We start from the raw sequence: 281,403 nt of genomic DNA, 5'->3' as shown, positions 1-281,403 counted from the left end.
AGTGTTTAGTGGGCTATAAAAGATTGAAAATGATACAATTTTGAATTTATTTTTTCTTCAATATTTACCTTTGTGAGAATGTCAAGGAGCAGATTTGAATTGTAATCTCCATAACTAATTTCATCAGTAGCTACAGCATGTCTTCCTAACCCAGTTCATAACACGAAAATTTGCCAGGTGGTGTGAAATGAGCATTTGTACAAAACAAATCAATTTTAATGTGTGTTTTCGAGATGGTTCCACTTCTATCAGTGACTGTTGTATTTTAAAGCTAATCACATTTGCAAATAACTCTCTTACAAAGTTGTGCTATGTGATAACCCTTAGTTGTGCTAACCTTAGACTATGTCCCTCGAATAAAATCCTTACCCTTTTAATTAGAAACTTGGATCTAGTTGAGTACTTGTTTTTAATTTTCAGAAGTTAAGAGATGTGCTGGAAAAGACTGAGTTTATATCCAGCTATTTTTGGATATAGTAAAAAATATATAAAAGTACCCATATTACTTGGAATGACGTTATTACTGAAAAGTAGCGTTATTATCCTTTTCATTGTTAGAGATGACTGGGATTTCTGAAAGATTATGATGCATAAAATTTTATGGCAGTTTCACTTAGCTTTGTGGGTAGAAAATACATATGGATTTTTTAAACCATGCCACAAAGAAAGGATATGAAATGAGTATATTTTTATGGTAGACTAGTGCAAAGGGGACCTCCAGAAGTGCTCTAAAAGGTTATTTAACTTGCCTACAAGGATGTAATGTATAATTATTAGTAGTAGTTTCCACGAATTTTTTGAAAATGGAATGCTATTACCCATTTGTACTTTTGTTTGAATGTATTCACCTAAGAGGATTTTAAAAAGTAAATCACTCAACTATTTTCCCAATATATTTTTCACGTGTTTGCCTCATCTTAAGATTCCTTGCTATAAGTAATTTCATAGCATATTATAGATTCATGAATGTCATGTAAAAAATTTTGAGAGCTTCCTGATATGAGGTCTGCATTTTCCAAAGTGTGATTTTTTAAAGAAGATCTGCTCTTTTAAATATAATTTCAAGCCTTCTCTCCTAATTTTTTATGTTAAAATTAGATTTCTAATTCAATTAAAATTGTTTCATTTGTGATCCATTTAATCTTTCATGTTAAAATATTTATAAAAAATTCTTATCATGGCATAGGTCGTTATTAATTCATATTATAATTATGTCAATATTTTGTGCTCTGAGAAGATACAAAAATATAGAGATATATACTTACACAATTTAGTGAGTTTAGTTATATTCAAGAAGAGTAAAAGTTACACTTCACTTGAGAGAACTTATTTCTCCTGCTGATGTCTAATATTTCAGTTTTTGACAATCCATGAATCAATCATAATATAAGAACTTGGATAGGTGAAAATGTCCTGATTCTTTTCAAAGCCAAGTAAAATTCATTGCTTTCTGCAAAAGGCATATTAAAGCTCAGTGTGCTGCAAATAATAATAATAATAATAACAACAGTAAAAGTGAGTTAACTTCCAATAAAAAAGTTATTTTCACTTTTTAGCGCTCAATCTAGTTGGTATTTTAACCTGACTTCCAAGTGTACATGTAAATATATACATAGCTGACTCCCAGTATTGTAATTGGTTTTTAGGTACTATTTTTTAATCTATTACTTAGCATATAATTACATTTTTTCATACAACTATTCAAGGCAATGATTTGATTAACATAACTGGACAGGTTTAATACTTATCATCTATTCTGTCAATGTGAAGTCCAGGGCTTTTTTCAGATTAAAATTAGTATATATTTTTTCTCTTGAAAATTATGTTTACAATAATTTTATTGCTTAAATTTATCAAGAATTGATTAGAAGCTTGCATCACAAAGACATTCAAAGAGTTTAAAAAAAAAATTCCTGCTGTCAAAATGCTCATTACTTATTATGCCTGAGCTCAGTCTGATTAAAGATTTTCCCATGTGAATGACTCAGTTTGTGTCCTAGGAATCCAATAAGAACTGAATAATGATATGGAGATTAACAGTGTGGTGTATTTTGACATATGCATGGGTTTAATTGCATATTCAAGGTCATATGAATTACCAATTTGACTAATTTCTTTTACAGATTGTGGGCAAACCTATGCATCAACTGCATATGGATAATGGTGTTGTTTAGAATTATATCTTCAAGCTCTTAAGTCACACCTGTATCCATGAAAACAAACTATGAAACATTGAAAAAACCAAGAGAATAAGAGTCTTTGTCCAAATCAGTTTGAACCATTTTTATATAGAATATATTTCTGCATAAAGTGAAATGTATGTATAACGAAAAACAAAAGTGTTATAATTTGACTTGATAATTCAAATTATATTTTTAATTAAACTCATCCTTTCCTATTCCTCACTAGGTGGAGAGCTAAGTTCAAGTGAGGGGCTTTCTCCCTTGGATCAAATGCAAGAAATGTCGAGAAAATATCGCAAATATCCAGAAAGAAAAATCAAAGTCAAAAGCAGATGAAGACAGTGATGTTATTGTATAGTTTGAGGCAAAACTGTATCAGGAAAAATATCAATGTGATAAATTAGGAATTACCAATAGGAGAGCCTCATAACCAAAGGAGTTATTTGGTTATGGTTTGGTTTGTTAATAGGAGTAATTCAATAAATGAAAATAAATTTCACTTATAAATAAGATTGCAAAAACATTCTAAGAATATTTAAGCAATATTTCAAGGTATTAAAATATAATTAATCATGTTCAAATGGTTTATTCCAAAAAAGTAAGGATGATATAACTTCATAAAAATAAATTCATAAAATCCATCTTATTTTGACAAAAGAAGAAAAGCACATAGAAATTAAATGTAGAGGCATCAGGACCTTTTTTGACTGTCTACAGTTATGTACAATAAAGTCTCTTAAAATAACAGAGTTAGGCAAGAAATCTTTTAGCCTGTAAAAATTATTTTACAAAAACATGTAGCAAATAAATGCTTAATTTAATTCTAAATTGTTGAAGCATTTCTTTAATATTAGAACAAAGACAAGTATCCACCATATGTGCTGCTACTCAACTTTGAATTAAAGCTCTGGCTAAGGAGATTACCCAGGAAGAAATAAGTAAAATGCATAGAAATAATAAGTAAATTAACACAAAGTAGAAAGATGGCCAGATATAAGATCAATAAGAACAAACAATGATATATAATCAAATATAAAATATAATAGACAAGCAGATGCCATTAGGTGAGATTTATAATCATCATAAAAAATAATAAGTATGTAGGAATTAATAACCACATAATACGCTTTTATATGCATAGAAGCTCATGTTGATAATTTCAAAATGTTTTTATAAGGCATAAAAGGATGTATATAAATGGCATATATGATTTATCAACTGATTGAAAATTTAAAGACTATTAATATGTGATTTTTGTGCAAATTTATAAATTTATGTATTCTGTTAAAAATTTTCAGCATGAGTTTTAAAGATTTAGATGAAAAATTCTATTTCATATACAATATATTTTGTATACAAGTATATGTAAGTCCTCTGATAGCTAAGATTACCTTAAAATACTAAAAACAAAAAGAACTCTGATAAGCTTCTGTGGTAGATATAGACCCAAGAAGAGATACACTCTTGGAACAGAGAACAGAACCTGGGATAGAAACACAATGGGAGGCGATAACAGAAATAGTATCAAAAATCAGAGGGGAAAAATGAATCATCTAATAAAAGGGAGTGGAAAATTGGCTCTTGCTATGAGAAAAAGTAAAATTCTATCTTATGCACAAAAATAAACTACAGATGGGTTAAAGAAATCAGTAGGAAAGGCGAGTTTATAAAACTGGGGGAGAAAAATATGGAAAATGTATTACAGTCTTGTGTAGGAACATAGTTCTGAGAAAAACAAAAAAATAGAAAGGATGGAAAGAAGAGATAAATACAAACAAGGGGAAAGGAGGGAAGGAGAGAGAAGAAGAAAGGAAGTGAGAAAAGAGTCAAAAGAATCTCAAAGCCACATGTGAACATTTTGTCAGTTTTCACTACAGCAATATAAAAGGTTTTCAGTTCAACAAAAGAAGAAAGTTAATGATATATATAAAAGTTAAATATATATACATTCTTTTTTCACATGATGACAAATGTTTTGGACATCAACAACAAAAAGCAGAAACACAATTGAGAAATAATGTGACTAGGAAATTTATTCAGGCAAATGGATACTTTAAAAGGTAACAAGCATGCAAAAGGATTCTCAGCATCATTTTAAGCAAACAAGTAAAAATTAAAAATAAATGTATTTATGTCCATCATCAAAAAGGCAAAATTTAATAAATTAAAGTAAATAATTACCAGGAGCTGATAAGAAAGCAAGGACAAGGGTAGCCCCTAGGCACTGCTGATGGCAATGGAAACCAGTCAAGCCATCTGAAGTAGCTTGGAAGCATGACTTGGATACGAACAAACACTAGATACAGCCCAGAAATTCCACTTCTGCATTGTACTTTAAAAGATTTCTCTCTGCATTGAAGTATCCATAGGGAGGGTAAAGTTCGGTGTATCACTTTAGTAACAACATTTTGAATTTCTTGCTAAGTTTATGTCTAAATGTTTTATCTCCAGTAAACAAAGAGTTGAAAATGATAGAGAAGTATTTAAATAAATGTGGATAAATAATGTGGATAATTTGAATAATATAAATAAATTATGAATACTTTTGAATAATTTAATCATGTAAGACAACAAAAAGTGAATTGTATCTATTCACCAATCTGGAGGAATTTGAAAACCATACTAATGAAGAATGCAACCAGAGAATAATTACCACTTATATAAAAATAAGCAAGATTTGGAAACGTAGGGCAAGGTAATGAGACTGGGGAGAGGCAAACTAAAAAAATCAAAAGTAAAGTGAAAACACAAAAGAAATAGGGGCAGCGCCTGTGGCTCAAAGGAGTAGAGTGCCAGCCCCATATACTGGAGGTAGCGGGTTCAAACCCGACCCTGGCCAAAAACTGCAAAAAAAAACCTCAAAAGGAATAATCCATGCATTAATAGTGTGCACAACCTAAACTATTTCTCATTAAACTTTCTAGTAATACACTGCTCATGTACCAGTACATTGTATGTACTTTTTAACAAAAGGTATATAGTTTTATATAATTTTCTGTCCATTGCTTTTTTTTAATATATTATGGATAGCTTTCTCTATCAAACATGGAGAATGCTGTTACTTTCTATGGAGCTGAATTGTATTCCACTACATAGATAAAGCAAAATGTATTTAATAACTTACCTAATAGTGGACATTTAAATTGCTTTGAACTTACTACTCTTCAAAACATAGCTATGATAAATATTTTCTGGCATTTTTATAAATACGTAAAATGTAATATAACTGTCTTTTGCTTTCTTCATGACTATAATGATAGAATAAACGTCTCAAGTTTGAATTGCTTTGTTGAAGATTATATAAATTTTGATTTTGAAAAAATGTATCAAATTCTACCCTAATTTCTATATCAAATTCAGAAAAACCTATTTGAAATTTTTGGACAAAATTTTTCTATTTCTTTAATATGTTTATGGTTTCTTTTTTATATTCAAATCTCTGAGCCAAACAAAATTTATTTTATTTCAAAAAAGAAGTAGATACATAGTTTTACTGGGTTACCAGAGGCCCAATGCAACTACATAAAACTTTTTTACATTTACTGTCTGCCACATCTTTCTGTATATTTTAGTCTCTCATTGATTACGCTTCCCTTGACAAAACTTAATATGACAGCTTTATGTTGTGTTTTTAAATGTAGCTGTTCTAGTCTTCCCTCATAAATAAGACTTTGTGTAGTTTCCCTTAATATATTTCCATGGTTGTTTTTCCAAAATAATATAATTTTACCACATTTGAGAGAAATTGTGTTAGTATTTTTATGTGAAACACATTTCATGTATTGGTTACTACTATATACGAAAAATTAAATTAAAATTGAGTATTTTTGTACAAAAACAAGATATGCATTTAATTCTGTGGATTGTCTTCTTTCATATGCAGAAACTACTCTTAAATATCTTCACGTGAAAATTTTAAATTTCTTGCTAAGCTTATCTCTAGATGTTTTATATCTTAATTGCTTTAGTGAACAACACTGTTCTATTGTATTTCTAACTGGTTATTTTAAAATAGAAAAATTAATAAGTTTTGTATCTTAATTTTGAGAACAGCTCATGTATCAGATATTTATCACTTTTCTTGAATTTTCCAGTCATATGATCATAATAAAAGCAATAATTATTTCTCATTTTCATTTCAATATTTATTAAATCTTTCTCTTGACAGTTGGCATTACTGAGCATTTTTAAAGCTATGCCAAACAATAATTGACATGGTTTAAATTGTTCAATTATGTCCCAATTATTCATTGCTGCATGATAAGCCACCTAAAACAATCACCATTTCTCGCTCAGCGCCATAGCACAGTGGTTACGGTGTCAGCCACATACACCGAGGGTAGTGGGTTCGAACTCGGCCAGGGCCAACTGCAACCAAAGAATAGCCAGACCTTGTGGTGGGCACCTGTAGTCCCAGCTATCGGGAGGTTGAGGCAAGAGAATTGCTTAAGTCCAGGAGTTGGAGGCTGCTGTGAGGTATGATGCCACAGCACTCTACTGAGGGCAATATAGTGAGACTCTGTCTCAAAAAAAAAAAAAAATTAAATAAATAAATAAAAATCACCATTTCCTTTCTCTTCATCGTTGTATAGGTTCACTTGGCTTTACCAGTCTTACCCAGTGTTGCTCGTGGAGTTGTCCTCAAATTGCTGCTGGAGCTGGAGTCATCTGGGGACAGTGTAACAGCAGGCTTCTCAGTTGCCGTATATTGGTAAGGCCTTTTCACTGTTCAGGTCCTGTCAACGTATTATCTCGTACAGTTCAGTGAGACTTCTTACATGCAAAGTCAAAGCTCTCCAAAGTGCAAAACTGAAAGTAGCCAAGTCCTCTGAAATCTTCAGCCTGGAGCTGGCTCAGAATTACCTCAGCCACCTTCCACTGGGGAAGCAGTCACAGAGCTAACCTGGATTCAGGGACAGGAAAATCAACTTTACCTCTCATGGAGAAACGAAGGCTCATCATCTAGTAGAGTGAGTCTGATAAGAGCGTCTTAAACCACTCTGAGGCACTAAAAAAGAGTCTTCTATCTGCAAGCTTCGTATCTGAATTTACTTTTTTCCCTTAGCAGTGCCATGTATTTGATCTTTATCCTAAACATATTTCCTTAGTTGCAAAATATCTGATAGTCTTTTGATGTCTGAAGAACCTGAGGATAAGAAACAGTTTTAAATTCCAAAGAGCATGCCCCATGTTGGAAATATTTTCTCTGGGTTCTGCTTGGATACTGTATTGCCTTTCCCATACCCACACATGTGAAATCAGTTAGCACTACTCACATTCTATCTGGAGATCTTATCCATATCCACAAGTATGTATGTTTGCATGGTTGTTTATCTTTATGCGAGGTAATCATGTTATATAAACTCCCTATGAACTCTGAATTAGTTAAATTCTACATCATTACACCTAGAAGAAACACGGGGTTAGATTCCTGTGAACCTCTGATAACAGGATTCCATTTATTAATTAATATATAACCTTGTTTTATATGAATTTTTGTTTAAAGACACTTTAATAGGTATCATTGATTTATTAACATTGAATTCACAATGAACAGCCCTATGTTCGTGCCTGAGCAAAGCTCACCTAACGCGTGCCTTCTCCATGAGACGACAACTCTGCTTTCTTTCACTGAGGAACACGAGGCAGCTCTTCAGCACTATGCTCTGGAGAAATTGTTAGATGGTGAATTTACCAACACAAACAAAAATGTGAAAACCATGGCGCTACGTAGACTGCCAAGAGATCACTCGTTTACAGCAGGAGAGTTGAAACAAACGAGCATCACATTGTTCAGCCCCAGCTGGACTGTGTGCGTCAGGTGACTACATGTCAGGCACATGTCCACAAATGGCTGGACCACGGGTATGGATGTGAGGATTACAAATAAGTTTTACTGTGTCGGCAAATTCACCAATACAGTATCCATGAGTAATGAAGATGAATTACACATAGATATCTTTCACATGATCCCGCAGGGGATCCCGAGGCCAAATTCTGAGACACATTATCATAGCGTTGGTTGACTTTTTCTAGCCTCCAATAATAATTGTTGCTCTGTCCTTCTAGCCTTCACTAACAGTCACCTTGGGGTCCTCTGGCTTCTGCTCACTACCAGATCTGCAAGGCAATGCATTATCTGCTGCTTTTTGTAACAGGAGCAAATTCCAAGTACCAATTATTTTTCAGCTATTTTTTACCCTGTAACAATGTACTCAAAATCATCTATATTTTATAGATTTCTCAGTTGCTTTGGTTCCACAAGGAATTTGTCTGCTAGTCTTAAGTTCTCTCCTGCATCTGCAGATGGATGGCAACAGTATACTTGGCAAATATTCTTCATAGCTTAGGACCTGAGGTTATAGATATTTCCTTGTTTTAGTTAAGACTCTATTATTCACTCTGTTGCCTCTTTTTTTTTGTTTTCTGTTTTTTCTTGAGTTTTAGATGACAAAATTTGAATTAAAATTTATACTTCCTGGCACTTACTCATAAGTCAAGTTTCTTACACAATTTATTTTTATGTACTTAAAGAGTAGCTAGCATTTTATTTATCAGAAAATATTATATATTAACAGACCAAATCTATCGAATTGTATTAAACCAATTATTGTCATGAATTTTCTAATAGCTTTTGTATTTCAAAATATTAATTAAGGGGATACAAATGTTTTTGTTGCATAGATACCCTGTATAATGCTTAAGTCAAAATAGTATTCATTTCACTCATAGGTATGTTTGTAAAAGAAGTTTCAGTTTGCATTTGCCTGATGATTAGTGATGTTAAGCATTTTTTCATACGTCTGTTGGTTACTTTTCTATCTTCTTTTCCAAAACTTCTATTCATGTCTTTTGCCTGTGTATCTTAATTGGGTTGTCATATTTTCCTGCTGATTTCCTTGAGTTCTTTGTATTTCATTTTAAATTTGTTTCAAGGAAGCTTTTTAGTTCCATCTTAATTGTATCACTGACCCAAGGATCATTCAGCAGGAGATTGTTTAATTTGCATGACTTTGTGTAGTTTTCTATGTTACTCTTGGGATTTGTTTTCTAGTTTTATCCCACTATCATCTGGGAAGATACATGGTATGATTTCACTTTGGGGGAATTTGCTGAGACTTGCTTTGTTGCCTAAGCTATGATTGATCTTGTAAAATGCCCATGTACTTATTAGAAAAAAATGTATATTTAGTAGTTTTGGGGTAGGATGTTCTGTAAATGTCTAGTAATTCCATTAGTTCTAGAGTCTTGGTTATATCCAGTGTTTGTACATTTTCTGTTTTGATTATTTGTTCTGGAATATTGACGTTCCTGGCAAATAACATGCTACTGTTAATTTCTTTGCTTAAATCTAGAAGAATTTGTCTAGTAAAACTGTGCTAGGTGCTTATATATTTAGGATTGTTTTGTCTTCTTTTTAATTGCTCCATTTCCAATTCTGTAGAAACCATCATTGTCTTTTTCTACCATTATTGTTTTAAAATCTATTTTATTGATATGAGAATGAATATACTTGCTCACTTTTGATTTCCATTTGCATGGAATATTTTTTCCATCTTTTTGAGTCTGTGTGAGTCCTTTTAGTGTAATCGTGAATCTTGGAAGCAGTGAATATTTGGGTTGTGTTTTTTTTTTTTTCCACCCAGCTAATCTGTGCCTTCTGAGTGGGGCATTCAGACCATTCACATTGAGTGATAATATTGATATGAGGAATGTTGTTCTGGTCATGTTGTTTTGTTTGCTCTCTTGTGCTATCATTTTATAAGAGCTATGAGCTATAATTTGGGGTGCTTTTACACTGGTGAGTGTCTGTTGTGCTGTTGCATGCACGTCTGAGCCTGTGGCTGGTGGGTCTGTGTGGAAGATCTGAACCACAGTCATAGCATCATGTGGTGTTGTGGGGTATGTCCTGCCAGTAGGTGTGCAGGTCTGGGAGATTTATTGTACTGGTTGGTGGCTGGCATACAGAACAAAGACTTGTGGCCTATGGCATAGTATGCAGGTCTGTGGGGATAAGGCACAACATGGGTCGGGGAGAATGGCCTGGGAGGTGGTGCAGAAGACCCAGGGGCATGGCTGCTCCTTCCTTTGCCCAGCAAGAGGCAGTGTTGGGGCAGCTGCAGTGAAGTCAATCCCTATGATAGCCATAGAGCTCCAGACCCAAGAGTTCAGAGTGATGTCAGAGGTAGCAACCTAGAAACCAGGACCAGCAGGACCCTGCCACACCTGCTGTCCTATGCAACTTCAGTATACAGTATGCAGTCAGCTCTCCTATCAGCCTGGAGACCATGCAGTGGGGGTGGGGGCCTTGATATCTCTTATCACAGTGTCTGAGTGGGGGGTATGGAGCCTTGGGACTGCCCTTTATCACTCCCCCATGTGTAAGCCGCTCACCTGTGTATCTTCCAATCTCGATGAGTGGAAGTCCTCATCGCTGTCTCCTTCACACTGTCTCCTATCAGTTTCTCTATAATCGACAATGCACACTCCTAAAGGGTCCATATATAGATAAACATCTACTTGCAGTTTTTAATTCTCTCCCCAAAAGCGACACGTGCAGGCTGCCTTAGTCTGCCATCCTGGCCCTCTTCATCTCTAGCTGCTCTGTTACATTTGGCTTTTAAGTTCAACTTATGTCAACTTCAGAATATTTACAATTTAATAAAATGTTGACTTTTTAAATTGTATTTGTATATTAAAATTCTCTCTGAAAGTAATAAGGCATTTTTATCTTTACTATTATTTCGAAAATATTAATATGTAACAATATTTCATATTTAGTGAATAGTTCCAAAAAATTAGGAAAATTTAACTACATTAAATAAGAATAATATGGGCAACCTGGAGTTCAAATATGTACATCTGCTCTCAAGTCTATAATTATACCAAAATCTATTGCTGATTTTATTTAAATCACTCTTCCTTCTGTCATATGTATTCACTATAACTTAGTTCCCCAATTAATTTCTATATTTACTCATGTGTATAGTGAGAAAGGGATATGATTATAGAAGAAAAGGATTCTTTAAAATATTTCTCAAAATATATTCATTTTTTTCATTTAGCATTTTTCATTATTCTCTTGCAATACTTGTATTTTTTCATTGATTTAGCTCTTTATGTATAAATAAGAACATAGTTTGTGCCAAAATCTATGCTCATTTGCTGGAGTTACGATGTTGAGCAAGATGAATATGTTCCGTCCTTACATGAAACTTACAATACAGTAAAAAAGTTGTAAGAAACTTAACTTAAAACTATATCGCTTGAAAAAGTCTACAATAGAGGGCGGCGCCTGTGGCTCAGTCGGTAAGGCGCCGGCCCCATATACCAAGGGTGGCGGGTTCAAGCCCGGCCCCGGCCAAACTGCAACAAAAAATAGCCGGGCGTTGTGGCGGGCGCCTGTAGTCCCAGCTACTCAGGAGGCTGAGGCAAGAGAATCGCTTAAGCCCCAGGAGTTGGAGGTTGCTGTGAGCTGTGTGAGGCCACGGTACTCTACCGAGGGCCATAAAGTGAGACTCTGTCTCTACAAAAAAAAAAAAAAGAAAAAGTCTACAATAGAGAAAGTGTAGTTCCTGGGATATGATATAGGAAAAGCTTCTAAACCAGAATTACAGAATCAGAGACAACAACAAAAAGCAGAGTTTATGTAATTTCTTGTCTTTGCATAGAAGCCATGTTAATTTTCTCTGCATAGTTCTGACTATAGTAGAATCTCTGACCTACCTCGGCAGAGTTTCAGCTTCATTTCTGTGATCCGATGAATTGTGAATCTCATACGCAGAAAATTCTGTTCCTATTTCTTTTCATCATTTCATCATTTTTGTGCATCAACACAATTATTTCCTCACAAAAGGATCTTAATGTGATGAGATAAAATATTGGGATCAGCCAAAGTTGAATCAAGAAAACCACATTATTAAAATAATAAAATTAATGTTTCCTGGAATGCAATCCCAGTTTAAAAGTCCCTAGATTAACTCTTGGACTCTACCAGCTTTTTTAGACATTAAAAAGTAAAAAGAACACCTGATATATTTTTCAACAGCATAGCTTTATAGTATAACTCCAACATCAAATTTCTGGCTTTCCGTTTCTAGAACTTCTTTTGCAAAGCCCATTTTTGATGTTTTGATTAACAGAAAAGGAGAAAATCAACTAATTCAAACACAGTTTTAAATTTAAGGAGAAGTCATTTCAAAATATAAGGTCTATGTAACAAAATGATAAATGGAGTCATGAACAACAATTCTTAATCTATTATCTATTCCAGTTTAACAATCAGATTAACATTCTCAAAGTTTCTTTGACTAGAAACAACAACTAATAATAATCTCTGTGAACAGATATTAGAAATGCCCTGTAAACATAATATCTTCTATTTTGAAAGATATGTCCTTTTTGTAGTTATCCATTTCCCTAAACAATTTAAAGCCAAGTTATTTACCTTGTGCATGTATGCTGAACTAATTTCACTGGGGTTTTTGTATTAAATATTTTCTAGATAATCTATCAACAGGCAAATAATTCCTCTCATTATTTACTGTTGTTACTAAGTAAACAATTTTGATTATGAATTATAGAAATAAAAGACAATAGCATATTTTCATTAACATGCTTACCATATCTCACATCATCTCAAAAGACTATGATATTAGTCAATGATGAAGACACATTTTCTGTAAAAGATTTTGATACATGACATTAGCTTCATCAGCATAAAAGTCTACTCAGGCCAGATAAGTAGCCAAATCTCATTTAACCTTGACTTTTTTTTTTTTCTTTTCAGTTTGGCCAGGGCTGGGTTCGAACCTGCCACCCTCAGTATATGGGGCTGGCACCTCAACCTTGATATTATTTATTTCTATGCACCTACTTCTCAGGATTGTTTTGAAGACCAAATGAGAATACGCATATGACAGTGCTTTTTTTTTTTTTTTCTTTGAGACAGAGTTTATGCCACCCTCGGTAGAGTGGATGGCATAAACTCATAGCTCATAGCAACCTCAAACTCTTGGGGCTCAAGCGATTCTCTTGCCTCAGCCTCTAAAGCAGTTAGGAATACAGGCGCCCGCCACAATGCTTGGCTGGTTTTTGGTTGCAGTTGTCATTGTTGTTTGGCGGGCCCTGGCTGGGCTCAAACCTGCCAGCCTTGGTGTATGTGGCCCGCGCCCTACTCACTGAGCTTCGGGCACCGAGCCACGACAGTGCTTTTTAAAGTGAAAAGTATGTGATGATGTAACTGAGTTTAAGTTTAAACTCAAAATAGTATATTAAAATTGATTTTAGTAATAGATTTTCAGCTATGATTACTGAATATATTTTTCTCCTTTGCATTCCCTTGGGAATTATCTGCAATATTTATAATTCTTATACTTACTAAAATTTTAGTCCTATTAGAAATTTCAATGTTCATCACAATTTCAGGTTTTCAATGATCCACCTTGTTTTGATAGGAATGAAGTGATCATGGTATCACTAAGATACACACCTATATTCTTTCTTTTAATAACTACTTCCCAAGGAGACAGGGTTATTTTTTTCACCTCCTATGTTTGTCATTGCGGATTCTCTAACTCTGACTTGCTCATCAATAACCTCTGTGAATGTCAGGCATCAAAAAGCTGGTGACTGTCTCATTTCTGAGTATATGGAAAAACCCTGAGACCTACCTCATGGATTCAACAACTTCTACCTGTTTAGTTCTGTAGTAGCTAATAGGCTTCCTTTACCTACCAGGTAGCACTCTCAAGTAGAGTATATTTATGGGGGCTTAAATTTGGGTATTTTGGTTGCATTCCCAAGTCACGTGCTGGCCTCAGGGATGGTGAGAATGTACACTGCTCTGCTCAATGTCTTTGTCTTCCCTGTTACCCTCTCTCTAATTCTTTTTCCTTCCTGCTCACATAACACAGAGTCTGATCTGATAGGCCATTGCCTAAGCAGATACACAACAGAGAAATTAATGCAAGTCTATATTTTTAAAGGTAATCCTATCCCCCTTAGCATTTCTCTTGGTAAAACAAAGATTCATTGGCAAAACAAAGATTCACACTGACAAAAATACATGTATATGAGTCTGATCATTGAAATCATAGAAGTACATCCTTTCTCCCAAAGGCAGTTAATCAATTCTTCATTGGGAAGATACTAATCAGGTATCACTAAGAGCCAGTCGAAATAAGTAAATTAGATATAATTACTATCTTAAAAATCAATAGTCTGGGGGTTAGTGGATGGCAGATATTGATCAAATCATAAAATAGAATCAAAATTATACTTAGGTTATTTTGCTTCTTCCAATGATGAGTTACTGAACAACATTATAAAATAACATAATATTGTTCTAACAACATAAGTGAATCTAATCAAAATAATTTTGAGGATAGGATGTGAAAACAGGGAAAATTAATCTATGGTACTAAGAATAGGATTGTGGTTTCCTTTGTAGAGAATGGTGGGAAGATTGAGAATTAGCCCAAGGAAGTACCTGAGATGCTAATAATATCCTAATTTTTGGCAAGGTATTGGTTATATGGACGTGTTCCCTTTATAAAATTATGTCAAATTACCCTTAGCTTTGTGTGTTATTCCAAATGCATACCTGCGTATGAAAAAATGCTATGTACTAAATTATACACATATTCCCTCTCCTAACTTCACATGTTGAAGCTCTACCCTCTCAATGTGACTGTATTTGGGACAGGGTCTATAAGGACATAAGTAAAATGAGATCATAAATGTAGGGCCCTACTATGAAAGGACATTTGACCTTATTCCTTGTACTGAGGAAAGTTTTATGCACACAGAGATGGCAGCCACTTACAAGCCAAAAGAAGAGGTCTCAAAATCAACCTACTTTCCTAGCATCTTGATCTTGGATAATCTAGCTTCTAGAACTATGAGAAATAATTACTTTAAATGTAAATGGATAAAACTGCCAAATCCAAAGGCATGGAATGGCTCAATGGATTCAGAGAAAACAAAAATGAGATCCAGGGAGATGTTGTCTACAAGACAACACATCTTTAGAACACATACAAGCTTAAAGTGAATGATGGAAAAAAATATCCTATGTACATGCTAACCACAAGAATGCAGAAATGGCTATAGTTATGTGAGATAAATAGACTTAAAAATTTTCTAGAGACAAAGAAGATGATAAAAGTGTCTATTCAATATGGATATAAAATAATTATAAATATATGCACACCAAACATCAGAGCACTTAAATATATAAAACAAGTACTGATAGATGTGAAGGGAAAAATTGTCAGCAATTAGTTAATAGTAGGAGATTCAATATTCCACTTTAAATAAAGTATATAATATTTAGGTAGAAAATCAACAAAGAAATAACTCAAACAAAAAAATGGACCAATTCAAAGTAACAGACATAGTTAACATTTTCTACTCAACAAAGAATACACATTCTTCTAAATGCATACAGAACATTACAAAGCAAGACTTTAATTTATGAATATCAAAATCATTTCAAGTATCTTTTTCTTTTCTTTTTTTTTTTTTTTTTTGCAATTTCTGGGTGGGGCTGGGTTTGAACCCGCCACCTCCGGCTGTGGGGCTGGCACCCTGCTCCTTTGAGCCCCAGGTGCCACCCTCAAGTATCTTTTTCAACCACAGTGGAATAAAACTAGAAATAAATAACAGTAAGAAAACAAGAAAATTCATAAATATATGGAAACTAGACAAACACTTTTGGGCAACCATTAGGTCAAAGAGGAAATCCACAAGGAATTTTTTGAAAATCTCAATACAAATGAAAATGAACACAAAACACTGAAAGTTATAAGATGCAGCAAAAGCAATTCTAAGAGGGAAGTTTAACATTAACATATGCCTACATTAAAAGGAAGAAAGATCTCAGATAAACAACCTAACTTCACACCTCAAGGAATTTTAAAAAAGCAAAACAAAGTTCAAATTTGGGAGAAAAGACCAGCAGGGTTGACTGATGCCTATAATCCCAGGGCTTTGGGAGGCCCAAGTAGAGAGACTATTTGAGATCAGGAATTTAAGATCACAGAGAGCTATGATTATGCCACTGTACTCTAGCCTGGGAAACAGAGCAAAACCCTGTCTTGAAAATTAAAAAAGAAAAAAAGTAAATAAAATAAAAATGTTAACAGATACAAGTACATAATAAAAATTAGAGAAGAAATAAATCAAATATAGAACATAAAAACATAAAAAATCAACAAAATAAGAGTTAGGTTTTTTTTAAATATAAGACAAAGTTAACAAACCCTTAGCTAGAATAACTATGAAAAAAGACTGAAATACAAAAATCAGAAAGTAAAGAGGAAACATTACACTAGATGCTTCTGAAATAAAAACAGTCATAAGAAACTATCTTGAAGAATTATACATCAGCCAAGTGGATATCAGAAGAAAAGGATAAATTACTAAAAACATACAACAGATCAATTTGTTTATTTTTCTTCATAAATCATGAAGAAATAGAAAGCCTGAAAAAAAATAGTAAGTAAGGATATGGAATAAAAACATTCCAACAAATAAAGACCCAGTACCCTATGGCTTCACAGGTCTATTTTAACCATCATTCAGAGGAAAATTAATACCATTCCTTCTTAAAATATTAACAAAAATAAATAAAATGAAATGATGAGTAATAAAATAAAATAGAAGGGTAACACTTTCAAACTCATTTTGAGACCAGCATCACTCAGATACTAAATCCAAATAAAGGCACTACAAAAACAGAAAGGAAGGAAGGAAGGAGGACTATATTACTAATTTCTAATATACCTAGTAAACAAAGATACAAAAGTCCTCAACAAATACTACCAGACAAATGTCAAGAGCACATTTAATAAATGACCAGGACCAGTGGAATTTATCCTTGCAATGCAGCAGAGGTTTAATATATGAAAAATCAGTCAGTGTGGCACACCATGTTCTCAGAAAGATGAGATCTACATGATCATAGCAATAGAAGCAGAAAATGACTTTGACAAAATTAACATACATTCATAATAAAAAATCTCAACAAAGAAAAGGAGAGAAGGAACTTACTGCAACACAATAAACGTCATGAAAAACCACAGCTAATGTCATAATAAATGGAAAGAAACTTTTCCTTTTCCTTTGTGATCTCATAAAAGGCCACCATGGTGCTTAACCTTAGCACTTCTGTTCAACAGTGTATGGGAATTCCTTGTCAAAGAAATTAGAGAAGAAAAGAAATTAAAATACCCAAATTAGAAAAGAAAAGTTAAATTCCCTCTATTTGCAGATGATATCCAAGTATATATAAAAAATTCTACAGACCCAACAACAACAAAAATTCACAAATTGAAGCCAGCTGTAGTAGCTGCCACCTATATACAATCTTAGCAGTCTGGGAGGCCAACACAGGAGGATGGTTGAGGTCAGTAGTGTGAAAATAGACTAAACAAAGCAAGTCTCTCTCTACTAAAAATAGCAAAATTATCCAGTAATTTTGTCAGGCACTTCTAGTCCCAGCTAATCAGGAGGCTGACGCAGGAGAATCACTTGAGCCCAGGAGTTTGAAGATGCTGTGGGCTAGGCTGAGGCCATGACATTCTAGCCTGTGTGACCGAGCGAGACGCTATCTCAAAAAAAAAAAGAAAAAAATCCACAAATTGAGGTGAGTTTGCTAGTTATGAAGCTGTAACCCTAGGGGGCCACTTAAAGGATTTCTACAGTGGGACAATAGAGTAGAGGAGAGGGTACATGAGGTACAATTGTTAGAACTAAGAAACAAATTTAGCAAAGCTCCAATATACAAAGTTAACAATAAAAATCAGTAGTATCTCTATACATACAAAACATGTACTATCCTAAAAGGAAATTAAGAAAACAATCCTGGTCTCTCTCACCTTTTCTCCTCCATGGGAAGGACCCACTTCCAACTCTCTTTGAAAGTGCTCTAAACTATCTCTATGTTCTTCCAAAAGAAAAATCTCTCTTTGTTATCCTGAACCAATGACTAATATAAAGAGGCAATCAATGACCAAAAGAAAAGTCAAGACTGCCATTTCAAACCAAGAAAGTATTTATACCCCTGCAGGCCTTTGCTCTTTCTCATCTTTTTCCTCCATGAGAGGGACCCACCTCCAGCTCCCTTTGAAAGTGCTCTAAGCTTTCTCTTTTTATTTTCTAAATGAAATGCCTTTGTTACCCTGGGGGGCGGGGGAGATGGAGAAAACAACTCTATTTATAATAGCAAAAATAATAAAATACTTAAGAATAAACTTAACCAAAGAGGTGCAAAACTTATTCACTGAAATTTATAAAACATTGATGAAGGAAATTAAAGAAAATATAAATGAAAAGACACATTGTGTTTATGGATTGGAAGAATTAAAATTGGCAAAATTTCCATACTATCCAGAGTAATCTGGAAAGTCAAAGCAATCCCTATGAAAAACCCCATGTGCTCCTCGCAGTAAAAGAAAAAGCAATCTTAAAATTTATATGAACTACAAGAGACCCTGAATAACATAAACACCTTGAGCAAGAAGAACAAAGCTGAAAGCATCACACTTCCTTATTTCAAAGCTCTGGAGACAGAAAGGTCAGGAACTACACGTGTGACTAATAAACCACTTGAGTGTTGAATTGACCCAAGAAAATGGCAGCACTTCTGTTCTTAAGGAGGGTCTGTTGAATATATGTCAAAATCTTTGAAAGATTAAATTATCTTAAAGCCATTAAACAGCAAGAACAAGTTGGGATTAGGTAATACATAAATGAAGGTCTTAATCAGGTTTTTTTTTTTTTTTTTTTTTAGAGAGAGTCTCACTTTGTTGCCTTTGGTAAAGTGCTGTGGGGTCACAGCTCATAGCAACCTCAAACTCCTGGACTTACAAAATTCTCTTGCCTCAGCCTCCCTAGTAGCTGGGACTACAGGCGCCCACCACAAGGCCCGGCTATTTTTTTGTTGCAGTTCGGCAGGGCCAGGTTTGAACCCCCCACCCTTGGTATATGGGGCTGGCGCCCTACTCACTGAGCCACAGGCTCTACCCCAGGTTTTCGTTTTTAGTTTTACAAAAGACTGACTAACAATGACCTTCATGTACCAACGAGAGGTAGGAATACTATCATTCTTACCAGGTGTCCCTAAGATTTAGAAAAAGCAGCACTTGAAAATAGCCTAACAGATACATTTTTCCTTCCTTCCTTCCTTCCTTTCTTCCTCCCTCCCTCCCTCCTTTCCTTCCTTCTTCTTCTTCTTCTTTTTTTTTTTTAGGCAGAGTCTCACCCTGGTAGCAACCTCAAACTCCTGTACTCATGCCTCAGCCTCCGGAGTAGCTATGACTACAGGCGTCCACCATGACGCCTGCTAGTTTTTCTATTTTTAGTGGAGACGAGGTCTCGCTATTGCTCAGGCTTGTCTCAAACTCCTGAGCTCAGGGGATCCACCTGCCTCCGCCTCCCAGAGTTAGAATTACAGGTGTGAGCCACTGCACTCAGCCAACAGATAAATTTTCACATCAAAGAGGGAGCTTCACTTAAGGTAAGGACATTAAGAAAACATTCCTATGGCTCGGCCCCCGTAGCTCAGTGGTTAGGCGCCGCGGAGTTCAAACCCGGCCAGGGCCTCCTGAACAACAAAGACAACAACAACAATAAATATCTGGGCGTTGTGGTGGGCTGAGGCAAGAGAATTGCTTAAGCCCAAGGTTGTGAGCTGTGATGCCACTGGCCCTCTACCAAGAGCGACATAGTGAGACTCTGTCTCAAAAAAAAAAGAAAGAAAAGAAAACACTCCTAGACACGTTTACAAATTGAGGAGGGTTTGCTAGTTACGCAGCTGTGATGGATTCTAGTGGGCACCATGAAAGGATTTCTGCAGTGGGGCAACAGAATGTGGAAGGGAATTGCATCAGATATGATAAAGAACTAAGGTGATACCGTTTTGAAGAATCCATGAGGCAGGGGTTACATGTTTTTGCTGACTGCTGAAAACAGAAATAGGAAAAATGCATTAATTTAACCTGAAAATTTGCTTGGAAGAAAGTGGACGTTAAGCTTAAAATCTGGTTCATTTGTGCCTGTTGGCTGAAGTGATGGTGAACACAGGGTCCTGTATTTCTCCTGGCAGATGCTCACTGTAAGAGTACCCAGATTCATGTTCTGAGTAGTTGGCATTGTTATTGAATTATAGATTCAAACATTATCAGTAGCATCAGTCTCAAAAGCACAGTGCATACTCTGCACCAGAGTAACATCTTAAATGTTTTTAAATATTAACTTACCTCACTCTGCAAGTCCAGGAGGCACTACCTACCATTACATGGGGAAGGAAACTGAAGAGATTAAGTTACTTCTGAGGTCCTCAAGCTAAAGTGGTAAACGTGGGGTTTGAATTCTGGAAGTCTGGTTATATTTATTCTGTTTTAAGATAGAAGATTCAATATATTTAAATATTGGTGATAGGAAGTTATCATCAAAGGGGAGGTGGTTGAAACAACAGGGAAAATGACATATACAGAGCAAGCACGGCTAGTGGCAACCAAGGTCCCTTTTTTATTCTTTAAAATAACTCAAATTTTATTCCACATGGAGATGCACTGTTAAAATGTTTCGTTTCCCAGCCTTCTTTGTATGCGGCATGATGATATCACTGTGTTCTCTCTAAGAGTAGAGTGCAGAGTAATAAAATGAAAGGTTGAAAGAGTGACTCTGTTAGAAAGAAAGTCACTTTTGCCTTGACATCTGTCTCCTTCTGGCCTTCAGTGTAAACAATAGAGCTGAAGCTCCAGCAGCCACATTAGACTAAGGGTACACTGAGGGATGCCACAGAAAAAAAGGATCCTGGATCAGTGACACCTTGGGCCTAACTTCCTAACTATAGAACTATTTTATAGGAGAACAAAATACACATTTTTAAAGTCATTATTTTAGTATTTTCCCTTAAATGCAGCTAATCATTATGTAAAGCCAAAAGATATGGTGTTCAGAAGCCAGCGAAAGAGACTGTTTTAAATTTGAGTGAAATGTTACATACTTTATTAGAGATGAAGTCAGTCAATGACTGAAAGGTGTTTCTTGTATTAAGCAAAAGGAGGCCATTGGTGACTTTAGCTAAAGAAGTTTGCTAAAGAAGGAGTAACAGAGTGTAAAGACAATAGTAGATTATAGCAGAAGAAAATAATAGCAAATTGTAGAAAATAGAAAGTAAGAAAATAAAGAAAATTTGAGTATGAGGAGTAAAGAGACAGAGGTGGGAAATAGAAGTTTAGGATATAAAATGGTGTATGTTTTTGGTTTGTTAGTTTTGTTTTATATTAAGAGTAATAAACTAGTACACACTTCCCACATTAAAATCCCACTTATTTTATTATTGACAAGGAGGAAAATTTAGATGCATATAATGTGATGATGGATGGATAGATAGATAGAAGAGACAGAAACAAAAGCCGAGAGAGGGTAAAGAAGAGAGAGAGACAAAGAGACAGAGAAAGAGGCAGAGAGAGGCATTTTCATATGTGTGCATTTCTATCTATGTATTATAATGTAGGAAAAATTTCCAAATCAAATAAAATCAACTCAAGGCTCTCAAAATAAACCTACAATTAAAGAGGTAAGTGGTAAGAGCCATCCCTTATAGCACAGGATATAAAAGAAGTTTGCATTTGCAGGGCCTTAATTTATAAACTTTTGCTAGTGATTGCTAATTAGAACAATATATTTTTAATCAATTATATTTAACCTTGTGATCAGACTCTAAAATTTCACTTGACTTCCAACTTCTAAATAAGAGTTATCCTGGGAGAATATTTTAATAGTGAAATATCTGAAATTGAAACAAAATTTCCTGGTGGATTTGAAAAGGAAGATTTGAGAAAGATTTCTATAGCAAATTGTTTGTGTGCCAGTAAATTTTCTTTTCTTTCTTTCTTTTTTTTTTTTTTTTTTTGTAGAGACACAGTCTTACTTTTTCACCCTGTAAAATTTCACTTGACTTCCAACTTCTAAGAGTTATCCTGGGAGAATATTTTAATAGTGAAATATCTAAAATTGAAACAAAATTTCCTGGTGGATTTGAAAAGGAAGATTTGAGAAAGATTTCTATAGCAAATTGTTTGTGTGCCAGTAAATTTTCTTTTCTTTCTTTCTTTTTTTTTTTTTTTTTTTGTAGAGACACAGTCTTACTTTTTCACCCTGTAAAATTTCACTTGACTTCCAACTTCTAAGAGTTATCCTGGGAGAATATTTTAATAGTGAAATATCTGAAATTGAAACAAAATTTCCTGGTGGATTTGAAAAGGAAGATTTGAGAAAGATTTCTATAGCAAATTGTTTGTGTGCCAGTAAATTTTCTTTTCTTTCTTTCTTTTTTTTTTTTTTTTTTTGTAGAGACACAGTCTTACTTTTTCACCCTGTAAAATTTCACTTGACTTCCAACTTCTAAGAGTTATCCTGGGAGAATATTTTAATAGTGAAATATCTGAAATTGAAACAAAATTTCCTGGTGGATTTGAAAAGGAAGATTTGAGAAAGATTTCTATAGCAAATTGTTTGTGTGCCAGTAAATTTTCTTTTCTTTTTTTTTTTTTTTTGTAGAGACAGAGTCTTACTTTATCACCCTCGGTAGAGTGCTGTGGCATCACACAGCTCACAGCAACCTCCAGCTCTTGGGCTTAGGCGATTCTCTTGCCTCAGCATCCCAAGTAGCTGGGATTACAGGTGCCCGCCACAACTCCGGGCTATTTTTTTGTTGTTGTTGTTGCAGTTTGGCCGAGGCTGGGTTTGAACCCACCACCCTCAGTATATGGGGCTGGTGCCCTACTCACTGAGTCACAGGTGCCGCCGCCAGTAAATTTTCTAATAGATACTTCACCAATCTGCTAAAGTTTCATTCAAGTAAAATAATATAATGAATGAATATATTTTATGTTTCACCTCAAAAAATAGTTATATATATTTTTAAAGACCTACAAATTTTTAACAAGTGCTTCTCAGAAAATCTTTCTCCTTGAGACTTAGAAAAATATTAGGCTTTGTTGAAAAGAGACAAGCAATCTAAACATGAAGCTCTTTGCAGAATTAAGTGAATACAGCTATATTATGAAATTACATAGAAAATAAATTATATATTGAGGCCCTAATGATAGCATCATCGATGTTATAATAAACAATAACATTTCATGAAATGTCTTAGAGTATAAAATAATTTTAGAGAAAATAAAATCACTTTCTCGTTGGTTCTATCAACTTCTAACAACAGATCCTTCAGTAAAGTTTCTAGAAGACGTCCCTAAACATCGTATTTTTACATTCAGAAATGAAGGGACTGTAACTCCGGTTATGTCCTACTCATGCTCATTTGTCTGTCTCATTAAACTCATTACAATAAAAATGGACACTGATAATGTATCCAATGAGGTCCAAAATTGAATATCATTTCAATTTTTTAGATATGCGACATTCTACACCTTCCCGTTTCCAAACAAGAATTGTCCCCAAGATAACATTTAAAAATGAAAAAATATTTTATGTTAAATTGTATCAATGGATTTTTCAAAAGACATTTTCCTGTATACTCCAAACAATTATGTGAAAGTAATTCATTGCCAACATGTAAGTACTGAGGAAACACAGGAACATAAGACTTCTCTCTCTGTATTTATTTATATAGTTATTTCAGAAGGTAATATACACAATGTGGTTTCCAAAAAGTATAAATGATACAAATGGGAATACAAGAAAAAAATCTGTTTCTCACATCCTAGTCCTTCATTTCCCTGAGGCAACCATAGTGGACACTTGATTACTTATTATTCCAGAGATAATTTATGAAAATATAAATATACCAGTATACATACAAATATAGAAACTTTTAAACAAATGAAAAATAGCTTCCATTCATCTTTTCGTGAATGTATCCCTAACAGGCATCCTGCCATACTTAACCAAACCTTGTCCCAAAACTTAAGAGAAAACATCCTTCTCCACAGTGCCCAATATCCACTGCTGGCCACTTTGCATTTAACTGTGTTATCGTTTCTACAGTAATTCTCAGTATCTGAGATTATCTTTTAAAATTAATTGACTTGTTTATATTTTTGTTTCCTGTCTTGCACTATTAAAAAATAAGCTACTGGAGGAAAGGAACTCTGTTCCACTCGCTGTTTGAAATCTCTAGTATGTACAGCAGGCTTAACAGGTATTAAGCATTGATACTTTTCTCATCAGCTTTCTTCACTTAATAATATGTATCAAATATCATTCAGTTTCATAGAAAATACTTTTACTTGTCCACATGACATTTCACTCTCTGAATGTGCCTTATAGACAGCTAGGTCATTCTATTATTTTGCTAAGACAAATAATGCTGCAATAAATAACACTGGCATATGTATACTTTTGGATAAATTCCTAAAGTAGAATCTCTGAATTGAAGGGTAATTTTATGTTGATATATTTTGTCAAACTATTCTCTTAAGAGATTGTTCCAATTTAAGTTCTTACACAATGTATGAAAATGAGGGATTCCAATGATTCTTATCAATACAGTGTAGGTAAAATAGTGTTGTTTTAATTTGTATTTTCATTCTTATGATTGAATTTGAGCATATTTTTACACATTTAAAAATCAATGTATATATTGCTGTCGAATAGTTCTATACAAATAATTTTATCAGTAGATTATTGATTTATGAGCTTTTAATAAGTGAATAAAATATATCATGTGTTCTCTTTTGAGGTTTTACTCTTTTTCTATACACTTACAATTTTAATTTTTTACACATCCGATCTCTCACTTTTGTTCCATTTGTTAAGTGTGTTTACAGAGACTATCCTGTTTCAAGACCATAAAAAGTATCATATGCTTTCTATTATTTATTTTTATGGCTTCAATTTTTCATAATAATTGTGAGTCATCTGAAATTTATCTCCTTGTAAGAAATGAGGTTGGAATATAAAGATTTTTTTCCATATGGCTAGCCAGTAATCCCAGTTCTATTTATTGAATCATACTTCTTTTCCAACCAACGTGGAATTTCATCTTCATTATGAACTAAATAATTAGGTTCCGTTTCTGGATTCCCAATTTTGTTTTATTTCTTTGTTGTCTACATATGCTATGATATATTGATATTTTTCAATTTCTCATGGAGTTGGTACCTTCTCAGTGCACTTTTTTACAGTTTCTTCAACTATATTTCTTCAACAATTTTGAACATAAGAAAAATTAGGCTAAATCCAAGAAAATCCATATATTTTATTTGAATACATTTAATCGTATATGTTAATTTATATATAATTAACATTATTATAGCATATTTGTAAGAATAAAGTATGCTATCCCATGAATTACTTTTTTCTCTCAATGTAAGCCTTTTTTTAATTTTATACTTTTCTTAAGTTTATTTTCAAATCTTATAATTTTCTTTTGCTAATGTGAGATAAGTAATTCCATTATACTTGTGAATTCTTCTCATTTATATTTAGAGAGGCTACCGATTTATATATATATTAATTTTTATTAAACAAACTTACTATTTTTTTTTTTTACTTCATCAGACTTTTGGTGATTCACATATTTTGTTTTACTTATTTTTATCTTGATCTTTTAAAAGATATATTGCATTTTGTTCCACTTGTGGTGTATATAGAGAAGTTATTTCAATCTTTTGTCTCTTTTTGAAAATCTATTCATGTTCATTTGCAGCTTATTTAATGCCTATTAATTTCAAACATTATTTCTCAAAATACTGCATTCACACATTATGACAGGATTAATAAATCACAAATTTATGAGTTAATTAGAAAATTTCAAATATTTGAGTGTTGATCTCAAATTTAATTAATTGTACTTCTTACAAGTCTAATATATATATGCAGTCATGCCTTGATTACTGATGATGATACATCCTCAGAAATGCATCATTAGTCTACAAACATCACAGAGTGTATTTACACAAACCTAGATGGCGTATGCAACCTGCTGCACACCTAGGCTATAAGATATGGCCTAGTGCTCCGAGCCTACGCATCTGTACAGCATGTTACTGTAAACAGTTGAGAATCTAAACATTTCTAAAAAAAAAAAGATGATGCATTATACTGTGACATGACAATGGCTATGTCACTAAGCTAGAGGACTTCTGCAGGTCCATTACAGTCTCAGGAGACCACTGCCATATATGAAATCCATCACTGGTTGAAATATTGCTATACAACAAATGACTATAATACTTTTAATGTTTCAAACACTTTAAAATGTAAATAAAGTCATTATGGACTATTATAATGATCACAAACAAATGGTTACAAAATTGCTAATGCCATTGCATTAAATTAATTAGTTTTCTCTGTTCTTATAATTACTTTTTTATTCATTTTTTTTTTGCAGTTAAAATATTATGTGCCTAACCTAAAATATTAGTGTTATCAGTGTGCTGAAATAGCACATAAAAAGTGATAACAGACAGTAGATGACCAGGAACACAAGATTTGTTTGTGCCTTTATACTCTAGCTTGATATCAATAATCAATATCAGTAGGTTTTCTCAATAACCTAAAAACTTCAAATATTTGAATTTATTAACCAAATAGCCATTTGTTTTTGTGAATTCAATCTTATTTCTAACTTGGATTTGATCTGGAGCTATAAGATTTTTATCAATTTTTTTCACCCAAGTGAGATTTTTTTTAACCTCCGATCAACCAAAAAATATACTATATTGCCAATGTTAATAGTTTTGATTTTTGGTGACTTATTCAAGAAATACTATAATAGTCTATGCTTATAAAAATAATAGGCATAATAAGTTCTTCCAAAATTCATGTTAAACATCCTGATTTTTATATTTTGTTCTTTAATAACAGCTGAATTATTTTGTATATTTATAAGACAAGAATATAATTTTTCTTTTCCATCTGGAGATTATCCAGCAACATTTACTGAAGTGCTTATTATTTAACAACTATTGTGTTTTGGCATTTATTTTATTTGCCAAGTTTCTACATATGTATTGATCTGTTCTACCTCTCTCTGTATCAATACCACAATGCCTTAGCAATTATACTTTAAAACAAATATTGGTGTTTTATAAGTGATACCCCTAAAGTAGCTTATTATTTAAAAAATTGTTTGGTTATTGTCAGTCAAAATTCTTCCATACAAGTTTGATAAATTGGTCAAGTCCAAATTGAATGTATAGATCTATCTCTTCAAAGTTTATAACTGTATGAAGTACTTTTTAAAAGTTTTGTCATTCAGTATGATGTTTTCTGCAGATTTCTCTTAGGTATCATTGATGAAATTAAAAAAAGTTCCTCTGTACTCATAGTTACCTAAGGCTTTATATCTCAAATTTTCCCCACAGTTTTTAGCTGTGTTTTTTTTTCTTTAAACCCACTGGTTTTATCTTAGTTGTATATCTTTTATTTTATGGATTATTATTATATTTTATGGATCTTATCTCACAATAATACTTGGTATTCTAAATACAGATTTTATAAAGATTTTTTCAGATTGCCCTTTTTTATCTCTTCTAGAGTTAATTAATTTTTGATTATTGGGCTTTATTTCTTCTTGCATTAAGATTTTTTTATATGATTTAGAATTATGTTGTCATATTCATCTCAAGTAGTATGATTTTGGCTTTTATCTGACCTAATTAAAATTACATTTTTCTGTTAGTAAAAAGAAAGCAGCAGTTTTAACAAATGCGATCAGGTGGGTTTTATTCTATTTTTTTGTTTATCTGTTATTTCCTTGCCTATCAAGATGTACAGAGTCAAGAAGTCATGGCAGACTGCTGTAATTGTTGGAGGATGACATCAAGAATGGGGGTTCGCTCTGTCTTCATGCTGTCATCTGTAATGTGGGACTTTATCCTTGCAGTCTCAGTATGTCAGCTGTACCTCCTTCATGTTACTTTTTCAGGCAGAAATAATAGGACTACCCCAAGGATTCTCTTCTAACAAGATTATGTTTACACTGAGAAGCCCTCACCCAAAACTAATACTGTCATCTCAATGACTAGAAAGGGATCACAATCTAGTTCTCAAGGAAGATGAAAAATAAAGTATTTTTATTTACATAACCTGTAGCAAAGAAAGCTAAGGGGGAATATCTACAGTGACTGTTCAGTAATCGGCCTGTACTTGGTTCCTTTGTCTCCCTTCTCTCTAGTTCTTTGTTTTCCTAAGACTGTCTTCATCGCCTTATCTCATGTAAAACATTATTAAACTGCTTTCCATAGCCCTGTTTCAGCCACCTGGGCCTATTTATCTCTAGATGCAGAGTGCACACCTTTTAACCTTTTTTTTTTTCTGTTATAGTTCTGATCCATAAGGAGATTTTTTTGTGTGATGAAAAGGACGACAAAACAAGTCCTGAAAATATTCTCTTGACTAGAAGCACACATCATTTTACATTTTTATTTTAAGATAACTTAGACTTACATAGTACTTTCAAAAACTATACATGGCACATATATCTCTTACACAGCTTTCCCTTATATTAACTGTCACATGGAACTATAGAACAAATATCAGATAAGAAGTTAACCTTGAAGCAATACCCTTAAACTAGACAATTTATTTCGAATCTACCTTTTTCCACTGCATCCTTTTTCTGTTCCAAAATGCAATTCGGGAACCCCTATTACATTGTATATCTCATTGGTCTCCTCCAAATAATTCTTTATTTTTTCCTTGTCTTTGACAATGATAATTTGTCAGTTATTTTGTATCTGAAAATGTATTTGTTTAATATTTTCCAGTTTACAGTCAGTGTAATGTGCTATGGGAAAGAATGCCACGGAGGTGACGTGCTCTCCTCGGTGCGTCCTTTCAGAACCTTAGTCACACGGCATCTTAATCACAGTGGCTCCTGCCAGGATTCTCCACTGTAAAGTTATTTTTCCCCTTAGTAATTACTAAGTGTTTGGAAAAAGCTACCTTGAGTCTATGCAAATGTACTGTTTATGTTTAACTTTCACCCCAGATTTTAGCATCTGTCAGAGTATCTTTCCCTGAAGCAATTACTACTATGATGATTTTCTATTTTGCTTATTCCATCTAAATTTATTAATTGAAATTCTCTGGTAGGAAATAGTCATCCCAACTTCCCACTTATTCAGTTATTTATATCTGTATGGATTCATTCCAATTCTTAAATTTTGAATTATCATTCAATACCATCGTCATTTCATCTGTTGCTCAAGCTGTTTCAGTTGTGGCCGTTGGGAGCTTTTCCATAGGGGTTCTTTTCTTTTCTCTTTTTGTTTTTTTCTTTATCTTTTTTTAGCACTCCCTTATTTTATGGAATGACAAAATATTTCAGCTTCATCGACATAGTCCAGTTTCATCCAGTTCCATTCAGTAATTCCTTGTCTGAGTCCTGGATTAACTTGGTCTCCAAGAAGCCTTGTGGACTTTCATTGGGAAAAGGTATTTAGAAACCATGCTCTGGGTGCTGGAGGCAGTAACTGCAGCTCAAATGTCTCAGCTTTTACTCCTTTTTAGTGACTCGAGCTAGAAAATACATCTTCTCAGGAATTGAAAAAAAAATATCCAATGTACTCAGTACTACTGTGAAACCAATTTATAATCACTCACACTTGCATATGAAAAATGAAACACACCTATAGCCTAGGATGAAGGATGAAAGGGGAATGAGAGGGGAAGGGAGGGGGTGGGTCGATAGAGGGAGGGTTAGTAGGGGGACCACACCTATGGAGCAGAGTGCAAGTACAAGTTGGATCTATCAGGTGTAGAACACAAATGTCTTAATGCTGTAATTGGGTAAATGAGGTGAAGGCTATGTTGATTAGTAGGAGGTAAGCACTCCAATTTGTACAAACAATCAACACATTGAATCCCATAATGGCATAAATGTATTCAAGATCTGTGTACAAATGACTTAATAAAAAAAAATACGTCTGTGGACTAACCCATGTGGATATACATGCACACATACATACACACCTGTACTTACCTCTTATCTCTCTACCTATATTTATAATTTTTTGAAGTCCATATTGATAACCCTGACTTGAATATAGCACCACATAGTTTATTTTTTCCTGATCTGTGTCTTCTTTCTCAGGTCATGAAAAACCTGGCTCTCATCTAATTATTAGCTTAATTCTAGTATTTAACTAAAGGGTTACTAACACATATCCCTGTGAGAAAAAAAAAAAAAAAAAAAAGAACAGAACAGCATGTGTGTGGTGTTTAGTAGTCTTATAATATCCTACAATACAGTATCTTACCAAGTTGCTTATCGTACTAAGTGATTACCAAGTTCCTTAAGTCAGATCCTTTTCCTGCGTCCCCTTCAGTGTGATTGATCAGCTTGTAACACAGATTCATTTATCACAATGAGCATTCCACTTGGCACTGCCTACTTTCATACCCAGGTTTGTTCTTTTTTAATGTATTCAGCATAATTCCCTCTTTATGATGTACAATTCCATGGAGTTTTGACAAAGGCATAAAACTGAACATCTAAACAGAACAGTGCCAACACATCCACGACTTCCCTCTACAGTCCCTTTGTAGGAAACCACTGCCTTGAACCCACAGCCCTGGCAACCTTTTGTCTGTTTTCCATCTGTGAGATCTCACTTCTTTTAGAGTGTTAGATAGAGGAAATCACAATGTAGGCAGCTTATTGTGTCTGGGAAAGTACCTTTAAGATTTATTTGTATGAATCAATAGGTTTTGTTTTCTTATAGCCAAGCGGCATTTCATGGATGGATGGACTGCAATTTGCTTACCCATACAATCTGTAAGTGGCACCTGGGTTATTACAAAGCTTTAGAGAACAGGAGTATGTTATAAACATTTATATATCTACACATAAATCTGTGTAAATATAGTTATCATTTCTCTTATTGATATGGGGTTGTTAGATATATGATAGATGTATGTTTAAATATTTAAGAACTACCAGCCATTTTCCTAAAATAACTGTTTCCAGCGTTCTTTGAAAGTGCCACATGGCTATTCGTACTGCCAGTTTGTGGATTTGTTTTTGTCATTGTTGTTTTTAGTTTTAGCAATGTTAGCAGGTGTATAGTGATTTAGCATTGAGTTAGAACTTTTGTCTACTCACTAGCTTTATGACTTAGAGCAAGTTATGTAAGCTTTTTGCTTCAGTCTTCTAAACCGACAAAAAGAGTTAATAAAAGTACCTACCTACTAGACTTTTGAGAATCAAATGAGACAATGAGCAGTCTTTAATATTGTCTAATACATATTCCTCAAAAAATACTAGTTTCTAATTATGTTTTTATTTTTAAAAATATTTACTTGTGGTCTCAAATTACAAAAAAATAATTTAAGCTTATTATAACAAATGAAACAATGCAAAAAAGGGTATGCACAGGCAGATATGAGAACCTTTTCCATGTCCCCACCCCCCAGCCTTCCTATAAACACAGACAAGCAGGTCAACACACACACACAGTGTTGGTCTGTTGCTTGTACAGACCAAAATAGCTTCATTCCACATGTATTATTTCATAATTTTTATTTGTCACTTGATAGCTGACACTATACCTTAGACATTCCTATAAGTCAGTGGGTATCGACCTAACAACATATGTTGCTTATTTTCTTATGCACATTTTATAAAATTTTATGTGAATGAGATCATAGCATGCATTCCATACTTATTTAGTGCAGTCTTTTTTTTTTTTTTTTTTGGCTACTTTCTCTCCTCCCTAATTTGTATAAGTTACTGCACTGCATATAACAAAGTGGAGGCTGGCTACCCCAACCCTCAGCCACTTCTACCTGCAGGGGTGGCCCACGTTATGGGTGTACACCCTCCTACATTTTCATCCATTTCTAAATGAATATATAAAGACATGCAAAGGGATACACAATTAGCTATGTGTTAATATATTACAATTATTCAAATTAAAATTTTAGATATTTTGAAAAACATTGAATATAAATCTTTATGAAAATATATACATTATTTAAAACTTTGAAAATAAATATTTTACAATATTTAAAAATGAAGAAACTAAAACTCTGGTACAAGATCAAGGGACTAAGAACTAGAGGTGCTGTTACATGGCACCAGCACTGTCAGATTCCAAAGCCCACACTCTTCCCTCAATCCCGAGCCATGGCACTGTCTTGCCAGGCTCCCTCTTGGTGACAGTCCTGAAGCTCCTTGCAGAGGACGGTCACACATTCTGATTGCTCATGAAAGTGAACACTTGGATAGGTCAGTCTGCTCTTCCAAACCCTGTGCTCACTGCTTTAAAGCCCTTTATGAGGCTACCTACTCAACTTTGCCAGTTAGCTTTCTTTTTTTAATTTTTTTATTTCAATATTACAAAGGTATAAATGTTTTGGTTACATGCATTTCTTTCACAGTTTGAGTCCAGTGGTAAGTGTGTCAATCATCTTTATAGTGTGCAGGGTGTGAACCTGTTGGATGTGAACTTACCCATGCCCTACAGCCCCCTCCCACTCGCTTGCTTTCCCTTGAGTTTTACGACCATATGTGCACACAGATGTTGCTCGATTAGTTCCAATTTAACAGTGAGTACATGTGTTTGCTTTTCCATTCTTTAGGTTCTTCACTTAGAGTAATGGTCTCTGGTTCCATGCAGGTTGTTACACAAGGTATTAGATCCTCGTTCTTTTATGGTTGTGTAGTGCTCCGTGTTCTACGTATACCACATTTTATTAATCCACTCATGTATTGATGGGCGCTTGGGTTGAGTCCATATCTTTGCAATTGTGTATTGTGCTGATATAAACATTAGAGTACACGTTTCTTTTGGATAAAATGACTTTTTTTTCCTTTGGTAAATGCCCTGTAGTGGGATTTCTGGATAAAATGGTAGGTCTACTTTTAGTTTTTTGAGGTATCTCCATACAACTTTCTTTTTTTTTTTTTTTTTTTTTTTGCAGTTTTTGGCCAGGGCTGGGCTTGAACCCACCACCTCCGGCATATGGGACCAGCGCCTTACTCCTCTGAGCTACAGGCGCCGCCCTCCATACAACTTTCTACAGATGTACTAGTTTGCAGTCCCACTGACAGTGTGTAAGTGTTCCTTTCTCTCTGCATCCACACCAGCGTCTGCTATTTTGGGACTTTTTGATAAAAGTCATTCTCGCTGGAGTTAGGTGATATCTCATTATGATTTTGATTTGCATTTCCCTGATAATTAATGATTTTGAGCATTTATTTTTTCATGTTTATTAGCCATTAACCTATCTTTTTTTTCTGGGGGGGGAAGCTACTTTTAGTATCTTTTGCCCACTTTTTGATGGGGTTGTTTGATGTTTTCTTGCTGATTTGCCTGAGTTCTTTACAGATTCTGGATATCAAACCTTTATCAGATGTACAGCATGCAAATATTTTCTCCCATTCTGTAGGCTGTCTATTCATTCTATTGTTTCCCTGTCTGTGCAGAAACTTTTTAATCTAAGTAAATCCCATATGTGAGGTTTTGTTGCTGCTGAGATTGTCTTTGTGGTCTTTTTCATAAATTTTTGTCTAGGTCTATATCTAGAAGTGTTTTTTCAAAATTTATTGACTTCAGTCTCTGTTTCCCCATGTATATTGTTGTGCTTTGTCAAAGATCAGTTGGCTGTATGTGGATGGTTTATATCTAGGTTCTCTGTTGTGTTCCACTGGTCTATGTCTCTTTTTTGTGTGCCAATATCATGCTATTTTGGTTATCATAGGCTTGTAGTATAGTTTGAAATCTGATAATGTGATGCCACCAGATTTGTTCCTATTGCTTAATATTCTTTTGGCTACTCAGGCTCTTTTCCATTTTCAAATGAAAACTGGAATTATTTTTTCTAGATCTGTGAATTATGAAGTTAGTATTTCAATGGTTAGAGTTAGATTGCATTGATTCTGTAAATCCCTCTGGGGTAGTATGAACATTTTGACTCCTTCCCCAGTTTCTAATTCTTCACCCTCTTTCTCCTCTTAACAGCTTTGGATTTACCTCCTAAGGAATTAAGTTTGCTAAAAACATATTCTAGGACTCTTAGTTTTTGTACTCTTTACATCATTTGAAATTGTTGGTTTTTTCTTTCTTAACTTTAATATCTTCGATACCATTTCTGTGGCCTTCCAAAAGTCATATCCTGTTTACCTTTGATTCAATTCCATCCAAGTCCAGCTTAAACTCTACCTTTCCTATTGCAGACATTCCTCAAGCCATCTAAGATTATGTCTTTCTCCAAAATACATTTCTATTTACTCTTAAAACTAAATAGAAAAATGGGCAGGAGCGGAATTATTTTGATAACTTTTTAGTTATGTTTACTCCTAATTACTAGATGTACTCTCTTGTGATTAGTATAAATATTTTGAGAAAGTAACCTATGTGATTCAAATGCACCTTCTCTTTTAACTAGCTCACAAACTTTGATTTAGTAAGTATGTGACTAACTTGATAAACAGTACCTATCTTAATTATTTACGTATCTAAACATAAGCTGTAATGGCATTTCTTATTCTCAAAACTTGTTTATGCTAGTCTTAGCAAATCTGAGAGAGGAGATATAGTTTCAAGTTATTTTCAAAACTCCCAGGTTACCTGGAAATTATCTTATGATTTTTCATTTGAAATCGAATTGTTTGAATAGATGTTCCTTAGTGTTTGGGGAAGTACTCCGATTGATCTTACACTGAGTAAATGTTTGGGGAAGTACTCTAATTGATCTTACACTGACAAAGTATCTCTTTAGGGATAGCGCTAAAAAGAAATAATATGTTTAGCATCTTCTTCAGGACACAGAGCAATAGGAGGACTTAAATTCTGATTTTTTTTTTTAAATAAAAATGTATTTAAGAACAAATAAGAGATTGGCTCCCTATATTGAATAATTTTTCTGAGAAACCTGAATCCCTTAATTTATTCAACAGCACTGTGTCTCAATTATCAGCACAAAATAATAATAATTTTGAATGAAATTTTTAAAATATAAACAATTACCTTTCATGATTACAAAATGAACAATACTAGGAATATTCTTTAAGGAACTCATGCTTCTTGATTTAAAAGTAAAATCATAGAGCTGACAATTCTTTGCAAGTTAGTTTGGAAGAGCAGAATTGGTCTTTATTGAGATGGGGAAGACTTAAGAAGGAGCAAAGTTTGGGGACTGGGTAGTGATGTGAGAACAGAGATAAGGAGCTGGGTTTGCATTCTGTGGAGTTTAAGATGACTAATAGCATGGGAGACACTGGGGAAGTAGTTTGGAATTTTAATATCTGGACTGAGGGTTCATGGTTAGGAATCAATAGTCACTAGGTAGTATTCATAGCCATTCTGTGGAAATAAGTATAGATAGTAAAGAGATTCAGGGACTGGGTCATGGGACACAATAGAATATTTAGACATCCAGTGATGAGGAGGAAAGTGACAGATGAGACTGAAAAGAATGAAAGTAAACCAGAAGCACGTGGTGTGGTACTATGAAGCCAAGCAAGCAAGAAGTCAGGGAGGACAGATTCATAAACTTATGATGAAATCCTGTTGAAAATTCAGCTAAGATGATGATTGAGAATTGTATTTAGCAATGTGAAAGGTTTCTAGGACCTTCGAAAAGTGGTTGTGTTGTAGTGGTGTGGGAGAAATGCTAATTGAAATGAGTGCATAAAAGTATTTAGAACAAGTGTAACAACTTTTCTGAGGGACTAATAGGCGAGAAAAATGTGCAGAAACAGGAACTGGAGAAAAATGAATTTCCTTTTTACAGGATGACAAAAAATACATACTTTTTTTGTTTCCCAAAGGAATAAATTAAGAAAGGGGGAGAATGATCATATAGGAAAAAATTGGCAGATAATTTTCCTTGAGTAGTTCAAAGGAGATGAGGTCAGGATTACAAAGGGAGAGGTTCTTAGTCTCAGACCCTTGCTTGGAGAATTAAAAAACAGTGCATTTTTGGAGAGTGAAAATGATTAAGAAGGTTTTGAAGTTTTAAGAAGAGGAAAATATATGGAGTATTTATTTAGGAAAGTATAAAAGATGATGAATTTAGGCAAATTTGGTCTTGAAAGCAGGACAGTATTAAAAGTTCATGTGAAACTTCAAGTGAGACATGCCAACATCACAGCTTTGCTCCAGCCACATTCACCTACAGGGATTGCAAGGTTGAAATAGGCAGAGAAATTAACTAGAATTGTGGTCTGTCCAGAGAATTACCAGAAAATAAGAATGTGGCAAGCTATCTGAATTTCTATGCCATAGAGTTTTTAAAATGATGGATTAAGATAAGCTGCCATAAGGAAGCCATGGAGGAGACAAAGGACACAGAATAGGTGTTCGTAAATTCAGTGTATAGTGGCCCCTAGTAGGGCCAGTACGTTGGCAGGGTGATAGCTTTAAATCAAGATTTCAAAGAATTTGCTAGCGTAAATATCTGGATTATGATCACAATTTCAAGACCGAGAGAGGCAGATAGGATGAAGAAATTAAGAAAATAAGAACTCAGAATGTGAGAAGGCTCTTAAATGTTTCGACAGGAGTGGTAGATGAAAGTAAGCCAGGAGCCAAATGACTGACAACAAGTTCAGAAAATATCATAAAGAAATAAATAAAATAGCTGGGGGTATAGTACAGCCTGATGGCGTGACACCTAAACCTGGGGGAAGAAAAAAGGGAGTAGAGACAGCAAAAGATTTAGAATGCCCGTGAGAAACAAAGGGGGGAAACGCCCCCTACAACTTCAGGGTTGCAATGTTCTCAGATAAATCCTAGTTAACAACCAGTTAACTTACTGAGAAGGGAAAGGTTAAAAAAGAGCTGAGCATGCAGTTTAAGAAATATTGTTAAAGATGGGCCATGCCATAAGGCTTAGAGGAAGAGTTGTAGTATTTGAGAGGGGATTAAGCGGTAAGGGCTTAAAAAGGCAATGTAAGGGCGGAGACTGCTGGCTGAGAGTGATGAGGATGAGTCATGGATTTTCTCGCTGGCTGACTGAAGGAGCAAATGAGATTAACCCTGCAGAATCAACAGACTTAAGACAATAGGCCCATTATGTGTATTAATGTGATCCTACCTAATTTTCAAAACAAGAACAATGTTGCATTTGCAAATAAAGACAACACATGGTAAGATTTAAAATCTCAAAACAATGTCTTAGGGAAACAATGTTAGATTTCTATGAGATACATTTGGTAATTGCTGGAATTCTTATAAGCAAGCACTATTTCTATCATCTAAATTTATAAAAGTATAATATGGGCAGAAAATATCAAAGACTTTATATAATGATGCCAGTTATGTTTTAAAAAATTCTAGAAAGAGAATGATAACTGTGACCAATTCAAAATGTGCCAAGTTATTAATAGTAAGTAGTTCCCTCTCTAGAGTGACATCACAAAACAGATATTAAACTTTCTTACTGTGAATTTTTCATGACAATCATGTTTTATGAGAAATGAGTGGAGAGAATGCGAGGGAGGGAACAAATGAGCAGAGAGACAGAGAGAAAGAGAGGAAGGGAGTGGGTCTTCTGCTTAAATATCACATCATTTTCTTTAGAAAGAGAGCTAAACATGTAGTTGTTTTCACTCAAACGTATTTAACTAACAACTTCTCATGGATGTTTCTAATAGGCCAAGTCTATTTCTCTCAAGAATAGGAAAACAGTAATTTTCAAGACAGTCAACATCCCTGCCTTCTGGGAGCTTATTTTCTGGACTGGCATTGTCCAATAGAAACTTAAGTGAACCACACTGGTAATTTAAATTTTTCTTGAAGCCATACTAAAAAAGTGAAATTGGTAAAATTAGCATTAGTGATATATTTTATTCAACCCCATGTATCTAAAATATTATCATTCCAATATGTAATCATCCACCCCAAATATTAATTGGACTGCGTATATCACATAAGCCATGGTCCATCTAAAGCTAAAGAAAAAGATAACGTTACAAATTTTCAAATATTAAATAAGTAATTTTTATATTGATAGAAATGTTATGTATTTGAATTCATAGTTTTGTGGCTTACTTGACAATTATTTCATTTTAGGATGTGTAGTTTTTAGTCTTTCCTCATAATTTTATAACAAAGTTCCCATACCTGAAATAACACTTTCTGTCTCTCCATATAAAAATGGTTGTCTTTATTGGGAGAGAACCCACGTCATTTTGTAATCTGATGAAATTTAAAATGTTTGTCAGACATTTAATTCTGATTTAAGGTAACTAATAATATTGACTCTTTTGACTGTTGATAGAAATGAAATTCCTTATATATTTCCTAATGTTATCTACTATGCTATATCTAATTTTTAGCACAATGAAAAAATAATTTTTTGTTGTTGATCTGATGCAACACATTGTAATTGCAATCCATCATAAATTTTGACAAACCTTTTACTTTTTTTATATTCCCTTAGTTTACATCTCCATTCCATTCTGCACAGTAGTATGTTTTCATTTTTAATCTAATAATGTGCCAATACTTACTTCTAAGCTAAAAATATAATTATAACTATAGCTATCATAGTTATTTCAGTGTAATTACCAATTACAAGTTACATAAGTGTTACTGTAACTCATGCTGTCCATGAAAAATATTTATTTATTTTTAGTTTTTCTTGGTGGCACCTATGGCTTAAGAGTAGGGTGCTGGCCCCATATACCGGAGGTGATGAGTTCAAACCTGGCCGTGGCCCCTGACCCCCGAAAAAACTGCAAAAATAAATAAATAAATAAATAAATAATAATATATATTTTTTTATTGTTTTTTTTTCTGACACAAAGTCTCACTTTGTCATTCCCAGTAGAGTGCTGTGGAATCATAGCTCGCAGCAACCAAACTTTGAGCTGAAGTGATCTTCTTGCCTCAGCCTCCCAAGTAGCTGGGACTACAAGTACCTGCCTCAATGCCTAGCTATTTTTAGAAATGAGGTCTCACTCTTGCTCAGATTGGTCACAAACTCCTGAGCCCAGGCATCCGCCTGCCTAGGCTTCCCAGAGTGCTGGGGTTAAAGGCATGAGCCACCATGCCTGGCCCCATCCACATAAAATATTTAAATTAGCATGTTGCAGTATTCCATGCATCTAAAAAAGACTCTTCAAATACAATGAATTGATGAGTATCACGTAGATCTGTGATGTGCTTTGCACAATGCTAGAAATTCACACTGAGATAAAACAGTGTCTTAAAATGGTGCAATACCTAAAGAAAATATCATCCCACCAAAATAATAGCTGTGTTTATTGGGAAATTGTTTACACTGCTTCAGTTTTTAAATTTGAAAATATGGCATTCAACACATTAAAATAGCCATGTGTGGCTAGTTGCCACTGCATTAAAGAGTGCATGTCTGGATTTTTAATGTAAATTTTCTTTCACCATTGTGTAATCTACATAGTACAATTGGGATCATACTATGCTGCAAAATCTAAGAATATTGTACTGTTCTAGGGGCAATGGCACATTAGAGATGATAACCATAATAATGCCATTTATCTTTTTTTTTTTTTTCCAGTTTTTGGCCAGGGCTGGGTTTGAACCCACCACCTCTGGCATATGGGGCTGGCGCCTTACTCCTTTGAGCCACAGGTGCCACCCATGCTATTTATCTTTTTAAGTCTCTGAACAATCTCTTAAAATTCTTGGGATAATGTTTTAGATCCAAATTATTGGTGCGATCTACTAAGAATTATGTGGGACCAAATTTGAAAATGCAAAATAAAATCCCCAGTGAAGATTTTTTCTCCCCCAAACATGTGGTTTTGTACTTGTTCTAATTATTATTGAAAAAAATAAATTTTTTCTGTAATCAACAATCTAAGGAAATTGCAACTGAAGAGAGATAAAGGCTAATTTAAAGTTTGGTTATAAATAAGAGTAACCACACACAAACTGTGACACCACCTCACATGACAGATTTCAATAGTTTTCTATCATACCCAATATGATGTTGTCTCAATCTTGTAGCAACACCATTTCTAACTTAATATATATCTATTATATTTTTTGACAAACAAGTGTGTGGTTGATTTTGCTATAGTTAATTTTTATATTCTAAAGTGCTGCCATTAACACTTCTTTAGTGAAAGATTACAACACACTCCAGTTGTGTTCCCTTTTCAAACACTTCTCACTTAGTGGTGAAAGCCTGTTACAAATCCCAGAATGTGATTCTGACACACAATTTCCTTGCTATAGGAACTAATGTAAACTTTAGGAAAGACATTTTCTTCAAGCAAAAAAAATGGTTCCTAGCCCCTTCCCCAATATTTACTAGCTAGAACCAACACATATTCACTTAAATAGATATTGGCAAGGTATTTGCTGAAGGCAAGACACCTTATAGGCAGGTGTCCAACCTGAGGCTCCTGGGGCCGCAGCAGATTATTTGAAAACTATTTTGTTTATCCATGGTGTCAGGTCTTGTGAAAAGTATACATAGGTCTTTTTATGTTTGTTCCTCATCAACTTTCATTAGTGTTTGTGTATTTAACATGTGACCCAAAACAACTCTTCTTCTTTCAATGCGTGGCAGACAAGAAAACAGTTTGGCTACCTCTGCAAGTAAGGAGTGAAGAAAATATGCTGAAAATGTTCCTGGACTTTAAGGGCCTTCAATATCAGGGGTGGAGAGGGTATTATAAATACATTGAAAAGGTTCTATGGGTAAATATAATCAAAGAAACCTAAGCCAAATGCATAGAATTCAAAGCAAAACGAATTGAAAGTCTAAGGTGATAGGCAAAAGCATTACTACCTTGTTAACAGAGCTAAGCTGAAGTTACGGGTAGGATGTGGAAGCAGCTGGACGTGGATTCTGGGTGTTCTGAATTGGACAAAGCAGCATGAGCAAGGCCTGAGAAGCATAAAACAGTTGGGAATATCTGAGAAATCTCAAGAGGCAAAGATTAAAGGTGGAACTTGAAGAGCATTATGGACATAGAACATATGAAAATAGTAGATATTGCAGGAGAGTTTAATATGGACAAGATTATGTGGCAGGCTGGTGAGTCTCGACTTTGCTCGTTGAGCGATAAGCAGACTTGACCTGGGCGGCAATGGTATAAATGGAATATCAATTTAATAGTCAGAAGTGAAACTGCTAAGGAATATTGTTCCTGATGTTTTAAGTTGGGTCTCAGGTCATTATTATACTAAATCATCAAGAAAATAGCTAAGTGATGCTACCAAAATGTAATTTTTTAAGCAGGATGGGCCAAGAAATATTTTTAAAAATCTACACAGTAGTATTAAAGGTAGCAATGATATAATTTATTTCAGGATTATTCTGTGCCAAATGCTCAACATATATTATCCCTCTTTCTTGAGGGAACAGATTTTCATAGCAATTAAGTAACTTCCCAAAGCTCTGCAGTAAGTGGCAGAGCCAGATTCTGAGTCTGTGTGAGCCTGAGAGTGCAGAGCACGCAGTCACTATCTCTGAATGTTAAAATGATCTTTTATGTTTTCAACCTGAAAGAAAAACAATTATGGAGACTTGAGAGATAATGTAACTCCTATGGCCTGAACATTTGTGTGACCCCAAAATGTATATGCCGAAACTTAATCCCCTCATGTGATATTAGGAGGTAGATTAAGTGATTTAGTCATGAAGGTAGAGCTTCATGAATGGGTTTACTATCTTTATACAGGGCTGAAGAGAACAAAGCTCTCCTTTTGCCATGTAAGCACACAGGAAGAAGATGCCTCCATAGCCCAGGAAGTCACTTCCAACAGCCCCTGAATGTGTTAGCTCTTGTTTAGCCTCTAGAACTGTGAGAAATAAATTTGTTGTTCATAAGCCACTACTTTATGGCACCATTTTATACCAGCCCAATGGACCAAGGCAATAATTCAGGTCCATTTATTTTTCTCTGGGAAGAGTTTAAGGCAAAAAATTTCACAAATGACTTTCTGGCGATTACAGAGTTTCCTTTGAAAGTCATGTATATAATATGGGCAATTTATGTTATATAAATGAAGAAATAGAGGAATAAGCCTGTCCTATTTTCATTTGTATTTTTAAGTGTTAGCACCTCCCATGTTTCATGAAATAAAATCATGCTTAAAGTAAGTGGTGGTTTACATGTCTCCTATTAAGTGAACATAGGATCAATTAATATGACCTATTAGTAGCCAAATACTTATTACATGTATTTATAATGCTGTAGACAGAAACATAAAGGAAAAAGTCCCATACTATGTGATTAAGTAGGGGCAGTTTGATTTAGCTGTAATTTTGGATTGCAAGAGAGTATATGCAAAAGAATGAAAACAATTCTACAAAATATATACTTTAACCCTTTTGCCTTATAAAGGTATAAATCAGCTTTTAAAAGGTTAAGTTCCTTGTCAATGTAAAAACCAGATCCAGTGTCTCATATATGACATGCACCAATTCGCTGCTTCAGTGAGTGGTGGGGAGAGTGGTGGCAAGAAGGGACTGAAGTTTTGGAGGAGGGGCTGGAAAAGTAGATGCAGTTTGGCATTGAGTTATAACAGAAAAAGAATTTACAAAATTTCCCAAATAAAGGAAGAAATCAATAAAAATGGCTTAAGCAGAGGTTTTCTTCCTGCCCCCCCGAAGTAGCTATTTGACAAATAATTTATAGAGATTGCTCCAGATTAGACAAAAATTGAGGAGGAGGAGGAGGAGGAGGAGGAGGAGGATGGTAGACCAAAAGCAAATTGAGAAGGAAAGGAAAAGGAAGAGAAAAATAGCACTTCACTGCAATAAAATTCAGCAACTTGCAAATTGGCTTTCAGGAAAGAAAGCCAATCCATCTGGCAGAGAAGAAAAAATTAGTAGAAAGCCTGAAGAGGGAAAGAGAGGCAGACCAAGGATTTAGTCTGTCAGCCTGTCCCAAACTTGATTCCACTCTCATGAAATTCCCTCCTTTGCCTTTTTATCCAATCCTCCAAGCACCCAACTCTCCATCTTTTCCCTTAGTGATTCATTTTTCTTTGTCTATATTAAACTAAAAATTGGCAAAATAGCTTAAAATTTAATGAAAGGAATTGCATAATCAAGTTTAAAAGCAACATTCTTAAGGAAAAAAAAATCCTGTTTAACTTCCTCTATTTAATCTTCTCAAATTTTCATTAAAGCTATTGATGATTAGGAGGCGGAGCAAGATGGCAGCCGAGTAACAGCTTCCTTGCATCTGGGCACCGTGAGTCTGGAGAGATAGGACTCCAGGCATCTCTGGCTGGTGGGAACTGCCTATCATCACTCCTATGAGCATACAGGGAGTCAGCGAGAGACTTCTGGACCCCAAGAGGAGGACTAAAACCGTGGAAAACCGGCACGTGGTCACGTGTGTTCAATCCGTCTAAACCCGCCCACAACTGTAAGTTCAGTAGCAGCGAGACTGCAAACCAGAAAGGCCTTACCTGTGAACTGTTTTGATGTCCTTGGACGTGGCACTGAGTTGAACTACCTTGGGGAAGGCCTGAGCAGGAGTGCGGAGAACTTTGGCCGTTGTCTAGGGCCCCAGTCTGAGCCGCTGAGCCAGACGGAGCTAATAGTGTTTGGCGGTGGGTCACACAGATCCATTATCAGTGATCTGCCCCAGCAAGCTCCGCCCTCAGGGTCACAGAGCTAGAAATGGGTGGGAGCTGGTAACCCAGCAACCAAGTAGCCTAAGGGTGGGGTCTGAGCCGCCTTGCAGCCCTAACCCTCAGGGGCAGAGTAAGACCGGTTTTGGCACACTGGGTAAGTGGATAGCCACTTCAGCAGCGATTCCAGCGAGAAAGCTGGGAAAGCTTCTGCTCAGCAAGTTTACAAGTTCAAAGTGCCTTTTAAATAGGCTGAAGAGAGATTTAGGGTGTCTACCTGCTGGGGTTTGAGAAATCAGCAGCCTCCAGTCGTATCAGAACTGTGACTAACATCTCATACCCCAGAAGACCACGTGTTGCCCAGACAATATTAAATAACATATACAAACTGCTTTGTTTTTGGTTGTGTATTTTTTTCTTTTTTTTTTTTTTGTTTGGTTGTTTTTTTTGTTTGTTTATTTTGACGTTGCTGATGTTCTTTTGTTTTTTTAATTTCAATCTTTTCCACACAGATCCCTTTTTCTTTCTCAATTTTCCTAGTTTAATTATAATTTCCCATTGCTGCCTTTTTTAATAATTTCAACTTCATTTTTGCTAGTGTTTCTACCGATATAATTTGGTTTTTCACCCAATTTTATCCCTGTAAAGTTTTCTGTTTGCTTGTTTTGGTTTGATTTATAGCATTTTTGTCTTTCCTCTCTACTTGGTGGAGGTGGGGTACTGTGTCTGATCAGGTTAGCAAAGAGCTGCTGACCTCAAGGGAACCACGCAACTGGGCACCCCCAGAAGGTGGGGTTTTTTAAGGTTGTGTCAAAGTACCCTACTGTACACCTATATTGCCCTGTCTCCCTCTTTCTGTGCCTCTCTTCTTTTTGTCAATATTCCTTATACCCACCCCCTCTCCTTTCTCTATCTTTCTTTTTTTCTTATCACTCGGTCCTCCTTTCTTTCATCCCCTTTTTTTTGCTCTTCAACCTTCTCACCCTTCTGGTCCCGTAACCCTTAGTCCACAGGCACAAGAACTTAAAGAGCAAGAGGAAGTGAAAGGAAAATTAGGGCAAGGAAACAGATAAAAGAAATCACTCATGAGGAAGAATCAGCAGAAAACTCCAGGCAACATGAAGAACCAGTCTAGAACAACCCCACCAAGGGAACATGAGGTAGCTACTGCAGAGGATTTCACCAGTATAGAAATGTTAGGAATGACAGAAAGGGAATTTAGAATACACATGTTGAAAACAATGAAAGAAATGATGGAAACAATGAAGGAAATTGCTAATAAAGTGGAAAATAACCAAAAGGAATCCAAAATCAGAATCAAATAAGAGATGAACGATATGAAGAATATAAAAAAGATATAGCAGACCTGAAGGAACTGAAAAAGTCAATTAGGGAACTTAAAGATGCAATGGAAAGTATCAGCAACAGGTTAGACCATGCAGAAGAAAGAATTTCAGAGGTAGAAGACAAAGTTCTTGAGATAATTCAGACAGTAAAAGAGGCAGAAAAGAAGAGAGAGAAAGCAAAACGTTCACTGTCAGAATTATGGGACTTTATGAAGCGTTCCAACATACGAGTTATAGGAATTCCAGAAGGGGAAGAAGAATGCCCCAGAGGAATGGAAGCCATACTAGAGAATATGATAAAAGAAAATTTCCCAAACATCACCAAAGATTCTGACACACTGCTTTCAGAGGGATATCGGACCCCAGGTCGCCTCAACTCTAACCGAGCTTCTCCAAGACACATTGTGATGAACCTGTCCAAAGTCAAGACAAAAGAAAAGATTCTGCAAGCTGCCAAGAGTAAGCGCCAGTTGACCTACAGGGGCAAATCCATCAGAGTTACCGCAGACTTCTCTAATGAAACTTTCCAAGCAAGAAGACAATGGTCATCTACCTTTAATCTACTTAAACAGAACAATTTTCAGCCCAGAATTCTGTACCCTGCTAAGCTAAGCTTCAAAATTGATGGAGAAATCAAATCATTTACGGATATACAAACATTGAGGAAATTCGCCACAACAAGACCAGCTCTACAGGAAATACTTCAACCTGTTCTGCACACTGACCACCACAATGGATCAGCAGCAAAGTAAGAACTCAGAAATCAAAGGACAGAACCTAACCTCCACACTGATGCAAAAGATAAAACTAAGCCATGGACTCTCACCAAATAAGACGAATAGAATACTACCACACATATCAATTATCTCAATAAATGTTTTTTTTTTTTTTGGCCGGGGCTGGGTCTGAACGTGCCACCTCCAGCATATGGGACCGGCGCCCTTCCCCTTGAGCCACAGGCGCCGCCCTATCTCAATAAATGTTAATGGCTTGAATTCCCCACTGAAGAGACATAGATTGGCTGACTGGATTAAAAAAACACAAGCCATCCATTTGCTGTCTGCAAGAAACACACCTGGCTTCAAAAGACAAATTAAAGCTCCGAGTCAAGGGTTGGAAGACAATTTTTCAGGCAAATGGAATTCAGAAGAAAAGAGGAGTTGCAATCTTATTTTCAGATACATGTGGATTTAAAGCAACTAAAGTCAAAAAAGACAAATATGGTCACTTTATATTGGTCAAGGGAAAACTACAACAAGAAGACATTTCAATTCTAAATATTTCTGCACCCAATTTAAATGCTCCCAGATTCTTGAAGCAGACCTTACTCAGTCTGAGCAATATGATATCTGATAATACCATCATAACAGGGGACTTTAACACACCTCTTACAGAGCTGGACAGATCCTCTAAACAGAAATAAAACAAAGATGTAAGAGATTTAAATGAGACCCTAGAACAACTATGCTTGATAGACATATATAGAACACTCCACCCCAAAGATAAAGAATATACATTCTTCTCATCACCCCATGGAACATTCTCCAAAATTGATCATATCCTGGGACACAAAACAAATATCAACAGAATCAAAAGAATTGAAATTTTACCTTGTATCTTTTCAGACCATAAGGCACTAAAGATGGAACTCAACTCTAACAAAAATGCTCAACCCCACCCAAAGGCATGGAAATTAAACAATCTTCTGTTGAATAACAGATGGGTGAAGGAAGAAATAAAACAGGAAATCATTAACTTCCTTGAGCATAACAACAATGAAGACACAAGCTACCAAAACCTGTGGGATACTGCAAAAGCAGTTTTGAGAGGAAAATTCATCACTTTAGATGCCTACATTCGAAAAACAGAAAGAGAGCACATCAACAATCTCACAAGAGATCTTATGGAATTGGAAAAAAAAGAACAATCTAAGCCTAAACTCAGTAGAAGAAAAGAAATCTCCAAAATCAAATCAGAGATCAATGAAATTGAAAACAAAAGAATCATTCAGAAAATTAATGAAACAAGGAGTTGGTTTTTTGAAAAAATAAATAAAATAGATAAACTATTGGCCAGACTAACTAGAAATAGAAAAGTAAAATCTCTAATAACCTCAATCAGAAACGATAAAGGGGAAATAACAACTGATCCCACAGAGATACAAGAGATCATCTCTGAATACTACCAGAAACTCTATGCCCAGAAATTTGACAATGTGAAGGAAATGGATCAATATTTGGAATCACACCCTCTCCCTAGACTTAGCCAGGAAGAAATAGACCTCCTGAACAGACCAATTTCAAGCACGGAGATCAAAGAAACAATAAAAAAGCTTCCAACTAAAAAATGCCCTGGTCCAGATGGCTTCACTCCGGAATTCTATCAAACCTTCAAGGAAGAGCTTATTCCTGTACTGCAGAAATTATTCCAAAAAACTGAGGAAGAAGGAATCTTCCCCAACACATTCTATGAAGCAAACATCACCCTGATACCAAAACCAGGAAAAGACCCAAGCAAAAAGGAGAATTTCAGACCAATCTCACTCATGAATATAGATGGAAAAATTCTCAACAAAATCCTAGCCAATAGATTACAGCTTATCATCAAAAAAGTCATTCATCATGATCAAGTAGGCTTCATCCCAGGGATGCAAGGCTGGTTTAACATACGCAAGTCCATAAACGTTATCCACCATATTAACAGAGGCAAAAATAAAGATCATATGATCCTCTCAATAGATGCAGAAAAAGCATTTGATAAAATCCAGCATCCTTTTCTAATTAGAACACTGAAGAGTATAGGCATAGGTGGCACATTTCTAAAACTGATTGAAGCTATCTATGACAAACCCACAGCCAATATTTTACTGAATGGAGTAAAACTGAAAGCTTTTCCTCTTAGAACTGGAACCAGACAAGGTTGTCCTCTGTCCCCTTTACTATTCAACATAGTACTGGAAGTTCTAGCCAACACAATTAGGCAAGACAAGGAAATAAAGGGAATCCAAATGGGAGCAGAGGAGGTCAAACTCTCCCTCTTTGCTGACGACATGATCTTATACTTAGAGAACCCCAAAGACTCAACCACAAGACTCCTAGAAGTCATCAAAAAATACAGTAATGTTTCAGGATATAAAATCAATGTCCACAAGTCAGTAGCCTTTGTATACACCAATAACAGTCAAGATGAGAAGCTAATTAAGGACACAACTCCGTTCACCATAGTTTCAAAGAAAATGAAATACCTAGGAATATACCTAACGAAGGAGGTGAAGGACCTTTATAAGGAAAACTATGAACTCCTCAGAAAGGAAATAGCAGAGGATATTAACAAATGGAAGAACATACCATGCTCATGGATGGGAAGAATTAACATTGTTAAAATGTCTATACTTCCCAAAGCAATCTACCTATTCAATGCCATTCCTATCAAAGTACCTACATCGTACTTTCAAGATTTGGAAAAAATGATTCTGCGTTTTGTATGGAACCGGAAAAAACCCCGTATAGCTAAGGCAGTTCTTAGTAACAAAAATAAAGCTGGGGGCATCAGCATACCAGATTTTAGTCTGTACTACAAAGCCATAGTGGTCAAGACAGCATGGTACTGGCACAAAAACAGAGACATAGACACTTGGAATCGAATTGAACACCAAGAAATGAAACTAACTTCTTACAACCACCTAATCTTTGATAAACCAAACAAGAACTTACCTTGGGGGAAAGACTCCCTATTCAATAAATGGTGTTGGGAGAACTGGATGTCTACATGTAAAAGACTGAAACTGGACCCACACCTTTCCCCACTCACAAAAATTGATTCAAGATGGATAAAGGACTTAAATTTAAGGATGAAACAATAAAAATCCTCAAAGAAAGCATAGGAAAAACACTGGAAGATATTGGCCTGGGGGAAGACTTCATGAAGAAGACTGCCATGGCAATTGCAACAACAACAAAAATAAACAAATGGGACTTCATTAAACTGAAAAGCTTCTGTACAGCTAAGGAGACAATAACCAAAGCAAAGAGACAACCTACACAATGGGAAAGGATATTTGCATATTTTCAATCAGACAAAAGCTTGATAACCAGGATCTATAGAGAACTCAAATTAATCCACATGAAAAAAGCCAACAATCCCTTATATCAATGGGGAAGAGACATGAATAGAACTTTCTCTAAAGACCACAGATGAATGGCTAACAAACACATGAAAAAATATTCATGATCTCTATATATTAGAGAAATGCAAATCAAAACAACCCTGAGATATCATCTAACCCCAGTGAGAATGGCCCACATCACAAAATCTCAAAACTGCAGATGCTGGTGTGGATGTGGAGAGAAGGGAACACTTTTACACTGCTGGTGGGACTGCAAACTAGTACAACCTTTCTGGAAGGAAATATGGAGAAACCTCAAAGCACTCAAGCTAGACCTCCCATTCGATCCTGCAATCCCATTACTGGGCATCTACCCAGAAGGAAAAAAATCCTTTTATCATAAGGACACTTGTACTAGACTGTTTATTGCAGCTCAATTTACTGTTGCCAAAATGTGGAAACAGCCTAAATGCCCACCAACCCAGGAATGGATTAACAAGCTGTGGTATATGTATACCATGGAATACTATTCAGCCATTAAAAAAAGTGGAGACTTTACATCCTTCGTATTAACCTGGATGGAAGTGGAAGACATTATTCTTAGTAAAGCATCACAAAAATGGAGAAGCATGAATCCTGTGTACTCAATCTTGATATGAGGACAATTAATGACAATTAAGGTTATGGGGGGGGAAGCAGAAAGAGGGATGGAGGGAGGAGGGTGGGGCCTTAGTGTGTGTCACATTTTATGGGGGCAAGACATGATTGCAAGAGGGACTTTACCTAACAATTGCAATCAGTGTAACTGGCTTATTGTACCCTCAATGAATCCCCAACAATAAAAAAATAAAAAAATAAAAAAAAAAGCTATTGATGATTAAATCAACACTCAGAACTATGGATGAACATATATTACCACTTTAAATGATGAGTAGAAAATCTATTAATGATTTTCTTTATGACATACAGAGTCTTTACTTCTTTAGAGACAAAAGTTACTACTCAGAGAAGTTTTCCTCAAACCATATTGTCAAAAACAGAAGCAAGTAAGCTATAGACCAGAAGCCAATCTGATCTACTACACAATTTTGTAAATAAAGCTTTATTGAAACTCATCTGTTTACATATTGCTTATGGCTGATCTTATGCTACAACAGCAGAGTTGAGCAGCTGCAACACAGACTGTATGGTCTGTAAAGCTTAAAGTAGTTGTTCTCTAGACTTTTATAGAAAAACGTTTGCTGACTTCAAATCTAGAACCTAGAACAGCACCCAATCCATTGTTGGCTGTTCCTTTACGCTGATTTTTTCCCTTCATTTTCCTTTTCACATTTGATATAATGTATATTTGCCTATGTGTTGTCAGTCCTTTTCCAATAAATTCCAAAGCCCACAAGTGTAAGAATTTAGGTGTGTTGCATCAGCTCTGTTCCAAACACCAGATTAGAGCCTGGCAGAAAACAGGCACTCGGGTTCACGGAAAGGAACAGATTGTCACATCAGATTCAAACTATCCAAGATCTTACTTGGTACCAAGATTTCCCTAAGTATTTAAAGAATGCAGGTTCTCAAAGATATGCAAGTGATGTTTTGTAAGGTATTTTAAATGCAAAAAGTTGTATGTCTTTTTTTTTTTTTTTTTTTTTTTTGCCCTTGGTACAGTGGTGTCACAGATCACAGCAACCTGCAGCTCCTGAGCTTAGGCGATTCTCTTGTCTCAGCCTCCCTAGTAGCTGGGACTACAGGCACTGGCCACAAGGCCAGCTATTTTTTTTGTTGCAGTTTGGCCGGGATGGGTTCGAACCTGCCACCCTCAGTATATGGGGCCAGCGCCTTACTCACTGAGCCACAGGCACCGCCCAGAAAGTTGTATGCCTTATTTGTAATGAGCCATAGATTATAAATTCATAGATGCTAGGATTACTAAATGATTAACCAGAGATATTTTGCTGAGAGGATTCAACAAATAAGGACTGCTGCACAGAAAATGTTGTTGATCTGTTTAAAAGAAAATCTACCTGATAAGGAGATTAGACAAAGTTACTTGTCTTTTTATCTCAGGATAGGGAGAGGGGTGAGAATATGGAGTTTTTTTCCCTCAAAAGAAATAAATAGATCATAAATTCCCAAGCAACCTACTTTAAATCTTTTTCTTCAATACTTCCAGGGAAAATTTAGTGAATACATGCCTAAAATAAGGGTAAGTGGACTCCTTAAAAACAACCCCCTCCAAACATGTCCCAACTCTGAGACCCAAAGAATCTATCAACTATAAAAACAGCCATTCCACAAATGTATTTGGCCATAATTTTGCTTGACTAGAGAATTTCTGCTACCAAATACACATGTGCAGAAAGCTACTGTTGGAAGGAAAGAAATAGTAAAAAGAGAAGAAAGGAAAAGGGAACTGAAAAAAACAACAGCACAGGGCATGTGTAGCGTACTGATCCTGAGACATTAGTTCCCCCAAGACAGGGTACAGAGAAAGGAAGAGCTGTGCCTGGTAGGATAGTAGTTTTTAAGTATTTTGATTTTATGTCATATTAAATAACCACAAATCTGATCAGTGTTCCATGTCCAAAAGTATAAGGATATTTTTAAATGGTTTTATAAATCTTCTGTAAAACACATGAAAGAAACAAAAATCAACCTAAAAACTCAGAGCAATATCCATATATCTTGGTGAAAGTAACAAAATAAAGCTAAAAGATACAGGAGCATAGTTAAACCTCCACCTGGGAGTAGTTTGAAACAAATGAGAAAACAGAACTGCTGATGTGAGAAACTACTTGAGATAATTTCCCAGAATTCAGAGAAAAGGGACAAGGAGGCAGAGATTGAGAATGCATGACTAACTAATGTTCACAAAAAGGATGCCAGGATATAGTAAATAAAGTAGCTTTGAAAGTTGTGAAAAAAAAATATGAAAATTTAAAATTACTGTGCACATATTGACAAGCTTACTGCATTTCAAAGGCAGCATGTATAAATGTTAAAATGACAAGGAAAAAACATTATGAATTTAGACAGATATAGAGATAGGCTTTGTCCAAAAAAGAGGACAAAAAAGGGAGGGGAGACAAGATGGCGGACTGAAGCCAGCTTTCAACAAAGGCTCCCATCCAGAAGGAGAGTTAAGGGACAGGAATTTAGTAAGTATCCTGGTGGACTTGAGCCTCACCAAGAGAGAAGGCTGAAGAACGCACATCAACACCGCTGAGGCAAGTTGTGATCACAAGGACGCAAACAAAAGGTACAAAATCCACCACCAAGCGGACGGGAGTCCCCCTCCCCCATGAGACCGGCTCTGGAGCCCCACAATTGAACAAGCGGGCAGAAATTAAAGGCCCTCCCACTACACTCCACGGGAGAGACCTTCTAAAAACTGGACCTACCTCCCCTACTGGGGTGCCGTGGCGTTCTCCTGCCGGACATAGGGCTGAATAAAACTTTGGGAATCTTTTGCCGGCAACCCTGAATCCCCGGCGCTCCCCTCCCGCCCACTGAGGTCTGGAGGCCTGTCCCCCAGGACTTCGGATCCTTGGGTGATTTCTCAAGGGGAGTGGACAGTCCCCGAGTTGCGACTGGTCAGCATTGACTCTGAGGCGCGCGAGTGAGGAGAGGGCACCGGGCTGAGGGGGAGTCACGCCTCGCGGCACTTCCCTGCGGTGCAGTGCACCAACCCTCCCCGGGCATAGGGGGCCCAAGACTGAATCAGACTCTGGCCTCCCCGCTGAGAGCTGAGAACCCCTACTCTCACTCGGGGTCTGAGGGCCTATCCCCCAGGAGTTCGGCTCCTTGGGTGATTTCTCGAGGGGAGTGCACAGTGCCTGAGCTGCGTCAGGTCAGCGCTGACTCTGGGATACGTGAGCGAGGAGAGGGCACTCTGCTGAGGGGAAATCAAGCCTTGGCGGCACTTCCCTGCGGTGCAGTGCAGCAACCCTCCCCGGGCATACGGGGCCCAAGACTGAATCAGACTCTGGCCTCCCCGCTGAGAGCTGAGAGCCCCTACTCTCACTCGGGGTCTGAGGGCCTATCCCCCAGGAGTTCGGCTCCTTGGGTGATTTCTCGAGGGGAGTGCACAGTGCCTGAGCTGCGTCAGGTCAGCGCTGACTCTGGGACACGTGAGCGAGGAGAGGGCACTCTGCTGAGGGGAAATCAAGCCTTGGCGGCACTTCCCTGCGGTGCAGTGCAGGAGCCCTCCCCGGACCGTAGTATTGCGTGAAACTGAATGAAACTCTAGCTTCCCCCCGCCCCACTCCCAATCGGGGTCTGGGGGCCCATCCCCCAAGAGTTCTGATTCTTGGGGGATCTCTTAAGGGGTGTGGACCCAGCACAAACTGCGGCCGCTCAATGCTGACTCTGGGGCGCGGGACAGAGGAGAAAAGGGTCGCCTGAGTGCCCACACCAGAGCAGCAGTTCCCTGGAGGTAGATCAACAGCCGTTTTTTCTTTAACGGCAGAACGCTCACTTCTGGATATTCTGAGGCCACACCCCCTGTCTCCCTGGGCAACCAGAGGAGGCCACCTGTGACGCGGCTCACAAACCCGGAAGCCTCCAGGGCGGGCCGACCCAGAGAGGTGTTCAGACGCAATTCTCCACAGCAAAGACGTTTGAACTCAAAACAGCCCGTCTCCTGTAGGCGACGACAGGAACAGAGACAGAACCTCACAAAGTTGTCTGTTCTGTTCTGTTCTGTTAGCAGCATCCATCAGGGACGGGGCTAAGCCTGAGTGAACACCTCCTTCCCATCACCTGCATCAAACACTCAAAGATGTCAGGCCCCATCTCCTCCTGCTAGATAGCGGCAGTCTGCGGGGGCCTGGCAGACTTCCTCGCGATTCAGGCAGGTGCAAACCCCTGGAGTGTCTGTTCACTGCAGGCAACTGGGTTAGCCATCTGCAGAGATACCAGTGACTGGGTCCGACGGAGGGGCAAAGTGGGGAAGGAGACGTCAACCTTCCCAGACTGCTCTGTTTGCAGGGTGGCTCCTCCTGACTCCACGCTGCATTGGGGTGAGCTGTCTCAGAGGAGTCACCAGGCCCCTGTGATCCAGTTTCCAGAGACCTCTTGAACCCTTCCACCCGAGACAAGTGCCGATTGAGACAGTTGATTCGGACCTTTTGAACTGGGCTAATAGACTGAGGACTTTTCAGGTGGTGCCCTGGGTGTGCGATTGTAGGAAGGTTTGATTCTCCTTTTCCAACTGGGGCCAGAGGTGGGCAGGCGGGGTGACTTAATTGCTGATTTTTCCACACAGCTGAGACTTCAAGCCAGAGTAGAAGTTGCAATAGGATCGAACAGAAACCAGCTGAAAACAAGACAGAACCACTTTGCTCCACCACACCAGACAGGGCCCCAGTTTCTCAGGCCACAACACTGTACGGGCCCTCGATAAAACCCCAGGGGAAAAACCAAAGGGAGTAAACCATGGGGCGGAATCAGCGGAAAAACTCTGGTAACATGAATAACCAGAATAGATCAACCCCCCCAAGAAAAGATACGGCAGATGTGATTGAAGATCCCATTCATAAACAACTGGCTGAGATGTCAGAAGTCGAATTCAGAATTTGGTTTGCAGACAAGATTAATAAAATGGAATTAGGAATTCGAGGAGAAATTCAAAAACTGTCTCAAGAATTTAACGAATTTAAAGACAAAACCACCAAAGACTTAGACACACTGAAACAAGAACTTACAGCCCTCAAAGATATGAAAAATACAGTAGAATCCCTCAGTAACAGAATGGAGCAAGCAGAAGAAAGGATTTCTGACATTGAAGATAAAGTCTTCGAACGCTCCCAATCTCTCAAAGAGGAAGAGAAATGGAGAGCAAAAACGGATCACTCACTCAGAGAGCTCTCAGATAATTCGAAAAAAAATAACATAAGAGTTATAGGAATTTCGGAGACTGATGAAGTGGCAGCCAAGGGCACAGAGGCCCTTCTACATGAAATTATGAAAGAAAATTTTCCAGACATGCCTAGAGAATCTGAAATTCAGATAGCAGACAGCTTCAGAACCCCAGCACGATTCAACCCCAATAAGCCATCTCCCAGACATATCATAATTAGCTTCACTAAAGTTAACATGAAAGAGAAGATTCTCAAAGCAGCCCGGCGAAAGAAAACTATAACGTACAAAGGTAAGAATATTAGAATAACTGCAGATCTCTCTGCTGAAACTTTTCAAGCAAGAAGAGGCTGGTCATCAACTTTTAATCTCCTAAAGCAAAAAAACTTTCAACCCAGGATCTTGTATCCAGCTAAACTGAGTTTCATCTATGATGGAGAAATTAAATACTTCAATGACATTCATATGTTGAAAAAATTTGCCATAAGTAAACCAGCTCTTCAGGATGTTCTCAGACCTATCCTCCACAATGACCAACCCAATCCTATACCACAAAAGTAAACTCAATCAGAAACTTCGGATCAAACTCCAACTTCCACACTGGCGAAAGGATTAAAAATGTCCACTGGACCTTTGAAAAACTCGATACCCAAAATTCCACCAGACTTATCCTTACTCTCCATCAATGTGAATGGCTTAAACTGTCCTCTAAAGAGGCATAGGTTAGCTGACTGGATACAAAAACTTAAGCCAGATATTTGTTGCATACAAGAGTCACATCTCAACTTAAAAGACAAATACAGACTCAGGGTGAAAGGATGGTCATCCATATTTCAGGCAAATGGTAATCAGAAAAAAGCAGGTGTTGCAATTTTATTTGCAGATACAGTAGGCTTTAAACCATCAAAAGTAAGGAAGGACAAGAATGGTCACTTCATATTTGTTAAGGGTAATACTCAATATGATGAGATCTCAATTATTAATATCTATGCACCCAACCAGAATGCACCTCAATTTATAAGAGAAACTCTAACAGACATGAGTAACTTGATTTCCTCCAGCTCCATAATCGTTGGAGATTTCAACACTCCCTTGGCAGTGTTGGATCGATCCTCCAGAAAGAAGCTGAGCAAAGAAATCTTAGATTTAAACCTAACCATCCAATATTTAGATTTAGCAGACATCTACAGAACATTTCATCCCAACAAAACTGAATACACATACTTCTCATCAGCCCACGGAACTTACTCCAAAATTGATCACATTTTAGGTCACAAGTCTAACCTCAGTAAATTTAAAGGAATAGAAATTATTCCATGCATCTTCTCGGACCATCATGGAATAAAACTTGAATTGAGTAACAACAGGAATCTGCATACCCATACAAAAACATGGAAGTTAAATAACCTTATGCTGAATGATAGCTGGGTCAGAGATGAGATTAAGAAAGAAATCACCAATTTTTTGGAACAAAATGACAATGAAGACACAAGCTATCAGAACCTCTGGGACACTGCAAAGGCAGTTCTAAGAGGGAAATTTATAGCACTGCAAGCCTTCCTCAAGAGAACGGAAAGAGAGGAAGTTAACAACTTAATGGGACATCTCACGCAACTGGAAAAGGAAGAACATTCCAACCCCAAACCCAGTAGAAGAAAAGAAATAACCAAAATTAGAGCAGAATTAAATGAAATTGAAAACAAAAGAATAATACAACAGATCAATAAATCAAAAAGCTGGTTTTTTGAAAAGGTCAATAAAATAGATAAACCTCTGGCCAACCTAATCAGGAAAAAAAGAGTAAAATCTCTAATATCATCAATCAGAAACAACAAAGACAAAATAACCACAGACTCATCAGAAATCCAAAAAATCCTTAATGAATATTACAAGAAACTTTATTCTCAGAAATATGAAAATCTGAAGGAAATAGACCGATACTTGGAAGCACGCCACCTTCCAAGACTTAACCAGAATCAAGTGGAAATGTTGAACAGACCCATATCAAGTTCAGAAATAGCATCAACTATACAAAACCTCCCTAAAAAGAAAAGCCCGGGACCAGATGGTTTCACGTCAGAATTCTACCAAACCTTTAAAGAGGAATTAGTACCTATATTACTCAACCTGTTCCAAAATGTAGAAAAAGAAGGAAGACTACCCAACACGTTCTATGAAGCAAATATCACCCTGATCCCCAAACCAGGAAAAGACCCAACAAGAAAAGAAAATTATAGACCAATATCACTAATGAATATAGATGCAAAAATATTCAACAAGATCCTAACAAACAGAATCCAGAAACACATCAAACAAATTATACATCATGACCAAGTTGGTTTTATCCCAGGGTCTCAAGGCTGGTTCAATATACGTAAATCTATAAATGTAATTCAGCACATAAACAAATTAAAAAACAAAGACCATATGATTCTCTCAATTGATGCAGAAAAAGCTTTTGATAATATCCAGCATCCCTTCATGATCAGAACACTCAAGAAAATTGGTCTAGAAGGGACTTTTCTTAAACTGATAGAGGCTATCTACAGCAAACCCACAGCCAATATCATATTGAATGGAGTTAAATTGGAATCATTTCCACTCAGATCAGGAACCAGACAAGGCTGCCCATTGTCTCCATTGCTTTTCAACATTGTAATGGAAGTTTTAGCCACCGCAATTAGGGAAGAAAAGGTGATCAAGGGTATCCATATAGGGTCAGAAGAGATCAAACTCTCGCTCTTCGCAGATGATATGATTGTGTATCTGGAAAACACTAGGGACTCTACTACAAAACTCCTAGAAGTGATCAAGGAATACAGCAGCGTCTCAGGTTACAAAATCAACATTCATAAATCGGTAGCCTTTATATACACCAACAACAGTCAAACTGAAAAAGCAGTTAAGGACTCTATCCCATTCACAGTAGTGCCAAAGAAGATGAAATATTTGGGAATTTACCTAACAAAAGACGTGAAAGATCTCTGTAAAGAGAACTATGAAACTCTAAGAAAAGAAATAGCTGAAAATGTTAACAAATGGAAAAACATACCATGCTCATGGCTAGGAAGAATCAACATTATCAAAATGTCCATACTACCCAAAGCAATATATAATTTCAACGCACTCCCTATTAAAGCTCCACTGTCATATTTTAAAGATCTTGAAAAAACATTACTTCGTTTTGTATGGAATCAGAAAAAACCTCGAATAGCCAAGACATTACTCAGAAATAAAAACAAAACAGGAGGAATCACACTACCAGACCTCAGACTTTACTACAAATCGATAGTGATCAAAACAGCATGGTATTGGCACAAAAACAGAGAAGTAGATATCTGGAATAGAATAGAGAACCAAGAGATGAATCCAGCTACTTACCGCTATTTGATTTTTGACAAGCCAATTAAAAACATTCAGTGGGGAAAAGATTCCCTATTTAACAAATGGTGCTGGGTGAACTGGCTGGCAACCTGCAGAAGACTGAAATTGGACCCACACCTTTCACCATTAACTAAGATAGACTCTCATTGGATTAAAGATTTAAACTTAAGACATGAAACTATAAAAATACTAGAGGAGAATGCAGGGAAAACCCTTGAAGAAATTGGTCTGGGTGAGTATTTCATGAGGAGAACCCCCCGGGCAATTGAAGCAGCTTCAAAAATACACTACTGGGACTTGATCAAACTAAAAAGCTTCTGCACAGCTAAGAACACAGTAAGCAGAGCAAGCAGACAGCCCTCAGAATGGGAGAAGATATTTGCAGGGTATAACTCTGACAAAGGTTTAATAACCAGAATCCACAGAGAACTCAAACGCATCAGCAAGAAAAAAACAAGGGATCCCATCGCAGGCTGGGCAAGGGATTTGAAGAGAAACTTCTCTGAAGAAGACAGGCGCACGGCCTTCAGACATATGAAAAAATGCTCATCATCTTTAATCATCAGAGAAATGCAAATCAAAACTACTTTGAGATATCATCTAACTCCAATGAGACTAGCCTATATCACAAAATCTCTAGACCAGAGATGTTGGCGTGGATGCGGAGAAAAGGGGACACTTCTGCACTGCTGGTGGGAATGCAAATTAATACATTCCTTTTGGAAAGATATATGGAGAACACTCAGAGATCTAAAAATAGATCTGCCATTCAATCCTGTAATTCCTCTGCTGGGCATATACCCAGAAGACCAAAAATCACAACATAACAAAGATATTTGTACCAGAATGTTTATTGCAGCCCAATTCATAATTGCTAAGTCATGGAAAAAGCCGAAGTGCCCATCGATCCACGAATGGATTAATAAATTGTGGTATATGTATACCATGGAATACTATGCAGCCTTAAAGAAAGATGGAGACTTTACCTCTTTCATGTTTACATGGATGGAGCTGGAACATATTCTTCTTAGTAAAGTATCCCAAGAATGGAAGAAAAAATACCCAATGTACACAGCCCTACTATGAAACTAATTTGGGACTCTCACATGAAAGCTATAACCCAGCTACAACTTAACAACAGGGGGAAGTGGGAAAGGGGGGGGTGGGTAGAGGGAGGGGAATCGGTGGGATCACACCTGTGGTGCATATTACAGGGGTATTTGCGAAACTTGGTAAATGTAGAATATAAATGTTTTGGCACAGTAACTGAGATAACGCCGGAAAGGCTATGTTAACCACTGTGATAAAAATGTGTCAAATGGTTTATGAAGTGAGTGTATGATGCCCCATAATCATATCATTGTATACAGTTATGATTTAATAAAAAAATTAAAAAAAAAAAAAAAAAGGACAAAAAAGGAATTTAGGCAAAGAAAAAATTGTCTATTATAGTAATCTAAATTACTGATTGCCAGGATAAACTTTATCTAGAGATTTCTAAAAATATTAAAAGAATCAAGCAAAAAATTACTACCTATCAAAACCTGGGGTCTAAAGTTAAGAGAGTAAAACATATAAAAATGACTTACTTATGATTATATATAACACTGTCAATGATAATGTTAGGAGAGTATACAAGGTTGGACAATTAAGTTTATGAGCTCATTCTAGAAAAAGTGCCACATGCCTCATTGCTGAATATCATCATGGTTACTAGATGGCCCAGAGGGGTACTTAAAAGGTGACTGTAGTGATATTCAGCACTGAGGTATGTAGCATTTTTCTAGTGTGAGCACAGGAACTTAATTGTCCGACCTCACAGACATATCATACTGAAAGACCGAACACACAGACAATGGCCAGACCGTATGCAAAAATAGAACTCTGATCCATAACATGCAATGACCAACCCAGGAAAACAACCCATTATTCCATTATTTTCAGTAACCAATCAAGAAAGTCAGCTGCTATGTGTAAGTCAGACTTGTAGGAAGCCAGACCTGTATCTCCAGTAATAATCAAAGAATCTAAACAATAACCCCTAGTAACAATTGACCCCAAAAGCCTATGACTTGATTAATAATTAACAATTTCCATGATTTTTGTCCCTTCATCTGACTTAGGACCAGTGAGAGAAGGCCAAATACGAATGTGCATTCCTAACCAATTATATAAAATGTCTTACTTCTTGTTAGCCCAGTAATATCTTCCCAAGGCAACAGCTAGCATATTTTTTTTTCCATTGTAAGGCTTTCTCATTCTTCTCCTTGCCTTTGAGTTTCTGCTAAACACAAATGATGATGGCTGACTCCCTTGCTATAGCAAGCTCTGAATAAATATCCTTTGCTTTTTTTATTTGATTGGGCTTTGTTTATTTCCACAATACTTTTGAACATGGGTGCTTAATTCTACGTCGATTTCATATAACAGTAAGCAAAGTCTAAGAAGGGCAAGTCATAGAAGAGGAAACCCATAGGCCAAAAACACACGAAAAGATCTTATAAAATTCATTATGATTCAGTACATTTGAGGCGGAGTGAGATTCTGTATTTCTAGCAATATCTTAGGTGGTACTGGTGCTTCCAAACCATGGATCTAATGTTACACAGGATAATAATTCTTGAAAACTTCCCATATGTGTATAAAATAGAATATAAAAATGAATGTCAATCCAACACTACATGTCATAATAAAAACATATAATAAACACTTTTTAACCAAAAATGAATATGTAATAATAAATTCATACCATACAATTATATAATACATGTATGCATATATTGGTATGTATATATATATGATAAAAATGAAATTTTTTTCTTATAAGAATAAATATCAAAAACATACTCCAGATTAAAAAATCACAGATTTCAAAATATCCATTCAATATATTATGATAAAATATATGCAAAGTTTTAAAAGATAGAAAAGAAGAAACTTTTATGCATCTGTAAATGTTTAGTAAATATCTTAAAACAGCCAATTACAAGTCAAAGAAAATTTATAATACTGGTTACTTCTGGGGAGTAAAAGAAAAGATTGGGATCCTGGATGTTTATATACAGTGGAGTTAGCACTAATACCAATGATTCATTTTTTTAACAAATGAAGTAAATGCAACCAAAGGAGAAGATTAAGTAAAGGCTGGTGGTCATATAAATATATACTACATCCATATATTGTTTAATTTCCTCTGTAGGTTTGAAATAATTCAGAATTTAAAATAAATGGCCATAATAAGCTCAATTAGGAGATATTAAAACTGATACCACAGAAATGCAGATATCATCTGGGAATACTTTGAAAATGTCTATACATATAAACTTGAAAACATGGAGAAAATGGAAAAATTCTTGGAATCACTCAAACTCACATGACTCAATCAGGAAGAAATAGAATTCCTGAACAGACTAATAACAGACAATGCGACTGAAGAAGCAATAAAAAATTCCAACACAAAAAGCTCCAGATGAAACCGATTCATGGCTGACATTTATCAGACCTACAAAGAAGAGTAGGTACGCCTACAGCAGAAATTATCCCATAACATCCAGAAAGAAGGGAATCATGTCCAATTCATTCCATGAAGCCAGTATCACCTTGATACCAAATCCAGGAAAGGACACTACAAAAAACTACAGACTATCTCTTATGAATATAGATACAAAAATCTTCAACAAATACTAGCAAACTGAATTCAACAGGACATCAAAAAAAAAAGTCTACCGTGACCAGGGGAGTTTTAATCCTAGAGATACAGGTATGGTTTAATATATGTAAACTGATAAATATGATTCACACATAAACTGAAGCAACAATAAAGATTATGATTATCTCAATAGATATAGAAAAAGCATTGAACACAATTACATGATTAAAATCCTCAACAAATCAGACATAGAAAGAACATGTCTCAAATTGTAAAAGCCTTATATGACGAACCCACAGCCAACATCATGCTGAATGGGAAAGTTGAAAGCATTGCCCATAAGCACCGCAACAAGACAAGGATGCCCACTGTTACCACTTCTATTCAACATAGTGCTGATAGTCCTAGCCAGAGCAATCAGGCAAGAGAAAGAAACTAAGGGTATCAAAATAGGAAAGAGGACATAAACTACTGCTTTTTTTGTTGACAATATAATCTTTCACCTACAAAACCCCAAAGATTCCAAATCATTCCATGAAGCCAGTATCACCTTGATACCATCAAGAGACTACTGGAATTGATAAAGAAATTCAATAATTTCTGAGGGCACAAAATCAGTATAGACAAATCTGAAGCCTTACTAGACACAAATAGCAATCAAACTGAGAATCAAATCAAAGACTCATTATCATTTATATCTACTGATACAACTACTATTAATAGCTACGAACACTACCTGAGTAAGGGGCAGCCTTATAACCATGACTCAAGCATGTAAAAGTGATCCATAAGACCAAAAATACTTGTACCCTATAATATTTTGAAATAAAAAATACATAGCACCAATAAATAAAAGAATTCTGTAAGAAATCTAGTATTTATCTCTAAAGTAGGAAATATAAAACTTTATATATTTTTAAAGTCTTTAAACAATACAAATACATTTCTTTTGAAAGAGTTGTATATTATAAAATTATGTATTCCCTGTTGATTTGTAAAGCCACAAATTATCAATAAATGGAAAGGAATATAATAGTAAAAACATTTGCTGAATATATCATCTAAAATAGAGGAGACAAATGATTGTTTTCACTTTTAAAATATTTGTTTTAAATTACTGATTATGAATGGAATTAACATTCATTGGAGATCTGGAAATCAAGAAAAAGAAAAAAATATTCATACTCTAAATGCCCCATTATAACTAGTACCCAGTAACAACCACTTTCATTCAACATTTCGCTATATACTCCCAGTATTCAATCTATTTTCACTTTTAAAACATTTGTTTTAGGGCGGTGCCTGCAGCTCAAAGGAGTAAGGCGCTGCCCCATATGCCGGAGGTGGCGGGTTCAAACCCAGCCCCGGCCAAAAACTGCAAAAAAAAAAAAAAAAAAAATATATATATATATATATGTTTTAAATTTTTGATTATGAATGGAATTAACATTCATTGGAGATCTTGAAATTTAAAAAAGGAAAAAATATTCATACCCTAAATGCCTCATTATAACTAGTCCCTGGTAACAACCACTTTTATTCAACATTTTGCTATATACTCCCAGTATTCAATCTGTTTTCACTTTGAAAATATTTGTTTTAAATTGTTGATTATAAATGGAATTAACATTGATCTGGAAATTTAAAAAACAAAAATATTCATACCCTAAATGCCCCATTATAACTAGTCCCAGTATTCAATACCATACTCCCAGTATTCAATCTTTCTCATGTATAAAAAATATATTTTATGCAAATACATACACACACATAATTTCAATGTTTTACAAGGAAGGATCATATGTAAATTGTACATGATCCCTGCATGATCACTTAAATCATAAATGATACATCTGTCCTTTACTCTGCTGTCTTTTATCTAAATGCTTTTGTCTGAAACTTGGATATAGTAGTGTAGCTATCTCTTCTTTGGTTTGCTTTCTTCTTCAACACAGGCTCAGTGTCTATGCCCAATGGTTCTCACTAGATTTTTCCTAAAGTAGGCAATTTGATTCCTAAAATAAATATTGGTACAGTATTAAAAATAATAAATTTTTTACCAGAAAAACATATGTGCGGATTATAGTATTAAAAAGCTTTTCTACAAATGATCATCTATATTGTTTATGAATTTCTCACTATTATAAGCAAACAACAATGATCACTTTTTTATGTAACTCTACATAGCCACAATAATTTCTTTTTTTTATTATTTGGGGTTCATTGAGGGTACAAAGAATTAGGTAGCCACAATAATTTCTTTAAAATAAATTCCAAACAAGAGGATCATTGGGAAAATGGTTATGTATATTATTAAGATTTTAACATTACTGCCAAATTATCATTCACATGTCATAACATTTTACATCAACTCCTCTGATCATCTGATCAAATGTAACAACTCATAGGAGCAACTTTCTACGTCCCTATACAGTCTGTTCTCATGCTCAGCCTTTTCTATTTGAGGCAAAAAGCATTAATGAAATACTATTTATCTTTTTCTATGCCATTCTGAATAATCTTTCTTCAAATGCTGTGAATTATGAGTCGACCCTTCTTTAAAAATGGTCTCATCTATAAAAGATCTGCCATAAATTTCTTGGCTTTTCTGGCACTGTTAACATGTTTTCTCCTGTCTTAGAATTCTACTGATATTTCAATACAAACTGGAAGAGAGAGGGTTGAATATGTATCACTTAGGTACACATTTTTCCTATATATTTTATCCAATTTTATTTACACATTAAAATATCAGAAAATATAAAGAATTGTTTTGAAACAAATATTGAAATTATACACTGTTGGAATTTAAAACAAAATAAATAATTTCCAATACAGTGAAAAAATCAAAGCAAATAAATCATAGTTCAAAATATAAGGAAGTGAAAAGATACCAAAATAAAACATAAGGTTTAGAAACAAGCTATAGGGTGGCACCTGTGGCTCAAGGAGTAGGGCGCCGGTCCCATATGCCGGAGGTGGCGGGTTCAAACCCAGCCCCGGCCAAAAACCACAAAAAAAAAAAAAAATGTTGCTGGATAAAAACAAGCTAAAAAATGGAAAATGAAATATGTAAGTTGCATTAGTAAATAAAAATCAGTTGAACCCCTCTGTTTAATTCAACAAGTATTTATTGTGTACTTAGTATACTGCAGGTACCACATGTTCCTGAGGAGTTAATGGTGAACAAAATTGACACAGGACCTGTGTTCAGAAAGTTTAACCTAGTAAAGAAGATGTTCCATAAACAATTGCAAAAGTGATACCCTTCACTAGAAGAGTTCAAGATAAACACAACATACATTAAGGGTTTTCTAAAGGTGCTAAGCCTTTAGCACCATTGTTGCAACTATCAGTTCTTCCTCATCATCACTGATCCACTGTACAGCAACATCATGTTTAACAGTGAGATACTAGAAACACTTTTAACATAAAAAATAAAACAAAGATGATTGCTGTCATCAGGAACATTTTTATATAAGTTTTCACTGAGACAAAGGTACAAAGAACACTTCAATATCAATTTTATGGGGAAAGTACAGACCAATGAAACATAACTTTAAAAAGATGAAGAGTTCAATAACATTAACTCAAGATCAATACACATTTTGGGGCCTTTAGTCTATTCCAAAGACTAGGTTAAAAAAAAGTGAGTATTTAGTGTGATGAGTGAAGACAGATAAGAAATGGTTGCAATCTAATGTGGTTAGGATCAGTACAAAGAGTGTTAACACAGACTTTTATAATAAAAGCAACTAACACCTTTATAAGTGGATCAGGAAAAGGCTTCCCAGAAGATGTCAAGACAAATCAGAGCTGTACTGAATGAAAATGAATAGATGGAAAGATCTTTCTAGACAGCAGAATTTTTTATTTAAAATGCAGAATATAAGAGCAACTTCAGCCAGTTCTATGCATTATAAAAAAATCAGTGTGACCAAGACATTGGTAGCAGACTGGAGAAGAATAAAAAATCAATTTTGAGAGATTATCATAGTTGAATTATAAAATAAATTTATATTTTCCCCAGAAAACAATGGACAATAATTAAATGGTTATAAATAGTGCAGTGACATTATCAAGTTTATGTCTCTAAATATATTTAAATTCAAAGTACATGTTTACAAGTTATTACAATAAACTAGGTGACAAATGACTGCAACAACAACTAGGGTAGTGGCACTGGGGATGTGGGGAGGGCAATCTGGACTTTATTAATAATAATGCCTTAAAATTCATGGACTTGGAAACATGCAAGCAATAAGAAAAACAGTCAACCATGACAACATGGTGAATGTTGGTGCCTGTATTGAAAAATAGAACACAGAAGTCAAAAATTATAGACATAAAGGTATAAATTTTAAATGTAAAGATAATGAATTCTGACTTGAATATGTTGCATTTAGAAGGTTGGCATCATGTTCCAGTTAGAAAAATTCTATATGCAGTCTGTTGACCAGAAAGGACGTGAAGTGGGAAAACAGGATTGTGAGTCATTAATGTACGTGAGAGATACTACTTCTAGACCTTGGGTATAGAGATCATCATTTAAAGTGAGTAGTTGAGGAAACTCTCTTCTCTTCCCACTACTAGTAGACCCAGTGGAACAAAAATACTTTAAACATTTTTTTTATTAACCCATTATGTTTCTATAGATAGAAATGCTAATTGGTGACTTCAGATGCACAATTACAATACTGGCACAATCAGCATGAAGGTTATTTGTACCAGCTAGTTATTCTTTCATCAAATTTGTTAACTAAGGTTGAATAAATTATTAGATTTCAGATTGTGGGATTGACATAGTAGAATTTTCCCCAGGAACACATAACTGAAACGATTCATCTCTATATATTTTCTTACCTATTGAACATGATCTTATTTTTCTTTAGAGAAAGAGAAACAAATCAACATAGGTTGACTTAAAGATACTATCATTATCATATCTTATGAGGAAAGAAAATAACAATGAGCTCAATAGTATTTAAGGCAAGACTAATAAGATATTTCTGGTCTACAGCCTACTATGATGAATTCATTCACAATAATTATATAGTGGCTACTGTAAGTCAGGTATTTGGCCAAAAACCTGAGATTTAGTTTTGGCTTTTATAAGCTCATAATCTAGTATTTACTAGAAAATAGACTAGGATAACAGTTCTCTTTATGTGGATGCTTCATCAGCTAAAATATAGTCACACTGAGTTATTGCTAAGTATATTAATAAGCGTGATAGAAAATCAAATATAGGCCTCAAAGAACTAAGAAGTGAATGCTTTCAAAGAGATAAGTTAATTTAATCAGGATTTTTCACTTTGAGACTTTGCCTGGAAAGTTTTGAATGGTATGTTTGGTCCCTTTGTCCGTTTTTCTGTGATGCTATTCCTCACAGGTTTTGTTTGGGGAGGTGGTGTTTGACTTTGATTTGGTTTTTCAGGAAGTGGCTGGTGATCTTTACTACAAATAAACTCAAGCCAGGAGACCCCTGGAGGCAAGCGTTGGGAACTAAGTACCTTAGTAAGTTCACAGTCCAGAAGGATGGTAGAATCTTTGGGAGGAGGTGGGGAAGAGGGCGAGGTGGAAGAAGAAGAAGAGGAAGAAGATGAAGAAGCAGAGGAGGCAGAGGCAGCAGAGGAGGAGGAGGAAGAGGAGGAGGAGGAGGAAGAGGAAGAGGATGGGACCAAGGATTGCAGCTGAGAATGACTACTTTTTTTAACATAAAGCAGCCAGTCAATAGCCTGGGGCTCTTGGCTTGTAACTTTGTTTTCAGAGGCTAACGTCAAGCTCTTTTTCTTCATATCAGCCCCTTGGATAGTATCAGACTCAGATGTGGACAGAAGCTGTGGTATCTTCTCCACTCCCTCGAGGTTGTCTTCAGGGTCTTCACCAGTCTGATTTTCTTTCATAGGGAATGGAAAACAAGATGATAAAGAAGTCTCTGGTAGAGAAAGGATAAAATCTAAGTTTACCTCTATTTTCCCCTCAGAATTGGCCTCAGGTGTTGGTACGACAAATAGTGTTGCACAACGAGGATCTTTCCTTCCTGTTAGATGTCTACACTGAGATTTTATGCAGGAAGCACAAGTTAAACAAACGATATAATTTGATGAAAGGCGTGGACCAGGACGAGGATTAGGTCTTCCCCTCATCCTTCGAAAGAGAATCTGCCTACAGAGATCCCTCTGGATTCTTGTCTTGGAGATAGATTTCACAATTTTATTTACAACATTATCAGGGACAGTTCCACCTTTAACAACGCATGGCTGCCTATAACCTAAAATCCATGAAATTTCTTTATTTGATTCTGCCTTTGCACAAAAAGCTGAGTTGCTTTTACTCTGGAATCTGGACCTCAGTGTTGAAGCGGCTGTGTTTCTGATGCAGTGTTTGGAGGTTGATAATGTATGACCTGACACATTGGGTTTAGGATATGATGATGGTAAATCTTTGGGGTTTTGTTTGTCATTTGGTGACGTGACATACTGAAACTTGGAGTGACAGACTGGTGAGCTGTGAATCCGAGAGTTTTGGTCAAGTCTAAGTACTGTCTGAGATTTGAGCTGAAACACTGGTAAACTCTGAGATTGGTGGGCAGAATGTGGTAATGGTGACTTCCTTGTTCTTGAGTAAGACAATGGTAAGCTGAGAATACTGTGTTTAGAGTTCAGTATAGGTGTCTTCTGAGGTATGGAGTTAGGTAACGGTGAGATGAGAGACACTTGATTGGTCTCCAGTGAAGGTGATGTCTGAAGGAAGTCATTTGTTTGAAGTTTGGTGCTAAGTGATGGTGAGCTCAAAGATCTTTGATTGTGCTCCAATACAGATGTCCAAAGGCAGTCCAAAGACGATGTTTTCTGAGGTTTGGATTGAAGTGGTGTTGAGCTAAGAGCTCTCTGGTTAAGTCCCAAAGAAGAGGCTGTCCAGACAATGTTTAGGGAAGGCCTTTCTTCGTGTTGGAGGGAGGTTAATGATGAACTTGGGGTTCTTTGATTAGACTTCAATGAAGGTGATGTAGACTTCAATGAAGGTGATGTCCACCAGAGGTCTAGGCTTGAAGATGTAGTTTGAGAGTTAGGGACAGGTAATTGTGAGCTCAAGGCTGTTTGATCAGGCTTCAGTGATGAAGATGTCTTGAGCTCAGGTGAAGATGTTTTGGGGACTTTGGAGTGAGACAAAGGTGAACTCAGGGCTCTCCGAGTGGACAGCAATGAATTTCTCCAGTGGAGGTCTAGTGAAGGTGTAATCTGATTTTTGGAGTGGGATAATGGTGATTTCTGGGTCCTTTTATAGAATCTCTGTGAAATTGTGTCCTGAGACTTGGGAGAAGGCAATGTTGAGTAGCTCTGGACAGTTTTGTTAGAGGTTACTGGAGTTGCTGTAAGGTGATTGCTGTAGGATTGTACTTTGGCTGCAGGTTGGTTATTGAGTTGATTTAGTTTTTCACTTGTGTATTGATGTGTAAATGAATTGGCTGTTGTCAGTTGTTGGTAAGAGGGATCTAGTTGCACAAAGGGTTGACCATAATATGCTAATGGCACCATCTTGTGCTGTGGAAGAGGTTTTTTTAAAAGCAGTTGGTTTGTGGGGATGTTTTAGCAACTATTGGAGCCTTTTAACTAAACTCCATGGATAATGAATATTTTAAAATAAATACTTGTTGACAGTTTCTAACTTCTATCTTGTAATCTTTCCATTAATTTTCAGATATTATGGAATGTCTCAAAATTGAGGTGAGGATGATATTGAAAAAAATTCTTGTCACCATTTGAAATTATCTTCTGCCTGCTCTTTAGTTTCCTAAAGATTTTTCCTCTGGAGGAAATAAAGCCTGTTAACAAAATAATAAAGAGAGTTCAGAAGAGATCCTGATGGGGTATTTTCTTAAATAATTTATAGTGACTGATTAGAGCATAGGTTTTATGTCAAATCCCAGTCACTATATGTATCCCAGCCACTTAGCAAATCACTATGAATATCTTTTGAATTAAACTTTCTAAACCAGCGGTTCTCAACCTGTGAGTCGTGACCCCTTTTACCTGTATTAAAGGGTTGTGGCATTAGGAAGGTTGAGAACCACTGTTCTAAACCCTCCTTGACCATTTGTAAAATAGATAAGTATAATAGTTAATTTATTGAGCTGAAAAATAAATTAGATTATATATAAAGTATCTAAGAACATGCAAGATTTCATAGGTGCAGGTATCAGCTTCCACTGGTACTCTTCAAATTATTGCATGTTTTTTTTTAAAAAAAAGGTATTATAAATTTGTTGTATAAAACAAAAATCTCAGAAAAAGGTGAAATGGAAGTTTAAAAATGTAGTTTTTTTCAATTTAGATTCAGTTACCTATCATTATCACCTTTTATCTTACTTCAAAATGTCTATAATTCAGTTGAAATTCTATTGCGTGTGTTCTTGTCACTGCTGCAGTTTGAGACCATTGACTAACCCTTGTAAAACTACACTTTGATTGGTGTTCATTATTTCTCCCTTCTCTGATCTTCTACACTCATTCTATTATATTTTTCCTAGGTCTTCACCAAACTCTTTTCTTTTGCATTCACTCCAGAGCCTATCTCTAGATCTCTTTTCATTTTATTCCTAAGTAACTACATCACTTATGTTTAGGATTTTAAAATAAACTATAGAGGCTTCATAAGTGGTACAAGCATCCACCACTCAAGAAAGATATGCTGCTTCTTAAAGGCAATATATAGTGTGACATGGCATTATTTTCAAGGATTCATTTTCAAATTTTAAAGCTAAAACACATAATACAATTTTAAAAAATAGAATGATTGCAACAGATTTAGGATTAGTCAATTAGCCATTGGCTTTAGACCCTTGGAAAAATTGACAGAAGTCGGTGTCATGAATGGATTAATAAAATGTGGTATATGTATACCACAGATTACTACTCAGCCATAAAAAAGGATGAACAAATGACTTTTGCACAATATAGAAGGTACTGTACACCACTATCTTGAGTGAAGTATCTCAAGAATGGAAAAGTGATCATCACATATATTTTCTAATAAACTGGAACTAACCAGTGGGCACACATGTACACAAAAGTCATTTGAAATTAAGTGAAGGGAGCTGAAAGGAGGGAAAGAGCAAAATCCCACCTAGTGGGTACAATGAACAGTCTTTAAGGGAAGGGCCCATTTATATCCCTTACTTAAGCCATGTATCAAAAACATCTGTAACCCCTTAATATTTTGAAATTTAAAACAAAAAAGAACTCAGATTTCACACACAAAAAAGTGTTGAGTAAAAATCATCACACACACATACACACAAAAGACAACTTCATGATTTCATGTATGAACGTTAGGTCTTACTGACCATGGTGTTCATAGTTAGGATAATAATATACTTAAGGAGATAAAATTACATGAAAACTAACAAGCAGCTTTTATAAACGTGGTTTCTTGACCTGAATGACAATTACATGGATGAATTCCTTTTTGATAATAAAGCTCTTACACTTACACTATATGTATTTTTATGTGTTGCTTTACTTCAATACAAGTATAGAAATATATAACTTGATGCTAATTTAAAAAGACACAGTTTAAGCAAAATTGCACTAAAAGGTGAAACATTAAAGGATGAACCAAGATCTGGCACACAGATGTAATGAAAACTTAAAGGAAAAAAAAAAAAAAAAGACAGGTAAAGAAGAATGCAATGTGGAAATCCTGCTATCATATGGAAATGAAAAAAGAAATTCAAAACAAATGGAATGAACATGAAACTATTTGAAACAAAAACCAGAGTAAAATAATGTTTCTGATTGTTTCAAACTTTCATTTAGTTAGAAAATGGCACTTCAATTTCAGAGACAATTTTTTTTAGAAGCACACAAATATTAAAGATAACTAAAGAAGTAACAATTTGAATGAAGCTGTAACAATTAAATAAAATAAATGTTGATAGGAAGAATTAACTAAAATAGTCTGTTTGCCCAAATTTTTTTTGGGCAAACTATTAATGAAAGATATTCATAAAGTTACATGAACTTTTTCAGTTAGGATAAATATAGAAAAATTAACATATTCTATGAAACTAATATACATAATTCATGAAACATGACAATAATAGTTCAATATTAAAAAGGAAGTAATTGATATTGTCACTTATTTTAGATACAAAAAGTCCTTAAAAAAAAAAGCATAAACTTAACAGTATAATAAAATAATAATCAACTGTGACCAAGTTGATCTTATTTAAACAGAGCAATGATTATTTATTATTAGGGTATACTATAATTTGTTACATCATAATTAACAAATAAATCATTATAAATGCTTTATAGAGTCATTTTAAAAATTCAACCTCACACTCAAAATTATAAAATATTATCAGAGCTAAAGAAACAGAGTCCAATATATTAATCATTGGTGATCTCAACACTTCATTTTAAGTACTGGATATATCGTCCAGAAAGAAAAGCTATGAAGAAACATTGGACTTAATCTGTACTATAGACTAAATGTACCTAATAGATAGTTACAGAAAGTTTCATCTAACAACTGCAGAATAAATGTTCTTCTTCTCAGTTCATGGATCATTCTCAAGGATAGACTGGATGTCATGTCACAAAATAAGTCTTAAATTTTTTTAAAAAATACATGAAATTATATCAAGTATTTTCTCTAGCAACAATGAAATAAAACTAGAAATCAATAACAAGAGGAAAATTGGAAACTGGAAAAACACCGGGACATTAAGCAACATGCTCCTGAAATGACCAGTGGGTCAATGAAGAGATTAAGAAAGAAATTTAAATTTTTCTCAAAACAAAAGGAAAGTACAACATACCAAAACCTGTAGGATATAATAAAACCAGTACTAAGAATAAAATGTATAGAAGTAAGTACTCATATCAAAAAACCTAGAAAAGCTTTAAATGAACAACCTAATCATGCACCTTAAAGAACTAGATAAACAAGAGCAAATGAGTTCAGAATTAGTATAAAAAGGAAATAGTAAATATCAGAGCAGAATTAAATAAAATTAAAAACAAGAAAGCACATGAGGTTAATAAAAAAAAAAAAATGTTGGCTTTATGAACACATAAAAATAATTGACACAGTTTTAGCCAGGCTAACAAAAGGGAGAGAACCAAATAAATGAAATCACAGATGTAAAAAAAGATATTACAACTGATAATGCAGAAATTCAAAGGATCATTAGAGACTACTCTGAGCAATTATGAACCAATAAAGAAATGAATAGACGAAATGGATAAATTCCCATACATACACAACCTAGCCAGACTAAACCAGGAAGAAATCCAAAACCTATGTAGACCAATAACAAATAGTGAGTTCAAAACTGCAATAAAAAGTCTCCAACAGAAAAAAATGCAGCACCAATGGCTTCACTGCTGAATTCTACAAAACATTCAGAAAATAACTAATACCAATCCTATTTAAATTATTCCACAAAAAAATTGAGGAGGACTGAATACTGCCAGGCTTATTCTATTGGGCCTGTTTCACCCTGATATCAAAGCTGGAAAAAGACACAACAAAAATAAATAAACCTATAAGGCAATATACATAATGAACATAGATACAAAAATCTTTAACAAAATACTATCAAACTAAATTCAATAACATATTAAAATGATTATTTATCATGATCAAGTAGATTTCATCCCAGGAATGCAAAGGTGATTCAAAATAGGCAAATCAATCAGTGTGATACATCGTATTAGCAGAATGAAGGACAAAAAGCATATGATCGTTTCAATTGATGCTGAAGCATTTAATAAAACTCTACATCCCTTCATCATAAAAACTCCAAACAAAACTGAATATAGAAGAAACTTACATATAAGATGGGCACATAGCTATTATCATACTAAACACCTAGAGAAAAACTGAACACCTTTCCTCTAAGGGCTGGAACAAGAAAAGGATGCTCATTTTCACCACTGTTACTCAACATAGTACTGGAAGATCTAGCTAGAGTAATCAGACAAAAGAAATAAGTAAACATCATCCAAATAGGAAAGGAAGAAGTCAAATTATGTTTGTTAGCGGACAATATAATCTTATATCTAGAGGATCCTAAAAACTACTACTACACACACACACACACACACACACAAACACACACATTAGAACTGATTTAAAAAATCCAATAAAGTTGCAGGATACAAAATCAACATACAAAAGTCAGTAGCATTTCTATATGCCAATAGTAAAGAGTCTGAGCAAGAAACCAAGAAAGTAATTTCATTTACAATAGCTACACATAAAATAAAATACCTATGAATAAACTCAATCAAACAAGTGAAAATTATAAAACATCAATTAATAAAGTTGAAAATGACACAAAAATATAGGAAGATATTTCATGTTTAGAGATCGGAAGAATCAATATTGTTAAGATGTTCATTCTACCCAAAGCAATCTACAGTTAGATTCAATGCAATTCCCATCAAAATATCAATGATATTGTTCACAGAAAAAGAACACATAATCCTAAAAATTATGTGAAACTACAAAAACCCATAACATCCAGTCATCCTGGGCAAAAACAACAAAATTAGAGAAGTCACCTCACTAAATGTCAAAATATAATACAGAGCTATAGTAACCAAAATGGCATGGCATTGCCATAAAAACAGACACATAGATCAATAAAACAGAATCCACACACGTATAGTGAACTTAGTTTCACAAAGGTCCCATGGAACATATGGGAGGGAAGGACAGTCTTTTCAATAAATAGTTCTGGGAAAGATGAATATTTATATGCAGAAAAATAAAACTAGATGCTTATCTTTCTCTACATACAAAAACCAAATCAAACTAGAATAAAGACTTAAATCTAAGACCTGAAATGATGAAACTACTAAAATAAAACTTTGGGGAAATGCTTCAGGACATTGATCTAGGCAAAGATATCTTGAGTAATACCAACAAAGCACAGACAACCAAAGCAAATGTGAACAAGTGGGATCATAGCAAACTGAAAAAATTTGGGACAGCTAAGGAAATGAAATCAAGAAAGTGAAGAGATAACCCACAGAATGGTAGAAAATATTTATAAACTACCTGACTGACAAGGAATTAATAGCTCCAACCTATAAAGAGTTCCAACAATTCAGCAGGAAAAAAAAAAAAACTGATAAAAAAGCAGGCAAAGAATCTGAATAGACATTTCTCAAAAACATAAATACAAATGACCAACAGATGTATGAAAATATGTTGAATACCATTAGTCATCAGAGAAATGCAGATGAAAATTACATTGATATATCATCTCATCCCAGTTAATATACATATAGGTTTTGTCAAAAATATGTGCAATAATGAATGCGGTTGTGAATGTGGAGAAAGGGGAACCCATCTTTGTACGCTGTGGGTAGAAATATAAATTAGTGCAACCACTATTGAGAACTGTATGGAAGTTCCTAAGAAGACTAAAAAAGGAACTACCATGTGACTCAGCATTTCCACTGCTAACTGTATATCCTCAAGAAGAGAATTCAGTATATTGAGATTATATCTGCATTCCAAATTTATAGCAAGGTTATTTACAATAGCCAAAATTTTGAATCAACCAAAGTGTCATCAACAGATGACTAAATAAGGAAATTGTGCTCTTATATACAGTAGAATATTACCTGGCCACAAGAGAATAAAATCCTGTCATTTGAAACAATATGTGCCAAGCTCAGAAGGGCACATCCATCTTGCTGTAACATATATGTGGGAGATAAATGTTAAAACAATTGATCTTACAGAGATAGAGAGTAGTATGATGGTTACCAGAAGTTGGGAAGGGTAGTGAGGAAGATGAGATAAAGTGTGGATGGTTAATGGATTGCAAAAATATAGTTAATTAGAAATAATAAACAATATTTGATGGCACAACAGAGTAACTTAATAAAAAGAAATTAGAACATACTTTAAAATAAAAGAATGGAATTGAAATGTTCCTAACACAAACAAATAATAAATGCCTGAGGTGATGAATGTCTCAATTATCTCAATTTGATTAATTCACATTGTATGTCTGTGTCAAAGTATCCATATACTGTATAAATATATACAATAATTATATACCCATAAGAATTAAAAATAAATTTTAAAATATCCAATCTCTATTCCACATAAAACTCAGTAAGCTATATGAAAAAATATAGTAATTTAATGATAGCATAAATCAATCTGAAGGCAAAAGCAGGCTATTCACTTGGTACTAAAATATGGGCTAGTCCTCTATTAGTTAATAGACAAGCATATTTACTATGACTACTACAATCTACTTCTACTACTACAAGGTTTAGGAAGACCTGGTGCAAGCAGTAAAGAAGAAAACCGAAAGGAAAGAGACATAACCTTTGAAAAGGTAATAATTATATTATCTCTATATGCATGTTAAATGATTAAAATCTTAATTTAGAATATAGCAACTTAACATAATAAAAAATATTAAAATTCAAAAAGTGAAGTCACTCCTTAGTAATTCAATACATATGGGTCAAGAATGTTGCTCCAAAGCAACATTTAGCAGGATTTATGATGACCGTAAATAGTTTATGTATAATTATCTGTAAAATTCAATAAAAACACAAGTATCCATCCTATTGTAAATATGAGTAGGTACTCAAAAATATCATGGAAAAGAAATGCCAATTCCTGGATTCAAGGAAAGGTAATAGTTTGATATATATAGTTCTTTTGCCTTTTTTTACTTCTCTTTCCCCAGCAGTGATTCTTTCTGTTACATTTTTCTGCTTTGTTTTTTAAAGCATATTCCAAATAAGTAGAAAAATTATAAGTAAAAATTACAATGACTGTTTTTCATTAATGGTTAGAAACAAGCAGAAAATCAGTTTAATAGTATGTAAGATTTAGAAAAGGAGAACAATCCAAGATGGCGGCCGAGTAACAGCTTCCCTGCAACTGGGCATGCTAAGTCTTGGGAGACCCCAGGCATCTCTGGCTGGTGGGATTTGCCTGTGATCATCCCTTTTAGGATACAAGGAGTCAGCAAGGGACTTCTGCACCCCAAAGGAGGACAAAAACAGTGCAAAAATGGCAAGTGGTTGTGTGTGTTCAATCGACCTAATCCCGCCGGCAGCCATAAGTACAAGCAGCAGTGAGACTGCAAACTGGAAAGGCCTTAACTGTGAATTGTTTCAGTGTTTTTGGACTTGGCACTCAGTTGATCTGCCTTGAGGAGAGCTTGAGCAGGAGAGTGGAGAACATTGTCTAGGGCCCCAGACTGAGCCGCTAAGCTGGATGGAGCTAATAGTGTTTGGCTATGGGCCGCAGGGAGCCACTGTGAGAGAACTGCCCCAGCAAACTCCGCCCTTACGGTCACAGAGCGAGGATTGGGCGGGAGCTAGTAACCTAATGATTGAGCAGCCTAAAGGCAGGCACTGAGCTGCCTTACAGGGGCTCAGGGGCAGAGTGAGACCGATTTTGGCACACTGGAGCCTCGGGCTATTGCCCTGGGTAGAGTGCTGTGGTGTCACAGCTCATAGCAACCTCAAACTCCTGGGCTTGGTGCCACCCAGACCTCCATAACAGCTGCACCACAACCCCAGACCTGTGCCCCGCTCCCACTGGGACTCTGCATGCCCTAACCAGTATCCACGGGAGGCACACACCCTGAATCCTCCCTCCTGTACCCTCCCTGCATCCACATCAGCCCTCTGGTCTGGCCAGGGACTCTGGCAGCTGCGTGCCCTCTGGAGCCCTCCCTGCCTCTGCACAGAGCCCTTCTCCTGGCCAGAGACTGCTGGAGCCTTGGGCTCTCTGTGTCAAAGTCACTGGGCTCCAGGCACTCCCAGAACCATGTGCACCACCTCCTGCCCTGTTGCTAGATCCGGGTGTGTTACACTCCGGAACTGCTGCCACAACCAGAACTCCATGGCTGGGGAAGCCCCAGAGGAACTACACAGGGTCACTCCCTACAAAGATCCAGCAACAATAGAGTGATCCCGCTGGGGTCTAAAATTGGAGAGACACCTCCCCAACTCTGAGGACTACCAGAGGCAATGGTGAAAAACAATCATGAGGCGAAATCAACAGAAAAACTCTAGCAATATGAATAATCAGAGTAGATCAACTCCCCCAAGGATCAATGGGGCAGACACAGCACAAGATCTCATGCACAAACAAATAGCTGAGATGTCAGAAATCGAATTCAGAATCTGGATAGCAAATAAGATCAAATTAGAATTCCAAACAGTTACTCAAAAGATATCTCAAGAATTCAACGAATTCAAAGACCAAATGACCAAAGATTTTGATGCATTGAGACAAGAAGTTGCAGCCCTCAAAGATCTGAGAAACACAGTAGAATCCCTCAGTAACAGAATGGAGCAAACAGACGAAAGGATTTCTGACATTGAAGACAAAGCTTTCGAACGCTCCCAAACTCTCAAAGAGGAAGAGAAATGGAGGGCAAAAACAGATCACTCTCTCAGAGAGCTCTCAGATAATTTGAAGAAAACCAATATTCGTCTTATAGGGATCTCCTTGTGAAGTGGCTTCACAAGGCACAGAGTCTCTTCTCCATGAGATTATGAAGGAGAAATTTCCAGACATGCCAAGAGATTCATAAATTCAGATAGCAGACAGTTTCAGAACTCCAGCACGACTCAACACAAATAAGACATCCCCCAGACACATCATAATCAATTTCACTAAAGTTAATATGAAGGAGAAAATTCTGAAAGCAGCCAGATGAAAGAAAACCATCACCTATAAGGGGTACAATATTAGCATAACTGCAGATCTCTCTGCTGAAACCTTTCAAGCTAGAAGAGGATGGTTATTGACTTTTAATCTCCTAAAACAAAATAACTTTCAACCCAGGATCCTGTACCCAGCTAAACTGAGTTTCATTTATGACAGAGAAATTAAATACTTCAATGACATTCACATGTTGAAGAAATTTGTCATAACTGAACCAGCTCTCCAGGATATTCTCAGACCTACCCATAAAGACTAGCATAATCTTCCACCACAAAAGTAAACCCACCCAGAAATTTTTGATCAAATACCAACTTCCACAGTCGCAAAAGGATTAAAAATGTCCACTGTACCCTCGAAAGGCTTATCAATATTCTCAATTAATGTGAATGGTTTAAATTGTTCTCTAAAGAGGCACAGGTTGGCTGACTGGATACAAAAAATCAAGCCAGATATCTGCTGCATACAAGAATCACATCTTACATTAAAAGACAAATATAGATTCAAGGTAAAGGGATGGTCATCTATACTCCAGGCAAATAGAAAGCAGAAAAAAGCAGGTGTTGCAATCCTATTTGCAGACGCAATAGGCTTTAAACCAAGTGAAATAAGGAAGGATAAAGATGGACACTTCATATAGGTTAAAGGTAATACTCAATATGATGAAATTTCAATTATTAATATTTATGCACCCAACCAGAACGCACCTCAATTAATAAGAGAAACTCTAACAGACATGAACAACTTGATTTCCTCCAGTTCCATAGTAGTTGGAGATTTTAACACCCCTTTAGCAGTCCTGGATAGATCCTCCAAAAAGAAGCTAAGCAAAGATACTTTAGATTTGAACTTACTCATTCAACACCTGGATGTAACAGACATCTACAGAACATTTCATCCCAACAAAACTGAATACACATACTTCTCATCAGCCCACAGAACATACTCCAAAATGGACCAAATCCTGGGCCACAAATCTAACCTCAGCAAATTTAAAAAAATAGAAATTATTCCTTGCATCTTCTCAGACCATCATGGAATAAAAGTTGAACTCAATAACAGCAACCTGCATACCCATACAAAAACATGGAACCTAAACAACCTTATGCTGAAAAATAGATGGGTTATAGACAAGATTAAGAAGGAAATCACCAAATTCTTGGAACAAAACAACAATCAAGACACGAATTACCAGAACCTCTGGGATACTACAAAGGCAATCCTAACACAGAAATTTATAGCACTGCAAGCCTTCCTCAAGAAAATGGAAAGAGGGAAAGTTAATAACTTAATGGGACATCTCAAGCAACTGGAAAAAGAAGAACACTCCTACCCCAAACCCAGCACAATAAAAGAAATAACCAAAATCAGAGCAGAATTAAATGAAATTGAAAACAAAAGAATTATACAACAGATCAATAAATCCAAAAGTTGGTTTTTTTAATTTTTTTTTTTTTTTGTAGAGACAGTTTCACTTTATTGCCCTCAGTAGACAAAAGTTGGTTTTTTAAAAAGATCAATAAAATAGATAAACCTTTGGCCAACCTAACCAGGAAAAAAAGAGTAAAATCTCTAATTGCCACAATTAGAAATGGTAAAGATGAAATAACAACAGACCCCTCAGAAATTCAAAAAATCCTTAACAAATACTACAAGAAACTCTACTCTCAGAAAAATGAAAATCTGAAAAAAATTGACCAATACCTGGAAGTACGCCACCTACCAAGACTTACTCAGAATGAAGTGGAAATGTTGAACAGGCCTATATCAAGTTCTGAAATAGCATCAACTATGCAAAATCTCCATAAAAGAAAAACCCAGGACCAGATGGCTTTACATCAGAATTCTACCAAACCTTTAAAGAAGAACTAGTATCTATATTACTGAACCTCTTCCAAAATATAGAAAAAGAAGGAATATTATGCAACACATTCTACGAAGCAAATATCACCTTAATCCCCAAACCAGGGAAAAACCCAAAAAGAAAAGAAAATTATAGACCAATATCACTAATGAATATTGATGCTAAAATACTCAATAAGATCCTAACAAACAGAATCCAACAACACATCAAAAAAATTATACATCACAACCAAGTGGGATTTATCCCAGGGTCTCAAGGCTGGTTCAATATACACAAATCTATAAATGTAATTCAGCACATAAACAAACTAAAAAATAAGGGCCATATGATTCTTTTAATTGATGCAGAAAAAGCTTTTGATAATATCCAGCATCCCTTCATGATCAGAATACTTAAGAAACCTGATATAGAAGGGACATCTCTTAAACTAAAGAGGCCATCTACAGCAAACCCACAGCCAACATCGTACTGAATGGAGTTAAATTGAAATCATTTCCACTTAGATCAGGAACCAGGCAAGGTTGCCCATTGTCTCCATTCCTCTTTAACATTGTAATGGAAGTTTTAGCCATTGCTATTAGGGAAGAAAAGGTGATCAAGCGTATCCACATAGGGTCAGAAGAGATCAAACTTTCACTCTTCGCAGATGATATGGTTGTATATCTGGAAAACACTAGGGATTCTACTACAAAACTTTTAGAAGTGATCAAGGAATACAGCAATGTCTCAGGCTACAAAATCAACACCCATAAATCTGTAGCCTTTATATATACCAACAATAACCAACCCAAAAAAACAGTCAAGGACTCTATTCCTTTCAAAGTAGTGCCAAAGAAGATGAAATATTTGGGAGTATACTAACAAAGGATGTGAAAGATCTCTACAGAGAGAACTTTGAAACTTTAAGAAAAGAAATAGCTGAAGATGTTAACAAATGGAAAAACATACCATGCTCATGGCTGGGAAGAATCTACATTGTTAAAATTTCTATACTTCCCAAAGCAATATATAATTTTAATGCAATTCCTATTAAAGCTCCATTGTCATATTTTAAAGATCTTGAAAAAATAATACTTCATTTTATATGGAATCAGAAAAAAACTCGAATAGCCAAAACATTACTCAGCAATAAAAACACAGGAGGAGAAATCACGCTACCAGAACTGAGACTGTACTATAAATCGATAGTGATCAAAACAGCATGGTACTGGCACAAAAACAGAGAAGTAGATGTCTAGAACAGAATAGAGAACCAAGAGATGAATCCAGCTACTTACCGTTATTTGATCATTGACAAGCAAATTAAGAACATTCAGTGGGGAAAGATTCCCTATTTAACAAATGGGTGCCGGGTGAACTGGCTGGCAACCTGTAGAAAATTGAAACTGGACCCACACCTTTCACCATAAACTAAGGTAGACTCTCACTGGATAAAAGCTTCAAACTTAAGACATGAAACAATAAAAATACTTGAAGAAAGTGCAGGGAAAACTCTTGAAGGAATCGACCTGGGTCAATATTTTATGAGGAGGCTATTGAAGCATTATCAAAATACACTACTGGGACCTGATCAAACTAAAAAGCTTCTACACAGCCAAGAACATAGTAAGTAAAGCAAGCAGACAGCCCTCAGAATGGGAGAAAATATTTGCAGATTATACCTCTGATAAAGGTCTGCTAAAGAATCCACAGAGAACTCAAATGTATTAGCAAGAAAAAAACACATGATCCCATCTCAGTGTGGGCAAGGGACTTGAAGAGAAACTTCTCTAAAGAAGACAGACGCACTTTCTACAAACACATGAAAAAAAGCTCATCATCCTTAATCATCAGAGAAATGCAAATCAAAACTACTTTAAGATATCACCTAACCCCAGTAAGAGTAGCCCACATAACAAAATTCCAAAACCACAGATGTTGGTGTGGATGTGGAGAAAAGGGCACACTTCTACACTGCTGGTGGGAATGCACGCTAATACATTTCCTCTGGAAGGATGTTTGGAGAATACTTAGAGACCTAAAAATAGACCTGCCATTCGATCCTCTAATTTCTTTACTTGGTTTATACCCAGAAGACCAAAAATCACAATATAACAAAGACATCTGTACCAGAATGTTTATTGCAGCTCAATTCATAATTGCTAAGTCATGGAAGAAGCCCAAGTGCCCATCGACCCACGAATGGACTAGCAAATTGTGGTACATGTATACCATGGAATATTATGCAGCCTTAAAGAAAGATGGAGACTTTACCTCTTTCATGTTTAGATGGATGGAGCTGGAACATATTCTTCTTAGCAAAGTATCTCAGAAATGGAAGAAAAAGTATCCAATGTACTCAGCCCTACTATGAAGCTAAATTATAGCTTTCACATGAAGGCTATAACCCAGCTATAGCACAGGACTATGAGGAAAGGACCAAGGAAGGGGATGGGAAGGGGGAGGTTAGGGTGGAGGGAGGATAATGGGTGGGGCCACACCTACGGTGCATCTTAGAATGGGTACAGGCAAAACTTACTAAAGGCAGAATACAAATGTCTACATACAATAACTAAGAAAATGCCATGAAGGCTACGTTGAACAGTTAGATTAGACTATTTCAGATTGTATATGAAACCAGCACACTGTACCCCTTGATTGCACTAATGTACACAGCTATGATTTAACAATAAAAAAAAGGAAAAAAAAGATTTAGAAAAAAATAAAATCAACTAACTTTAGCTAATTGATAATTATGGAATACTCAACTCCAAAATGCATGTATTCCTTTAAGTAGAAAAAGAATACTCATCAAAATATTGAAGACTATATGTACAACAAGACTCAATAAATTTGAGTGGATTAAAATCATATATAGTATGTTCTCAGATTGGCAATGAGATTAAATTATAAAATATTTATAAAAATATTTCATATATACAGTATATAACATTTTATACAATGTATTAAAGTGTGAGATGCTTCTAAAGCATAACATAAGGGAGATATATATTTATAGCATTAAATGAATATATAATAGAAGAAAATTCTCAAATCAATATCAGCTTAGTCCTCAAGCAACTCATAAAAGAGGAGAATATTAAACTAAAATGAAATAGAGATAAACAAAATAATAGAGATTACAGGAGAAATCAATGAGACATAAATCATAAAGCCCAGGGTATAAAAAATTATTTCTTTTCAAGATAAATAAAATTAAAAACATTTAGCCAAACAGATCAGGGATTTTTTAAAAGATACAATTACAACTATCAGGAATGAGAGAGGTTGCATTACCGGAAACACTATAAGTATTAAAAGAGATAATAATGTAATACCAGGAATAACACTACACCAAAAAGATAGACAACTCAGATGAAAGGGGGTGATAGTTCTTAAACAATACAAACTGCTAGCTCACTTAAGAAACAGAAAAGCCAGAAAATCCTATTTTTATTAAATAAACTGAATTTGGATTTTAAAATTTTCCATAAAGAAAATTCCACACTCTCATGGCTACATTGGTGATTCTTTCAAACATTTAAAAAATAGTAATACCAATTCTACACAAACTCCTCCAAAAAATTAAAATGAAAGATGTATTCCTAACTTAATCTATGAATCAAGCATTACTCTAATACCAAACCCAAATAAAAATATTACTAGATTTTTTAAAACAATAGATCAATGTTCCTCATAAATGTTAAAAATTTAAACAAAATTTTATCAAGTCAAATACAGCAATATATAAAACACAGACTTTCCCTAAATCCATGAACCCATTCTTAAGAAAACATCAAACAAGCCCAGATTTGACAAAATATTTTATAAGGACTCTTTAAGAGTATCAAAGTTATGAGAAATAAGATAGAAATTGTGACAGATCAGAGAAATCTAAACATAATAACTAAATGGAACATGATATTTTGGTCTGAATCCACCATTAGTAAAAAATTTAATAGAAAAATCAGTAAAATTTAATTTAAAATGTGTGAATACTATTGAACAAATGTTAATTTCTCTGTTTTGACAAATGTGCCATGGTTATGTAAGATGTTAACATTAGAAAACCTGAGAGAAGATTTGAACTATACTCAAAAGACCTAGAACATTCAAACAATTTTGAAAAGGAAAAATGTTTGAAAATCAACATTACCTGGTTTCAAGACTTATTAAAAAGCAACAGAAGCCAAAACAGTCCTCTATTGGCTTAAAAACAGACAAATAAGTCAATGGATTTTAAGTGAGAAAAGTTAATCTTTTCAAATAATGCTGTAATAATTGGATAGACATCTGTAGAAAATTGGAAAGAAATAAAATTGGGGCAGCACCTGTGGCTCAAAGGAGTGGGCGCCAGCCCCATGTGCCAGAGGTGGCAGGTTCAAACCCAGCCTCGGCCAAAACCAATAACAACAACAACAAAAAAAAGTACAATTCTTTTTGTCTGCACATGGCATGATCATGCATAGAAAAATATAAAGACTCCAATTGCATCTCTATACACTGACATCAAACTACCCAAAGAAGAAATCAAGAAAAAAAATACCATTTTTGATAGCATCAAACAGAATACGATACTTAGGAATAAATTTAATCAGGAGGTGAAAGATCTATACACTGAAAACTATAACACATAGATGAAATAAATTATAGAAGATAAAAATAATTGGAAAAATATTTCATGTGCATGGTTAAGATAAGTAATATTTTTAAGATGTCTATACTACCTAAAGCAATCTACAGAGGCTATGGAATGCCTAGCAAAATTCCAGTATCTTTTTTTTTCAGAATTAGAAAAAAATTCTAAAATTCATATAGAACCACTAAAGACCCTGCATAGCAAAAGCAATCTTGAGCTAAAGTAATAAAGCTGAAGGCATCGCTATGTAATAAATCTTCAGTAATCAAAACAATGCAGTATTGGCATAAAAACAGATACGTACACCAGCAGAACAGAATAGAGAGCCTAGAAATAAATTAATTTTTAACAAAAATGCCAAGAATATACAATGGGGAAAATACTCTTTAAAAACAAATAGTGTTGGGAAAGTGGATATACACATGCAAAAGAAAAAAAATGTAAAGAAATTAGACTCTTCTCTTACACCCTACATGAAAATCAATTTAAAATGGATTAAAGATAAATTTACGACCTGAAGCCATGAAACTCCTAGAAGAAACATCAAGGATGTTTACAGTATTGGTCTGGGTAATAATTTTTTTTTATATATGACAACAAAAGCACAGGCAACAAAGGCAAAATTAAACAAATGAGATTTCATCAAACCGAAAAGTTTCTGCATAGGAAAGGATACAATCAACAAGATGAAAAGGCAAATATGCGCAAACCATGTGTCTGATAAAGGGTTAATATCCAGAATATATCAGAAACTTATACAACTCAGAAAGAAATTAATTAGTAATCTCAGAGATCTCATCTGTATTTGAGTATTTGGGAACAAAATTCTCACAAATCAATAGACAATAGAGCTTTTATAAAATAAAGTTCCACAAGTCAACCATATTCACTATTTCAAATGTAACACTTTCTGGACAATAGAGATTACAATGAAGCAAATGCTTTGTTTCTCAATAAAACATCAAAACCAACAACAACAACAACAAAAAAACATAAATAGGGGCATTTACTAAGCTTAAGAGAAAATTTAGACCTCCAGGGTACATACATAATAAAAATATAAATAATGCATAGATACCTTAAATATTGGTGGAGATTGGTTTATTATTAACATGTATTAAGTATCCATGTTTTATCTATGATTGTCTAATAATTTTTACTTAATACTCAGAATATGCAATATATAATCTTTATTATACTCTGGAGTATGACCAAATCGACCTCTGTCAGCCAAAATCTCCATCTCTAAAATTTCATTAAGTCTATATTAAAATTTTTGCATTTCAAGAGATTTAAATTTGGAAAATTTCTTGGATTCAACCCTTAGTGTACCCAAGTCAGAGTAAGGATTGATTATTTTAAGATTGTAGTCCTCTTTTCAAAACCAACTTTATAAGCTTCTCTGGCACAAATATACAGAAAACTTCAGGAGAAACTTTTGATCTGAGGCTTATCTTCCAGCCTGACATGAGGTTTAGACATAAGTTCTTGACATTTTTGCCGTGTCAGATTCTGGCATTCAGCTCTCATCTTTTCACAAATATAAATGCTCAAGAATATTTCTCAGATTTATATTCTAAGATTACCTTCTCCCAACCCTATCACACATGCATATTAATCAATATGTATTCCTGATCATAAAAGTGCCACTAACCAAGAGAAGTTTTGTGAAAACTGAAAACAAACAAACAGTTATTTCAATGATTCTTAGTGACAGAATCTCAAGTTAACTTAATGCTAAGCAATCTTGTAGGCTATATGCATCTTTTATTTGCAGAAGAAAATTAATCCTGAGAGGACTATGCTCTGATCCAGAGAAAACATAGGCTACCATTTCCTAGAACTGAGTCTATAATTCTCTATTCCAAATAAATTATTTGAGCAAATTCTGTTACTTTTCACCTATATCAAGTTGTCACCCAAATGTAGGGAAGTGGCAGTGGAGAATGGACATGAAGAAACTCTAGCCATGAGTTCTGAGAGAATCCACCTAGAAGCCAAACAGCACCACTGTGCAGCTGTAGTTAAGAGGTCTAGCCTGTCTGTCCTCACCTTGACAAATTCAAGAACTCTGAGCTAGGTGTATAAAGTACTGGGTAACACTAGTTTGGTGACACTTTGAATAAGTTTCACATATCAGATATGTTCAACAGTACTACAGAATATTATGCTTTGTGAATATCATTAGTTTTCATTTTTTGTATATTTTTTCTTTTAATTTGAGGGAAATTCATTTAAAAAAACTTTAAATAGATAATCACAAATGTGTCAACTTCCCACATTTTGGCAGAATAAAATGTCATACCTGCTCCCTTTCTTCATGACAGGGTCATAGGATACAAGCATGGTAACAGAAAATCTAAACCAAACTCTAAAGATGGGGAAGATTTGGAGGAGGAAGGTGAAGTGTGGAAACATGAATGATTCATATCACAGGATAAATTGCTAGCACCCATACTTTCCCTCGGTGTAGGCCACCGCTTTCATCATTTTTAAGAGAATATCTGTCCAACATGGAGGCACAAAAGATAGTTTCCCGAAGTCTTAAAGGCATAAGACAAGGAAGAATATAAAATTCATTTTAAAAAGCTATTTTAAGGCTACTATGACAGAAATAAAAATATAAAGATTATTAAGGCATACACAGTCCACAGGCACACGTGACGTGTTTAAAATGACAAGCATCTGCAGAAAATAACACGTGAGCATGTAACTTAGTTAATAAAGACATGATCTTTTCTCTGTATTTAAACGAAAGGAAATGTTTGGTGTTGTCCATGCTTTGAAAGAGAATTAAAAGAAGAATAATTTTAAAAATTAAAACAGAATAAATATACCAAATAGAAATAAAAAGATTATATTTTGAAACATCATATTCATAAAAAAGGAAGGGGAAAGGTGCAGGAGAGGAAAGAGAGAGAGGGTCAAAGGGAAGAGAGAAGGGAGGGGGAGGATTAGTCTGAAAGGGAAATTCTCTTTGGGAGTCACTTTTAGGAAAAACAGTATATAATTTGTCAATAGATAAACTCTATTCATCAGTCCAAGGAGCAGAAAGGGACTGTTGCAGAAATGTATATGTGTTTACATATACACAGTAGAACCTGTGTAAGTTGATTACCCAAGGAATGGTAATAAACTGGTCAACATAGAGAGGTGGTCTACATAAGTAACTAGGCCTACTGTACTGATACATACATGTACTTTACTTTCTTATACAACTTTTATTAGAGAATGTCATACGGAGTCATGCATAATCAAGACACAGTAAAATCATACATACAGTATCATGTAAAATCAGTATTTACTGTTTTAGCATTGTTTACTCATTCTTTCTGTTTCTTATTCTTATTAAAAATATAAATAGAGAAAGCACTCTCAGTTCAATAGGGGTTACACCACTCAGCATACCCGGGCATTTTTTTCATAGCAAATTGCTTCAACTGCATTATCAAATGCCCTACATCCTCTTCTTTTAGCGTCTCTACGATTTCTGTATCATCCTTGTTTCTTCTACTTCGTCAAGCTGCTTCATGCACTTTTATGTTGGTCTGTACTTTTTCAATATTGCTTGGAAAATTGCTTCTGGGTCAGGTTCATTATAGGTTGCCACCTTGTCATCCATTGCAATAAAACCATCAAAATGTACTCCTATGAAATCTGCCATAGGAGACAAAATGTCTGACGGGGCCAAAACATCATGCTGTTGGGTTGAGACAAATCTAACTTTCTTGAAACATTTCTACATCATTTCCAGGTAAATTTTATTCAAAGCATATCTGATCCAGAGCACAGCATCCAGAGAGCTAACTGATGGGTGAAGTGGCTTCCATAAGCGAACCACAGGTTTGTGTTTTAGTAATGACCCTCTGAGGAAGCTGGTCTCAGTAGTGCATATTAAATGTTTTGATGATGGCTTGGTCAAGAGGTTGGATTTCTGAAGTCATGTTTGAAGGCAGAAATTTCACGTTTGTGAGATGATTCGCTTGTGGGTGGCCAGGGCAGTTGTCTATTCTCAGTAGAACAGACCATTTCTTCTACATTTCTTGCTCAGTACCCCTTACTGAGCTTCTCAAAAAGGGCACCAGTCCTCCAGGCACATTTGCTTGATCTCCAAGTGACAGAGAGGTGTTTAGGCTTCAGGTTTGTAAATGCATGGCTTTGACAATTTACCAGTCACCAAGGACTTCAGTTTCTCTCCAGCTGAGATAGCACAAAGCAGAACTGTGGAATGTTCTTTGGAAAGTTTTCGTCTCTACTTTGTCACCCTCATGACAAGGCTCCTCTCAGGCACCACCTTGAAAAAGAGTCCACACTCATCAGCATTAAAGATCTCCTCATCTTGGAGGAGAAGTCTGGAAAGTTTTTGATGAACTCTTCCATTGGATGACCACATAAGACTTTCCGGAAGATCTCATGTCTCAGTCTAAATTGCTGGAGCCAATCACTTGATGCTTAAAATCTACCACACCAAATTCCTGTGCTAATTTTTTAGCAACTTCTTGGATCATCAACCTGGAGAAGTGCCCTCATTTTTTGAACCACTTAATGTGACTTCACTGAGAAAAGTTTGCTTCCTTATTGCTGTAGTTCTCCACTTTCATTACCATATCTCTCCAAGTACTCATGTTTACATTTATGGATATTGCTAACTGTGGTCTGGCTAACACAAAATGTTCTGCCATCTTTCTTTGGCTGTTACTTTCCAGAAAATGTAGACCAAACATTTCCTTAAATTTCAGCTCTTTGAGTTCTTTCCTTTGGGCCATGTCATCTTGATTAACTATAAAATTTTTCAGACCAATCCTTCACTTTGAAAAAATATTCCACAACACATGATAAACAATAGAATGTTATATTACCAATATATGGTAATAAGAAAACATGAAAAAAGAACTTACACTAAAGAAAAAAATAACACAACTAAGGGGCAAAACCCACACCTGCTAGTCCATGGTGTAGAATAGACTCAACTGGTCAAGTTATTGAGGATGAATTAATACTATGTATCACAGTCCAAGTGGTCAGGCAACATACAACTTGCAGGGTGGTCAAAATACAGAGGTCAGTCTTCCCTTGAGTACATGTGGTGCTTGTCTGGTTAACTTAAGGAGGTGATCAATGCAAGGAAGTCGTCAACTATGGAGGTTCTACTGTATATGTATATCAAAATCATAAACAATATCATACGTCTAGCTCGATTCCCATTACCCTATAAAGTAGTGAGTGATACTTTAGACATTAGAAAATATTTCTTGTAACTTGGTTTTCTAGCAAATATCTCAAGCCTACCACAAATATTCTAAATGTACCTACAGACTTCAGGTTTACTATAAGTAGAATAACACCTCAAAGGAGCAAAAGCTACAGTATAATGTGCCCATGTGTTATGAGAATTGTGGATGGAACATCATAAGGTTACACAAAAATATTAGGTCCATACAGAGGTTACTTTTTAGCTCTGTTTTATGATTCTAGACCAGCAGTTCCCACCCTTTTTAGCACCGGAAACCAGCTTCATGGAGATAATTTTTTCCTCAGATGCGGGTGGAGGGTATAAGGGGATAAGATAGGAGACGGAGCTCTGGTGGTGATGCAAGAGTGATGGACAGTGGATATAAAACAGATGAAGCTTCACTCACTTGCCTGCCACTCACCCCCTGCTGTGTGGCCCAATTCCTAACAAACCTGGAAACTTTTTGGCACCAGGGACCAGTTTCACAGCAGACAATTTTTCCTCGGATGCAATGGGGGTGGGAGCTATGGACAGGAGGTAGAGCTCAGGCAGTGATGCTGTGAAGCCTCATTCCTAGCAGGGGCTCGGGACTGCAATTCGACAGTACAGCTGTATACATCATGGCCTGTTACAGACAGAAAGTATTCCCTAAATACTCTGGAAAAAACTATAGGTCTTAATTTTTCTAAGCTTGTCTCTTGATAGAGGCAGTCACAGGCACACTAGGTTTTTGGGATTATCTGGGTAAATATTAATTGGTTTACATACAGATGCAGATAAAGATACAAATATAAACAAAGACAATGACAGGCATAGACATTCAGTTGCAAGAGTATCTCCACACAAAGCCTCCTTGTTCCTCTCTGTGTAGGAATCAAGGATTGTCAAAGGGTGTGACCCACGATCTCAGGATCACAAATATGGAAGAATGCTGGAATGCTGGAATGCTCAAAAAGATTATGTCTATCCTACCCAATTAATGATCTCCTATTAAATTCCAAAGATCTTCCCGTCAACTTCCTCTACCACATAACTTACTAAGAATCTAACGAATACTAACAATACAGAAAACACACAAACTGATCCCAGAAATAGTTCAGAAATAAAGAGATTTCAAATATAGTTTTTATACAGTTTTGAAATTAAAATAATATTTAAAAATCAAATTAGCTATGCACTATTTTGGACTATCTGCTTAGTTAAGAAAATGAAAAATAATGCTTCTAATAGAGCTGTATGGTAATGTAATATATAGAAAGGTATTTGTTTTATTTCATAGGAAAAAGAGAAATGACTAAATACCTATATTATTAATCATTTAAATATTCTAATGATAAATATAATATTTACAGTAGATGACTTAGAAAATAAAAATATTATGAGAAAAAAAGTCATCCATAATCCCACCACCCACTCCAATTTTCTATGTTTTTGGAATTTATACACAAATGAGGTAATACTACTCATTTTCTTTCTTGTTTATTTAACAAAACAAAATATTTTCACATTATTGAATATTCTTCTACAGATAAATCAACATCCATAATCCATAATACTTTTCCAAATATTATTTAAAAGCAAGGCTATGAAGATTATTATTCTACCAATATTTCTGTACATTTTTTAGATTACATTCCACAATTAGAATTGTATAATAAAATTTTATATTTTTTAAGACTTTAAAACATATTGCTAAATTTTCCTCAAATATATTTCTAAGAAGAAATTATAGTCCCATCAGTAATATGGAAGTAACATTTAGCTACCTCAAAAACACTGGCCATAGAAAATATAAAATATTTATCTCCCCGATTGGGTCATTTGCTTCTATCCCATGACCTCTTGTTTTAATATTCATATCTTGATTTTCAGCCAAATTTTGTCCACCTAGATTTCTCTGATAATTCCTGGGTCATTTTGATTTATCCAGGCCTCAATGGATATGTTTATCTTGTTGTTATTAATGTAGGTGCTCTTTCTATATATAGTACAACCTCTGTAAGTTGACTACCCAAGGGACTATAACAAACTGGTCAACATATTAAGGCAATCAATATATGGACCCAGGCTTACATACATGTGATACATCCCCAGTGTATAAAAGTTTGGTCAACTTGGAGAGGTAGCCAAGATAAGGAAGCAGTCAGCTATGGAAATTCTACTGTAATGTCTACCGTTAGTCACACGTACTGACAATATTGTCCCCCGGTTATTTGCCTTAAATCTTCATCATGCCTGAGAAATTGGCTCTGGCTAATAGGATAACTTTATTCAAGATTTATATCTTTAAGATAATCACTTGTTTTATGTGTCAGAACATAAACAGAAGTTCTAATAAATTTAATATAAGAAATCTAGGCCAGGTGCAGTGGCTCATGCCTGTGATCCTAACATTCTGGGAGGCCGAGGAGGGTGGATTTATTGAGCTCATGAGTTCGAGACCAGCCTGAGCAAAAGCAAGACCCTGTCCTACTAAAAATAGAAAATCTCAGGCAAGAGGATCGCTTGAGCCCAAGTGTTTGAGGTTGCTGTGAGCTATGATGCTATGGCACTCTACTGAAAGCAACAGCTTGAGACTATATCAAAAAAAAAGAAGAAGAAGAAATCTGCAAGTTGCCAGACCCCAAATCAAACGAAAGCAATGTCTGACAATCATGACTACATAAACTTATGGAGAACATCAACTTGTTCCGCATAAAAGCACAATGAAAAAGCTCTGAATCTCTTTTCTGTTGCTGTCAAGTAGGAGAGGTGTATGTGTGTGCGCGCACAGGCATGTGTATGTATGTTGTCCAATCAAAAATTCTTTACATGTTTATATTCACAGTCTTATAAATGGTCTCAACTTCTCTATCAATTGGCAAGTTGAAAAAGATTTCGAAGTGGAAGTAACCCGTGGATTGAGTTTTTTAAGGATCATTGAAGAATTAGAGGAAAGTTGTCCTATCAAAAATCACAAAAGCATGAAGGAACTTAAAACACACAAGGACAGTCAGAAATTCATTGTGGCAGTAACACTGGATTCTGGAAGAGGAGGGTAATGGTTACTGGAAAGATAAAATTGGAAACAGATGAATAAGAGTCCTGTATGCAGTTATTAAGTGTTATTCGGGGGTAACCAAAGAACAGGGAAAACAGTCAATCAGAAAATTGAGACCATTAAAATGAACATAAAAATTAGACTATAAATTCTAAGATGGAAATCAAACAGTGTCTTGCTAATTTGTTGCTGGTTAGTAATGCAAAACTTTCTGACTTCAATGTGTTCTATTAGAAATATATTGCTTAAAATCAATCATATAATTTGTTTTTAAATTTATATCATTACTGGCTTATCAATTTATTTTGAAGCCAATAAGGTCTAAGGTCTTTGAGATTCATATTTAATATACCTTTGCAAAGCCAATAAATCAATCTGTGAATCAATGGTCTCTTCATATAATGTTTCTAAAAAGATGATCGAAAGAAATGAAACTACACTTTGGAATATTGTATATTATATTCACTCTGATCTAAAATTTGCATAAACAATATTTCTTCCCTGTTAATGCAATCACAGTTGAACAGTAGCCAAAATGTGGAAACAGCCTAAACGCCACCAACACAGGAATGGATTAACAAGCTGTGGTATACGTATACCATGGAATACTATTCAGCCGTTTAAAAAGATGGAGACTTTACATCTTTCATATTAACTGGGATGGAAGTGGAACATATTATTCTTAGTAAAGTATCACAAGAATGGAGAAGAAGAATCCTATGTACTCAATTCTGATATGAGGACAATTAATGACCTAGTACATGGTGGGGGGGTGGGGGAAAAAGAGAGCAGAAAGAGAGAAGGAGGAACGGGGGTTGGGGGTCATGGAGTGTGACACACCTTTTGGGGGTGGGACACAATCGTAAAAGGGACTTTACCTAACAAATGCAATCAATGTAACCTGGTTCTTTGTACCCTCAATGAATCCCAACAATTAAAAAAAAAATCTGAACATCTTGACCATTCAAAATTTAAAACTATCAATGATGATGAAATAGTGTATCAAGTTATCATAGGATTAAACATTTGTACAAAACAACTTTCTTCCTGTTACAGTAGTAACAATACCTTAAGTGAAATGTGATACACATGTGTTTCTAGAAAGCAGCTACACAAACACAGGGAAGAACCTTATGGAAAACCATGACACATTAAGGGACCTATTGATTACATTGTATGCCCAATTCAAGAAATTTTACTTACACAAAATCAAGAACATAGCCTCCAGTGGATAATTTGGTAAGTTACACATTGCCTTCATATTGGTTTATTCATGTTTTCCATATAACATAACACAACTAGCTGTCTGAAACTAAAATGATAGATTTCAGTAATGCAGATCTTGTTCAGAATGCATTAACACATATACCTAACATTTATATGTCTTAGTGTATTTAATAATGGCAAATTTTAATCATTTTAAGATAAGAATGAAATAAAATATCTTAAAATATCGTATTTGGCAAAAGCTAGTAAGGTTAGTCTGCAGGACATTAGTTTTCTTGTTATGACAACAAACCAAAATATTCTCATAATGACAGGAAACACTTCAGTTTTCTGCAATTTGCTGAATAGAAGCATTACATAACCTTTTTGTTATTATAAAATGTCTTAACATTTTTTGAAATAAGCCACTGTTAATGGTTTCTCCTAACTGTTCACTAGTTTATTTTTAAAAACCTCTTCCATTCAAAAGATCTTTGTTTAAGCTCTAGTGATGTTCTTCATCCAATATTTCTTCAAATCACTCCCATAAAAAAAAAAACTAATGACAAACATGGGTTAATTAACTTTCATTTATGTTCTTTACCTATTAAAAACCTTTTTCTTTAAAATGTACAAATTGATAAATATTCCTGTGAGAAACAATCCTGTAATAATATTTTCTTTGTGAAAATACAAGAAGAATTTTGCAACATATTGCTCCTAAATTTTACAGTGAAAATATAAAGAAAAAATGAAAACACTATTTAGACCTTTGATATCACAGATATGTCAAATCAAGATGATTCCTCTTTACTATATTTTTTTCTACTTTCCAGATACTTCTATTCATATAAAATAGGAATGGTAAATGAAGCAATATCAAAATAATAGTGATAGAATACAATATTTAACATTTACTCAGTCCAGAGTAAGGGCATTAATTCCTTTACTACTTCACAACAACCCTTTCGGTAGGTATTGACATTAATGGCATTTTGTGAAGAACCGTGACTTGGCCCTGTAGTCCACCTACACTAGATTTAACTTCATGATTTTTCCCTTCAAAGATAATAAGAAAGATCCTTTTTAGTCTTTCCCTCTGCTCATTAATGGCCATTTATTTCCTGTTTCTCTATTGCTGAAGGATAACTAACCTTCAGGATCCTCCTGTCCCCTGCCCAGCTCTTCCCCGACTGCTGCTGGCATCTGTTTTCAGTCCTGCTCTGCATACCTTCCAAGACTCTCTGCTTCATCTTCCTAACCTTTTCTCTGTGTCCCAGACCTTTGTACCTCTTTTCTCAGTTTGTACTCTTTTTCCTAACTCCTACTCTTAAACGTTTCTTTTTTTTCCTATCAAGCTCACTGTTTTTATGTCTTCTCACTTCTAATACTATCAAAATTCTTTGCCAACCATTTTAAGCATTTGAGGTAGAATCAAACTGATTTTATTGACGATTATATTGACCAGCAGTGCCAAACACAAGGCATTTAATACAAACAATATGTTTATAAACCCCTTGTATTGGTTAGAATGTTTTCCAACCCATATAACAAGTCTGAGCATTGAATGTATATAAGAAGAAACAAACCATTAAAATTATGAAATTTGAAAAATTATGCTTCTATATTATTTTCACAACTTCATTAGGCTAAGTACCTAAAGAGTATTATTTAGTATTATTTTCAAAAGCAAACATAAATTTTCATTTCTATTTTATGCCAAGTGAAAGATTATTAAAGCAATTAGATTAAAATATAACTTATATTGTAAACAATTGCAATGAAAAAAATCTCAATTTTTAATTAATGAATTAAAATAATAATTATTTGATTGTACCCAGCCTTCTTTATAGTAATAAATATCACAAAAGTTTATAAGAACTAATTATAATCAGTAAGAAAAACTATACAACAGGGGTAAGAGAATTCTCACACCTCCAATACAGTATTTAATAAAAAGAAATCTATGCCAAGTAGACCAAAATTACATGTTTAACTATGTCATTTCCTAGCTCTATGACCTTGGGAAGATTATTTAATTTCTGTAAGCTTGTTATATCTCACATGCTACCTCTGGAGGAATAAATGTGAAATGTAATTAAAGTGCTTGGTGTATGTTTAATAACGCATACTTTATCAATAAATTGGCATTCTTATTATTATTATAAAATAATTATCACTGCCCATAATGTAGCAGAAGCTCAAATTATGTAGGCACCTCTTTCATAAGTCTTTATAATCAATTTTTGGGTGTTCTTATCTTCGGGAAATTATAATGGTTCCTCTTAGTGATAAAATTATGGGCAGATAAAATACTAAGACAATTGTATACTTAAAATTTCATAGGTCAAATAGAAATCAACAGGTCCTAATTAGTGTGTATTTGTGTGTGTATACCTATATATTTAATTTCTATAGAATATGTGCATTACACACACACTCTAATATAGCATAGCAAGTATACACGAAATATGTAGAGTTTGGTCTTCCAAATTTGGTCTTGTCTTTACTGTGAAGTTATTTAATTTTAAAATTTTCTCAAGAACTATAGAATTTTTAACTTTCCTAATAATTTTTTAAAGATGATAACATGAAGCTAAACTCTAATTAGAGAAAACATATGTAAAATGTAGACACATACTGGTATTTCATTACAATTGGTGTTCTTGAAGAACACATCTGGGTAATAATATAAAGCTCATGCATAAGCAATCCCCAGTTGAGAATGAATGAAAAAGAAGACTTACATGAAAATCAAAACAACTGCATCTAGACATGGCATGAAAATTTCATAAGAAGTCTAAGACAATTCTGCATAAAGGGAAAATGTATTCTCTGTCTAAAAGATTATCTTCTATGATATTTCCAAAATGTGTAGAAATGTTCAACAAAGTATCTGGCTATAAACAATGACAACTCTGTAAAGAAAATAACTCGATATTTAAGGATTTGTCCCAGTATATAATCCATCATGGAAATGTGCTATCTAACTTTTTATTGCTCTTTTTCTCTTATATAACAGCTAAAGGAAGAAATAACCTCAAAATCATTTGATGCTGGAAACCAAGAATTATATTCCATTTAATCCCTATGTTTATTTTTCTTCCCACAGTAATACAACATCCTTCTCTGCAGAAGCTATATTATTTGAGAAGAAATGTGGAGTAAGGAAGTTTCAAATACACTTCTCTTTCAAACCTAGAGCATGAATAATAACAAATTTTAATCCTTTTTTTGGCAAGAGTTAAAAAATAAGCAGATATAGCTTGAGAAAGAAAAACAGGTTTACACCTTTCTCATGTCACGTGATTAGCTAATAATTCCTTTTGCTAATATAAAATGCCGTTCCTTCCCTAAAGGAGCCATAAACTTTTCTAGTCAACACCTAGTTAAATTATCCATTTATTAAACTGTACTATTCTTCTAATTCACCTTCGAACTCTTAGAACAGGTTATTAACTGAGGCAGCCAAAGTTTCCTTTTGCACCTGCAAATAACAATTGAATCTACAATTAAGGATCATTTCCTCTGTTTTGAAATTCAAATAATGGCATTAAAGCAGAATGCAATATTTTTATCTGCATCTGGTCAGGCTATTTCCTGGCATTTGGTATGGATTAACAGGATGAATGTATAAAAATGCTACAGAAAGATTCTGAGATCATCTCCGATGATTCTGCCAGAACTATTACAGAGAAATAATAAGTCTTTTCAAACTGTTTCATTGTTGTTTTATTAGATTCTAAATCTGTTTATAATGGAATCCTATACTAAAGAAATCACCAAAGAAAACACACGAAGCACAGTTTTGAGGCACCTATATTCAGCTTATTAACAAGACATCACATTATTCAAATAAAAGATGTGCAATAATTCCGGTATCAGTGAGGCAGTGGATCAAAAGTCAAAGGAAAGTGAGGCATGTAAATTGTAGAAATTGGGGGGCACTTCAGGACAGAGGGTAGGTTGAGATTAAAAAGGATTTCATGAAAAACATACCATACCTAGAAAAGGCCTTTAAGGATAGGCATGATTTCAAAAGCCAAAATGCTGGAGAGACAATCATGGAAGAAAACATGAACTTACCTAGGACATATGAAGTAGTTTACAAAAGTTGAAGGATATGGGAGTGGTCATACAAGAGGTTGAGGACAGTGTGGGGATGTACAAACAGAAAGGGTATGAGACGTAAGACTTTCCCTCACCCATCGTAAGGGTGAAGGCTGACACTCCTATAACAAAAGACAGAGAAAAATATGACATGTTTATTTAATCCAAGTTTAACATAACACAGGAACCTTCAGAATAAATACTCAAGGGAACACTGTCCATTTACATGCTTAGATTTGATGAAGAGTGGATAGTCATGTGGAAAAGTGACCATATAAGAAGGGAATGATCTAATAATAACAGACTGAGTGGGGAAATCCGGCAAGGGCTGTCCTGCTGCTTCTTGACCTCTTGGCGTGACATTCCTTCCTGTCTAGTATAGGGCAGGACCACTTCTGGAATGAAGGTTTTATGATCTACTTTCAGACAAGGTAAGACAGAGAATTTTTTTTTTTTTTTATGGAAAGCTCTTACACAAAAATGTGGGGTGAAGGTTATAGTAATATTTCTCGGTTTTACAGCTGGCTTTGGAAGAGAGGGTTTCTGGTTTCTGTGGGGAAGAGGAAATCTTGTTTCTGTGGCTTGTCTTGGGGGAGAACTGGAAGCAGATGAGAAGAGGGTGGGAGGTAGGAGAGGCTTTGCCTCTCAGGCCCTTCCAATATCCTTCAGTTCAAAGTACTCAGCCAAAACACCGTACCTTGGGATATCAGTTTCTGAGTCTTGAAAAAGAGAGATATGAATCTGTATCATCATTTTATGTGATCCAATAGGCAGGGGGGAACTTACAAAGGTTTTGGAGAAGTTGACAAATAATTTTTTGATATGCTAACAGAAATGTGTAAATTTACAGTGGACCGATTATAGAAAATTATTGCAAAACCCTACCTGTAAAACAGAGTAGAATCAGTAAGAACATGGATTTGGAGATTATTAAGATCTGAGGTGAAATACAGTGTCTGCCCTTGGTTGAGTGTTTTGAACAATTTTCTCAGTCTCTGTAGATTCCTTTCCGGATTCTTCCTTTACAATCTAGGTGTGATTAGTAGGGACCTCAGCGTCACTATGAGGATAAGTAAAATTAACATATTTAATTCAGTAAATGTTAAATGTTAAATTGGCAACTTAATTAAAGAAATGAATAATGATGGAAGCAGTAACAATGGAAAAGTTGAGATAGCAAATGTGAAAGCACCACAGAGGTAGAGGATGCAGCTGGGATCCCTAAATAAAACACCCATTTTGAACACTGAGATGAGCTAGATGAATAATTGGTCCTTAATGACCATAACTAAAGTTAATTTTGTTTTAGACCAATATTCTTTTTAAATAAAAAGTATTTCTGATATTAGGAAATAACTTTGACTTAAAAAAAACTGCCAATTTGTAAGTTTTCTAATATATAGAATATATACAATAAGAAACACGTAGAATGCCTGCAATACAGATTAAAGGTGTTTAAAAAGAGTCATATAATAATATTTTGGTTGAAAAGTCCTTTTTAACTATAATCATGACGGTATTGTATAACTATCTAGTTCCTACTGAACTTCAGTAGCTTCCATGAGGGCAGCACACCCTATTTTTGAAACATCTGCCACAAATCAAGCAGGATCATTCATGGGGGTTTAATTTGATCTCTCTTAATAGCCTAAGATAAATTCATAGATAGCACAACAGGTTGAGACCTTAGAAGAGGTAGATAAATAGAAGGCTGCAGACAATAGCATCGTTAGCTTTATGTTCATCAGACGCTGATATAAAAAAGAGAAATTACATGAGTGTAAAAAACTAAACTCAGCACTGACTTACAATTTTGATGAAGAGTAGCTAGGTACTAATGTACTAATTATTGGTTCATTTATTACAATAATTAATAGTTCATTATTGAATTAAGAAGTAGTTTGTTTTTTGGGTTTTATTTGAGACAGAGTCTCACTTTATCACCCTCAGTAGAGTATTGTAGCGTCACAGCTCACAGCAACCTCCAACTCTTGCTTGGAATTAAGCAATTTTCTTGCCTCAGCCTCAAGAGTACCTGGGACTACAGGCGCCCACCACAATGCCCAGCTATTTTTTGTTACAATTCTCATTGCTGTTTTAGTTGGCCAGGGCTGGTTTTGAACCAGCCACCCTTGGTATATGGGGCCAGTGCCCTACCCACTGAGCATCAGGCACCACCCACAAACAATAGATTACAAATGAAAACCTGTTAGATTCTCAAGTATATTGGACTTCGTTTTAATTTAACTTAGAGTAAACTTTTTAAAATCATGAACACTAAAAATTTTGCCTGCAAGACAGTATTATTTACACTTTCCTGTTAAAAATTCTATAAACATGCACATACAGAATTACAAGCAAATTTTGCCTCAAAATTTCAGATACTGACCATTTTATGAAATTGATTAATATTTTCAGTTTAACCACAGCACATGTAACATCAATTCAGGTTTATTTTTCTTGTCATTGCAATGAGATGGATAATTTTTCTGCAAACTAACTGCCCCATCAAAATTTTGTGTGCTTTCAGGAACATATGAAGATCTTCCTACTTCCTGAATAATCAGGTAATATTTACTATAGATATAGCTCATTAGTTTCAAACAATCTGATGCCAATTAATTATTTTAGTTATAAACTTATTCAATTTTTTAATTATACCCTTTACATTTTATAATTAAATTTAGACTTTATTTACAACTTATGAAAGAATTTGTTTAATGAAAAAGACATCCTGTTAGCATGATATACTCAATCATCAGTTTTACTATGAAATATGAACAGAAGTGTCCTCCAGGATAAAAAGATGTTTCTTAAGAAAAAAAGTATTTATTCCTCTTTTCAATATCTATTACTTTTTCTGAATCCTGAAATTATCATTGTAATATGTAACTTACTCTATTTTATAATAACCCTTACTGGATTTGATTTTTAAATTTTACTTAATCTAGCATTTCAGTGCAAAATAACTCATTAACCTTTCATTCTTTCAAATATGCTAATAGTTAAAATGTACACAATATTTGACATTTGGTAATGCATATTATATGATATTTACAAATCAAAAAGACAACCACATGCTAAATAACATCTTTAAATGGAACAAAGACACAAACAGCAATTGAAAAATGTAATTTTTAAAAAAAAAATGCAATAAATAGTAAAATAAGAAAGTGACCCCTAAATTAAAAAATAAATAGCAATGATTTACAATTTTAAATTTAACAAATGGACCTTTTCAAAATACTAATCAATTCTCATAACGATCTGCAAAGAGTAAATCTTCATGACTTCAAATATATCATAATTCAGTATAAAATTTTTTAAATGTGTCTAACCAATATATTGAGCCTAAAACTTGTATGTACTCTTAGACCCATTGTGCCTCCAGGCATTTAGCATTCATCAAAGATACGAGGATAAAGACATTCAAAGATAATGAACAAGAATGCTTATTCTTAATAGTATTAAAATTTTGGAAGCATGCTACATATGTAATGCCAAAGGAATCACTGAATCAGATTCAGAGTTCATCTGATTATGAACTCTGATTATGCAACATGAAATATTCTAATACTACTTTTTTAAAAGGCTATTTTTCAAAGAATAATTGTTAGCATGGACTGCTAATCAGAAATAAATATTAAGTGAAATATCCAGATGCAAAATTTTAATTAAAATGTTATTACACTGTAATGCAAAGGAAATTGATGGAAAACCAAATAGTAATTACCTCTTATTAGTAAAATTTCAACATAGTTCATTTCTTTTTACTTTACTATTTTTTCCCAAATGAGATGTATGGATTTCGAAAAATTTATTCAATTTGTTTTGGTAGTTATTTTTATTGTATAAAGTATACAACATGATTTTTTATATGTTTACCTTGATAGACATAAACATAGTGAAGTGATTGATTACTACATTTAAGCAAATTAACATATTCATCATCCTATATAGTTACCTTCATTTTTGTATGTGTTAATAAAATGGACTCTCTTGGCAAATAACCAGTACACAGTACAATATCAATTATTATTAACTATAATCTTTATGTTGTAGATTAGATTCTTCATGCAATAAATTTCAGATAGATAATGGATAGATGAGTTTTATATTTTTCATTATTGCTTGTAAGCATTATGTAAGGTCTGACAAGTTTTCAAATTCATCTTAGAAAAAGTGATACATATTTCATTGCTGAACATCAGTACAGTCACCTTCAAAATACTCCCCTTGGGAAATTATGCAGTGCCTCATTTCCACTTCAGAGCAATTTTTGAATTCTTTTTCTGAAATGACCATCAGAGCTATCATTGTATAGTGCACAAAAACACACAACTATGATAATGAACATCACTTAACAAGACACCACCACGTGTTCACAGGAACACAGCTGTGAGACACTGATATAGCAAAGTTACAACACGTTACTGAATTGTTTGAGCGGTGCCTCCAATACTGTAAGCTTACAATGGCAAGTTCACGAACTTAACTGTCAGACTAGGTGCTGGCATTAATGCATAGCTCCCCAAGGGGAGTACTTCAAAGGTGACTATAGTGTTATTCAGCAATGAGGTATATAACACTTTTTCTAGGATAAGTTCACGAACTTAATTGCTAGTCCTTCATTTTAACAATGTTGATTCTTCCCAGGCATGAGCAGAGTATGTTCTTCCATTTGTTAATGTGTTCTGATATTTCTTTTCTAAGGGTTTCATATTCTTTTTTCTTTTTTTTTTTTTTTGTTTTACTGTTCAAAATTTTTTAATTTAGCATTGGAAATCGATGTTATATAAGCTTTTTTGATTTAAGTATATTATGATCCATGCATTTCAGTTTTATGTTTGATTAGTTTCTTGACAGAGAGAGTGCCATATTTTATACATTTTTCTTGTACTCTCTGATATATTTTTCAAGTTGCCCGTCTGTATAGTCCAATTCTGCTGTGCTAATTCTCTTAAAATAGCTGCATGTTGTTGGTCAGGATCAGACCAATGGGACCCTGTCTGAGTGCTCTTGTATCCTGCCTTGACAGCTATAGAGGCCTCCAGTCATTCTGCCTACCTTACCTCCATCTTGTATTCAGCTTTCAGAATTTTCCTTCTAAAACTCATACCTTATAACATTCCTTCGTATTCTTTCTATAGCGATCCTTCATGTCTTTAGTCAGGTATATTCCCAGGTATTTCATTTTCTTGGAAGCTACTGTGATGGCTAGTGTGTCTTTAATTTGATTCTCAACTTGACTGTTATTGACATAAATGAAGGCTACTGATATGTGGACATTGATTTTGAATCCTGAGGCATTAGCATATTCCTTAATCATTTCCAGGAGACTTGTGGTTGAATCACTAAGGTTTTCTAAATATAAGATCGTATCATCATCAGCAAAGAGTGAGGGTTTGACCTCTTCTGTCCCCATTTGAATACCCTTGATATTGTTCTCTTGCCTGATTGCATTGGCTAGCACTTCCAGCACCATGTTGAATAACAGTGCCCATACTATACGCCCACAGGAGAGAAAAACACAATTAAACTCAAGGTAGTGGGGAGAGAATGGGAGGTAAAAAAAAGGGGAGAGAAAGGAAGGGAGGTTGGTAAACTCTTACCTAATGGGCACATGCAATGGTATACAGCACATTCTCTGGGTGATGGGCTCAACTACAACTTGAAATTTACCTAACAAATGCAAACAACGTAACCTATCATTTGTACCCTCACAATAATCTGAAATTTTAAAAAAAGAAATTGAAAGACAAATGCTTTAGTATAGTTAAAATATCCTAACATACTTTTATAAGAAAAAAACTCCACTGCATTATGGAAAAATGGTTTGCACTTTCATATGTTATAGATCCAAAAATATTTCATACAAATTTAGAATATCAAGAGTCATCTTCTCTTTCCTGATTCATAGGATGAATACACAGTTGCTTTAATTTTCTTTCCATGTTAGCTATTAACTTGCTTAATTTGAAGAACATTTTATTTACAGCTTTATCTTTACCAGAATTTCATTTTTTTAGTTTGCACAAGATACATGCCTTCAACTCATTAAGAATTTCTAGGTTCCTATTTATATAATTTGTGTAATGGTCCCTAACCTTACTTTAAAACCTCAAATTTTAATATTCTAAGTTGGACCAATTCCTTATAAGTGTTCCTTTTTGCTATTATTCTGGAATTTTTCTATATTATATTACTGGATTTCTTAAAGTCCAACTGTTTATTTTTCTCAAATTTTTGTGGTATTAGTAAACTATATTTTCAAATATTTTTCCAAAATTTGGAAGTTTTATCTTTATGATCTTCAGCACTTCTGATATGAAGTCTAACTAGACTTAAAGTCATTCCTCTATCTAGAAGAAAATCCATTTGTTTTTGTTTTTTCTGAGAGCTTTCAGATTTTCTCTTAATTCTTACAGGGCTGCACTGTCAACACTATATGACTAAGGGTGGGTAGGTGTAGGAAGGGACAGGATGATGTATGTGTGTAAGATATTCTTCCCTGTGTTGTTTTCTATCATTGTTGTCACTGCTTGAGTCGTCATTTTTGCATTAGATTGACTATGGTAAAAATTTGAAAAATTATAGTTATTCTTCTTTATTGGCCTTCTTTTCTCCTTCTGCAATTCTTTACTAACCTAATATTGAATACTTTGTATCTGGCCTCCAGTTCTATTATCATTCCTTTTTTTCTATTTGTCTCTCATCTGTATGCTGGTAAATTTTCTCAAATTTATTGGTTTATCTTCTGAGTTGATATAATAATAGATTTTATAGCCCTTCTAGTAAATATGAGTCTTTAGCAACTTCCTTTTTATTTTTAGGAGCTCTATTTTATTATATGAAATGTATGTATCTGTATAAACACTATATACATATATACAATTATATGAAAAAAAGTATAAATGTACACATGTTTTTATATAACAAGATAAGCAGCAGAAAGGCCACTAAATATGTAATAAACATGTGTATGTGTAGGTTTGAGAAGATATTGTATCTAAAAAACAAGAAAATGTTTAGGGATGGAGGAAGGATAAAGGGACTCCAGAGAAGTAAAAGAGAATTGTTGCCTTCTGGACAAGAAAGTTAGAAAGGGCCTAGAAGCAAAATAAGGAATATTGAATAAGTATGACCTAGTTAACAAAGTATGTTCTGTTCCTGTAAAATGTAACTTCTAGCCTGTAACCCATGCCCTCCAGCCTGTGAATGATCCCCCCATAAAACAGACAATAATGTCCCCCATAAAACAAAGACAAGGATCCCTTTCACAGAACGATGCACATCATAGTTGCCACAAACATCGTGAATGCACATCGTGGCTGCCACAGACTTCATGACCTTAATAGATGTCATACCATTGCTAGTAAAAAAAAAAAAAAACAGGCAATATATAAAGTAAGGAAAATTGTGTCTCTTCATACTGGTCAAGGAAACCAGAGGACATTTCAATTCTAAATATTTATGCACCCAATGTAAATGCTCCCAAATTTATGAAACAGACCTTAAGTGGTCTGAGCAACATGACATCCTACAACACCATAGCAGCTAGGTATTAACACCCCTCTTACAGAACTGGACATGTTGATCCTCTAAACAGAAGCTAAACAAAGATACAAGGGACTTAAATGCAACCCTACAACAACTGGGCTGAATAGACATATACAGAACACACCATCCCAAAGCTAAGGAATATACATTCTTCTCATCGGCCCATGGAATATTATCCAAAATAGATGATATCCTAGGACACAAATCAAACCTCAATAAAATCAAAAGAATTAAAATTACACATTACATCTTTTCAGACCACAAGGCAATAAAAGTAGAACTCACCTCCAACAAAAAAATTCATACCCACATAAAGGCATGGAAACTAAATAACCGTATGCTGAATGATGTTGGGTCAAGGAAGAGATAATGGAAGAAATTGTTAAATTCCTTGAACATAACAAGAGTAAAGCTGCAAGTTAGCAAAACCTGTAAGATACTGCAAAAGCAGTCCTAAGAGACAAATTTATCTCAGTAGATGCCTGCATCTGAAAAACAGAAAGAGAGCACATCAACAAACTAACAAAACATCTTAAGGAAATGGAAAAGGAAGAACAATCTAATCCCAAACCTAGCAGAAGAAAATAAATAACTGGGTGGCACCTGTGGCTCAAAGGAGTAGGGTGCCAGCCCCATATGCCGGAGATGGCAGGTTCAAACCTAGCCCCAGCCAAAAACTGCAAAAAAAAAAAAAAAAAAAAAAGAAAAAGAAAAAAAGAAATAACTAAAATTAAATCAGAAATAAATGAAATTTTAAAAAATCATTCAAAAAATGAAATAAAAAGTTGGTTCTTTGAAAAGAAAAATACAATTGATAAACTACTGGCCAGATTAACTAGAAACAGAAAAGCAAAATCTCTAATAACACTGATCAGAAATGAAAAATGGGAAATAACAACTGACATCATAGAGATACAAGAGATTATCTCTGAATACTATAAAAAACTATGCCCAAAAATTTGAAATTGAGGAAGAAATGGACCAATACCTGGAATCACACCCTCTCCCTAGTCTTAACCAAGAAGAAATAGATCTCTTGAACAGACCAATATTAAGCTCTAAGATCAAAGAAACAATAAAAATCTTCCAACAAGAAAAATGCCCTGAACCAGATGGCTTCCCACTAGAATTTCATTAAACCTTCAAAGAAGTGCTTATGCCCATACTGCAAAAACTATTCCAAAACATCAAGAAGGAAAGAATCTTCCCCCAATATGTTCTATGAAGCAAATATCACTCTGATACCAAACCAGGAAAAGACCCAACTAAAAAGGACACTACAGATCACTTTCACTAATGAATAGAGATGCAAAAATACTCAATAAAATCTTAGCAATAGATTAAAGTTACTCATTTAAAAAATTACACATCGTGATCAAGTAGGCTTCATCCTAGGGATGCAAGGATGGTTTAACATACAGAAATCCACAAATGTAGTTAGCCTATCAATAGAAGCAAAAACAAAGACCGTATGATCCTATCAATAAAAACAGAAAAAGCATTTGATAAAACTCAGCATCCTTTTCTAATTAGAACACTTAAGAATATAGGCATAAGTGGCACATTTCTTAAGCTGATAGAAGCCATCTATGACAAACCCACAGCTAATATCATACAAAATGGAGCAAATTTGAAAGCTTTTCTACTTAGAACTAGAACCAGACAAGGATGGCCACTGTCATCATAGAGCTGGAAGTTCTAACCAATGCAATCAAGGAGGGAAGAATTTAAAAGGCATCTAAATGGGGACAGAGTAGGTCAAACTCTCCCTTTCGCCAATGATGTGATCTTATATTTAGAGAACCCCAGAGACTCAAGACTCCTAAAAGTGATCAAGCAATATAGTAACATCTCAGGGTATAAAATCAATGTCCACAAATCAGTAGCCTTTGTATATGCCAATAACAGTCAAGTTAAGAAACTAATCAAAGACACAATTCCCTTCACAGTAGCTTCAAAGAAAATAAAATATCTAAGAATACCTAATAAAAGAGGTGTAGAACCTCTACAGAGTAAATTATGAAACCCTAAGAAAAGAAATAGCAGAGGATATTAACAAATGGAAGAGCATACCAGGCTCCAGGCTGGGAAGAATCAACATTGTTAAAATGTCTACACTCCCAAACCAATCTACAGATTCAATGCAATCCCCATTAAAATGCCAACATCATACTTTGAAGAACTGGAAAAAGTAGTTCTTTGTTTCATATGGAACCAGAAAAAACCTATGTAGCCAAGGCAATTTTTAGTGATAAAAACAAAACCAGAGGCAACACCCTACCAGACTTTAGGCTGTAAGTTCACAGTGATCAAAACAGCATGGTATAGCACAAAAATAGAGACATAAGCATTAAGAACTGAATAGAAAACCAAGGGTCTCTTACATCCATCTTATCTCCAAAGAAAAGCACACAGTGGGGAAAAGAATCCCTATTCAATAAATGGTGCTCAGAGAACTAGATAACCACATGTAAAAGACTGAAACTGGACCTACATTTATCATCAGTTATAAAAATTGATTCAAGAGGGATAAAAGATTTAAATCTAAGGCAAGAAATGATAGAAATCCTGGAAGAAATTTTTGGGAAAAACTCTTGAGGATGTTGGCCTGGGGAAAGATTTTAGAAGAAGACTTCTATGACAATCGCAACAACAAAAAAGAACAAATGGGACTTAATTAAGCTGAAAAGATTCTGCACTGTTAAAGACACAACAATATAAGCAAATAGACAACCTTCAGAATGGGAAAAGATATTTGCATGTTACAAATCTGACAAAGTGTTGATAACTACGATCTATAGAGAACTCAAATTAATCAACAAAAAAAGAGCAAACAATCCCATCTACCACTGGACAAATGATATGAACAGATCCTTCTCTGAGGATGGCAGACAAATGGCTAACAAACATACGAGAAAATGCTCATTGTACCCAGTCATCAGAGAAATGTAAATCAAAACCACCCTGTGATATCACCTAACGCAAGGGGAATACTATCCAGGCATTAAAAAAGATGGAAACTTAGTATCTTTTGCATTAACCTGAATGGAGTTGAAACTCAAAGTATCATAAAAATGGAGAAACAAGTATCCAATGCACTTAATACTAATATAAATCCAGTAGATGATCTAATACACGCCTACATAGAAGAAAATCTCAAATCAATTCGAGGTGGGGGGAAAGAGGAGGAGAGAGGGAGATGGGTGTGCTCCCACTTAACGGGCACAATATTAGGATGTATAGCACACCTCTTGGAGGTGGGACACAATTATAACAGGGACTCTACCTAACAAATGCAAACATTATAACCTATTTCCATGTACCTTCAAGTTAATCTGAATTTTTAATTAAGTAAAGAAAATTAAACTTATGTTACAACTGAGGTAATCCACAACCAATTAAACCAGGACGGCCTAAGGCCTAAGGACAACCAATGGGAATTTTTATATATGAATGTAGGAGGAATTGGGATCAAAGTACTTATATTGTTTTATTGCTTTTGTGTGAGGTCTTGTCTCACTCACAAGTGGGGCCCTTTTCTATTCTTTAAAAAAAGTCTACACTTATGTCTGCTTTCTTTTACTCTTTTTCTTTACTTAAATAAAAACTTTGCTTCTACTATGCTACATCGGTGTCCCAGCTGCCTCATTTTCCATTACCCCAGAGTTGTACTCTCCCTTTGACTCAGCTGAACTTGCCAGCTCTGCCGGATGAACTGAACCAGTTCCACTGAACAGCTCAGAGGTAAACACTCACCTATAGCAAAAATAGCCTTTTCTTCTTCTATAGATGCAATGTCCTCTCAAACCTACTTTAGAGGAATTAGCTAATATTTAGAAGGTGCAATTGCTGAGAAGAGGCAAGTCTCTCCATCCCAGGTTGAAACATTGATCATGCATATAAAATAGTAGTAAATAAAAATGTCAAACTGCCACCTGTTTGCACCTACTAAGGCAAAAGTTTAGACATCTATAGAAGAGCTCTAAAAGGTTTCTCTTCAATGTTTCTTTAAACCTTCAGTAAAGACTTAAAAGATGACAAGTTGTAGCCCAAGCTGTCTCATTTGAAACTTGAGAGTACAGAGAACATAGTGTTGTTTAAAAACGCCAGCTATTGAGCTTGACTGAATATCAGATAATTTTGAGGTTTGCAAATGATAAATTTTCTACCCTAAATTACAATCAGTGTAACCCAAGCCAGAATGATTAAAAAATACAGATTAGGACAGAGAAGAGACCAAGAATGGGGAAACGGGAAGCTTCAGATAGGTGCTCCCTGTTGGTTCCCTCAAATATGACCCACAGGCACTGACTGCTATTAATAAACAACATTGATGGGAAAACTCACCTGTTATGATAGGAGCTAGAGGCAAATCCACCTTCTCTCATTATCCTTTCCCATTGAAAAAAACAGACGGAAGCCAAGTAAGACATATAAATCTGAGAGGAAATGCAGATAAGCAAAGTCCCCAGACTCATGCCTCATGTTGGAAACCTTTTTGGTGAGGATTAGATTTGAGAACCAACCGTGTTTGAACATGAAGTTGATATGGTTAGTAGCCATTAGCCCATGAAATCAGAAAATGGAAGTAAAACAATAGGCTACCAAGATTGTTAAAAGAATTGTTACTAAGGAAACCCCAAATAAAATTGAACGCCATAGTTATGATTTCAAATGAGTTGTTTTATAAATCCTTTAAATGTACATAAATATTATAATTGTCTAAACATGTCATTAGTCAATTGTTCTGTATGACTTAATTTGAAACAATAAATGCAAGTAAGAAATGGAAACAAGTTAAGGACATCTAGTCTAATCCTCCTGTCTTACGACTGAGAATGCTAACTCTGAATTGGTCATACTCTTTGTGAAAGAGCATATGGCTGCTGGGTAGTTGGATATTCCTCTTTCAAACTCTGCTTTTTTCACTCTTGAATATAGTTTTATACCACATTATTTCTAATATATCCACAATTCATCCTTTAATTACTTATATGGACTAATAGTGCATAATAAGCATAAGAATTACTTTGTTATAATATAGATTCTGATTTGATAAGTCTGTATTTTTATCTAATACCTGCTTGACATTGATAATGCTAGTCTCTGGCCAGGAGTGGTGGCTCACACCTGTAATCCCAGCACTATGGGAGGCTGAGGAGGGAAAATTGCTTGAGCTCAGGAATTCAAGACTTGCCTGAGCGAGAGTGAGATCCCCGACTCCTAAAAAAAAGAAAAACCCAGCAGGGCATGGTGGAGAGCACCTGTAAACCCAGCGGCTTCCGGAGGCTGAAGCAGCGGGATGCCCACAGCCCAAGTCTGAGGTTGCAGTGAGCTATGACACCATTGCACTCAGGGGCATGGACTCTGTCTCAACAACAACTACAAAAGCAAAGAGATAATGCTAGTCTCTAGACACATTTTAGTTTGCCAAACTATGAAGTATTCATTCTTCCCAGTATCTACACAGACACTTGACATGGACTCTTAGAAGGTCATTTTTAACTGACTGCATTTAATACGTTATGATGTCTACCAAATACTCCAGTCATCTTAACCCAAGAAAGCATAAACAAGTGGCTTTCACAATTTTACATAAATATCAAAAACAGTATTTTAGGAATTCCTTTGTGTGTTTTTTTTTTTATTTTTATTTTTTGGAAAGGACTATTTTCACTTAAAATTGGCAGCTGTTATGTGAAAATACTTAGAACACCTATAATGGACCTTTAGCTGATATATTCTTGGATCCCTTGCAGCAACTAGCAAATTTCCCACATGTTATACAAATAGAATAAATAAATTTGTATTGAATGCATTGCTTGACTTCTCAAGCAATGGATAAAATCAAGACTATTAAAACTTACCTATTACCCCCCCCCACCAACAACAACATTAGCATAAAAAAAGGTATTCATGTCTGCAGGTCAGAAATGTTGGTTGGACTTCTACCAAATAATGTTGGTTGAAAAGTAAGCTCTATAAGCCTCCAAAAACTCATCTCTAAAATGCAGGTAATAATGATTTGAATATTCAATGAGATAAGGAATATTTCAATATGTTGTAAAAATAAAATGCCTATTACATTACCACTCCTCCTCCTACCACTATTCAGGTAGCATTAGTACTAATACAATTTTCTAGCAAATAAGGAACTTTAATCATGTCTAATCTCTAAAAATGTGATACTCAGATTATAGTGTATAATATGTAATTTTCTTAATTGCATAACAGAAGAATACTTTTAGAAATAACTAGAGTAACATCTTTGAAATGATACAGTAGTGATGCACTTTTATGTATACAAATTTTCATAAATTTTTGCATGTATCTCTAGATTTATTACCAAAAGAAATTAGGTTTGAAACACCAAAATCTGTAGTTCTTTATCTTTCTAGATTCATTCCCTAGGCTGAGACATTTTTCAACTCACCATCAATAACTTGCTCCTTAAAATGTTACATAATTGAATTTATGTTATAGGATTTTCTCATGCAGAGACAAGGCATTGTTAAAGGTTAGGGCTGGAAATAATTTATGAAGGCATAACTAGTCAACTGATAAACATTACTTTTTTATACACCAAATTCAGGAAGCCATTTTATAAAATGGCTTGTTCTTAAATTTATGTTCCTTCACTGGAAAGAGTGAAAATATAGCTGTCAACAATTAATGAGTGACTTTTCAAAGATATAAGTATCTGCCCATGTAAAGGCCAATGACAGAACTTTTTCACACTTTGGGGTATGATATTAAAGAAATGATTGAAGTTCTTTTTAATTTCTTTACAACATTTCTCATTAGATAAATTTACAAATTTTCTTACTTTTTAAAAACTTTCTGCCCTTACTTTTCATCAGGAAAAATAAAATATTAAGTTTATATAAGGTCATAATACATTGCTTGGTGAAGCCACCTCCATTCTACAGTGGAAGACCTTGATTCAAGCTCAATACTGCACAAAAAGGTAACTGATATGTCTATGGAATTTGCCCCTTGAACACATAGGCCAACTAATGCTCTGCCAAGTTAGCAGAGGGATAAATATTATTTTATATCACAGTTCTCTTAACTGATTATGAATTCAGTTCTAAGACAGACATTATTCAACTAAATAACATGAAGGTAATTCTGTAGGAAAAGTTAGCCCTGCCACTGAGTTTAGAAATAGGGATAAGTAAGAGTGGAGAGATAGATTAGAAAGAATTAAAAGAAGTGTTAGGCAAATATATCAGAGAGAGGAACCATTAGGGCAGTGATAATATCCTATGTAGTTTATTAAAGCAAATAAAAATCCCCTATATTGAGTAGCAAAAAAGTATGTTAATAATAGAGATTTCTAGCATGTGATTTTACGTTTGTTTTTTTCTGGAGAATAAATATTATATGCAATTCCTTTTTCTGAGAATAAATAAAAGTTCTACACAATAAATAAAGTTCTAATACATGCAAAGATTGCTTTGAATAGTCACTTGGTCAAGGGAAGTATGGACAGACAAAATATTAGCCATAAAGTAAACATTCCAAGATAGCAACAAAGAATGAGAACTTAGTGGAGGTAGAAAATAAAAACCAGAGGCGACCATGACACAGAAAATTCTTAGAAAGTTCATGGGACATCAGAGTTCATGGCAAGTTTATATGGAACGTAAGTAGTGTGGTTACCTAACTGAATTTGAGTTCAAACCCAGTCACAAATTTTGAGAAATATAAAATCCTATCTGGAATTATTAACTCAATCCCTATTTCCACAGAGAAAAAAGAGTTCACAAAAATAAATCTCCAACATTATACTGAAGGCTCAAGATAGTGTTTTAAGGCACAAAAAGCTTCTAAATTAAAAAGGAAGAAGTAAAACTGGCTTTATTCATGAAAGACACAGTCCTATATATAGACATCCCAAGAAATCCAGAATAAACTGCTAGAACAAATAAGTTTAACAAGGACAGAGGATATAAAATCAATATAAAAATTGTATTTCTTTTCTCGCAATGAATAATCAGAATATGAAATTAAGAAATCTATTAATAATAACATGGAAAAGAATAAAACATGTAAAAATAAACTGTACAGAAAAATAATGAGACTTATACACTCACATACAAAATGCTGGTGGGAAAAATTAAACATTGAAGAAAATTGAGACACATTGCAAGTTTACAGACTAAAAGACTCAGTATTTTTAAGATAGCCAATCCCCCCAATTGATACATAAATTCAAATATTCCATGTCAAAAATAATCTCCTTCCTTATTTCCTACAGAGAAATTAAACTCAAAATTTCTTTTCCCCTGTGTTTTCTTTCTTTAATTTTTTTTTAGAGACAGAGTCTCACTTTGTCACCCTCAATAGAGTGCTATGGTATCACAGCTCACAGCAACCTCTAGCTTTTGGGCAATTCTCTTGCCTCAGCCTCCCGAGTAGCTGTGACTGCAGACACCCACCACAACACCAGGCTATTTTTTTGTTGCAGTTTGGCTGGGGCCAGGGTTGAACCCACACCCTCGGTATATGGGGCTGGTGCCCTACTCACTGAGCCACAGGTGCCACCCAACCCTCCCATGTTTTCTTTTGCTCCTCAATTCTAATAACTCCAAGTTGCTGCTCAGTGGTGTCTGGGCTTCTTCCTTCAGCAGCTACAGCTGGCCTAGCTCCTTCACACCTCAACAGTAGATTATTCTGATCAAAATTTTCTCATTTGACATATCCAAAGTACTAAAGGGTCAAATTGATATGTATAATCTTATTTTAGCAATAGATTCAAGGATACAAAACTTCAAAAAACAAATACTAAAGAATAAAACATAACTACTACCTAGCTTTATTTTTTCCTTACACATACTAATTTCCCAGAACGAGACAGTATTCCCAGCACCCAGTTACCTGTTATAATCTACAGACACTTCACCATGATTGGTCAGATTATAGCCAGAGTAGTTTACATTTATCCAAAGAGAAAAGTATGTGGGACAGGAACAGGGAGGAAGGAGGGGAAATAGAAGAAAAAAGAACAAAGAATTGAAAGCAAACTTGATTATAACTCTACCAAGATTCTGGTCAAGTTAATACTCACTTGAAAAGTTGACCTACCATTTGATGCAGAAATCCCATTGCTAGGTAGGTACCCAGAGGAGAAAAGGGCATTTTATAAAAAGGACACCTGCACTCAATGTTTACAAGTAGCACAATTCACAATTGCAAAAAACTTGGAAAGTGCCCACCAATACATGAATGGATTAACAAAATGTGATATATGTATACTCTAAAGTACTATTCAGCCAAAATGAAAAATGGCAATCTAGTATCTTTTGCAACAATCTGAGTCAAACTAGAGCCCATTCTACTAAGTGAAACATCACAGAAGTGGCGACACAAACACGTGCTCAATACCAGGTTGGAACTGAGTGATCGACACCTAAGTGTACATATGAAAGTAAATCTCAACAAAAGCCAACCTGTCAGGAGGTGAGGAGGGGATGGGCAAATTCACACCGGTTGGGTATGGTGCACACTGTCTGGGTAGGGGGCACTCTTATAACCTCGACTAAATTTGTGCAAAAAAGAAAGTACATAAACAAAACACGGTTAACTCCTAATATTCTAGGGAAAAAATTCACTTGAGAGAAATAGCCCATTTTAAATCAATGATGAAACTATGCTGTCAGAAAGATTGAAGGTATAGTTGCATGTTCCCCATCTTATTCAATATCATACTTGTTACTGTTTATACTAACACCCTATGGTAGAAAACTAAAATATAACTCACAATTTTCTTGGAACCCAAGTATTAGACTTGAGATAATTACTCAAATCCTCAAATTCTTCTTTGGCAAGTATCCTGGGAATCAAAGAGAAAATTGCTTTTTTAAATGTTTGAATTTATCCAGCAAATAATTCCCACTCCCTGTGTACCAGACGCTGTGCTGGACATTAAATAATAAGCAATGAATCAGACAGATGGTATGTGTATCCCTATCTTCATGAAGTTTGCTGTCTAAAATGATAAATAGCTCTAGTATTTAAAGCTAAATCAAACATTTTATATTTCTCAGAGGTTTAGAGATAAGTAGGATATGTTGTGTTTTTCTAATGTTAATGATTTGTTTTAGGTCAGTTTGCATTCTGAAAGGAACATAGATCAGAATTGAGACAGAGATCTGCAGAAACACATACACTATCAGGTGAGAAAGAGACAGGCAATATTTTGATAATTGAGGAATTAAATAGCACATAGATTCGTAGTATTGCTATGCTATTAAATCTAGGGTTAAAACACTATCAAAATTTAATTTTTTTAAATTAAAAAAATGTTTTTCCAAAAAATATACAAACCATTGAAAAAAATTGTTTCTATGTTAATTTCTGCTTAAAGTTGTCCTTATGAGTAAGCTTATAACACTGCTATGAGCAAATCTAGACGGCTCTTGCAACTTGTGTTATGTTGGTGGAGTTCAATTTCTTGACAGAAGGAGGGAAGTGCTGTCTTTCTGTAAAATAGAAATAATTTTAAAGTATTAAAAATATAAAATAAAGTCATTCAACCTAAAGAGAAACTTTGATTATAGCAAGACAACAGTCACTACACAGGGGAGGCAGTGCTGCCTTGTAGACTTGTGGTGGTATTAGACGATCTTGGTGTGGAGATTTCTTAAATATGTTGTATCTATCTTCAACATTTGAAGAAAAAAACAGGACATGGACATTATGAATTGAGTGCAATTTTAAAAAGTGAGTTTTTTTTCTCAATTATTATAGACATGAGATATGGAGAAATAAGGTTGGATGGGTTTTGTAAAGAACAGTATGTAAACTGGGTGGATCTAATGCTAAGGAACAAAGTACAAAAAGAAGCTCAGGTATCTCTTCTGAGCCAAGAGCTGGAGAAAGGGACTAGATACGGACACACTTTCTAAATGTGTCCTGCACAAATTTCTCCTGCAGGTGTTCTATGTAAATATATCTCTTAGTGTTTAAATTTGAGAGTTTAAATAAGAATTTTTATTTAACATACGTAAGATTTAATCCATATCTCAGATGTTTGGTGATTGTTATAGTTTCAACCAACTCCTGCTACACGAGTTGGATCCTATGTAAACCAACCAGAAATCATTTCAGATTGGACCAAACAAACATTTGTTTCATTGGCCCCTATTGAGTCATATTACATTATTCTTAATTCTTCCTTCCCTACCTGTCTTATACCCATGTGACATAACCCAAGTAATATACATTTCCAAGACATAGTCCTTAGCCTGAGCTCCAAATGTAATTTAAATATTGGTCTTGCTTCCCCAGAATTTATACTTTATTCTCCCTCCAAATTATCTTAGTTCTTCTTAGTGAAAGAATCTACTCCTAAACATTTTTATGCTACAGTATTATATGAATGTTTATCTTTATTTATTTCACAGGAAATGATGAAAATATAGTTCACTATATATAATGATCAGAGAAAACATGAGATTTTATAAATCTCAATTCAAAAGTCTTTCTCATAAAGTGCCTTGATGCTTTTACTTTTGTGCAATAGCAGATCCCATTTCACATGACAACAAAATGACAGTAGCAGTAAGACACATTTGCCATTCAGTCTTACTGTTAAAAGATAGCCAGATAAATGAGTAGAGTACTAAGCTAACCATCTACTATCCAATAATCACAATTTTTGCAACTGAGTAGAGAACCATATCCAGCTAGAAAGAGGAGGACATATCTCCATGGTACTCCCTAATGCTAGTGCCAGGCCTGCCAAATGTAAGTTCTCCGTATGTGCCATTCTCAAGTAGACCAGTTATCGCAATTTCTGGCTACATGTTTAAATCTCCTGGGGAGATACTGAAAAATGCCAATGCCGAAGCCCTATCACAGACTAAAGAAATCAGAATTTCTCTAGTAGGGGTCTGAGCATTATCAACATTTTTTAATACCTTTCCAGGTGATTCTAATACTGCAGGAGTATGAGTGAGAATGTATTGGATTTTTCCTCTACCCTGAATAGCTCCTTTATAGCCTTCTGGACGTCAGAATATCCTTTCAACTGCTCCAAAATGAATATTAAACAAGACTTTAAAAGAACTGATGACACTTAAAGCAAAAGACTTTTTTAGTTGGTGTTTGTTTTATTATCAGGATTTATAAAAGTTCTCTTTGCCATGAAGTTTTCTTCATATTCAAGAGAACAAATATTAAAGCAGAAAGCAGCAATAACAACAAAACAAATGTGTAATTGTAAATTACTCTCAGAATTTTACTTCCCTTTCCTTTCACCTGCTGTCATTGACCAAAGGTAATAGCAACTAGTAAAATTGTTTTTTATGCTGAACTAAATGCTGCTGAAGAGTAGAGGAGAAAGGCCTGCTCTGTGCATGCACACACACACACACACAAAAATGTTCAGGTCCCTGTAGACATTTGGAAATTGTCAGCAGTAGCATAATGACAGTCCTACAGTCCTAATTATTAAAATTACTCTAGTGTGGAGAGTACCTTAGAATAAGATGCCGACAGGCATGCAATATGTTAACTGCACCATGGTCTTTAAAAAAAAAAAAAAGTGAAAATTTTAGAAATACTCTCCTGATTTTCAAAACACCTCTCTCCATCTCACTGACATGTACCCTCTCACACATTCCAATGAAATTACCAATAAATTCTGATTTCATAAGGAATCTAATACCACAATGATACACACATATGTGCGTATATACATACATACACACACACACATACATATATATACACACATAGTTTGTTTTTTACTAAACAGGCCTGAGCCAGTTTTGAACCCACCACCCCTGGTACACAGGCCTGGCACTCTAATTACTGAGCTGCTGGCACCCAGCCTGGAATATTTTATTATTCAGTTTGTCCAAAAGATTTCCTTACAACTACAGAATCTACTTCCATCTCAATTTTTCATATTTTTATCCATCATCATGTATACTAATTCTCAAATCATTTATAGTGTCACCAAAATGCTGTGATTAAACATTGTAAATTTCAAAATATTTTTAAAACAAATTTCTTCAGGTAAGTTTCAAGTAGATCTAGCTAGCCATTGTTCTACCAAAAACAATTTTATATTCTATATTCTAATATAGATGTGTAAATACATAAGCATCCCAAATCAAGTCAAAATATAGCACAGTATAACATGGGCTTCTAGGGATCATAGACAAGAGCTATATTGTACAAAAGAGAAAGGGCTATTGCTTCAAGAAGAAGAACTAGGATCAATGGATAAGCAAATTTGGAATCAAAATAAAAGAAAATAAACAAATTAGATCTTATTGTAAAAGCGTACTGCCTTCTTCAACATGCCTGGACTGTAGTTGGTTCTTAAGTGTATCCACTCTGGGAATTCATCATCTTTGAATATAATAAAGCTAAAAACAGAAGGTTGTATAATACAGCTAAGTTCTCAGCCTGTTTCTTGTTCCACAGAGGGTGTGTTGAACATTATCCTCAGTAACAGTGAAGCACCAACTCAAACACAAGGGCTCTTGTCTCTGTAAACTCAGGCTGCCTTCTTAACCAGGCCAAGAGAAGTAATTGAATATTTGAATTTTTCAATGCCTATCCTTCCAGGCAACCTTGTGTTGGGGCCAGATAAACATGAAGAAAGTACATATTCAAATCTTTATCTTAAGGCACAGAGGCAGTAAAAAAGGATAAATAAATAATAAATATTAAAAAGTAACAAATGTGATTGTTTATTGTGTAAATAAACTAAATTGCCTTCCTATTTTTGAGTGATCACATTTTCCCCTGAATGCCAATCAAAGCGGTATATAAATTAAAAGCAAGCATTCCTTGGTTGAAAAAAGATTATATCATCTGTGTCTATTAATCTTACACATTGCCACATAGTTTGATCCTATTTGTAAGAAAAAGTATTTACTTGATATAAAGCGCATTGAATGATTTATGTAACATTTAATAATGCAGTAAACTGGGGAGAATTCAGAAAGGTACTCACGGTACTCTAAATTATTGTCATGCCATGTTATTCCATATGTGCCCATACACTAAAAACTGTGACCATGGGCAATTAAAAAGAAGAAAAAATACTACTTTGGAAATTAAACAGACAAAACGATGCTTTTATTTCAAAGGATAAAATAGCTTTTTATCAAGCAATTTGAATTGCAAGAATATTTCTTGAAAAGAAAGTAAATGAAGGGGGTAGGATTTATAGTTATATTGTCCTAAACTGAGCAATATCCCCCTTATGTTCAGAAGCTGCTGACAATGAGTAGATGTATTAAAGGTGGCAAATGTCTATGATTCAGTGGAGTGGCCTAGCAAGTGTCTTTGGAGCAAAGACATTGTAGAAGTATAATAACTGCCCTCTAGCCACAAACCTATAACAAAGCATTACTGATTTCTCTATGCCACTTAATTTTAATGTCATCTTCATCTGTTTATATGAAAGTTCCAAATGCTGCTGGATCTCCTTATCTCAGTTGAGTGAACTCAGGCCTCTGAATCTATAAGGAACAACCTGATTTACTAGGAAGATGCAAAAGCGATAAACAAAAAGCAAATGCAAATGGCATTTCTATGAATCATTTTGATTTCCTTTCCTCTGGCTAACTGAAGCCTCCATGACTTACTAGAAGGGAGGGTGGGGAGTGGTGAGGAATTAAAACTACCTATAGAGTATCATGTACACTACTCAAGGTTATGGATATACCAAAAGCCCAGATTCTGCCACTATGCAACATATACATGTAATGGCATTCAACTGTACCCATAAATTTACCAAAATTTTTTAAAAGAAAAAAAATTAAAAATAAAATTTAAATGAGTATTTATCATAGTAGTTTATGTTATTTTTCATACTAAAATCTCTTAATATACAAAGCATGTTGTATTACTATTTCTCTTAGGTTAATCTTCTAACAATGTTGTCAAACAGAAATACAATACAAGGCATAAATGTTCAAACCTAGTCAGCACACTAAAAAATTTAAAGAGAAATGTGAAATTGATTTTAATAAATTTTTATTCAACCCAATCTTTCTAAAATACTGTCATTTCAACATTTAATATATGAAATAAATTATAATGAGATATTTTACTTCTTTTTTTATACTATGTCTTTGAAAACTGGAATGTATTTTATACTTACAAAACATCTCCATTAATACATTAGATTTTTATCAGCAGTACTTAGCATATATTTAGATTTAATAAATTTACCATCAAGAAAGCAGATACACATACCAAATTTGTTCCAAGCAACCTTAAAATTTTTCTAATAGATGAAGTAATTATCAGCCTTAAAATTAAATTAAAATGAACTAAGTAGAATATTTTCTAGAAAATCTACATCTGTTAATAGCTGAACAGAAGAGTCAACTAGGTAAGAATTTTCTAAATAGCTAACATACACTTAACAATGAAACTAATAGTCCAAGCTTATAAAAACTAATCACGTACGACAAGTCAGAAATAGATAAACATGTAAAAGTGAGCCCATAAGCAATCTAAAAACTGTTAAATTTTATGTCCCACATAGGCATTATAGACTGTGTCAAACTGGAAGAAGCAAGATGTCCTCAGTTTGCTTCAAAATTTAGAGAAAAAGTTTGCAAACTTCCCATCATGCACTTATGCTGCCAGCACCATACAGATAACTCAGTAAGGTTTTATGACCTTGGTATATCAACGTCTCACAGCTATGTACTTGTCTACTTTCTTGCTGAATGGTATTCATTATTGCTGCATGTTTTTGTGTGCAATGCAAGAATGTCAGAGCTTAAATTAAAGCAACAGACAAAAGTTAAATTTCTTGTTAAACTTGGCAAGGGTGAAAGTAAAATCAGGGTCATGTTAGTCCAATTTTATAGGGATAATGCCATGAAGAAAATGGCCGTGTACAAAGGTAATAAACATTTTTCTGAGGGAAGAGAAAGCATCACTGATAAAGAGAATTCAGAACAGAACTGATGAAAGCATTGTGAAAAATTTGTCAAATTGTGCATCAAAATTATCATCTGACTGTGTGAAACATAGAAGACCGAGTAAATGTCAATAAAGAAACAGTGAAGAAAACCTTAACTGAAAATCTTGGCATGAGAAAGATGTGGCTCTTGCATCATGACAATGCACCAGCTCACATGGCACTATATGTGAGGGCGCTTTTAGCCAGTAAACAAATAACCATATTGGAAAACCATTCCTACTCACCTGATGTCACCCCCAGTGACTATTTTTAACCCAAATATAAAAGAAATATTGAAAGTAAGACATTCTGATGACATTCAGCACATCAAGAGTAATACAATAGCTATGATGGCCATTGCAGAAATAGAGTTTCAAAATTTCTTTGAAGGGTGGCCTAGGTGCTTACATTGGTGCATAACTTCCTCAAGGGAGTACCTTGAAAGTGACCACAGTGATATTCAGCAACGAGGTCTGCAGTATTTTTTCTAGAATGAGTTCTTGAACTTAATTGTCACACCTTGTATATGTGCAATGGAATACTATTTAGCTATAAAAAGAATGAAATAAGGTGGCGCCTGTGGCTCAGTGAGCAGGGCGCCGGCCCCGTATACCGAGGGTGGCGGGTTCAAACCCAGCCCCGGCCAAACTGCAACAAAAAAATACCCGGGCGTTGTGGCGGGCGCCTGTAGTCCCAGCTACTCGGGAGGCTGAGGCAAGAGAATCGCCTAAGCCCAGAAGTTGGAGGTTGCTGTGAGCTGTGTGATGCCACGGCACTCTACCGAGGGCAATAAAGTAAAACTCTGTCTCTACAAAAAAAAAAAAAAAAAAAAAAAAGAATGAAATAAGAATGGAACTGGAAGCCATTGTAATATCTTAAGGTAAACAAGTCAGACACAGAAAGACAAAAATTGTGTATTTTCACTTATAAGTGGGAACTAAATAATACGCACACATGGATATAGCAGCAAGTGGAGTATAAGGAATGGAGACTCAGAAGGATGAGTAAGTGGGAACAGGATGGATGATTAGAAATTACTGAATCAGTACAATGTACAGTATTTGGTTTATGTCTACCCTAAAAGCCCTGACCTCACCACTTTGCAATATATGCATGTAACAAATTGAGCTTATACTTGGTACATTTATACAAATTGAAAGGTAAAAATAAAACTACATTTTGAGACTTAAAACATACATTTTTTAATCTGATTGCATTCTGTGATGTCTTCCTTACTAGTGTTAAAAGAAAAATGTTATCCTAAGATAAAACGTTATTTTTATATTCATTTACAAATGAACACTATGCATAAATATAAGATACAGCTATATTTTTAAGGAAACTTACAATGCACCATGCATTAAGGTAAAAAAACTTATTTCACATACTACACCACAAGCATTTGTAATTTTAAACAGTAAATATGTTTTGCCCAAACAGCAATTAAAATGAGAAATCACTTAATATTTGGGGAACAACATTAACATTTTGTTCAGTTATTATTTGCTTCATTTCATCTCTTTAAACATAACAAAAGTTATTTTATAGAGTAATTTTGGATCCCCAAAGTCAAGATTTTATCATAAGAATTCATACAATTAACCACCACTGTGATAAGAACTCATTATGAAATTGACTTTGTATCCTTATGGCAAAGTAATCAAATGGTACCGTTTGACAATCACTAAATTGAGATTTGGATTTTACATGTTACAATAATGGGAATGGGGATTAGAACTAAGAATAAAATAACTAAGCTTGTAAGAAATAATTTATATTTAACCTGAAAAGACAAGTTTTAAAGATAATTGCCAAAGTCAATGATACACTTTGAAACAATATTTTATGAACAATCATTTTGAAGATTGATTGAACCACCATTAATCATATGGCCACAAAAGACAAGTTGCTTTAATGAACTTTAGTGGCAGGAAAGCTTCCTGAGAGGATAAATGATCCACAGGGCAACAAGTGACTAAAGGAAGCCTGAAGTTTCTGTAATGAGAGGTCTTTGTAATCATTTGAGACCTCACGCATGATTATGAGTTGTCTCATTCCTTGAGGACCAGACTCTTTCCATCTAAAGCTATGGGAATAAATTACTATATTAAAAAAATTCTCACAATTTTGGAAATATGTGGAGGGAGGTCCTCTTCAGGATATTCCATGCTTTGGGATTTAATTAAAGTTATTGCCCCATTGCAGTTCTCATGATTTCATGCACACAGCCTTCATTTTGAGTCAGTGAGTCACATTTTCCTGTGAAATAAAATGAACCCCCAAAATGATGTTTTTTGTCATTTTGTAACAAAATTTGGATTCTTTCTATAGAAGACATTGTAGTTTTCTGATTTATTGACTTAGTTCAGATAGGATTTCTTGGGAACCGTTGGATGAAAGGTCTCTTGTGACACACAGCAGTACTAATTCAGCCACAGACAATGGCCTTAGGGTAGCTAAAAATTTGTCACCCTGAAGCATTCATTACGGAAGTGAGATACTATCGTTGCTTTTATAACTGTTCCTGTAATAAAGGATAATTTGAGTTTTTATTGTTTTGTTGTACAAGTGACCAGTAAAATAAATAATATGTATCCTGATAGATAATTAAAGACAAATCTACTGACTTTACTAGGAAATGTAGCAAAAATATAAATATGAAAAAAAGAACCTAAAGCGATCTTGTAGCTAGATGACTTGCTCCTTAAATCATATTCAACTTGTAGATAGTATTTTATGTATGTGCTACAAAATTTTTTAAGAATAATTTTTCATCACTTTATATTCTGCTAAATGAGTTCATTTTTGTGTGTTTGACTGGTTTTCTATAATGTGGTATTAAGAGAATGAAGAAAAAAATATTCTGTTTAGAAAAGTTTTCATGGTATCTGGTTACCTAGATATTTCCCTCCTAATCTCTGAAGTGATGGGAAGAAAATCATTTTCACATGACACAGAGGCAGCTGGTTGAGCAAGAAATACTGTCATGTATTAGCCCATCCTGATTCTGAGCAGCTAATTTGAATAGCTAGCTAATTTCTGTAAGCAGCCTCTTCCATTTTCTCAGAAAATGAGAGGATGCCTGGATTGGAAGAGGACACAGAACAGGGGGAGGGAAAGATGAGCCAAGACAGAAATAGAGTAGATAACTGCTGAGGCATGGCTAATCAGAAAGGACACTTCATGCATATTATGGACCCATTGTGATAATAAAATTGGAATCAAATTGCCTGGCCAAGCCACTTGAGACACTCTGCATCTTTAATTTTTAAAGTTATGAAGACACTTGACACAGAAGGGGATCAATTATCATGAGTTTTCGTGCAAATACTTACTTAAGCAATGCAGTGGGTCAGAGTCAGAAAGAAAATTGCAGGCTTGCAGCTATGTAATGGCAACTAATTACACAATTTCAGAGCCCCTATCCAATGGCCCCTATCCAATGGCCTAAGTTGGCAGTAATGGTCATGGATGATTTCTTTTGATTCACTTTCAGGGGTCTAAAGTTATGATAAATATATGTATTTGCTAAAAGTGGTTCTGATCACGAAATCACCAAAACATTAAAACAAAAGGGAATCCTCCAGTTAACTTCTTAGGTACTCAAATCCTTGAGATGAGTATTGTGGCTCATTTAATAATGGAACAGAGGTGTCCAGTCTGGAATAGAAGCAGCTTTCAGATCGCAGTGGCCCTATTTCAATGGGTAATCTTGAACATAAACTTTTAGGATGATAGGTATTGAGACTGCCGCACACTGTCATGTATGGAACAGCTAATAGGGTACTTTACGTAAATAAAGTAGAGTGATTTGCTTTCTCTTAATGATAGTTTTGAGGACCTGCTCAGGCACTGCCTTGATTCTGGATTATCAAAGCCAATTCAAGTTTTATTTTTTATCATAATATCTAAGATTAATCAACTAATTTACTTAAAAAGTCTTTACTCTTCTTTTTTATCCCTCCCCCATAAAGCCTAAGAGATTATTTCCATAACAAAGTCTGGAGGGGGGGGAAACTGGCCTAATAGACAAGGAAACTGAATTCCATTTTAGAGTTCGGGAAAACAAACCACTGGAAACTAAATGAAGGTTGCCAGACTAAATGAGGGTGAACAATAAAAATAAGCAACCCTTCAATTATTGCCTATATTTCCTCGGAGAAAAAAACTACCTCTCTGTTGCCTATGTGACTGCTACTTAAGAAGATATGATATGTGGACACTGTTTTCTTTCTTTTTCTACTGCTTATTTCTTAGCAGTCTGCCCATTAAGAAGTGAATTTAGTACTGGTGAATGAATTTCTTTCTGTTTTACTGAATGTATTACTTTAATGTATATTTAAAAATTAATCTATTACACATAAAAATAAATTCATTGCACATATTTTTCTGAATTTCTTCCAAAGGGTATCACCTTTACAGTAAATAAATCTTTGCATGTTAAAGAAGCTCTAAGCCATTAAAATAAAAAAGAAAGAAAGAAAGAATGTATTCTCAGCCTTTATGGCCACCTGGTTACCTCTTGCATGGTGCATAGGCACAGCTCCTGTCCTCCACCAGATGCAGTGACTAGGACTCTAAAAATGGAAAGGGATTACTTTCAACACTACATACGCTACCAGGAAGCTGATGAAATTTTAATGCACATTCCTCATTTTGCTGGTTCGAATCTAGTACTACAATCTTGTTTTGTATCAACCCATTAGAGCATAAAATACACATATTCCCACATTTATCATATTAAATGTTACAAGAAATGCATAAATCGGTGTTCAAAATCTCTTTCTTTTCCTACCTTCTCTAAAGTTCTTATGTCTTTCTGAAAATATATTAGAAAAAGAATGCTTACACAATTTGGGGCAATACCTAGCACAATATTGAGTAAATGATTTCATTCTGGTTGCCTTGAATCCACATGTAGTCTGAGAAAACAGGGTTGATACTGTTCTCTATTGATACTGGGCCAGTATGGTTAGTTTTTCTTTTTTCATCTGCTTTGTGGTCTCCTTGAGGGTGGGAGACTGTTAGCAGTGGAATAGGAACTAACAGCATTACATGCTACAAAAAGCAATTGCCTGAACAATTTTCCTAAGCCAGAGCCAAAGAATGCACGTGCGATCCACCCCTTTGCTTCTTCGTCAGTAGCATGGAGGGAGCACAGAGATCTCCACAGGGCAAATTCCATGATAGAAACTGAATTCTGTGGCCAATTGCACAGCGGCACAGGTCTACCACAAGTAGGGGAGTTAAATATTGAACACTACATATTTTTTTTTCTTTCCAGAGACTAACAAAAATAAAAAAAATTAATTATGCAGGTGTATTTGCTTGACTTCATTGAAAGAAAACATCTTACAGATGAAGAAAGATGCACAATGTTACTTGGAAATACTGCTATCATATTATGTTTTGATCTTTTAATATCAAATTCAGTGGAACAATGGCTAAAAATCCCATCTTAAAAATCATTCAATCAATGTTATATCCTTTGGCTAAAATATGAACAAAACATTCCTTAAGATCTGGCCCCTTTTAGAATGTTATATATTTCAAAAACTTATCTCTTAGCCTCTAAAGAGATAAGAAGAAATGAAAAAGTTTAACAGCTTTATAGATAACATTTAAAGTAACTGCTCTTCCCTTAGCCTATGCCTGAAAATATAAGTAAATTATATTCATTGAATTCTAAAGGCTCCGAGTACATATAAGCAGTATGCATTAAATAAACTACCTGCACTTAGCTTTCTTGTTTTGCTTCTAGTTTAGAATAAAGTTTTATTATTTAAATTTCAAATTCAAAGCTACATAATGATGCTAGCCATTATTTTGTATTTTTAAACAAAATTGGCATTTTTATATCCTGAAATCATTCAGGTTTATTTTCTGCTATTTTAATAATTTTTTCATACAATACAAAAGCATAGACTATAGGTGCATAATCAATAATATTTCAAAAATCCTTTATTTTATACAATTATAAAATCTTAAATCCAGAAGATAATTTTAACCATCTTAACTAGTAAACCTAATATAACTCCACTCTTTTAATGGACATCCTGTATTTAAAAAAAAAAAAAAAAAAAAAACAGGTTCACAGGTTCAGAGGAAATGATCTACTTGTGATTACATGGCTAGTACATAGCAAAGCTGATACCAGAATGGTTAAACTTTCCATCTTGAAATACTTGTGTTCTACAATTCATTAATGGAATAAATATGAAAACAAATGATGAAATAATAGATAATTGGGTGCCTAGGACAGACTAAATGGGAAAGCACGAAATAAAGGAAAAGTTCCCTAAAACAGTTGGTTTAATCAAAGTTCCAATATGAAAGAAATGACGCCTCAAACTAGGATTATTGGTAGACACATTCAAACTGGGATAATTTGAAGAGAGTTTAATAAAGGAGCTATTACCAAGGTGTTGACAGAGCATAAGAAATCACAAGAGATATCACCAGAGGTCAGGGCTGGAAATAACGAGGCTTCTGTTGGTCCCAGGTGTAACCTCAGGAGCTCTGCCTTTGGATCAAGAAGCAGACTCAGTGGGAGCTGATCCTATAGGGATATAAGCGAGGGACGAAAGCAAATGACCTTTCTCCCCTTCTCCAATTCCTTATAGTAGACTTCCCATGCGAGCTCACTAGTGGGTAAGAGAATACATAGATCAGTCTATCTGGACAGGGAACAGGACTCTTGCTGAAGGCAGGCAGGGCAACCAAACATGACCCAGGGGATAGTGGAGAATGAGGAGCGTGATCGGGTATTAAGGGCTGTTGGGTAGGGATAAAGAGAGAGGAGCATAGGGCACTAGGAGATACTTAGTCTACAAGAGGAGGACCAATTTGACCAGAAGGAGGGTTTCCAGAAGAGAACAGATAGCATGTCAAGGGAACTCCCAGGGACTCACTAAATGTTTGATGTACAATAGGCGGTCTCCAAGGACTGATCAACCAGAAAGAGGTGGAGAAACCACGAGTAGAGATACAATCAAAGACACCAGACAGGGTCTTTGGAGCATGCACACAATGAAGGTAACACTGTCCCTAAATGACCTAATGTTATCAACAGTAAAAATCGCATCAATCAGAACCATGACAATTTACAACGCTATGGCAACTCCCAGAAATTGCAGTACATGGACAGAAAGGGGAGGATTTCCATTCCAGGAATTCTCCACATTTTTCCAAGAAAAACATAAATATTCTACTTCCCACTTAATATAACTTAGGGAATCAGCAGAAAAGGAGAAATCTTGTTAAATTAGGGTCTTCTTCACTCACAAGTGTTGTCCTGCGCCTTCTCTGAAGCACACTGGGCCGTAATAAACGTTGGCACTTTGCCTTCTTGCATCTGCTGGGTCTGCTCACTGCTCCATCAGCTCAGTACCAGTGACCATTCTTCAGGACTGGGTACCAAGGCCCAGGAAACACAGACCTGCCAACTGGTCCCCACACCTGACAGGGTGGTCAGATACCAGGGACAGGGATTCTTCCCAAGCTGACTTAGCAAAGTTCTTAAATTAGATTTTAACAGGAAATAAACTGATGGGCTAGTCCATTCAGAGGCCTGGCTAACATTTGCTCAAGCAAAGAATCTTTTTTAATCTAAAGGAGTAAGTGAATTTATGTTTCTAGAAAGAGAGTAAAAGAGTAAGTAAGAGAAGGTAAAACTGAGTCAAAGAGAGAGAAAGTTGAAGGTGTGATTACAGTTAAGTTTAAAGAGTGGGCGGAACCTTCTTTTTGTACAAACCTGTTCCAGTTGGGCCTGAGCTACAGAGAGTTCTACTGGCCAGCACTGGTCTAACACATATACAATAGTAAATGTATAAGCTGCATGTGAATATAGACGATTTCCAAATTACCCCAGTCTCTGAAATATTCACATTTAATCCAAAATTCTTTTATCTTACCCCAAATTTCCCCTTATACTTTCCATGCACATCCTAAACTATTTCTGTTTTACTGTTTTCCATCTGGTATTTCTCTCAATTGCTTCTGGTACCATAGGATTTGATTTCTTTCACAGGAACCCTCAAGCTATGTATAAACCAAAGAAGAAAAATGCACAAAGTATATGGAACTTGTCTTCCCATATTACCAGAAAAGAATAGAACTCTGCTAGAGGTCTTCATGTGTCTCTGCTCCAACCATACATATTCATAGGTCTTTCCACCAGCAGGCATCATTTCCAACTTCTTTCCAGATTTCTTTGCCAATCAAAGCATTGACATCTATCCTTAGAACATTTACCGAACTCATAGTGAAATGATTTTTGTTTTTTGGGTTTTTTTTGAAACAGAGTCATACTATGTCACCCTTGGTAGAGTGCCATGGCATCACAGCTCACAGCAACCTCAAACTCTTAGGTTTAAGCAATTCTCTTGCCTCAGCCTCCCAAGTAGCTGGGATTACAGGCGCCTGCTACAATGCCTAGCTATTTTTTGGTTGTAGTTGGCCCAGATTGGATTCAAACCCGCCAGCTCTGGTGTATGTAGCTGGTGCCCTAGCTGCTGAGCTACAGGCACTGAGCCATGAAATTTTTTAATTTACAATTATTTGCTCATTTGCCTAGAGTTTTTATATAATGGCGGGTTCAAACCCAGCCCCGGCCAAACTGCAACAAAAAAAAAAAATAGCCGGGTGTTGTGGCGGGCGCCTGTAGTCCCAGCTGCTCGGGAGGCTGAGGCAAGAGAATCGCGTAAGCCCAAGAGTTAGAGGTTGCTGTGAGCCGTGTGACGCCACGGCACTCTACCCGAGGGCAGTACAGTGAGACTCTGTCTCTACAAAAAAAAAAAAAAAAAAGAAAATGTCAGTGACCCCTCTAGGCCTCAGCTATTACATGAAGTAAATAATTACAGTTTCTTTACCATAGTTTGCTAAAATCATATCAGATAATCCCTGCAAAATGCTTTGCATTTGTAATGTTAACTATTACTATTATTATTCTCTAAATGAGTTGGGCTGATGATTTATTATGAAAGATAGTAATGAAGCAAGCTAAAGGGTCAAGGCTGCTCTACCAAGGATATAGATGAAAGAGCAAAACTGCCCCCATTGTAATCCCAGAATAATGGTGTCAATTAGTGAGATCATCTCTAATGACAAGCTGGTCTTAATTCTCAGAAATAGCACCTATTTATCTCTATAAATCAAACTGACCAGTCTAGAAGAAAGTTACATTTTTTATGGTGACCTTATATTTTGAGAGTTTGTGCTTCAATGAATCATCTTTGGGGCTGTTTAATTTAACCTTGAACAATAACAACAACAACAACAAAAACTAATAGAAAATACCAATATATAATTCTATAGATATTTGAGAAATAATTTGCAAATGGATCACCAGAAATGCAAGATAACCTTGAAAAGCCTCCCTGCAGTATAAGCACACAACCAGGCAAAAATATTGGCCAAATGATTAGGATGAAAAATATAGTTCTGAGCCTGAAATAATATTAACAGAATGCCACTAAATAACCCAAGTTAAAATCACTACTGGATTATGCATGAGATAATTAGCACATGGGGTAAAATAATTAAATAGGGCCCTTTGTTTTTTAAATTGAGTTGAATTTGAAAATATACAAAAGCAATCTAACAAATATTTCATACCCACCTCACAGATTTAATAAACATGTTATCACACTTTCTTTGGATAATTGTGGAATACATAAAACAGTAGAGGTTTGACTGAAGTTCTTTCTGAGCAACCTGATTTATTCTATCATATCATCATCCCCCTTGCATCCTGGACAAAATCACCATTCTGAAATTGAAGTATATACTTTCCATTCATGTTTTTATGGTTTTTACATAGAAAATATATAATAAGTATCTCCATATAACATATTACTTTTATGTGTTTCAATTTTTGAAACAATGTGTATCATATTGTATGAATTCTTAAGAGTTTGCCTTTTTTCTCCGAGCATTTTCATATTTTCTTTATTCATCGTGGCAGCTATATATAAAATTATCTACTTCAAATAACAGATATTTAGGTTGTTACTAGTTTCTTACTATAAAAAACAAGTTGCATTGAGTACTTTTAAGAATATTTTCTGTGCACATATGAAAGAGGTTTTTGAAGTAAATACAGTACTTAGAATAAGAATACTGGATCCTGGTCAACTTAACTGGGTATTGCAAAGTTATTCTTAAAACTTCCATCAATTTATACAACCATCTCTAACATACAGGACTCATTTTTTATATCCTCACCAACACATATGGGACATTTATTTTATATCCTCACCAACTCAAGGTACTGTCAGAATTTTTTTTTTTTTTTTTTTGTAGAGACAGAGTCTCACTTTATGGCCCTCCGTAGAAGTGCCGTGACCTCACACAGCTCACAGCAACCTCCAACTCCTGGGCTTCAGCGATTCTCTTGCCTCAGCCTCCCAAGTAGCTAGGACTACAGGCGCCCGCCACAGCGCCCGGCTATTTTTTGGTTGCAGTTCGTCCGGGGCCGCGTTTGAACCCGTCACCCTCGGTATATGGGGCCGGCACCCTACCGACTGAGCCACAGGTGCCGCCCGGTACTGTCAGAATTTTTTTTTTTTTTTGTAGAGACAGAGTCTCACTTTATGGCCCTCGGTAGAGTGCCGTGGCCTCACACAGCTCACAGCAACCTCCAACTCCTGGGCTTAAGCGATTCTCTTGCCTCAGCCTCCCGAGTAGCTGGGACTACAGGCGCCCGCCACAACGCCCAGCTATTTTTTGGTTGCAGTTTGGCCGGGGCCGGGTTTGAACCCGCCACGCTCGGTATATGGGGCCGGCGCCTTACCGACTGAGCCACAGGCGCCGCCCCAGAATTTTTAAATGTTTATTGTTCTGGTGAATGTGAAGTCAAATAGCATCATTTAAAGGCCAAAATTAAAACCAATTTTGGGCGGCGCATGTGACTTAGTGGGTAGGGCGCCAGGCCCATATACCGAGGGTGGCAGGTTCGAACCTGGCCCCAGCTAAACTGCAACAAAAAAGTAGTGGGGTGTTGTGGCAGGCACCTGTAGTCCCAGCTACTCAGGAGGCTGAGGCAAGAGAATCACCTAAACCCAGGAGTTGGAGGTTGCTGTGAGCTGTGGCACCACAGCACTCTAGCAAGGGCCATAAAGTAAGACTGTCTCTGCAAAAAAAATTTTTTTCAAACAATTACTGAGTTAACGGATTTGAGATAGCTTGCTGAATTTCCATTTAATCCATTTCGTATATATATAATGTTATCACATGTGATATGACAAATTGCCCGGGGGATAACAAGTACAACAGCAGATTGCCCTTCTTTCCAAAGCAAAGGAAGACAGTTGCCTCCTCCCATTTTCTTTGTGGCCAAAAGTAACCAGACACTTAGCAAGAGCTCACTTAACAAATTAATCAGAAGTGTTTTTTAATTTATATTTTTGTAAATAATAACTTCCTCAGAAATGTTTCTCTTTGCTTCATCTTTCTCTGTTCCTCCCTCTCACCTTCTCCTTTTTCCTCTTCCTTGTGATTCTTTCCTTCTTCTGAATAAATTCCAATCTAAATATATGCAGTTGCATGTGAGTCTTTCAAATTGATAAAATCCTCAAATCCACAGCAGTACGATTTGAGGATTTCATTAATTCCTCATTTGGAATTTGACGATCCTAATACATCTATCTTTCTTCCAAAAGACTGACTTCTAATCACTCCTATTTCCATTGTAATAGCAGCACAATCTGTCCTGAATCAAATTTTCTGTGAAAAAGTATCATTGTTTCTCAGCTCAGTCCCTTGAAAACCAGGATTTTTTATAATTAAATGAAAATTTCTGTAAGATGCCATGAACAGAGGACTATTAACTAATGGGTTTCTGTTTCACTGTTATTATTGATATTCAAGTAATCCTATAGGTTATATATGCATGTGGCTGTAATTTTAAATAATGATAGTTTCCGGGAGTTAATCATATTTTTAAAATACTAAGAAGAATTTAAACTTTGGGCTAATAATCAGATTTAGCTCTTTAAACATGCACTGTACATATTGTCATTTTGTAAGGCCTTGTATTTGACCTCTATGATTTATGTTTTAATGATTTATCAAAAAGCAAATAGCAATAGTATGAAATATTTGGCCTTCTATTTCTCCTTTAATGCAAATGACATACTATTCAACAACTTTTGATAACTTCACATTATTTTTTATTTTCTAAAAAAAGTTCACTTAAATTTTAGGACCCTAACTTAAGTAACCTAACCCAACCTATTTGTACTGAATCATCTTCTGTTATTCTTCTACCCGAACCCTACACCTCACTCAAATGTCTGACCGATTCCTTAACTTCTGTTCATCAAAATACTATGTACTTTTTTTCTCTGCATCATGGCTCACCCTATCACCACTTTTCCCTGTTAATTAGTTGCTAATGTAGCAAGTTTAGAAAGAACACAAATTTTTTTCTCTCTTTTTTTTTTTTTTTTTTGAGACAGAGCCTCAAGCTGTCACCCTGGGTAGTGTGCTGTGGCAATCTCCAACTCCTGGGCATAAGTGATTCTTTTGCCTCAGCCTCCCTACAGGCACCCACAACAACGCCTGGCTATTTTTTGGTTGTAGTTGTGATTGTTGTTTGGCCTGCCTGGGCTGGATTTGAACACGCCAGCTGTGTTGTATGTCACTGGTGCCTTAGCTGCTTGAGCTACAGGTGCTGAGCCACTAATTTTTTTTTTTTTTTTTGAGGTAAGAGATTTAAAATTTACTCTTAGTTATTTTTTTTTATTAATTTTTGTTTTTTTTGAGACAGAGTCTCAAGCTGTCATCCTGGGTAGAGTGCTGTAGCATCATAGCTCACAGCAACCTCTAACTCTTGGGCTCAAGAGATTCTCTTGCCTCAGTGTTTCTATTTTTAGTAGAGATGGGGTCTCGTTTTTAGCTCAGGCTGGTCTCAAACCTGTGAGCTCAAACTATCCACCCACCTTGGCCTCCCAGAATGCTAGGATTAAAGGCGTGAGCCACCGGCACCCAGGTACTCTTAGTTATTTTGAAATATACCCTTGCATTGTGCACATTAGGTGAGATCCCACCAAATGCCCTCTCCCCCCCCCCCAAACAGCCTGCCCCTCTCTCTTCCTCCTTTCCCCTCTGTCCTCCCCCTTGCTAGACTATATTTGTGTTTTATCACTCAGATGAGTGTGTATATGTTTATATATCAGTTTCATAATAGTATTGAGTACATTGGATACTTTTTTTCCCCCATTCTTGAGACACTTTACTAAGAAGAATGTTTTTCAACTCCATCCAGGTAAATGTAAAAGATGTAAAGTCCCCATCTTTTTGTGGCTGAATAGTATTCCATGGTATACACACACTACAGTTTGTTAATCCATTCATGGGTTGATAGGCATTTGGGTGGCTTCCGCAACTTGGCAGCTATGAATTGGGCTGCAGTAAACATTCTGGTGCAAATGTCTTTGTGTTCATTTTTCTGGGTAGATGCCTGTAATGAAATCGCAGGATTAAATGGAATGTTAAGTTTTCATTCTTTGAGGATTCTCAATACTTCTTTCCAAAAAGGCTGTATTAGTTTGTAATCCCACTAGCAGTGTAAAAGTGTTCCCTTCTCTCCATGCCAGCATCTGCAGTTTTAGGATTTTGTGATGGGGGCTACTCTTACTGGAGTTAGGTGATATCTCAAAGTGGTTTTGATTTGCATTACTCTGATGATTAAAGACAATGAGTATTTTTGCATGTGTTTGTCGGCTATTCAGCTGTCATCTTCAGAGAAGTTTCTGTTCAAATCTCTTGCCCACAAAGAAATGGGCGTGTTTGCTCTTTTCTTATTGATTAATTTGAGTTCTTTGTAGATTCTAATTATCAGACTTTATCAGAATCATAACATGGGAAAATCTTCTCCCATTCCAAGGGCTTTTTGCTTTAGTTGTAGTGCCTGAGCTGTGCAGAAGCTTTTTAGCTTGATCAAATCCCAGCCGTTTATTTTTGGCGTTGCTGCAATTTCCAGAGGCGTGTTCCTCATAAAACACTTCCTCAGGCCAATATCTTCAAGCGTAGAAAGGACACAAACTTATTATGCATAGTTTTGGTAGCAAGAAGTCTAACAGAGATTCTGCTGTAGGTCAGGTCTCACTGGGCTTACATCAAGGTGTTACGGGGGCCCTGTTCCTTTTTCAGCCTCTAGAGGACACCCACCATCCTCAATTTGTTGTCCTCTCCTGCCATCCTCCAAGCCCACAATGTTGCACCTTGCTCACATTCTTCTACAGTCATACCTCCCTGTCTCTTACCACAGGAGCAAAAGGTCTTCTATTTTTAGATCCCTATCATTAGATTAGAGGCACTGAAGTAATCAAGGAAAATCTCCTCATCTCAAAGTCCTTAATTTAATCACATCTGCAAAGCCTCTTTTTTTTATTTTATTTTATTTTTTTTATTAAATCATAGCTGTGTACATTGATATGATCATGGGGCATCATTCACTAGCTTTACAGACCATTTACCAAGTTTTGCAAAGCCTCTTTTGCAACGTATGATTAGCACATGAATACCTTTGGGGGCTATTATTCTGCCTAATACAACTTGGTTCTGTTCCTCCACCTACCAAAGTTTACCTCTTTACCCATTGGATTGGATCATGTAGTGGGTGGCCCAAACTAAAAAACATCATTCAGTTCAACCTCTCATTTTACAAGTGAGGCCATCAGTCTCATTAATGCCGGGCAGACTATTTTTAGCAAATATTTGTTAAATGCTGAAAAAATTAAGTTGTTCTTCAGGGTCCAGCTCAGATATTTCTCTGAAGTCCCAATTATGTCAAATTAATGGATTTTTCACCCTAAACTGTTCTAGCATTTATCATCTTGCTGCTAATATGTAATCTACCATTTGTTTTATACAAGGACAAATGTAACCTTTCTACTCTCAAATATTCATGCTTCATTTATAATGTTTCTATTATATGATAATGTGTGATACTTTTCTCTTTACTGTATTTCTCAATCATTCATTCCTTGTGTATTCTCTGTAGTTTACATGTTATATTTTACTAATCTTGTTAGGTTCTGTGCCTAAAGGCAAGACACAGTCTCCCCAGTAAATTTTCCTTTCTGAGCTCACCGTTGTAATTCTTTTCACTGGAAAACAACCACAGACAGGGGCAGTTTTCCATTCTTTCCATTATCCAGGTTCTCTGACTATAAATGACAACACAGGTTGAATTAGCACCCTGGGCCTTGTTATCTTTAATTTATGGAAGAAGAAAGAGGAAGCCTTACTTCAGCCTCAGGCCTGTGTGCCTGTCATATTATTTCCACCAGGAAGAATCAGAATTGAAATGCCAGATCCAAAACATTACTAAGATTAATCTAGACATCTGAAAAGGCTTTCCCACAATTAAAATTGCAATGCTATCAACAAAATCAGTTTAAGATTGCCTGCCCAATATATAAATTCCCCTTTGTGTTTGAAATACTTTTATCAGATCAGATCAGATAGCTTTTGTTTATTTCATCACTACTTGTCCAATGTCCAGAACATTATCTGCACATGGTAAGCACTTGATAAGTATTTATCAAATGAATAAATGAAAGGATGAATGAAAGATTAACACAAAACTTACGCTCTTATTGGTCTGTATTGTGGATGCAGGCACAAAATGAATGAGAATTTTGGCTACCTCACTTTTTTCAATTGACCCTGAATAACCATACCTAAATGTCCTTTTTACTGATGACACATACATTTATAGGACATAGATGTAATATTTTTTCAAAAATTAAAAGTCAATAAATTATCTTTGTAATGTTAATAATAAAGCCCAAGACAACTATTTTGGTCTTGTAAAATAGTAGTAGTCATAGCAGTTATTAAAGAATTCACTCCTTAATTATTTCATTCAAAAACACTACATACACCAACATCCTATCAAGTTAATATTTTATTATAATTCTGCTTTTCTGTAGGTCATTCTTCTCTGACTAGTCTTCTCTGCCTGCCTTAGGTTTAAGGATACAGAAGGCAATAATTATTTCATTTTTTAAAAGTTTCCAAGTAAGTGAGTGGATATCTTTTTGATATCATTCCTTCCTGAGATAGCTTTTGAACATTGCTATATTCAATGAACTGTGAAAGCTACACAGATTTTAACAGAAAGGATGAAAAACAACCCCAAATAATAAATTATTTGTCTCCATGTATAAAGTTCCTAGCTGAAAATAAATTAAGGATCTCAAGACTTCATGGCCAGACTGCTTTAAATTTATAATCACTAAATAAAGCCTCCTTTTGGATCGATATCTAGGATTTCCCTTCGCATTCAAGATGCCACCTTGTGCTGTTCCTAACATTAAGTCTAGCAGGGTAGAAAGAGTTACATAGATAAAGATGGAATATATATTTTGGTATACATAGCATTTAAAAACATTTAGATCTATATGTACTCAATTTATTTTAGGATTAATTTATCTAACTGATTCTTAGACTTAACTTTTTAACTGTGATGTTTTTGCATTTATAGAAGTGGAGTACTTTAACTTTATTATTCTTTATAAATTTAGGAGTTAAGTCACAGAAGGAAAATATATTTTTCTTTCTTATGTACTGATGATAAAGCATAATCATGGAATTTTTTTTTTTTTTTTTAGAGACAAAGTCTTACTTTATTGCCCTCGGTAGAGTGCTATGGCATCATAGCTCACAGCCACCTCCAACTCTTGGGCCTAGGCAATTCTCTTGTCTCAGGCTCCCGAGTAGCTGGGACTATAGGCACCCACTACAACGCCTGGCTATATTTGTTGTTGTTGTTGTTGCTGCAGTATGGCCGAAGCCGGGTTCAAACCTTCTACCCTCAGTATATGGGGCTGGCACCCTACTCACTGAGACACAGGTGCCGCCCAATCATGGAATTTTTAAGCATCTAAATCATATAGTGAGTCCTGATTAAAATCACTGTTAGAAATCAAAGCTTTTTGTTCAATGGGTTCAACAATGGACCATTCATTTTCCTTGGACATTTTGCATAAGTAATAGCAGCTCAAGTTTAAGAACAATTCCAGCAGCCATAATATCTATATTCATTCTACATTAAAGCATTTAATTTTCTGTTTATGAATTCAGCATATTTCTCTGAGTTGGATGTAGTTCAGTATTTTATTATAGGAAATCATATTTTTTCCTATAGGTTGTCAGGAAACATTTACCCAATTTTACTTAGATAGAACAATGGTTCTTATCCAAAAAGCTGTTATAAGTAATGAAAATGAAATCAATTTTCTGGCTCAGCTCCCAGATTAAAGATTGCTTTATGAATAAATAAAATTATAGATGGCATCTAAAAGGGGGATGGTCAAATTATGTATTATCAAGACACTTCTTACTTTTTACTTTTAGTGATAAAGTACTCACTATTTGAAACTGAATTGCTATAAACTATTGGTGTTATTTTGCAAAGAAATAAATAGAAAATAACTAGGTATCTTAACAATTATCATGAAAGGTAAAAAGCTGATTTTCCGTAATAATCTTATATACACTGGATGGTTTTAATATTTCATGAATATTGATGATACTAGATACTATAACACATCTCTCCTATTTCATTTTCAATTTTTATTCCCAGTTTATTAAATTAAGATAAACCCTTTCACATTTCATATCTTTCTAGTAATCCCCTGCAAAGTAAATATGCCCAGCCAGAGGCTTGTTCAATAAACCTGTTGCTTGTCAATTTTTCAGTGCCAGATGAGGAACTGTCATCACTTTGACAAATTATTCTCTACCATTATTCTTATCATTATTAATTTTCTAGAACTTGATAAAACTAATAAAAGATGAATAACGTTCCAAGATTAACATCAGAGGTATACTATTGCTGACCTAACACAAAACATAAGAATTGGAAGTAGAAAAATTTCACAAAATTGGAAATTTCAAGAGAAACAATCAAGATGAACAGGATAGTTTTGACACACTTAGAGCTGGAATGTTTTTGAATTACAAGGGGAGAGAACAGGGATTGAGAGTTCCCTGTCCTCCTTCATTCTCTAATCCTTACTAAAATCATGTCATTTTTACCTAGGATTTCATCTGAAATATCTACTCTATTGGGAAATAAACTCTTATCTTCTACCTAGACCTCTTTCCTGAGCTCCAAATGCACTTACCTGTTTATTTCACATCTCCTCTTGCTTGTCTTTAAAAAGTCACTGTCATACATTTGGTACATTATGCCATCCTCAAGTCTCACTTCTCTGGTACCTGCCATATTCAAGCTATCACTAAGTATTATTAGTTTTTTCTCTAAATTACCTCCTGAACCTACCCGCTTCTCTCCATATTTAACTCAACACTCTATTCCAATCCATCATCTTGAACTATCTTAATATTCACTTAACAGTCCTGCCTAATTCTACTATTGCTTCACTCCAATACACTCCCTATATGAAGGCTCTATTGATCTTTTTTAAATGCAAACACAATAAATATATGCTCCTGCTTAGACCATTTAAAGTAAAGACAAACTTGGATTCAAGATCATGAAGACATTAAGGTATCTTTCAAGTGAATCCTAACATTATTTTTTCCTTGCTCTCTCCTGACTACTGTGATCATCAGTCAGCACCACTGTATTTCTTCCCTCCACATCTTTGTTCATATTCTTTCTTTTGGTTAAAATATGCTTCCCTCTCTTTCTCATCTTCTTACTTCTCTTTTATCCTTCAGACTTCAACACACGTGCAGGGAGTAGAGAAAGTAGAGTAAAGCTTTCTCTACTCCCTTCACAATATCAAACTGTTTGATTATATGCCTTAAAGTAGGTGTTCCCTCTTACCAATGTCTGTCTCCTTTATTAGACTGTAAACACTGAAAGAGCAGAGAGGGCTTATAATGTTCCTAATAATGGTAAATTCAGGGTAGAGCTATTGACTGCTTCGAGCAGATGTTCAAAGTACATTAGCTAAATCTGAACACCAACTAAAAGTAGCTAACCACAATAAGCAATTATAAAATAAAGTGTGAAGACTACTTTAACATAAAAATGTGAAATATTTAGCAATATATTTAGCAAAATAGATGAAGGACCTGTACACTGAAAACTGAAGAATAATTATGAGAAAAGTAAAAGAGAAACGATTGAGAGGAGCTACATACCATCTTGGTCAACTCAATATGGTTAAGATGTTGATTATCCCCAAATTTATCTGCAGATTTACTCAATCCCAATGAAAATTCCAACATGCTTTTCTTTGTAGGAATTGACAAGGTGATTTTATTACTAACAGAAAAATTCCAAGTATGTTAAGTGACTAAAATAACTTTGAAATAGAAAAAAATTACAAGATTTACATTACTTCAAAGCATATCTAGAACCATAGCAGAGAAGATAGACTCCCAAACTAGACATACAGATAAAGTCAATTGATTTGCACAAAGGTGATAAGATTTTCACCAAATGGTATTGAAACAATTAGAAACCATTATGGAAAATAATTGAACTTTGGCCTTTATTTTGTATCATTCTTAAAAATGGATTATAGAATTAAGTGGAATGCTAATTAGAAAATTTTAGAAGAAAATAAAGGAGAATATCTTCCTGATTTTTAGATAAGCAAAGATATCCCAGGAAACAAAGAGGACACATCATAAAAAAATGGTAAATTGGAATTAATGGAAATTTAAAACTACTCTTTGAAGTACATCATTAATAAAATGAAACTAGGAGGAAATTTCATACATGTACATGTGTATGAGTTTGTATGTATGTATGTAAACTTAAATACACATACACACATGTGAACACATAAATTAGCTAGGACAAAGGACTTGTATCCAGAATATACAAAAAACAATTACACTCAATAAGAAAGCAATACAATCAAACTCTGGACAAAGAACTTAAAGTTTTCATAAAATTATACAAATAGCCAATAAGTGCAGGAAATGAAGCTAAATATCATTAGCATCTTAAAAATAAAAACTAAAACATTGAAACACCACTCACCCACTAGTATGAATAAAATTTTAAAACACCAAATATTGGGGATGATATAAAAAAATAAACTTTCATAGATTTTTGGTGGTAAATGTAAAATAGTACACCTACTTTGGAGTACAGCTTGGCTGTATCATGAAGGCAAAAATATACATGCCATTATAGGTACCCAATACCCAATAGAAAGAAAACAAAGTCCACATAAGGACTTATACAGACAATGATGATGTTAAATTTTTAACAGCACCCTCTACATTTCCTGCCTTTAAATGAAAACTTGTTCTCTTCTGAGGACAGAACATCCCCTGTGTTTTTCTCCAATAAAGGTCACACAGGGCCCCACTCATAGGCCCCACCTAGGAAGAGTTGGATCTATGTCCTCACTGTCCCCAGCACCCCAGCACGGCTTCCAGACGCTACTCTTGCTCATTTGTACCTTACGCCATTTCTGTTCTTGAACTCCGCTAAGCTTCTGTACTAGCTTCCAAACTTGTAGTCATTTCTCCTCATTCACTAATAAAGTGGGGATCCAAATCACCTTGCTCCTTTCTGGCCAAACTGCACTCTCATTTTTTAATTTTACAATTTGGATTTTATATCTCAAATTCGACATCTCTATTGTCACTTTCCTCCATTATATTTCAAACACACGCTTCAATAACCATAAAATAAACCAGGCAATCACATTAAACTGCTTTGGAAATTTTACTGTCTGACCACAGTCTTCTAAAATTTTCTATATTTCACTCTGCTGCTACAATTACACTTGTTTTTAAAGTACGGAGTGTCCCAAAAGTGTCCCATAAACTCACCACACATAGGGAAAATGGGAAATGGTAGCTAAATATATATCTTTATTTAGAAAGTATTCATTATAAAACTTTTCAAAAATATGGCCAGCATGTAGAGAATATTTTATAAATATTTTGTGAATTTTTATAATGAACATTTTGTATATAAAGGTATATGTAACTATAATTTACCATTTTCCTATATATGGCAACTTTATGAGTAACTTTTGGGACACTTTATATTGTTGATTCCATGGAACCATTGCCCTTTACATCCACAGACTTACATATGTATGTTTATATATGTGTCTATCCATCCTGCTATATGTGTCCCAAATACAGAGTGTTCCAAATGCGATTTGAGTATTATAATTTTAATAAGGATTCTTCCTTTGTTAAAATAGGTACTTTTTTAATTTAATTTTTTCTTCATTAAATCATAACTGTGTACATTTATGGGGTACAATGTGCTGATTTGATATACAATGTGGGATGCTTACACCTAATGGATTAACATAACCATCTCCTCGCTTACTTACTTGTTGTGGTAAGACATTTATATTCCATTCTTAATAGTTTTGAAATGTGTCATTGCATTATGCACATTAGGTGAAATAGGTATACGCTTTTGGCACCTTCTGTATTTTTATATATAAGCTTCATCTCTATATCTCTCCCATCTATTTTGATTCAACAAATCATTTTATATACTACTCTCTTTCCTAATATTCTTTTATCCATACATGTATGCCAAATCCCTAACTCTACGTGAATCTACTACGCCAGTGGTTCTCAACCTTCCTAATGCCACAATCCTTTAATGCAGTTCCTCATGTCGTGGTGACCCCCAACCATAAAATTGTTTTCCTTGCTCTTAGCAATTGTAACATTACTGCATTTTTAACCTTCATCCCATATGCTTTTAAGATATTCATCTTGCCCCATCTTAAAAACTAAAACTAAAACATTTTCCTTAACCCAATGGTCCAGCTGACTATCTTCTCTTCCTCCAGACTTAACGTGTTGATTGATATTTTATCCAATGCTTCATCATATTTTTCTTTCTAGCTCATTCCAGTCTTATTTCACTTCTACAAATCCCGAAAGCAAAGTTTGTTTATTCTACAATTTTCTTGCCTATTGCAAGTTTGAACTGCTGAGGATTTCCTCCTCTTTGGAACTCTCTTTCCTAAACTTTCATGTCATATAAGTATTTTCCTAGATTTTGTACTATTCCTTCTTTTGTTTGTTCTTCCTTTTCTTTCAATCATTTCCTCAAGATCTATCCTAATCACCTCTCACCATACACTCCATCTCTAAGGCGATGTCCTTCCTTTCATTGGGCCTTTTGCTAGTTTGGGGTATGTGATGATTTATCTCTCTTTCCAGAATTCTGAACCACAAATTCACTTGACATTAACACACTCACAAATTACAGTTTGGTCACTTTAGCCTACTCTGTCCCACCTTTTCTATGTTTCCTATTTTTATAAATGGCATCTCAATCTTCCTAGTGATCCCTCCAGAAATCTGGGCCTTGTTTTGGGCCATTCTCTCATTGTTGCTCCTTCTCACATCCTACTTACTACAAAGTCTTTTGATTCTAAATCTTAAAAGTGTTCTATTTCTATCTTCCTCCATTCCAGCTCTCATCAAGCTACCATAATCTCTCAAATGAACTGTGCCAATAGCCTTCTCACTCTTCCCACAGCAGCCACTCCTACCTGTCATCTTCCCTCCTCATTATCTAATTCTAAAGTAATCTTTTCAAAAATTCACTTATGATTATGTTACTTCTGCTATAAATCATTACAGTAACTTCCCCTTAGCTCTTAGGGTAAGACTATAGGTCTCCAGTACGGGTTCCCAGACTATGCACAATTTCATCCCTTCCCACCTCCACAACTTCATCAATTGCAGGTGCCCTTTGCTGGTTCTGCTCCAGTGATGATGGGTTTATTAGATCTCAAACAAATCATTCTCTTTCTTGACTCTGCTTCTCAGGCCCTGCTGTACTTTTGGCATAGAGTACATTTTTTCCCACTCTCCACCTAGCTGTAACTCATATAAACCTGCAGTCAAATTTTAACTATAATTTCAAGAACAACAAGAAAGAATATTCTAGCTAAGATTTGCCTATTCATTTCTCTTTTCAAGTTTGTATTTGCTTTTTAAGTATTTTAAATATTTTATGTCCTATATGTATTGTAATATCTATTAGTACAGGTATTGTGTTCATTTGGGTCACAGCTATATGCCCAGTACTTAGCACATTGTGGGGCACAGAGTAGGTTTTTAATATTTGTTGCATGGAAAAATGAGTAAATAGTATAATTCAACAGTGCCAGTACCTAGAGATAATAATTTTAAAAGGCCCTCCCAAGAATGATAATACCTGGGGGAGAGACAAGATGGCGGACTGAAGCCAGCTTTCAACAGAGGCTCCCATCCAGAAGGAGAGTTAAGGGACAGGAATTTAGTAAGTATCCTGGTGGATTTGAGCCACACCAAGAGAGAAGGCTGAAGAACGCACATCAACACCGCTGAGGCAAGCTGTGATCACAAGGACACAAACAAAAGGTACAAAATCCACCACCAAGTGGACGGGAGTCCCCCTCCCCCATGAGACCAGCTCAAGAGCCCCACAATTAAACAAACGGGCAGAAATTAAAGGCCCTCCCACTACACTCCACGGGAGAGACCTTCTAAAAACTGGACCTACCTCCCCTACTAGGGTGCCATGGCGTTCTCCTGCCAGGCATAAAACTGTATAAAACTTTAAAAATCCTTTGCCGACAACCCTGAATCCCCAACACTCCCCTCCCGCTCACTGAGGTCTGGAGGCCTGTCCCCGAGAAGTTTGGATTCTTGGGTGATTTCTCAAGGGGAGCGGTCAGCGAGCTGCAACTGGTCAGCACTGACTCTGAGGCACGCGAGTGTGGAGAGGGCACCGGGCTGAGGGGGAGTCACGCCTTGGCGGCAGGGGCCGTGCGGTGCAGCAGCCCTCCCCGTGCATCAATACGGCCAGGCATAAAACTGAATGAAGCTCTAGCTTCCCCACTGAGCTCTCAGCACTCCCCCCCACTCTCACTCAGGTCTGAGGGCCTGTCCCTCAGGAGTTCAGATCCTTGGGTGATTTCTTGAGGGGAGTGCACAGTGCCTGAGCCACAACTGGTCAGCGCTGACTCTGAGACACGCGAGTGAGGAGAGGGCACTCGAGGAGAGGGCACTCGGCTGAGGGAGAGTCACGCCTTGGTGGCACTTCCCTGCGGTGCGGTGCAGCAGCCCTCCCTGGGCAACAATACGGCCAGGCATAAAAATGAATGAAACTCTAGCTTCCCTTCACTCTCACTCGGGGGTCTGGGGGCCTGCCCCCCAGGAGTCCGGATTCTTGGGAAATCTCTCGAGGGGTGTGGACAGAGCATAAACTGCGGCCGCTCAGTGCTGACTCTGGGGCGCGAGACAGAGGAGAAAAGGGTCGGCTGGGTGCCCACACCAGAGTGGCAGTTCCTGGAGGCAAATCAACAGCCGTTTTTTCTTTAACAGCAAAATGGCTCACTTCTAGATATTCTGAAGCCACACCCCCTGTCTCCCTGGGCAACCAGAGGAGGCCACCAGTGAGCAAAGGATTTGCCTGATGCTGCTGACAAACCCGGGAAGCTTCCAGGGCAGGGCCGACACAGAGAGGTAATCAGACGCAAACCTCCAGCAGCAAAGACGTTTGAACTCAAAACAGCCCGTCTTCTGTAGGCGATTTTAGCAGAAACAGAGACAGAACCCCGCAAAGTTGTCTGTTCTGTTCTGTTCTGTTAGCAGCATTAATCAGGGACGGGGCTAAGCCTGAGTGAATACCTCCCTCCCACCACGTGCATCAAGCACTCAAAGATGTCAGGCCCCATCTCCTCCTGCTAGATAGCGGCAGACTGCAGGGGCTTGGCAGACTTCCTTGCAATTCAGGCAGGTGCAAACCCCTGGAGTATCTGTTCACTACAGGCAACTGGGTTAGCCATCTGCAGAGATACCAGTGACTGGACCGACAGAGGGGCAAAGTGGGGAAGGAGACATCAACCTTCCCAGACTGATCTATTTCCTAGGTGGCTCCTCCTGACTCCACGCAGCACTGGAGTAAGCCATATCAGAGGAGTCACCAGACCCCTGTGATCCAGATCCCAGAGACTCTTGAACTCTCCCACCCGAGACAGGTGCCGATTGAGACAATCGATTTGGACCTTTTGAACTGAACTAATAGACTGAGGACTTTTCAGCAGTGCCCTGGGTATGCGGTTGTAGGAAGGTTTGATTTTTCTTTTCCAACTGGTGCCAGAGGTGGGCGGGTGGGGTGACTTAATTGCTGGTTTTTCCACACAGCTGAGACTTCAAGCCAGAGTAAACATTACAATAGGATCGAACAGAAATCAGCTGAAAACAAGACAGAACCACTTAGCCCCACCACACAAGACAGGGCCTCAGTTTCTCAGGCCACAACACTGTACGGGCCCTCAATAAAGCCCCAGGGGAAAAATCAAAGGGAGTAAAATAACCATGGGGCGGAATCAGTGGAAAAACACTGGTAACATGAATAACCAGAATAGATCAACCCCCCCAAGAAAAGATACAGCAGATATAATTGAGATCCCATTCATAAACAACCGGCTGAGATGTCAGAAATCGAATTCAGAATTTGGATTGCAGACAAGATTAATAAAATGGAATTAGGAATTCGAGGAGAAATTCAAAAGCTGTCTCAAGAATTTAACGAATTTAAAGACAAAACCACCAAAGACTTAACACACTGAAGCAAGAACTTACAGCCCTCAAAGATATGAAAAATACAGTAGAATCCCTCAACAACAGAATGGAGCAAGCAGAAGAAAGGATTTCTGACATTGAAGATAAAGTCTTCGAATACTCCCAATCTCTCAAAGAGGAAGAGAAATGGAGAGCAAAAACGTATCACTCACTCAGAGAACTCTCAGATAATTCGAAGAAAAGCAACATACAAATAATTTCGGAAAATGATGAAGTGGCCTCGAAGGGCACAGAGGCCCTTCTGCATGAAATTATGAAAGAAAATTTTCCAGACATGCCTAGAGAATCTGAAATTCACCTAGCAGACAGCTTCAGAACCCCAGCACGATTCAACCCCAAGAAGTCATCCCCCAGGCATATCATAATTAGCTTCACTAAAGTTAACATGAAAGAGAAGATTCTCAAAGCAGCCCGGCGAAAGAAAACTATTACGTACAAAGGAAAGAATATTAGAATAACTGCAGATCTCTCTGCTGAAACTTTTCAAGGCAGAAGAGGGTGGTCATCAACTTTTAACCTCCTAAAGCAAAATAACTTTCAACCCAGGATCTTGTATCCAGCTAAACTGAGTCTCATTTATGATGGAGAAATTAAATACTTTAATGACATTCATATGTTGAAAAAATTTGCCATAACCAAACCAGCTCTTCAAGATATTCTCAGACCTATCTCCACAATGACCAACCCAATCCTATCCCACAAAAGTAAACTCACTCAGAAACTTCGGATCAAACGCCAACTTCCACACCGGTGAAAAGATTAAAAATGTCCACTGGACCTTTGAAAAACTCGATACCCAAAATTCCACCAGACTTATCAATACTCTCCATTAATGTGAATGGCTTAAACTGTCTTCTAAAGAGGCATAGGTTAGCTGACTGGATACAAAAACTCAAGCCAGATATTTGTTGCATACAAGAGTCACATCTTAACTTAAAAGACTAATACAGACTCAAGGTGAAAGGATGGTCATCCATATTTCAGACAAATGGTAATCAGAAAAAAGCAGGTGTTGCAATTTTATTTGCAGATACAGTAGGCTTTAAACCATCAAAACTAAGGAAGGACAGGAATGGTCACTTCATATTTGTTAAGGGTAATACTCAATATGATGAGATCTCAATTATTAATATCTATGCACCCAACCAGAATGCACCTCAATTTATAAGAGAAACTCTAACAGACATGAGTAACTTGATTTCCTCCAACTCCATAATCGTTGGAGATTTCAACACTCCTTTGGCAGTATTGGATCGATCCTCCAGCAAGAAGCTGAGCAAAGAAATCTTAGATTTAAACCTAACCATCCAATATTTAGATTTAGCAGACATCTACAGAACATTTCATCCCAACAAAACTGAATACACATACTTCTCATCAGCCCATGGAACTTACTCCAAAATTGACCACATTTTAGGTCACAAGTCTAACCTCAGTAAATTTAAAGGAATAGAAATTATTCCTTGCATCTTCTCGGACCATCATGGAATAAAACTTGAATTGAGTAACAACAGGAATCTGCATACTCATACAAAAACATGGAAGTTAAATAACCTTATGCTGAATGATAGCTTGGTCAGAGATGAGATTAAGAAAGAAATCGCCAATTTTTTGGAGCAAAACAACAATGAAGACACGAACTATCAGAACCTCTGGGACATGGCAAAGGCAGTTGTAAGAGGAAAATTTATAGCACTGCAAGCCTTCCTCAAGAGAACGGAAAGAGAAGAAGTTAACAACTTAATGGGACATCTCAAGCAACTGGAAAAGGAAGAACATTCCAACCCCAAACCCAGTAGAAGAAAAGAAATAACCAAAATTAGAGCAGAATTAAATGAAATTGAAAACAAAAGAATAATACAACAGATCAATAAATCAAAAAGCTGGTTTTTTGAAAAGGTCAACAAAATAGATAAACCTCTGGCCAACCTAATCAGAAAAAAAAAGAGTAAAATCTCTAATATCATCAATCAGAAACAACAAAGATGAAATAACAACAGACTCGTCAGAAATCCAAAAAATCCTTAATGAATATTACAAGAAACTTTATTCTCAGAAATATGAAAATCTGAAGGAAATTGACCAATACTTGGAAGCACATCACCTTCCAAGACTTAGCCAGAATCAAGTGGAAATGTTGAACAGACCCATATCAAGTTCAGAAATAGCATCAACTATACAAAACCTCCCTACAAAGAAAAGCCCGGGACCAGATGGTTTTACATCAGAATTCTACCAAACCTTTAAAAGGAAATAGTACCTATATTACTCAACCTGTTCCAAAAGGTAGAAAAAGAAGGAAGACTACCCAACACGTTCTATGAAGCAAACATCACCCTGATCCCTAAACCAGGAAAAGACCCAACAAGAAAAGAAAATTATAGACCATATCACTAATGAATATAGATGCAAAAATATTCAACAAGATCCTAACAAACAGAATCCAGCAACACATCAAACAAATTATACATCATGACCAAGTTGGTTTTATCCCAGGGTCTCAAGGCTGGTTCAATATATGTAAATCTATAAATGTAATTCAGCACATAAACAAATTAAAAAACAAAGACCATATGATTCTCTCAATTGATGCAGAAAAAGCTTTTGATAATATCCAGCATCCCTTCATGATCAGAACACTCAAGAAAATTGGTCTAGAAGGGACATTTCTTAAACTGATAGAGGCCATCTACAGCAAACCCACAGCCAATATCATATTGAATGGAGTTAAATTGGAATCATTTCCACTCAGACCAGGAACCAGACAAGGCTGCCCATTGTCTCCATTGCTTTTCGACATTGTAATGGCAGTTTTAGCCACCGCAATTAGGGAAGAAAAGGCGATCAAGGGTATCCATATAGGGTCAGAAGAGATCAAACTTTTGCTTTTTGCAAATGATATGATTGTGTATCTGGAAAACACTAGAGACTCTACTACAAAACTCCTAGAAGTGATCAAGGAATACAGCAGCGTCTCAGGTTACAAAATCAACATTCATAAATCGGTAGCCTTTATATACACCAACAACAGTCGAGTTGAAAAAGCAGTTAAGGACTCTATCCCATACACAGTAGTGCCAAAGAAGATGAAATATTTGGGAATTTACCTAACAAAAGATGTGAAAGATCTCTATAAAGAGAACTATGAAACTCTAAGAAAAGAAATAGCTGAAAATGTTAACAAATGGAAAAACATACCATGCTCATGGCTGGGAAGAATCAACATTATCAAAATGTCCATACTACCCAAGGCAATATATAATTTCAACACACTCCCTATTAAAGCTCCCCTGTCATATTTTAAAGATCTTGAAAAAACATTACTTCGTTTTATATGGAATCAGAAAAAACCTCAAATAGCGGGCAGCACCTGTGGCTCAGTCAGTAAGGCGCCGGCCCCATATACCGAGGGTGGCGGGTTCAAACCCGGCCCCGGCCAAACTGCAACCAAAAAATAGCCGGGCGTTGTGGCGGGCACCTGTAGTCCCAGCTACTCGGGAGGCTGAGGCCAGAGAATCACTTAAGCCCAGGAGTTGGAGGTTGCTGTGAGCTGTGTGAGGCCACGGCACTCTACCGAGGGCCATAAAGTGAGACTCTGTCTCTACAAAAAAAATAAAAAATAAAAAAACCTCAAATAGCCAAGACATTACTCAGAAATAAAAACAAAACAGGAGGAATCACACTACCAGACCTCAGACTTTACTACAAATCGATAGTGATCAAAACAGCATGGTACTGGCACAAAAACAGAGAAGTAGATGTATGGAACAGAATAGAGAACCAAGAGATGAATCCAGCTACTTACCGCTATTTGATCTTTGACAAGCCAATTAAAAACATTCAGTGGGGAAAAGATTCCCTATTTAACAAATGGTGCTGGGTGAACTGGCTGGCAACCTGCAGAAGACTGAAATTGGACCCACACCTTTCACCATTAACTAAGATAGACTCTTATTGGATTAAAGATTTAAACTTAAGACATGAAACTATAAAAATACTAGAGGAGAGTGCAGGGAAAACCCTTGAAGAAATTGGTCTGGGCGAGTATTTTATGAGGAGAACCCCCTAGGCAATTGAAGCAGCTTCAAAAATACACTACTGGGACTTGATCAAACTAAAGAGCTTCTCCACAGCCAAGAACACAGTAAGTAAAGCAAACAAACAGCCCTCAGAATGGGAGAAGATATTTGCAGGGTATATCTCTGACAAAGGTTTAATAACCAGAATCCACAGAGAACTCAAACGCATCAGCAAGAAAAAAACAAGGGATCCCATCGCAGGCTGGGCAAGGGATTTGAAGAGAAACTTCTCTGAAGAAGATAGGTGCATGGCCTTCAGACATATGAAAAAATGCTCATCATCTTTAATCATCAGAGAAATGCAAACAGTAAGGCACCAGCCCCATATACCGAGGGTGGCGGGTTCAAACCCGGCCCCAGCCAAATTGCAACCAAAAAATAGCCGGGCATTGTGGCGGGTGCCTGTAGTCCCAGCTACTCGGGAGGCTGAGGCAAGAGAATCGCTTAAGCCCAGGAGTTGGAGGTTGCTGTGAGCTGTGTGAGGCCACGGCACTCTACCGAGGGCCATAAAGTGAGACTCTGTCTCCACAAAAAAAAAAAACTACTTTGAGATATCATCTAACTCCAGTGAGACTAGCCTATATCACAAAATCTCAAGACCAAAGATGTTGGCGTGGATGTGGAGAAAAGGGAACACTTCCGCACTGCTGGTGGGAATGCAAATTAATACATTCCTTTTGAAAAGATATATGGGGAACACTTAGAGATCTAAAAATAGATCTGCCATTCAATCCTGTAATCCCTCTGCTGGGCATATACCCAGAAGACCAAAAATCACAACATAACAAAGATATTTGTACCAGAATGTTTATTGCAAACAGAGGGTGCCAAAAAAGTATACACATTTTAAGAAAGGAAAAAACTGTATTGGAACCAATTTCTCACCATCTCTGCCCCAAACACCCTATATAAAGCACTATAATCTCTTTATTTATTTATTTATTTATTTATTTATTAAATCATAGCTGTGTACATTAATGCGATCATGGGGCACCATACACTGGTTTTATAGACCGTTTGACACATTTTCATCACACTGGTTAACATAGCCTTCCTGGCATTTTCTTAGTTATTGTGTTAAGACATTTACATTCTACATTTACTAAGTTTCATCTATAACCTTGTAAAATGCACCGCAGGTGTAATCCCAGCACTATCATCTCTTATGTGGATTATCCCAATTGGTACTAAATGACTCTGCTTCTAACTTGCTTTCCGTGAAGCCTGTTCTCAGCACAGAGTGACTCTTTTTAAAACTCATCTCAGACCTTCTTATTCCTCTGCCCCCTAATACCCAGGATCAACCAGAAGCAAAGCCAAACTCCTTATAATACCTACAAGTCTTCTATGACCTTGTACCCTTGAAGTCTCTGCCCTATTTGCTTCTGCTCTCATTCTGCCTCCCCACATGCACTCAGCCTCCCCACACGCACTCAGCCTCCCCCCACACACCCTGCCTCCCCACACACACCATGCCTTGCTCACTCCAGCCATGTTGACTTTCTAGCTCTTCCTCAAGCACAGCTAGATAAAACCCTGCTTTAGGGCCTTTGCACTTAGTGTTCCGTTTTCCTGGAGCAATCTTCCTCATGATGAACTCTTATCTTCATTTTCTCACACCAGTATAGCTTTTTAATAAATGTTACTTTCTCAGTGAGACCCTTCCTGAATTCCATTTCTAAAATTGTACCTTTACCCCTTTTCTCCGGATTTTTCCACTTCGTACTTTTATATTTTCCTACGGAACACAAATCACCATCTAATATAATCCATATAACTTAATTCATTTTCTATCTCTTTCCACTACAAGGCAAGGATGTTCGATTTTGGTTTATTTGGTTCACTTCTATAACCTTATTTTTCTAGTACAGTATAAAGGACAAATAGTAAGTACAGAATGTTTGGTAAATGAATGAATAAATCAAAACTATTATTTGGTATTAAACTGGGCAGAGGGAATAAATAATTTAATATAAAAAGGAGATTACCCTCTATGGAAGACCTCATTGGGAGTTAGACAGCCTTAACTCAGCAGATCTTCAACTTAACAAAAATTAATGATGCAGACAGCTTGAATAACTAGAAAATGTTTGTATTCATATAGAGATGTTAAGGTTTTCCAAAACAGCAAAAGAGAATAAAAAAGATGACAATGAACTGAACAATATTTTATCTTATTACTGTTAATAAACCAACTTTTTCCACTTCCTGACTTGGATGCATTTATATTCTCTACTCTAACGCTGAATTACAGACTTGCATTTAATTACATGGTAGATTCTGTACATTTGCACTTCCTGTAAAATAAAGAACCATCATTTTGACCTTTTTAATTGACTTAATCTGCCAAGATTCTGACCAAAGACTAACATTTTGACACTACGTTTTGCAAAAAGCTTTTATATATTAAAGCTTGATCAAACTGAATAATATATGTGTAGAGACTGGAAATATATACTTTTTTAAATACACTCTAATTAACATAATTGGCCTAGCACCAAAAATGACTAGAAGAGAGTTACATTTGCAAAAAATACAGATATTAAACAGACCACTCTTTCATGTGAGACACTGGGTGTGTGATAGAGATTTAATCAGAAGTTTATAAGGTAAAAAATCAGCAAAGAAATAATGGGAATTGTTGGAAACTTAAATACATGTAGAAATGGTAAAAGTCTAGTAATGGAACTGCCATTAGAAAAAAAAGTGGGTAAGTGGGTACTGAACACAGGAAGTAGGAAAGAGAATTAAGAAGCTAAACTTGGGGAACACTATGAGACAGAGAATTATAATAATGTTTACAGATTATCTCAAGGTATTTCCAGTTAAGAAGAGAGTAAAATAAAATCCACATACCAATACCATCCTATAGATTAATCTGGCAAAGATGCAATGCACTGCCATGAAAATTTGGTTTAAAAGATAATGGGAATCATGGGGGCTACATCTAGTCTCTGTAGTAAGATACAAATATGCAAACACATAAATGTAATGGGTATGATTCAGTCAAAGCATGTATTTACAGCCAGTTATATTTAAGGATGGTGGTTGTAGCAATGCTGCAATTAAAAACAGAAGTATAAAATAACCAGATTGAGAATAGAGACCCAGGTTGCTTGCTCACTTTCATCTCCTTGTGACTTCTCACCCCCTGTTTATTGGTTGAAGATTTTAGCCTCTGTTTCACTGTATTTGCATCCCAAGTCTCCCACCCATCTCCAGACCTGGCTTTGTTATTGTAACATCACCATCTGTGTGGGCGCCCCATTTAATAACTGACCTCTCAGTTCCTCCACTTCCTCACCTGTGACCCTTTTCTTCCCACCCATCTCAGCCACTCTGGACAACATATGGTCAACCCTGGACTACATTAAAAGACTCCATTTTATCATTCCATCCACTGGCTACCACGTTTTTCTTCCATTCTGCTAACAACTGTACCCGCCTTGAAATATTCGATCTCCACATGATTAACCTCAGCAATTTGTCTTGATTCTATATTCCATTATTCCTCATGTTCATATTCACAAGATCCTACTCCAGTGTAGGATACACATTTGTTCATTATAATCACTCCTTTAAAAAAAAAATGGCCTCAATTCTTTTTTTGTATCTTTGTCATACTTACCCGGCCAAACTTCAAAAATGGCTTAACCAGAGAGGCCAGGTGCAGTGGCTCACTCTTAGTACTAGGTGCAAAAGACTCAATCCACCGGGCCAGGTGCAGTGGCTCAATCCTAGTACTTTGGGAGGCTGAGGCAGGAGGCTTGCTTGAGCTCAGGAGTTCAAGACCTGCCTGAGAAAGAGGGAGATGCATCTCTAAAAAAAAAAAATAATAGTTATCCAGGCATGGTGGTGCTTGCCTGTAGTTCCTCCTACTCAGGAACCTGAGGCAGGAGAATTCTTTGAGCCCAAGGAGTCTGTGGTTGCAATAAGCTATAATTATGTCACTGCATCCCAGCCTGAGCAATGGAATGATATTCTGTCTTTAAAAAAAACAAACAAACAAACAAAAAACTAGTTAACTAAATTTTCTCTGCTTTCTTTATAACTTCTACATAAAAACTTGAATATTTCTGCAGAAGTATTTCATAAATGGACTGTCACATTTCATTTTACACTCATAAATTTTAACTCAAATTGAGTTTTCCACATTACTCTCAGTTTTACATCACCCAAGTAAATCCATTTTTCTACTTTCAGGCTTATATTTCACACCTTTTCCAATGTCCTCAAAAAAAAAAAAAAGTGTTCTGCTCTTCTCCCATTTTTAACAAATGACAACATCTTATACTTTATTGAGAAAGTAGAACCTATGAAAGATAATTACCTCATTCTCCCACCTCCAAATCTAAAAAAAGAAAAAATCACCTGATACAAAACCCATCTTCTATATCTTGTATTTTTCCTGCCAGAATGAGCTAGAAGTTTTATGGCTATTTAAAGTTGAGTTGGCTAGAGCTACACATTTCAACCACGCTCATCTTCTCAGGGATTTTATTGCACCAATTGCATTCACCTTGTCTGTTTTACAATTTCTCCCTCTCTTTTTAATTTTTCCAAGTTGACCTATAAATGTGTTCTAGAAGCATCCTTCCTAAAAACAAACAAACTCCTGTTCATTTCCAAGTACATCGTTTTCAGATAATTTTTAAAAGAGGGAAAAACTTCTTAAATGAGTCGTTTAGTACAACCGTCTCAATTTCCTTCTATTCTAGTTACTCCAGTACTCCTCTGCTTCTTTTGATCTAGTTTCCAGCTGCCCGACATGACTTACATTCTTCCTTTCAAGGTCACCATAGACCTGTACACTTTCAAAATGTAATTGAATCTGTTCAAATCCACGGTGGCTCAACAGCACTAAAGAGTTCACCACCCTTCTCCTTGAAGCCCTCACCTCTCTTCTCTCCAGCTTCCTTATCACTAGATACTCCTCGTTTTCTTCTTACCTCATCACTCACTCTTTTTTGATCTTCTTTGATAGCTATTTCTCCCATGCTCAACATGAAGTTATGAGATGCATAAAAATTCTTCCTTAGGTCACCTTTCCTCTCCCAGGGTGATTGGATGGCACTAAATATCTTTATGCTATTTCCAACTCCACATCTAACATCTTTCCACAGTTCTAGATTTCTATATCAAATCTACCATCTTTTTTCTATAACTTAGATGGCTTAGATTAGGTTCTTCTAATACAGATCACCTCAAAAAGAACTTTTGATTCTTCTCATGTCTCCCCAATCTTTTTCACCTCAGAAATCGACAAACTACCTTCTCATGTCCTTATGAGCTGGGCGTTATCCCTCCATCTCCTTTACTCCCTTTATCCAGCCTCTCACCTGCCATTTCAATTCTTCCCTCTGAATCTATTTCAATCTGCCCACTTCCCTGCATTTCTGTTGTCTCTATAATAGTTAAGATTACTATCATAGTAAGATATCTCTTACGGAAACAACTGTAAGTCACTCCCTGGATTCCCTGCTTCTGTTCTTACCCCACTATAGGCCATTTTCTATAGCCACAAAAATGATTGAATTTTATCACTCCCTTGTACGAAATGGTTCCAAGAGTGATTATTGCTCTTTGAGGGAAAAATGACTCCCATCGGTTTCCTCTCATCCCACAATAAATCAGTTTGCCCCTCTGTCACATCTCACTCTGCAACAGCCACTCTGGCTTCCTTTACTGCCCTCACTCCTGCCAAGTACTTCCCAGCCTCGGGGCCTTTCACTTGATACTCCCATGGCTTGCAAGTCCCCTCCCTTGGTTCTTCACAGACCCGGTGTTTTTATTTTAAACACTCAGTAAAAGAAAGGAAAAGAAAGGGAGGGGAAGGGAAGGGAAGGGAAGGGAAGTGAAGTGAAGTGAAGTGAAGGGAAGTGAAGTGAAGTGAAGTGAAGTGAAGTGAAGTGAAGTGAAGTGAAGTGAAGTGAAGTGAAGTGAAGTGAAGGGAAGCGAAGGGAAGGGAAAAACTCCCTAATCATTGAATTAAAAAAAAAAAAAGGTCCATTTCTACTTCCAGTTATTCTAGTTGAATATTGTCTCTTTTTAGTATTTTTCACAACCTATATCTTGTTTTACATATTTATTTTCTGATTTGTTTTCTATATCAGGCTACTGCAAACATCTGGAAAGGAAGCTTAAAGGAATGAAGACTATGCCCTAAACATTGTGCCAAGTATTATATATATATTATCCATATAATTATAATACTCTAAAGTGTAGTTACCACCTTTTATAGATAAAAATTATAACCTCACAAGGATAATAATTTTCCTAAAATTTCATAAACAGTGAGTGATGAATTTCAGATTAGAGATGATGCCTGCCAACTCCAAAGCCCAATATTCTTTCAATATTCCTACACAATCTCTGGTCTTCTTTTTAAGAAATGTGTTAATGTCCTTTGCATTTGAGAAGTGAGGGATGGGCCCAGAAGAAACCAGTAAGAGTCCTATTGTTTTCTTCCCCCACCAGACCTCCAAAAATGAAGACAAAGGCAAAGATGAAGAGGAGAAGGATGAGGACGAGGAAGAAAGAAACAGAGGTAGAGAGGAGGGAGAGAGGCAGGAAGAGGAGAACAAGAAACTTGAGACCAGCTTTTTGCCTACAAGGTAAGCTGTCGTGCAATGCCACAAAATTAGTAAAGAAAAATAGGAGATTAGAAACTGGCATCTAGACCTAATTTAGTACTTTTATTTAAACGGCTCATTTTAATATAAACTAGAAACTTGTGGCTAAATAATAGTGTACAAACAAAAGGTTAGGTTTATATTATACATATGTGAACCAAATCAGCAATAGAATCCATTAGTTAAAAAAAAATAAGATTGATATAAGACTTCTTAGATATGAACCTCTCCAAAGGCTGGAGCTGCTTCAGTCATGGGGATAAAGTTATTAGGCCATTCACAAACTCCTGGTTAAGGTGCAGGTCTTCTGCACCTTCCATCTTTGGATCCCCACTGCTGGTCGAATGCCCTCTCTCAACCGACTACAGGCTTAAATTAGTCCAGAATCATTTTGTCAGTGGAAAAGCTGCTAAGAGTGCCTACAAGATAGCAGCCACAATAGAAATAACAGCAAAAAAAAAAAAGAAAAAGAAAAATGCACGGTAGAAAAATTCCGAACTATTTTGGATTTTGTGTGTGCGTGTGTTGATTACTCATTCAGAAGTACCATAATAATCCCAGTGCTCAGGTGCTCTAGAGATCATAATGAAGGTCTGTCTATTGGCAGTTTCTGCTTAGTCATCCCAACCCCAATCTGGTAGGGCTATAGTGGTATCACCCTTCTAAATCTATTACAAATTCATGGCACAGATTAATGGGGACCAGTTATCCTTCCGTTCCTCAATACTGATATGCTGACACTAAAGGATTAGACCAAGGATTAGGTCTTACCTCAAAGGCAACCACCCTGCATGTAAGAAGATAACTTTGAGATAGTTTATTGCAAGATTTACATTCAACTGAAATGTTCTGTATCAAGTAGTGATTAACCGAACAAGTTAGATCCTCTTCCAACAGGTATTTTAATGAGCTCAATCTATAGAAAGTCTTTATTTGATGGTAAAATTTAGTTAAGAAACAGATGAGGAGAGAAAGAAAGAGTAGCCTAACCCTAGAGTAAAGGGGGTTGGTTGCCTGTGGCCACTTTTCACAGAATGTGTGGAGCAGGCTTCTATAGCTGATCTCTCAGCTAGTACAGGTTATCTTTTTAGTTATTAAAAAAAAAAAAACTCCACATTATAATGGTAGGATTTGAAGTAAGAACACACCTATGAAAATTCATGATAATTAGTAACATAAATGTAGCCTTCAGATTTTCCTTGTACTCTTTTTCTGAAACTGAGCTTATAGGAATCTCATATCTGGAATTCCTTTACTACCACTGTCAAACTATTAAAATTGCATTACTGCTGAAATGGTTTTTCCCAATTTTGTAAATGTGTGTTTTATCTGTTATGGTGCCCACAGTGAGTCTCCACATTTGGGGTCTGAAGATGCAGCTCTCTTTGAAACCACTCACAGATTTTACCAACTCTTTCCCCCATAACAGTATCAAAAGCAGGCCATGAGAGCCTTCGTGCCTCAGCCCCATGCAGGATCATAACCAGCAAGACTTCACCCTCACCTTAACAGTAACAGTAATAATTGGTCCCTCATAATCTATCTAAAGAACCTGCCCATACTTTTCCTTTTTTAACGGGAACTTTTATTGCCGGATCTCATTGTCCCTCCCTGTCAGTAGGCTTTGGCCAGTACCATTCAGAATCATTCTGCTTGGTCTCTCATATAGAATTTTCAAGAAGGAATATTTAAGACATTAATTAACCTCTTCCCTTTGAGAAGGCCTCAGATCTTCATTTATAGACAGATGTCTTTCTTTCACAGAACATAGTTCTTGACCAGGGACATTTAAGGGTCCTAGCCTTGATAAAGCTTCTGCCACACTCTAATCTCTGGACAGTGACGTGAATCCCAACGCTAATTTGGCACAAGTGCTTGTGACTGTGGCATGTCTTCCCAGTTTCAGGGGCTTTTGTCACCACTCAAAAAAAGCAAAAACAGACATTTTACATATCCTTTTGCATGAAGAACCTATTTAATCTCTTTGAGTGGTACCCTTTCTACACACACATAAAGGAAGCAGTGCAAGCCCAAACTTTCTAACATCTAAGCTCATTGGCAGAAATAAATTAAGTAAGATACTAATTTTTAACAGCTCAGCATGTGAAAGGAATACAGCTTCATCTATGGATTCTTTGCCTTCCAAAAACTTTATCCTTAGATAGTGGGTCTACACCATTCACTTTCTTTTTCTGATACAATCTTTTTTCACTTATAACTTTTCTTCTACTTTTATACTTATGTTTCTTTTTGCCTTAATTCTAAATCATATTTTAGATGTAGTAACCTACCTCTCTTTTAAATGAAGCATTAACACTCAACAAAAATATACCTCTCGGACCTTAATTTCTAAATAGTGCTATTTAGAAATAGCTGTTTTTCTAATTTTTAATAATTTTTTAATTTTATAAATGTTATATCAATATTTTTAATTTTATAAATAATTTTACAAATATTTTTACATAGTGCTATTTAAACAAATATTTTCTAAAATGTTATTATCCCAAATATCTCAATAAATGATATAAAAATCAAAAGTGATATCTTAAAAAAAATTAACATGTAGTTTGAATCAGATCCTTTTTATAAGTTACCAGTATTTACTGACATAATCTAGATAGATTTTCTTTACTTAGTTATTCTGGCTCTTAAGTTACAAACGCTTGATTTTTTTTCAGCATTACCACTTTAGTCACCCCAGGCTATTATTTCTTCATGTAGTTTAGCTTAAAGAGAATGGCTTATCTATTCTAAGTGAAAATTATTTTGTTTTTCTTCACAAATAGATTTTTCCCAACCTTCAAATTTATTTCTATTTCTATTATTTCTATCTCCTAAGAAATTTTAATGTCATCTATTAGATTTATAACAATGAAGAGTTACCTTTACGGTTTTTAAGCATATATGCTTTTGTCATGCCTTTCACAAATTGATGTTCTGTAAATCGACACTTTTTTTAGTTTTATCTAAATGTTTTATAGATCAAAATGAAATTCTACAAATGCAAAATTATGTTTTTTTTATTTTTTATTTTTTATTTTTTTATATTTATTTATTTTTATTAAACCATAGCTGTGTACATTAGTATGATCGTGGGGCACCATACACTTGGTTCATAGATCGTTTGACACATTTTCATCACATTAGTTAACATAGCTTTTGTAGCATTTTCTTAGTTATTTTGCTAAGACCTTTACATTCCACATTTACTAGGATTCACATATACCCTTATAAGATGCACCACAGGTGTAATCCCCTTAATCCCCCTCCTTCCCCCTCCCTCCCCCCTCCCTCTCCTCCCTTTCCCCTTTCTCCCTATTCTTAGGTTGTAACTGGGTTATAGCTTTCATGTGAGTACCCAATGTACTCACCCTTATTATGAAACTAATGTAGGACCTTCACATGAAAGCTAAAATTATGTTTAATATAGCAGCTATAATAAATGAATAGCTGATGAGAATCACTTCCGAGGACATTATTATAAATCTTCTTAAGATAACCTCGGCATACAAAAAATAAAACAAATCTCCCTGGAAAATGAAAAACTACAGTCTGCATTATAGAGCAATGAAAATGAGCCAAATAAATGCTGAGGAACTTTTAATACATGTGCAAAAATTAAAATGTTATTATCATGAACCTAATAATGCCAGGGTGTGCCCTCACAAATTTAGAGACAATAATTAAGGTAATCACAAATATGACCTTTTTCTCGTTTTCTTTGAACTGAGTGGGTTTGCACACTATCTTTTGTGGTTTTTAACCTGTATTAATTTGCAGGACTGAAGAGGGAAGACCTAGAGGGTAGAATATAAGAAGACTCAACTAATTCAAACCCTACAAAAAGAAAAGTTTAGCTGTCAGTTTGAAAGAACTTTGAAGACGTTATGATATGAAGCAGAATTATCACTACTATTAATTGCACAGGCATATTAAAAGGACCCCAGAAAATGACCTCCTCTAAAACAGAGAATGCATGTAGAAAATACATCTTAATCTTCTATTCTGCACTTAGATAAATGTCAAGTATATCTATCACCTCAATTAACCATAGGAATAAGCTGTCAAAATCTAATTCTTTTTTTGACAAGGCGTTTATTCTAAAACCAGCAGAGGGAGAAACAGGCAGTTACATTAGAAAGAGACAAGTGTCACCAGGGTCTGTGCCACATGGGGAGCCGTCCATGTGCAAAATGCTGATTAGAACCACGGTGAATCTAGGATGGCATGTCCTGGTTTTGTTGACTGAGCTATGTAAAACTGGGGCTTTGTGGTCAGGTTGACTTTGGAGCTAAGATTGTTAACAAAAAAGATTTTTTTTTCACGTTTAGCAATGCCAGGCAAAACATGTATGGATGAATGAAATGAAAGCACTTTACCTCAAGGAATCATACAATCAATTGCAGAGATGAAGGCAAGTTGTTTATTATAAGCATTTTATTTTACCTTAGTTATCCTGAAAAAATAAATTATGTATCAGTTTATCATACCACTAATACTAACACAATTAAACAAAGTTAACAGATGGTCATTCATTTATAAATATATAAATATTTGTCACAATAAATATAAATATTTATTTATATTTATATAAAAATTAATATTTATTGTGTACGTTTTAAACAAAAGGAAATGTGCTAGATATATTAGGACAAAACACAAATGATAAAATGTAAATCCCTTCTCCAGCAAGCTATTAGCTATAAGAAAGACAAGACAGATGTATAAACTTTTAAAATGTACTGGTCATCCAGTAATTCCAATGTATTGAATTGATAGTTTAGAGCCGTATTGTTCAGTACAAACCCATTATCCACATGCGACTATTTAAATTTAAATTTTAACTAATTAAAATTAAATTAAGCTAAAAATACAATTCATCAGTCTTACTCTATATTTTAAGCTGAATAACCAGATGTGGCTGCCAATTACAACAATGAACAATTCATTTTCATTGGAAAGTACTTGTTTAGAATATGAAAATATATTAAATCACAGATATATTAGAACAACTGAATTGAGTCCTTATTAGTGAAAAGAATGGGTAGAATTTTGACATATTCAAAAGTTGAGTTACTTGAGTAGTAAAGGCAATATAGTATGAACAAAATGCAAAAGCCAGGCTTGAAGTAGATAGAGGGAGAAGGAACTCTAATTATTTGATTTATAATTTATTTACTAGTTTTTACTGATGGGAGTTTAAAAGGTAAAAGTGGGATTAAGAGTTACATACTGAAGCTGAAAAACAAAAAGTTTGCACAACAGCATAATAATTTTAACTTCGTTTTTCTGATCAGCATGTCTTGAAATATGGCGTATAATATCATTTTAAGTGGCACATGGATGGCATTTTTCTCTTTAATACCTGTATATGTATTTTATGGGTATGTAAAAAATTGAAAAAAATATATCATTAGTGCATAAAATCTGTCATATCACTCATATTATTGCTTGGAACAAGACTGGATTCTTTTCAATTAAAAAAGAGCAAATTTAATAAAATTCACAGATGGTCACTGTGCAGAAAATGAACAGTCTTTTCGGGTTTTATGTGAAGCAGCAGTACAATGTGTTAGTTAAAACCCTGAAATACCAGCTTTAACACTTCCCAATTGTGTGATCTTGGGCATATTGCTTACCTTTTTTGTGTTTCAGTTTTCTTCTCTAGAAAATGGAGGTAGTGAGAGTCTCAATGTTATAAAAACTTCATGAAGACTAACCATAAAGCATTGAAACAGTAGCTAGCATGCAGGAAACAATGAGTTTTTTTCAACTATTGTTATTAATATTTAAAATATTACTAAAACTGCATTTTAGGAAAGTTAATCCAGTAGCAGAAGCAATAAGGATGACAGCAAGAGTCATTACCGTCTGAAAAAAAGTTGAAATACAGATGCAGTCATTTATAGGCTGGCATAGTGCTGTGGTTGAACAGAGCATAGAAATGAAGAAAAGCAGACAAGTGTTACGTACATACAAGAGCTAGAACAAATAGGATTTAACAAGTAATTTAATATGAAGATGAAGAAAAGATAGCAATCAAAGGAAATACCAAAGTTCCCAAGTCTAGGTAGAGGGGCACCAATATATAGTGAGAAGCAGATGTTTGGGAAGAATGATGATGGGTTTAATTTCAGAAATACTGACTTGGTGGTTATGGCAAGAACTTCAGTTTGAGGTATCCAAAAACCAGTGGAAATAAGGATCTGGAGCTCTATGAAATAGTCAAAGTACTGGTTTATAAATCACTAACATGTTGGTAATTTTTAAAAACTGTGATATCAAATGAGGCTGCCATTGGAAATAGGGTTGGATCCCTAAGGAATATCTTCTCTTTGTAAGTAAATGAGGAAACTGACACAATGACTGAGACTGGATGAAGAATTTGGAAATGTGTGGAAATGTGGATGAAAAATCAGAACACCTTGCCATAGAAGCCAAGCACAGAGTTACAAAAAGGGAAGTGTAAACAACAGCATTAAGTGCTACAGAGTGATTGAAGAGAATGAGAATTGAGAAAAGTCATTGGTTTTAACAACTAGGATTATTGGTAACTTTAGAATAAAGGTCTTGTAATACACTAGAACCACAGTGCTCAAGCTTGACATGAAGGCCAAATGTTGAGACTCTAATTTTAGTCAGTAAGTGTAGCTACAAAAGGAATAAGGGGAAATATGTTAGCTTGAGGAAATAGCAGAAACAAGGAGGAAATTCTTGCTTGATTTTACTTTGAGTATTTTTGTAGGCTGGGGGAAACAAAAATGAACATAAACAGTAACCGAAAAATAAAACGAAGAGAATGTAATTCAAAGAGTTAGATCCTGAAGCTAGTGGATCAAGACAACACCAGAAGGGCGGCGTCTGTAGTTCAGGGAGTAGGGCACCGGCCCCACATACTGGGGGTTGTGGGTTCAAACCTGGCCCCTGCCAAAACTGCGAAAAAAAAAAAAAAAGAAAAGAAAAGAAAAGAAAGAAAGAAAACATCTTGGAGAGGGAGGAGAAATATTTCTTGTAGAAGAGAATAAATAATGAAAAAGATAAGTCTATATAGCATGTTACAGACTGAAATTAGTCATTTTCAATAACTAAGATCAAAGGGCTTTTTGATTAAGTGTTTACTTAATCAAAAATAGGGTTAGGGTTAAGTGTTCACTTAATCAAAAATATGCCCTGAGTATTTACAATATGCCAGACAAACACTGTTCTGGAGATGGTGATACAGAAACGAACAAGAAAAGCAGAAACCTGGATTTATTTAATATCATATTTTAGAGAAATACAATGAACAAATGAAAGAAGGCTAAGGTCGTATTGTGAAACACACAAATACTTAGAAATAAGAGAAAAGTGGAAGAAAAGAAGAAAATAAAACGTTGATTAATGATTAAAATAATTTTAAATAGTAAAATGGTTTTGGAGAAAATTTAATCAGACAATAGTGATACAGGACAGGTGGTGCCCCAGCCACCTCAGCCTGCGGGCTGCGGCAGAGGAACCAGTGGACTGGAGGGTAAGCAGGGGGCCTGTAGGAGGCCCCAGTAGCTGAAGGGTCCAGACAACTGGTAGAGAGACACCCGTGCCTTGGTGACTCCTTCCCCTTGCACTTCTCACTGAACACAGAACCCCACCTTTTCTAGGCCTGGTCAATTTCACGGCCTGTCAATGTCTTGTAAGTTTCCTAGGCCTCAATCCCATGAATGGACTGTGTCCATTCATTAATACATTCATTCACCTTGCCCCAGTGAAGGGGACTGTATTCATTCATTAATGCACTCGTGGAAAGGACTGTATCCATTCATTAACTGAGTTCCAGCTGAATGTAACTTTAGAGGACCCAGGCCTGCTAAATGTAACAACTGAGTTCCAGGTAAATGATCCCATGTCACTATATATACCACTGGACAGAGAACCTGGGGAGAGGCAGAGAGAGGGAGCCGCAGAGCTTTTCCTCCCGACCTGGGTTCTGTCTACCAGGAGCTTTGGTGTTTTTGTTTTCTTTTTTTCTGTAATTAAATTCTGTCTTACCACTGATCTGTGGTCAGTGGATTCATTCTCCAAATCACCAAGATCAAGAACCTACTGAAGACGAAACTCTGGTATCAATAGAATAGCATATGACTAAAGGAATAGCTTTTTTGGATAGCCAGGTAAGGCAGGGAGGACTCCATGGGTTTGGATAATACAAGTTGAAATCTGAATGCGATTGAGTCCACTCTCCAGGAAGAGAAAACTTCAGCTATGAAAGTCCAAAATGGGAATGATTTTACCTTAGAGGGACAAGAGACAAAAGAGTGACCATTGCATAGCCAAAGAATAAGACAATGTGTCTTGGGTGTATACGGGTGTCAAGAGTGAAGTTTTGAGTGTTTGTGAGACACAAGAAATTGCAAAGAGATACAGAGACACAGAGAAAACTGAATATAGAATCACATCATTTGCTTCCTTCTCATGTTCATATAAGCTTCTAAAATACTAGTCAACTTTAGCATTGTGTCCCGATTTTTACACCTCCATCTATATTTGTTGCCTAGATAATCTCATCCAGTTCCTAGGTAAAATTTATCTATATGTTGATGACTCTCAAATCCATATCTTCATCCTGGAACTCCACTGAAGACACCATTCCTTCAATCACCCACTGGGCAACTCCTCTTGGTTGTTTCAGAAGCATCTCTAATCCAACACATATACTAGAATTCTTTATTATTGCCTCACCCCAAATATACAGCTTGACTTCCACAACACATCCTTAGTTGAACCTCATTCACCAATATCACTACAACTATAATATACCATCAATTTAATGTTCACTGTTTTAACAGCGCTTAGTCTTTCTGAGTTAGCCCTTGCTCTTATGCAATCCATTTTCTACCCAGCAGCTAAGTGATCCTTTCTAAAAGAATCTGTATAGAATTGGTATTATTTATTCTTTAAATATTTGATAGAATTTACCAAAGCTACATATATACAAGCTTTCCTCAGTAAAAATTTTAAATTACAATAATTCACTTTTTGTTAATACAGACTATTTAGGTTTTATCTTTCATCTTGAATCATATTTTTGGAAATTTTTCTTTCAAGTATATTTTGTCCATTTTATTAATTTTTTAATTTATTGGCATAAAGTTGTTACAATACTTTCTTATATTTTTAATGTATTTGAACTGATAGCTTTCATTCTTGATATTAGTAATTCATGTTTTCTAATTTTTGCTTGATCAGTCAAGTTAGATATTTATCAATTTGGGGGGGTTCTTGGAAAAGAATGAACTTTTGGTTTAATTGAGTTTCCCTATTTAATTCATTTCTTTCTATTTTTACCTCAGTAATTTCTACCTTTATATTCATTATTTCCTTCTTATTACTTACATTAGATTTAATTTGCTATCATTTTTTGATCCTCTAAAAGTGGAAATTGAGATATTTGACTTTTGATCTTTATTTTACTGTCAAAAATTTCCCTCTAGACTTTACCTAACAAATGCAATCAATGTAACCTGGTTCTGTGTACCCTCAATGAATCCCCAACCTTAAAAAAATTATAAAATAAAATTTCCCTCTAAATGCCCCTTTATTGTATTTCACAAGTTTTTATTTGTGGTATTTTAAATTTTATTCAGTTAAAAATATTTTTTAGTTTTTCTTTTATTCTTTTACCTATGGGTTATTTTAAACTGTGTAAGTTGATTGCCAAATATATGGAGATTTCCCAGATATCTTTATTATCATTTTCTAATTTTGATCCACTGTGGTAAAATATACTAACTGTGACTTCAATCCTTTTGAATAAATTTATAGTGTGAATATATCGATACAGTGTTTTATTGCCCAGAATATGGTCTAATTTGCTAAATGTCTTGTGTACTTCCGAAAAGAAATGGTTTCTTTATTGTTGGCTGGAGTTTTTTATAAATAACAATTATGTCAAATTATCTGAGAGCATTTTTTAATTTTTCTATGTCTTTACTAAATTTCTCTAAACTTGTTCTATCAATTACTGAGAAGTAATTTAATTTCCAACTCTATTAATTCATCCATTTCTTGTGATTATAGCTAAGTAGAGACCTATTATTGGATAAATTCACATTTATAATTATAATATCTTTCCGTTGAAATGTCTACCTCTGTCTCTAGCTATAACCCCTGTATTAAATACATTTAATTTCCACCCTGTAATCCTAGCACTCCAGGGGGCCCAGGTAGGTACCCTGTTTCCCCGAAAATAAGACAGTGTCTTATTTTAAGGTGTGCTCCCAAAGATGTGCTAGGTCTTATTTTCAGGGAACATCTTATCTTTCCTGTAAGTAGGTCTTATTTTCAGAGGATGTCATATTTTCAGGGAAACAGGGTAGATTGCTTGAGCTCAGGAATTCGAGACCAGACTGAAAAAGAGCAAGACCCTGTCTCTAAAAAATAGCCCAGTGTTGTGACAGGCGCCTATAGTCCCAGCTACCTGGGATGCTGAGGCAAGACAATCACTTGAGTCCAAGAGTTTGAGGTTGCTGTGAGATGTGACACCATGGTACTTTACCAAGGGCAACAAAGTGAAACTCCGTCTCAAAATAATAATCATAATCATAATCATAATAACATATATATATATTTAATTCCATAAGATAGCCAGGCTAGCTTTTATACACTATTTGCACATTATACTTGTTTAATCCTTTTACTTTCAGAATCTTTGTATTTAAAACTTTGTATTTAAAACTGTATCTTATGCCAGGAAGGCTATGTTAACCAGTGTGATGAAAGTGTGTCAAATGGTCTGTGAAGCTAGTGAATGATGCCCCATGATCATATCAATGTACACAGCTATGATTTAATAAAAAAAAGAAAGAAAGAAAGAAAAAAATAAAAAAATAAAATCTCTCTCTTGTAGCCAAGATATTACATGGGTCTTGCTTTTTTGCCCAGTGTTACAATCCTTATTGATTGGAATTCATTTATATTTAATGTAATTAACAAATGCTTGAATTTATGTTTGTCATTTTGTTTTTCATAATTTGTTTGCCTAACATGTATTTTGCTCTCTTGTTCCTTCTTGCTCTCTTCTATGTTAAATAAATATTCTTTGTTATACAACTTAATTTTTCTTTCGTTAGCCAAATTTCCTTACATTTTCAAATGATTGTTCTAGAATTTAAACACTACTCTTTTAATTATTTCCATTTACTTAAATGTTGACATTCTTTTGATGATATATAAAGAAACTTGTAATAGTTCAGTTGCACTTAACACCCCCCATCCTATACATTACTATTGTCATAAACAATACAATCATATGTGTTATAAACCTAATAATATAGTGTTACAGATCTGACTTTACACAGTCATAAATCTTTTAAAGAAATTAGGAAGTAAAAGATAATTATGAATATTTCCATTTCCATTTACAATTATTTATAGTCAGGCCTTTATTTCTCCTTCCTTCACAGTTGGAAAGTGATTACTTTTCACCGTGAAGTTATTCCGTTAGTAGTGCAACAAAGCATCTCCACTTTTATTTATAGGAAAATCCTTCATTTTTTTCTTTTTTTTTCTTTTTACGTATATATCTGTTTATTAGGTTTTTATCTTTTTGCCTTCATGAAATTAAAAAGACTTAAATTTTAATAACAATAACAATGTTTAAAATAAGGACTAGAAACAAAAACCTCATAAAGAACTAACAAACATAAACATTCAGAAAAGGAATCAGACAATTACAAGATTGAAATATTAAGCAATAATAATAATGCAAAGAAAGTAACATTCACAATGTCAAATAAGAGTATGTCTATTATAGAATGCTTTGACTCTGAGGTTCAGTATGGAGTCATCAGTTAATTTCTTATTATTTTTTTAAGTCTCAAAAAATAGACAACTAATATTTATAAATAAAAGTAACAGATAATTTCGAAAAACAGATCATGCCAAATCTTATAGACAATAGAAAAAGAAGAGGGGTAGCGCCTGTGGCTCAAGGACTAGGGCACCGGTCCCATATGCCGGAGGTAGCAGGTTCAAACCCAGCCCTGGCCAAAAACCACACAAAAAAAAAAAAAAAGAAAAAGAAAAAGAAGAAATGCTTCAAAATCATTCTACTTGATCTAGGTACACCTGATATTAAAATTAAAGAAAATATATTATTATAAAGGGGAAATTACAAACATATGTCACTTATAAATGAGGATGCAATATCCTAAACAACCTATTAACAAGTTGAATTAAAAATTAATGTTTAAATAATGTACTTTGGTCAAAATTAAATCCAATTTATGTGAGAATTAGTCACTATTCGATTCACAGGGATCAACCCCTCAGTCATTTCTGATTGAAGTTACTAAAGATTTTACTTTTTTATTTCTAGTTAGTCTAGCCAAAGGTTTATCTATTTTATTTATTTTTTCAAAAAACCAACTCCTTGTTTTATTAATTTTCTGAACGATTCTTTTGTTTTCAATTTCATTAATGTCTGGTTTAATTTTTGATATTTCTTTTCTTCTGCTGGGTTAGGCTTAGATTGTTCTTCTTTTTCCAATTCCATCAGATGGCTTGTGAGTTTGTTGATGTGCTCTCTTTCTGTTTTTTGAATGTAGGCTTCTAAACAGATAAATTTTCTCTCAGGACTGCTTTTGCTGTATCCCATAGGTTTTGATAACTTGTGTCTTCATTGTTGTTATACTCAAGGAAGTTAATGATTTCCTTTCTTATTTCTTCCCAACCCAACTGTCATTAAGCATAAGGTTATTTAACTTCCATGCCTTTATGTGAGGTTGAGCATTTTTGTTGGAGTTGAGCTTCACTTTTAGTGCCTTGTGGTCTGAGAAGATGCAAGGTAGAATTTCAATTTTTTTTTTGATTCTGTTGAGGTTTGTTTTGTGTCCTGGGATATGATCAATTTTGGAGAAAGTTTCATGGGACGACGGGAAGAATGTATATTCTTTATCTTTGGGATGGAGTGTTCCATATACGTCTATCGAGCACAGTTGTTCTAGGGTCTCATTTAAATCTCTAACATCTTTGTTTAATTTCTGTTTAGAGGATCTGTCCAGCTCTGAGAGAGAGGTGGTGAAGTCCCCTGTTATTATGGTGTTATAGAATATCATGTTGCTCAAACTAAGCAAGGTCTGTTTCAAGAATCTGGGTGCATTTAAATTGGGTGCATAAATATTTAGAATTGAAATGTCTTCTTGTTGTATTTTTCCCTTGACCAATATAAAGTGACCATCATTGTCTTTTCTGACTTAAGTTGTTTGAAATCCACATGTATCTGAAAACAAGATTGCAACTCTTCTTTTCTTCTGAATTCCATTTGCCTGAAAAATTGACTTCCAACCTTTAATTCTGAGTTTTAATTTGTCTTTTGATATGAGGTGTGTTTCCTGAAGATAGCAAATAGATGGCTTGTGTTTTTTAATCCAATCATTTAATCTATGCCTCTTCAGTGGGGAATTCAAGCTATTGAGATAATTGATAAGTGTGGTAGCGTTCTATTCAACTTATTTTGTGAAAGTCCATTGCTTAGTTTTGTCTTTTGCATCATCGTGGAAAGTAGATTCTGTCCTTTAATTTCTGGGTGTTTACTTTGTTGAAGGTCCATTGTGATGGTCAGCGTGTAGAAGTATTTCTTGTAAAACTGGTCTTGTGGCAAATTTCCTCAATGTTTGCATATCAATAAAAGATTTGATTTCTCCATCAATTTTGAAGCTTAGCTTAGTGAGGTATAGAATTCTGGGCTGGAAGTTGTTCTGTTCAAGTAGATTAAAGACAGATGACCATTGCCTTCTGGCTTAAAAAGTTTTATTAGAGAAGTCTGAGGTCACCCTGATGGATTTGCCCCTGTAGATCAGTTGGTGCTTACTCCTGGCAGCTTGCAAAATCTTTACTTTTGTCTTGATTTTAGATAGATTCATCACAATGTGCCTTAGAGAAGCTCTATTTGAATTGTGGTGACCAGGGGACTGATATCCCTCTAAAAGGAGTGTGTCAGAATCTTTGGTGACATTTGGGAAATTTTCATTTATAATATTCTCTAGAATGGCTTCCATTCCTCTGGGGCATTCTTCTTCCCCTTCTGGGATACTTATAACTCGTATGTTTGAACGCTTCATAAAGTCCCATAATTCTGTCAGTGAATGTTCTGCTTTCTCTCTCTTCTTTTCCACCTCTTTAACTATCTGAGTTATTCAAGGGCTTTATCCTGTACCTCTGAGATTCTTTCTTCTGCATGCTCTAATCTATTGTTGATACTTTCTAATGCATCCTAAAGTTCCCTAATTGCTTCAGTTCCTTCAGCTCTGCTATATCCTTTCTATATTCTTCGTATTGTTCATCTCTTTTTTATTCTGTTTTTGGATTTTCCTTTGGTTATTTTCCACTTTCTCAGCAATTTCCTTCATTGTTTTTTGATTGTTTTCTACTTTCTCAGCAATTTCCTTCATTGTTTTCATCATCTATATTTTAAATTCCCCTTCTGTCATTTCTAACATTTCTTTATAGGAGGAGTCCTCTGCTGTAGCTACCTCGCAATCCCTAGAAGGGGTTACTCGGGACTGGTATTTCATGTTACCAGGATTTTTCTGCTGATTCTTCTTCATGAGTGCTCTCTTGTATCTGTTTTCTTATCCTAATTATCCTTTCACTTCTTCTTGCTCTTTAAAGTTTTAATGAGTTCTTTTGGTACAGGAACAGAAGGATGAGAAAATTGAAAAGCAAGAAGGGAAGAAAGATTTTAAAAAGAAAGAAAAAAGAGAAAGAAGAGGGGGTGAATAAAAGGAAATGTTGAGTGAGCAATCTAGTGACTGAGCTGCCTTAAGGTGGGGACTGAGATGCAGTGGAAGTGTGGAAATCCATGTGTGGCAGATTAACAGCCTTGGCCCTAAGGGGCATAGTGGGAGTCTGGAGTTGGTGCACTGGATAAGCAGGTAGCCACACCAGGAGAGATCCCATAGTTAAGTACTTTCCTTGGAAAGCTTCTGCTTGGCCAGGGTTCATAGTTTGGAGTGTCTTTTAAGTGGGCTGAGGAGACTTTTGGGCTCCCAAGCCTGTGGGGTCTGAGAGATCAGCAAAGGCCTCTAGTCTCCATCTCATATAGCTATCAAAATTGTGATTAACATCCTATGCCTCAGAAGATCATCTGTTGCCCAGATAACATTCAGCAAGATATATATACTGTTTGGTTCTTTGATTTGGGGGTGTTTGGAGGACTTTTTGTTTGTTTGCTTCTTAATTTCAACATTTTTCCTTGGCATTTTTCTTGTTTTCTTTCCTTTCTTTTTTTTTCCCCACTATTCTAGTTTAAATACAATCTTTTATTTTTGCCTTTTTTAACAATTAGAATTTCATTTTTGCCAGTGTTTCTGACCCTATTATTTGTTTTCACCTCCCCCCACCCCCAATGTTATCCATGGTTCTTGCTTGTTTGTTTTGGTTTGATTTATAGTATTTTTGGCTTTCCTCTCTACCTAGTGGAGGTAGAGTACTGTGTCTGATCTGGCTGGCAAAGAGCTGTTGACCTCAAGGGAATCAGCCAAACCAGCACCCCCAGAGGTTGGGGGTCTTCAAGTTTGGGTCATAGTACCCTACTATGCACCTATATTACTCCTGTTTCTTTCTTTCAGTGCCTTTCTTCTTTTTGTCAATATTTCCTTTTATTCACCCCTCTTCTTTCTCTTTTTTCTTTCTTTTTGAAAATCCTTCATTTTTTAGAGACACCTTAGCTGGATGTAGAAATATGAGTTGACTTTTTTTGTTGTTGTTCTTTCAGCACTTTGAATATGTCATTCTAATGTCTCCTGGCCTCTGTAATTTCTCACAAGACGTCCCCTATATGTGAACGATTTATTTTTCTTTTGCTGTTTTTAATATTTTATCATTAATCATTTATTTACCATATTTTAACTATGATATGTGTTGATGTGGCACTTTTTTTTAAATTTTATAATTCAAGGCTTATGGAGTCTCCAAAATCTATAAGTCACCGTTTGTCTTCAAATATCAGAAGCTTTCTGCTATCACCTCTGGAAACATATTTTTCTGTTCCTTTCTCTGTCTTTTATTTCTTTTTTTATTTTTAATTTTAATTTTTATTCTTTTTTTTCATTTCAGATTAATATAAGGATACATACAATTAGATTACATTGTTTGCATTTGTTAGGTGAAGTGCAAGTTGCAATGGAGCCCTACACACAAGGAGGTATGCCATATACCCTTAGAATGTGCCCATTAGGTAAGAGCACACCAACCTCCCCCTCCTCCTCCTTTCCCCTTCTTCTTGAATTGAATTTAAATGTGTCTCTTGTGTAGGCATGTAGTTGTTCATCTACTAGTTTCATATTGATGTTGAGTACATTTGGATGCTTGCTTTTCCATTCTTATGATGCTTTACTTAGGAGGATGCTCTCCAAATCTTTCCAGGTAAATATAAATGATGTGAAGTCTCTGTCATGGTATACATATACCACAGTTTATTTATCTATTCATGGGCTACTGGGCACTTGGGTTGTTTCCACATTTTTGCAAATGAACTGCTATAAACATCCGAGTGCAAATGTCCTTGTGGTAAAATATTTCTTGTTCTGGGAATGGGATTGAGGTATCAAATCTCTGTCTTTTATTCCTTCTTGACTCCAGTTAACACATAAGTTGAAACATGATATTTTTCACATGATACTTCTTTTTTTTTTTTTTTTTTTTTCAACTCACTGAATAACAAGTTTTCTTGTTTTGGTCATTAGCTGTATTTGTACATTACATATATGAAATAATGTTAGAATTTGCTTTTCCTTTTATGTTAACTGAAACCTGGTTGATTTCAAAGGGATAATGTAGAGGGTTTTTTTTTTGTTTGTTTGTTTTTTTGAGACAGTCTTTTTTTTTTTTTATTAAATCATACATTGATTTAATACATTGATATGATCATGGGGCATCATACACTCGCTTCACAAACCATTTGACACATTTTTATCACAGTGGTTAACATAGCCTTTCTGGTGTTATCTCAGTTACTGTGCCAAAACATTTACACTCTACATTTACCAAGCTTCGCAAATACCCCTGTAAGATGCACCACAGGTGCGATCCCACCGATCCCCCTCCCTCTACCCACCCCCCCTTCCCACTTCCCCCTATTGTTAAGTTGTAGCTGGGTTATAGCTTTCATGTGAGAGTCACAAATTAGTTTCATAGTAGGGCTGTGTACATTGGGTACTTTTTCTTCCATTCTTGGGATACTTTACTAAGAAGAATATGTTCCAGCTCCATCCATGTAAACATGAAAGAGGTAAAGTCTCCATCTTTCTTTAAGGCTGCATAGTATTCCATGGTATACATATACCACAATTTATTAATCCATTCGTGGATCAAGGGGCACTTGGGCTTTTTCCATGACTTAGCTATTACGAATTGGGCTGCAATAAACATTCTGGTACAAATATCTTTGTTATGTTGTGATCTTTGGTCCTCTGGGTATATGCCCAGCAGAGGAATTACAGGATTGAATGGCAGATCTATTTTTAGATCTCTGAGTGTTCTCCATATATCTTTCCAAAAGGAATGTATTAATTTGCATTCCCACCAGCAGTGCAGAAGTGTTCCCTTTTCTCCGCATCCACGCCAACATCTCTGGTCTTGAGATTTTGTGATATAGGCTAGTCTCATTGGAGTTAGATGATATCTCAAAGTAGTTTTGATTTGCATTTCTCTGATGATTAAAGATGATGAGCATTTTTTCATATGTCTGAAGGCCGTGCGCCTGTCTTCTTCAGAGAAGTTTCTCTTCAAATCCCTTGCCCAGCCTGCGATGGGATCCCTTGCTTTTTCTTGCTGATGCGTTTGAGTTCTCTGTGGATACTGGTTATTAAACCTTTGTCAGAGATATACCCTGCAAATATCTTCTCCCATTCTGAGGGCTGTCTGCTTGCTCTGCTTACTGTGTTCTTAGCTGTGCAGAAGCTTTTTAGTTTGATCAAGTCCCAGTAGTGTATTTTTGAAGCTGCTTCAATTGCCCGGGGGGGTCTCCTCATGAAATACTCACCCAGACCAATTTCTTCAAGGGTTTTCCCTGCATTCTCCTCTAGTATTTTTATAGTTTCATGTTTTAAGTTTAAATCTTTAATCCAATGAGAGTCTATCTTAGTTAATGGTGAAAGGTGTGGGTCCAATTTCAGTCTTCGGCAGGTTGCCAGCCAGTTCACCCAGCACCATTTGTTAAATAGGGAATCTTTTCCCCACTGAATGTTTTTAATTGGCTTGTCAAAAATCAAATAGCGGTAAGTAGCTGGATTCATCTCTTGGTTCTCTATTCTGTTCCAGATATCTACTTCTCTGTTTTTGTGCCAATACCATGCTGTTTTGATCACTATCGATTTGTAGTAAAGTCTGAGGTCTGGTAGTGTGATTCCTCCTGTTTTGTTTTTGTTTCTGAGTAATGTCTTGGCTATTCGAGGTATTTTCTGATTCCATATAAAACGAAGTATTGTTTTTTCAAGATCTTTAAAATATGACAATGGAGCTTTAATAGGGAGTGCGTTGAAATTATATATTGCTTTGGGTAGTATGGACATTTTGATAATGTTGATTCTTCCCAGCCATGAGTATGGTATGTTTTTCCATTTGTTAACATTTTCAGCTATTTCTTTTCTTAGAGTTTCATAGTTCTCCTTATAGAGATCTTTCACGTCTTTTGTTAGGTAAATTCCCAAATATTTCATCTTTTTTGGTACTACTGTGAATGGGATAGAGTCCTTAACTGCTCTTTCAACTTGACTGTTGTTGGTGTATATAAAGGCTACCGATTTATGAATGTTGATTTTGTAACCTGAGACGCTGCTGTATTCCTTGATCACTTCTAGGAGTTTTGTAGTAGAGTCCCTAGTGTTTTCCAGATACACAATCATATCATCTGCGAAGAGCGAAAGTTTGATCTCTTCTGACCCTACATGGATACCCTTGATCGCCTTTTCTTCCCTAATTGCAGTGGCTAAAACTTCCATTACAATGTTGAAAAGCAATGGAGACAATGGGCAGCCTTGTCTGGTTCCTGATCTGAGTGGAAATGATTTCAATTTACCTCCATTTAATATGATATTGGCTGTGGGTTTGCTGTAGATGGCCTCTATCAGTTTAAGAAAAGTCTCTTCTAGACCAATTTTCTTGAGTGTTCTGATCATGAAGGGATGCTGCATATTATCAAAAGCTTTTTCTGCATCAATTGAGAGAATCATATGGTCTTTGTTTTTTAATTTGTTTATGTGCTGAATTACATTTATAGATTTACATATATTGAACCAGCCTTGAGACCCTGGGATAAAACCAACTTGGTCATGATGTATAATTTGTTTGATGTGTTGCTGGATTCTGTTTGTTAAGATCTTGTTGAATATTTTTGCATCTATATTCATTAGTGATATTGGTCTATAATTTTCTTTTCTTGTTGGGTCTTTTCCTGGTTTGGGGATCAGGGTGATGTTTGCTTCATAGAACGTGTTGGGTAGTCTTCCTTCTTTTTCTTCCTTTTGGAACAGGTTGAGTAATATAGGTACTAATTCCTCTTTAAAAGTTTGGTAGAATTCTGACGTGAAACCATCTGGTCCCGGGCTTTTCTTTTTAGGGAGGTTTTGTATAGTTGATGCTATTTCTGAACTTAACATGGGTCTGTTCAACATTTCTACTTGATTCTGGTTAAGTCTTGGAAGGTGGCGTGCTTCCAAGTATCGGTCTATTTCCTTCAGATTTTCATATTTCTGAGAATAAAGTTTCTTGTAATATTCATTAAGGATTTTTTGGATTTCTGATGAGTCTGTGGTTATTTCGTCTTTGTTGTTTCTGATTGATGATATTAGGGATTTTACTCTTTTTTTCCTGATTAGGTTGGCCAGAGGTTTTTCTATTTTATTGACCTTTTCAAAAAACCAGCTTTTTGATTTATTGATCTGTTGTATTATTCTTTTGTTTTCAATTTCATTTAATTCTGCTCTAATTTTGGTTATTTCTTTTCTTCTACTGGGTTTGGGGTTGGAATGTTCTTCCTTTTCCAGTTGCGTGAGATGTCCCATTAAGTTGTTAACTTCCTCTCTTTCTGTTCTCTTGAGGAAGGCTTGCAGTGCTATAAATTTCCCTCTTAGAACTGCCTTTGCGGTGTCCCAGAGGTTCTGATAGTTTGTGTCTTCATTGTCGTTTTGTTCCATAAAATTGGCGATTTCTTTCTTAATCTCATCTCTGACCCAGCTATCATTCAGCATAAGGTTATTTAACTTCCATGTTTTTGTATGGGTATGCAGATTCCTGTTGTTACTCAATTCAAGTTTTATTCCATGATGGTCCGAGAAGATGCATGGAATAATTTCTATTCCTTTAAATTTACTGAGGTTAGACTTGTGACCTAAAATGTGGTTAATTTTGGAGTAAGTTCCGTGGGCTGATGAGAAGTATGTGTATTCAGTTTTGTTGGGATGAAATGTTCTGTAGATGTCTGCTAAATCTAAATATTGGATGGTTAGGTTTAAATCTAAGATTTCTTTGCTCAGCTTCTTTCTGGAGGATCGATCCAACACTGCCAAGGGAGTGTTGAAATCTCCGACGATTATGGAGCTGGAGGAAATCAAGTTACTCATGTCTGTTAGAGTTTCTCTTATAAATTGAGGTGCATTCTGGTTGGGTGCATAGATATTAATAATTGAGATCTCATCATGTTGAGTATTACCCTTAACAAATATGAAGTGACTATTCTTGTCCTTCCTTACTTTTGATGGTTTAAAGCCTACTGTGTCTGCAAATAAAATTGCAACACCTGCCTTTTTCTGATTACCATTTGCCTGAAATATGGATGACCATCCTTTCACCCTGAGTCTGTATTTGTCTTTTAAGTTGAGATGTGACTCTTGTATGCAACAAATATCTGGCTTGAGTTTTTGTATCCAGTCAGCTAACCTATGCCTCTTTAGAGGACAGTTTAAGCCATTCACATTGATGGAGAGTATTGATAAGTCTGGTGGAATTTTGGGTATCGAGTTTTTCAAAGGTCCAGTGGACATTTTTAATCCTTTCGCCAGTGTGGAAGTTGGAGTTTGATCCGAAGTTTCTGATTCAGTTTACTTTTGTGGTGTAGGATTGGGTTGGTCATTGTGGAGGATAGGTCTGAGAATATCCTGAAGAGCTGGTTTACTTATGGCAAATTTTTTCAACATATGAATATCATTGAAGTATTTAATTTCTCCATCATAGATGAAACTCAGTTTAGCTGGATACAAGATCCTGGGTTGAAAATTTTTTTGCTTTAGGAGATTAAAAGTTGATGACCAGCCTCTCCTGGCTTGAAAAGTTTCAGCAGAGAGATCTGCAGTTATTCTAATATTCTTACCTTTGTACGTTATAGTTTTCTTTCGCCGGGCTGCTTTGAGAATCTTCTCTTTCATGTTAACTTTAGTGAAGCTAATTATGATATGTCTGGGGGATGACTTATTGGGGTTGAATCGTGCTGGGGTTCTGAAGCTGTCTGCTATCTGAATTTCAGATTCTCTAGGCATGTCTGGAAAATTTTCTTTCATAATTTCATGCAGAAGGGCCTCTGTGCCCTTGGAGGCGACTTCATCCTTCTCAGAAATTCCTATAATCCTTATGTTGCTTTTTTTTCGAATTTTCTGTGAGTTCTCTGAGTGAGTGATCCGTTTTTGCTCTCCATTTCTCTTCCTCTTTGAGAGATTGGGAGCGTTCGAAGACTTTATCTTCAATGTCAGAAATCCTTTCTTCTGCTTGCTCCAATCTGTTACTGAGGGATTCTACTGTATTTTTCATATCTTCGAGGGCTGTAAGTTCTTGCTTCAGTGTGTCTAAGTCTTTGGTGGTTTTGTCTTTAAATTCGTTAAATTCTTGAGACAATTTTTGAATTTCTCCTCGGATTCCTAATTCCATTTTATTAATCTTGTCTGACATCCAAATTCTGAATTCGATTTCTGACATCTCAGCCAGTTGTTTATGAATGGGATCTTCAATCACATCTGCCATGTCTTTTCTTGGGGGGGTTGATCTATTCTGGTTATTCATGTTACCAGAGTTTTTCCGCTGATTCCGCCCCATGGTTGTTTTACTCCCTTTGATTTTTCCCCTGGGGTTTTATCGAGGGCCCGTACAGTGTTGTGGCCTGAGAAACTGGGGTCCTGTCTGGTGTGGTGGAGCAAAGTGATTCTGTCTTGTTTTCAGCTGGTTTCTGTTCGATCCTATTGCAACTTCTACTCTGGTTTGAAGTCTCAGCTGTGTGGAAAAATCTGCAATTAAGTCACCCCGCCTGCCCACCTCTGGCCCCAGTTGGAAAAGGAGAATCAACCTTCCTACAACCGTAGACCCAGGGCACCGCCTGAAAAGTCCTCAGTCTATTAGCCCAGTTCAAAAGGTCCAAATCAACTGTCTCAATCAGCTCTTGTCTCGGGTGAGAGAGTTCAAGAGGTCTCTGGGAACTGGATCACAGGGGCCTGGTGACTCCTCTGACACGGCTCACCCCAGTGCAGCGTGGAGTCAGGAGGAGCCACCCAGCAAACAGAGCAGTGTAGGAAGGTTGACGTCTCCTTCCCCACTTTACCCCTTCGTCAGACCCAGTCACTGGTATCTCTGCAGATGGCTAACCCAGTTGCCTGCAGTGAACAGACACTCCAGGGGTTTGCACCTGCCTGAATCGCAAGGAAGTCTGCCAGGCCCCCGTAGACTGCCGCTATCTAGCAGGAGGAGATGGGGCCTGACATCTATGAGTGTTTGATGCAGGTGATGGGAGGGAGGTGCTCACTCAGGCTTAGCCCCGTCCCTGATGGATGCTGCTAACAGAACAGAACAGAACAGAACAGACAACTTTGCGGGGTTCTGTCTCTGTTCCTGTCGAAATCGCCTACAGAAGATGAGCTGTTTTGAGTTCAAACGTCTTTGGTGTTGGAGGTTTGAGTCCGATCACCTCTCTGGGTCGGCCCCGCCCTGGAAGCTTCCCGGGTTTGTGAGCAGTGTCAGGAAATCCCCCGCTCACCGGTGGCCTCCTCTGGTTGCCCAGGGAGACAGGGGTTGTGGCCTCAGAATATCCAGAAGTGAGCGTTCTGCCGTTAAAGAAAAAACGGCTGTTGATCTACCTCCAAGGGGGTTCCGAGCCGTAGGGAGCCCGGTCGACAGCAAGCAGATTCAGTTTCTCCCAGTCTCTCGCCCGGTTGTACTGCTGCAGCTCAAGCCTTCAGGCTTCAGAGTGGGGGAGGGGTGGGAGGGAGCAGCTGGAGCCCAGAACCGCTGGGCAGCGGACAGACTCGGCTATCCCCAGTTCCCTGCCCAGCCACACGGCAGGTGTTCAGGTCTCCGGACCACAGAGTGAGGGCGGGGGAGCGCCTGGAACTCAGAGCCAGCAGGGGCTCCAAGCCGTAGGGAGCCTCGTCAACAGCGAGCAGATTCAGGTTCTCCCGGTCTCTCCCACATGATACTTCTGAGAAAGCTTTGTTCACTTTTTTTCCTATCTATTTTTATTTCTTCCCCTTTGGATTAGATATTGAACTATCTTCAAATTGACTGATTCATTCTCTACCGTCTCCAATCTGCTGTTGAACCCACCTAAGCTACTTTTTTTGTTTGTTTGTTTTGAGACAGTCTCATTTTGTCACCCCCGGTAGAGTGCTATAGTGTCATAGTTAACAGCAACCTCCAACTCTTAGGCTCAAGCAATTCTCTAGCCTCAGTCTCTCAAGTAGCTGGGACTACAGGCCCCCACCACTCTTGCTTAGGCTGATCTCAAACCTATGAGTTCAGGCAATCACATGCCTCAGCCTCCCAGAATGCTGGGATTATAGGTGTGAGCCACACCCAGCCCACCTAAGCTACTTTTATTTTCAGTAATTGTAATTTTCAGTTTTAGAATTTCCATTTTGTAATTTTCTGCTTTCCATATCTCTATTAAAATTCCCTGTCTTCTCATTCAGTAATAACACACTTCCTTTCTTTCTTTGAACATATTTTCCTTTAATTATTGAATACTTAAGATTGCTGCCTTGTGGTCCATGCCAGTTTAACATCCTGGCATACTTGCAGTGAGTTCATATTGATGTATTTCTTCCTGCATATGTGTCATATTTTTCACATATTTGGCTGACTGGTAATTTTTTGTTGCAAATGTGTCATAACAGTTTGCTTGAGCTATTATGATAAAATACCATAGAGTTAGTGGTTTAAACAATAGAAATTTATTTTCTCAGATCCAGAGGCTAGAAGTCACAGGCAGAAGTCCTGGCTAAATCAACGTCTGCTGAGGGCTATCTTCCTGGTTTGCAAATTGCCATGTTCTGTGTCCTCACATGGCCTTGTCTCTACTGCTTATACAAGGAGAAAGACAGAGCTACCTCTCTGGTGTCTCTTCTTATAAGGACAATAATCCTACCAAATCAGGGCCCCACATTTATGGCCTCATTTAAATTTAATTAGTCTCTAGCACTAATTAGTTCCATTTCCAAGTTCAGACATTTTGGGGCTTAGGGAGTCAACATATGAATTTGATACAAACATAAACATTCAAACTATAACAGATGTAAAAATTGTCAGAATCAAAACGGAGTCAGTTGTGTTTAAAAAAAAAAAAAAAGACCCTGTAAACAGAGTCAGGAAAGGCCTTAAAGGAAGGATTCTCATGCACAAAAACCTGATAACAAGAACTATCATGAAAGACTGCAAAACCCACAACGTCACGCACACGCACGCACACACACACTCACATACAAATACTTCTGTAAGAACATCTGCCCACCAGCAACTGCCAGTTCAAACTTGGACTAATGCCACCCTTGTTATAAATACTTGTTACAAAGGATAATTATCTCAAAACAATTATATAATCTGCCTCATTTTCCTTTAAAAACCTTTTCTTTTTTTACCTCCCTGAATATACACAAAGTTCACTCTGGCATGCATATTCCCACTGCAATGCCCATTCCAAATAAATATTTTCTTTTAGACTCCCCTCTGTTATGTAGGATGACACAGAAAATATGTTATAATAACTCTTAAACCTCTTTTTTTCTTAGAATTTTTTGGTTCTTGTCCTAGTAAGTTACTAACTTGCCTTGACTCAACCTGAAATTTCTCTCCCTCATGGTGAGAAGAAGCCGGTGCAGCTGCCAAGTGTTCTTGGCTTCCAGTGGCTGCCTTTCAAGCCTTGCCTCCTGGTGCTCTCCTCCAGGCCCACTTTGTTCAGGAGTCTGCCAAGCACATCAACTGAGTGTATACTCAGATTTGGGGGCTCACCTTTTTGATAGTTTACTTCTAGCCCCTCCTAGTGAATTTTCAGTTGCTCTTCTATGACAGAACTCTACTTTCTGACAAATCAATCTAATGAGGCTCTGTTTTCTGCCACTCAAGCTGTGTGTGGTCTAGAGAACCCACTCCATCAAAGACACAGCAAGCTCCAATATCTCACTAGAAGCAATTCTGCCTTTGAAGAGCAGATCCATTTCTATTTGCTCTCTGTTTTTTCACCAACCTTCCTGGGGTTTCACATAAACATGCATAGTCACTGGTCATTCAGAAATTTGGCAAAATGCTAAAATTTTTGGATTTCAGCCCTTTTGTGGTGTTCATCCCTCTAAAATGTTCCCTTAAGAATTCAATAATTCTTTTGCCCTGAAAATGAGTTGTTTAGGCTGAAATTTTGCAAAAAGAGCCACAAAGTGCTCTTTCTGCTGATGCAAGTAGCAACATTATTAGTAATAAATTCTTCTCAAGTTTTTGCCTGCCTTTGATCATTTTCCAGTGCCTTCAAATTACTCTTATTGAAAATTTTCCAGGTTCTATAATTGTTTTCTGTAGGAAAATTTGCCTGAACTTATCACATCACCCATCCACCCTACTCCTCCGCCACACACATACAGGCTCAAAAGTCCAAAAATACGTTTTTCCTTTGACGAGAGTAGAATGCAAACTCAACATACTACAAGATTGTGCATAATCTATTTCCTATTTAAATAGCCTCATTTCTTTCCACTCTTCTCTTTGTTCAATATGCTATAACCATAGTAACTGTATCCTATAATCAGTAAGTTTTCTAGTCAAAAATTTCTCTAATCCTCCTCCCCCCAAAATAAGTTTCTTTCATGCCTTCTTTTCTGCCACGTTGGCTATGTGTCTCAGCAATGTGAGTATGGGGTTCCTTCTCCCAGAAATATTCATATGTGGGCCTGATTTACCTAAGATTAGTTCTATTCCCCTTACCATAGATAAGTTTAGGGGTGATAATTTGGAAGATTTTGGAGACATGTAACGAGAGGTTTACAGAGCTTATCAGAAAGTTACCACTTACTCTTTTAAAAGACTTTGGGGGATTAACTTTTTTACCTTCTAAACTTGAATGAAGAAGAAATAATAGTTGTTGGCAACCAACCTACAGCTACAAAGTGACCTTCGAGGAGTACAGATTAAAGGTGAATGCAAACATATTGGAAAATAAAATGAAAGGAAGAAATAAACTCTGGGTTCTTCATGATGGAATCAAACAATCCTGAAAACTATTTGACCTTCTTTTGCACTTCTATTTGCACTTATTACTACAAAGTAAAAAAGTGTACTAATTGTTTAAACCTATAAAATTATTTTTCTATTTCTTGTGGGGAAAAGCATACTATATTCTTTCTACCATAAAAATAAATGTTCTTGATTTAAGAACTTTTCAATTATGACTACCTTAATAAGGCCTCTTGTCTTCCCCAAAATCTTAATTTGTCACCTTATTTTGAAACCACAATTCAGAAACAACTTCTTCAGATTATCTTTTCCCAACCAGCCTAGCTTAAGTGGCCTCTCAATCATTTTCTAGCCAACTTTTCTATTCCTTTGAACTTACCACTATTTGATACTACATGAGTCCTAGTTTTTCTTTTTATGGTCTATCTTTTCCAGCAAGACTATCACCTCCTTGAAGGCAAACACTCTATCTGTTATTACTATATCTTCAAATACTAGAAGAGGATGTGGCAGCTAATTAGCCCTCAGCAAATAATAACGGTATAAACATCTCAGTTTGGCTGCAAACAATTTAACAATGAAATGTAGTCTTCATTAGAACAGTATTCTTTCAAACTTTCATTATAAACTAGTTTACTCATAAGAGAAAATGTTAGTAAAATCATCTGAATTCCATATTATTTAACAAATAGCTTTCTTCTTCCAATAATTTCTTCGAGCTTTATATTCCTCAAAATATTTTTATATGTATTTTTACAATAGAACACTCTCTACTCCTTGAAAAGTATGTTAAAAGATTATTTTTCCATCACTCAAATTTCCAGAAACAAATCTGGTAATTTGGGAGAAGCAGCAAATACTGCTATCTTGCCATCAGTCAAATGACTTGCATTTGTAATAAATGCTGTCCAAATGAAGGATTTATTCAGTTAGCCTTTGCAAATTAGCGCTAGCTTATACGCCCAAAACATACACAGAAAGTTCTTTAGATAACAGAAATTCTTCATGATTCTAAGAACCAAACTATTCTTGAGTGTTAGAAAGGGCAGCATGTATTTTGTTGGTGTGAAGGGTTTGCAATAATCTGGTCAGATTAGGTGATCTGTTTTCCAAAATACTGTCTTCAACAAAGTTAGAAGCCAGTTTTGAAAACAGATTTCTCACTGTCCTTATCTCCAAAAGTTTTAGAAATCTTTATCTTAATAATAAACACTGGAGAGAAATAATGTATGAAAAATACAATGTGCTGCTGGGTCGCGCCTGTGGCTCAAGGAGTAGGGCGCCGGTCCCACATGCCGGAGGTGGCGGGTTCAAACCCAACCCCCGCCAAAAAAAAAAAAATACAATGTGCTGAAGCCACTCTGCTCAAGCATTAGCTTCACAGCATCCTTTCTCCACTCCATGCCTCTGTTTCTACCTATGACACCTTCTGTACTTCAACCTTAAACCCTATGATTAAGAATCACTCTGAGCATGACTTTACCAAATGAAGCCTCAGTTTCCCTATTTTTCTTTTTTACTTTCATCCTTTTCATGGTAATAAGGAGGCAGGTTTGATCACTAAGTTTCTGAAAAGAACATTTCAAATTACGGTATTGATTATACCCCTATTTAAAAAGATTTCCTTATTCTTTGAGGAGGCTCCGATTGCACATTTCCTCTTTAGTTTTCCCTTTTCTCCCTCCTTCAATATAACCACTACTTATTTATCTTTTTTAATCTTAGAAATTGGTGATCACATTAACACTTCACTGAAGATTACCCTGTATGTATCCATTCTTTGTTAAAATACAGTGTAAACATGGTAGGGGACATAATATTATAGCTTGAGGAAATCAAGTATTTTGTTTTCAACTTCAAGACTCATTTGCAAACCAAACTTTAGGACTTGCTGACATGAAAATTTTGAATCTCTTTAGAAAAATAAATTTCTCTTTCCTAATTTGCTTTATAGGTTGATTTTATGCCTTCCCAGCTGCATCTGGTTTTCAGGCAACTCATTCCAGAACATGATGACAACATGATACCCACATACAACTGTGGCTTAACCATTACACAGACTGAATGGACTGGAATGCCAGTGCTGCCTTGTCACTGCTACGCGCTGAAGCATTTTAATCATGGAACAGGCCACAAATGAAAATCCATGAATCAGTACAAGTCTATAGGACCTCAAAGAGCTGGAGTTTAAAATTCTTCACTGAGAACTAAATGCTATGTAGCAGGAAACCTATACTAAACGAAAGCAAATGAAAGAGAATGTTGCCAAAATTCAGTAACTTTTGGACACATTTTCACATTATAATCCCATTAGGTATAGGATGGAATTGACAATGGTCTCCTGTCTTACTGAAACCGGCACCAGCTTTCATTCAATCATTCATCAGAAAATTTATCTAAATAATAATCCCCTTAAAAGGGTGTGTTGTTAAAATTATAGAGTTTTCCTGAGATAAAATGACAGGAGAGAGCTGATGCGTCTTGAGACTGCAGCACACGTGTTACATCAATAGTCAGGAAAAGATTCCACAGGCTTTGGTCCTTCTATGTTTACTCATTCTGGTAAATTCCTCTGTGGTACAAGAAACTTTAGGTGACCCTTATTAAGATGTATTATAATTCCTCTCTATCACCGGTGAAGTACCTGACCGAAGAAACCAAAATGGTCTTGCATAAAGATTAAGTCACAATGATATCCAGACCTTTCCTTGAGAAGGAATACCTGAGACTTGGATTACTTCATAAGTGATGATACTTCAGATACTTCAGAAGTGATGAACTTCAGAAAGGCAAGTTTATCCATTTGTTAGATTGAGTGCTGGCAGGTTGAGGACCTGAGAACCTTTCCTTACCAATAAAAGGAAGCATCCAAGGTTAGGGTCTCTCATCTTCTTGAATTTTTCTAAAGGCCTAGAGAAAAGCAATTCAGTATGACAAATAATATATAAAAATAAAATGTCACTAGTCTTACCTTCCACCTCCAAATTCAGCCAATATCATACGTGATCTTAATGCTTGTAAATATGAATAAAAACCTTGCATAAAAGTTATTCATTTTCCACAATTCTAATTACATTCCATTTAACTCCACTTCCCTTAGATTTAACATGATCTTGCTCTTTCCTTCACAGTGGTAACATAATGCCTTGCTTTTTTAACCATAATCTACCATCCTTCCAGCTGTCTTGTATATTTGGATTCATTTCTATTTAACCTCGTGGATAATACACCCAGTGGTCAAGTGTGTGGGTGCTTAAATCAAGCTGTTTAGATCTAGTCAGTTCTTAGTGGTGTAAACGTGGGCAAGGCCTCAATTTCCTTATCTAAATAAAATAGAATTATCTTTAACCTATTCATAACTACCAAATACATTTATTATGAAAGATCAAATGAGATAATCTGGAATAGTTAGCATAGTGTAGGTGTGAAATGTAGTATTTTTATTCATTCATTCTTAAATTTTTAAATGTCATTTTAATTTCTTTCACATCCATCCTCAAATCTGAGCTTCATTATTTTCTTTTTTCCACATAAGACATAGATAAATTTAGCCAAATAATTCTCTGCTTCACACCAAGACTACTTAAAATTTATAGAAAAAAATACATACCTTTAGGAATAGAAAAATAAATTTAACACCTTTAAAAAAAAAAAGCCTTTTAAAAGTCAACAAGCAATGACCCCTCTGCATATTGACAATGCAGATGACCAAACTTTACCCTGTTCTTTAAGCATCCCATATTATTCCATTTCTGTAATAATTTTAAATTATAATAATAATTCCTCCTTTTTGAAACTTTATTATCGCATCAACCATCCCTCTTTTTCTCTTATATTTTTACACTCAAGTCTCACATTTTTCTAGATCCAGGCTAACATTTGCTGAGTCCAAAGAAATAGTACAAATGGAAGACCACATACAATATTTTTAACTTTATAATTATATCAACCATCCCTCTTTTTTACACTCAAGCCTCACAATTTTCTACATCCAGGCTAACATCTGCTGAGTCAAAAAAACAGTACAAATGGAAGACCACATATAATATTTTTAACAGTACAAATGGAAGACCACATACAATATTTTTAACTATTTAAAAGTTATAAATCAAGCTAATAGAACCTTCTCATTCAACCCAAGATAAAGTAATGGTCACTAGATTTACTACCACACCTGAAGCAACACCTCTTCCAAGAAAATAGACAAAAAAATATAAAACAATGTGTTTCAAAACATTGGACACCACTCAATAAATGACAGTGATCCCTGAGAGCAGAGGAACAAAGGAAGCTAACCCTACAATTTGTCTAATTTAATGTCTTTGAGAGAGTCTTCAGACCATGATGTGGGGAGGCAGAATCCAGGGAAGAGCCCAGTGGACTGCCTGAGTTGAGAAGATGGAGCTGAGGGAGCAGGGAGAGGAAGACTGTTAGAGCTCACGTGACACAGTATAAGAGAGGAGAGGGTTGCACAGAAGCAGAACCTGTGATGTCTGCAAAAGATCCCTTCAAGCATTGTGCAGAGGAATTATCGGTGTATGTATGTGAGAAAGCTACTCAAAGCCAAAGGAAGAAAAGATCAGGAACAATGCCTCAGCACACACAGAGCATCAGGAAAGGTCCCTTTTCCCACCAGCCAGGTGAAGAACATTCATCATTCACAGGTAACTGAGTAAAGTACTCTGGAGGTCTTGCCTCAGTGAGAAAAAATTAACCCTGAACACTAAACTGGTCCCACTGGTTTTCATAAAAAGGAAATAAGAAAGGATCAAACAGTTTTCAAGTAATTCAACTGCATCCTGGAATGAAATTTAAGAATATTTTTATATATGCAAACCATATCCAGCCTCTAAATAGATAAAATTCACAATGCATGGCATCCAAAGTTCACAAAATGTACAAATTAGAAATGACCAAGCATGGAAGCAAAGACACAACAAGAATAGAATAATCAATAAAGTGAAATTGACCCCAAAGTAATACAGATATTATAATTAAAACACAATAAAATGGCTACACCAACTGTATTCAGTTGAAATTAAGTAGAGCCATGAAATATAAAGAAAAGGCCCAGAAATGAGACCCATAATGACTAAGAAATACACTGAAGAGGATTAATGGTGGATTAGACATTTTAGAAAAAAAAGTTAGTAAACTTGAGACTATATTATAAAAAATATTAAAAATAAAACACACAGAATAAAATATTTTTAAAAAGACGACCTAAGATAAAACTAAAGCAAGATGGCTGAATGAAATCATGCATATATCGTCCCCTCCTGTCCCCAACAAGAACAACTAATTAAACAACTATCCACAAAGAAAACACCTTAATAAGAACCAAAAAAATCAGATAAGTTCTCCCTGTTCCTGATTTTTACACAATAAATGGAAAAGAGACATTGAAGAAGGTAGGAAGGACAGTTTCACATTTTGCCTATAACCTGGGAGGTACAGCTCAGAGAGAGAATCTCTGTGTTTGGGGGAAGAAGATAGAAGGGAGTATGGGACTTTGCACTGGAACTCAGTGCCACTCTGTCACAGCAGAACACAACACCAGGAAGAATTATACTGGTGCTCACCAAGGTGGTATTTAGACCCCTGAACCAGAGGGCAATATTCTACTCCAATGGGAGGAATCTAAGTCCTGGCTGGTTTTATGACACAGGCTGACTAAAGAGGCTTAAGGCCCTGAATAAGTTTGAATGGCAGTTGGGCTACAGAGAGATACTGCATCCTCTAGGCAATTTCTGGTGCTGCCCTGGTCTCAGAAGTAGAAGGTCTGGGGTGTGACCATGTGTGACCAGGTACAGTAGCCATGGTATTGTGGGCATTACTCCTCCCTCAACTCCAAGCAATGCAATATAGAAGACCCTTTTCATTTGAGGTAAAGGGAAGAAAGAGTACAGAGGACTTTATCTTGCATCTTGGGAACCAGCATGACCGCAGCAGAATAAAGCACCCAGCAAATTCCTGAAGTTCCCTGATTCCAGCCCTTTGCTCCCGGATTGAAATCCTAGGCACACCCAGGCCAGAAAGGAATCCACCGCCCTGGTGGGACAGACCAGTCTCAGAAGGATTTACCACATGCTGAAGAAAGTGGCCTTGGGCCTGGAATAAACACCAATGGTAGCCAAGGAGTAGTGGCCATAGGCCTTGGGAGGCCTCCTCCCAAAATTCCAGACTGCTCAGCACAGAGGGAGACTCCTTCTGTTCAGGGGGAAATTTCATGATGGAAGAGAACAATAGACTTCACCTGGGATCTCAGGGAATTCTCCCTTATCTTCCTCACATCTACCAAAGCTTTATAGCTAAGAGGCTACAAGAGTCACAACATTCCTGGGTTTAGGGCACCCCCTAGTGACCACAGGATTAGGTAACAACACACGATCCGCCCTAAATTCCTGGAAAGTCCTCTCAAGAAGATATAAAAAAAGCCCAAACAGCAAATATTAAGGGAAAAAAATACCTAATTCTTTAATCTTGCCTAGAAAACCCACTTCACCTGTAAAGATAAACACAGACTAAAAATGAAGGTATGGAAAAAGATGTTCCATGAAAATGGAAACTAAAAAGAGCAGGTATAGCTATACTTATTCCAAGATTGATCATATCTTAGGCCATATAACAAATCTCACAAAAATCAGAAAATTTAAATAATACCATCTTTCTTCTCAGTGGAATAAAACAATAAATAAATTCCAAGAGAAACTCTCAAATCCATACAAAGTCATGGAAATTAAATAATCTAGGGCTGAATTATCCTTGAGTCAATGTTTAAAGTAAAATGGAAATTAAAAGTTTCTTCAAAATGAATGACAAAAGGGACACATACTTCCAAAATCCATGGAATACAACAAAGGCAGCACAAAGAGGAAAATTCATAGCCTTGAGGGCCTACACCAAAAGACAGAAAGAACACGAATTACCAATCCAATGTCACATCTCAAAGAATAAGAAAAAGAATAATAAATCAAATCTAAATCCAGAAGAAAAATAGTAACTAAGCTTGGAGCAGAACCAAATGACAAATCAATGTGAAGGATCAATGTAACAAAAAGTTGGTTCTTGGAAAAGATAAACAGAATCAATAGACAACTAGCCAGATTAACCATAAATAGAAAAGAAAGGACTCAAATAACCCAAATCAAAAATGAAAAAGGAGACATTACAATTGAAACCACAGAAATTCAATACATACTTGAATACTCCAGACACATACCATAAAACCTAGAGGAAATTGACAAATTCCTGGAAACACACAACTTCATAAGACTGAATCAGGAAGAAATAGAAATCCTGAACAATTCAATAAGATAGAAGCAGTAATAAAATTAAAAACTCTCAATTTAGAAAAGCCCTAAACCACGTGGATTCACAGTTGAATTCTTCCAGACCTACAAACAAGGACATTCATCTATACTACAAAAATTATTCCATAACGTCCAGAAGGAGAGAATCCTCCCTACCTCATTCTATTAAGCCAGTATCATCTTGATACCAAAACCAGTAAAGGACACAACAAAAAAAGAAAACAACAGACTAATATATCTTATGAGCATTGGTGTAAAAATCTTCAACAATATACTAGGAAACAAAATTCAGTAGCACATCAAAAAATTAATTCACCATGATAAAGTAGGTTTCATCCCAGGGAATCAGGATGGTTCAACATACAAAAATTAATAAATGCAATTAACTGCATCAATAGAAGAAAAAAACAAAGACCGTGTCATCATTTCAATAAATATAGAAAAGACATGTGATAAAATCCAGCACTCTTTTGTGAATTAAAAAACCCTCAAAAAACTGGGCAAAGAAGGAACATACCTCGAAATATTGAAGCCATACACAACAAAACCACAGCCAACATCATACTGCATGGGGAAAAGTTGAAAGCATTTCCCCTAAGAACTGGAACAAGACACAAATTTCCATTCTTACTGCTTCTTTTCAACATAATGCTGAAAGACTTAGAACAGTCAGGCATGAGAAAGAAATATTGGGCATCAGAGGTGGAGCAAGATGGCGGCCGAGTAACAGCTTCCTTGCATCTGGGGAGATAGGACTCCAGGCATCTCTGGCTGGTGGGATCTGCCTATCATCACTCCTATGAGGATACAGGGAGTCAGCGAGAGACTTCTGGACCCCAAGAGGAGGACTAAAACAGTGGAAAACCGGCAAGTGGTCGCGTGTGTTCAATCCGTCTAAACCCGCCCACAACTTCCACAGGCACAAGAACTTAAAGAGCAAGAGGAAGTGAAAGGAAAATTAGGGCAAGGAAACAGATAAAAGAAATCACTCATGAGGAAGAATCAGCAGAAAACTCCAGGCAACATGAAGAACCAGTCTAGAACAACCCCACCAAGGGACCATGAGGTAGCTACTGCAGACGATTCTACCTGTAAACAAATGTTAGGAATGACAGAAAGGGAATTTAGAATACACATGTTGAAAACAATGAAAGAAATGATGGAAACAATGAAGGAAATTGCTAATAAAGTGGAAAATAACCAAAAGGAAATCCAAAAACAGAATCAAATAAGAGATGAATGATATGAAGAATATAAAAAGGATATAGCAGACCTGAAGGAACTGAAACAGTCAATTAGGGAACTTAAAGATGCAATGGAAAGTATCAGCAACAGGTTAGACCATGCAGAAGAAAGAATTTCAGAAGTAGAAGACAAAGTTCTTGAGATAACTCAGACAGTAAAAGAGGCAGAAAAGAAAAGAGAGAAAGCAGAACTTTCACTGTCAGAATTATGGGACTTTATGAAGCGTTCCAACATACGAATTATAGGAATTCCAGAAGGGGAAGAAGAATGCCCCAGAGGAATGGAAGCCATACTAGAGAATATTATAAAAGAAAATTTCCCAAATATCACCAAAGATTCTGACACACTGCTTTCAGAGGGATATCAGACCCCAAGTCGCCTCAACTCTAACCGAGCTTCTCCAAGACACATTGTGATGAACCTGTCCAAAGTCAAGACAAAAGAAAAGATTCTGCAAGCTGCCAGGAGTAAGCGCCAGTTGACCTACAGGGGCAAATCCATCAGAGTGACCGCAGACTTCTCTAATGAAACTTTCCAAGCAAGAAGACAATGGTCATCTACCTTTAATCTACTTAAACAGAACAATTTCCAGCCCAGAATTCTGTACCCTGCTAAGCTAAGCTTAAAAATTGATGGAGAAATCAAATCATTTACGATATACAAACATTGAGGAAATTCGCCACAACAAGACCAGCTCTACAGGAAATACTTCAACCTGTTCTGCACACTGACCACCACAATGGATCAGCAGCAAAGTAAGAACTCAGAAATCAAAGGACAGAACCTAACCTCCACACTGATGCAAAAGATAAAACTAAGCAATGGACTCTCACAAAATAAGACGAATAGAATACTACCACACTTATCAATTATCTCAATAAATGTTAATGGCTTGAATTACCCACTGAAGAGACACAGATTGGCTGACTGGATTAAAAAACACAAGCCATCCATTTGCTGTCTGCAAGAAACACACCTGGCTTCAAAAGACAAATTAAAGCTCCAAGTCAAGGGTTGGAAGACAATTTTTCAGGCAAATGGAATTCAGAAGAAAAGAGGAGTTGCAATCTTATTTTCAGATACATGTGGATTTAAAGCAACTAAAGTCAAAAAAGACAAAGATGGTCACTTTATATTGGTCAAGGGAAAACTACAACAAGAAGACATTTCAATTCTAAATATTTATGCACCCAATTTAAATGCTCCCAGATTCTTGAAACAGACCTTACTCAGTCTGAGCAATATGATATCTGATAATACCATCATAACAGGGGACTTCAACACTCCTCTTACAGAGCTGGACAGATCCTCTAAACAGAAATTAAACAAAGATATGAGAGATTTAAATGAGACCCTAGAACAACTGTGCTTGATAGACGCATATAGAACACTCCACCCCAAAGATAAAGAATATACATTCTTCTCATCACCCCATGGAACATTCTCCAAAATTGATCATATCCTGGGACACAAAACAAATATCAACAGAATCAAAAGAATTGAAATTTTACCTTCTATCTTCTCAGACCATAAGGCACTAAAGGTGGAACTCAACTCTAACAAAAATGCTCGACCCCACCCAAAGGCATGGAAATTAAACAATCTTCTGTTGAATAACAGATGGGTGCAGGGAGAAATAAAACAGGAAATCGTTAACTTCCTTGAGCATAACAACAATGAAGACACAAGCTACCAAAACCTGTGGGATACTGCAAAAGCAGTTTTGAGAGGAAAATTCATCGCTTTAGATGCCTACATTTGAAAACCAGAAAGAGAGCACATCGACAATCTCACAAGAAATCTTATGGAATTGGAAAAAGAAGAACAATCTAAGCCTAAACTCAGTAGAAGAAAAGAAATATCCAAAATCAAATCAGAGATCAATGAAATTGAAAACAAAAGAATCATTCAGAAAATTAATGAAACAAGAAGTTGGCTTTTTGAAAAAATAAATAAAATAGATAAACCATTGGCCAGACTAACTAGAAATAGAAAAGTAAAATCTCTAATAACCTCAATCAGAAACGATAAAGGGGAAATAACAACTGATCCCACAGAGATACAAGAGATCATCTCTGAATACTACCAGAAACTCTATGCCCAGAAATTTGACAATGTGAAGGAAATGGATCAATATTTGGAATCACACCCTCTCCCTAGACTTAACCAGGAAGAAATAGAGCTCCTGAACAGACCAATTTCAAGCACTGAGATCAAAGAAACAATAAAAAATCTTCCAACCAAAAAATGCCCTGGTCCAGATGGCTTCACTCCAGAATTCTATCAAACCTTCAAAGAAGAGGTTATTCCTGTACTGCAGAAATTATTCCAAAAAACTGAGGAAGAAGGAATCTTCCCCAACACATTCTATGAAGCAAACATCACCCTGATACCAAAACCAGGAAAAGACCCAAACAAAAAGGAGAATTTCAGACCAATCTCACTCATGAACATAGATGCGAAAATTCTCAACAAAATCCTAGCCAATAGATTACAGCTTATCATCAAAAAAGTCATTCATCATGATCAAGTAGGCTTCATCCCAGGGATGCAAGGCTGGTTTAACATACAGAAGTCCATAAACGTTACCCACCATATTAACAGAGGCAAAAATAAAGATCACATGATCCTCTCAATAGATGCAGAAAAGGCATTTGATAAAATCCAGTATCCTTTTCTAATTAGAACACTGAAGAGTATAGGCATAGGTGGCACATTTCTAAAACTGATTGAAGCTATCTATGACAAACCCACAGCCAATATTTTACTGAATGGAGTAAAACTGAAAGGTTTTCCTCTTAGAACTGGAACCAGACAAGGTTGTCCTCTGTCACCTTTACTATTCAACGTAGTGCTGGAAGTTCTAGCCAATGCAATTAGGCAAGACAAGGAAATAAAGGGAATCCAAATGGGAGCAGAGGAGGTCAAACTCTCCCTCTTTGCTGACGACATAATCTTATACTTAGAGAACCCCAAAGACTCAACCACAAGACTCCTAGAAGTCATCAAAAAATACAGTAATGTTTCAGGATATAAAATCAATGTCCACAAGTCAGTAGCCTTTGTATACACCAATAACAGTCAAGATGAGAAGCTAATTAAGGACACAACTCCCTTCACCATAGTTTCAAAGAAAATGAAATACCTAGGAATATACCTAACGAAGGAGGTGAAGGACCTCTATAAAGAAAACTATGAAATCCTGAGAAAGGAAATAGCAGAGGATATTAACAAATGGAAGAACATACCATGCTCATGGATGGGAAGAATCAACATTGTTAAAATGTTTATACTTCCCAAAGCAATCTACCTATTCAATGCCATTCCTATCAAAGTACCTACATCGTACTTTCAAGATTTGGAAAAAATGATTCTGGATTTTGTATGGAACCAGAAAAAACCCCGTATAGCTAAGGCAGTCCTTAGTAATAAAAATAAAGCTGGGGGCATCAGTATACCAGATTTTAGTCTGTACTACAAAACCATAGTGGTCAAGACAGCATGGTACTGGCACAAAAACAGAGACATAGACACTTGGAATCGAATTGAAAACCAAGAAATGAAACTAACATCTTACAACCACCTAATCTTCAATAAACCAAACAAGAACTTACCTTGGGGGAAAGACTCCCTATTCAATAAATGGTGTTGGGAGAACTGGATGTCTACATGTAAAAGACTGAAACTGGACCCACACCTTTCCCCACTCACAAAAATTGATTCAAGATGGATAAAGGACTTAAATTTAAGGCATGAAACAATAAAAATCCTCAAAGAAAACATAGGAAAAACACTGGAAGATATTGGCCTGGGGGAAGACTTCATGAAGAAGACTGCCATGGCAATTGCAACAACAACAAAAATAAACAAATGGGACTTCATTAAACTGAAAAGCTTCTGTACAGCCAAGGAGACAACAACCAAAGCAAAGAGACAACCTACACAATGGGAAAGGATATTTGCATATTTTCAATCAGACAAAAGCTTGATAACTAGGATCTATAGAGAACTCAAATTAATCCACATGAAAAAAGCCAACAATCCCATATATCAATGGGCAAGAGACATGAATAGAACTTTCTCTAAAGACGACAGACGAATGGCTAACAAACACATGAAAAAATGTTCATCATCTCTATGTATTAGAGAAATGCAAATCAAAACAACCCTGAGATATCATCTAACCCCAGTGAGAATGGCCCTCATCACAAAATCTCAAAACTGCAGATGCTGGCGTGGATGTGGAGAGAAGGGAACACTTTGACACTGCTGGTGGGACTGCAAACTAGTACAACCTTTCTGGAAGGAAGTATGGAGAAACCTCAAAGCACTCAAGCTACACCTCCCATTTGATCCTGCAATCCCATTACTGGGCATCTACCCAGAAGGGAAAAACTCCTTTTATCATAAGGACACTTGTACTAGACTGTTTATTGAAGCTCAATTTACAATCGCCAAAATGTGGAAACAGCCTAAATGCCCACCAACCCAGGAACGGATTAACAAGCTGTGGTATATGTATACCATGGAATACTATTCAGCCATTAAAAAAAATGGAGACTTTACATCCTTCGTATTAACCTGGATGGAAGTGGAAGACATTATTCTTAGTAAAGCATCACAAGAATGGAGAAGCATGAATCCTATGTACTCAATCTTGATATGAGGACAATTAATGACAATTAAGGTTATGGGGGGGAGCAGAAAGAGGGATGGAGGGAGGGGGGTGGGGCCTTAGTGTGCATCACACTTTATGGGGGCAAGACATGATTGCAAGAGGGACTTTACCTAGCAATTGCAATCAGTGTAACTGGCTTATTGTACCCTCAATGAATCCCCAACAATAAAAAAAAAAAAAAGATATATTGGGCATCCGGATTGGGAGGGAGAAAACCAAACTATTTCTTTTTGCCAATTCTTCTTGAATCTAGAAAATCCTAAAGATTCCTCCAAAATACTCCTATAATTCATAAACTCAGCAAAGCCTTAGGCTACAAAATGAATGTACACCAATTGTAGCATGTCTAATACTAATAACAGTAAGCTGAAAGTCAAATCAAGTACTCAGTATCCTTTATAATAGCTATGAAGAAAATACTTAGGAATATACTTAACCAGAGAGATAAAAGATCTTTACCAAGAGAACTAGAAAACACTGATGAAAAAATCATATAGATAATATGAACAAATTGATAAATACCTCATGCTATAGATTGGTAGAATCCACATCATTAAAATGTCCGAAACAATTCATATATTGAACAGAATTCATATCAACATACCAATGTCTTACTTCACATTTAAAAAGAACTCTAAGATTCATTTGGAAAAGAAAAATAAAAGCCTGAAAAGCCAAATTAATCTTAAACAAAAAGAAAAAATCTCAAGACAAAAAATTGTGTGACTTCAAATTATACTGTATGACTATAGTAACAACATGGTACTGGTGTAAAGTAGACACAGACAAATGGAACAGATTAGAGGACATGGAAATAAACTACATATAGCTATGACCAACTGATCTTCAACAAAACAGACAAAAACATAGGCTGAGGGAAGGATGCCCTATTCAATAAATGGTGCTGGAAAACTTGGATAACCACACACAGCAAAATAAAACAAAACATGTATCTCTTGCCATATATAAAAATTAGTTGAAGATGAATTAAAGACTTAATGTAAGGCTTGAAACCATAAAAATTCTAGAATACAATGTAGAAAAACCTCTTCTAGACATAGGCCAAGGCAAAGAATTTATGACTAAGACCCCAAAAGCAAATACATCAACCACAAAAAAAAGTAAATGGGACTTAATTAAATTAAAAATCTTCTGCACAGTAAAGGAGATAATATAGTAAACAGGTAACATACAGAATGAGAGAAAATATTTGCAAAGCATACATCAGGCCAAAGGACTAGTTGCCAGAATCTGTAATGAACTGAAAAAAAAACAGAAAAAAAAAAAATTAGACCAAAGGACTAGTTTCCAGAATGTATAAAGAACAAAACAGCAAGAACTGGAGCCCATTATCCTAAATGAATATCTCAGGAATAGAAAAACAGAAATCACATGTTCTCACTAGTAAATGGGAACTCACTAGTAAATGGGCACACAAGTACAAAAAAATGTAAAGGACATTGGGAATCAAGAAAGGAAAATGATGGGGTATGAGGAGATAAAAACTTACCTCTTGGGTTCAATTAACACTGTCCTCATAGTAGGCATACTGAAAGCCTTGACTTCAGCATTATAGAGTGTATCCATGTAACAAAAACTTTTGTACCCCTTTAATATTTTAAAATAAAAAAGAATAAATTGAATAGCCAGGCGTTGTGGCGGGCGCCTATAGTCCCAGCTACTTGGGAGGCTGAGGCAAGAGAATCGCTTAAGCCCAGGTGTTGGAGGTTGCTGTGAGCTGTGCGAGGCCATGGCACTCTACCGAGGGCCATACAGTGAGACTCTGTCTCTACAAAAAAAAAGAAAAAAAAAAAAGAATAAATTGAAGGAGAAAATATTGAAAAATATTGAAATTGAAGAGAAATTGAAAGAGAAAAAATATTGAAAAATATTGAAATACATGTTCATGGACTGAAAGAATCAATATTGTTAAAGTGACTATACTGCCCAAAGTGGTCTAAAGATTCAAAATAGCAATGACATTCTTCACATAACTAGAGAAATCAATCCTAAAATTTATATGGAACCACAAAAAATTCAGAGTAGCCAAAGTCATCCTGATCAAAAACAATGAAACTGAAGATATCACACCACCTGACTTCAAATTATATTATTAATACAAAGCTATAGTAACCAAAAGAGTATAGTACATGCACACATACACACACAAAAACAGATCAATGGAACAGAAGAGAGGATCCAGAAATAAATCCACATGTTTATAGTCAATTCATTTTCAACAAAGACCACAAGAATATACAGTGGGGAAATAACAGTCTCTTCAATAAAATGGTACTAAGAAAACTTGACATCCATATGCAAGAGAATGAAATTAGACCCACATAAAAAAAATCAAAATGGATTAAAGGCTTAAACTTAACACCTAAAACTATGAAACTATTAGAAAAAAACATTGAAGAAACACCAGGATGCTGAAGTGGGCAAAGATACCTTGAGTAACACCTCAAAACCACAGGCAACCAAAGCAAAAACATACCTGTGAGATCACATCAAGCTAAAACAGTTCTGCACAGCAAAGGAAACATTCATAAAATGAAAAAACAACCAACAGAAAGAGAGAAAATATTTATAAATTATTAAACTGTCAAGGGATAAATAGCCAGAACAAACTATGAACGCAAATTCAAACTACTCTATAGCAAAAAATACAAATAATCCAATTAAAATATGGGCAAAAGATCTGAATAGACATTTCTCTTAAGACAACACACAAATGGTTAATTGGTATATGAGGAAATGCCTAACATCGCTAATTATCAGAGAAATGCAAATCAAAACTACAATGAGACATCATTTCAGCCCAGTTATAATGGATTTTATCAAAAACACAAAAAATAATGAATGGTGATAAGTATGTTGTATGATGTAGCAGAAATGTAAATTAGTACAGCCACAATGAAAAACAGTATGGAGGTTCCTCAAAAAAACTAAAAACAGAACTACCATACAATCCAGCAATCCCCTATTGGGGATATATCCAAAAGAAAGAAAATCGGTGTATTAGGATACATGCACGCCCATGTTTATTGCAGCCATTCACAATAGCACTATATGAAATCAACTTAAGTGTTTATCACCAAATGAATGGATAAGGAAAATATAGTACATGTGCACAATATAATGTTATTCAACCATAAAAAATAAAATCTTTTCATTTGCAACAACACATGTAACTGGAAAGTATTATGTTAAGTGAAATAAGCCAAGCACAGAAAGACAAAGCTCTCATGTTCTCACTTTTCTGTAGGAACTAAAAAAAAAAAAAAAATGGATATAGAGAATAGAATGATGGTTACCAGAGACTAAGAATGGTAGGGAGCATGAAGAGATAGAGATTGCTTAATGAGTACAAACATAAAATTAGATAGGCTAAGTAAGATCTAGTGTTCCATAGACCAATAGTGTGACGATAGTTAACAATAAACTATTGCATATTTTAAAATAACTAAAAGAATAGAATTAGAATGTTACTAACCCAAGGAAAAGATGAACCTTTATAATAATGTATATCCCAACAACCCTGGTTTAATCATCACACATTATATCACAGGCACCTCACAAATATGTATAACTATTACATATTCATAAAACTTAAAAACTAAAAAATTAAAGAGCATCAATTATATATGAATGTGTACCCCAACAACCCTAGTTTGATCATTATACAGTATGTCATATGTACCCCATAAATATGTGCAACTATTATATATTCATAAAAATTAAAAAGTAAAAATAATTAAAGAGTATCAGCTAGCTGTGGAACAACTTCATACATCCTAATATATAACTGTGAAAAGGAATATTTATGAAGCACTGTACTCAACATCAGAATACACATTCTTCACAAGAGGAAGAATTTGCAGGCCATTTGCCAAGACAGACCATTCTAAGCCATAGAACAAGTCTTCATAAATTCAGACATTCAAGTCATAAAAACTGTGTTCTCTGACCACAAGGGAATTAAAATAAAAATCAGTAAGTTAAAGACATCTGGAAAATCCTCAAATATTTAAAAAATAAGATACTTCTTAATAATTTATGGGTTAAAAAATAAATAAGCAGGGAAATTAGAAAATATTTTAACTGAATAAAAAAATACCTTGAAAACATATACCATGTACCATATACTTCAAATGGGACAATGTATAGAAGTCTGTATAGGTTCTAGAAGGGTGACTGGACAGTGGGACTCAGAATTCTCAGGTTCTTCAGCAGTGTGTCCCTTTGGACAGATTCCTTTTTTTGTATATAGATATGGTCAAAAGACAGCAGGGGTTCCTTTTAAAGAGCAGATACTGGCCAGGAGCGCCATTTACCTGGGTCTAAAAGGAACACTCATAACACACATATGTAAAAGTCTACCCTATTTTAAAATGAAAAACAAAACTTATTCATTTTCTGTACCTGCTTTTTCCCCTATTATTTAGCCAGAATTCTTGAGATTATATTCTACACTCCCTCTACTTCCACACCATCATTACGCTTCTTCATTTATTTCTCATGAAGTGTCTTTAATCACCACAATCTATTACACTTTTCCAAATAAGCAATGCCCTTGTACCTGATCCTCCAATGACAGAGTCCTAAGACAGCCTCTTACTTTGTATTTCTGCCATATTCCACAGTGTTGACAACCCCCGCCCTCACATTCTTCCCTACCTTGGTGTCTGTGGTAGTCAAGGTTCCCGGTTCTTATCTTTCTTCCTCTTTCTGTCCTTTTAATTCTCCCTAAGAATACTTTGCTTCATGTAACCCACTGAATGTTAGCAATACCTGTGCTTCCTTTCCTAGCCCTGACATCAAGAGATCCCTCTTTGTGAAGTCACACACATCCAATTACATTTGAATATGATGAATGTGATGTACTCCCCCATTTCCTACTTGGAAGAATTCAGTCACATCTTTATAGATATTTCTGTATCTAATTTCATGCTTTCTTCTTCCATGCTGCTCTTTTAATGATCTTTCTAAAATGTTAATTTGATTTTAAAACATTCAATGCTTTCCACTATCACCAAGGAGCTACTTCCTAGGTAAGAAGGTGCATTTTCCTTTAAGTCTTGCCTACCTTTCCAGGTTTACTCTTCACCACTCACCAGTGCTCTATGCATAACATCTCTTCATCTAACATAGTCGCCCATGCCTCTGTCTGAAATGCTTGTTTTGAAGTTCACCACCAAATTCCTCAACTCTGAAGAAGCCCAATATCATGTAAATGAAGGTTTGTTGGACCAGTATCACCCATTCTATACCACATCTAGATTTAAAAAGTAATAATAGTACTACATTTTATTGAGTGCTTATCATGCCACTCACCTAATTATAGCCACCATATGAGGTAGATAGTACTATTACCCATATTCTATAATATGGGTAAATGATAAAAGTAAGACTTACAAAGTTTAATGACTTAATACAACTAAAAGATAAAGGAGTCAAGATTTCAACTCAGGTCTGTCTGACTCCTAAGCCTGATCCCTTATTAACTTCACAAAATTCTTTCTTTAGTCCTTCCATCATATCTAAGTGTATTTTAATAGTAGATCTCATTAGAGTGTAATTGGAATACTTTTTTACTATCTCTACTCCATTTAATTAAGAAGACATTGAAAGTAGGGATTTTCTATCAAGATAGGCTAAGTTAAACTGCAGGTACAACCCCTAAAATCTCAGTAGTTTAACATTCTCATCCCTCCGGTCCACTACTGGCCACAAGAACAGTTCTGGTAATTGTGATCGCTGAGGGCCACAGGCTGACAGAGGCTCTCCTTTGACGTAGGTGTCCATGACAAGAAAACGAAAATCCTGCAAACTCAGGCACAGGCAACTAATAAATTGTGACAAGTAACAAATACATATCTAGTAGAAAGGAAGTAGACAATTTAATTTAATTATACCATTCACTTATAAACAGATTAACTATAATATTGTCAAGTGAGTAGCCCTAACAACTATCACAATTTTCATGTTTCCTCTGTGCCCAGCACAGTTTCAACCCAAAGTAGCAGTTGACTTAGTAAGTCCAAGTTTGTTGAATAAATGAATGAATGCCTTTGGAGAAACCATATATGTGTGGGGCTGGAAGACTGGGGGAAAATGTTTAAGCTTAGCCAATCTGCGTAAGTTTCCCTAAATAAAGAAGTATATGGAGAAAGCAGTGTCCATTCAGATAATAAAGAGCAGTATTTCTAAAGAGAAGCAGAGCAGTTTGTCCTTATTTTCTTAAACAATAAGCAGTGCGGGATTTCTTTAGAGAAGTTTGAAATTATCTTGATGCAGAACTTACTAGCATAGAATTTATTAGAATTCATTCTTTTTATGTGTCTCTAAATTTAAGAAACAAGTTTAGAATGAATTAGTTTTACACAAAAATGTATACCTCAATGTGATAACAAGTAAAGATAAACTGTGCACCAGGAAATCTGTCTAATTTTAACTCTGTAGAACTTAAGGTCATTTTTCTTTTTTTTAATATTATTATTAAATCATAGCTGTGTACATTAATGTGATCATGGGGTACCATATGCTGGTTTTATAGACCGTTTGACACATTTTCATCACACTGATTAACATAGCCTTCCTGACATTTTCTTATTGTGTTAAGACGTTTATATTCTACATTTACTAAGTTTCACATGTGCCCTTGTAAGATGCACTGCAGGTGTAATCCCACCAATCATCCTCCCTCCACCCATCCTCCCCCCTCCCTCTCCTCCCTCTCCCCCTTCCCCATATTCGTACATTATAACTGGGTTATAGCTTTCATATGAAAGCCATAATTAGTTTCATAGTAGGGCTGAGTACATTAGATACTTTTTCTTCCATTTGTAAGATACTTTACTGAGAAGAATATGTTCCAACTCCATCCATGTAAACATGAAAGAGGTAGTGTCTCCATCTTTCTTTAAGGCTATTATTAAGGCATAATATTCCATGGTGTACATAGACCACAGTTTATTAATCCATTCGTGGATCGATGGGCACTTGGGCTTTTTCCACGACTTAGCAATTATGAATTGGGCTGCAATAAACATTCTGGTACAAATATCTTTGTTATAATGTGATTTTTGGTCTTCTGGGTATATACCTAATAGAGGAATTATAGGATTGAATGGCAGATCTATTTTTAGATCTCTACGTGTTCTCCAAACATCTTTCCAAAAGGAATGTATTAATTTGCATTCTCACCAGCAGTGCAAAAGTGTTCCTTTTTCTCCACATCCAGGCCAACATCTCTGGTCTTGGGATTTTGTGATACGGGCTAATCTTACTGGAGTTAGATGATATCTCAAAGTAGTTTTGATTTGCATTTCTCTGATGATTAAGGATGATGAGCATTTTTTCATATCTCTGTAGGCCGTGCGCCTGTCTTCTTCAGAGAAGTTTCTCTTCAAGTCCTTTGCCCAGCCTGTGATAGGATCACTTGTTCTTTTCTTGCTTATACATTTGAGTTCTCTGTGGATTCTGGTTATTAAACCTTTGTGGGAGACATAACCTGCAAATATCTTCTCCCATTCTGAGGGCTGTTAGCTTGCTTTACTTACTGTGTTCTTGGTTGTGCAGAAGCTTTTTAGTTTGATCAGGTCCCAGCAGTGTATTTTTGAAGCTGCTTCAATTGCCTGGGGAACCCTCCTCATAAAATACTCGCCCAGACCGATTTATTCAAGAGTTTTCCCTGCACTCTCTTCTAGTATTTTTATAGTTTCATGTCTTAAGTTTAAATCTTTAATCCAGTGAGAGTCTATCTTAGTTAATGGTGAAAGGTGTGGGCCCAGTTTCAATCTTCTACAGGTTGACAGCCAGTTCACCCAGCACTATTTATTAAATAGGGAATCTTTTCCCCACTGAATGTTTTTAATTGGCTTGTCCAAGATCAAATAATGATAAGTAGCTGGGTTCATCTCTTGGTTCTCTCTTCTGTTCCAGACATCTACTTCTCTGTTTTTGTGCCAGTACCATGCTGTTTTGATCACTATTGATTTAGATTTATAGTATAGTCTGAGGTCTGGTAGCGTGATTCCTCCTGCTTTGCTTTTATTCCTGAGTAATGTCTTGGCTATTTGAGGTTTTTTCTGATTCCATATAAAATGAAGTATTATTTTTTCAAGATCTTTAAAGTATGACAGTGGAGCTTTAATAGGGATTGCATTAAAATTGTATATTGCTTTGGGTAGTATGGACATTTTAACAATGTTGATTCTTCCCAGCCATGAGCATGGTATGTTTTTCCATTTGTTAACATTTTCAGCTATTTCTTTTCTTAGAGTTTCATAGTTCTCTTCATAGAGATCTTTCACGTCCTTTGTTAGATAAACTAATATTTCATCTTCTTTGGCACTACTGTGAATGGAATAGAGTCCTTGACTGTTTTTTCAGCTTGACTATTGTTGGTATATACAAAGGCTACCGATTTATGAATGTTGATTTGTAACCTGAGATGCTGCTGTATTCCTTAATCACTTCTAAGAGTCTTGTAGTAGAATCCCTGGTGTTTTCCAGATATACAATCATATCATCTGCAAAGAGTGAAAGTTTGATCTCTTCTGACCCTATATGGATACACTTGATCGCCTTTTCTTCCCTAATTGCAATGGCTAAAACTTCCATTACAATGTTAAAGAGCAGGGGAGACAATGGGCAGCCTTGTCTGGTTCCTGATCTGAGTGGAAATGATTTCAATTTAACTCGATTCAATGATATTGGCTGTGGGTTTGCTGTAGATGGCCTCTATCAGTTTAAGAAATGTCCCTTCTATACCAATTTTCTTAAGTGTTCTGATCATGAAGGGATGCTGGATATTACCAAAAGCTTTTTCTGCATCAATTGAGAGAATCATATGGTCTTTGTTTTTTAATTTAAGTGCTGAATTATATTTATAAATTTACATATATTGAACAAGCCTTGAGACCCTGGGATAAAACCGATTTGGTCATGATGTATAATTTGTTTGAGGTGTTGCTGGATTCTGTTTGTTAGGATCTTGTTGAATATTTTTGCATCTATATTCATTAGTGATATTGGTCTATAATTTTCTTTTCTTGTTGGGTCTTTTCCTGGTTTGGGGATCAGGGTGATGTTTGCTTCATAGAACGTGTCGGGTAGTTCCTTCTTTTTCTACATTTTGGAACAGGTTGAGTAATATAGGTACTAGTTCCTCTTTAAAGTTTTGGTAGAATTCTGATGTGAAGCCATTTGGTCCCCGGCTTTTCTGTTTAGGGAGATTTTGTATGGTTGATGTTATTTCAGAACTTGATATGGGCCTGTTCAACATTTTCACTTGATTCTGGCTAAGTCTTGGAAGGTGACGTGATTCCAAGTATTGGTCAATTTCCTTCAGATTTTCATATTTCTGAGAATAAAGTTTCTTGTAACATTCCTTAAGTATTTTTTGAATTTCTGAGGAGTCTGTTTTTATTTCGTCTTTGTCATTTCTGATTGATGAGATTAGAGATTTTACTCTTTTTTTCATGGTTAGTTTAGCCAAAGGTTTATCTATTATATTGAGCTTTTCAAAAAACCAACTTTTTGATTTATTGATCTGTTGTATAATTCTTTTGTTTTCAATTTCATTTAATTCTGCTCTAATTTTGCTTGTTTCTTTTCTTCTACTGGGTTTAGGGTTGGAATGCTCTTCCTTTTCCAGTTGCTTGAGATGTGCCATTAAGTTGTTAACTTTTTCTCTTTCTGTTCTCTTGAGGAAGGCTTGCAGTGCTATAAATTTCCCTCTTAGGACTGCCTTTGCGGTATCCTTGAGGTTCTGATAATTTGTGTCTTCATTGTCATTTTGTTCCAAAAATTTGGCAATTTCCTAAAAAGGTCATTTTTTCTCTTAGCCCCACTGTTTCCTCATTTGTAAAATGAAAGCATGGGATTAGATAATCAATAAAATCACTTTCAGATTCACAATTCTCTTTTTAAGAAATCCTGATTGTCTAATTATAGTATATAAAAAGCTTTTATCCAGTGATTATAAAACAAACCAAAAATATCTCAAATACATGTTTCACAAGACCCAGATTCCCCTTTTTTTATAATTTATATGCTCAAATTTAAAATAAATTTCTTTTTCCCAAAATTACTCTGCAAAAAAAAAAGTTTAAAATCCATCTTTCAAAGTGTGCTTTCTCAGTTCCTTTGTCTTGGATAGCATTTGAGGGATTAGGTGAAGACAACATTAGCCCAAAATTGTCTTCCTCAATGTTACTTTATGTATATATTTACATTTAGATAGAGTAAAAGTTTACATGACTGAAACAGTAAAAAAAAAAAACAGAATTAAAGAAGATTAGCATATATTTAATACTTTTTCCTGAAGTCTGTCCACACAATATCACCTCTTAGATATTGTGGTAATAAGCTCCCTTTTAAAAGTAATGTGATAAATGGTTATATTGTGGAGATTAATGAAAATACTAAACATCTTAATGTTATGCAAATGCATACTTATGACTCGGAATGAACTTTCCAGTAACAGCATCTTAAACAGATATAAAAATATAAATGAACTCTGAAAAACTGTTGATTCAAAAGCATTTCTCCATGGTTAAAAAGAAAGTTTCATGGAATATGGATTTTTTTAATTAAAATTTAAGAATAAATTTAATGTTTATTAAAATATTATATTAAATGTATTTTATACCTAGATACAGGAAAATGGGGAATTAATTATCTTTTTTTCTTTTTTTTTCAGACAGAATCTCATTCCATCACCCTTAGTAAGGTGCCATGGTATCATAGCTCACAGCAACCTCAAACTCTTGGGCTCGACTGATCCTATTGCCTCAGCCTCCCAAGCTCCCAAATAGGTGTGACTATTGGTGTGCACCACAACACCTGGCTAGTTGTTTCTATTTTTAGTAGAGACAAGTCTTGCTCTTGCTCAGGCTGATCTCCAACTCCTGAGGTCATACAATCCACCACAGCTTTAGCTTCCCAGAGTGCTGGGATTACAGGCCAGAGTGAGCTACCGTGACAGCCAAAATTAAATATCTTATATTTAGTGTTGCCCTTTGTTGCACCTAAATGTTGAGAATGTTGTAACATTTGACATGGAAATGACTATATATTGCTAAGTGAATTTTTTATTAGGCAGTATGTAATTTGATATCATTCTTATAAAAACATCTACCTATATAAAGTTACATATTGGTAAAACATTCACCAATAAATTGATTATGGTTATCAGTGATGGTATGGGATTAAGGGTCACTTTTGGCTTTCTATTCTTACCTCTGTCTGAATTTTCTACCATAAACATTATAATAATTTTGAAATTACAAAAACAAAAGAAAAGAAATTAACATCTTACCTGAAGCTGAATCCACTTTTGTAGAGGAATAAACACCATGCTTGCAAGAACAGTTACTGATTCTTATCACTTTAAAAAGAAAGACTGAGAACAGGACAGTCTCCTGGGAAGTCTAGAGATGTTTTGTGACTTAGGGGCAAGCCCCTAAGTAACTCAGTGCTCTGGAATGAGATAAGGTCACGCACTCCTTAGTAAGCAGGTGTTAAACATTGATGCTTGGCGCTTCTTCATGGGGGGTGTGGGGAAAGAAAACGTGAGGAAAGAGCATTTGGCAATCCTTATGCATGCAGCCCTCACATGTCATTGCTTTAACTCTCCACACCTGTTGTGTATGTCATCACTTTAACTCTCCACACCTGTTGTATATAACCTAATAAATAGCCGCTGCGCAGAGGGCTCAGGGCTCTCCTGCACCTCTGGTTAGCACACATCTTGCAAGCTAGCACTTCAATCTGTGTCCTGCCTGGTTCTTTCCTGCAGCCGGGAGGTGTAGCGTCCCCGGCAGCAACTCACTTTGACTCATTATTTGATCTACAACAACGGAAGTATTTGTCTAATAAGATGCCATTCATTTGTAACACTCCCCTCAGGAATGGCACTTTGAATTTCCTTCTCTACTCCACTCTCTTTAATATGAATGAAATTTTGTTCCTTTGAACTGGTTATTCAAGGATAAGCAAAGTTCTATATTTGTTATGTCTGTTTAGGTCATGAAACACACTTAATGAGGCAAGTGAATATAATAAACAACATTTCTTCATTTTCCAGTATTAGATTAGTAACTCAGTTTTAATCTTTGTCTTTTTTTTAACTCACCAGAGTCGAAAGTGTTCATTCTCAGATGAGAATCAGAATTCTATGTTGAAGATTACCAGGAAGAAGTATCAAACGAGATTGCCTGTTATTCTGCCTTTCTAGACCCTGAAAATCAAGCTTTCTTCCTTTCCTTGGATCCTAAAAATGTGAGCATGTATGTCTATTAGGAGAAGAGATGAAAAAATAAAGGACGGTGACCAGATTATTATTGGGCCTAAAGATCTGAGGCAGCAGCCATGGATAGTGAAGAAACGTATTGACAGAACTCCCTGGATCCATCATCGGTTTTGAGCTCTGCATTCTTGCTCAGGGTGCTTTATGGTTTATTGTGGTTCTTTACTGTAATTCGTCCCTTAAAGATGAAAGCCAAAGGATAGTTTGGTACACTTCTCTTTTAACATCTGGTATTTACTATAGTTCTGTGAAATTTACTTTTATCCCCATCTTTGAGTTTAGTGTATTTGTTCCATGAAGACCAACGATTTTATAGACATTGCAACAAAATAAAATATTCATTTCCCAAATTTTCTCTTTTACTTGTCTCATCTTTCTGCCTCCTGCCCATCCTAATAAGCGAGAAGATGGTCCTACACAATGAATATCTCAAAGAAGCTCAGTCAATTAGTCAAACAATTCATATTTATAGTTGATCTACTCTACAAAAAAACTCTTTACTCCACAAGGAAATTGAGATCTTTATGAGGAGTTAAACCAGTTGGGAAAATGATTAAAAGTGTGAACCAAAAATAAATTAAGAACTCAAAGAAAGGAAGAAGTTGAGGGGGGAAAAGTCATGGTGGAAAAAACTGGCCTTTCAAGGAAGACTAAAGGTTTTATGAAAAAGGATTCTAGGCTCAAGAAAGAGCTTGGGGAGAGGATATGTGTGTTGGGATGCAGTGAACAATCCTGCTTGTAGGGAAATGTGTTTAGATACTAAAAGTGAAGGGACTTCAAGAGGGAAGACCCTATTACCCACTTTGTTGTGGAGTGATAAGAAGACGGTGCTTAGATATTATGGATGTACCTAGAGACCAAACCAAAAATTATAGCTTTTACATAATATGGCTTTGAATCTATCCCAATATTTTAAGAGGAGATGCATCCAACTAAAATTGTTATTTTTACATTAATTGACAATGAAAAAAAAGGACAGTGACTGTGGCTCAGCAGAGTAGGGCACCGGCCCCATATGCCGGAAGTGGCAGGTTCAAACACAGATACCCCATTAGAAAATTGATGGAGTAAACTGGCTCCATTATGAGATAATGGACCTTGGATTAGAGTGGTGATGGTAGGGGCACAGAAAAAAATATATTAAGAAAAAAATCAACAACAAAAATAATTCTTGGGTATGGAAAAGGAAAATCATAAGGAGTTGAAGATGTTCAGAAGCATAAAAAAATTGTGATACAGCTGACAAAAATGGAAACACTGAAATGGAACTCAAGCCACAAGATTTGTGCCTATCCTAAATCCTTTTTTGTTGTTGTTGTTCTCTTAAGTAGTGTTCAATTAGTTCTAGAAAAGTACATTTTTCTACAGATTTAGGTGTTGCAAGAAAAAAGATCTTTTTCTCGCTACTAATTTATAAAACAGTTTTTAAACAAAGGAGTACAAAAAGGGGTTTTAAGAAAGTGAGAAACCCTAAAATGCTATTCTTGGACAGCAAGAGTTGAATATTCCCACTACTCTTTTTGTTTATATATCTATGAAGTCAAATTTTAATTTTTTGTCTTATTTAGATGACATTAAGATATATCATATGTTTCTAACAATTGTTTTCACTTAACTCTGAGTAAAAAACAAATATGTACATTTTCCATAGCTTTCTTCTGACTCTACATGCACATGCTCTGAGTTTTAACAGTGCTTTTGAAGTCTAAGTGGAATAGGCTATACACTGTGTTCACTGATATCATTTTGAAACTGTCTGACCCATTATTACATAAAGATGAGCGTTTCACTTAATAAAGCCTTAGAGTAACACAATTTGTTACACCATAATTAAAGATGGACACATCTGTTCCATTTTAATTCAAACCCCTTTGAACATAATTACATAAAGCTGCAAGAAGAGGAATTCTCAGTCTTGAAATTTACTATCAAAAAAAATCATTCTGTCTACAGAGACTACATGGTCAAAGGACAATTTGTAAAATGAAGTCAAATAGATGTCTCTCACTCTGTATCATAGCATGAAATAAAGCTAAGGGCCCAGATTAAAGTACTGTCCCCACATGAAAGCTTTAATTAGTTAAGGAAACCCAGGTGAAGGAAAATATTTATGGAAAGTATTAGTATTCCATCCCCATGGAAAAGTACTATCTTTGTATATTTTCTTAGCCTGTGGACAAATAAAAAAGGAAGGAACAAATTCTAAGAATAAAGAGGAAACAAATATAGGAGATATTCAACATCCATGCATTATCTTTAAACTTTGCAATAAATTCTAAACTTTTATTCAGGTTTATTTATAGAGAATATACAAAACAGTATATCCTCTTGATAAGGTTTTAGCCATTACATCCAAATTACAGGTATACTTCAAAAATGTTGCCTAGTTTATTTCAGACTATACGATAAAGCAAATACTGCAATAAAGCAAGTCACAAGAACTTTTTGGTTTCTCAGTATATATAAAAGTTATATTAGCACTATTCTGTCATCTAGTAAGTGTACAGTAGCATTATTTCTAAAAATTGCATGCTTAAATTTTTAAAATACTGCTAAAAATGCCAAATATTCTGAGTTTTTGAAAATTGTAATCTTTTTGCTGGTAGACGCTCTGGCCTCAAAAATATCGTGCTCCCACATAATGGGCACAATGGATATATATGGCATACCTCAGGGGACAGGGCACAACTATAATAGGGACTGTACCTAACAAATGCAAACATTGTAACCTAATTCATTGTACCCTCAAATTAACCTGAGATAAGAAAAGAAAACAGTACCCCGACATAAAGGTCTAAGAAGCATCCACAGAACAACAATAACAACAATGATATATATATATATATATATATATAGTGTGTATTACATATATGCAAATATATGTGTGTGTGTATATGTTGTTGTCTGTGGTTGATGAAGATTGGGTAGCTGTGGCAATTTCTTAAGACATAAGTAAAATTTGTTACATTGATTGTTTCACAAAAGATTCCTCTGTAGGACACAATAGATTAAAAAAACATTACATTAGGTAAAACTCTGCATATTTGTCAGCCATCTGATTCAGTCACAAACTCCCCAGAGATACTGAACATATTTGCAACTGAAATAAATTTTAATTCGAATGACTTTTAAATTTTGACATAAAAATGTAACCCAGACCATGCACAGATATTTAGAAGGACTAATAAATTTTGAGTGTAATGTTCCATGAAACTATCTTCTGAGATAAGTTTTAAAAATGCAAGTATTTGTTACCAATTAATAAAAATTATTTCCCCAAGTTGAACTCTACCTGAGATGTGTACTTTAAATTAACCCAAAAAGTCCTCTACTCTGTGTTCAGCTAGGAAAAAAAAAAAATCAAAACCAAAAATTCTGTTGTGAGTGTTCTTTCTTATTTGCTCATTTGCATGGAAAACTTATCAGTAGTTATGTTCTTATGTAAAGGATACTCCTATAAAAGAAACCCACAGTGTTATACAGATAAGGAGCCCATAAAACAACAAACCTAATTTTTGTTTGTGAAATTATTTTCATTATCACATCAGACACACCTCTTTAGCTACCAACCTATAGCTTCCTGGAGGATCTACAGAAAGCAGTATAAATGAGTTTGTGTACTACTGGAATTGTTAAGGAAGTAGAGGATTGTATATAGTTTTTTGGCCTCAAGAAACTTACTGTATTTCTATGCTAGAGATGTGTGTATAAGAACATGAGTGATTGATTCCTATGTCAGAATGCAGTTGACTTTCTGCTTACAATAGTTCATCTGGAAAATGCCAATTTTAGATCCTATTAAAATCATTAATAAAAATCTTCATTAGTGAACCCAGTCAGAATCCGGAGAAGTAGGCCAGGCAATTTTCTTTTTCTTTTTTCTTTTTTTTTTTGTAGAGACAGAGTCTCACTTTACTGCCGTCGGTAGAGTGCCGTGGTGTCACACAGTTCACAGCAACCTCCAGCTCTTGGGCTTAAGTGATTCTCTTGCCTCAGCCTCCTGAGCAGCTGGGACTGCAGGCGCCCGCCACAACGCCCAGCTATTTTTTTGTTGCAGTTTGGCCGGGGCTGGGTTTGAACCCGCCACCCTCGGTATATGGGGCTGGCGCCCTACTCATTGAGCCACAGGCGCCGCCCGGCCAGGCAATTTTCTAAAGTTAAGGGCTGCAAGGCGGACAGGCCCAAAGACAAAATGGTGGAAAAGCCGAAATTATGCCTTTGGAATCTGAGGCATTAACGGTTGTAAATCAGCCTTCGGTGCCCAAAGGTGGCATAGGGGTGACAATTCAGAAGCCACTGCTGTGACCACTCAAAATGAAAGTCTGTTGGGAGGCGCGGAGCAAGATGGCAGCCGAGTAACAGCTTCCTTGCATCTGGGCACCGAGAGTCTGGGGAGATAGGACTCCAGGCATCTCTGGCTGGTAGGAACTGCCTATCATCACTCCTATGAAGATACAGGGAGTCAGCGAGAGACTTCTGGACCCCAAGAGGAGGACTAAAACAGTGGAAAACCGGCAAGTGGTCGCGTGTGTTCAATCCGTCTAAACCCGCCCACAACTGTAAGTTCAGTAGCAGCGAGACTGCAAACCAGAAAGGCCTTACCTGTGAACTGTTTTGATGTCCTTGGACTTGGCACTGAGTTGAACTGCCTTGGGGAAGGCCTGAGCGGGAGTGCGGAGAACTTTGGCCGTTGTCTAGGGCCCCAGTCTGAGCCGCTGAGCCAGACGGAGCTAATAGTGTTTGGCGGTGGGTCACACGGATCCATTGTCAGTGATCTGCCCCGGCAAGCTCCGCCCTGAGGGTCGCAGAGCTAGAAACGGGTGGGAGCTGGCAACCCAGCAACCAAGTAGCCTAAGGGTGGGGTTTGAGCCACCTTGCAGCCCTAACCCTCAGGGGCAGAGTGAGACCGGTTTTGGCACACTGAGTAAGTGGATAGCCACTTCAGCAGCGATTCCAGCGAGAAAGCTGGGAAAGCTTCTGCTCAGCAAGTTTACAAGTTCAAAGTGCCTTTTAAGTAGGCTGAAGAGAGATTTAGGGTGTCTACCTGCTGGGGTTTGAGAAATCAGCAGCCTCCAGTCCTATCAGAACTGGGACTAACATCTCATACCCCAGAAGACCACGTGTTGCCCAGACAATATTCAATAACATATACAAACTGCTTTGTTTATGGTTGTGTATTTTTTTCTTCTTTTTTTTTTTGGTTTGGTGGTTTTTTTTGTTTGTTTATTTTGACGTTGCTGATGTTCTTTTGTTTTTTTAATTTCAATCTTTTCCACACAGATCCCTTTTTCTTTCTCAATTTTCCTAGTTTAATTATAATTTCCCATTGCTGCCTTTTTTAATAACTTCAACTTCATTTTTGCTAGTGTTTCTACCGATATAATTTGGTTTTTCACCCAATTTTATACCTGTAAAGTTTTCTGTTTGCTTCTTTTGGTTTGATTTATAGCATTTTTGTCTTTCCTCTCTACTTGGTGGAGGTGGGGTACTGTGTCTGATCAGGTTAGCAAAGAGCTGCTGACCTCAAGGGAACCACGCAACTGGGTACCCCCAGAAGGTGGGGTTTTTTAAGGTTGAGTCAAAGTACCCTACTGTACACCTATATTGCCCTGTCTCCCTCTTTCTGTGCCTCTCTTCTTTTTGTCAATATTCCTTATACCCACCCCCTCTCCTTTCTCTATATTTCTTTTTTTCTTATCACTCAGTCCTCCTTTCTTTCATCCCCTTTTTTTGCTCTTCAACCTTCTCACCCTTCTGGTCCTGTAACCCTTAGTCCACAGGCACAAGAACTTAAAGAGCAAGAGGAAGTGAAAGGAAAATTAGGGCAAGGAAACAGATAAAAGAAATCACCCATGAGGAAGAATCAGCAGAAAACTCCAGGCAACATGAAAAACCAGTCTAGAACAACCCCACCAAGGGACCATGAGGTAGCTACTGCAGATGATTCCACCAGTATAGAAATGTTAGGAATGACAGAAAGGGAATTTAGAATACACATGTTGAAAACAATGAAAGAAATGATGGAAACAATGAAGGAAATTGCTAATAAAGTGGAAAATAACCAAAAGGAAATCCAAAAACAGAATCAAATAAGAGATGAACGATATGAAGAATATAAAAAGGATATAGCAGACCTGAAAGAACTGAAATAGTCAATTAGGGAACTTAAAGATACAATGGAAAGTATCAGCAACAGGTTAGACCATGCAGAAGAAAGAATTTCAGAGGTAGAAGACAAAGTTCTTGAGATAACTCAGACAGTAAAAGAGGCAGAAAACAAGAGAGAGAAAGCAGAACGTTCACTGTCAGAATTATGGGACTTTATGAAGCATTCCAACATACGAGTTATAGGAATTCCAGAAGGGGAAGAAGAATGCCCCAGAGGAATGGAAGCCATACTAGAGAATATTATAAAAGAAAATTTCCCAAACATCACCAAAGATTATGACACACTGCTTTCAGAGGGATATCGGACCCCAAGTCGCCTCAACTCTAACCGAGCTTCTCCAAGACACATTGTGATGAACCTGTCCAAAGTCAAGACAAAAGAAAAGATTCTGCAAGCTGCCAGGAGTAAGCGCCAGTTGACCTACAGGGGCAAATCCATCAGAGTTACCGCAGACTTCTCTAATGAAACTTTCCAAGCAAGAAGACAATGGTCATCTACCTTTAACCTACTTAAACAGAACAATTTTCAGCCCAGAATTCTGTACCCTGCTAAGCTAAGCTTCAGAATTGACGGAGAAATCAAATCATTTACGGATATACAAACATTGAGGAAATTCGCCACAACAAGACCAGCTCTACAGGAAATACTTCAACCTGTTCTGCACACTGACCACCACAATGGATCAGCAGCAAAGTAAGAACTCAGAAATCAAAGGACAGAACCTAACCTCCACACTGATGCAAAAGATAAAACTAAGCAATGGACTCTCACCAAATAAGACGAATAGAATACTACCACACTTATCAATTATCTCAATAAATGTTAATGGCTTGAATTCCCCACTGAAGAGACATAGATTGGCTGACTGGATTAAAAAACACAAGCCATCCATTTGCTGTCTGCAAGAAACACACCTGGCCTCAAAAGACAAATTAAAGCTCCGAGTCAAGGGTTGGAAGACAATTTTTCAGGCAAACGGAATTCAGAAGAAAAGAGGAGTTGCAATCTTATTTTCAGATACATGTGGATTTAAAGCAACTAAAGTCAAAAAAGACAAAGATGGTCACTTTATATTGGTCAAGGGAAAAATACAACAAGAAGACATTTCAATTCTAAATATTTATGCATCCAATTTAAATGCTCCCAGATTCTTGAAGCAGACCTTACCCAGTCTGAGCAATATGATATCTGATAATACCATCATAACAGAGGACTTTAACACACGTCTTACAGAGCTGGAAAGATCCTCTAAACAGAAATTAAACAAAGATGTAAGAGATTTAAATGAGACCCTAGAACAACTATGCTTGATAGATGCATATAGAACACTCCACCCCAAAGATAAAGAATATACATTCTTCTCATCACCCCATGGAACATTCTCCAAAATTGATCATATCCTGGGACACAAAACAAATATCAACAGAATCAAAAGAATTGAAATTTTACCTTGTATCTTTTCAGACCATAAGGCACTAAAGGTGAAACTCAACTCTAACAAAAATGCTCAAGCCCACCCAAAGGCATGGAAATTAAACAATCTTCTGTTGAATAACAGATGGGTGAAGGAAGAAATAAAACAGGAAATCATTAACTTCCTTGAGCATAACAACAATGAAGACACAAGCTACCAAAACCTGTGGGATACTGCAAAAGCAGTTTTGAGAGGAAAATTCATCGCTTTAGATGCCTACATTCGAAAAACAGAAAGAGAGCACATCGACAATCTCACAAGAGATCTTATGGAATTGGAAAAAGAAGAACAATCTAAGCCTAAACTCAGTAGAAGAAAAGAAATCTCCAAAATCAAATCAGAGATCAATGAAATTGAAAACAAAAGAATCATTCAGAAAATTAATGAAACAAGGAGTTGGTTTTTTGAAAAAATAAATAAAATAGATAAACCATTAGCCAGACTAACTAGAAATAGAAAAGTAAAATCTCTAATAACCTCAATCAGAAACGATAAAGGGGAAATAACAACTGATCCCACAGAGATACAAGAGATCATCTCTGAATACTACCAGAAACTCTATGCCCAGAAATTTGACAATGTGAAGGAAATGGATCAATATTTGGAATCACACCCTCTCCCTAGACTTAGCCAGGAAGAAATAGACCTCCTGAACAGACCGATTTCAAGCACTGAGATCAAAGAAACAATAAAAAAGCTTCCAACTATGCCGCACCCTCGGCATCAAGCCGCGGTGAGGTGGCGCTGTCCGCATTATAAAATGCGTGAGTAGGTGGTATGTGCTCCCCGGAGCGAAACCCCCAGCACCCCTGGTTTGCGACAGCAGCGCATAAGTTGCCTAGCATGCCTTTGTTTGAACGTAATGACTCACGAGGTACGGCATAAAAGCCTAAGAAACCTTTACTCTGAAACCTGTCTGTTCAGTTGAATGCCTGCTTGTCTTGAGAAACTAAGAATAAACATAATGACTTACTGATCCACAATTAAACACAGCAAGAATGGCTGTGCCGGACTCAGTGGCTCCAAGTAAGCCTGGTCGACAGCACGTCCCTACCATAAATGTCAGCGACTTGAGACAATGCAGGCACAGCAAACAAGATGTTCCAGCATGACATACACTATCACCACCTACAGTAAAACTTTACTTAGAAAAACATCTTACTTCACTAATTTTCATATGTAATACAAATCAATAGAGTAGTTTAATGTTTAACAAACAATTAATTATAAATCAAAGTATAGTTACTAATAAGAGTAAAAATACATAGAAAATATATATAGAAGTAGTCAAGCATTATACATAAAAGAATATGTTCAGCTGCTTTCTTCATCATTCGTGGTGTGTGGCAGTTTGTCATTTCATCCTACGTCGACCTTTTCAACCAACCTATACCGTTCACCCTGAGCACCCTCGGACTGAGGCCCATCGACCGGCGGTCCGCGGCAGCTGGCGCCCGAACAGGGACTTGAAGGACAGGTGATCTTTCTTTTTCTTTCTTTCTCTCTCTTTTCAGGTTGAAGGCGACTCTCACCAGGGAGCTCGAGTCCCGCCGGTAAAGGCTGACCGGTTACGTGTGAGCAATCCGCAGGTATTCATGGGGCATGCATTGATCAAGGAGGAACGTATGTTAAGTGTCATGTTACAGCGTTTGTTGGTTAAGAATGGATTTCATGTGTCCCTCAAACGGTTGGAGGAGCTTATACATTTTCTTATTAAGCAAGGTACGGAGGAGCCGTACCAAGACTTTATTTCAAGGCTGGAAGAAGCCATTAACAGAATGCTCCCCCCGTCTGAGGGCACATCACTGTTGCTCAAACAGTTAGAAGCATGCATGGATGCCTCACCAGCTATAGCCCAGGGTATGGCTTATGCTGCAGCAATGCAAGGACAGAAATTCAACGCCTATGTTAAAAATATCTTCAATAAAGGAGGTAAAGGGCAAACAGCTCCTACCAACACTTGCTACAATTGTGGCAAGCCAGGACGCATGCAGAAGGACTGTAAACAGTCCCATGCCAATAAGCCGAGGGGGGACCCACCCGGCTTATGCCCTCGCTGTAAGAAGGGCAGACACTGGAAAAAATAAATGTAAATCAAAATTTCATAAGGATGGAACCCCCTTGAATGACAAGGGAGACACTGATCCTGAGGATCAGGACGTACAGAGATCAAAAAACTAGCAAAGGGGCATTCTCCCAGCCCAGGCCCCAAGGGAGAGCAGGCTGTAGCTTGTAAAACACAGCCTTTATCTACATTGAATCCTCAAGCCCCTAAATTTACTATTCATAACCTTTCACAAAACACTCCTGGGAGTGCAGGTTTAAATTTAGCAAGTGAAAGGAATGTCTTACTATCCAAATGGGACGGTGTTACTTTAATCCCCACTGCAGTAAAAGGACAACTTTTGCCGGGGACAGTTGGAATTATAATTGGGAGAAGTTCAAATTATACTAAAAACTTTGAAGTTATTCCAGGAGTAGTTAACTCAGATTCAGAAAAGACAACGCAGAAGAAGACGCCAGCGGCTGCTACAAGATCTCACCCGCCGCTTGGAGAAAATGAAAGTACACTCACCAATAACAAACAAAACCACCGGCGCATTTCCACTGGCTCCAAGACGGCTGAAAAGGCCCAGCGGGGAAGGAAGCTAAGGGCCCCCCTGCCCTTCGTGGGGCGGGCCTGCCTCCCAAGTGTTACAACCCCCAGACAGCAGCACTGGCGGAATCCCAAGGGTGAAGTTTAAAACCTTTATTATTGGCCCTTTGTCACTAGTAATTTGTATAAATAAGAAAAATATTTTTACAAACTGAATCTTTGTCAACGAATAGGATTCTTGCCTTTTAAACCTTCTAATTATCAGTTTAGCTGAGTGAATAAGTGACTTCATGGTAAACTGGGATCCTGTTTGGTGGAAAGTGAGTTTTTGAGAGTAAAAGAAATTAAACAGAAAGGAGAATGACATTGTGTAAAGAAAGAATCTTGTGTGATAAATTTTGTCCTGAAACAAAATAGTTATGTAAGAAAGTAAAAGGCAGAGCAAAAGTTCAAGAAAGTTTAGAATGTTTATAGATGGTCTGTGCAAGTTAAATGAAACTCATAAAAGAGAATTTGTGAAAGAATTTACATGTGATCCAGTTAACTATGTATTTCCTTTAAAATCTTTTAACTTGTAAAAATAACCAATTGTATTGCTTCTTCTGATATATTTCATGTAAATAATAGATTGCTGAATGTTATGTTAATTGTAAAAAAACCTTCTTATGTACTGTTACCTGTAGACTTGCAAGATGATCCATGGTATGATAACTCTACCTTACAAGTTTTACATACTGTTAATGAATTAATTAGACCTAAAAGATTTATAGCAGCATTGATTTTAGGAATTTTAGCTTTAATTTCTATAGTCACTACATTTGCAGTGGCTACAACTGCCTTGGTACAAGAAGTACATACGGCTCACTTTGTCAACTCTTTAAACAATAACGTAACTTTAGCCTTGCTAACACAGGCCAGTATAGATAATAAACTTGAAGCAAAATTAAATATCTTAGAAGAAGTAGTATTAGCCTTAGGTCAAGATATTAAGTTCATACAACATAAATTACAGACTAAGTGTCACTCAGCTTTCCAGGCTATCTGTGTTACACCTTTACCTTACAATCTTTCTACATCATGGAACAAAACAAAGGCACATTTACAGGGTGTCTGAAAAGACAATGATATAACTCATAATTTACACACCCTCCAGAAAGACATCACGGCCATAAGTGAAGCTCATCTATCTACCACATCTCTGGATGCATTAACTCAATCACTGACTGATAATTTCAAGGCTTTAAATCCTTTAACCTGAATTCAGTACATTGTGTTTATAGTTATTATTGGATGTCTGATATTCTGTGCTGTTTTGCTGTTACCATGTCTCCTTCGTTGTGTGTTTTCCTCCATAAAGGCTGTCCGCCAAGACCTCTTTGAATTACGCTTCACAAACAAAAAAGGGGGAACTGCCGCACCCTCGGCATCAAGCCGCGGTGAGGTGGCGCTGTCCGCATTATAAAATGCGTGAGTAGGTGGTATGTGCTCCCCGGAGCGAAACCCCCAGCACCCCTGGTTTGCGACAGCAGCGCATAAGTTGCCTAGCATGCCTTTGTTTGAACGTAATGACTCACGAGGTACGGCATAAAAGCCTAAGAAACCTTTACTCTGAAACCTGTCTGTTCAGTTGAATGCCTGCTTGTCTTGAGAAACTAAGAATAAACATAATGACTTACTGATCCACAATTAAACACAGCAAGAATGGCTGTGCCGGACTCAGTGGCTCCAAGTAAGCCTGGTCGACAGCACGTCCCTACCATAAATGTCAGTGACTTGAGACAATGCAGGCACAGCAAACAAGATGTTCCAGCATGACATACACTATCACCACCTACAGTAAAACTTTACTTAGAAAAACATCTTACTTCACTAATTTTCATATGTAATACAAATCAATAGAGTAGTTTAATGTTTAACAAACAATTAATTATAAATCAAAGTATAGTTACTAATAAGAGTAAAAATACATAGAAAATATATATAGAAGTAGTCAAGCATTATACATAAAAGAATATGTTCAGCTGCTTTCTTCATCATTCGTGGTGTGTGGCAGTTTGTCATTTCATCCTACGTCGACCTTTTCAACCAACCTATACCGTTCACCCTGAGCACCCTCGGACTGAGGCCCATCGACCGGCGGTCCGCGGCACAACTAAAAAATGCCCTGGTCCAGATGGCTTCACTCCAGAATTCTATCAAACCTTCAAGGAAGAGCTTATTCCTGTACTGCAGAAATTATTCCAAAAAACTGAGGAAGAAGGAATCTTCCCCAACACATTCTATGAAGCAAACATCACCCTGATACCAAAACCAGGAAAAGACCCAAACAAAAAGGAGAATTTCAGACCAATCTCACTCATGAACACAGATGCAAAAATTCTCAACAAAATCCTAGCCAATAGATTACAGCTTATCATCAAAAAAGTCATTCATCATGATCAAGTAGGCTTCATCCCAGGGATGCAAGGCTGGTTTAACATACGCAAGTCTATAAACGTTATCCACCATATTAACAGAGGCAAAAATAAAGATCACATGATCCTCTCAATAGATGCAGAAAAAGCATTTGATAAAATCCAGCATCCTTTCCTAATTAGAACTCTGAGGAGTATAGGCATAGGTGGCACATTTCTAAAACTGATTGAAGCTATCTATGACAAACCCACAGCCAATATTTTACTGAATGGAGTAAAACTGAAAGCTTTTCCTCTTAGAACTGGAACCAGACAAGGTTGTCCTCTGTCACCTTTACTATTCAACGTAGTGCTGGAAGTTCTAGCCAATACAATTAGGCAAGACAAGGAAATAAAGGGAATCCAAATGGGAGCAGAGGAGGTCAAACTCTCCCTCTTTGCTGACGACATGATCTTATACTTAGAGAACCCCAAAGACTCAACCACAAGACTCCTAGAAGTCATCAAAAAATACAGTAATGTTTCAGGATATAAAATCAATGTCCACAAGTCAGTAGCCTTTGTATACACCAATAACAGTCAAGAGGAGAAGCTAATTAAGGACACAACTCCCTTCACCATAGTTTCAAAGAAAATGAAATACCTAGGAATATACCTAACGAAGGAGGTGAAGGACCTCTATAAAGAAAACTATGAAATCCTGAGAAAGGAAATAGCAGAGGATATTAACAAATGGAAGAACATACCATGCTCATGGATGGGAAGAATCAACATTGTTAAAATGTTTATACTTCCCAAAGCAATCTACCTATTCAATGCCATTCCTATCAAAGTACCTACATCGTACTTTCAAGATTTGGAAAAAATGATTCTGGATTTTGTATGGAACCAGAAAAAACCCCGTATAGCTAAGGCAGTCCTTAGTAATAAAAATAAAGCTGGGGGCATCAGTATACCAGATTTTAGTCTGTACTACAAAGCCATAGTGGTCAAGACAGCATGGTACTGGCACAAAAACAGAGACATAGACACTTGGAATCGAATTGAACACCAAGAAATGAAACTAACATCTTACAACCACCTAATCTTTGATAAACCAAACAAGAACTTACCTTGGGGGAAAGACTCCCTGTTCAATAAATGGTGTTGGGAGAACTGGATGTCTACATGTAAAAGACTGAAACTGGACCCACACCTTTCCCCACTCACAAACATTGATTCAAGATGGATAAAGGACTTAAATTTAAGGCATGAAACAATAAAAATCCTCAAAGAAAGCATAGGAAAAACACTGGAAGATATTGGCCTGGGGGAAGACTTCATGAAGAAGACTGCCATGGCAATTGCAATAACATCAAAAATAAACAAATGGGACTTCATTAAACTGAAAAGCTTTTGTACAGCTAAGGACACAATAACCAAAGCAAAGAGACAACCTACACAATGGGAAAGGATATTTGCATATTTTCAATCAGACAAAAGCTTGATAACCAGGATCTATAGAGAACTCAAATTAATCCACATGAAAAAAGCCAACAATCCCTTATATCAATGGGCAAGAGACATGAATAGAACTTTCTCTAAAGATGACAGACGAATGGCTAACAAACATATGAAAAAATGTTCATCATCTCTATATATTAGAGAAATGCAAATCAAAACATCCCTGAGATATCATCTAACCCCAGTGAGAATGGCCCACATCACAAAATCTCAAAACTGCAGATGCTGGCGTGGATGTGGAGAGAAGGGAACACTTTTACACTGCTGGTGGGACTGCAAACTAGTACAACCTTTCTGGAAGGAAGTATGGAGAAACCTCAAAGCACTCAACCTAGACCTCCCATTCGATCCTGCAATCCCATTACTGGGCATCTACCCAGAAGGAAAAAAATCCTTTTATCATAAGGACACTTGTACTAGACTGTTTATGGCAGCTCAATTTACCATTGCCAAAATGTGGAAACAGCCTAAATGCCCACCAACCCAGGAATGGATTAACAAGCTGTGGTATACCATGGAATACTATTCAGCTAATAAAAAAAATGGAGACTTTACATCCTTCGTATTAACCTGGATGGAAGTGGAAGACATTATTCTTAGTAAAGCATCACAAAAATGGAGAAGCATGAATCCTATGTACTCAATCTTGATATGAGGACAATTAATGACAATTAAGTTTATGGGGGGGGGAAGCAGAAAGAGGGATGGAGGGAGGAGGGTGGGGCCTTGGTGTGTGTCACACTTTATGGGGGCAAGACATGATTGCAAGAGGGACTTTACCTAACAATTGCAATCAGTGTAACTGGCTTATTGTACCCTCAATGAATCCCCAACAATAAAAAAAGAAAAAAATCTTCATTAGTTATTAAAACTGTATTTATCTTCACTAAGGGACTATAGTCCATACCAACACAGGCCCCATGCTATGTTCCAGGATTGTTATTTAAAGATAACAATAGGATATCTTAAGGTAAGATACCTTAAGTTTTACAAGCATGTAATTGGCAGTGAACGATGTGGAGACATTGACTTTAATTTTGACTCCTAGATAGATAATCCTAGATTAATGGGAAGAAAAAAAAAAAACCTTGTTAGAGGAGGATTTGCTATTTTTAGTTCAAATGTCATTAATCTTTTAAGAAACATCTGTAATCTAGCCCATGTCACATAAGACATGAAATTTACATTGTATTTGGCTTTGCAACTCAAATGCTTGTAAGACACATATAATTTGTTTTTAATTTTGAAACAAAGAAAAACACAACATACTGAAAACTTTGGATACAGAAAAAGCAGTGCTGAGAGGGAGGTTTATAGCACTAAAGCCTTCAATGAAAAAATAGAAACATCATACATTAACAACCTATCATCACACTCCAAGGAACTAGAGAAACAAAAACAAACCTAAAGTTAGCAGAAGAAAAATAATAATGAAATCAGAGCAGAACTAAATGTAACGGAGACCAAGCAATAATACAAAAAAAAAAAAAATCAACAAAGCAAAAGTTGGTTTTGCAGAAAGGTAAAATTAATGAACCACTAACTAGACTAACTAAAAAGAGAGAAGACCCAAATTAACAAAATCAGAAATGGAAAGGGATACATTACAACTAATGCCACAGAAATACAAAAGATCATCAGAGACTATTAAGAACAACCTTATACCCACAAACTAGAAAACCTAAAGAAAATAGATGAATTCCTGAAAACATACCACTTCCTGAGATTGAAGAAAAAAAATAGAATTCCTGAAAAGACCAATAATGAGTAGCAAAATTAAATCAGTAATTTAAAAATCTTCCAAAATAAAGACCATGGATTTATAGCTGAGTTCTACTAGATGTACAAAAAAGTACTGGAAATCCTACTGAAACTGTTGCAAAACATCAAGAATGTGGTAATCCTTCCTAGCTCATTCTTTAAAGCCAGTAGAATCCTGATACTAAAGTCAGGAAAGGACACAACACAAACAGAAAACCAATACCCCTCATGAATATAAATGCAAAAAGCATCAAAAAAATACTCATAAACTGAATTGAGAACAAAAACCATATGATCATCTCAATATATACAGAACAAGCACTTGATAAAATTCAGCACCCTTCATGATAACAACCCTCAAAAAACTTGACACAGAAAGAACATGCCTCAAAATTATAAAAGCTATATATGACAAACCCACACCCAAAATCATACTGAATGGGGAAAAGGTGAAGGCATTCACCCTAAGAACTGGAAAAAGATAAGAATGCTCACTTTCACCACTTCTATACAACATAGTCCTGGAAGTCCTAACCAGAGCAATCAGGAAAGAGGAAGAAATGAAGGGAATCTAAATTAGAAAAGAGGAAGTGAAATTATCTCTATTTCATGATATGATGTTATACCTAGAAAGTCTCAAGGACTCCTTTACTAGATTCCTAGATTTAACAAATGAATTCATCAAAGTCTCAGGTTATAAAATCAATGTATAAAAATCATCTTTCTACACCAACATATATGGAATTACGTTACATTCTTATGTAAAGGATACTCCTATAAAGGAAACCCATGGTGTTTATGGAGTCCATAAAACTTAAGTTTTGTTTGTGAAATTATTTTCATTATCACATCAGACACACCTCTTTAGCTACCAAGCTATAACTTCATGGAGGATCTACAGAAAGCAGTATAAATGAGTTTGTGTACTACTGGAATTGTTAAGGAAGTAGAGGATTGTGTGAGAGAATCAAATAATAAACTGAGAATCATATAATAAACTTGATCCCATTTATAATAGCCGAAAAAACTAAAAGTAATAATGAAATAAAATACTTAGAAATAAATTTAACCAAGGAAGTAAAATATTACTACAAGAAGAACTGGAAATAACAGATGAAAAAAACAAGTGAAAAGAATCTCATGTCATGGATTATAAGAATCAATATTGTTAAAATGAACATACTTCACATAACAATCCATAGACTCATTGCAATTTCCGTAACATACCAAAGTTGACAAGATGCAGTGCCTTGCACTCATAAACCTAGTACTTTGAGAAGCCAAGAAAGTAGGATCACTTAAGGATGGGATTTTGAGACTAGCCTAAGCAGTATGTTGAGAGTCTGTTTCTACAAAAAATTTAAAAGTTTCCTAGGTGTGATGGAACACATGTATAGTCATAGACACACAAGAGGATTATTTGAACCCACTAGTGTGAGGTTGCAGTGAGCTCTGATTGTATCACTGCACTCTAGCCTGGATGACAGATTGAGAACCTCTCTTTGGTGATAATAATAACAATAATAATAGCAATAAACCAATGTCATTTTTCAGAGAATTAGAAAAATATTTTTAAATTTTGTATGGACCTAAAGAAGAGTCTGAATATCCAAAGGAATTTTAAGCAAAAAGAACAAAACTAGTGCCTCACATTACTAAACTTCAAATTATAAGACTATAGTAACAAACATAACATGTTACTATCATAAAAGTAAATATATAGATCAGTGGGATAGCATAGAGAATCTCAAAATTAAACCATATACCTACAGCCAACTAATTTTTATCAAAACAGACCAAAACATACTCTAGGAACAGAACACTTTATTCAATAAATGGTTCTGAGAAAAATAGATAACCATATGCAAAAGAACGAAACTGGATTCTTACCTCTCTCTAGATATAAAAATTATCTCAAGATAGATTAAAGGCTTAAATGTAAGACCTACAAGAAAACCTGGATATTGGCCTAGACAAAATATTTCTAAGTTTCCAAAAGTCAATATAATAAAAACAAAAATAGAGAGATATTAATTAAACTAAAAAGATTCTGCATAGCAAAAAAAAAGTAAAACAGTGAATAGACAACCTACAGAATGGGAGAAAATATTTGCAAACTATGTGTTCAACAAGAGACTAATACCCAAATTCTACAAGAATCTCAACTCACAACAAGAACAAACACCCCCATAAAAAGGTAAACAAATGGCATGAATATGCGTTTCTCAAAAGAAGATATAAAAAGTGATGAAAAATTAGAAAATGCTCAACATCACTAATCATCAGAGTAATGTAAATTAAAACCACAATGACATACCATCTTACTCCAATAATCTTTATTTAATGGTCACTAGAATAATCATTATTGAAAAATCATGAAACAGTAGATGTTGGTATACATGTGGTTAAAATGGAACATTTATACATAGTTGGCAGGAATTAAAATTAGTATAACCTCTTTAGAGTCCAGTATGAAGATTTCTCAAAAACCTAAAAGTAGATATACCACCTAATACAATAGTCCCACTTCTGGGGATCTATCCAGAGGAAAAGAAATTTTTATATCAAAATGATAGCAACTTTTATGCTTATCTCAGCATAACTCAGCATCCTAAAAATATAGAACCAACCTAAATTCCATAAACTGAAGAACAAATAAAATTTCGTGTATACACCATAGAGTACTACTCAACAAAAGAAAGCATTAAATAATGTCTTCTGTACGGACTTAGATGGAATCAGAAGGCATTATCCTAAGTGCAGTAACTCAGAAATAGAATAATAAAAGCTACACATTCTCACTTATAACTGGCAGCTAAACTATGGCTACACAAGGCCACACAGAGTAGTCTAATAGATGTTGGAGATTCAAAAAGGAAGAGTGGGAAGGAGTAAAGAATAAAAAACTACCTATGGAGCACAATGTACATTATTTTGGTGATAAATACACCAAAAGCCCAGACTATACAACATATACATTAATGAAATTCAACTAAACCTATTAAAAGAAAAAAAGAAAAAATAATAAAACTTAAAATAAAAATTACTCCTTCATTCATATGCTTCAGAATGGATGTTGTGTTAGCAAGAATGAAAACACACGCCTTGGTGTGTGTCACACTTTATGGGGCAAGACATGATTGCAAGAGGGACTTTACCTAACAATTGCAATCAGTGTAACCTGGCTTATTGTACCCTCAATGAATCCCCAACAATAAAAAAAAAAAAAAAGAAAGAAAACACACTTAATCTCCCTATACATCATCAGAGTTCTTGGGTAACCAGGTGTCAATGCACAATAACAGTTTGAAAGGAATCTCTTTCTTACGAGTAACAGGTCTCAACAGTGGGCTTAAAGTATTCAGTAAACCATGCTATAAACAGATGTGCTGGGCATCCAGGATTTCTTGCTCATTTATAGAACATAGGAAGACTAGATATAAGGATAATTTGTAAGAGCCCTGGGATTTGGGGAATAGTGAATTAACACTGACTTCAGTTAAAGTCACTACCCTGTTCCCCCGAAAATAAGACATCCTCCGAAAATAAGATCTACTTACAGGAAAGATAAGACGTCCCCTGAAAATAAGACCTAGCACATCTTTGGGAGCATACCTTAAAATAAGACATTGTCTTATTTTCGGGGAAACAGGGTAGCTGTGTCCTCTATCAAGATAGCCTGTTCTTTGAAGCTTTGGTGCTGGGTTTCTCCTCTCTAGCTATGAAAGTCCTACATGCTATCTTCTTCTAATTGAAGGTTGTTTCATCTATATTGAAATTCTGTTGTTTAATGTAACCATCTTAACCAATGATCTTGGCTAGATCTTCTGGTTAACTTGCTACAGCTTCTATACAACGGTCACTACAAAAGTTTTGAGACAGACTTTATTATTTCACTTCCAAGAAATATGATTGACAGTGGCATCCTTTCTGATTCACCCATGCAAATTTCAACTTGTTGGGTTTATCAGTGTTTCTGGGAGGGTTTCATTTGTTTCCATCTGCAAGGCACTCTACTTTTGCACCATAATTTTCTATGATTTTAAAAGCAGATTAAAAGAGTCTTAAAGCCTGGAGTATCTACACACTTTGGAGGGCTGAACCTCCTGTATGATAATTTTTCAGTAGATTCAATAATTTAGAACAGGCTGAACTTCCCTGAAAGATGAGGAGTTGGCATCCAGTAAATGTGGTGACTAAGGAAGACATTGCTGCTGCAGGAAAAATAGCTTGCAAAAACAATCAAGTGACATTTAAGGACACTGAAGCAGCACTTCAGACTAGATCACTGGCACTGTCCAAAATCCTGACCAATTACCTTTGTGTTAGGCGTGTCTCATCCTGATGGGTGCCTCATACTTTGATAGATGAGCACAAGTACATCTGTGTTGAATGGTGTGGAAAAATGCTGGTCAGATTCAATGGAGTAAGGATGTTCTTGACATCGTTACTGCTGAGGAAACCTGCATTTACCAGTTTGATCCATAGAATAAATGTTAGTTGACAATGTGAATTTTTTCCCAATGAAAATCCACCAACAAAAGTCAAGTGGTCCCAAAGTTTTGGAAAGAAAATGGCAGCAACTTTCTTCTACAAAAGTGGTCATGTTCCAACTGTTCCTCTGGAGCAGGGATTTTCAACTGGTGTGCCGTGAAAGGATCTTAGCAATGTCATGAATTTTTTTAAAATCATTAATGAAATTATTTTTGAAAGAAGTCCAAAGCACAGTAAGTATATTCTTTTTTTACTTTTTCTTTTTGATCAACATAACTTAAGTGTACCACAGAAGTTTATAGGTTCAAGTGTGCCATATATTAAAAAGGTTGAAACCAGCTACTCAGGAGGCTGAGGTAGGAGGAGTGCTTGAGCCTAAGAGCTTGAGGTTGCCGTGAGCTATGATGCCAATGCACTCTACTTGGGGTAACAGAGTGAGACTCTTCCTCAAAAAAAAAAAAAAAAAAGTAAAAAGTAAATAAATAAAAAAGGTTGAAAAACACTGCTCTGGAGTAACAAAGTATAATTACTGCTCAGTGGTACAAAACAGTATGCCTACCAAAAGTTTTCAGGAAACTTAAAGAATGGTCAAGAACAGGACTGTGGGGGACCATCTTGCACTATGGCAATGCAACCACCTACACAGCTAACATCACCATTCAGTTCCTGAAGTCCACAGAGTTAAATTTATGACTCATCCACCCTGAAGTTCTGACCTGGCCCTGTGTGGCTCTTTCAAAAATCCCACGTGCTGAAGAATAATCTGCAACTCAGAAGAAGCTGTTCATGCCTATGAAAGTCAGTTACATCACTTGAAGAAAATGAATGGAAAGAACGTTTTCAAAAATGGCTTATAAGAATTCAAAAGTGCACAGAATATTGTGGAGATTATTTTGAGAAAATACAGTAATCAAAATGATTTTACGTTTCTTAATTTCTGTGTATCTCAGAACTTTCCATGGTTTTCTCACCTCTCTCAGGCTTCATAGAATTGAAGAGAATTGGGACCTTACTCTTAATTAGGCTTTGGCTTAAGGAAATATGGCTGGATTGATCTGCTATCCAGACTTCTAAAACTTTCCATGTATCATCTGTGCATTCACGTGAGAGATATGAAACTCTTCCTTTAGAAGAGGAATATTTAGAAGCCATTGTCAATATTGCTGTGTCTCAGGGAATAGGGAGAACAGAGAAGAGAGAGGAAGACAGAAATGGCCAGTTGGTGGAGTAGTCAGAACACACACATTGATCAATTAAGTTTGCTGTCTTATGTGAGTGTGGTTTGTGGTGGCCCAAAACAATTATAATAGTAACATCAAAGATCACTAATCACAGATCACTGTAACACATATAAAAACAATAATATAATAATAAAATTTGGCATATTGTGAAAATTACCAAAATGTATCACAAAGACAAAAAAACCCCAAGTGAGCACATGCTGTTGGGAAAAATGGTACCAATAGACTTGCTAGATGCTCAGTTGCCTTCAATTTATAAAAAATGCAATATCAATAAAACAAAGAACAATAAAATGAAGTATGACTGCAGTTTTTAGGTTAATAAAATCAGATGTATAACTAACACAAGCAGAGGTAAAGCAATGCTGTGATTTCAGAACGAGTTCTGAGAAACTGAAAATTTAATAACATGAGTTAAGTGGAAAGCCATGCACACAAGTATTTCTAAAATGCAGATTGTTAATCTATTTTATTTATGTTTCCATATCCTGAAGATGGCTTAATAAGGAGATGCAATCAGAATTAGCTAAGCAGTGAGAACTTGGAGAGATCAGGGTGGCAGTTAGATTTATATAAATATTTGCAGAGACTGGGAAGAGCAGATGCTCATATAATCCAGACAATGTGTGTACACTTGATTTTAAAATAAAATAAAACAGTTGAAAGCCAAAATATAATTAATCAGAGGAAATGCTTTAATCAACATCTTCCAAATCCTTAAGCACTGCTGAAAAGATTAAAGAAACATAAAGGAAATTAAAATACGATATTCAAAAGGAAACCAGAATTAGTCTATTCCCAACATTTTCTTTTTATTTCAGATGTGGGATTAGGAATACAATTAATTCGCATTTCTAATGGCTGCCAACCAGTGAAATTTCCTGGGTGTTTAAGATACTAAAGAAGCCACCTAAGACTTATTGTGTAATTTACAAAGTGAGAATGATATCTCTTCTTTAATATCAATTTATTATAAGAAATGTGTATGCTTGCCCTAGTTTCCATAGTTCTAAACAGAAATCTTTCCACTGGAATGGGAGAGAGCAAGTTTAAATGAATGCAAGTTTCATATTAATAGGTTACCCATATAGATTTTTTTAAGTTGCATATCAAAAAAAGGAATTAGTACATTAAATCCATGTACGTACTTATATGTATTATGTAGACCCAAAATAAGAGTGATTAGCTTTGAACTCAATTTTAGACTTGGTTTTCTAAACTCAACTTCTCTTGGTATTATTTCTGTTGTTTTCTTCGAAGATTTGATGAGCTGTTCAATATGAACCTGTAATTATTACTACAGAGAATAATTTAAAAGGAGGATTTTAAAACAGTGTCTCAAAGAAATAAAAAGCACATGCCTTCATTGTAACTTGACAATATATAAACATTTAAAGCTCAAAACATTTGTCCCTTCCACAAAGAAAATTATGTTGGTAATGGAAATGATTCTGTATTTCTCACCATAATATTATAAACAATTTTTTAAAAATTAGCCCCTACAAGTAGTTAACAGTTTGCTACTCTTAATTTCAAGAATACCTTTAAGTAGAAGTTGAGACTGATTAAAATTTCTGGCAGAAATATTGTCAGTATCTACTGAAATTCTACCACAGCGTCTCTAACACTTGGATTAGAAGTCATGAAGTCTTGAATGTTTAATTCTGCAGTGAAACTGTGGAAATTATTCTTATTGAAATGACTGAGGTAAGCCTTTCTTATTATGTATCATCCTATAAATATATATATATATATTTTGAGACAGAGTTTCACTTTGTCATCCTCAGTAGAGTGCTGTGGTGTCACAGCTCACACCAAACTCAAACTCTTGGGCTTAAGCGATTCTCTTGCCTCAGCTGCCCAAGTAGCTGGGACTACAGGCGCCCAACACAATGCCCAGCTATTTTTTTGTTGCAGTTGTCATTGTTGTTTAGCTAGATCCAGCTGGGTTTGAAGCCATCAGCCTTGGTGTATGTGGCTGGTGCCCTACCCACTGAGCTACGGGTGCTGCCTATGAATGCATTTTAATAATAGGGAAAACTGGGCTGGACACAGTGGCTCATGCCTATAATCAATACTCTAAAAGGCTGAGGCAGGTAGATCACTTGACCCAGGAGTTTGAGATGAGCCTGAGCAAAAGCAAGACTTCCTCTTCTACTAAAAATATAAAAATTAGGTAGGCATCATAGTGGATGCCTATAATCCCAGCTGCTCTGGAGACTGAGCCCAAGAATTTCAAGTTACTGTGAGTTATAATGACACCGTGGCACTCTACTCAGGGTGACAGACTCTGTCTCAAAAAAAAAAAAATTAATAATAATAATAGAGAAAACAGAATGACTTAAGAGATCCACTGTGAAAGCAGCTACATGACAATTTCTTCTGTGTTCTATCATAATTAAGGTAACTTTGAGGAGCACACTGCACTAATTTGCTTCATATATACTGGTAATTTGAGATGTTCTCCCAATAAGAGAAAAACTGGATTTAAAAAAAAAGACATAAAAATTCTAAGTCTCTAGATAGCGTTTGTTTAGTGAATTCTGTGCAATGTCCTTTGATCCCAAATCACCAACCTTGCGTACTTCATTATAATGAGTTTACTATTATTAAAATAGTCTGTTTTATTATCAGAAAATAATTTTAAAATTATCCTTGTTTGATTTATAAATTGATGTCATTCTTTATCTAATAGGATTGATTGTGTTACCCAAACTATTAGGTCAATAAATATGAAATGTGTAATTTCGAGTCTAAAGTTTAGTTCTTTATATCACAAACAAGAAGAACAATTACTCAAAGTATATATCTGAACTAATGACACGGTTTTGCCATCTTAATGGTAGCTTGTTTATGTGAGAAGTGAAGGAGTCTGCAGTGTGAGTGGTAAATCACAAAAGGCATTTTCCACAGCTTATTGAGAATTACACAGTTTTCCTTGCAAAACAGAGGTCCAAAGCCTGGGAAAAGTGCATCAGTGGGTGCAAAGTCTTGTGAAAAAACGAGAGTTTCTAAGTCCATCCTCTGTAGTTCCAGTGACATGCGGTGCAGCGTTGTCTTGCAAGAGGAATGGCTTGTCAATCTTGGTTGCAGCAAGCAGCCTCATCACATCATACATTTGGTTGCAGTAGACATCTGCTGTAATCGACTGACCAGGTTTCATGGAGCTGTAGTGGGTGGTACCAGAGCAGGACCACCACACGGACACCATTAGCTTTTTTTTTTTTTTTTTTTGATGAATATTCAATTTTCGACTATTTTGGCACTTCATCTTTATGCAGCCATTGTGCTGAACGCTTGCAATTGTCAAAAAGAATCCATTTTTCATAACACGTAATATGGTGTAGAAATGGCTCGCCTTTGTGTTGTGACAGCAAAAAAAGGCAAACTTCCAGATAATTTCTCTTCTGACACTTGTTTAATTCATACAGAACCCATCTATACAGCTTCTTTACCCTGCCATTTTGTTTCAAATGGTTCAATATTGTTGGAATAGTAATGCAAATTTTGCTGCTAATTCACACATAGGTTTACATGGGATTCACTTCCACTACAGCTTTCAGCTCAACATTATCCCCCGTGGTCTCAGGTCACCCCCATGGCTCATTTTCAAGACCAAAATCACCAGAGCATAATTTCTCAAACCACCAGCATACTGCCGGTTCATTAGCCACATCCCTCCCAAACACTTCATTGATGTTTTGAGCTGTCTGTGCTGCATTTTACAACGGTTGAAAATAACATAAATTTTTGACGTATCTATGGTTTCACAAAACATTGCTCTGAAAAAAACTTGAAAAACAATCACAAGCCAAACCATGCATTTGAAAGACTGAGGACGTATCTTCACAAAATAAATAAATAAATAAAACAAAGTATCGATGTAAAATATCAGAGACATCAACTGTCAAACTTGGCCTTAAGGGAATAGCTCACTGTATGCTTAATATTAATAGCTTAATAGTAACCTTCACATAACAAACTCAACTAATAATCTGTAAACAAGCCCAGTGATAATGCTTATTAAGAACATAGCCATTTCTGTCAACAGACTCTCGCTGGAGAGATAAGGAGACAAGACTAGTCCTAAGAATGCTGCCTTTATTCTGTCTCTTTGTTCTCAATTCTTATCACCATACCACAGAAAGGTAGAGTTTAATTACTATTACGGTTGTTGAATATCATTACTATCATTTTTTCTAAGTGGTACACTTAGAAGCACCATCATTTTTTCCAAGTGTACCACTTAGAAGAAGAAAATCAGAAATGAAGTTTTTAGGGATTCTGAGACTGGGAGACAAAATTTAGACAGCCGAGCCTCAGCTGTGCCATTATATTGCTTTCTAATCTTCTGTTTGGGAAATTTCTGAAAAATGAGGGTGTTGGTTCAAGGGATGTGCAAGACAAAGTATCTACATATACCCTAGGCAATGTCATCAGCAAACCAAGGCATAAATGTAACCATGTATGAAAATTGTGCATAAATCCAGAAATGCATCCCCTAGCCATATGTGGCTATTCAAATGCAAATATAAATAAATTAATAATAAGTAAAATTTAAAATTCAATTTCTCCATCACAAAAACCAACCATGAGCCAAAATTTAAGTGCTCATAGCCTCATGTGGCTAGTAGCTACCAGGAAAAAAGAGAATTCTGTGTACATAACTCTGCTATATCCATTAGTTTCTGGAACTAGAGGTAAGAGTCACACCAAAATGATCAACCTAAAAAATTATCCATTTGTTTCCAAGAACAAATGGAGGTAGCAGAGTCATGTACATATGGTTTTTTGCTTTTCTAAACCATGGTTCATACACTTTTTTTCTCCAATAATAAGAGATATGCAAACGCTTCTGCCTCCTTTTAAATACAAATTCTGAGAATGTATAATATATGCTCCTTAATTCTAAGGCATCTCTTATCGGTCATACAGAACCCTAAAATCATATACCTATTCAATACAGTAGCAAAGATTTGTTTTGGAGATATATACCAGTTGCAAATACTTTAAAGAAAAATAAGACACACATACATCCTCCTACACAAACATCTTTTCAAATAAAAATTATAATAAAAACACTGAAAATGAATATATTCATACCAGCAATCTGGCAATCTGGGAGTGATTGGTTTCATGACTTAGTAATATTGCCTAGTGAAATGTAATTTTATATAATCCTCTATTTATCAAGAGAATACAATAAATAAAAATGCATCAACATATGAGAGATCATAGAGTATCACTATTGTTTTCAAAGGTACCAAGATGTATCCACTCAAATGGTGATCTTCTCAAGTAGTTACCTTTCAGAAAAATAAATTTCCTTCAAACTCTCTGAAATATTCTCATGAATAGCTAAAGTAGAGTCAGATCTTAATAATTTTGTGTTTAAAAATAGTTCAAGGTAATCTAAAGCCAAATCTGGATTGTAATTCTGGTTATAATCAAAGTAAAACTAAAAAGTAATACATTATTTGTATTAATAATGATGTAGCATTTATTGTGTTCATGAAATATCAGAAAGTGTTGAATATTTTCTGTAATTATGTTCCCATCTTAGAGATGAAGAAACAGCTGCTCACATAAGTCTCATAACTTGCCCATGGCAGGTACACTGCAGAATAAAAAATTCCAGACTCAGCAATATCTAGCTAGTGCAAATCTATGATGGTAAGGTTAATTCTCAATGAGAAATTCCAAAAACCATTTTCTTGTCAATAATTGTATTTACTTCCACAATTTCTATTATAAAAATTCATATTACATTAATCATGATTCAGGTCAATATTTAATGAACATGTTATGATCTTATTTTTTGTAGAACAATCATCTCTGAATTCAATTATTCCTCCAGATATATCTTGATTATTTTTACCATAGGAAATCAACAAAACCCTACTATGAAAATAAAAGTCTTCAATAATTGTTTATTGTAATTAAATGTTAAATCAATTAGTACAGTTTTTGAAAACTTCACATGGATACTCTAATTTTAACTGAAAACTAAACATGTATTCACATTAACTTTCAATGGAAAAAAAATAGAAACAATCATCTAGATGCATAAGTTTTAATGTGTTTACAAAAGACTATCAAAATTTAATAGAAAATAATAAATTTGCAGATCTAGATAAACACTGATTCTACTGTATTAGTTTATGGAGGTGGTATATAGCTTTAAAATATTAAGAATAGTTGTCTCATATACAGTTCAATAAGGACAAAAGCTTATGTAAATATCATGTACCATCATTGTACACCATCAATTAAGTACATAAAGCTAACATAAACTATTCAGGTGGCGTACTGGACAAAGTGGAATTATTACAGACAGTTTGTATCAATTAAGAAAGTTCAAGCAGTTATTTAAATACTTGAGGCTATCCATTAGCCTTTAAAGCTCAAAGAACTCACCAAAGCGTAATTATATCCAGCCTGGTGATTGTCAATTAAGTTCACAAGAGGTTAAGAAAGCTCCACAGGTCAAGTTTGAACAAATAGCTCCTGATCACAGCACCAGTGATATTTTAGAAGAATACAATTATAGAGATCTTGATACTTAAGCATATGCTGTTTCTACAAAGTGAGGAATTTTGAAATAACAACGGTTATCTGAGATAAATGCCAATGAATCAGCAAAAAATATATTGCTTATGAACAATTCAGTTAGTTTCTAGCACTGTGTACATAAACCATATATAATTTTTTAAAAATTGAAAAATGCCAAAAATCTTAAATTCAGTCTCAGGAGTATTAACAACCACATTCCTTCTCGGAGGTTTCCTTTCCCTGTGTTTTAACCCATTTGATACCACTCCTAAATATTACCTTCCGCAGGCAATTAAGACTCTAAGTATTCAGAATATGTGTGTACCCACTTCTTTTGAAGCAAGGAAAGGAATTTACCTCTCTATAAGTCATACTTTCAATGAATTGTAATTGCAATGACTCTAAATGTATTGAACCCATGTACTTCCCTGGTAAATTTGAGATAAGAAATATTATAACTAGCAAGTTTAAGTCATTCAGTGTCCTCACAAACGGGTAAATATACCTCCAATTCTTAAGGTTCAGTGTGTACCTAAAAACATCAGCTTTACATTTCAAAGTAAGCCAAAAACCGTGAATAGAGACAGTTATGACAGTGACCCAGAACTAAAGAAGAAAAGAAAGAAACATTTGCTTCAATAGATCTAAATAAAGTGTCTCTCCCCTGAAGAACGCAATCACTAAGTTTTCACCCCCATGATTGGAGCTTTTCTGGTTAACATTCCTTTTACCCAACCAAGAATTACATGCTTTGTCAATGTTCAAAATTTACAAAGAGTACTAAATCTGTGCTGAAAATAATTTAAGTACAGATGATTCATAATTCCTTTCAGAGTTTTTTCCTGCCCTAAGCATCATCATTATACATATACACCAATTATCACTGCACAATCTTGTAGGTGTAGAATGCATAGAAAATGGACTTTTCCTGTAAATACTTTAAAATACAGTGTATGTGGGAATAAACCTACTTTTAGTTAACTTAATGTTCACTTATATCTTAATCATAAAGCAGGGATCTGCATGAAAGTTTATTCACTTACACTTTTTAGATGTTGAGTTTACAAGTTAATAGGACTTCAATAGATCCAAAAAATTTGCACACACAAAACTCTGTGCACACACATAACCTCGTACTGCACAGAAAGACTTTAAGACACCTTTGTTTGCAGCCATGTGGCCAGAAACTCACCACCACACTTTAGCTCTTGAAATTTCCTTCTCATCCCTCTAGCTGTAGTGACTCCTGGGTCTTCATTTAATTTTCACTGGTGAGGAAATGAATGTCCAGGATATCCATTATCACATTGCTTCAGTCTTTGATGCCATGAGAGCCTTAATATCTTATCCTCACTGCTGGAAGATGAGGGTGTGGAGTGTGGCTGTGTTTCCACTCCCACCTCCCGGCCTACTTCATAATGGGAGATGTGTTCCAGAATCTTGGGTTGGAAATTAGAATAAGTTTTACCATAGAAATAAAATTCTAATGGCAAAAACATCCCAAATAATTAGTAATATGATTCAACTGCTTTATAAGATTTCGGAACTGGCCAAGATAAACTACCTCATACATCAATATCATTAGAAAAAAATGTGAGTTTTAAAATAATGTGAGTTTTAAAATACTTTAAAAGATAACTTTTGAAATATATCCTGTTCATTATTTGAAGAATGTCATAAATCAAAAAATACAAAAGAACAAATCAAAGTTAATATTCTATAAAATCATAGAATGTACTTTCCAAATATTAAATTGAAGAATGATCAAATTGTAAATGGTAAAGTTTGGAGAGCAAAGGGAATTGCTCAGTATAGAGGAGATATGATAATTCAAGTCACATATTAATAGGTACAGTTTTTTTTAATTGTAGCTCAAGTATTTTGGTTTTTTTTCTTCTACAGACCTAATAGCACTGAACAAGCCTCTCCCTTTTTATCCTATATTTGGAATTTTGTTTTGCTCTTTAACAGATTATGCTGATTACCATGTTAACAAAACAGCCTGCTCTTGACCCCACTCTCTACATTACCTAGTACTCCATTTCTTTCCTCCTCGTGCGAGACAGAACTCTTAGAAGGAGTTGCCTTAATTTGCTACTGCCGGTTCCAATTCATTTCTTCTCGTTTTCTCCTAGACCCACACCAGCCAAGCTTTAAGCCTCTCATTCTACCTAAACTTTCCTGTCAAAATTAATAATTTACTTTCATGTTGCTCAGACCAATAGCCACTTTTCTGGCTTTGACTTATCATCAGTGTTTAACACAATTGATCTTTCCCTCTGTTTCAATACATTTTCCAGGATACCACAGATTTCTTGGTTTTTGTCTCTCCCTCATCACTTCTATTTGATTCTTAAATTCTTCTTCTCTATCTACTCTCTTTGTGATCTTATTTATTTCCAAGACTTCTGTTAGCACTATCAAGACATTATTCTTGATAATATATGAGGGGTTTTTTGGAAGTATTTTCCTGGCTTTATTTATGAGTACATCCTTCTTTCTTTAATTGCAAAATATTAAGGTGGTATAAATATTTTAAGTTACGTAGATCACTTTTGTAATACTTGAGTCCTGGATAAAGGTGTGCTTGTCAGCCAAATGGTGTCATAGTACTGGTTAGGTAGGGTTTTTATTCTGCCCTCCCCCCACTTCCCCTTGCTTGATTTCCACTGAGTTTTACTTCCCTCTATGCACATGTGTGCTTGACATTTAGTTCCAATTGGAGTGAGTACATGTGGTGTTTGTTTTTCCAATCTTTAGATGCTTCACTTAAGAGAATGGTTTCCAGTTCCACCCAGATTGCTGGGAAAGGTATTAATTCATCTTTTTAAAATAACTTAGCACTCCATGGTGCACATATACCACATTTTATTAACCCACTCATGAGTTGATGGGCACTTGTGCTGATTGCACATCTTTCCGACTGTGAATTGCACTGATTAGAAGTCCGTGACTTTGGGAATCATTGTTCCCCTGTAAGTTATCCCTGGGTTGGCCTCCCATGATTGGTATTTCTGCTGAGAATGGTCACATTTTTCTGATGCTTCATATGTTGAGTAATTTCAGATGATATTCAGAATATTGTAAATGTTGTGCTGTGGGGACTCTATATTTTATTTTATTTCCCCAAAGAGTGGAATTTTGTTTTATTGGATAGTTAACTTAATTGGACTCAAACTGCAAACCTTTCTCTCCTGAGGTAGCTCAAATGTCAGTGCACTTCTTTTGTCTTAGCCAAAGTCTTTCCCACATATGAATGTTCCAAGTGTCAACCAGAGACTGAGTAGAGTTTATACACAGAGATTAGGCCTCCCCTTTTTGGCTTTCTTTTTCCATGTTAACTTTCTACTGTCTCTAGTTGCCCCAAACTCCGTCTTTTGATTTTTCAGGTGAGAAAAACTTAAGGTTTTCTATTAGAGCTGTAGGCATTCCTTTCAGAAACTACTTGTCGGGGCCAAGGAGGCAAGGTCACCGGCTCTGGCTTATCTAATTGTCTAGATATGGACCTCTGTGCTACTGTGCTTGGGATCAAGTCCCCTTAGGTGCCAGAGGGCAATTCATCTTAGCAAGAGAGAGAGAGAGAGACAGTCTTCAAGGGAGAGAAACAGTCTTAGTAGGAGAGCGAATCTTGGCAGTCTTCATAGAAGGGTGCCAGGCAGAGCCCTCTGAGCAGGAGGAGCAAAGAGAGTGAGCAATTCTGTGAGACAGTGAATAAGCCTGTACTAACCTCTCCTGCAGCTACTTATAGAAGTGGTCCCATGGCTATTTGCACCACAGGTGTGGAGACTGCCAAGCACTGATGCTGTACTCTTGTGTTAAGGAGAGCCAAATCCCTTCCCCAGGCCCTTATCACCAACATGTTATGTTACCAAGCTGTTACATCACAGGTGTTTCTTGTAGTTACAGAGCATTCAGAGCTTAATTTTTGCTTCTCCTTTCCTTGAATTACATGGTTTCCTACACTACTGAGGATGGTAGTCAGGCTACAAGTTGTAAAAATGTTAAATTTACCCAATGCCATTTACTTTTTACATGTTTTATTTTTCCTCCATACTCTGCCTGGCTTAAACACCCCAAAACTACTTTGAGTAGTTATTTTTGATATTATGTCTAGAATGTATAGTTGTCATTGTAAGATAGTGATCTGTTAGAAAATTATTCAAACATGTTAATAAGGAACCTGCCCCCAATTCAGCCCCATGACTTTAAATACTATCTCTATGCTGAATACTCCTAAATATAGCCAATCAAGACCCATCCAGCTCATGTACCTAACCACACACTCAAAATTCCAGCTTGCTGCCAGGGTAGTCTCCTGATTTTTCCTCCAACTCCAAACCTGCTCGTCAGGCAGCCTTCCTCAACCTAGTGGATGGCGTCTACATTCTTCTAGTAACTCAGGGCAAGAAACTTCAGAGTTTTTATGACCCCTCCTTTCTCTCATATCCTTCATCCAATCCAGCAGGAATTTTGTGAGCTCCACCTTTAAAACATATTCAAAATCTGACCACTGCTCACCTTCACCCCCATGGCTACTACTATCCCCTGCCTGGATTACAGCAATAATCTAACTGACCTCGTCACTACCCTGTCCTCTCTAAATGCTATTATTCATGACAGCAGGCAGAATGATCCTATAAAAAGACAAATCAGATCACTTTGCTCTTTTTCTCAGCTCTCTAATGGACTCCTATCTATAGTACACAAAGTAAAAGCCAAATTCTGTAATGAGCTACAAGCCCCAAAGTTCTGCCCCGATTAGCCCCTCTGCCCTCTTCTCCTGTCATTCCCCCACTCTTTGCTTACTCTTAAATGTGCCTGATGTACTCCTACCCTAGGACTTTTGCTCCAGCTATTCCCTTTCTCCTGGAGTACTTTTCCTCCCAATACCAGGTTAGCTAAACTCTTCACCTCTATCAAGAGGCTGCTTCGGGTGGTGCCTGTGGCTCAAAGGAGTAGGGCGCTGGCCCATATACTGGAGGTGGTGGGTTCAAACCCAGCGCCCGCTAAAAAACTGGAAAAAAAAAAAGGCTGCTTACACTTAGCTTCAAAATGATGTCCACTTTAACCATCTTATTTAATACTACAACTTTCCCAGTCAGTTTTTTTTCTGTGTTACGTGATAGAATGTAAGCTCTGTGAGGGCATAGAGCTCTGTCCAGTATATCTCAAGCATCTAGAACAGTGACTAGAACATAGAAATTTTTCAATTTATGCTGAATTGTTCAAATATATGCTGAATAAAATGAGTGTGAAGCTCCATCCTGCCTGGTTGCAAAAAATAGAATTTTATTTTCATTTCCTGCTGCCCCTGATCATTTTAGATTTAAATGTTATTCATTCAATAATTCCCTTGTTCTTTCTCCCCAACCTGTTACCTAATTTTCAGGGGCTTACGTGGAGGGGAAGGAGGCCAGGAGGAAGTGACTGGTCTGTGGCTGCCCTTTGCCCTCCATTGTCATCTGGCAAGATGGCCTTATTTCCTGCATCTGTTTTCACTGTCATTCTGTGATACATTTATCATTACTCCATTGTCTGCAATAGCACCAAACAACCAAAATTGAGAAATTAATTTAGTCTGATGCTTCTTTACTTCCAGTTAATTGGTCATCTTCTTTGAAGGCAGTGGAAAGTTTTAATAGTAGTTATCTTCCCATGAGTAAAAACAAATAAACAAAAAAACCATAAATCTTCTTGTTTGTTTGCTTGTTGAGACAGTCTCACTTCACCACCCTCAGTAAAGTGCTGTGGCATCATAGCTCACAGTAACCTCAAACTCTTGGGCTTAGCCTCCCGTGTAGCTACAACTATAGGCACCTGCCACAACACCGGGCTATTTTTAGAAACGGAGTCTGGCTCTTACTCAGGCTGGTCTCCAACTCCTGAGCTCAGGCAGTCCACCCACCTGAGCCTCCCAGAATGCTAGGATTACAGGCGTGAGCCAACATACCTGCCCCAAACCATAAATCTTTCTCAAGACTTTATTTTCTTGGATATCACAAAAGGCCATCAGGACTCACACCTTTGTCAACACAGGAAATACCTACAAGAGTAGAACCTGCTGAATTCTGAAAACTTGTCACCTCTAATTTTGAATATCTGAACTTATCTTGGGGGGGTTTTGTCAATATTCCCTTTACCTGATTTAAAATAACTTTGAGTAGGGAATAGAGCCAAAGCACTAGCCCAGCCCTAAGATGACTTAACTACTTTGCTTCCTTTCTTCTTCTACTTCCCTCTGCCAGTTCAGAGATCTTGGCAGCAGTGCTGAGAGTGCAGAAGTAAATAAACTTCGTAAATATTTTCCTCATACATAAGAAGTAAGGTTTCTGAGTTCAAAGGCCAAGGATTTGCTGCTTTTTTTCCCTCAGTTTTCTGTATACATCAGTGACTAATTTTTAGATGATTGTACTGAGGATAAGGGTTTCAAGGCCCAAGGAAAGAAAATCAAAAAAGTTTAAATGTACAGGGATAAAGGCAGGTAGGGAAGGGAGGAGGTGAAAGTGAGATTTCAGTCGACACATCAAATATTCACCAACTTCCAGCTCTAATCTTTACCACCTGAACAACTTATTATATCTGACTTAGCTTTTTGTTAAGAAATAATCATGTTACAAAAAGAATAAAAGAAGATCAGAAAATGCAATTAAACTTTTTTCACAAGGTAGATTTCTATAGTAATGAAGAACTTACCCAGGGTTTTCAAGACACCAAAGAGCAAGCCACATGCTGGTTCTGAAGATCTGATGATTAAGAGAGAAAAAAAAATCAAAGAGTGTGAATATCTTCCCGTCTGAGGCTAAGTATGACTTAGAGATTCAGAAACAGATGAGTAAAGAAAGAAAAAGAATTATCCTCTTTTGACATAAAGTATTGGGAAACAACCAATATTAGCCTCATATAAAGCCAAAATTAAATGAGGAAATTCTTACCCTTAATGTAGGTCATCTGTAAACATACAGAGAATGCCACAGTAGTTTTAAAAGGAAATGTCGGAAATTAACTTCCACACATGATTAACTTTGAAGCTTATAGAGGAAAGGAATTGCCTATATCCCAAGTAATAGTATTTGAAATTTAGTTTCTTTTGTAATTAATGAATCAACTGAAAGTGATTACCTTTTTAAAGCGCAAGAGAGTAAATTCAAAAAAAAAAAAATTAAATCCTCAGGATATTTGTACAGGCTTTCCCCTTTGTCAGGCACAATCTCATAGCCCAGGACTCCAGTGAGAGAGTCCTTCCTCAGACAAGCATTCCAAGGCCTTCCTGATCCAGCAAGTCAATTCTACCTCAGCTCTTCATTCCCCAACTTTATAATCTGTTCATATAATTTTGTAATTATGTTTATTTATGTATTTACTCCTTTATCCTCTGCATTCTACCTCAGATTATAAACTCCACAAGACATGTATCTACTTAGTGCTTCAAAGTATATCTATCACTTAGCGTAATGTCCAGTAGAGGGCATGTAATCAATGAAATATTTATTAAATATTTGTTAAATGCATAAAAGACAAAAGAAAACAAGCAGTTAAATGCTGGAGAATTTTTTAACTGACTAATAGTTTTTCAAATGACAAGCAGTCTAATTCCTATTTAATATAACAACCTTTTCTATTTTTATCTTGTTTCAAAACCCCATTACTTCTGAAACTTGTACAGTGGTATGCTGGTAACAACCTGCTCTCTGGAAAAAAAGAAACATATATGTACATAAATTTACTGTTAAGTTTATTGGCATAAAGAGTGTATAGCATATAATTTACAAATAGTAACAAAATATACAATATTCTTTATTGAAGATTTCAAGTAGCCAATTAATTCTCGCAGCATACTCTGTCGATTTTTCCCAAGCTCTCATATCCACAGCCAATTTATATTTGAAATTGACAAATGAGTGTGATTCCAACATAGGTATTGGTTGACCTTTTTATTGATGTTATTGAATGTAAAAAAATGACAAAACATATATGTCAGAACTTCAAGCATCTGTCAATGGGGCGAGCAACATTTCTGCTGAATCAGATAATAGTTTTCAAACACCAGAATATTTTCTCAATTTTTTGTGGTCTTCTCAACTAACATCTATACACACATTTGTAAATTTGATCAGTGTTGTAATACTAAACATTCTCCCTCGTGTTTTTATGTATAGGTCAGGAGTAGAAAACCTTTTTCTATGAAGAGTCAGATAACAAATATTTTAGGATGGCTTGGTGCCTGTAGCTCAGCGGCTAGGGCTCCAGCCACATAAACCAGAGCTGATGGGTTCGAATCCAGCCCGGGCCTGCCAAACAACAATGACAACCAAAAAATAGCCAGGCATTGTGACGGGAACCTGTAGTCCCAGCTACTTGGAAGGCTAAGGCAAGAGAATCACTTAAGCCCAAGAGTTTGAGGTTGCCTTGAACTGTGACACCACAGCACTCTACCTAGGGCGACAGCTTGAGATTCTGTCTCAAAAAAAAAAAAAATTTAGGCTTTAGGGGCCACAAAATCTCTACTACAATTACTCCTTTCTTCCACTGCAGTGCAAAAGTTGCCATAGACAATATGTAAACAAATGGGTGTGTCTGTGCTCCAATAAAACTTTATGCACAAAAACAATCAATGAGCTGGTATGGCCGCAGGACCAAGTTTGCCAACTCTTAGCAGAACTATAAATCGTGCCTGACTTTTTAGCATTTTCTATTTTCATGGTGTAAATACTCCCACCATTGCTGATTCAAAGTTACCAGTGTGACAGTCTCGTATGCTGAGCTGGAAAGAGATGTGCAATAAAGCAGCATTAGCTAAGATTTCCACATCCTATCTATATAACATATATATATATATACAAAAGTAACCCAAGGAGTATGAATAATAAGAAAAGGTAGTGAAATAATTAGAAACTGATGAGTTAAGTATTTATTAAGTTAGTTTTTAACATTTTATTCACTTGGAAGTTTATATAATTTTAAAATTTTTAATGGCTGTGTTAAAAACTGATAACATTGCTGACAACAATCTGCTCTCCTGAGCTGATAGGAATTGCTCATGGGTGCCACAGCTGTATATTCTTTCTTGAAACTCTGTCCACCCTCTAAATGTCCTACTTTGATCTAGTTCTCACCTTCCGTCTCTGAATTTTCCTTATTTATTCTTCAGTAGCTTCTTTACCTACTCTCATTTTTAATTCATAGAGTTCACTGTGACTCTGTTCTCTGGTCTCAAGACAACCCCTTTAGCATGACTTCAACTGTTCCTGCATTGTTGATTAAGCTAAGAAAATGTATATGTAGTTCTGCACTATCATTTATGCTTCCAAAAGGCCTGCTGCATTATTTTATATTTCCGTGTAGATGTTTTGATTCTGTACTGTAATTTCATATTTAATAAGTCTAAAACAAGTTATCAAGTTTTCTAACTTTTCTCCCTCGTGCTTTAATTGTTCCAATTTTGTCACCATTTTGTCAGTCAGATCAGCTTGAAATTTAAATTCATCTTCTTCTTGGCCTATATCCAGTATTATCAATATTTTCTGCTAACTATCTTCTATTTATGTCTCTCTGTATTCACATTTTCACCATACACTCATTCTGAATTAGAGCAGCAACCTCTCAGCTGATTCCTGTCTTCACTCTTATTATTTAAGGATTCCTTTCTGTTTTTTTTTTTTTTTTGAGACAGAGTCTCACTATGTCACTATTGGTAGAGTGCTGTAGCGTCACAGCTCACAGAATCTCCAACTCTTGGGCTTAAGCGATTCTCTTGCCTCAGCTTCCCAAGTAGCTGGGACTACAGGTGCCCACCACAACACCCTGCTATTTTTTGGTTGCAGTTATTGCTGTTTAACAGGCCCAGGCTGGGCTCAAACCTGCCAGCCTCTACTCACTGAGCTACAGGTGCCGAGCCTAAGGATTTCTGATAATGCAGTGAAACTCGGTTATTTTAAATTCTGAGCTTACCATGCTTAAGCTCTGAACTAAGACATAAAATTGATTTTGCTACCTACCTCACTAAATCTAAATCTCATGCCTCAGTTTCAAGGGTTTCATAACTTAGCCCAATTTCTTTTACAAAGTATTGTCATTATTCAATACCTCTCCAAGTAGATAAAATTTTTAGATATTATAGTTTACATTTCATTTTCATATGGGAAGCCAATAAATAATGTCTTGATTTATGTTTTAGCTGCTAACATATTTTTAAGTGATTGGAGGCATTAAGAAACTCAAAAGATACCTTTATATTTGAACAATAAAAATTCAATAACATAAATAAACTGTAGATATTCTGAAGAAGCTTTATGCAGAAAATGTATCATTCATCTATTTGCTCAATAGACAAGATAAATAGCCAAGTTCTAGGAATTATGCTAAATGCTTGGGCTACTAGGATGAATTAGACATTTTCTGTCTTTAGAAAGCTATAATCCTCTCCACGTTATAATTAACATATTTTTTGAATAGTGTTACCTCAGAAAGTTTCTAAGTTTTGAGAGAAGGGCATAAAAATTAAATCATGTAGTTATTTCAAGGGTTATTTAAAGGAAGAGTCCTTTATTGAAGAATATTTTCTTCATCTGGTAAATTAGACAAGGCATTTAACAGGATGTCTTTAAGTTAACTTTTAAAATATATATCTAATTTGAGGCAATAATAAATACTGTGCAGACATTTGGAAATATTTTAATAGTGGCTTTCATGGCCCAAACATTTGATTTAATTTATGTTTTTTAAAAGAAAAATAGATTACACTTATTGTTCTAAAACAATTTCTGATTATAACATATTCTACCCAGCAAATCAATATTGCTATTCCCACAATAACGTAGATTTTTATTGTAACATAATTCAAAGAAGAAAAGCCAACATTTAGGAAAAAAACTTGAGCATCTTTTTTAAATCCTGATTTTATACTATATGTAATCTCTTGAATAATTATTAATCTTACATAAAATACTGTAGTTATTAAAAATATTATAACATTAATTATTACTTAGTTGGCCTCTTTAAATAAAAATACATTCTACTTTCCATTAATTAAATAGGACAACTCTATAATACTGAGACTTTCTTCTTAACAAAGATCTGGTTAAAAAAAAATCTTGGAAAGATTTTTTGAAAGAAAATTAAAATTCCATTAAGAATAACTCTTAAAATTTTAGAAGTGGCTATCTATTACAGAAAGCTGGTGGGCAATATAGATATTTAACTCAGCTATAGGACAGAATTATACATGCAATATGTCTGCATCATAAAAATAATAGTAAAGAATAATGATTAAAATCCAAATTATTTAAATCCTCACATTTAAGAAAATTAAAACACATTTAAGAAATGGCATACATTTTTAAAGACATAATATAGACACTGTTTATCCACCTGGCTTTCATGAAATTCTTAATCTTCATTGTTATAGTAAGTCTTACAATTAGCCTTCTTTGGTTCAGGGGGATTAAGTAGAAATCTGTCTTCACTATTCCATTAGCTATAGTGATAGATATTAAATCTCCTTCTTGGAATCAAATGTTTTAAGAATGAGTAAAAACAGAAAAGGAATTTTTTGGCGAACATTTTCTTGAATAACTTTGTGTTTCTAATGTGATAATCTGTATGTTGTCTATAAGTCACAAATAAACCACTTAAAAATAACTTCAAGTTGAATAAGGAAGTTGGACAAAGATTGTCTCAGTTCTGCAATTCTAGAATCTCATACTTTAAGCCTTTTTCTTAAATAGCCTTAAGAGGGTGTTACACATTTTTGTTCTAAATCAGTGGATATATCATATCTTTTATCCCTGAAAATTTTTTTTAAGTTATCCACTAGCTATCCAATGCAAAACTTCATTACAATTGTCACTGTTAATTTTAGACCTATATGATGTAATAAGTTATGAAATAAGACTCTTCTTATGTGCCTCATGAACTGGTTTTGAAGGCAGATGCTGAAGGTTGCTCTAAATTTGTTTTATAAAATGTAATATTATTGGTAGTAGTAACAAAGTTACTACTTTACAGACAAAAATATTACCTTAGTGTATAAATTATGTTATATTTGTCAAAGTAAATATCACTTCTGTGGAAAGAAGGTAGAATCACTTATAGAAACAAGGAAGATAGTAAAAAAAAGGAACCTGAGGGTATTAAAAAATAATAATCAAGGGAAAGAGAGAAGAAAAAAGGAGAAGAAAGGGAGATAGATACCAGTATCCAAAAACCAACTCTGCAACCTACTAGTTTTCAGACCTTAGAAAATTACTTACTTTTTGAGCATCTTTTCATATGTTTGCTGTGAGAATGGCAAATAAGTATACATTTAAAACTTACCATATTTGGGGGATTTTTTTTAACCTTGAAACTGAAATTAACAGTAATTTAATACTGATCCTTTTTTTATTGATGCTTACTATATACAGACATTCTCAGTGGAAACAAAAATGTTCCTTAAACGGACAAAAGGAAAAGGAAAACAGGATACAAGAAGAAAAATATACATTAACATTGCAAAATGTTATCAATCCACAAGGCTGTCGCTTCACTTTTTCAAAACATCACTAAAATCATTTGAAGTATGTGAAGACTCTTAGGAACATGCTATTGCTTTTATCCAGATTTGTTGTTTTTGCTTTTTAAAGTAATTATTTTACTTTAGGCGTGACACCTGTGGCTCAAAGGAGTAGGGCGCCGGCCCCATATGCCAAAGGTGGCGGGTTCAAACCCAGCCTTGGCCAAAAACTGCAAAAAAAAAAAAAAGTAATTATTGTAGGACCCAGTTGTGATAAATTTACAGGGGAAATGAAGAGAGGTAGAGTCTGTAATTAAAATTGTTCCTTGTCTAACTCTTTTCACCTTCCCAACTTTCACGTTATAGAAAACTGGGTAGAGAAAAAAACCACAGTGGTTAGAAAGGACTATCTTCTGCCTCAACAAGTCTTCCTTGCAAATAGAATCCCAAAGGATGCTGAATCTATGCTTTACTCAGTCTAAGGTGTATGTAAGCCCTACCCTTACCAGCGCAGGGATTTCATTTGTTTATTTCCATATTTAAGTATGTTATTGTTTATTCATGACTGTTCTTCCAGTATCTACATTCTCTCCTTCCCCTCTGATTCCCTCCACTTGGCATGTGAACAAGTTTTATTGTCTTTGATATTGAAATATAATTTTTTTCTCCACCCTTAAGCCCCTGGTAGACTAACACCCCATTCATCTTCAACCTTCAGAGCCAAACTTGATGACAGTATCTATAGTCTGTCTACAAACTCTCTCCTCAACTATCTATCTTTCCTCAATTCATTACAATAACTAACACTCTTATGAAGCAGTTTCCATCATAACAACCTCCTCATGGCTTTATCCAAGGGAAACTTTTCAGTACAATTTTCTATTTCCTGGTCCATGTCCTCCAGTCAACTCTTAGCTCTATATGGGCATGTATGCACAGTGATAAGCACCTCACTCACCCCAAAACCTATTGTCCAATGAATGGATAATAGACACAGAAAGCAATAGTTCTAACTCATAATTTCCAGCAAGGAAAATACATTCTCTTGAAAGATTTAGACTTCAGCCTTAAAATAGTTAAGATATGCTTAGAATTTTAGTTTAGTTATTTTTAATTGTCTGTGTTTGCTTTGATATTGTTATTACTCCTGGTTGATATTGCAAATATTGCTTCACTGAACCTTAAGGAGGACTTTTCAAATAGTCCCTTCAAATTGATTTTTCTACCCTCATTATTCTTGGGATTCAATTCCACAATAAGAACAAAAAGCTTTATGAAGTCACTCAAAATATTTAGCTGTAACTAATTTTTGTCAGGCTCATCATGAAGCAAATCCACATAAGATTTCAAGTTATTTCTACCTTGGTGATTATGTTACTTCTGCATTTATGGTACAGAATTTTCATGGTATGGTGATTGTTGTATCTGATGTTCTATTTAATAATACAAGTATTTTATTTCTATAATAATTAAATAGGCCATATACTATTAATGGGACCATGCTAACTTGTCTAAATATATACCTCAGAAAGAAATTCAATAAGGGAAAACCTTTTTTTCTTTATGAAATATTATTTTTACATTTCTTTTCTGGTTATTATTTTCCATAAGTAAAACTTTCATCATATCACTAGTAATTGATAGCATTTCTAAAGTAATTAAAATAAAAATAACAGTTTACATAACATTCAGGTAGAAAAATAAGATTTGAGAACAAACTAATTATAAACAATTTAAAATTCTAAAGAAAAGAAAAGAATGCATTTTTTTGTTTACTTTCTTCTAGCTTAGAGATATAAAAACCCGGCAATCCCAAAGATCAATTTGGTCTTCCAGGCAAAGATATCTCCAAAATCATTTTTTTTAATCTCATGGTGATATTATAGGAATTTGGGCAAATAAATTAACCATTTTGTTTAACTTTTCTGCTTCTAGTTCCACCATAACCAATTCTGCATTAACTTTCCAAGTTGGGATTGGGGTAGACTGGGAGAAAGGTGGGTGGGAATTATCTTCATCTGAGTAACTACTATTGACCTTATGAAACGTGGAGGAAAAGACAAAGAAGAAAGTGAAGGGAGAAGGTCCACATGATTTACAAAATTTATAGCTTTAGTAAAGTCATTCCTTTTTATGATTTTCATCTACAAAAAAGTTCATAAGTTTGATCATTTTACAAGCTCAGACAATTAAATTCACAAACTCATCCTAGAAAAAGTACTACATACCTCATTGCTGAATATTACTATAGTAACCTTCCAAGTACTCCCCTGGGGAAGCTATGCATAGATGCCAGTGCTGATGCCAATGCCCATCAGAGCTGTCCTCATAGGCAGGCTGACAATTAAGTTCACAAACTCATCCAAGAAAAAGTGCTTTGAAGACTAGCTCAGTCGTTGGTGCATAGCTTCCCGAGGGGAGTACCTTGAAGGTGACCATAGTGATATTAACTAATGAAGTATGCAAGACTTTTTCTAGAATGAATTTGCGAACTTACTTGTCCAACTTCATACTTCTATCACTAGAGCCTCATTGTCTACAGGGACTCACAGCTGAGCTTTTAGGACTCAGCAGGGTCTGGCTATGCCTTCCTCTCCTGACATATGTTGGGTTTTTCTCCTATGCATATCCAGGGCAGTAGAGTCATACTTCACGCTCTCTCTTACATTTCCCTGTTTCTCCACAGGCTATAACTATACAAGACTATGTAACATTCACCTTTGCTAGGAAAGCTTAGGGCCCCCACTGTAGGAGACCATGCACCAAGCTTGTGGAAGCGGTCACTGGGTCTTGAGGGAGGTGCTGGGAGCGGGACAGTCTCCTGGCAGGCATAGAGGTATTTGGCTGCCCAGAGACAAGCCCTCAAGCAGTTTCGGGCATTAATGTTGGTCACTGGTTAGCAAGCAATGTCCTGTTAGCAAGCAGGACATTCCTGGCACAGCAGGGTGGGAGTGGAGCCCAGGGAGAAAAAGCACGTAGCGATCATTAAGCACATAGCTCCTGTACATGGGCTCACACACACACATCTGCTTCAACAAAAGGCCACACAGAGGTTATTCAGGGCTCTCCCTGGAATATGGGAAGCCCCCCTCTTGCAGACATCTGTACCTTCAATCCGGTTCCCGGCTGCTTTTATTCACATGGTGACGGGGTGCCCACAGCGACACCAACACCCCACAAGCACTCCGTCCTCTTTGCACCCTTTCCGGACCTCTGTTATCCTACATCTCATGCTGCAAAATGTTCATTTCCTCCCACTTAATTTCAGGCAGCTGAAGTAGAAAGGAGTTTATTCCTAATCATCTGTGTACCCTTGCGATCACCTGTGGTGTCCTGCAGCATCAAATAATATTACAAGGATAAATATAGCAAATTTATGATCTGCTTCACCTCACAATTAGGCTGATATGGTCTAAGCCAACATTTATCAATAATTGAAATGTCAGCATTTGAAGATCTATAACATCCCCATGTGAAGTGTAAATGACAGAAGGAGGTCACTAAGGAGAAGCACAATGCTTCTCCTGCCCTCTGATCCCACCTCTACTGTGATCTCCCACTTGGCTTGGTTACACCTCAGAACAGTGTAGCACTCTGCCTTCAAGTGTCTCTGACCCTCCACTGGGCTGCCGGTGAGCACTGTGCTAGCAGCTCCTTCCTATTCTTCGTCAACACATTGTTCTGTATTCACCACCTTGTGAGACAACTTTTACCACCAACAACACTAAGAAATAAGTCATAATATAACTACTCAATTATATTGAGTCCTCTTTGTATTTTATTCAGATGTCAAAGAAACAAAATAATCTAGAGTCTGAAAAAGTGGCACAGGGACTTAAAGACATTTTCCTGGACTGGACTCTTGCCTGCAGGTGTAAAAACAAAGGTTTTGCATATATTTACTCAGAGCTGTCCCATGTTCTCTACTGAATATATTTTCTCAGTCTGGCCTAAATCCTTACCTCCCATCCCTCCTATCTCTTTCCTAGCTAGATTCAGCTTTATGTGAAGTGCTATGAGAGACCTAATCCTGAAAACCGCACCCAAGGAAGCTCCTCTGAGAACGGGAATGAGAATGAGTCCAGGGGAAGTTTTTAATAATCTCTGGTCTTACCACCCCCACCACATCAGCGACCCAGCAAGGCTTAGCCATGTCTCCCAGATAAGACACTATGTAGTTCCCTAATACCTTGGTCACCTGATACCCATAATGTCCACACTGGCCTGGAGGCTCTGTCATCTTTGCTTTCTGTCTTTTTCTAGTGAATGTGATTTCATCGCTACTTTGTGCATTCAAGCAATGCTCACCCTTCCCGACTCTCTGTGGCATGGAGAAGTATGACCAGTGCCTCCCATCACCACCCACAGCACTGATGCTGGACCTTCGCTACTCGCGTCATGCACCCAGACTGTGGCATTCACCAGTTACTCTCAGTTGTCTGGTCATGCAGAAAGTACAGGAGTGAGGTAAGGGTTTTCCTTTAAAGGAGTTCTTTCTTTTTCTGTGTGTTTTCTTTTCTTTTTTTTTTTAACTGTAGTAAAACACATACAAAGGCTACCACTTTTGTCATTTTCAAGTGTACAATTCAGTGACATTAAGTATATCCACCTTGTTCTGCAGCCACTACTATTCAGTCATCTCCAGAACACTTTCCATTTTCCCATACTGAACCTCCATATCCATTAAACAATAAGCACCCATTACCTGTTTCCCCAGCCCATGACAAACACCATTTCTACTTCCAATCTGTAGGAATTCAACTACGCTAGGCATCTAGAGTGGAATCACATAGTATTTGTATGATTATTACACTTAGAAAAAATGTCATCAATCATTTATCAAAATTTTCTTTCTCCTTAAAGCTAAATAATATTTTATTTATGTATATACTACATCTTTTTTATCCATTTATCCATATGTGGACACTTGGATTGCTCCCACCTTTTAGCTATTGTGAATAATTCTGCCATAGAGCATGCAGATACCTGCTTGATTCCCTATCTTAAATTATTTTAGGTATCTACCAATAAGTGGAATTGTTGGATCATATGGTAATTCTATGTTTAATATTTTGAGGGACAACTAGTTCACATTAGCTCTTGTATCCACCATATTCCAAAATGTGTTTTCCTGTGGTCGGGTGTACACGGTCAGGTGATACTGTATTTGAATATCATAAATGAGGACCTGTGTATTAGTTAACTATGGCTATATGTAAAATCACCCTTGAAATGTGGCACCTTAAAACAATAAAATATTTATTGTCTCACAGTTTCTATGAGTCAGGATCTTGGTACAGCTTAGCTGGGTGCAGTTTACTCAAAGCATCTTGCAGTCAAGGTACTGGCAGAGGTAGTGGTCAACCCAAGGCTCTACTGGGGAAGGATCTGCTTTCAAGCTCACTCATGTGCCTGGTTGGGAAGATGCACTTCTAAGCTCACTCAGATGGCTGTTGGCATGCCTCAGGTCCTCACTGGCTGTCGGCCAGAGTCATCATTTCTTTGTCATGGAGGCTTCTCCATCAAGCAGCTCAGAACATAGCAGATTGATTGTTTTCTCCAGAGTGAGGGCTCCTGGAGAGAAAGAGAGTGAGTGCCGGAGAAATCTTGAGCAAGATGGCCATCTGGGTCTCTTTGTCACCTTATCTCAGAAATGACATCACATTCCTTTTGCTATATTATATTCATTAGAAGTGAATCATTGGGTGGCGCCTGTGGCTCAAGGAGTAGGGTGCCGGTCCCATATGCCGGAGGTGGCGAGTTCAAACCCAGCCCTGGCCAAAAACCACAAAAAAAAAAAAAAGAAGTGAATCATTAGGTCTAACAGACACTCAGGCAGAGTGTACAAGGATGTCAATACCAAGACACAGAGAGCACTGGGGGCCATTTTAGAGGCTACATGATAAGACATTCATTTTGCTTTTGTTTTTATGGCTGTAATCTAGAACAACTAGAATCTGAATGCACTCAGAATTTCTGTGTAACGAATATTAGCAGGAATGTGACATGTGCCCTTTCACATTTTTATATTGTGTTTGAAATTAGAGGAAAGTAAACATACCATACCCTAACTTACATTTCTTTTAACAATGAAAATATATTTTCATCTCTTTTTTTTAACGTTACATTTAAACATCAGAATCAAATTTAGCCTCTCTCCCAGAAGACATTAGGAAAACAGTACCACTTACTGACTCCTTTTGTATATTTTCTGGTATTCTGCTGGAAACTGTCATTTTATGACATATGGGAATAGATAATATGGCTGAAGATAATATAGTCTATTTTAAGAATTTGACATCAGTTTCTAAAAGGCTTTTTGCTCCAAATTAAGAAAAGCAAAGAATATTATCCTAAATATATGCACACTGTTTGCTCTTCAACTCTTGTTTTAACATATTGATTTTTAGAGGAGGCTTTTATATTACATCAGTAATAATAAGAGAAAATATACCCTTATTAAGTATGGACAGGCTACTACATTGGGTGCCAAATTATATCTAAATATACACTTAGTTCATTAACATTTTTAGATAATGTTATTTGGTGTCATTTTCTAAACCAAGTTACTTATAATAAGAATTTTAGAATTGGTAATAATTTATTAGGCTTCCTGAAAATTATTGGTTATGTTATACCATCTACTGCCTACAAATGTAAAAGATATATTCTTGGATTTATTCAAGAGACACAGACCAGTTTAAGGAGAAAGCTGAAATGCTCCCCAGCAGTACACTGGATAATCCCAGAGGAAAAGTTATGTAGTCTTTCCAGCAAAGAAAACTGTAATTCTTAGTCAGAGAAGATCATAAGGTATTTGGAGGCTGTTGTACTATGGGAGAAAACGGCAAATTACCAACTCAGAACAAGTAAAAGGGGCTATTTTATTGAAAAGTCCCTGGCCACTCCCAGATTTTAGCAGATTTATGTACTTTCCTTTTTTTTTTTTTTTTTGTAGAGACAGAGTCTCACTTTATGACCCTCGGGTAGAGTGCTATGACGTCACAGCTCACAGCAACCTCCAGCTCCTGGGCTTAAGCGATTCTCTTGCCTCAGCCTCCCGAGCAGCTGGGACTACAGGCGCCCACCATGACGCCCGGCTATTTTTTTGTTGCTGTTCAGCCAGGGCTGGGTTTGAACCCGCCACCCTCGGTATTGGGGCCGGTGCCTCACCCACTGAGCCACAGGTGCCGCCCTTATGTACTTTTCTTTTAGTAACAATTGCCAGGGAATGGGGAGAAAAAAGTAGTAACAAAATGTTTATTCATCATGCTGTTTGTTACACAATAATTATGGCAATAAAATGCTGCCACGTATTTTCTTATATTACATAGTGCCTAGTAAAGTTAATGATGAAAATATTTTTGAATTTTTTATCCCAATATTGAATACTCCTAAACAGTTCTTCATTGAACCTAATTTATGAGGAAATAGTCTAAAGTCACCTTTATCTCTAGAAGTTTACTATAATAATCACTTAAACTAATGTTATTTTAAATAGGAATATTTCTTTCATTTTAACAATAAAATGATATTATTGTATTTTATTTTGTAAATTCTCAAGTTCTGACTTTGCTACTTTTGTTTGAAAATGATTTTAAGAATACATATGTTTTATAGCTTCTTAAAAATTCCTAACTCAGTAGGACTTTATAAAACCTATAGATCTCTTAAACTGTAAACACTTCTAAAATCATAATTCCAAGTATGTTAGTTATATTCCAAAATTATACTAATGATTGCTAAAATTTCTTTAGCACTTCCTTCTCAACTTTTGTATACAAACACATAAGTATACCTAAAAGCATCTAAATTTAATTTATGCTCTTCATAGCAAGTAAATTTCACCTCTGCTTTCTCGGAGGGTTGGTAGTCAATATTTCAACTGAAATTATGTAATTTTTATTGGTTTAAATTTGGGAGAATTAAAGCTGAATTATTCCCTTATAAATCTTTAAAGATTAAAGACTTAAAATAAAATCATAATTTCTTAAGAAATAAGAATATTATGGAGGGAATGAAAAATAGACATGATCAAGTGAAAAGCAGGTCCTTTATTATGGCTTAAAACTTAAAATGATAAATAGAATTCTTGGTCAAAAAATAGACTGAGTCATAATTCTAAGGTCAAGAAATGCTTAAAATCTCAGCCAAGGGTTTTCAAGCTCAACAAAGTTTGTATGATAACAATATAATTTTTTTAATTGTATAATGGAAATTTACTTGATGGATGTTGATTAACTTAAAAAGAATAGGACTACCAGTAAATTAAAAAGAAAAAAAAACCCAAGATTTTCAAGTCTCTGATTTGTATAGATAGCAAGTAACATTCTCATATTTCAATTGTAAATTAGTTTAAAGCCTAATGAAGTAAGAAATTTTGGTCCTTTGGTCACATTATGAATATGTAAGTTCTCTATAATCAGATAAAGCAGACCCAGGGTGCCTTACCTGACTTTAAATTTAGTACTTTTATCTTAAGCTCCTTCCACGTATATGATCATAATATGCTTAAAGTTTTTTATGTAAAATGATAAAATAAAATATTATTCTTTACTTCAAACAAATGAATGATACTTTAGTAGTTGGTTCTTTTAATCAATAGAAATAGTACCTTAATTGGCACTTCTCATTCTTTTTATGTATTGATGTTATAAAGTTTTTATGACTCATTTTCCACATAAGACTTCATTACTACCAATACATAAAAAGAATGAAAAGAATGAAGGTACTATTTCTATTGAAGAATCAACTACTAAAATATCATTCATTTGTTTGAAGTGAAGAATAATATTTTATTTTATCATTTTACCATAAAAAACTTCAAGCATATTATGATCATATAGCAGAAGAGGCATAAGATAAAACTACTAAATTTAAAGTCCATAAAGTTTCTATGCATCTAAGAACCTTCTGAAACTGTAAGATATTTTATGTCAATGAATATGTTTCTAATAAGAAGATTCAGAGCGAGAGACGAAAAAGAAGTAAAGGATGACTCTGAAGTTTGTGGCTTGAGTGACAGAGGAATGAAATATGCCATCTACTGGGAAGGGCTGATTTTATAAGGAGCTGGATTAGAAGGGTAGGGAGTCAGATATCCAGTTTCATATGTATTGACTACAAGATGTTAGATAACCTAAACCAACATGAACTAATCTCACACAGAGTCACAAAATGGAAGGAAAAGTAAAACTCTAGGCAAGGCATGGTGGTTCATACCTGAATTCCTACCACTTTGTGAGGGTGACATGGGAGGATTGCTTGAAGCCAGAAGTTTGAGGCCAGTGTAGGCAATAGCAAGACCATGTTTCTACAAAAACTTAGGAAGATGGCTGACCAAAGACAAGAGCTGCCAAAGAAAAAAGAAAAGTCTTAGATGGAAAAGAAAAAAAAAACAATTATAGATCAGTTCTAATTGCAAGGGGAAAGTGCCAGAATCTACAAGAGATTTGGTGCAAAGAAGTTGTGGAATAGAATGAGAAAGAGCAAGATACCCCAGAGGTCAATCCCCAGAGGGCGGGAGTACAGCGAAAAGAGTGGGTGGAGCAGTTTGTTTCTCCCTCCCTCACATCTCTGGCAGTCAGCAGGTCCCCAGGCTACTGGAAAGCCTTCCTACCCTCATGAGCCCAAAAGCTCCTGCCAGCCAACTGGGAGCTTCTTTAGGACAAAACACTAGGCTGCCAGCCTCCTTGGGGGCCCCTTGCACACTTCTGAGCCAAGATAGCAAGTGCCATAGTGCTTCTCCGTGCACTGAGTGCCTTTACCCTCCCCATGGACATTCGGCCCCTCTGTTTTCATTTTGCTCTTTCCCAAACATTTACCAACTGCGGCCACCCTGCAGGAGCCACAAGAGATCCACGGGTTCTAGGGAATCTGTGTGACCCCAGAGCCTAGACATTCCAGGTGGGCTGCCCTCCAGAGAGAGGGACAGACCTGACCAGAGTGCTAGCTTTCCTCCATTCAGACATTTTTCTTCTCCTTCCTCAACCCTACCTGTGGCTGCCAAGAAAGATGCTTAACCCAAGGCTCTCAGGAAATGCTTCTTCCTGTCTGGTGGGGCTTGTACAGAGAACAGAACTCAAACCTTTCCTCTAAAGACCTGCATAAAACTAAGGGGTGGTCAGACTGTGACCTCTTGCTCACTGGCCCTCCCTGGTGCTGTTTGCCCAGGGCACACCGCAAAGCAGAGGGACATCAAACCTGCTTGAGACCAGCATGCTTCTTCCTGGCATGGTCAGAATTAATCTTTGGGACATGGAGACAGGACTGCTGTCAGGTACCATACCCCAGGATTTAACTGTGTTGCTTGGAGGCACGAAGAGATCTGAGAACTAAACTCGGGCAGCAAGTGAGCATGCGTGGGAAAAATTATAAATAAGAGCCCAGTGTGGGTGCCAGCTACAATGAGCTCATGGAGCAGCACCCCCTAGGAAGGCCATGCTCTCAGCCCAGGGCAGGATCCTGGACAAGGAAACTGCCAGCCTGCCGTGCCATTGCTGGGGATGCCAGCTAGTTTGAGCTCCTACCTGCTGGCAGATGCCAGAGGGAGACCATGGAGCAAAAACTGAGTAAAAGAGTGAAGCCTGCTCCCCCCACCTCCACAGCAAACTTACTGGGTAGGCACCTCAGCCCCCCCCCATCCCCCAAGCCTATCTCCAGAAGGTTGAGAGCAGACTTTTGACCCCCACCAAAAGAGCTACCTTACCAAATTTTGTAGAGCCTGAGGGCAAGCTCGCCCTGCTCAGCATCACTCCCCCATCTCTGCCTCTGCTGTGGTGAAGAATAAGCTCTCACCTGGATGTTCCAGGGCCACATCCACCATCTGCAATATTCAAGTGCTCCTCTTAAGGGGCTAGAGCCAGTCACAAGTCCCCAAAACAACACTACAGCTTGTTCCTTCTGGCAAATACCACCTACTGACAGAAAGGTCAATTTTCAGAGTCCTTATAGCATTGACTGACTCAATCATTCAGGGTATGGTTGATTTTATTCACAAGCATTACCTACCCATCTCAGGGATTAAACTGAGTGCACCAATACAATTCACATCATTAAGAAGACCACAGGGCTAGGGAAAAGAAAGGATTTCAAAGCCCTCCATCCTTATTAATGAATGAAAGACTGAGGATCTGCCCATACACACTAGGTCGCCACTGCTAGGGCTATAAACAACTGAAACAGAGAAAACCATAACACTGAAGATATTATAACAAAGGCTCCTAGGTGCTTTGACAGGGGTCTAGGTTCTTGAGGGGTGGTTTTATTCTGGAGGGTGTATCTTGTACTGATCCATGTGCACATTGTGATTCTGAGTATTTCCTGCAGGGCAGGTCTGCTCCTTCAAATTCTCTGGTATGCTTGTCTGGAAATGCCTTTATTTCTTCTTCAACATAATTCTGCAGGATACAAAACTTTAGGCTGGTAGTTGTCCTGTTAAAGAAGACTGAAAATGGGGCTTGCCCTAATCCCTTCTGATTTGTAAGGTTTCTGTTGAGAAACTTGCAGTTAGCCTGCTGGGTTTTCCTTTGTAAATTACTTAATTCCTTTGTCTCAGCTCACAGGAGTTCCTCCTTCATGTTGATTTTAGCCAGTGTAATTACTATGAGTCTTGGTATTTGCCTCTTTGCAATGAATCCCCAGTTGTCATTTTATCAAAAAGACATATGCACACAAATGTTTATTGCAGCAAAATTCACACTTGCAAAGATGTGGAATGAATCAAGTGCCCATCAATTCATTAGTGGCTTAACAAAATGTGGTGTATGTATAGGATGGATTACTAATACTCCTAAGCCATGAAAAAGGATAAAGTAAGACCTTTTGCAGCACAATTCACAATTGCAAATATGTGGAATCAACCCAAGGACTCTTCTGTTCATGAGTGAATTAATAAAACATGGTATATGTATACTATGGAATACCTCTCAGACATGAAGAAAGATGAATTAAGTCCTTTTGCAACAATTTGCATGAAACTAAGTGCAATATCTAAAGAATAGAAAAACAAACACCACATATGCTTACGATTAAACTTAACATCAGTAACTAACTGATGAGCACACATGTGCACAGTGGGAAGTAAAACTCAGTGGAAATAAAGCAGGGGGGAAAGGAGAGGAAGGGATGGCAAAACCTACCTAATGTGTACACAGTGATCGCTATCTGGGTGATGGGCGTGCTTCTAACCCTGGTTCATGAATGACAAAATTGATCTATGTAACCAAAAAGATTTGTGTTCTCATATTTTGAAAAAAAAATTAATTTTTAAAAACCTTTTTAAAAAATTAGTCAAGCATTGTGACTTGCATATCTAGTCCAACAACTCAAGAGGCTAAGGCAGAGTATTGCTTGAGCCCTGGAGTTGGAGGCAACAGTGAACTGTTATGATGCCACACACTCCAGCCTAGGGAAAAAAAAAAAAAGAGAGAGAGAGAGAAAGAAAAGTAAAAATCAAAAAATATGTATAGCATGCATTTAAGAAATAATACTATAAGAATATGCTACAGCATATTTTCTTGAGTTTTATGTAAATGCTAATCTAGTTTTCCTCTTATATGCATATATTTCAATTCAAAAAAATAAGTTTTGCTATTGAGAAAGAAACCATTTTTCCCATCTGTATTTTTTATTGTCTCAGTTATATGTGGCTATTAAATATGGTTATAAATATTTAACCTATTAGTGGTTGCCTTACAGAATATAAATAGCCATATGGGCTCACCAAGCATCGTAAGTGATACATTCTTCTTCTCCAGGGAACCATGTATAAAGTCATTGCCACAGTGGAGGATGTAATGTACATTCACCAGTGACAAATGAGTGCTGTGTCAGTTACAGATACTACACTGAGTTTACTCTATTCACTAAAATTGGTGGTGAAGGGATGCTATTATGTAAATCAACAGTACGCTAACTCTTAAGAAAAAAATTAAGGCTCTTTCAGAATTAATTTTATGCCAGAGTAAGAAAACAGTGCATTTTTCTAAAGCCCACAATTCATACAAAAGAATGTATCGATGGCATTGGTGATTTAAGATCTCAATGCACTATATTTTGTGTTTTTCTATTTTTATCTATTTTGTTGACTTTTTTCTATTCTCATTTTCCCTTATTTTTCCCTTTTAGATGGATTTCTCATGCTCATACTCAGGATCACTGCTACAGGTTAATCACAGGGTAAAATTAATAAGTCATCAAGGCAAGCAGCTGTAGTATATGGTGCAGGAGAGAAGACAGGCCAGCCTGACAGAGGTCCAGGACTCTGGCACAAGCATTGTGGCCCTGGGTTGGTTAATTAATTTCCACGAGTCTTGATTGTGTTACACATATCCAGTAATCTTTCTGTGTACCAGTTTTCTCATTGGAAAAATAGAAATAAAATATCAGCCCAGCAATTGTGAAATTAAATGATAAGTGGAGGATACTATAGTAATACAATTAATATAATGTAGTATGATAATAAACACCATTTTCTTTAATAAATATGTGAAAAAGGGACATAGGTTACTTATATTATTTAACCCTCAATTACTGAACTACTGACTATATGCCAGGCTCTGCACTGGGTACTTATGATACATTATCCAGAATCTTTATAGCATCTTTGAAAAGCAGGTATTATTTCTCATTTTATAAGGAACTGAAACTCAGAGAAGAGATATGACCAGTCACACAAATAGAAAGTGGCAAAGACAGAAGTTGGCCCCAGGCCTAGTCTTCCCTAATTCCAAAACCTACACTCAGTCCCTCACCCACAAATACAATGGCAAGAGGACCCAGACAGAACATTTGACCAAGGAACCCACAGGTTTAGTCTTGCACCTCAGACAAGTTTAGAAGAATGTGTGAAACACAGTGTTTTCATCTGTAGCATCACACTAGTTAATCTTTAGAAACTCAGGAAAATAATTTCTCAGACTAAGTCAGGGTTCTGGGATCTTTATGTTTTTTTTTAAGGTGGTTTGTTTCTGCAAAGTCAGTTATCTAATTAAATCCTTTTCTATTCTCGGATTATTCTCATACCAAGTACTGATGTCAACACAGAGAAGAAATTTCCTTAAGTCTACAAAAGCAAGAGAAAGCTGTCTAGGTTACATGAACTCTGTTTGCTCTTTCATTTTGTCCATTATACGCCTTAAACCTTCCCTCAAAGAGTGAAATTAAACACTACAACCAAGAGTGCACTATATTTTTGTGGGCTTACATTGTCTGTTGCAGGTATTTTTAAAGAATACTTCAACTAATTTTCATAATAAATTATTTCTGCATTACATATGGATAAATAAAATTGATCTTAATGCATCGCTCCTACGAAAAGAATATGTGTCTGCTGGGATTTATATAAAAGAAAAAGAATTTGTGTTTCTTAACTCCTTAATTATTCTGTACATATGAGGTTAAAATCAATATATCTGGTCTATATCAAATCTCTTTCACTTGTTGTTAGACTATCTCTACCAGATATTAAAATTTTCTTTTAGTACATAAAATCCATATTATGAAATTCTTGCCATTCATTTTTGTTAATGCAAAACTATTTATTAGATTTTGTTAAAACACAAGGATAAATTAACTATATGTCCAGCCTTCAGATATTCTTTACAAGAGAGCAATAATATTTTTGGAAATTAAATATTGTATTCAGAATTGAGGACAGCTGAGGAAACTCCAACATAAATTATTGTATGAGTATTTTTAATATATAAAGTAGAAAGTTGAAATGAGAAACTTTTCTCAATTTGGGTTAAAGGCAAAAATTAACAGTGGATACAAACAAAAGCACTAAATAAATGAATCAGTGTAATACTCTGATCCCTGCTATATCTTTATAATTTATAAAGTTTCTCTTAATTTTGTGATAGACTTCCAATTTCATAAGAACTTTCACATTAACTAAATTACTACATTTGGAGTAGGAAGAGATTCTTAACAATAAAATGTTATGTTGATTGATTGTGATACTCAGAAGTGCTTACCACTTATTTAGGATTTTCCATCCTCAAAGCACTTTACAAACATTAACGAATTAATCATCATCATGTCACCGTAATGTCAGAAAGGTGACAGAATTCCCATTTCTAAGATGAAGAAATTAAATAAAGTGGCTTACGACAATGCAGGTCTTTAGAATGTCTAAATATCAATATCTAAGGAAAGTTTCAACTGAATGAGTAGACCAATGAGTTCATTGTGTATATGATGTAAAGCAAGCAGTGCAACTTAATACCATATTACAAAATAATCATAGACACCTTTCAACTGTGGCAAGTAGAATAGGACCATTGCCAACAATCCATATACATCCATGAATTTTTACTTTTCTCAAGGAGCTATTATACAAATAATTCTGATATGTTACATTTAAAACACCTAACATTTTTATAATTAAAAATTCCCATGAATTAAAACTATTATTTGGGTAATTTTTATTTTTCATCATTAATCATGTTTGAGGGAAAATGTCAGCTACTGGAAAGGTGCAAAAATATCATTTAAGAACCAACAATGTTAACTAAAAATTCTAAGTCATTTCCAAGGCAGAATGATTATTGTCTTCAATACTGAAATTTTTAAATACTACCAAAAGCTTTATAAACTCTTAAAGGAATGCCATTCAGCAATTATAACAATCTATATTTTACTAACATTTTTATTTTTTTAAATCCATACTACATGGACTCCAAAAGTACATTAACATTTGATTGAAGTCTAACATTTATACAGAAAGGAATAAATAGCACATAGTTTATTAAATTTTTACCAAGTCTGTGCAAATAGGTAACTGCCAGATAGAATACCCAATGTCCCCCATGTTCTCCTTCTAGTCACTGCCCTCTAAAGATAATCTCCACTATGAACTTTATAAAAACATAATTATGCAGTATGTACTTTTTTATTTTCCATTTCTGCAACTGTTTTCTTATTCAATATTTTCTGCAATAATTTTTCTTGTTTTACATGTAGTAATAGTTTGTTCATTTTCATTGCCTTATAGTACTACATAAATATTTCTGTGTTTGTCTACATACATGCCACAATTTATTGATTGATTATCCTGTTAATGGACATTTGAAATGCTCCAGTTAGAGCTATTATATATAGTATTACTAGCCACATTTCATATATGTATTTTGGTGCACATATACCTTAATTTATATTTAAATTTAGGAGTAGAATTTTTGAATTATAGTTAATGCCAAATAATTTTCCAAATTCCTTGTTACAATTCATCCTCCTAATGGTAGTGTATGAGAGATTCCTGATTCACAGTCTCTCCTCAAGATCAAGAAGTTATTTTGTGGTTATTTTCTAAAAACTTTACTGGCTTACTTTTTGTATTTTATTAGAAAAGCAAGTTTTGATTTTTTGTGTATGATGTAATTTAAGAATCATGATTCAATTTAGATAGTCATTTAACCTAACATCATTCATTAAAAAGAACATTCTAGGGGAGACATCAGCTGCCAGATTGTCTCAGAAAGAAGGAAAAGCTTTAAATGAAAATGAAAAAAACAAACAAACAAATACAGATTGGGTATAATTCTGAGGGAAAAGTGCCAGAATCTACCAGATATTTCACGGGAATAGTTGTGGAGCAGAACATGAAGGAGCAAGATATTGGCAGAGACCCACCCGGGAACAGCTTGGAGTCCAGAGGGCAAGGAAGGTGGGTTGCCACATCTCTGGCAATCAACAGGCTCCTGAGCAGCTGGACAGCTCTTCTACCCTCACAAGCCCAAAAGCTGTCAGAGAACTGAGAGCTTCTTGAGGACATACCACCAGGCTGCCAGTGCCCTGAGGTTGCTCCTGTCACCACAGTCCCAAGCCGAGATGGCAGATGCCATATTCCAGCTACCACATGCCTTTGTCCTCTCCAGGGGGCTTTAGTTCCTCAGTTTTCATCTCCCTTATTTTCACAATAAGCATCTGCCCATTCTGACCCAGACTGTAGAAACTAAAGCAGTCCACGGGTCCCAGGGGATCTGTGTGATCCCAGAGACTAAACATTCTGGGTTGGCTGCCTCTGGAGAGAGGGACAGAGACAATAAGAGTGTTAGCCTTATTCCATCTGACTCTTCGCCTCCCCTTGCCCTGACCATGGCTGCTGAGAGAATGTTGAGCCAGGGCTCTCAGTAAATGCTTTTCTACTTTGTTAGTGCATCTACCACACCAGAGCTACTACAGAGAGTGGTGTTCAAACCTTTCCAGATTCTTTTTCTCCCCTTCTCCTCCCCCACCCATGGATGGAGAGAGAGAGAGAGAGAGAGAATTGTGCCACCACGTAGTCGTCTTCTGTGTGCAGGGCTCAGACCTTTCCTCTAGGGGTCATGCAGTGACTGAGAGATGTGTGAGCTCCCTGTCCACCAGCCCTCCCTGGTGCTGCTTACCCAGCAACTCATTCAGAGTGGGGCTCACCGCAAGGTGGAAGGAAATCAAATCTGCTTGGCCACTTTATGGGCAACTTGGAACCATCATGCTTCTCCTTGGCATGGTTAGAGATTATTCTTCAGGGACCTAGAGAATGGCCTGCAGGCCAGATCCCACCCAAGTATCTGCTATCTCAAGAAAATGCATCTAACCTACAAAGACTCATTCAGACAAACTAAAGGTGAAGTGATGGAAAAAAATATTTCACACAAATTTAAATGAAAAGAAAGCTGGTGTAGGCATTTGAATATCAGATAGCATAGACTTCAAAGCAACAAAATTGAAGAAAAGAAAAAGATGGTCATTATATAATAGTAAAGGGAAAACTTCAATAAGAAGATATGCAACTCTAAATGCTTGTGTACCCAACACAGGTTCACCCAGATTTATAAAACAAACCCTAATAAGTGTAAACAAAGTGATAAACAGCAATATCATAATGCCCAGAGACTTTAAGACCTCACTGACAGAACTGGATCTGTCAAGCAAAAAATAATTGAAGACTCATGGGATTTAAACAAGACTCTGTAGGAAATGGGCCTAACACACATTTACAAAACATTCTACCCAGAAACTACTGAAATACATTCTTGTTATCAGCACACAAAACATTATCTAAGATTGGTCACATCTTAGGCCACAAAACATGCCTTAACAAATTCAAAAAACTTGAAATTCTAACATATATCTTCTTAGACCACAGTGCAATAAAATTAGTAATCAACTCCAACAGAAACATTCAGTTATACACAAACTCATGAAAATTAAACAACCTACTGCTGAATGATTATTAGGTCAAAGAGGAAACTAAGATGGAAATCATAAAATTCTTTGAACTAAGTGACAAAAGGATATAAGTTACCAAAATATGGGGATTCAGCAAAAGCAGACCTAAGAGGAATATTCATGTCCTTAAATGCCTACATCAAAAAAAAAAAAAAAAAAATCACAGATCAACCATCTAATGAATCATTTCAAAAAATCAGAAAAGGAAGAGAAAACAAATCACAAACCCAACCTAAGAAAAGAAATAGCTAAGGTCAGAGCAGAACTAAATGAAATCAATAACAAAGGATTACACAGACTATTAATGAAAAAACTTTGTTCTTTGAAAAGATAAACATAATTGACAGGCACCTTACTTGATTAACTAAAAACAGAAAAGAAAGGACCCTAATAAGCTTGATTAGAAATGAAAAAGAAGATACTACAACTGATACCACAAAATATCATCTGTTAATACTATAAATCTCTTTGCACATAAACAGAAAAGCACTGAAGAAATTGACAAATTCTTAGAAATACACAACCTCTTTATGCTTGATCAGGATGATCAAGAACTCCTGAATTGAACAATATCAAATAAAAAAATTTAAACAGCAATAAAAAATCTTCCAAAGAGAAAAGTTCCCAAATTAGATGGTTTCACAGCTGAAGTTTACCAGACCTGCAAGGTGGAACTGGTACCTATACTGTAGAAATTACTTCATAAAAATGAGAAAAAAGGAATCCTCCCCAACTCAATAAATCAAGCCAGTATCACCTCAATACCAATGCCAGGAAAGGACACAACAAAAAAGGAAGACTACAGACCAATATCTCTTACAAATATAGATGCAAAAGTTCTTAATAAAATCCTAGCAAATGGAATTCAGCAGTACCTAAAAAAAAAAAAAAAATTCATCATGACCAAGTAGGTTTCATCCCAGGGATGCAAGAATGCTTCATAAGATGCAAATTTATAAGTGTGACTCACAACATAAACAGAATCAGAAAGAAGACCTTATGATCATCTCAATAGATACAGAGAAAACATTTCACAATCTCGTTTTTGATAAGTCTGGAAAAAAAAATAATTCTATGTTTTATGTGGAACCAGAAAAGAGCATGCATAGCCAAGAAATTTTTAGTGAAGAGGACAAATCAGGAGACATTATCCTACCAGACATTATCCTACCAGGAGACATTATCCTTCCCAGAACAAATTGTGCTGGAAAATTTGGATAGCTACATGTTGAAGAATGAAACAGGATCTGTACCTCTCAGCACTCGCAAAAACTAATTGACAGTGGAAAACAGACTAAACCTAAGGCATGAAATTATGAGAATTCTAGAAGAAAATGTTGGAAGGTCTCTTGTAGAATCAGTACAGACAAAGAATTTATAAAGATGACTCAAAAGGCAATCACAGCAATGACAAAAAATTAACAAATAAAGCCTGATTAAATTAAAAGGCATCTGCATAGCCAGGGAAACAATCCATAGAGCAAACAGACAAAAAACAGAATGGGAGAAAATATTTATAGGCTATACATCTGATAAAAAGCTGATAACAAGAATCTATAAAGATGTCAGCAATCAGCAAGAAAAAATTAAAACAACTCCATTGAAAAGTGGGCAAAATACATGAACAGTAACTTTTCAAAAGAATATATACTAATGTCCAATGAACATGAAGAAAAGTTTAACATCTATAATCATAAGGGAAAGCCAAATCAAAACCAATATGAGGTATCACCTAACTCCACTGAGAATGGCTTTTATTAAATATTCTCCCAAACAGCAGAGAGAAAGAAGTGCTTATATGCCCATACACTATTGGCAGGACTGCAAACTAGTACAACCTCTGTGAAAAGTTATATGGAGATACTTCAGACTAAAAGGAGACCTACCATTTGATCCAGCAATCCCATTATTGGGTTTTTATCCAAAGGAAAAATAGACATTTTATCAAAAAGACACTTGTACTCAAATGTTTATTGCGGCACAACTCACAATTGCAAAGATGTGAAATCATCAGTTACTCATCAGGTACTCATCAGTTCATGAGGGGATGACTAAAATGTGATAGATACACACACACACACACAAACACCACAGAGTACTCCTCAGACATTAGGAAAAAAAGGTAAACTAAGACATTTGTAACAGTCTTGGTGGAACTGGAGACCATTCTTCTAAATCAAGTGTCACAGGAATGGAAAAACAAACACCACATGTACTCATTATTAAATTGGGACTAATTGATCAACACCCATGTGCACCTTTGATAATAAAACTCAATGAAAGCAAAAAGGTGAGAGGAGGCAGGAGGGAGTGGTAAATTCACACCTATTGCGTAGGTAAAATGCACACTAAGTGTGGGGTACACTTATAACTTTGATTCAAACTGTAAAAAAGTAATTCATGTAATTAAAATATTTGTACCCCCATAATATTCTGAAATTAAAAAAAAAAGAAATTAAAAAAAACAATCTTTCCCCACAGGGAAATGAATTGACTTCATCAAAGTCAAGTGATATGTTGTAAAGATTTTTTCTGGAGTCTGGCCTCCTGTCTTACTTGTTTGTCTTTGCAGTATTGTATATTAATATTTAGACTTTCTGAATTACAAACTATATAATAGATAACAGATAATATAATTTTCGCAGTGTAAGTTTCCCAACTTTGCTCTTCTAATTTAAGATTGCTTTGGTGATTCTTGACACTCTAAACTTTCCATAGAACTTTTAGAACTAGCATGTCAATTTCTAAAACTTTGGGCTATTTTTTAGTTAAAATTGTGTTACCTTTATAGATCTGTTTAGGAATGGAAAATTCTGTAATAAATAATCTTTATGAACAATCATGATATATCCACATTACATGTATTTAAATATTTTTTCATTTCTCTCAATAATGTCTTGTTTTCTGTATAAAGATCTTACACACATTTTATTAGCTTTATTAGTGGGAATGAGGCCTTAAACTGGTACTTTTTATTTCACTTTATAATTGTTGCCATTATACAAAAATAAAATTTACTCTTTCATATTGATATCATAATCAATCATCTTGTCAAAACAGACACTCTCTTGAAACACATGCATCAATACATACATGTGTGTGCGTGCGCACACACAGATTGGATCAGCTTTAATCAGAACATTTTCAGAGGGAAATTATGATTTGCATGATTGCCTTCTTGCACAAACATTAAGCAGTCCTACCTTTCGGGCTCTGAGTGAACTTTCAACTCTAAGTATTATCTAGATAAACCCTACAAGAGGCAGTTAGTCATTAGCACCATTACAAAATATACTCTCTCATCAACTCAGATGCAATTATTTTTTGAAATTTTTATCCTTTTTTAATTATTTATTTTGAAATAATTTCAAACTTACAGAAAATTTGGAAGAATTGTTCAAGACTACTCCTGTCCTGGATTAAACTCCCAGTCAACTGAATCCATATCTTAGCCAAGTAAAGAATGAGTTCAGATGTTGAAGACAAAGAAGAGGATATAAGAAGTATTAGGAGAGGCTCAGCGCCTGTAGCTCAGTGAGTAGGGTGCTGGCCACATACACCAAGGTTGGTGGGTTTGAGCCTGGCCCGGGCCTGCTAAACAACAAGGACAGCTGCAACCAAAAAATAGCCAGGCACTGTGGCAGGTGCAAATAGTCCCAGCTACTTGGGAGGCTGAGGCAAGAGAATGTCTTAAGCCCAAGAGTTTAAGGTTGCTGTGAACTGTGACCTACAGCACTCTACACAGGGCAACATAGTGAGACTCTGTCTCAAAATAAATAAATAAATAAAACATTTTAGAAAAAAAGTATTAGGAAAATTCAATGATTTTGTCATATGACTAGGAAAAATGTCTAAACTCAAACCTTATTCTGAACTTAGGGGCTTCATATTAACCATTAATTTACTGTAGTCTATTACTGTAGTCCTGTATAGTTCAAAACACTGCAAGAAATTAGGAGTTTGAGGGAGAGAAAATGAAAATAGGCAATATACAAACATTTGAAAGATACTCTGCCTTCTTAGTACTTTAAGGAAATATAAAATAACATTGCCATAAATTGACTAACATTAAGATGAATAATAACCATTAAGGATGATGCAGGTTTAAGGGAAGGGCTTTCCCACTGTTTCCAGGAATGAAAAAAGTCCAACCTTTTTAGACAATGATATAAACAAAAAAGCAAATAAAAAAAAAAAAAGAACCCACTAGAACATAAATATTTGTACTAGGATTCCCACTACAGTATTACTTGCATGGAAAAAAAAACTCATATTTATATATCAATAAGAAAATACCTGTAGTTGAATAAATCATGGTATAACTAAATTTATTTATTTATTTAGAGACAGAGTCTCACATGTTACCCTCGGTAGAGTGCTGTGGTGTCACAGCTCACAGCAACTTCCAACTCTTGGGCTTAAGCGATTCTCTTGCCTCAGCCTCCCAAGTAGCTGGGACTATAAGCGCCCACCACAACGCCTGACTATTTTGTTGTTGTTGTTGCAGTTGTCATTGTTGGTTAGCAGGCCCAGGCCAAGTTTGAACCCACCAGCCATGGTGTATATGGCCAGCCCCCTAACCACTGAGCTAAGGGCGCTGAGCTGGCGTAACTAAATTTATTGACATAATTTAATTTTTGAAAAGTGTGTGCATATTTGTACATACACATGTGTGGGCATTTTTTAGTAAGTTAAGAAAATATTTTAAACATAGATAGCTACTAAAATGTAAATTATAGTTACTTCTGGTGGGGGGTTGATATTTTGAGAATAGAAGTAAGCAGAGGCAACTCTTCACTTACTACATTTTTATTGCCCTGGGTAAAGTGATGTGAAGTCAGCCTACTTCACTGCAACCTCAAACTGTTGGGTTCAAGCAATCCTTCTGCTTCAGCCTCCCCAGTAGCTTGGACTGCCCAAGTGGACAACATGACACTGGGCTAATTTTTCTCTTTGTATTTAGTAGAGGTGGAGTCTTGCTCTTGTTCAGGATGGTCTCCAACTCCTGAGCTCAAGCAATTCTCCAACCTCAGCCTCCCAGTGCGCTAGGATAACAAGCATCAGCCACCTCATCCAGCACACTTATTACTTTTAAGTCTGAAGATCATAGGTAATTTTTGTTTGTTTTAGCAGATATACAAAAGAAGACACTCTAAGAATAACAGATATTCCTACAATCTATATCAATATCTTTATATTAAATAAGTTTGCAATTTGGTGAAAATATCTAGATAATCATGAATTGATATTGCCTTTTATAAATGATAGAGGAAGAAATCTAATGGGTAATCAAGGATGGTGTAATTTGAGATTTTATTGAGTACCACTTCTAGCTGGTACTTAGAAGTACCTAAAACTAAAATTTTAGTCTAATTCATCTTGTTACAGCACTTCTCACATTAACCACATTTTAATCTCACATTAACCACAATTCAAAGGCCCACTTTGGTTTTAGTTTCTCATTTCTTATAGTAATGATTTTTTAATTGAATATTTAATATGCCAATATGATGATGCAGTGCCAGGTTGCCATGGAGCAAATACACCCAAAGGACTAACTCTAAGAGAACATTCACATATTTACACTTTTATGAATTTCATGTCAACCCTGAATTGTGCAAAACTAAGCTCAGAGCTAAAATTTCTATAAAAGCACTTTTTAAAAAAATGGTTCATTCATTTCACAGTCACAATGAAATTCCTATGCTGTTGATTTTTCAAATACAAATACCTTTTCAAATACCAAAAAAAATCTGGCCCACATAATTGATCTATCAAAGCTACTATTTGTTTTAAATATAAACTGTATTTTAAAGATGCATACATGTGCATATTACACATCTAGGTCAGAGATAGATAAAACTAATAAATTGATTGATCAATTGATTAATAGTGGGTTAACTAGAGCACAGCTAGTCTGAAATTTTTTAGCTCTTTACTTTCCTATACCTTAACATATCAAGTTGACTTTTGACTTTTAAAGTATTTTTGAATAAAGAAGATAAATTGATGGATTCTCAATAGCTATTTTTAGTATTATATTCTAAGAGAAATTCTGAAAAGATCTCTACAAATTTGTTAGGATGCACAGATTTCCTAACTATAGAAAAATAAATCAATAGATATTTATTTTCAAGAAGAAAAATGGAAAGTGGAAGATTATTTTTTCCATAAAATGTCAGGGGGGTATGTTTGTGTTAATGAGAAACATTATCTTACTAAACAATCCTGGTATCCTCATTTCCATTTATATAGGAAATTGATTAATACTTAACTAATTGGCACATGCAAATGGGGATTAACTGAATTCACTTTCTTCACAACTCAACGACTGTAATTTAGATCCTTACTGAGATTTAAATCTTTTATTATTTTTAAGGTAATCATCTTCCTGTTGTTAGAAATAAAATATCAAAGCACCATGTAATTATAGCTTATTTGTGTCTCACAAATTAGCTAATTACCATTACTGAAAAGTAAACGTACAGTGAGCAAAGTTTAAATTCCTGAATTGGAGTTACACCTTTTATAGTATGCAGTGGTGAGACATACGCTGTTGAATTCCACTGTGTCAGATATACTTTGGAGCTAATAACTACAGTCAGATATTCAGTTTTACTTCAAAGAAATAGGTTATTCTGATGTTTCAATGCAATTTTATCTGTGAGCTTTTTTGCAATTAGCTCTCCTAGAATAACAAGAGATATGAAGAGGTAGGAAAACAAAGTTATGCATGGCTAAGAAAGCAATCTTTTAAGTAAAATCTCAAAAGGCCTCAAGGCATGCATGACTTGCTTGAGAAACACTGTAAAATTGGTTGTATTTGCGGTTTTGTATTAGCCCAGTAATATATTTCAAAACCTAAGATGTTGGTAATAATAATTCTTTAGGTTCAGAGCAAGCATCTTGTTTTGAGAGAGGATACCCCAGAAGGGTGAGGTCTAGGAGAACAGGTCTTCTCAAGGAGACCACAAGGATACACCTGCAGGGTCCTCTCCATGGTGACTCAGCTCTTGGGAATTTGTAAACTTAACTTCCTGAAACTTGGAAATGTCCAAGTTCTGTGAAACCCTGTAGTTCTATAGGGACTGGAATAGCATCTCCCACTTGATTCAAACTAGCCAATGAGAAGGGTACCTGTGGGGTGGAACTTTTTGACTGTCAATAAAAAGGGAAGGACCAAGCCAGTCAGGTAGCGTGGCCATTTGGAATTCTTCCATGCCGTAAGCTCCAGGCTGGTGAATAAAGGCCTTCCTCTTATAAACGTGGTGTTTGGGTGCTCTTTCTCTCTGTTGGGCCTCATCTTCCTGCAATAGTTTAGCAGTTGATTTAGTGGGAAATGGCTAAAATGCAACAGTTTCTGAAAGGTCTAAACCAAATTTATTTGGGTGCAAATATAATCTATGGTTGGATAGTTGTATAGAACCAGAGGCATGTTTTGAGGAACATCTTTTAATAAGCAGAGATATGGTCTTAAGACCGAATTTGTGCATCAAATACTTACTAAGCAGCTAGTCTGTGTCAAGGGCTATACAACCATCACAACATCTAAAATGAGAAAGACTGGTGAGACCACAACCTCAAAAGGCACATACAGGTACAAGAGACAGAGCAAATGTCAAAACAGAAACATAAATAAGCTAATTGAATATTGCGATAAGTGTAGCAAATAAAATACTGAGGGTTGAAGTCGCACTAAAGTCAAAAGATCAGTAAACAGAAAGATCTGGTCATGGAAGGAAAGAAGCAAAGTTATCTCAGTCAGATGTTCTAAGATAAAGAAGAGACCAATGTGTCCAAGGAGCTAGAAGAAGGTGACTCTGCCCGAAGCACAACGAACTCTGAGCAAGAGAGAGAACAAGACAAAATGAAGTTGCAAAAACTGGGGCAGAGCGAGGTAATGATTGCCCTTAAAAACCTCGGTGAGAGGCTGACTTTCTAAATTCAATAGTAAGATCCTGAAAGCCTTTAATCTAGGGAATGATATGAACCCAATTTACATTTAGGAAAGTCAGCTTTGGGATCAGGTGAGAAAGAGGCTGTGGAATAGCAAGAGCAGAAGTGTTAGACCTATCAGGAGAATAGTTCTGTAGTCTAAAGAAAAGATGTAGTGGTTTGATTTCCCATGGTAGCAGTGAAGATTGAGAGCAATGGACTCAAGGAGTCCCTGATGGATTGGAGACAGGGAATGGCTTGAAGTGCCACACATACATAGCATGAGCAACTGGGGACATCATGGTGCCCCTTAGTAGGAAAGAAAAACCTGGGTGTGGGCAGGGACACCAAAGGACCTTCAGAGGGATGGATGGAGGCAGTCTTTCTCACCCAAGAACAAGACCTAATTCTGATTTCCACAGACAGAAAGCTGCTATGATTCTCTTTGCCCAGAAATTATAGTGATGTGGGGTGAGAAAAAGGGGCAAAGATAAGGAGAGATGAGAAACATCTGTGGAGGCACTAGTGGGACATTATTGGAATGGGGGAAAGCTAGGCATATAAGACAAAGGGCACAGGAACCCAGAAGTTTAGGACTATCACGTGGGTCCTGCATACTCTGTCAGAAAAATGTGACAGGGCCTGATATCGATCTAAGTGGTGACAGGGGACTAATACTAATCTCAGTGCACTGTAAGTCTAGGCTGTATCTGAAAGGCTCACACTTTGAAGAAGTGACACTTTCTGAAACTTAACGGGTTTTCCAGATTTTTATTTATGAGAATGTTAAGGTCTTGAATTATTCACATTACTCCAACTTTACTCAAGGCAGCCCTAATGCTGCATGTGAACTTGCAGGTGCCTGGCATAGCTCTCTCAGTCACACATAGGCTCGCCCTGATCAAGAAACTTCAGACAGGGTCTTGCTCTAGTCAGAGAAAAGCTCAGATGTATATGTTACATGGACAGTTTGTTTTTGAGGTTCTCACCTCTCCCCATCTTCCTTTTCTCATTTGTAATCTCCTCCTTCACAAGACATCCATCCAATAAATGGTTTCTTGCTGTTTTCTCATCCAACTGGATAAAGCATTACAGTCTTGATTTATCCTTTCCCTCTCCCCTATAAAAATGTACACATCCAGGCTTCATCCCTCTATAGCCTTTCTAGATAATCAAATAAGCTAATCTTTGTTCAAAAGATAGTGATTTAAATCACACAGAATGTTAGTAGTGGCCTTCTAGAGAAACATAGCTTCACCAAATGTTAAGGGCTTTTGCTGGGAAGAACAGCTCCTTGTAAGTGGAAAGCAAGCCCTCTGTGTCCTCAAAATTATAACACAGTGGATTGCCTCACCCTGCTTTGCGATGAACTTTAGCCCTGAAAACAAGCTTCCCAAATTACAGAATGCTTGTTTGAAGAACGAAGCCTTGCCCCAAATAAAGAGAAGAGCTTTCAATCATTGTATGAATACATAGAAAAAAATTTTTACTGGAAAGGGAGCAAAACCTTTCGTCTTTGACCCAATGTCCCACAGAGTGGAAAACGTTTACTTGGAGATTCCATGTAAACAGGTCAATGCACCACAGAAGCCCAAATCGTTTCTTAAAAACAATGCAACCACAAGCCACCCAAGAATCAGAGGCACTGTTATATAGCCCGGTTTCTTCCCTCACATGCTCATTTTCAAGACCACATGAGTTGGGGGGAAATTGTGCATCCCTGCGAAAGTGGTTTTTAGTGTATATGTAAATGTGTTTTAGTCCAGACATATTTTCCAATTGGAAAGGGGAGGGGAGGAAGAAAGAACATCAAGAAAAAGAAAGGTTTAGCTACTGCAAACTTTAATGGGTAAGACAATTGGCCACCACCTTCAAAACTTAAGAGAGAATGCTTAAAGGGGAAACGATTTTTGCTACTTATACTTTAATTGCCGTTACCTAAATGAAGGGGGGTATTGTTCAAAAATACCCTTACTATAAAATAGCTCAACCTAAAAGATTAATTATGCACCCTAGCCCCTACCTTTATGCCTTACCACTTCTTTACAGTCACTTCTTCTGGCCCTTGGCTCGCATAAGCCTTCCCTGACCACGGCAAATCATTTGCTCTTGTTGCTTAGTGCTGATAGTACAGCTTTATTCACTAGCTGCTCTTTTCATTACATCTCTCCTCAAGTCAACACTGAAGCCAAGTTTTACTTGCTTCATGTATTTTAATATAGTATTCAAAAATCTAATGAATAAATGTGCAAATAAGTGAGTAAAAGAAAATAAATAAATGAACCAAGTCCATTAACTGCCGTAAATTCAGATGAACAGCTACTTTAGACAAGTGTTATCCTTTGATTTACAAGAGAATTAATCTGATAACTCTCTTCTCCAGTTACCTTTTAGGTACTTTGGAAAGTTCTTTCAACTAGTAAGGTACTATTTGGTATGCTGAAGTAGTCCTTTCCCCTGTATACATGAAAAGTCATGTGACATTTATTCTTTTATGAACAGAGAGTTGTTAAGGCTCTGGGGAGTAAAAACTTCCTTTTGGAACTAGAGCAGTAATCAGAAATGAACTACCTTTATAATTTTGCAGATTCATAAAAGAAAAGGTTTATCCTTAGTCAAGTATTAATAATCCCCAATATACTTGAATGGTTGGTACAACCAATGAAGTTCCTTATTTATTCTTATTTTAATAAAACACAATTTTAAAGGAGATAACATAAAAAACATTTCAATATTTTAAGTGACACACTGCACTTAGTAAATTCTAGATCATTATTAGTATTATTCTCTTAAAAGCATTAGTTCACTTAATTCTCACAATAGATCTAATATGATTATACCTAGCTTAGATGAGGAAACAGAAACACACAGAGAAAATGTACTTTTTCCAAGATAATTTACATTACAGATGAAATTTAGCCTAATTCTGTTCTATTTCTGAACTCAAGCTTATAATCCTTACAATGTATATTAATCTTCATCATGTATAACCATGTGGAAGAATGTAAGTTCCACCAAGGCGGGCTCACTTACTTGTTTGGCACACCCATGCCTAATAAGTGTTTAGATCAATGCCTAGCACATTGCATGGGCAAAAAGGTTTGTTAAGTAAAAAGATGATGAATAATGAATCACTCAGTAAAGTTTTTTTTTTTTTAATGTTCTTATGAAACTGTCATAGGCTTTTTGATTTGAAGTTATTGGCTTGCAAAAAAACATTTTTTAGCCAATTATTTTAAACATAGAACAACTCTGCACACAAACCAAGAAGCATAGAGAAATCTGAGAAAATTCTGCTGTTTAACTCCATCCCCCCTACCACTTTTCAACTTTTTGTTGTTTCCATCTGTATCTTTTTATACAGCCCTAGCTCACAGAAAGTTGTAGTTATTTTTGATAGGTTTATCAAGTCTTTCTACTGAAGGTATAAGTAGTTTAGACTCTGTGATTACAGCAAAAAATTATTCTGTATTTGTGTGCTTACTGTTACCAGTGAATTGTACACCTTCAGACGATTTCTTCTTGTTCATTAATAGACTTTTCTTTCAAATTGAAGAACTCCTTTAGCATGCATGTTGGTGGTTTAGTATGGTGTTGATGAAAGGCTATTTTTGTAGGATATAATATTCCAGGGTTAAGGTTTTTATTCCTTCAGCACTTTGAATATGTCATGACACTCTCTCCTGGCCTCTAAGGCCACCCTAAGAAGTTTGCTGTTAGACATACCAAAGATCCTTTATATGTTACTTTTTTTTCTTTTTTCTTGCTTCTCTTACGACCTTTTCTTTATCCATGACCTTTGGAAGCTTGATTTGTAAATGCCTTGAATAGTTCTGTTTGGGTTAAATCTGCTTGATGTCCAATGACTTTCTTGTACCTGAATATTGATCTCTTTCTTTAGGTTTTGAAAGTTCTCAGTTATCAT

At 35.9% G+C, this 281,403-nt stretch overlaps 1 protein-coding gene and 1 long non-coding RNA gene across 2 annotated transcripts; one reads left to right on the top strand and one right to left on the bottom strand.

The window, feature by feature from the left end:
* Positions 1–67,336: 67,336 nt before the first annotated feature.
* On the bottom strand, positions 67,337–69,577 carry CSNKA2IP (casein kinase 2 subunit alpha' interacting protein). The gene has a single exon (XM_053564609.1). It carries the CDS (start codon positions 69,575–69,577, stop codon positions 67,337–67,339), a length of 2,241 nt encoding a protein of 746 aa, XP_053420584.1.
* A 29,590-nt stretch (positions 69,578–99,167) lies between these two features.
* Positions 99,168–210,974, top strand: LOC128568138 (uncharacterized). The gene is made up of 4 exons (XR_008374990.1): positions 99,168–99,272; positions 101,372–101,408; positions 209,026–209,140; positions 210,463–210,974. It is a non-coding gene; the product is annotated as an uncharacterized LOC128568138 (long non-coding RNA).
* The last annotated feature ends 70,429 nt before the right edge of the window (positions 210,975–281,403 follow it).

This window comes from Nycticebus coucang, chromosome 16, assembly GCF_027406575.1.
Source record: "Nycticebus coucang isolate mNycCou1 chromosome 16, mNycCou1.pri, whole genome shotgun sequence".
Lineage (NCBI taxonomy): Eukaryota > Metazoa > Chordata > Mammalia > Primates > Lorisidae > Nycticebus > Nycticebus coucang.
The sequence above is the reverse complement of the archived record's forward strand: the minus strand, read 5'-3'. Positions and strand labels throughout refer to the sequence as shown.

Excerpts from the sequence above, each read along its gene's own strand:
- CSNKA2IP (XM_053564609.1), bottom strand. The coding sequence starts at position 69,577 with ATGGTGCCATTAGCATATTATGGTCAACCCTTTGTGCAACTAGATCCC.